Source organism: Eretmochelys imbricata, chromosome 10, assembly GCF_965152235.1.
Source record: "Eretmochelys imbricata isolate rEreImb1 chromosome 10, rEreImb1.hap1, whole genome shotgun sequence".
In the NCBI taxonomy this organism is placed as follows: Eukaryota; Metazoa; Chordata; order Testudines; family Cheloniidae; genus Eretmochelys; species Eretmochelys imbricata.
In genome coordinates, this window is record NC_135581.1 from 58,265,980 (window position 1) to 58,554,337 (window position 288,358).

General features: G+C 41.7%; 3 protein-coding genes and 1 non-coding gene across 4 annotated transcripts; 2 read left to right on the top strand and 2 right to left on the bottom strand.

Annotated features, from left to right (window-relative positions):
* Positions 1 to 532: 532 nt before the first annotated feature.
* On the top strand, positions 533 to 126,651 carry ADAM10 (ADAM metallopeptidase domain 10). The gene is made up of 16 exons (XM_077828107.1): positions 533 to 812; positions 39,064 to 39,214; positions 65,338 to 65,456; positions 68,243 to 68,401; positions 78,998 to 79,101; positions 82,708 to 82,857; positions 85,255 to 85,347; positions 87,579 to 87,762; positions 100,435 to 100,598; positions 103,155 to 103,338; positions 110,335 to 110,485; positions 113,257 to 113,440; positions 115,496 to 115,604; positions 116,110 to 116,330; positions 123,651 to 123,777; positions 124,389 to 126,651. Exons 1-16 carry the CDS (start codon positions 758 to 760, stop codon positions 124,481 to 124,483), a joined length of 2,250 nt encoding a protein of 749 aa, XP_077684233.1. The 5' UTR covers positions 533 to 757; the 3' UTR covers positions 124,484 to 126,651.
* Positions 126,652 to 136,755: 10,104 nt separating this feature from the next.
* Positions 136,756 to 209,421, bottom strand: LIPC (lipase C, hepatic type). Its single transcript, XM_077828437.1, has 9 exons — positions 209,277 to 209,421; positions 159,410 to 159,597; positions 157,171 to 157,350; positions 153,861 to 153,978; positions 150,372 to 150,605; positions 148,604 to 148,846; positions 142,391 to 142,511; positions 140,681 to 140,899; positions 136,756 to 136,879 (listed from the first exon to the last, which is right to left on the bottom strand). Exons 1-9 carry the CDS (start codon positions 209,419 to 209,421, stop codon positions 136,756 to 136,758), a joined length of 1,572 nt encoding a protein of 523 aa, XP_077684563.1.
* A 2,496-nt stretch (positions 209,422 to 211,917) lies between these two features.
* On the bottom strand, positions 211,918 to 212,109 carry LOC144271793 (U2 spliceosomal RNA). The gene has a single exon (XR_013347431.1). It is a non-coding gene; the product is annotated as a U2 spliceosomal RNA (small nuclear RNA).
* A 63,836-nt stretch (positions 212,110 to 275,945) lies between these two features.
* Positions 275,946 to 286,149, top strand: LOC144271751 (uncharacterized). Its single transcript, XM_077829325.1, has 5 exons — positions 275,946 to 276,043; positions 277,695 to 277,785; positions 278,180 to 278,452; positions 284,792 to 284,890; positions 286,120 to 286,149. The coding sequence occupies exons 1-5, from the start codon at positions 275,946 to 275,948 to the stop codon at positions 286,147 to 286,149; spliced, it is 591 nt and encodes a 196-aa protein (XP_077685451.1).
* The last annotated feature ends 2,209 nt before the right edge of the window (positions 286,150 to 288,358 follow it).

The window sequence follows — 288,358 nt, forward strand, 5'->3', positions numbered from 1 at the left end:
TTCATTGTGGGTTGTAGATAGGGCTTAAATTCTTAGAGTATTTCCCGGACCCCCACCCCCGCGCTATAAAACCTGTGGGGGATTTGAAAATATTTACAGGAGCTCTGCTCCGGACAGCTCCTGCTGAACGTAGGGGAAGCGCGTACTGGGAGAGGGAGGCTGTATTGTTGGGCAAGGGGGAGTAGGCGTCTGCTTGCAGTTTGCACCTTGCGCGGCCCCTTTGTCGGTGCAGCGGTGGTCTTCACAGTGTGCTGCTAGTGCATGCTGCTGCGCGTGCACGCCCCACGCCAGCGCCTCTGCCCGAACAATGAAACGTGGGGGACGGGGACGCTGCCCCTTTAAGACAGCAGGCACACTATTTTCCAGCAACGCCCCGACGCTTGGGTCTGGCTCGGGGGCTCCCTGTACCACGTGGGAGGAGGCGGGTCTGAGCGGGGGGGCGGGGTGTGGCGTGGCCGATCGCGCGCTGTGGGCGTGCCCCCGAGCCCCGCCCCTCCCTGGTGCGGGCGTCGCGCGGGGGGCGGGCGGACGGCGGAGGTAGAGTGGCTGTGGCTCCAGGAGAGGGGCGCGCTGCCGGGCGGGCGCTGAGGCGGAACGAGTCGCAGAGTCGAGGGTTGGAGGATCGGGCGGAAGCGTCTGCCTGTGCGGCGGAGAAACGAAGGGAAGCGCCTCGGTGCCCCTCCCGATCCCAGTCCCTGGCCGGAGCGGATGCGCTGCGGTTAGGAGGAAGCGGCGGCGGGGCCTGGGCCAGGCGAAGATGGTGCTGGTGGGGGCGATAATCCTGTTCTGCTCTTGGGCGGCCGGAGCCGGAGGTAGGGACTGGACGGGGCCTGGCACCGGGCGGTGTCTCTGCCACCCCTTGTAGGGGGCGAGTGAGGGGACTGCTCGAGGCCGCGCGGGGGGGGGCGCTCCGCGTCTCCCCCATTTATAGCCTCGAAGGGAGCCCGGGGCCTCTTCCAGTTGCTGGCTCCCGTCTTTAGAGCGGATCTGGGCCCCGCTTCTCGGGGATCTCCCCCTGAGTTACCCGCATGTCAGGCCTGGGTTAGATCCGTGGGCGCTTCTCTTTCCCTCCACCGCCAGATTGCTGGGCCGGATCCAGACCTTCCTGTACGGGCTCATGTCGCCCCCCCCCCCCCACCGTTACTGGGCTGGGTCCAATCCCCGCACCACCCGGTGATTCTTCTCCCCGCAGGTCACTGAGCTGAATTCTTCCTCTTCCTCCCCCGAAAAATCTCTCCGCTGGGATTTGTTTTCTGCCCCATGGTTCCTAGGCTGGGTCTCACTTCCCTTCCCCTTGTCCTCTGGGACTTTCTTTATGGCCTCAGGATCTGTGATTGCCCAAGCTCGTTCCCTGTTGTTCTCTCTAAATCTTCCTCCCCCGCCCGTTGTGTGACGGGAGCGGTAAGATGGTCTGTGTTTGAGAGAGAACAAGGCGAACAAACAGCAGAGCATGGGGGTGGTTGTTGCCTGGTGAATTGTCTTTCGCCCTCAACAAGGCATACAGTAAACCTCACCAAACCACTTTCAGGCACATAAAAGATGTAAACTGGCTGGAACATCCTCCCTCTCCCCAAGGAAGAACATCTTCAAGAGAAAGTAGAGTGGTTGAAAGTTGAAAGCTATTGTGTTTTAAAGGTCTGGGAAGATGATTTAGCCTTTTGTTAACACTTCTTAAAGCTCCAGTTTCTATGTAATAATTTCCCAGTTTTTGAGGTCACTTGAGTTTTTAAAGGCGGAAGTATGGTTAGTGAAAGAAGTTAGAGCTGCCTTATCTGCTGTGGAAATAGAATATAAAAGCTGGGATTTCCTGAAATGGAACTGTAGTTACAGCTAGGGGCTTAACTCTGTCCCAGGCCAGGGAACCATAACCTTGGAAGAAGCGCTGTTGCTTTTGACACTATTTTTATAGTGGCTTCCTAACCGTGAAATGCACTTTGGGATTAGGAAGCTATTAGGGGAGGTGTTTTGGGGGGAGGGGGGATGACTCTGGAAATGGAAGGGTTAATGGCAGCATAGGTGGAGCAGTTGATAGAGGGATGTATAGTCGTTGATAAGGGACTTTTACTTGTCACTTATTCTGTTTGTCTGAGCTCTGTTTCTGTACATTTCAGTATTAATGGGATTGTGCAAAAGATGTCATTTTGGATGAATTGTAATAAAACAATTTTGAAGTAGCTACATGAAGATTTCAGAACACAGTTTTTAGGCAAAGCCAACAGAAAAATACTTCTAAGATAGAGCAGAGAAAGCAATCCAGTTTATGTTGTCAAAACACACACTAATCCTGCAGTATCTAGTATTTATATAGGTCAGAATATGGACCAAGTTTTGGTACTGATGTTCTTGTAATTATGCAAATATTAGGACATAACGTTCTTGTTTTAAAATATATTGGAGTACTATTCAAGGGTTTTTCCTCAACACTTTATATAAATTGATTAAATTGCTCTGACAATGGGAGCATTTGAGTTAGTTCATCCTCTGTTCTTAAAATCACCACATTCTTGTGGTGGTCTGCTTATTTTAAGCAATAAAATAATGCTTTAAGTACACTGAGAGTAAACTTAGAATGTACAAAAGCAAATTCACAGGATGCCAGTTTTAGGTCCAGATCTGTCAGTTTTACTTTGGAAATTCATATTCGGATTAGCCAATGAAAGAGGAATGGGGTTCTATTTTTATTTATTTATTTATATATATATAGATTTGGGAAATGTATCAAACCTGTGACCTATGTTTTTGTGTGTAAACATAATCCTCAGCAGAGATAGTAACATATTGGGATTGCTGTTGGTATCCATTTCCGCCCCCCCACCCCCAAATGATGCATGCGACATGGATCAGGTATCATTCTCAGTTTCGCATTATATGTTGGAGGCATAGAAGTCTGTCTTTAATTGGAATCTAAATGTGTTTTACAGCGATGTAGACAAATATTTTTAAAGAATCAAATTATTTTTATTTAATTTTTTATTTACATGTTTTATTTACTTTTCATTTTGCAGTGGATGTGCTGTAGTTATTTTTGCAGTTTATAGCCCCAGATTTTACAGATTTTTTTTTTAACTAAAACTTCACATTTAAAATGTTAACGTATAGAGGGAAAAGACACATCTCTAATCTTATAAACATAACTGTAGAAGCAGCACAAACTCATACAAAATTGAGAAACAAATTGCCAGCACTCTATTTCCAACCAATACTACCTTCCAATATAATGAACTTACACAAGTCAAGAAAGCTGAAATAACTTCAACCAGGCAGTGGTCCTCCATCAGTGTTTACAGTTCGGTCATTAAGATTTATGCTCTTCAGTCACATAGGTGCTTTTGAAAATACCAGCCTCAGAGTGCTTAAATGGTTCTTAAAATGTTGACGTGCACATTAACAGTTCATAGTTTTGTTAATATGTTCAATGTCTAAATAACTTATGCGATTTTGTTTTGAAGTGACAATGGTTTTATGTCACTAAAAGAAGCTTTCAGTAAAATACATTCACCTTGATGCATTGAAATGAATGTACCTGTTTAAGTGTTAGCAAGATTAGGTCCTTAATTCTGAATGTAATATGTTTTTTTGCTCATAACAGTTCTGTAAAATTCAAATACATCTATCAGTACTGGCATCAAAAGGAGCAACATTTATAGTTTAATTATAAATTGTAATCTAAAACTGTCATAGTAACACAAATTTTCAAATCAGTTTTTACAAAGCCTTAACTTGATTTGAATGAATCTTTTTTTTTTTTTTTTTTGAAGTCATCTGACAAATCACCTTGAGTTGAATGGCTCCAGCTTGCTTGATACAAAGTTTGTTTAGAAAACCACTTAAACTCTATACATGCTCAGGTTCCAGTGACAACCGGTTTTCATTGGGTTCCACTTCTAAAAAGTACTGTCACTTAATAAATTGTTCTAGGGCAAAATGATTATTGAAATGTCCTTATTGTGATCTTTTGTAATCATTAATACATTTATTAATAACATTCAGAACCAATTCCTACAAACATATATACATAAATGTTTAAGGATCAGGGCCTATACAAACTTATGTCAATATAACGTCGCTTAGGGGTGTGGAAAATCCACACTCCTGAGCAGTGCAGTTATACCAACCTAACTCCTCGTGTAGATAGCACTATGTTAATGGGAGGCTTCTCCTGTCAACATAGGTACCACCTCTTAAGGAAGCGGAATACTTACCTATATAGGAGAAACTCTACTGTCATATAAGTGGCATTGTCGATGATTAAAGAGTTTAGGGAAAAGCCTGTCTTGAAGTTAGACCACTTTCTGTTAGCAAATTATGTTGAAGCTAAGTAAATGTAGCATTCAGAAAAAAGTGATCCAGCTCTACAGTTACAGGGTTACAGTAATTAGCATATAACATCCATTTTTCACAATTGGAAGAAGTGGAATCATTTGGAGATCTGTTTTAGAGAGATGCAAACTTGCTAGCTTCATGCATCTAAAGCTGTTAAGAATTTTTAAAAGATAAGTCTTAACTTAGAAGTTAGAAACTAGAATCCTGAAATTAGTTATTGTCTATAAGAAATACAATAAAAGATATTACATCACACACCTTGTAACAACTTATGTTGGTGAGAGAAAAACTTTTGAGCCACACAGAGCTCTTCTGGTCTGTTACCTCACCCACCTTGTCTCTTTAATACCCTGAGACTGACACAGCTACAACTACTCTTATTGCTTATAAGAATTTTTAATGTACAGTTCGAAAAGTTAAATTGAGCACTGTGGAGGCATTTGGTTTAGGGGCTATTCAGTGACTTACACTACTATTGCATCCACAAGCAAGGCAGTGATGCGTGTGTGTGTGTGGGGGAGGTGTTCTTGACAACATTTAGTGCACACTACACATACCAGTTTTCTATGAGGAAGCAGGATGCAACTATTAAATGATGTTAATGAGTTCCAAACAGGGTGGATTTGATTTAAATCACGAGTCAGGAAGGTTCGATTTAATCATAGATTTCTACATAAAAGTACATTCTTGTTGGTTGTTATAACATTAATACATATTCTTCACAACTCACAGATAGAAGTAGGATTCATTTTTAGGAGGTACACACTATATATATTTTTAAGTGATTTATTTTGAAAACTTTTCAGATTAGTTTTACAGCTATATCAGAAAATGAATGATGGTTTGGTTATTTCATTTACCAAAGGTAATTGAAGCAGCTATCTATGAAGTCATTGGGAGGTGAACTATCTCCAATTCGACAGGTTAATCATTAATTTTGGAGGATTGTCTTGCCATGCAGTATTAGGAGGAGAATATCGCCAGACAGACATTTAAATTGTTTTATTTAACTAAAACAACGTTATATATTCTGGATTTTTTTTTCTTCAACAGCAAACATATAATATTTTAACAAAACAAGCATATGAATTTTTGAATTTAAACATTCACATTTTTTAAAATCAGGTTTGTTTTTGTTAAAATTGTTTTTAACTAAAATAGTTATATGCAATTAAAAAAAAACCCCAAATATTAAATCAATTGTGTAAGCTGGGTCAACATGAGAAACTTAAAACATTGGCTTCTGCAGCTAACTCAGTCGTCTTCACCTTCATTTTCCTGTTCGTTCATAATCTGGAAAAGAAAAACAAGCTTTCCTGCTTTTTCAGGTCCCAAACGATTTCTCGATTTGTCATGAATTAGTACAAAGGAAGAAAATATTCTTTCTAAACCAGCAGAAGAAGTGAATGCTGTTAAGTGAGATTATTGCTTCAACAGTCTCTGAATCCAAGTGCTGAAGTGACTTCTACCAGTTCACTGGTGTGACTTTCTTTAAAACATCATCAGCAAACATATATTTCTTGAATGGTTCTTATTCCCAAACTGGGTCTCTCCCAAACTGGGCCTGCTGCTATTATAGGTTTTCCCTTCTAGTGAGAGAATGGTATGGTAGATCTCAAATCAATGAAGGCTACGCTTAGAAAGACCTAAAGACTTCTGGAATATGCTGCTCAGAACAGTTTCACTTTTGTTTCTACTGCCTGTCCCTCCCTTCTCACATTTATCTCCAGACTACTTCTTGTCCAGATCTGTTCCACACCCAGCAATCTTCTATTCATTGAACTCCTTGAAACTTTGCACTTTTAGAGAGAGGTAAGGGATTGACTCTGTGTACACAAATTTGCAGAGGGACAATAGGGTTGAGGTCTGTTATTTCTCAACTCTATATTTTATTTATTTAAAAACATTTTTGCTGTTAACAAGCATGTTATCTCTGGAGACACAAATCCACAGTTTGAGAACTGCAAAACTAAGCCTCTCTGATGGTATCTTCTAGACTGAGCACTGAATCCCATTGGGTAGATGGAAAGATTAACCTAAATCTATACAGAAGCCCCTGGAACCCGATGAGATTGGGTCCCTAATCCATGAACTATTGGAACTCATTTACAAAACTTTTCTTAAACATTACATGAATGTATTGTCTCATAGAATTATAATTTATAATCCCTATTCCATGATGAGATAGCTTTGAGCTATAATATATCCTTATCTTTAGATTGATTTTTTTTCATAAAATGCTTTTTTAAAATTTTTTTTAATTAAATCATTGGTTTTTATCCACCCTGGTTCCAAAATGAGTTGCTTCCAGTCTTCAAAGAAGGTGAATATAGTCCATGGCCTACTAGTTGAGGGATAGAAAAGTGTGGGATAGGAAATGGGCCTGGGAGAACTTTTGGCCTCAAAAGTTAACCTGTGTGATTGGCACGTGGGTTTGAGGATCTGGGTTGGCCGTGTCCAATTGTGAGCCATACTGCAAAGCTATACCTGAGTTGCTATATCCTTACAAGTGCTGTGTTCACTCATGTCACTAGGACTTCTGGGGGTATATTCTGTGGTTCTTTGTGCTCTGGTAAGCTGAGCTGCTCTGATTCTTCTCCAGTGAATTGTGAGAGAACTTGTCTGTCCTTGTGGGCACATGGAGGGAATTGTGGCAATACCTTGGAGGATTATTAGCGTTTTAAGAGATTTAATCTGCATCCTCACCACAGAGCGGGTGTGTTACCAGCCCGAACAGAAGTGGCACTTGAGCTTTAATCTATACCCCAAGCCTCACAGCTAGGATTTAAAGCACCACCAACCTCATGTGAGAGGGTTTTGTGTGTGATGGGGAGAGGGGATTTAGGAGCAACACCTGAGTGAGCACCTGAGTTAACTCAGCAGTGAGGTGCATGATGGAATTCAAGCAGTTTCTAAATCTAGCTAAGCTAAAAAATTTGATGTAGGTTCATGTGTGACCTTCTTCATCTGTAGTACTACCAAATTTGGATCGTCTTTAAATTTCAGTGATAAAAGAACACTGCCATTTTGAAATTCTTTTTTCAGTTTTCTTTTTAAAAGTCTTAGTAACTTGAGATACCCTTGCTTTTTATTGCCATTTTTTGTTTAAAACACATTCTTTTGTTTTTCTTTCCTGTTGTGTAAAAAAAAAACCCCACAAATAAGGGAAATTAGCTCTGAGGAAACTTACTAAGCACCAAACTCAGAGGAAGAAAATTGTACTTTTTTTAAACTATTACCTAAAATAATTTAAATAGATATGATTTTTTTTGGTTGGTGTCCCTTTAAAATTAAAGTTCTAGTATTTATGGTGTATCTTACATTTGTTAATTTATTTCCTAATGTCCGTTTTAATTTTACTGCATGACTTCCAGTGCATATAACTGAGTGGGGGTCTTTGCAAATATTTATGCGCTGTATTTTTTCGGAATACTTGTTAACAGTAAGTTGGGTGCAGGAGCTGCAGAGTGTCTTAAAATGCATTCAGAATCCTAGTATGATGCAAACTTATATCGGTATATAATATATGAAATCGTTTTTCACAAAGGTTTATCTAAAAGTTTGTTGTTGTGAGGGAACGCTATCAACTTGAAATCTCTAATCTGTTTCAAATAGTTAAAGGTAGTTTCAGGTACTATATCTGTCAGTGTCCCTCTGCCAATTCTTGTGAACTTAAAATCACACTTTCCTTTTGTTTTTTTTCCCTGTGTCTATATGAAGGGCGCGCACACACACACATACACAGAGCGAAACAATGAAACTACATTTGATAGCACATTAAGTATAAAGTAAACACACTGAAAGTATACTTTTTCTCTTTCAAAAAAAGAAAAGGAGGACTTGTGGCACCTTAGAGACTAACAAATTTATTTGAGCATAAGTTTTCATGAGCCACAGCTCACTGCATCGGATGAATGGCTCACAAAAGCTTATGCTGAAATAAATTGGTTAGTCTCTAAGGTGCCACAAGTACTCCTTTTCTTTTTGCGGATACAGATTAACACAGCTGCTACTCTCTCAGTAATCCGAGGTGCGATGTGGTGTAAATCTACAGTGCTCCTGGAAAATGTATATGGAACTTTAAGTGAACGGGGTCCACATGGCCAGTTAGACCATGGCATGTTAGAGCACTGTAGATTTATATCAAAGCCCTGGTCTACACTAGGACTTTAGGTCAAATTTAGCAGCATTAAATCAATGTAAACCTGCACCCGTCCACACGATGAAGCCCTTTATTTCGACTTAAAGGGCTCTTAAAATCGATTTCCTTACTCCACCCCTGACAAGTGGATTAGCGCTTAAATCGGCCTTGCTGGCTCAAATTTGGGGTACTGTGGACACAATTCGACGGTATTGGCCTCCGGGAGCTATCCCAGAGTGCTCCATTGTGACCGCTCTGGACAGCACTCTCAACTCAGATGCACGATTGTTTGCTGTTGCTCTGACGCAGGGAGGGGCGACTGAGGACACGGCTTACAGGGTTGGCTTCAGGGAGCTAAAATCAACAAAGGGGGTGGCTTTACATCAAGGAGTATTTCAGGCAGGACTTCACGGAGGGTTCCAATAAGAAATGGTGCACCTAAGTTATTGTTCTTATTGGAACAAGGAGGTTAGCCTGGCCTCTGATTGATACATGGCTAGATTTACCTCACTGCACCTTCTCTGTGAGTGACTGCAGTGTGACCTAGAGGAATGAGTCCCCTAGACAGGGGAGGGGGGGAAGCAAATGAGTACAAAACAAATTTGGTCTATTTCTTGTTTTGATCCACTCCATCTATCTTTTACATCTTTGGCTGGCAGCAGACGGTGCAGAAGGACTGCATGCCATCCACATCTCATGGCTGCTCGGCAGAAGATGGTACAGTACGACTGCTAGCCATCCGTATCGCCTGCCTGCTCACCATAAGACGGTTCAATAGGACTGACTGCAGGACTAAAGAGAATGACCTGGTCAGGTCACTCCAAATTTAGTCCCTGCGCCCATGTCTGCCCAGGCGCTCCCAGCCGACGTGACCAGGAGCACCTCGGACACGACGACGACGGCTACCAGTCGTATTGCACCGTCTGCTGCCAGAAGGCAATGGGTTGCTGCTACTGTGTAGCAATGCCGTACCGCGTCTGCCAGCACCCAGGAGACATACGGTGACGGTTACCTGAGCAGGCTCCATGCTTGCCGTGGTATGGCCTCTGCACAGGTAATTCAGGAAAAGCGCGAAACGATTGTCTGCCCTTGCTTTCACGGAGGGAGGGAGGGAAGGGGGGCCTGACGATATGTACCCAGAACCACCCGCGACAATGTTTTAGCCCCATCAGGCATTGGTATCTCAACCCAGAATTCCAATGGGCAGCGGAGACTGCGGGAACTGTGGGATAACTATCCACAGTGCAACGCTCCGGAAGTCGACTCTAGCCTCGGTACTGTGGAAGCACTCTGCCAAGTTAATGCACTTAATGCACTTAGAGCATTTTCTGTGGGGACACACGCACTCGAATATATAAAACCGATTTCTAAAAAAACGACTTCTATAAATTCGACCTTATTCCGACATACTCTCAGTTTTCTACATGCCAACTCTGTATAGACATATCCTTAAACTTTAACTGTAACAGTAGAAGCTAAAAAGAAATGTTTGTGTCCCTTTAAGAGATTTCTTATCTTTTCTACTGGAAAAAGCAGCATGACCCTGCTGAATACAGAAGTTCTCTTTTTAGCTTGAAAAAAAGGACCAGCAATGCAAGCTTCCCTCTTAATGCAGCTCTGTAAAATTCTGTTCAATCTTTCACCTTGATGGAAGGTTAAATCTTATCTTCACATGAGCAAATAATTTTTATAACTGGACTGGTAAATGTTCATGAAATGTTTTTTTGCAAGTCTTCTCTAATGTACCTCTGTCTTCAGCTGGTGAGAGTCTCTCTCTCCAGTGATGAGTAGTTCACTCCCTATGCTGACATTTATAAAGCTGCCAATCAATGATGACTCTTGCAATGTGGACAGCTGTCCTGTAGGAACTAGGCTGAGACCATTAACCAGTTTCAAATAGCCTGTCAATCATACATCAGATTTTGTAATGACTTTTGGCTTTTTGGATTGGGTTTGAGCTACTGACTTCAAGGTGAGACTTGTCTTACTATCAAGCAATGTGTAGTCCTTAATATAGTTTTGAGTTCAGTAGATTATAATGAGGATTATTGTGTGCTTTGCACCTGAGAGATTGTATTTTATTCACAACAGTGATTTACAACATCTTCCTTAAAATGGTGAGGAACTTTTCCACTTAGACTTATGAACTATGAAATTGTGTGCTGATGTTATACAAATCTGATCAGACCAGCTATAAATGTTGTTTGTTAGAGTCTGAAATCTATAGTAAACTGTTCAGTGATATTCGTTTAACTTCTTGACTCATGTCTTTAACTCTATATAACATTGAGGTATGAAATAACTTTAGAAATTGCACAGATTTGGGTCATCACTTGGGCTGCAAGTTTATCATGCCGTGAAAAAAGTCATATATAGCGAGATTTTTCCTCTTTGTCTATTGCCTTTTTGTGTCTGTGACTCATCTTGCAGCAACATCTCTTATCAAGTGGGCCTGGGCCTGAGCCTGGGCTTTGCTCTCTGTTCTTTGTGTTGTGACCTGACATACCAGGTCACAGAGCTGCTCAGGTATGGCCAGCCTGCCCCTCTGTTTGGATTGTGCAACACGTGTTTCACAATGCCTAGAGCAGGGCACCAACTCCACATATTGGGCTAGCTCTTCAGCTCCTGCCCCAGGCCTTGCCTCCACACTGGGCAGGGATTAGGGTTATGCCAAGGGTGGAAGATGGTTCGTTCCCCCTCAGGGGGGCGAGGAGGGCATTTTTTAATCAATTCAGGAAGCAGTCACAGTAAATGTAGTATCCTGTGACTTTTACTAAATTTGCTGTGATCAGTTTTTTTTTTTTTTATTAAAAAATACCGTGACAAATCTGCAGTCCTAGTCATCGCTAATTATTGTTGTGGGCACATATGGTGTATCACAGACAAATTACTGATGTGAGTGCCACTGTTTGAAGTAGTAGAGAACAGTGTTATTAGTATAACTGTAATTTTTAGTGGAAGATAGAGGCCAGATTTTTAATCTAAATATGTGGGTGCACAATGCTTCATTTTTTCAGCTGCAGTCACACCTGCATATATGACATTTTGCATTGTTTCAGTGAAATTATTTGGGCTAACAGTTGTAATATCTGAACGTAATCTTATCACATAATTTTCCACATAAAACACTTCACCCAAAAAATCGCAAGGGGGGGTGTTTTCACATTTAATTTCTCCTCAAACATCTGGCGTACTTCCCACTTTATTCACTATGCATTCTTAAAAGGTAAGTTTAGTGTTCTGGAATGGTGGCAGATAATACTGGCGAGAGATGTGGTATAGGTACAAAAAATGTACAGTAGAACCTCAGAGTTATGAACACAAGAGTTATGAAGTGACTGGTCAACCACACACCTCATTTGGAACCAGAAATTCACAATCAGGCAGCAGCAGAAACCAAAAAAAAAAGCAAATACAGTACAGTACTGTGTTAAACATAAACTACTAAAAAAAAATAAAATCAAAGGTTTAAAAAAAAATTTACAAGGTAAGGAAATGGTTTCTGTGCTTGTTTCATTTACATTAAGATGGTTAAAGTAGCATTTTTCTTCTGCATAGTAAAGTTTCAGCGCTGTATTAAGTCAGTGTTCAGTTGTAAACTTTTGAAAGAACCATAACATTTTGTTCAGAGTTACGAATATTACAAACCATCTCCATTCCTGAGGTGTTCATAATTCTGTGGCTCTACTGTACCACAGACAGCTGTGCAAACTTCAGACCACCCTGCCATATCAATCGTGATATGAAAGGACTACTTCTAGGACTACTCTAACCCCTCTGCTGGGATTGATTCCAGAGCGGTCAGTGATGGTAACTGTGTGGTGTGGCAAGGTTATTTATTAGGAACAGACTGAGTAATAACTCGTTTTTCATAGGCCACCAAACAGCCATGATATAGCATAATATATTCTCTGTCAAGAGCTTTACAGATGGATAAACACAATGGATGAGATTTTTCATCCCCCGCAAGCCAGGTAAAAGGGCTAGTGTGACGAAAAGGAGCTCTAAAATCTGGATCTGTCCAGGGAGGAATTCTCCCAGTCTGGGAAGTGAGGAAGACAGCCACAGATGTCCTCTCCTCCCATAAATTCTGGGAGAAAAGAGTGAAGCTGTAGCATATAGTGCTGTACTGATGATGCCCATAGGTAATCAGTGGCTGAGCTACTGTAACTTAGTCCCCAGTTATATCTGTTATGCGTGACTAGCTCAGAATTAGGAGGGTGCAAAGGTGGCTTGAAGCTACCTTGTCACCCCCACCTCTGTGTGAGAGTTGTTTGTTGTCTCTTTGTGCTATACCTCTATCTTAGTCACTTTCTGTAGTCAATTAGATTCTAAATGTAGACCTCTGAAAATTGGTTGAGGTAAAAACATTTTAAGGGAAATAGGGAATGTGGGGATTAAGATTAACAAAAATGTCAGTTACTTGGGTTTATAAACTTAGTGAAAGTTGTTCATATGTATGTACACTGAACATAGTTTAACAATGTGGTGGTAATATTTGTAGTCATTTGTAGTACTTTTCCCTTCCTCTTACCCTCTGTATTCCTGCCCAGTCTTTGTACTTACCCTGCTACTACTTTACCATATTTCACTACCTCTGTAATTAATGCTAGCAAGTTTTCACCTGTCTTGGACCAACATTTGTGACACAGGAGAGCAATGTGTCATATCTTATGTTTAAGGCAGTGTTGTCTGTCATGGAAGTCATGGATTCCATGACTTTCCGTGACCGCCATGACTTTTGCAGCCGCTTGGGCAGCCCCTGAGCCAGCAGAAGCAGTTTGGGTGTGGAGAGGGCTTGGGGTTGGGGGGGGTGCTCCCATCAGCATGTCCCTGCAGCTCCTAGGTGGAGAGGCCAGGGGGGCTCCATGTGCTGTTCACACTTGCAGGCCTTGCCCCCGAAGCTCCCATTGGCTGCGCCTCCCGGACAGTGGGAGCTGCGCCTGCAGAGCCAGCGCTTGTGGCGGGAGCAGCAGTGTGCAGAGCCCCCCTGGCCAGAGCTGCAGGAACATGCGGAACCCCACCAATCCCCGTCCTCCCCCCCCCAGCACCTGGGCACCAGTGCCTGCGAGGGTCCCCCGGCCACCGGCCCAAGTTTTAGTTAAAGTCACGGACAGGTCATGGCTGTGAATTTTTGTTCACTGCCCGTGACCTGTCCATGACTTTTACTAAAAATACCCGTGAGTAAAACATAGCCTTACTTATGTAAAATCCCTTGATCCATCCAATCATCCTCTCTAAAACAGGGTGGATAGAGTAATTTGGCTTTCCTCGGTACTTTGCGTGGATATAAATGGTCCATCCAGTGTTACTAACTTTATTTTCAAGGGATATTCATTTTACACACTGAGTTCTGTGCTTAAGGAATTTTAAATGAAAGTTGTGACCTTGTAGAGGAGGAGACTCCCACATTGAGAACACCTTATCCTCTGGCCCTGATGTAGAGCAATCTGCTGTTATTCTTTTAGTGATTTGTCTGTCTCCACAGATTCCATTCTTGGTGCACATGTGCCCCGTGCATGGAAAATTAGATTATTTTTAGGTGTGTGTCTTTGCCTTTGGAGCGGGCTATACCACTACTCAGTTCCTTCTGCCCAGCTGTGAGAGAGATGGAACCCTTTGCGAAGTCCTCATTCCTTCCACTGTGTGAACTAGATTTTAAGTTTAGTTATAGTCATAATTAGTGTTAGTGTAGTTAGTAGAGTTGATGAGGTTTTTGTTGCCTATGGCTTAGCCACCCAAATAAACTTTGTAGTTTCCTTTTGCCTAAGTTTCCCCTCCTCCCCCCATGCAGGGGTACTTCAAACATGGTAGACACCAAGCAACCAGGGTTAAGAACTGTATCTCATTTGACTTGATTGTAGACCTGTTAATGATAGGCACTCTCTGTACCTCATGTGCTTCCCAGAGGAAAATGTACCAAAGTGTTGCTATATGTATTGTTCCTTTTTGAAGTGTACACAGAAGGAACTTGAGGGAGGCAACACTCAAGCTTCTACTACTTGAGAAGTCTATACAAGTCTCCACGGGCTTGGAGACCTGAGAATCCTCAGCATACAGGTCAGTCTCTTCTAGCTAATGGAGTCTGGAGTGGAGTCGCGGCTCATGAGAGCTACTACTAGTCACCCCTTTTGTTGTCAATGTCCCAGAGAGGCAGGAAAGACCACCACTCCAGGGAAGGGGCTAGGTGTAGGTTGTCCAACACCATGCAGGAGACATGAGCCACAGCTTTCTTCAGACTACTTCTGTCAACAGCCATAATCAGGGGGCTGTGTTAGTAGCTTGGTACCAAAGAGGAAGATAGCACCAACAGTTCCTTATGATTATAAGGACCATGCTGCACTCAGTACTGAGTTCAGTGCCCAGAACCTCGACAACAAATGCTTCCCTTACAGTACCAGTGTTGGTCACCTCTCTATCAGCTGATGCTTCAGCACCAGCTGTCTGTGCTTCAATATCTTGGCATCGAACCAGTATCTTTCAATTGGCTGAAAATGTTTAAGGGAAGTTATTGCTAAACCCCCAGCTTCTTGTTTCCCATGTGTGTCCAGCTGAGTCTCATTGGTACAGGCATCTCCATGCCTTAAACAAGGCGTGTCTGATAGGACTGTCTTTTCCCTAGAAACAGTTTACTTTTTCCTCTTCCTCAGCAGAGCAGAGGACACGAGCAGGGGAAGAGTCTGTTTTCCCTGCGGGTGTTGCAGTGGGAGTCTGGGAGGAAATCCAGAGGGGCCCCACCTCCCCCGAGGTATTAAAAAGAGATCTAGGGAGAACTTTAGTTGGTCTCCCCCATGCCTCCTTCCCCACATTATCCATATCAGCTATGCTCATACTGGTTCCCTTGGGGTATAAAACTCTGCTCCAGAAAGTCAGCATCCTCATTTATATTGAGGGTCAGATCTCATTCACCTGTAGACAGATTCAGACTCCCAATTCAGCTAATTCATCTGCAGCTGTTAGGTCAAGAGAAGGACAGTGGGGATGATCATTACTCGTCTGAGCTGGAGTACCTAGCACCTCTTACTATATCCTTTTCTTCCCCCAGAGAAGCCTTCAGTCGTCCATTGTAGCCTCTGTTTGAGTTCAAGGTCTGTCAAGACCTAATGTAACATCCAGTATTTCTGCCATCCTTTTCCTTAGAGGAAGTAGCATAAATCCGTGTGTATCCTTAATATAGCAGCATCAGGAAGGCTGTGTATTCACATAAATCAGGGATTACACAAACCTGCCAAGGCAATTCCAGCTACCTGCAAGGGCGCTGACTGGAGGTATAAGGTTCCAGCTAAAGGCTCAAGTACTCTTACCAGCCTTCTGCACTTGACTCCCTGACAGTACAAGCGGCCTAAGGGAAGGCAAAGCAGCAAGGTCTCCCAGAGTCCACCCTTGATAAGGATCCTAAAAATCAATACCTTTTTGGCTGGAAGGTCTGTCCACTTGCAAGCTTACAAATGAGGATAGCAAACAGCCAAACAGTACTCTTTAATTACCCCTCATGTCCCTTTTCAGAGACCCCTCTCATGAGACTGTTAAAGCAGGAGTTAGACTCCCTTTTACAACTGAGAGCAGTGCAAAAATTGCCCTTAGAGTTCAAGGACAAAGGTTTTCATTCCCACTACTTAATCCCAAAGAGAGGAGGTTGGAGACCCATCCTCGGTCTTTGACATCTGTTGTTTCAAATTCCACATAGTTGACTTAGCTTCTACCATCCCTTCTTTGGGTCCTAAGCCCATTTTGTTCTGTTATGACCACAGCAACTGTCTCCTTAGTGGTTCTGCCTGATCCTAGTCTCCTAGAATGGAGGCCAGATCCTGCATCCAGACCCAGCACTACACCTGACAGCCTGGATGCTGGCTGGCTGAAGTTTACGGAGAAACTGTTGAACCAGAAGTTCAAAATGTTTTGTTTCAAAGCAGGAAATCTTTGTTCAAACAGATGTACAAGGCCAAATAGAAAGGTTTCCTATCTGGGCAGCTCAACTTTTGCCATTGACCGCTTCATTTGCCGCAATACTGGACTGTTTGCTATCCCTGAAGCAATCTGGACTATCAATGAGCTCGAAGTCTATCGAGCAGTAATAGCTGCAGATCATCATCCTATCCAGAGCACACTCTATTTTGGCACCTTAAGTGATGATAAAATTTCTGAAAGGATTTCTTTGATTTTTTTTACCAGTTAGGGAGCCGCCTCCTTCTTGGTACCTTATTATAGTACTAACTGGATTGATGGTGTTCTCCCGTCTTTGAGCCCATGACAATCTGCTTCCTTTGCCACCTAGCAATGAAAACAGCATTTCTAGTGACCATTACATCAGCTTAGGAGCAGTTAAACCCTCACTTCCAGCCCCTTGTAAATGGTCTTTCTACCAGGACAGTTACCCTTAGACCTCACCTGAAGTTCCTGCACTTGGTGGCTTCAGAATTCCATACAAATCAGTCCATTCACCTCCCAGTTTTCTTTCCCATGCTTCGTTCTAACACAGGGGCATTGAAGCATCACACATTAGACATAATGAGAGCGTTCTCTTTTTTTATTTAGGTAGGCTTGGTCCTAAAAATATGTCCTTGGCATTTGCTTCTATGACTAAAGATTGTCCTGTATCCACTTGGAGGTTATTCAAGTGGGTTTCTATACAAGGATTTTTTTTATTGATTAGTGAAGAAAGTTCATCATATTGGAGCATCCTCTGTTGCTTGTTTGGATAATAATCCTATACATGGGATATATAGAGCAGTTACACAGAGCTCGATCTACAACTCACTATTCCATAGTGCAGGCTTCCAGATCGGATGATGGTGTTAGTAAGGCTGTCCTGCAATAGCTATTCAAATAGAACTCTTTGTACCACTGTCCAAGCAACTAAATAGCTACTTGATAGTCACCACATGTGGAATCTCTGTATGGTCAAAGAATGTTTGTCTTTCAGTAACTGATTCTTCAAGAAAAGGAGGACTTGTAGCACCTTTGAGACTAACAAATCTATTTGAGCATAAGCTTCCATGAACTACAGCTCACTTCATCGGATTCTTCAAGAGGTCTTGTCCACACAGATTCCATGACCCAACTGCCTTCCCTGCTAATTTGGAGCCCTGTGCTGATGGGATTCCATATTGGCGAGGGAACTGAGTGACACTTGAACCTACTCCATTCTTTATGTCCTTGGCTATAAGCACAGGTGGTAAGAGCACCGAGGACGCAGGCAGGGCTCCAGTGGACACTGCTATTCAAAAAGATTCTGATCTTGTGTGCATGGGCCAGAGTGGAATCTGTAGACAGTACAGCTGAAAGAACGACACTTACTGTAAGGAAAGTAACTGTTCTTTGTTTTGTCTTTGAGAAGTTACGGGCTGCCAAGTTATGTCCTACATTTTGGGTTACCTGATACATTTTTTTGAATGGGGAAAATCATTAGACAATTGTGCTGCTTCCACTGTTAGCTTGTGACCATTTGCATTCCTCAGCATAACTCTCAAACATTTCAAAGTCTTTGGGGAAAAAATAAGCAGAAGTACTGATTTTTATTTTTTTTAGGTTCCCAAACAATGCAGAACACCCACACACCAGTGTAACCATGTGTACTTACAATGATTAATCTTCTTGTCTTTCTCCTTCCCTTCTGTGTCTTGTCTTAAATTAGACTGCACACTCTGCAGTGCAGGGACCGCATCTTCCTGTGTTGGTGTAACACCTGTCACAATGGGGGTCCAATCCTGATTGGGCCCTTTGGGCACTATTGTAATATTAATGTTAACTTTGTGTGTTTCTGAAAATGTAAGGTAGCATCATGCAGCGTGAAGCCTTGATGTTTATTTGTAGAGCCCTTAGCAGATACAGATCATTTATCCATGGATAGAAATCGGTATCCGCTGAACTATAGGGCTCTCCTTGGAACCACAGTGGCGAAAGGAGCAGAACGTGGGGCTGCTGCTTTCAGGAGCCAGTGCCCTGTACCCGCAGCTCCTCCCATGCTGGTGTACAGCACCCATCTCTTCCATGCACTGTCTGTGTGGCTGCGTCTCCTGTCTGTGGTCTGTACAGCTGTGCTGGAGGACAGGGCTGGGGGCAGGGCTTGGGGTGGTACACTTGCACTGGAGGAGCCGCCAGCATGGGGCTCTGGCTCCTGGGAGCGCTGGTCCCATGTTCTGGTCCTTGTGGCTCTACGGTTCAGTGGATGCTGATTTCTATCTGCACAGGGCTCTATTTATTTGGTACAGAGTAATCGAAGATTGAAACCCATTCTAGGAAAGCTACATATAAAAAGGCATATGCCACAGATAGTGCTGCTGCATCCTTTCATGGGAATAGGGTAACATGAGCCCCTCTAAAGTGGCAATGGCTGTTTCCTAATACAGCAAGAGAAGATCCTTCCACAACTAACCTATCTAGGAACACACTGCTGAAATGCAAAAAAGGGAATGTGTAACTGCAGTGAAAATACCTAAAACTTTCAGTGTCTACTTTTTGTGGGGAGAAATAACAATATTGGTTCCTGATAGGTCACTATACGGAAGTAACTGATGAGGGTTTAGCAAAGTCTGCGTTGCTGCCTAGCAGAACCAACAGTTATTGCAAGAACTCCTAAGGCTGATTATTCTTGCTATTTTATCACAAAATAGCCACTGTGCCAGAGATGGACTTTAAGCACCGCATGCTGCAGAAAAGGATCTGGGGGTTATGGTGGATCACAAATTAAATGAGTCAATAGTGTAATACTGTCACAAAAAAGCGAACATCATTCTGGATGGCTCTCATTGGAGCTACAGTATTGTAAGCGAGACAAGAAGTAATTCTTCCACTCTATTCAGCACTGATAAGGCTTCTGGAGTACTGTCCAGTTCTGGGGATCGCACTTCAGGAAAGATGTGGAGAAGTTGAATAAAGTCCAGAGGAAAGCAACAAAAATGATTAAAGAACTAGAAAACATGACCAGAGAGGAAAGATTTCAAAAAATTCTTTCAGTCTAAAGAAGCGAAGACTAAGAGGGCACATAAATCTTTCAGTGTGTAAACGTTTGTTTATAACAAGGAGGGTGACCATTTGTTTTCCATATGCACTGAGGACAGCACAAGAAGTTATGGTGACAGAGTATGTGGAAAAAGCTGATGTACTCAATGCTTTTTTTTGCCTCTGTCTTCACAAACAAGGTCAGCTCCCAGACTACCGCACTGGGCAGCGCAGTATGGGGAGGAGGTGACTAGCCCTGTATGGAGAAAGAAGTGTTCAGGACTATTTAGAAAAGCTGGATGAGCACAAGTCCATGGGGCTGGATAAACTGCATCCGAGGGTGCTAAAGGAGTTGGATGATGTGATTGCAGAGTCATTGGCCATTATCTTTGAAAACTCATGGTGATTGGGGGAGGTCCCAGATGATGGGGGGGGAAAAAAGGCTAATGTAGTGCCCATCTTTAAAAAAGGGAAGGAGGAGGATCCAAGGAACTACAGGCCAGTCAGCCTTCCCTTATTCCCTGGAAAAATCATGGAGCAGGTCCTCAAAGAATCAATTCTGAAGCACTTAGAGGAGAGGAAAGTGATCAGGAACAGTCAGCATAGATTCACCAAGGGCAAGTCATGCCTGACTAACCTAATTGCCTTTTGTGATGGGATAACTGGCTCCGTGGATGAGGGGAAAGCAGTGAATGTATTATTCCTTGACTTTAGCAAAGCTTTTGATAACGGTCTCCCACAGTATTCTCGCCAGCAAGTTAAAGCAGTATGGGCTGGATGAATGGACTATAAGGTCGATAGAAATCTGGCTAGATCATCAGGCTCAACGGGTAGTGATCAATGGTTCCATATCTAGTTGGCAGCCGGTATCAAGCAGAGTGCCCCAAGGGTCAGTCCTGGAGCCAGTTTTGTTCAATATTTTCATTAACCATCTGGAGGATGGCATGGATTACACCCTCAGCAAGTTTGCAGGTGACACTAAACTTGGAGGAGTGGTAGGTACGCTGGCAGGTAGGGATAGGTTACAGAGGGACCTAAACAAATTAAAGGATTGGGCCAAAAGAAATCTGATGAGGTTCAACAAGGACAAGTGCAGAGTCCTGCCCTTAGGATGGAAGCATCCTATGCACTGCTACAGACTAGGGACCGAGTGGCTAGGCAGCAGTTCTGCAGAAAAGGACCTAGGGGTTACAGTGGATGGGAAGCTGGATGAGTCAATAGTGTGCCCTTGTTGCCAAGAAGGCTAACAGCATTTTGGGCTGTATAAGTAGGAGCATTGCCAGCAGATCATTCCCCTCTATTTGGCATTGGTGAGGCCTCATCTGGAGTACTGTGTCCAGTTTTGGGCCCCACACTACAAGAAGGTTGTGGAAAAACTGGAAAACATCCAGCGGAGGGCAACAAAAATGATTAGGAGGCTGGAGCACATGATTTATGAGGAGAGGCTGAGGGAGCTGGGATTATTTAGTCTCCAGAAGAGAAGAATGAGGAGGGATTTGATAGCTGCTTTCAACTACCTGAAAGGGGATTCCAAAGAGGATGGATCTAGACTGTTTACAGTGGCACCAGATGACAGAACGAGGAGTATTGGTCTCAAGTTGCAGTGGGGGAGGTTTAGGTTGGAGATTAAGAAAAACTTAATGGTGGTGAAGCACTGCAATGGGTTACCTAGGGAGGTGGTGGAATCTCTTTCCTTAGAGGTTTTTAAGGTCAGGCATGACAAAGCCCTGGCTGGGGTGATTTAGTTGGGGATTGGTCCTGCTTTGAGCAGGGGGTTGGTCTAGATGATCTCCTGAGGTCTCTTCCAACCCTGATATTATGATTCTATGATTGCAGCAACAGAGACTTAGGTTATTAGGAAAAACTTCCCAACTGTAAGGATAGGTAAGCATTGGAAGAAATTACCTACAGAGGTTGTGGAATCTGTTGGAGTTTTTTAAGAACAGGTTAGACAAAGACCTGCCACAGATGGACTAGAATAGGGGCAATATACCAAGAACACACCAATCTTCTTCCCCTCTCCCACCCGCCCCATCTGCTGGAAAAGAGGTGCTGAAAATTTTGACAAGGGGCTGTCCCAGGACCTGACTTCAGGGTTTCAGTTTTCACACTGTCTGAAATCGGATAAATATGAAGCAGTTTCCCCTATCTCTGCTGGAACAGAGAAGAGCATTCTTTGTTGCTCACTCATTCCAGAGCTTCTTGGCTGTTATGAAAGTGGGTGGGAATTCTGCTCCTTTACTTCACCTCAGTTCCTTGGGGGCTGCTCTAGTTAGATCAGTTGTTCTCCCTCTTTTTTTGCTGCTGGGGGTGTGAGAGAGGCTGTTTTCTACTCCCTCCAGCAGCCACCATTAAGTGTGCTCCCCCGTGAATGGCTCAAATGTGTGCCTTTGCTCATAACTTTCCTAATCAGTAACAGAGTGATACTGACCTAATTATTTTCACTGCTCCCCAAATGGTCACAAATAAATAAGGAAAACTAACACTGGTAACTTTTGCTCGCTCACTCTCTGATCAGCAGAGGCACTGAGAGAGTCTTGTTTTAAGACTGAGGAAAACAGTACATTATTTGTTTACTTGCAGTTGATATTTGAAAGGTTTTTGGAACTGTTAAGTTGTAGAAGTTTTGTTTTGTTTTGTCTTTTTTTTTAAGAGAGCCTAGGTTCTGCGGAAGGGAAATCACTTGCCCAGGGGACTCCTTGTTGTCCTCAGGTTTCACTTCTGTTGATCTTGTAGTAACTAGTGAAGGAGACTTCCAGTAAATATTAACATCAGCATAAATTCAGAAGAGAGGTGAACTTTCTTGCCTTTTTGTTCATTACCACTTATTTTAAAAGTGAAGTACCATCATACCACTGTTAACAGCAGTGATAAATGCAAAGTGATAAAAATTTGAAAACATTGATTTACTCAGAAAATCAAATCTGATGTCAGTTGTTGGCTAGTACAAGATGGTTCTTTCAGTTTAGTGGCATCTAAAATTTGATTTCTTTAAATATTTTTCTTTCAGAAGAACCTTAAATAACTCAGTCTTGTTTTTCTTGAAAAAAAGGTGACTCATCTGAAGTGTGCTTGGGGAAACAAGTGCTTAATCTCTGTTTGTAAGCATACCATTGTTACCTGAGGTACAAATGGTTCCTTGTAAATTCATTACATGATGAAAGTCTCAAATTATTGAAGGTTCATGATTTTCTTCACTGATATATTTTTAATCTGTTCAAATTTCACTCTACAATAGAAGACCAGATACAAGCTAGAAATTTTCTAGTCTTGAAGTCCTGTGTGAGCGCACATCATGCTCATGATTGGACTAAATGTTGGGTCAAGGAGAGTTAATATTTGATAGGAACATACTCTAGAGCAGTGGTTCTTAACCAGGGGTATGCGTACCCCTGGGGGTACTCAGAAGTCTTCCAGGGCTACATCAACTCATCTAGATATTTGCCTAGTTTTACAACAGGCTACATAAAAAACACTAATGAAATCAGTACAACTAAAATTTCATAAACAATTATTTATGCTGCTCTGTATACTATAAACTTAAATGTAAGCACAATATTTATATTCCAATTTATTTGATTATTATATGGTAAAATGAGAAAGTAAGCAATTTTTCAGTAATAGTGTGCTGTGACACCTTTTGTATTTTTGTCTGATTTTTGTAAGTTTTTAAGTGAGGTGAAACTTGGAGGTACACAAGACAATTCAGATTCTTGAAAGGGGTTCAGTAGTCTGGAAAGGTTGACAGCCACTGCTCTAGAGACTGGCTGATATGTAGAATGTGGTTCTCTTTCAGTTTTGGGTTTTCTTTCACTACCGTACTAAAGATGTCTGACGGAGTATCTTAGAGAGACTAGATTTGATAGAAACCATCGTCAGGCCTTTACTCAAAGCAAATCTTTGATTTCAATACTGAATATGTTTTCCAAGGGATAGTCTGGTGTGGCAATTTATCTTAAAATAGTATTTTTACTTGAATAATTTGTATTTATTTTGTGATTTATTTACCCAAAAGTTTAATCTGAAGTACAGCTGTCATTCAGTGAATTACTGATTTATTTATTTTTGAGTTCAACTTCACAAATAGGCTGACTGAAGTATAAGTGTGTGTGACTGGGGTCCCTGTGGGGACCAGCTGTGGTCACTCAATTAGGGTGAACTGCAAAGATTGGGGCAGACAGTCCCCATAAAGCTGGTGGATATTCCAATACTTAAATTTACCAAGCCAGTACAAAACAGCTTCTTTATTACATCCAGGTACCCAAGTCAAATATGATGCAGATTCCTGTGAATCTTATTTAATCATATAAAAGAAAAGGTTCTACCAAGCCCAAAGGATCAGATGCATTGCCTCCCAGGTTATTGAATGTTCCAGATCTTACCCAAATACACACTATAGCTAATTATTATTAACTAAACTAAAATTTATTAAAAAGCAAAAGAGAGCATGGTTAAAAGAGCAATATACATACAGACATGAGCTCAATTCTTTGAGGTTCAGATTCGTCGCAGAGATGGTGAGGTTTCTGGTTGCAAAGTGTTCTTTCAGAAATAGCTCATAGGTTATAGTCCAGTGTCCCAATATCATATTCAGGGTGTACCAGCATAACTGGGATCTCAGTCTTATGACTCAAACTTCCCCCATGAAGCTTAAGCAGATCTGAGATGAGCAGGACCCAAGGGTCTTTTTATACAGTGTTCTAGCATCCAGTACTGCTTGGTCAAGTGGTTAAACAATAGGCTTTTGGTGTAACTTTTTGCTTTCTAAGCACCACCATTAATTAGTTACACAAATTAACATAGGGCAATTTGTCCATTAGGCGGTCTAGTACTAACTTCAGAGACATAGACAATGACATTATTTTACCCAAGGTTAATCTAAATTTTAATATTCCCTTTTGATCTCTGAATCAATAGTTATATTGACAGGGACTGTCTGTTTACAGGTAGCATCTAAGATGCACACAATTCTAACAATATAGATTTGCATTTCAACGTTCTAGTCTGTTTAGCACGAATGGCCCTAATTATCATTCGCATACCTTTCTAGCATGACTTTTAAAGGTAGGCTTTGGGTCATTCAGCCTACAAGCTGTTTAAGCATTTCTAACCATGTGTCACAGAGGGTTATACATTGCTTTAGGTCATACTATGAGTCAGTGGCTCTTCCTTGTTTTCAGCCATTATTTGTAACTATTGGACCATACTGAGCTGAACTGGCATAAATTACATGATGCAAATGCTAGTTTTACAATGCAAAACTTTCTTAATGAAACGTAGAACCGGAGTCTTCATGAATTCCTGAAGCTTACTGCTTGTTAAAGAATATTGTATTGTCAGTGTTGTCAAAGACTTCCGGGTGGTGGGACCAAGGCCAGGGCTACACTAAAAAGTTAGGTTGATCAGCTACATCGCTCAGGGGTGTTTAAAAAATCAAAAAACAAACATCTCCCCCTAAACCACACGCTTGAGCAAGGTAGTTAAGCTGATGTAACCACTGATGGTAGACCATGTTACATCAACAGCAGAAGTCTTCTGTTGACCTAACTACTGTCTCTCATGGAGGTAGATTACTTACACTGATGGGTAACTCCTGTCGCTTTAGTAAGCGTCTATGCTGAAGTGCTATAGCAGTGCATTTCTAGTGAAGACGTAACCCAAATTTATTTAGCTCATATACAATAACTAAAGGGGAAATGAGCCACATAATTACAGATTTAAATAGGCAGAGTAATCTTAAAGAGAAGGATACAAAACAAATCAAGAAAATACAGGCAAGTGTTAAAGAACTATGTAAAAAGTGAATTGACAAAGGTAAAAACACAGATACATTTATATGGTGTACCAAAATGCAGCTTCTCTACTACAATCCAGAATAGCAAACTTCTTAAACCACATCTAGATATATCCAAAGGAAGTCTTGCTGCAAAACATCTTCTATAAACTAGTGTTTGTAAGAAGGCATATGATATCTCCAAAGTAGTTCTTTCCCCACTTTTCTTGCTGAAAACTCGGGCTGTCAGTTAATTGCAGTTAACTCACGCGATTAACTAAAAAAAATTTATTATGATTAAAAAAATTAATTTCTATTAAACAATAGAATACCAATTGAAATGTATTAAATATTTTGGATGGTTTTTCTACATGTTCAAATACACTGATTTCTATTTCAACACAGAATACAAAGTGTACAGTGCTAACTTTATATTTTTATTACAAACATTTGCACTGTAAAAATGATAAATGAAATAATATTTTTCAATTCATCTCATACAAGTACTACAGAGCAATCTTTGTCATGAAAGTGCAACTTACAAATGTTGGTTTTTGTTTGTTACATAACTCTTTTGCTTTTGAGAGCAATCTAAAATTTAGAGCCTACAAGTCTAATCAGTCCTACTTCTTATTCTGCCAATCACTAAGACAAACAAGTTTGTTTACATTTACAAGCGATGCTGCTGCCTGCTTCTTATTTACAATGTCACCTGAAAGTGAGAACAGGCCTTTGCGTGGCACTTTTGTAGCCAGGTTGCAAGGTACTTACAACATACTAAAGATAAGATATACTAAACATTTGTATGTCCCTTCACGCTTCAGCCACCATTCCAGGTGATACGCTTCCATGCTGATGATGCTAGTTAAAAAATAATGCACTAATTAAATTTATGACTGAACTCTTTGGGGGAGAACTGTATGTCTTCGCCTCTGTTTTACCCACATTCTGCTATATATTTCATGTTATAGCAGTCTCGGATGATGACCCAGCACATCTTTGTTTTAAGAACACTTTTACAGTAGATTTGACAAAATGCAAAGATGATACCAATGTGAGATTTCTAAAAATAGCTACCGCACTCAACCCAAGGTTTAAGAATCAGAAGTACCTTCCAAAATCTGAGAGGGACGAGGTATGGAACATGCTTTCAGAAGTCTTAAAAGAGCAACACTCTGATGCGGAAACTACAGAACCTGAACCACCAAAAGAGAAAATCAGCCTTCTCCTGGTGGCATCTGATTCAGATGACTAAAATGAACAGGCATCAGGCCACTTTGCTTTGGATTGTTATCAAGCAGAACCCATCATCAGCATGGAAGCATGTCCTCTGGAATGGTGGATGAAGATGAAGGGATTTATGAATCTTTAGCGCATCAGGCACATCAGTATCTTGCAACACCGGCTACAACAGTGCCATGCAAATGCCTATTCTCACTTTCAGGTGACATTGTAAACAAAAAGCGTACAGCATTATCTCCTGCAAATGGTAACCAAGTTTGTTTGTCTGAGCAATTGGCTGAAGTAGGACTGAGTGAACTTTGTTTTATTTTTCAATGCAGTTATTTTTTGTACATAATTCTATATTTGTAAGTTTAACGTTCATGGTGGAGATTGCACCTGTACTTGTATGAGGTGAATTGTAAAAAAACAAAAAAAAAGTATTTCAGTGCAAATATTTGTGTTCAAAAATAAATAAGTGAGCACTGTACACTTTATATTCTGTGTTTGTAATTGAAATCAATATATTTGAAAATGTAGAAAACACCCAAAAATATTTTAAATAAACGGTATTCCATTATTTAACAACGTGATTAATTTTTTAATCGTGCGATTAATCACACTATTTTTTTAATAGCTTGACAGCCCTACTGAAAATATGTTGCTACTCCACTGTTTGAAGTGGGGGGTGATAGATGGTGTGTTCAGGGGTCTAAGTTTCCCTATTCCTTCATTTTGTTTCATTTACCAGACAGCTTCTAGCTAGAGTAACCAGAGCTAGATACAAATACGTTAGTGTAAGGGAACACTAAGCATGAGGAAGTAAGGTCAAGTGAGAAGTCATTCTGCTCAAAAGGAGGAAGAAACTGGGATTCTTCCGGATCCTGTCCTTGGACCCTGGTGGATGGGGCAACAGCTTTTGACTATTAGATGTATGATTAATGTAAAGCTCTCAAATGATCTTCCAGCTGATGCAAGGAGAGCTCTTTTTTTTTTTTTTTTTTGTAATTAAAGAGATCCTCTTTGGGATTCTCACTCCTGGGTGCCTGTTTCCTAGTAGAAACTGGTAGAACTGAAATTCTTAACCTTTTTTGTTCCTTAACCACAGATGTAGCAGGTAGAAGAGAGCTCCCTCCCTCTATTGCTTGTGTGCCATAGGACTCTTATCTGTAGTCAGTTCCTCGAGCATAGCCAACAAGGGGCTCTCTGCAGAAGCACTCTCTCCATTTGGTACTATTGTCTTTTCAGCCTACTTCAGGTAAACTCTGTAGTGTTCCTCTTCCTTTCACTGTGGCCTGTTTCTTTCAAATATTCATTTTACTTTGACTTTGCTCTTTCACTGCTGCTGGTTCTGAAGTACTGATGGAATGTTGACCTCCAGATACATAAGAACTTAATTTCTGTGACTACGCTTTGCCTTTTGAGTTTCAAGCACTTCAGAGATTTCAGGCTTGGTGCTTGGCCTTCATTCCGTTTTGGAGTCACTTTAATGAACATATGGTTTTGGAAACATTTTCGCAGAGTGTACATCTTCTTCACATGTTTGATCAAAGGGAAAAAAATAAGAGTTCTACTTGAAGCAGTCTGACCACCCTTAGAAAATCACCAAATTCATTTAATTTCCTATGAGTTCCCTGGGCAATACTGTTGCTAAGGTGACTGTGTCCAAATGACTATCCTACTGAATTGCGAATGGTAATGACCTGCGTGGCCTAACTGTGTAAGGCTATGTGTCAAGGCTCATTTGATGTGACACTGAACAGCTTCTACTGACTTACTCAGGGCTGTATTCATTGGGCATATGAAAGGCAGATACATATGTTTATAAATCACCATTACTGGGATTGTCTCTAGAAGGAATTCCACTTTGGATTCTCAGGGTTGGAGAACCTCTTTCTAAAGTAAGAATCCAAAAACGTTTCTCTTCCCCAGAGTTTATTTTAGGATGTACTTTTTTGAGTTGGCCACACTTTCCCTTTTCTTGTTCTTTAGATGCTCTCCACAGGCTTTCAAAGTCTTAAGCCTGATGCTTTTGAGAAGTATCTTCCCTTTCTCTTGTTTTTAAAACTTTGTTCATTGCTGGTCTTGCTCTTGATAGTTTTCGTCTTTTCTTTTGAGACATCCTTCAAACTACTTATTCTTCAGCAGTGAGAATTGTGCCCAGTTGGTATTTTGTGTTAGGGATAGTTACTACTTTTCTGAAGATCTCATTTACTAGGATTCTCACTCATCCACTTCCACTGTCTTGGAGGGAACCTTCCTGAAGGTTGTTTTATTTTGTCTTTACACTTCTTTAGTCTTCTCTTAACTTTGCAATCCTTTCACTTTGGCTTATTTTTCTTTAGGCAGTCTCTGCTGACTGCTAAATCATAAACTGAGTGAAATGTTCCAAAAGGTGGTTTAAGCTATGTGGTAACATGCAGTCCCCAAAAGACAAGCAATTCATTCTTTTGCCCACTACTGTGGGTTCTTAGGGTATGTCTACATTGTACATCAATGCACACTATGGGAGTGTGGTTTCTAAAGTGCTTGAGATTGCACCAGCACACTACACAGACCAATTAATGCACAACACATTTGTGTGCTTTAGAAATCACCCTTCCAATAGAGCTCATCACCTCACTGTTTAGACAAAGGTCAGGCCTACACTACAGACTTACACTGGTATAACTAAGTCACTCGGTGTGAAAAACCCACACCCTTGTATGATCCAGTTATACTGACCTTACCCCCATCAGCGGGCTTCTCCCGTCAACATAGCTACCGTCTCTCACAGAGATGGATTATGACAACGAGAGATCTCTCCTGTTGGCATAGTAGCGTCTTCACTGAAGCGCTACAGCGGCACAGCCACTGCAGTGGTTTAAGTATAGACCTGCCGAAACCCTCACAAGATGTAAGGTAAATTAAAGCTCATTAAAACCCCTCCCCCTGCTGTTCACTCCTGAATGTGCAGGGGCTACTTTATGCACATAGATTTCTCACCTCTCGTTGATTTTGTCCCCAAGTAGACATGCCCTTAGAGACCGAAAACCTTTGAGCTTGGACAGTTTTGAGTGTCTTCCCAGGTAAAAATCCAGCAGTGTGAATCATACAAGACGTCTTCAGGAGGCAGAATTATGCAGTTATCTATCTACCTACTTCTCCCCCTCCAGTCCTCTTGGGGAGTTCTCCATTACTTGGGGAGATCTCCATTACTGTACTCTTTTCTCCTGTCCCCACAGTTTTCCAACTGCTGAGAGGAGGGAAAGGAATTAGAGGTGCTTTTCTTCTGCCCTTCTTGTTGCTTTAATTTCACAGAGAAATGGAGATAAACTCTTACCACTGAGCAGGCAGTCTGCAGTTACCTTCTTATTAAATGTGCAACAGTGATAATAGGAAGATATGCTTTGAATTTTCCTGTGTGCATCAAAGCAATTGCTTATGAAGTCTGCTCCCCAAAATTTTGGGGAGATTCAGGCGTTGAGTAATGTGAGCTTCAGAGGAGCTTATGAACCATTTACAAATGACTGCTGTGAGATTTTATTGCTTGTGCACTATTGGAGTTTTGATATGGGTATTTCCTACTTGATTCCCTGGCCGTATGTCCATTTGTATTTTAAACTTTTTTTTTTAAAGGGAAGCTTGTCTAGAGTAGATGCTTGTGCTCTTTAATTCATTTTTTTACCACCACCCCTTTTGGGTCAGATAGTTAACAGTAAATTTTCAGATCTTTGTCAGAAAATGGTATTCTGTAGAACAAACGGTAAGGCAAGGGTAGTATATAGGCAGACTGGGGCCAAATCTGGACTGCCACACACTTTTGAAAGCACCCCAAAATCTTTTTATTTACTTATTATTTATTGTCATTATTGTTTATTTTCTCTGGCGTCTGGACCTTGACTGGACCTTGACAAAAAATAATTGACTTACCACTGTGGTAGGGGAAAGTAAATGGGACATGAGTGCCCAGTTATTCTGTTGGCACTTTTATACTAACAGTGGGGTAACTGGGAGCACTTTTATGTCAGCTTAGCTAAGAACTTGTATGTATTTATTTTGAGAGAAACCAAAATACCGTAGTAACTTCTGAATTAGAGAACATATTTAGCTGAAAACATAAATGGCTTTTAGTATACAATAAGTCAAGATAGTGTTCAATATTTTGAAATCACGCTGATTAGATGTAAGTTTCTGATATCAGTTGGTGTAGTATTTAATTTAAGGGAGAAGTTACAGAATTGTGGTATTTTAGTTGCAAGACCTGTCATGTAGCTTCATATTAGTTGACTGCATATTTTAAAGTGCCTTTAAGCAACTCCTAATGCTGCATTATTTATACTGTTTTATGACATGTACTTTTTTATATAAAGGAAAAATTGCTTGCATTTCTGTTCAATCAGTTTTGTAGTACTTCAGGAAACTGGTATTTTAAAGTATATTTTTGTGAAAAAGGCCCAGAGGCACAATTACCACCTGTCTATATTTTGAACCTACAGACAAAATTAATGGCAATATTTTTTTTCCTCTCACCATAGCAAAACAAAGGGTGAAAACCTGGCCCAGTTGAAATGAAAGGTTAGGATGTTGCTTCAGAGTGTTTGAAATCCATTCATGTTTATTTTTTAATGTCCACTTACTTTTTCTGAGCTCTGGTCATTTTCTAAATGCTTGTTTAGGGATGTCCCATTTATGTACTTTCCACTTCTGGATGTTAGACTGTCAGTTTAAGTGTCCTACTCTAACTGTGTTTTAAATATACTTGACATTGTGTATGAGTATGGCTGCGAGTCTGTCATGGAAGTCACTGATTCTGTGACTTCCCGGGACCTCTGTGACTTCTGCAGCGGCCAGGGCTGGCTCAGGGGCTGCCCGAGTGGGCAGCCCCAGGCCAGCAGCAGCAGTTTTGGTGTGTGGGAGGGGGCTCGGGGCCAGGGGTTGGGAGGTGTGGGGGGGTGCTTACCAGGCTGGGGGCCTCCCTGGCTCCCATTAGCATGGCCCTGCAGTTCTTAGGCTGCAGAGGGGCAGGGGGCTCCCCAACTCCGCAGCTCCTATTGGCTGCAGTTCCTGGCCAATGGGAGTTGCCCAGCCGGTGCTTCTGGCAGGAGCAGCACGTGGAGCCCCCTGGGCTTGGCCCCTCTGCTGCCTTGGCCCCTCTGCTGCCCCCTGCGGAGCCGGGTAGTCTAGTGTAAACTAGCGGGGGTCCCTGGGCACATGCCATTGCTCACCCTGTCCCCCCAGCACCAGCAGGGTCCCAGGCCACACACTGCTGCCCACTCTTCCTCCCCCGAGCACCAGCGGGGTCCTGGGCCACCTCCCTCAGCACCTGCGGGACCACCCCCTCCCCAAAACTTGACCCTCTTTCCAAGTTTTAGGGGTATATAGTAAAAGTCATGGACAGGTCATGAGCCGTGAATTTTTGTTTACTTCCCGTGACCTGTCCATGACTTTTACTAAAAAAAAATACCTGTGACTAAAACGTAGCCTTATGTAGACAGATCCCACTCTTCAGACTTTATAATCTAGATAGACAATATACCAGCATGGAAGCAAACTGTAAAAGCTTACAAAGCCTGGTGGTGGGTTTTTTGTGTTTTGTTTTTGTTTTAGTTTTTGTTGCTGCTTTACTAGCTTCTTCAAATGATTTTCACACCCTTATCTTCTCTACAGTTGTTCCAGCTTAACTGTTCCACTTTTGTTAACTCAGAGTGCTCTCTCTTCTATGCTAGCTCCATAGAAAGAAATAGCTCCCTTTCATAAAGAAAAGTGACTAGGTACCTGCTGACATCAATGCTTTTCTTTCCTAAAAGGTTTTCAAGATGGTTCCCAAATCTCTAGAGGTCTGTACTCACTCTCCTCCTGCCACTACAACTGCTTCAGGGGGGTGCCTCCCGCCCTGAATGGGAATGTCTGCTGGAGATTGAACCCAGCTTGGTGAGGTGTTCCCTACTGCTTCATAGTTCTTACAGTGTAATCAAGTGTTTGTGCTTGGACACAGGGTCTGGACAAAAAAGCATCCAGCACCTACTAACCAGGTGCTAAAGATGTCCTCCTAACTTTTTTACTGGACCAAAAAGATGGGAAATTATTTTTAAACTTGTTTTCCATGTCCTAATGAAATTAGAACTGTAAAGTCAAGGAGTAATTCACAGCTCTAATCTGCTCCTTGAATTAACTCTTTACTATATATGTGCTCCTACCTCTTTTGGCACTCATTTGAAGAGTGGATTCCGCTTGCTCATTCTGATTTGAAAAAATTGGATAAGTTTATGAATTTTCCCATGACCTTGTCTAACTTTCAGTACTCATTGTTATGTAATTTAAAGTAGTTTATGGTCTTCGTGGTCTCACTTTTTAGAAAGGTATCTTGGTGAGCCTCATTTTAATTACTAATTGGCGCAGTGGAGTGGAGATCAGCTGTATGCCTGCCAGTCTACATGTTACTTTACTTGCCATGATTCATTTCCCTAAATTTTTCTAGGTGAGACTTCCTGAAGGAAACTTCTTAAGAGTTGTTAGCTTAAAAAAGATGATTTTCATGAGGCCCTCCTATCCTGATATTTTTAAATGTTACAAATAAACCAGCAAACAAACTTGGGTGTGTGAATTCCTACCCCCCCCGTAGACTAGGGCTCTGATACCTGCTATTGCAGAGGAGGGCAAACTACAGCCTGCGGGCCACATGTGGCCTGCAGGACCCTCCTGCCTAGCCCCTGAGCTCCTGGCCCGGGAGGCTCGCCCCCAACCCCTCCCCTGCTGTGACCCCTTCCCCTGCAGCCTCAGTGCACCGCATTGCCGGCGCAATGCTCTGGGTGGCCGTCCAGCGCAGTTGCAGATCCGCAGCCTGGCCCGGTGCTCTGAGCGGTGCGGCTGTATTGCTGCCAGCCACCGGTGCTCCAGGCAGCACGGTAAGGGGGCAGGGAGGGTTGGATAGAGGGCAGGGGAGTTCGGGGTGGTCGTCAGGGGTCGGGGGGGGGGGTCAGAGGGCAGGGATCCTGGGGGGCAGGGGGACAGTCAGGAAGGAGAGGGGGCGTTGGATGGGGCGGCGGGGGGCAGTCAGGGGCAGGGGTTCTGGAGGCTGTCAGTGGACAGGGAGAAGGGGTGGTTGGATGGGACAGGGGTCCCGGGGGGGCAAGTCAGGAATGAGGGGGGGGGTTGGATGGGGCGGCAGGGGGCAGTTGGGTTGGGAGTCCGGGGGTTGTCAGGGAGCAGGGGGTGGTGGATGGGGTAGGAGTCCCAGGGGGGGCCGTCATGGGATGGGGCGGGGGAGTTGGATGGGGCAGGAGTCCTGGGGGAGCTGTCACGGGGCGAGAAGCAGGGAGGTAAGATAGGAGGCGAGGGCCGGGCCACACACAGCTGGCTGTTTGGGGAGACCTAGCCTCCTCTAAATGGCCCTCCATACAATTTTGGAAACCCAATGTGGCCCTCTGGCCAAAAAATTTGCCCGCCCCTATGCTATTGGAAGGTCCACTTAATCTTTAAGGGAATTTATGGGTACCCTTCTCTCTTTTGTGTGTATATAAAAAATAAAAAGAGAGAGAGGTCTCTCCTATCCCAGCCTGATTAGCTTATTAACCCATTTATTCATCTTCATGCAGAATATGCACATTCCAAAGTAGCTGAACCATTTTCCTGATAGCTGAACAGGTCCTTTGAATATTCTTTAAATTAGAGAATGATGTTTCTCTGTTGCTGGACTTAATGTTTTACCAGGCTGAATGAAATGGGATAGAATGCACTTCTGAGGTTATTTCCACCTCTCTAGTGAATCTATTTAAAAGCAAATTAAGCAAAAACAGAAACTAGCTTTAATACTTTGTTATACTGTCAGGAAGTTAGGTGTTGTTTCTCTACTATAGCATAAATGCTTTGAACTTTTATAAGAGATCTGGGCAGGGTAGGCTGAAAATAGATCGTGTTTATGTTCCTTTGAATGCTTGACTTGGGAGAATAAAAGATGGCCTTTATATAAAGTGACATTAATAAGAGCCAGGTATGAAATGACTGTGAGTTAAAAAATTCTTTGATATTTTAGACTTCATTCCAGTTAAATCCTTTTAAACTTATTATGCTTAGGCAAATGTAATTACTGCTCTGCCAAAGAGCCTGAAGAATCGGCAGTACTTAATTGCAGAGTATTCCTAAAAATTACGTCTGCTTAGTCCTTAGTTTCTCTTTTTAAAATGTAATTGTACATGAAAGCAAATAAATAAGCCAGAATATAATCAACCATTTTTACTTTATAGTATTGGTGGATAGCATGCATAAAGGGCCACGTATCTGACATAGTTTGGAGCAAAGACTGAGTGTTCTTATGATTTAGGAGGCTGTTCTGTTGCTTTGAATAGTATATTGGTTGGCTGAGTTAATTGTTTCTTGTATGTAATTTAATGCTGGGTGGTCATCCTTTGATGGAGCATTTAACTTTTTTTGCATGGGAATTTTTTCTTGTGTAAATCTAAATGAAATACAGCGATTGGCTAGTCATGGAGAACACTTTTGTGTTTAGGGAAGATGAAGTGTGTAGTATTGTTCCCTTGTTGCAGCAGTAGCAGGGCAGAACTTGTATATGGGGGTAAAAACTGTGAGAGTCTTGAAATGAATCTATCATAAAGATGGTGTCCCAACCGAACTTCTGTTATGTACAGCTATGGAGTGATTTCTCTGAAAAGCCATGCCTAACCATGTCTTAGTAGAGTAAACATTGCCTCCTTCCAGTCCAAATGTAAAGCTCACTGCTTCACCCTTGCTCTTCTTCTAAGCTACGCATAGTATACCAGTATTTGCTTCAATAGTTAAAGCATGCATAATTTCCTTTGGGGGCCAGAAATGGAAAAGAAAATTCAAATGCAGTGCTAGTGTATTTGTTTTACAATAGAAAGTGATCCGATCACAGTAATGGCCTGGATTAAAACCATGAATATAAAATCTAAAAAAACTGAAGGTAGCAACTTACAATGAATCTAAATTTGTAACTGTCTCACTCTTGGCACATACACAGAGGCCTCTGCTCTATTGTCCTCATTTTGGGAGGATGAATCCTCACTTGAATTTGGCTACGGAGATAAGGGGAGGTGCAAATCAATGGTAAACCCTCTACTTTGACTACTTAGTTCATTTCTGAATACTTCATCTCCAGAAAAAATATACCAGAAGTATAACAGATTCAGAAATGGGGGACAATTACTGGAGGTATGGAAAATCCAGGATATTTTTAAAGATTGAAATTAGTGTGATGAGGAAATGAATGAGGTGACATAAGAGATAAGAATGCCTTCAGATTGACTTTCTCTAGCACTTATTTATCTTCTCATAGTACAAGGAGGTGAATGAAAATTAAATGAATTAAATTTAAAAATGAAATTTTATTTAAACATAACATGTAGCTATCTAATGGCAGCAAATGCCACAAGTTACAGAGGTAAAGTCTTGGGGGCTGCATTAATTCTTCAGTAGCCTTCTCTGTCGGAAAACTACCTTTAAAGGGGATAGTGGTGTTTGGGGAAATCCCTGTGGAGCTGTGCTGGCCAGGGAGATGGGCTGAGCAACAGAGTCCTGGCATCCAGGGGATTGGCTTGGTTTGGGATTAAACTACTTACTTACTCATTGGGAAAACTACATTTTCTCCTACCCTTAAATTAATTATTTGGAGAAAACTCACGGATCTGATTTTTCCTTGGATATGTTTATTTTTACCATAGTGAAATCCTCCAGATCCCATTTGACAATTTATTTCTAGAGAAAAGGGGATGGTCCAGGCCAAGTTCTGGAAGATCAAGGACAGGAAACAGAAGAATGAGTTTCCGAGGAGGAGAACCTTGAGAATAGAAAAGATGATTCTCAAATAGATGAGCAACCAGTTTTAAGTGTGGTGAGCACATTAAAAAAATCATAAGGGAGAAAAAAGCAGATGGTGAATGTGCCACAGTAACAGAAGTAGAACAAGATAGAAATTTTGTCCTTGGAGTTTTTTTATATGGACACTTTTGCACAAGGAAATGTTCAAATCACCAGTCCATTTCATATAGGTAACTAAATAGTGATCAGATCTGGAGTTGAAAACTGGAAATAAAAGACCGCATATCTTACTTCCAGTACATTAACTTGGATATCAACAACTGTGTGTATTAACTTTAAAAATAAATGATCTGAAATTCCTTTTACTCCCACTTAATCCTGAGTGAAGGTGAAGATGGTGCTTTTGCTCCATTTTTATCTGCTTGTTTGTCATTACTTCCATTTCATACCAAATCACAGTGCCACATTTAGAACCAGAGTATTTCTCCAAACCATCTTTGAAGTCCCTTTGATAGGGTATACCCTATCAAATGATGTGGGGAAGATTTGGCAAGTCACTGAGCAAAGCTTGAGTAATAAATATTGGTACTATTTGAACATTTCTTCTAGAAGTCTGGTTGGCAAAAGTTATACTAAAGACATTTTTTGTTTTAGAACTATTGGCTTATTTAAAAAAACATTTGACTTTCACATAATTAACTGCAAATTAGTGTTTGTACATTGCTGCAGAGTTGGTGTTTACATTTGAACAACATTATTAACTATGTTCAAATGTAAAATGCTGTCTTAATGCACGTGACTGCCTAATTCATTGTGTTCTTCAAATACAGCAGCTTCAGATGAAGCTATTTCTATGAATTTGCAAGAGGAAGGATTATAAATTGGTCATTTTGTTCTTCTGCTTGGGTTTAATGACAATACTGAAGGCCTCCTTGTCTCCAACTATATAAATTTACATACAAAGTACCAATGGCAAACACTCGTGTGTTCTGCATGCAAAATGTGTGTAATGTTTTAAGGCCTATTTTAATTAGGGTAGTTGGTTTTTAATTTTCCTCAACATGCTGTAGTAGTTTAGTGTCCCATTCGAACAAAGAATGCATCAATGACGGGGCATCAAAACTCTCTTGAATTCTGTATAATAACTTTTGGCCTGATCTTCAAAGTTGTTTAACACCTGAAGTTTACATTCATTTGCTGGAATTTGAGGGCACCCACCTTTTTATTGCTTTTCCTCTTATGAGCACCTTGAATTCTTAAGGGTTTAGATTTCTGAACCAAAACCTTCACTTTAGGGAGCAAAATCACCATGCTCAGTCACTTTAAGTGCCTTATATCCAATTAAAAATGCTTTGCAAGATATAAAAATATTATAGCTGATCTTCATCAACTCATCTCTTCCTCTCCTGTTGAGTTTGTTCCTCTTTTCTATTCTTCCTCCACACTACTTTCCACAGTTAAGCTTTTACTTGTCTTTTTGTCCCCAGTCTGAACAATTGAATCACTTCCTCTTTAGTTGTTTACATAAAGCTTTCTTTTAGCTTGCCTTATTAACTCTGAAACAATATTCTTCATGCATAGAATTTACATGCGGATTGTGTTGCTTCAGATACTGAAGGAAACTATACATAGTGAATATACTTATGTGTAGGAAGAATAATTGCTTAGAACACACTTAATGAATGTCAGGACTTATTAGAATATCTTGTCTCAAACGATCACGTGTGAAATTTATTTTGTACTATCACTTTTGCATATTCACTTTCCAAAATAGAAGTAGAAGTCTTACTCACTTTTTATTTAAAAATATGAAACATACGAAATAGAAGGGAAACAAGTAATGGCCTAGAGCATTGAATACATAGAATTCACCATTCGGGGCATGAGTCCCCACCACTCTCCCATTCATAAGGGTTTGTGGGAGGAAGAAATTTTCAAGACAAAGCCAGCCCGTGAGTCACTCATCCATTTTGAGTTAGTAGCAGCAACCCTCAGTCCCCTGTAGATTCACTTTTCTTTCTGAAGTTTTACTTGGGAAATGTCACAGAGATGCTGTTTGCTCCAAGCCCCTCCTGTCTACTCCACAGGTTGCTCACCATCAGCTTTGACATCCGGGTTCCTGTTTTCCTGTTTCTAATGCCCCTCCCATTTAACATCCTCTGTCCCTTCCTTTGGTTTTCGTTGTTTTGTTTCTTCCCATCCTTTTGTCTGTTAGGTTGCTTTAGCAGTCTAATTTAGCACATACCCAGAATTTGTCTTCAGGCAGATGTCTACACAGCGGTAGAGAAGTCAGTTCACTAGCTTATCAATGCCAGTTGACTATTCAGATACCTAGTCTTGCAGTGAGTCTTGTACTAAGGCAGAAGTACTCAATGTCTAGCATAACTTTAAAATCATTGTTTTGGGCCCTGTCTGCACTACATGTAGATCCAGGCAAAGCTCTCAAATACCAGTGCTCCTGGCCAGCTCTCCAGTTCCCTTCCATCCTCAGGTTAGCCAGGTTTCTCTTCCAAATTTCTCATGCACTCAACAGGAGTCAAAAACCTTCTGCAGGGAAATGTATAGGCCAAGAGGCTTGAATTCAAGCTGAATCCTCAGGGATGTTTCTTCAGCCTTTTTTGCTTGCATGGAAAACTGCTTTGGAAGCACAGTTATCACATGAAAGAATATTTGTATCATTGCACGTTTAGACTTGCTTTTAATAGCCATGTTTTGGCTTGCAGAAGTAAGCCTTCAATTTTGAGTAGAAACTGTAATGCTAGCATTGCAGAATGAAAATACAAGTATGTTTTTCTTTTAGGAGTGCAAAAGAAAAACATCAAGTTCTATTCACTGATACTTTCGAAATGCTGAGACTCAGATTACTGTTTTTTTTTTCTTTTCACAGGCCAGTATGGAAATCCTTTAAATAAATACATTAAACATTATGAAGGATTGTCATATGATGTGGATTCATTACACCAAAAACACCAGCGTGCCAAAAGAGCAGTGTTGCATGAAGACCAGTTTCTGCACCTAAATTTTCATGCACATGGAAGGTGAGTAATTTTTATTTAAGGCTGTTCACCTTAAGAATACTTTCCATTTATTTTAACAAAATACAAGTGCATTGGTTGAAGTACTACACCACTGCATATGAATGTTATGTAACTTGAATGTAACTTAAAATATTTTAAAGATACCTTTTATAATGCAAGTGAATTAATTGTAAGTGTTCAGAGTAAATCACACTGAGTTGTAACTACCTCTCATTTTTACTTAGACTTGCTCAAATTTTCTTATTTAACCTCAAACCAAAGATTTAATTTTTGGCTAAGATTAAATCTCTTTTGGTTTTTGAAATATATTAAGAGTGGAGTGGCATAGTTATTCCTGGTTTTGTAATGCATTTTTGGACTTTGTGAATAGCATAAAGCTGTACACTGAACTTTTGCCTATGAGTAGTCTTCATTGAAGAAAATAGTCCAATTTGGGACAAAGTACTGAATTTTGTAAGCCACTAAAAATGCATTTTCTATTCTTGTGCATGAAAACATAACTGAAAACTAAAGTTACCTAATTCCATGTTGCCGGAGAAAATTAGGTAGTTCCATAGTGTCATTGTAGATAAATGGGGGGTGTGGGAGAAAACTAGCACTGTGCTGCAAAGATTTGAAAAACTCTGGTCCTGCCGGTAGCACTTTCTTTTAAAAATAACATGCATTTAACATAACTTTTGCACTTCCTGATTTTTATGGTCAAATTTGCTCTGAGACTGTCTATACTACAAGTGCTACAGCAGCACAGTTCTACAGCTATGCGACGGAAGGGGTTTTTCTCTTGCTGTGTTGCCCAATTCTTTAGTAGTTATCAATTATTATTGATTTCCCATTAATACTAATTTAAAGAGGGTACCGTAGGTTCTAGTCCCAGGATTTTGCATGACAGAATCAAGGTTATTGAGTTCAATATCTGGCTGGGAACCCCAGAGTACATAATGTAGACACTCAGGCTGAGGGCAAAGCAAAGCTTTAACACCTTTTGTGAACACAATTAGTAAAACCACCACCAAGCTCCAAACCGGATAAAAAGATAGCAAAAATACAGATTTATGGTGATATCTTGTGCCGTTCCTCACATATATATACTCATATAGTCATACCCTTGCTTGGGGATCTGATGGTAAGAGACAACCTGCTCTGACCCTGGCATGCCAAACAAGTCCGATGGTCCAGATTGACGGACGACAATGACCCCCTTTATGTGGTGGTTTGGCCTATTGTAGGGCCCAGGGGCTGTCATGAATATTCATTCAAATGCTCAGCATCCCTTGTCCATATCCAACTTTTACCCTATAGATAAGTATATTAATGATTTTAGCTTATTATTATATACATCAATTAATTGCCAGGGCAAATCCATGGCTAAGCATCTGCTGACAATCTATCCGAACATATCCAAGCCTAGTATCAGCTCAGCATTCCCGTGGTAACCTGGTAGCATTTTAGACAGCCCCTTCCCTTAAGCACACTATTCCCAGTTCCCCAAAACTCAGAGTGACTTTGCCATTTATTTATGCCAGAGTTCACAGGCCTCAAAGCCTTATGATAATTTATACCTTATGTTAACTGCTTAAGCTAAATCTTGCAGGATATGGGCCTGTAGGTTCCTTGAATTACTGCAAAGTGAAATAAGATGCTAAAGCTAGCTCTGTCGGCTATAACTATAGTAAATCTATCTCCTTGAGAGATGTAGCTAGGTTGAGGGAAGAATTCTTTTGTCAACCTAATGGCGTCACTACTGGGGCTTAGGTCAGCTTAATTTTATGTCTCTCGGGAGTGTGAATTTTTCACGCCCCCGAGTGATGTATCTAGGTCAATACAGGTTTACAGTACAGGCCCATTTACATGCGAATCCACTTAACGCGCGGTAGCACCATACCTCCCAGCGCTACCTATTTAACACGCGAGACTCGTTAACGCGCGGTACAGGAACTTGCTGTGTAGCACTACAGATTTGTTCACTAACTCACTGACCTAGAAATGGACAGGAAGTGCGGGGCGGAAACACTGCCAACAGGGGGAGAAGGGGCAGCGACGTTAAAGTGCTGCTGTGGATGGTCCTTTGCTGCGGCAGCGCTTTAAGGGCCGCCAACATGGGAGGCAAAAAGGGCAGGGACGTTAAAACGCTGCCGTGGCAGCACTTTAAGGATGGTCCTTTGCTGCGGCAGCACTGGGCCGCCAGCAGGGGGTGGGGGTGGGGTGCACCAACATTAAAGCGCTGCCGCGGCAGAGGACCCTGCAGCGCTTTAAGGTCCCTGCCCCTTTTGCCCCCCTCAGCCGCCGCCGATGGGGGGTGAGGGGGCAAAGGGAGCAGCTGCCCTGGCGCTGGTGATTTAAAAGGGCCCAGGGCTCCAGACACTGCTACTGTAGCAGTGGCATCCAGAGCCCCGGGCCCTTTAAATCGCCACGGGAACCCCAGGCGGCGCAGACCAGGCAGCCTGGAAGGGCTGGCTGGGGGATACTGACCCCTAGCCCTGCCCCTTCTAGGCGCCAGAGCCGCCCCCATACCAGTAAGTGTCCTGAGTTACTTTCACCCCTGTGTAGTAGTAGTAGTAGTGTTTTTATTAGATTACACATTTGAGTTTATATTCTTGCAAAGCACCGTTAACAGCTAGGCCTGCAGTATTTGGGACACTGTGAATATGTATGTAATCCTGGGGGGGGGGGGGTGTGTGTATATATATTTATATAGCTATCTTAAGATATTTCAGCATGGCCCTCTTAACCCGCGGTCCATTAGCGGAGAGGGTGACTGGAAAAGTTTGCTGAACTCTTGCATGTTGCGATGGTCTGGCCTCTTGCTTAGAAGAGTCCCCCTCTTGCCTGTGTGCTTCAGCTCCCCTCCCTGTTTTGTTATGTGTATAGAGACGTTTAAAGTCAAGGGCCTACTGGAAGAAAACACGTTGTTCCAATAGGGCAGAGTCATTCAGCATTGATGTTTTCAGTGTAGCCTATCCCCTGGTTTTTGTGTCCCTTATGGAGAAAAGCCACTGCTCCAAACCCCCACTCTGTGAACAAACTTGGTTGAACAGGTTCCCATAGACTTCAGCATTTCCATTGTCCTAAGGTGCTCCCTCTTGAGTAAGAGCTGTTTTTGATGATGACTATCCATTGCTCCTGGTCTGGGAGAGACACGACACCAGCCCTGAGAGCAGATGACTGACTATACATCCCCTGAGACATTTAGTGATGCAGAAACTTCATCAAATCAACCACAATTCAGAAGTGTTATGTAGATCTCTAAGTAATCACAGCAGGTTAGTACAAAATTGCCCAATTGGGATTTTTGCACCTTCTCCTAAAACATGCGGTACTGCCTGCTGCTGCAGGCTGAATAGTGGACTAGATATGTCTGGTCTGGTAATTCTTACGTTAATTTCTACACTGAGCATTGTGTGTATATTTAATCTTTGCCCTTTAGTTTAAGAATGCATTCAAAACAATTAAGTGTTATAAAATTATGACACTCTTTAAAACTGGTGGTGCTGGAGTTTCAGCCACAAAAACAAGCAATTCAATGTTGTGGGTGACGTTTGCCAACTTAGGTAAACAGATATTGGATCAAGAAATCATTATGTACATAGGTCGGTGGATGGGTTAAGGGCACATATTCAGCCTTGGGATTCCTAACTATGAATATAGATTTTGTTTTATACAAAACTTATTTTTATGGTAATATGGAATAAATCTGTTTACAGTTTTTTACATTTGCTATTGTATGAACTGATTTCTTTGATATTCAGTCATAACTCTGTTCTGAATATACATTAAAAATTACTGCTTGGTGTGTTTCAGAGGTTTAAGCACTGATTGTTGTTAAATCATGCTAGCAAAGATTGTAAATACACTTTGTGCAATATTCTCCCTCTCCACTTAACTACAGTAAACTGGCACTTAAAAAAATACCACCCAGAAAAGATGTCTCTTATGATCTGTTTGCAAAAGTCATCTTGAGTGCAGACCCATTTGAGCTTGTAGGGTTTAGGTGAAATGTCTTGAAACATAGACCCTGAGTCTGCAATGGGCTGCACCAGACAAGTCCTTGGTCTACACCTAAAACTTAGGTCAACCCAGCCACGTTTCTGAGGAGCATGAAAAATCCACACCCTGAGCTCTGTAGGGGTTAGGTGACCTAACCCCAGTTGTAGATGGTGCTAAGTTGATGGAAGAATTCTTCCATCAACCTACTTACTGCTTATTGGGGGAGGAGGATTAACAACAGCAGTGAGAGAACCCCCCTGTCGCTGTAGTGAGTGTCTAAACTGAAGTGCTACAGCGGCATAGCTGCAATTGTGCTGCTGAAGCGGTTTCAATGTAGACATAGCATAAGCCCAAGTACAGACACCATTAGATTGATGGAAGAATTCTTCCACAGACCTAGCTACCACCTTTGAGGGGATAGATTTACTACAGCGATGGAAATCCTTCTGTTGCTGTAGCAAGTGTCTACATTGCAGCACCACAGCCATGCTGCTGAAGTGTTTGTAGTGTAGACCTACTTTAAGGCTCTGCCTGTGTGTAGTGGTCTGCCTGCAAGGAGCCAGTTGTAAGACTGGGGCATTAGCGGGGGAATTTATATATTAAAACCTCATTCCCTGGCTGAATTCTTATCTTAGCTTGGTTTCAGAGTAACAGCTGTGTTAGTCTGTATTCGCAAAAAGAAAAGGAGTACTTGTGGCACCTTAGAGACTAACCAGTTTATTTGAGCATGAGCTTTCGTGAGCTATCATCCGATGAAGTGAGCTGTAGCTCACGAAAGCTTATGCTCAAATAAATTGGTTAGTCTCTAAGGTGCCACAAGTACTCCTTTTCTTTTTGCGGATACAGACTAATATGGCTGCTCCTCTGAAACCTGTAGAAGTGTGGCGCATCTATATGTTTTTATTACAGTGCTTTAATTCTCATTTCAGAAGCTTTACCCTTTTAAATTGACTTTGAAGACCTTGGCTTATTTCTTAGGCATAGTGACTTTTATAACATACCATTAAAATATTGCAGAAGTATGAAAAATTGTAATTCTAAGCAATTATCCAAAGACTTTCTACACGAGATGTTTTTGTAAGGAGAACAAAGCTATTCTTTTTAGATGGGGAGAAGCACTTTTACACTTGTGCTAATGGTAAATGTATCTCAAAATATTTATTGAAAATTAAAGAATATTATTGGAATACTAATTTATGAATATTTCAAAATATTGAAAACTAATTAAATTTCAACTTGCTGTTCAATTTTTGTTTAACATTCCAATTCAGAACAATACCTTGCTGTTTACATTTTCTTGCATTATTTTAAAAAAAAAGTTTCTGCTTTCATGTACATGCACTTATCAAAATAATTCTTTATAAAGGTTTGAACGCTTAGAACAACTTCATGAATTAATTGCTGTAACTTGCTGAAATTTTTCCAGAGCAAAAATCTAACGATACCAGATGGGTGTTTCATAAACTTAATTGAACAGCTCTGATACCACCTACAAAACTTTTGTTTTCTGTGGCTCTGTTTCCTTCTGGGGCTTTTCGAGGATCAGAGGCTACTGCTGAGAAAAGTTCTTGTTTGTGGGTGAAGATGCAGAGGACCTCATATTGTAACTGCTTTCCTGGGCTCGTGGTGCATTTAGAGCTGGTTTTTCTCTACAGAAATATCTGATGTACAGGCTAGGGCTGTAATACTACTTCATTACTTGATTTTTAACTGCTATCAGTTCCCTGCATAGAGAAGAATCAAAATACCCTTCAGCTCAGTGTCCAGAAAACTTGCTGGTGGCATTGGTAGGAAAACAATGTGTGAAGAATCAGAGTATTCAAGTATGGCCGGCTGGCTTCAGTGTGATCTGTCTTTTGATCTGTAGAATTCTGCTTAATAACACTAAGACCAAAGACGTTTACATCTCTTTACATTTGAGTCATTTTAATTGAACTGATATTTAGATAAGTAGTCTCTGCTAGTAGTGTCCAGTATATAACTATTCGCAAAAAGAAATGGAGTACTTGTGGCACCTTAGAGACTAACCAATTTATTTGAGCATGAGCTTTCGTGAGCTACAGCTCACTTCATCAGATGCATACTGTATGCATCTGATGAAGTGAGCTGTAGCTCACGAAAGCTCATGCTCAAATAAATTGGTTAGTCTCTAAGGTGCCACAAGTACTCCATTTCTTTTTGCGAATACAGACTAACACGGCTGTTACTCTGAAACCTATATAACTATTGTTCTTCTTCGAGTGCTTGTTCATGTCCATTTCACGTTTAGGTGTGCGTGCGCTGTCTGCCTGAGCGTCGGAAACTTTTCCCCTTAGCAGCTCCTGGCAGGGCCCCCCGAGTGGCACCACTGCGCTGTGCATATATACCCCTGCTGGCCCGACCCCCTCCAGTTCCTTCTTACCGTCCGTGGCAGCATTGGAACAATCTCTCTCCCTCTCGTAGAAGAGCAGTCCCTTAGCCTTTAGAGTAGCTGTTATCAGTTTGTTAACATACCTATTGTGGACACTTAAGTCATTAGGTGCTTGGAGGCTTCTAGCACCTGCTGCAGGGCATGCCGCAGGCCCACGGCTTCAAGGCTTGCGCCACATGCCGCAAACCTATGCCAGTTAGTGACCCCCATGACTCATGTCTACGTTGCCTGAGGGAAGGACATCAAACTGAAGTGTGTAGGATTCCGAGGCGTTTAAGCCGAGAACAAGGAAAGAAAGAGGCTTTTGTCTAAAGCAGCTGTTGATGGAGGGTGCATTGCAGCCACCAGGCCCAGAGTGCCCAATGCTGGCTCAGGTTTCCTCAGTGCATAGTGCCGCGGAGCCATCGAGAGACCTGGCACCAGCTAAGCACCATAAACTGTTGGCCCCAGAGTGCCAGGCTAGGCCCCGGCACCGCTCGTCCTCCCCGGTGCCGTCCCCTGCGCAGCCAAAATGAAGGCGCGGTCATTCCCCACATAGGAGGCTGGCACCTTCCAAGGCACCGAGCGCCGATAAGAGCAGGAAGGCCGAGGCACCAGCTCTGACACCGGCGATCCCGGCAGCACAAGTCCCACCAAGCCCGGACCTAAGTGAGCTCAGTGCGGACAATGGGCTATAGGGCATAATGGATCAGCCCTGTACGCCTGGCACCTTTGAGGCTGTAAAGGACCTCATCGAGCTGTCGGTGGCGAGCCCCCTCCCATATGGGGAGAACCCTCCGGCACCCATGTCTTGGGTGCTATCGAGGGGTAAGCTGGCAGTGGTGTGCTGCTCAAGGGCACCGTCCCAGCACCGCTCCTGAAGTTGGTCCCGGTCGAGCTCCGACTCCGCAGACTCACAGTTGCCAGCAGCCCAGAAGGAGGTTGCGGCACCAGCAGTGGGTCAGCGCAGGGAGGCATCGGAAGGGGCACGCCACACTCTGGCACTACCCAGAGACCAACTCCTCCTGGTGCTGAGACAGCCCTTGCCAGAGGACTCCCTCAGACAGTCCCGGTCCCGGGGATACCGGTACTGCTCCCACTCAGCCAGGAGCTGCTCGTTCTCCCCCCGGTGCAGATCATTGGCACCGCCATGGCCTTTGTGATCGGCATCGCTGCAGTCTGGCACCGACTCTGGCCACTATAGCTAGCTGCACCAGGCCCCAGGCAGCAGGGACCCTCAGGTGGGCTGGCAACCCCAGTGGGGGCCGCCAGGCCATTGGCCCTTCTGGACCCCCTGGGCCTATCAGGAGCATCAAGGGCAAGTTACTCAGTGCAGCGGTCCTGGTCCGTGCACTGATGCCAGAAGGTGCTGGAGGCTACAGTTTCCAGACCTCCAGCTTCCCCCCAGGATAAATGGGAGAGACTGGCACAGAGTCTGGTGTTATCCCGTAGACTCCTGCCCCGGCCTGAGCCGGAAGCCCTTCCCACGGGAGAAGGGCAGCAGGAAGACCAACTGGAGGGGGTTGAGCAGCAGCTTAACCTCCTCGTCTTCCCCGAATATGGCGGTGGTGGGTTCAGAGGTGTCCGGCCTTCCACCAATAGACCATAGAGCCCACCAGGAATTGCTGCGCAGGGTTGCCCAGAACTTGGGTTTGCAGGCCAAGGAGACAGTTGAGCAGGAGGACCCCATGGTGGACATTTTGAGCCCCAAAGGTCCATCCAGAATAGCACTCCCGCTCATTAAGACCATTCAGTCCATCTACAAGACGACTGTATGGCAGACCCCAGCCTCCAGTACTCCAACAGCCAAGGGAGTGGAGCATAAATATTTTGCCCCTTCTAAAGGCTATGAGTTCCTGTTCTGCCACCCCGAGTCCATGCTCCCTAGTGGTCTCAGCGGTAAATGAAAGGGAGCGCCATGGACAGCAGGCCCTGGCCACTAAGGCCAAGGAGGCGAAATGCCTAGACCTTTTTGGTAGAAAGATGTACTCATCTGCGGGCCTTCAGTTGAGGACTGCGAACCAGCAGACCATCCTCAACAGGCACAATTTCAACTCCTGTGCGGTGGTGGAGAAGTTTAAGGACAACCTCCCGCAAGGTTCCCAACAGGAGTTCACAGCCCTGGTGGACGAGGGCAAGGCAGTAGCCAAGACCTCTCTCCAGGCCTCCCTGGATTCGGCAGACGCAGCGGCTAGAACAGTCGGGTCAGGGGGTGGTCAAGAGGCGCTTGGCGTGGCTCCAGGAGTCAGGTCTGCCGCCCAAGATCCAGAACGCACTCCAGGACCTCCCCTTCAAAGGGTCAGGGCTCTTCTCGGACCAGACAGACATGAGGCTGCACAGCGTCAAGGACTCGCAAGCTACACTTAAGTTGCTGGGTATGCACACCCCAGCGATCCAGAAGAAGCCCTTTAAGCTGCAGCCTCCCCCTCAATGCCAGTACCAGCCTCGCCTTCAGCACGAGCCTTACCGTAGGCGAGGCAAGGATAACAGGCGACAGCGCAACAATGGTAACAATAATGCGCCGGGCCAGAACGAAGGCCAGCACAAACCCCAGCCGGGCACTAAGCCAGGCTTTTGAAGGTGTGCTCAGGGACAGCGTACCAGACCAGTCACCGGATCTGTCCCTTTGTTTTCTGAACCACCTGTCCCATTTCTCCCGTGCATGGTCCACCATTACGTCAGACAGGTTGGGTCTTACTCACGGTGCGGTACGGAACAGGTACTCGCTGCAGTTCGCCTCCCTCCCACCCCCTTTCCCCATCCCTCTTCAGGGACCCCTCTCATGAGCATCTCCTAGAGAAGGAAGTCCTCTCGCTGCTAGAGGCGGTGGCGGTAGAAGCGGTACCGCATGGCCTAAGGGGGAAGGGGCTCTACCTCCGGTACTTCCTCGTCCCCAAGGCCAAAGGGGGCCTTCGCCCCATCCTAGACCTGCGTGGGCTCAACAAGTTCCTGGTCAAGGCCCGGTTCCACATGGTCTCTCTGGGCACCATCATCCCTTCCCTGGATCTGGGGGACTGGTACGCTGCCCTCAACATGAAGGACGCGTACTTTCATATCGCCATCTACCCAGCACATCGACGGTTCCTACACTTCACCGTGGGCCAAGAACATTACCAGTTTGCAGTTCTCCCGTTCGGTCTAGCTGTGGCCCCAAGGGTGTTCACGAAGTGCAATGCGGTGGTGGCAGCCTTCTTACAGAGGCAGAGAATCCGGGTGTATCCGTACCTCGACGACTGGCTTCTAGTGGGCCGATCTGAGGACTTGGTAGTGACAGTGCTAAGGGACGTGCTGGACTCCCTGCTGTGATGGCAGTCCCAGCCTGTGGTTTGTGAAGGTATCCCCTTTGCCGCCCCACAACCAGACCTGACACTGGTGATGGATGTTTCAGACCACAGGTGGGGGGCTTACCTGGGGGACCTCATGACTCAAGGGGTTGCGGTCCAGAGCAGAGCGGTTGTTCCATATCAATGTGAAGGAGCTCAGGGTGGTTTGTCTCACCTGCCAGACCTTTCACACCACTCTGAGTGATCACAGTGTGACAGTTCTGACAGACAACACTACTGCCATGTTTTATATAAACAAGCATGGCTTGGCTCGTTCCTTGCCACTCTGTCGCAAGGCTCTCCTCCTCTGGGACCTTTGCATAGCACATGCAATTCACTTCGAGGTGTCCTATCTCCCAGGGGTACAAAAAGAGCTGGCGGACTCCCAGAGCAGGACGTACCACATGCCCGAGTGAACGCTCAGGGCGGACGTCGTGCTTTCGCTCTTCAGCAGGCGGGGGTTTCCCTGGGTAGACCTGTTTGCCATCAGGGCCAACACCCAGTCCCGCGGTTCTGCTTGTTCCAGGGCTGCAGCCCGGGCTCGCTTGCGGACATGTTTGCGATTCCCGTGGAGAGGGGACTTGATGTATGCCTTCCCCCCGCTCCCCTTGATGCACAACGTCCTGCTCAAGGTGCACAGGGACAGGGCGGTGGTGATCCTCATCGCCCGAGCCTGGGCCAGCCAGCACTGGTACACATAGCTCCTAGAGCTGTCAATGGAGGCCCCAGTAGTCCTGCCCCTACACCAGGACCTCATTACACAGGAGAGCAGACGGCTTCTCCACCCCGACCTACAATCACTGCACCTGATGGCTTGGAGGCTCTGTGGCTAAACGCCCTGGCGAGCCAGTGCTCCCTTCCCGTGCAGCAGATTCTGCTTGGCAGCAGAAAGCCCCCTACCAGGGCTACCTATATGGCCAAGTGGAAAAGGTTCTCATGTTGGTGAGAGTCCCGACAGGTGCAGCCATGCCAGGCCCCGGTGCAAGCCATCCTAGAGTACCTCCTGCACCTCAAGCAACAGGGGCTGGCCCCGTCCTCACTCAGAGTGCACCTGGCGGCCATCTCGGCCTTCCATCCGGGGTTTTCGAGGGGCTTGGTGTTTTTCCACCCAGTGGTGGGACGGTTCCTTAAAGGATTGGAGAGGATGTTTCTGTACTCATGCCCCCAGTCCCTCCATGGAACCTTAACTTGGTCCTCTCTAAGCTCATGGGACCCACTTTCGAGCCCCTCGCTACCTGCTCCCTCCTCCACCTTTCCTGGAAGGTGGCATTTCTGGTGGTCATTACCTCGGCCAGAAGGGTATCTGAGCTGAGGGCTCTCACCTCTGAGCCACCATATACAGTATTTCACAAGGATAAGGTGCAGCTCTGACCGCGCCCCAAGTTCCTCCCTAAGGTGGTCTCACAATTCCATTTGGGCCAGGACATTTGTCTGCCGGTGTTTTTTCCAAAATCGCATACAGATCCGAGTCACCGCAGCCTGGGATGTCCATCGAGCGCTGGCATTCTATTTGGAGTGCACCAACTTGAAAGCCCTTTTGAAAATCCACGCAGCTGTTCGTGGGCATAGCTGACAGGATGAAAGGCCTCCTGGTGTCAGTGCAGCGGATCTCGTCTTGGATTACAAGCTGCATCTGGGCATGCTATGAGCTCGTGGGTGTTCCGGTCCCGGTGATCACTGCTCACTTGACCAGGGTGCAAGCGACTTCCATGGCTTTCCTAGTGTAGGTCTCGATCCAGGAGATCTGCAGAGCAGCCACCTGGTTCTTGGTGCACACCTTCATGACCCACTACACGGTCAACCAGCAGGCCAGAGAGGACATGACAGTAGGCAGAGCAGTCCTCGGATCAGTTACTCCATGACTCCCACCCTCCTCCAGAGGTAAGCTTGTGATTCACCTAATATGGAACGGATGGGAACAAGCACTCGAAGAAAAAACGGTTACTTTCTCATAACTGTTGTTCTTCGAGATGTGTTGTTCACGTGCATGCCACCACCCACCCTCCTACCCCTCGGCAAGAAGGAACTGGAGGGGGTCGGGCCGGCAGGGGTATATGTGCACGGCGCAGTGGCGCCACTCGGGGGGCCCTGCCGGCCCAACGGGAGCCACTAAGGGGAAAAGTTTCCGATGCTTGTGCTTGCAGCGCGCGCGCACACCTAATGTGGAATGGAGGTGAACACACATCTCGAGCAACAGTTACGAGAAAGTAAGTAACCGTTTTTTCACTACTGTGTATAGTTTTTCTGACAACTTACTGCTTCAATATTTGTACTAAAACAAAATGCACAGTGCACCACAACCACACAAAGCACTTAACTTGTAAATATAAATTAAAACAAGCTCTTATACGATAAGTTTACCAAATAAAGAAAACCTTTTCAACTTCAGGAACAGATATTACAATAAGTTTTTATAATTGGATAATCACCTAAGTACCGTTTGTTTGGCAGCTTTAATGCTTGAGATTTAAAATTAACACATAATAAAACACCAGCTCAGTAGGGAAATTAAGACCGTTCAGAGTAACATACGGAAACCTGTTAAATCTTTAGAATCATAAATCTTTTTGTTTAGATCAGTTGACATTGCTGCCTTGCAGACAGTACAAAACTTATTTTATTTTTTCAAGGTCTGAAATAGGAGAAAATGAAAAATTGCATGTGCAAGAAGTACAGGTTAGACTTAAAATTAACCTGCCTACAGTTATTTTTATATGCCCAGGATTTGCAAACCCAGTTGATTCTCATTCAGGTAGGTCCCCTAATGCTCTCGGTATCCTATTGGGAGGGTAGTGAATTCAGAAATAATGAGACACTAGAGGGACTCCAATGTGGTGTAACTCAGTGGTTCTCAACCAGGGATCTGCAGGCTGGTTTCAGGTCGTCTACCAAACCTGGCTAGCATTAGACTCGCTAGGGCCCAGGGCAGAAAGCCAAAGCCCCGCCATGCAGGATTGCAGTCTGGGACCCCAAGCCCCATCACCCGGGGCTGAAGCCAAAGATTGAACAATTTTAGCTTTGCAGTGCCCCCTGTGGCGTGGGGTCCCGGACAGCTGCCCTGCTTGCTACCCCCTAATGTTGGCTCTGGCTTTTATATGCAGAAAAACAGTTGTTGTGGCACAGGTGGGCCGTGGAGTTTCTATAGAATGTTGGGGGGGGCTCAGAAAGAAAGAGTTTGTGAACCCCCAATGTAACTTACACTGATTTGCTGATATGTGAGGGTGAGTATGTGTAAGGGAGTTTGATTGTAAAGGAGTTTAACTTACTCCATTATATGCCTTACCTCTTAATATGGGATATTGGTCTCCATCTCACTGGCAGTATTTTACTTTCTAACAGACTTCTTTTTGATCACAAATATTGCCTTATTGTTATGATCACTTTCCTTTAATAAACCCTCCAGCAGTAGTTTCAAACCCTTTTTTCATAATGACAGGTTTCAGAGTAGAAGCTGTGTTAGTCTGTATTTGCAAAAAGAAAAGGAGTACTTGTAGCACCTTAGAGACTAACCAATTTATTCGAGCATAAGCTTTCGTGAGCTACAGCTCACTTCATCGGATGCATTCAGTGGAAAATACAGTGGGGAGATTTATATACACACAGAACATGAAAAAATGGGTGTTATCATACACACTGTAAGGAGAATGATCACTTAAGATGAGCTATTAATATTACATTTAATTTTAAGGTTGAAAGAAAAGCTAGGCTTCTACAGCAATCTTGTAAATCAGATTTATCCCTTAATCTCAAATGATCATTGTAAGGTAATTCATGATTCTCGAGTGGAAGATTGAATCTTTCATGAAGTCTGCAACTTAAACGTAGGAAGCTGTATTTTGTCATATTAACTCCTGAGGTTGCAACTTCCAAACTGGACTGCATCCAATGAAGTGAGCTGTAGCTCACGAAAGCTTATGCTCAGATAAATTTGTTAGTCTCTAGGGTGCCACAAGTACTCCTTTTCTTTTTGTCAAACTGGACTATAAATCTACTTGAGTTCTTGTGTTGGCTCAACTCCTTGCTCCTGTAGGGTCCCTGACCTTGCGTTGAAAAAGGTAGAAACTTTGATCAAAGGAATGAAACTGTCCCAAAAATTGAAGAGTAATGGTAAATTGCCTTTTAGGGAAAAAGAAAAGGACTCTTCTCAGCGTAGACATTGCCAACATACCAACAGCAGAACAAATATAATCTTAAATAGGTAACTCTGAAGTTCTATTATAGGGTGAGTTTATTGTGCTAGACATTAATTAATAATTGATTATTTTAATTTAGGACAGGATTTGAAAAATTTACTTCACACCTCATAGTCCCAGAATTAAGTCTGCCAGTCAGGGTGAAAAATACAGGTACAACCAAGACCCATGCATATTCAAAGGAATAATAAACTGTCTTCTGTTTAACTGTACTGTCAATTAGCTTTCTACTTAATGAATTTAAAAAAAGGTAATTTACTATCTCTTCCTTATACTTTTTTTTCTAACTTGTTCCATCAGTCTGTCATCCACACCCACTAACCCCCCCTCTGCATAGATTCTGCAAAAATTGATGACACTCCCCTGGGAAAGATTGCTACTCACCATGGGTGAGTGAACAAGTGGATTTTTCAAGTGCTTTTTGAGGACAAATGACTACATCTGCATATTACTAAATCATATTACAGGTACACTCAAAACAGTTTTTCAAAGGCTCCACAGTTTATCACTAATCTAAGATTTTTTCAGATTTTTATTGCAAATCATTTCGTATAATTCCGTTTGAAGTCAAGTGTCTGAATTAGCTTCTGTTGGAATGTGTAGCCTTTTAGAAAAAAGCCGTTTTTAAAACACGTGATATATGACAGTTTTTAATTTTTAACTGTGTGTAAGTCGAAAGGCCTTTCACATGGTTAGACCTGTGGATATTTTTGTGGTCTGTAAGATTAATTTGATTCAAAGATTATTTAAGACCCTATTTCAGTATTTAATATCTATTATAAAAAGGTTTAAACTTCAGTAGCAAAATACCATCTATACGTTTGCTTCAGTCTTTGACTTACAAGTAAGGATGGCTACATCTGATAACTGTCAAAAATGCAAATTTTCAAAAACTAGAATCCTATCTTAAACCAAATGTTTTGAACAATCTTTTAATGTGCTCACCTAATTGAGTATTTCTAATGGTATTTTCATTGGTCAGCACTGACAACAGAGGGCACCTATGGGATGGCTTGCACAGTTGGGCCCTGAGTGACCAGTGGATGCTGTTTGCAGTGGGTGCAGTGCAGTTGCTCCCCAGGAGACTGACAGGAATTGTTGGTGGCAGCAGTTCTCTGCTTTTTGTGCTCATCCTGCATGTTTCTGAATGTAGTGGCTCCAATTGGCCAGTGTAGTCAGCACTGTATGGCTGCCTTTAGCAGTGGAGTCAGAAGAGTGGGCAAGCAGAGTAGGAAGGCAAAATAATCATACTAAGCCAAAAAAGTGGCAGTGTAGTTACCATACAGCCAAATCAATGCTTTTAATTGATAAATCTTAAACAAGTTTGCTAGAACGAGCTGGGTAAGAAAAACGTTCAGCAAATTATCTTGAGTTCAGACTATAGGCCTGTGGCAATGGGGATTAGCCCCTTTAATTATATACTACTGAACAGCCCAACTACATTCAGGCATGGTACCCTGGACTCCAGTTACCACTGGGTTAACATGGAACAAGATTAATTTCTGGATGCCATAACCTTACTGCCGCAAAAGTAGATGCTGTCGCAAAAGGGTGCGCATCCTGACAATACTGACAGTTTAGAGAGCCTCTTCAGTGAAGGGGAGAGGGAAAGGCTGGTCACGATGAGACAATTAGTAAGGACATTTTTAATTCTAAAACATACTGGTCTTATTCCAGTATTCACATTTTCAGTTAAAATGTTCTTAATGTGCTGGTGGTACTGCAGAGTAAGAAGTCTTCATCTCCACTACAGGCATAACTTTGGAACATATAAATTATCTGACAATCACTTAAGCTCAGGATGGTAATGAGCCTTATTTGGCAAGTAGAATTTTGAGGGGTTTTTCCTTACCATTCAGTGGAACTCTTTAGATTCCCTTCAATTTTCACTTGAAATTAGTCCAAACCACTGACTGTTTTGATGGATAAGTTCATTTTTATTAATGTGTTCAAGCTGATGTTACTTCAGCAATGATTGTCATGAGGTTTTTTTTGGGTAGGGAATGGGTATGTTGATTGTGCAGTCATTATGAACTGAGGGTTAGGGGCACCGTGGTCCCAGAGCAGTTTGCTAACATGTTATGCTAGTTTTTTAGTCTTTGATATAGTATAGTTCTTTTTATAGCGCCTTCAATCTTCAAAGCTGTTAAACACCTGGATATGTTAAACCAAGTAATTACTGACTACATTTGAACAGGTCATGAAAATGAAAGGTGCTAGTTTCACTGAAATTATATTGATATATTTGTCATCTTTAAAAGTGATATGCAAAGCATGCAGCCACAAATGAGATGGACTGAGGCGACAATATTTTACCTCAACGAACAGGGGGAGGATTTCTTCTCCACTCTGTCAAGAAGTGACTCTCCTCTGGGAGTTGTGTATTGCCAGCTCAGTAGATATAGAAGCATCATATCTGCCAGGAATATAGAATGACCTAGCAGACCAGCTGAGCAGATCATTTACGAGTCACCATAAGTGGTCTCTTTGCCCTGATCTGGCCAAATACATCTTTCAGCAGACAGATTCCCAAAGTGGACCTATTTGTGACAGTCCAACAGAAAGCATTAGCAGTTCTGTTCCATGTGAGGTCACAGCCCAAGTTCCATAAAACGACTTTTTACTGATATGGTCAGGCAAGACTCCTCTGTGCTTTTCCACCAATCCCATTCATTTGCAGGATGTTGTTAAAGATAAAACTGGACTAGGTTACAGAGTAACAGCCGTGTTACTCTGTATCTGATGAATGTATCTGATGAAGTGAGCTGTAGCTCACGAAAGCTCATGCTCAAATAAATTGGTTAGTCTCTAAGGTGCCACAAGTACTCCTTTTCTTTTTGGACTAGGTTAGTGTCACACTTATAACCCCAGCATGGGCCATCAGCACTGTTCTCCACTTTCCTGGCACTGTCTGTGAAACCTGCAATTTCACTTCCAGTAGACTCAGACCTAATCTCCCAGGATCACTGTTGCCTACTCCACCTGAGCCTACGGTCCCTTCACTTAACTGCGTGGATGCTCCATGGATAGATGCTAAAGATCAGGCTTGCTTGGAAGATGTTCAAGAAGTAAAGCCTTCTGTGAGAGCTACTTGCTAAATGGAAATGTTTCTCCATCTGGTCTTGCCAATATGGGGTATCACTGACCGGTTCATTAGTTCAACAAATTCTGGACTACATATACCTGAAACACCAAGATTTGGCAGTTATAACATCAAAGTACATCTGGCTGTTATTTCAGTGTTCCATCCTAAAGTGGACAATCATTCTGTTTTCTCCAATGACCTGGCCATAAGGTTTTTAAAGGGCTTAGTCAAATTATATCCTCAATTGCAAGAGCCCATTTCCCCAGGGGATCTAAACTTAGTATTGTCAAGACTTATTGGTTCCCCATTTGAACTGCTGGCTACCTGCTCGTTGCTGCATCTGTCAATGAATGTGGCATTTTTTGGTGGCCGTTACCTCGGCCAGAAGAATAGAGAGCTGCAGGCATTAATGTCAGGACATCCTATATGATCTATTTTAAGGACAAAGCTTACCTGCGTCCTCATCCAAAGATCGTCCCAAAGGTGGTTTCCTCTTCTTCCATAATCCAACCAGTTTATTTGCTTGTATTCTACCCAAAGCCACCTACAACCAGAGTGGAAGAGTGTTTGGATACCTTGGACGTCAGAGCCTTGGCTCAAGGCTCCAGTGACAATGGTGGAGTGAGACAAGTTATTCTCTAATCTTTATTGAAATAGATTCTGATTCCACCTCCTGTCTTACAGTTTGAAAGTTGCCAAGAGTGGAATGCATGTGTGCAATCATGGAAAAAATAAAATACAGTTACTAACCTGTTCCATAAGTTATTCTTTGACATGTTTTGTACATGCCCATTCCAGAACCCTCCCTCCTACCTGTCTCATCAGAGGTAGAGCAGAAAAGAATGGGGGAGGAGGGGCAGGAATGGCTTTGCCCTTTAAACCTGCATGCAGTGGCAAATGGCAGTAGGGGAAGCCTGAGCTGCCCAACAGGTTCTGCTGAAGGAAGAAATTTCCAGTGGCTGGGTGCTTGGTGCACCGACATTGCGAGGAATGGACGTGCCGTATATCTCAAACAACAGTTATAGAACAGATTAGTAACAGGGTTTTTTCAGTGTTTAGAAGGTACTCAAAACACAGACTCTAAAAAGAATCTATTGGTTTATAGGGTAAGCCGTTCCATTGCATGCTTAGCTCATTTTTTCCTACAGAAATTTTTAGTGAACTGAAACATATATATGAAAGAGCTCTCTGTTATAAAAATGCCTGCAGTTTGGACTGATCACTTTAAACTCAAGTTTGGATCCAGATGCAGACTTTTTCAGGGCTTCAGAGGCTGTTTTTTATTCCTGTTCATCTGGTCTGTAAAATAATGCTTTTGTCTCAGTATAAATGAAAGTAGTAAGGTTCTTTGTGTAAGAAGTAAACTGGGAATGGAAAAGTGGAAACTATTCAACTATGGGGAGAGAGAAAGTAATTAGAAGCTTGCTTTAAGTTGGAAAGAGTAACTAACAAATTGTGCGAAATTGGAAGGAGGAGATTAGGGACTCTAAAGCTGCATTTACATGCCTGTTAGTCTTTGCTTTGGTTAGAGCTGCATTTCCTAGTTTACAGGAACTTCTCTTGGTGAGATTTCCCAAGTTGTCTTGTGCAAAAGGATAACAGTTGTCTCCTATTTTTGGAACCTGATACAGAATTAAACACTAAATGTTTTGCATACCTTAACTGTTATCATATTCAGTCAAAATAAGCATGTCAGAAGTTTTCAACTGTTTGCTTTTATGCAGTAATACTGTGCATACCTTTTTGGGCTAAAATAAAATGTGTGGTAGATATAATTAAAGCTTATGAGAAACTACCAAGGTTTTGTCTGAGCATAGGTAGCAACTGTTGTTTCACCTACAAATCTTTATGATAAAGGGACAGTCTGACCTCACAGTTGTAAATTTTTTTTAGTAAAATTGTTGAAACTGCTTTAAAATAGTCAAACTATGCAGTAACTTAAACATGGCTCATTACTGTATCTCCATGGTTGTATATAATCAGTTAATCTATCATAGATTATTATTGCTGTTATTTTAATTATTTAGTGAAAAAAACAAAACCTAAAAATCAGCAGTAGTAAGCATGATTAAAACCATAGTTCTTGAACATTTTAGTTCAACTCTGTAGGTAACATCACTGTATGAAATGTACTTTTATGCTAATGTGGCAAACATGAAATATGAGAGAATTTGTACACTATCTGTTTTTTGGCAATGAGTGAAAAAGATTATTTAACCAGTGTTCAAGCAACATATCTTAGCCTATGCTGGCTATTGGTATTGCCTGTGTGGTGTTCTCAGTTTTTTCAGCAATATGTGGCTGTAAGCGAGAAGGTCAAAGCTATATTTCAAATGTATCACAATTCAGTTTATACATTTTAAGAAGTTCTGCTATGTCCGTTTACATAATTGTACTGAGCAAAATGGTTCATTTGCTTTCATTGCTAATGATAGGTAACACATTAATAAAATGAGACTACAATGCAAATCCCCAAGAACAGAAATTCAAAGGTAGGAGCCCTATTGTCGAGGTACTACTTTGATCCCAAACTGTAAATTGACGATGTTGTGTGGGTTTAAACCAATATCTACCTTTTAAAATATGTAGTACAGAATTTCATCATTACCACTGCCTATCTAAAGTTTGGGGCTTAATTTAATTTAAATTGTACTTCATCCTTGAAATAACTTTCATCCCGCTCCCATTTTTTTCCCCTTGGAATTAAAGTCGAAAATTCCCGCAACTCATTAGAAAAAATTAGTGCTAGTGACTCACCAAACTTACTGAGTTATGACTGATTATTCTTTTGCTACCCTGGAGTATGTGCAAATGACCGAGAAGGCCTGTTAGATAATCTGATTAAAAACATTTTTGGAACAAACAGATTTCTTAATTTAGGTAAATTAATTTAGGTGAGTAGGAAGTGATGAGGAAAGAGTGAAGTGAGTCTGTAAAAACATAAAGGGGTGTATTTTTATTTAAAACTCTAGTCTGTTTTTACTTGTGACTGGCTGATCGTTCAAACTGCTCTGTTCATAATAAAAAGTTCAATCACACTACTTTAATTAGCATTTGTGTGTAGTCTGTAGTTTTACCCATATACTAGAACATAGTGGTGCCTTTAGAAATCAGGAATGCTAATTCCAGTGGATACTGGAAGTTTACCTTATACGCCAGTTTGTGTACATCCTGGGAATCCATACTTACCATTCTCAGCTATCAACAGAAAAAGCTTTATCATAAGGTACAGGCCATCTAAGCAAACCTACCTCAACAATTGCCATTGTGGAGTAGAAAGTGCAAGATTGACGAGTGATGTGTAAATACCTCAGAAGAATATTTTAGTGTCAGTTGAGACAGGGAGCCTGCTTATCCTACTCTGTGTAATTTTAGGTTGAATCCAATAATTCTGACTTTGTATATAATTTCCTTTTGTAATAAGGCCAGCTACATTCTCAATTCCACTTACTTTAGCTGAGCAAGTGTGTCCGAGAGGAGAATTTGGCCCTGATTATATAGTATTCCTACACCTGTTTTTCATTCCTCTCTTGAGTAGTTATGTAGTTTTCAATGTTTAGCTATAATAATAATAAGCTTGTCCTTTATTTTCCAATAGCTCATGATTGACTTCAGTTTATATGAATTAGAACTAGAAAAGTTTAGTCTTACAGTACTTTATTTTCAATAATATGCTACTGTATCACATGTAATACAGAGATCAAGGATCATTCCTTGCTCTGAGCATATAGACTAAGTTAAGATTCTGTAGGCAGAATAAAAATATTTGAATTTCCTTTTAGAAAGAATACCATTCACTTGAGTCAGCTGTGACAGAGGTCTTGCTAGGATTTCTAGCAAACACCAATGAAATCAGGGAGACTAGGTCATTCTTTCACACATGGGCCTCCCCAGGAGGAAGATAGCAGTCCATCAGATGTGAGGGTGGAGATCTGTTGTTAGAGTTTCAGCACAGGGATCTAGTCAAAGGCTTGTCTACACACACCAGTTTGACTTAAATCCTTTTAAAAATGTATTTAAATTGGTATAACCTTGTTAACCTTGTGTATGGACACCTATATCTGTTTAAACCTGCCTTATTAGTTTATCTTGATTTACAGGCATAATCTGATAAGAATCTCCACACACAGGTTTTAACAGTCTGTTTAAAACAACACCTTTAAACCAGTGTGTAGACCAGGCCTAAGCAAGAGCATATTGTGAACTTCATTATATTGCGAATCATCAGCTGGATTAACTTTATTGTTTAAAATGGATGAAGTTGGTGACCAGGGCAGTTGTGTAACTTGTCAATGTAATATCAAAACAAAGTAATAGCTAATATTTTAGTTTTATTCTGTGACTGTGAATTCTTCCGTTTTCCATCTGTTTGTCATTCGACCTCTAAATATTTATGGTTTACCAGTACATATAGTATATATGTCTAGAAATGTACTGTTTACATAAGGACAGGTTTCAGAGTAGCAGCCATGTTAGTCTGTATTCGCAAAAAGAAAAGGAGTACTTGTGGCATCTTAGAACTAACCAATTTATATGAGCATAAGCTTTCGTGAGCTACAGCTCACTTCATCGGATGTATAAGGACATCCTGTAGACACAAACTTTCAGTGAGACATTAGTTTTCTTCTTACTACCAAATATAAAGTTCATCTACCTAATCTTATAGGCTGTGTAACAGTGTGCATTTCTCATCCTGTCATAAATTACTAGTTTACTTAAAGCTAATCTACCAGATGTTAATTTTGAGGGTTGAGATTACTTTCTCAAAAGATTAGTACATAAAATAACATGCTGTTTTTTGCTGGAGTGGTGTGCACTATAATGGAGTAGGTTAGAGAACAGGAAACTTAGTGCCTTGTTTCTTATTACTGAAGAAGTAATATGGCCATAGAAATATAAGGATAGTTGTGTTTGGAGGCTTGCTTATTGCATTTCATATTAGTGTTTGTATTGAAAAAAACTTGTCTGGATATAGACTTAACTATCCATTTTTCTGAATTTAGGTGAAATTGAGTCTTAATATCAAGAAAATGTTGAAGATATTTTTAAGAAACTTTAACAGTGAACATATTTATTATATAATTGAGGTGTATATGGAACAAAATTGGATTGAAAGTGACTGACAATGTGACTGACTTCAGACATTAACCCCCATTATTTTTTTTATACTGTGAGCACAAATGGACAGTAGGTTTCACTATATAAACTATGAATCAGAATGTGTTTGTATTGTGTACATCTGAATGTATGGGGGAGAAATTGGTTTTTTTCTTGTATGTTTAAATAATGGATGTAAAAGATGTCAATATTGATCTGATAACTGTTTCCATGCCCGCAGATTAAGGGGAAAGTAAAGATGGAAAGAGTCAACAGTATTTATTATTATCACTACAGAAATGAAAATGACAAGCCAAGTAAAACCCTTTTTGTGTGTGCTTATTTCAGGTTTGTCTCTCTAATTTGATTAGTTATTCTTCAAATACAAAAAAATTCTCTTAACAGTTCTGTGTAATGAAATTTTCCAGTTTGGCATGTACCTGTAACAGCTATTGTAATTATTTTGATATATAAATTACTTGTGTTCAGTTATGGCTGTGGCTTATTTAAAAAGCCGATTACTATATCCATGTATGGAAAACCATTTAAAATAAAAATGCAAATCTGGAATTTAAAAAGGAAATTTCTTTCCAGTAGAGATGTAAAATGTTAACTGGTTAACCAGTAAGCATTAGTCTGAGGCAGGATGTATGCAGAGTTGTAGCCATGTCGGTCCCAGAATATTAGAGTGGATCATGATATGCATCTATGTCACAAAACAAATTAGGAAGGATGGTTTAGTGGTTAAGGCATTGGACTGGGGCTAGGGAGATTGGAGGTAATACCCTGCCACAGGCTTCCTGTGTGAATCTTGGGCAATCTCTTAATCTCTGTTCCTCAGCTTCCTATTTACAAAATGGAGGTAATATTATGTTGTCTTGTATATTTAGATTGTAAGCTCTTGAGAGCAGGGCCATCTCTTGCTATGCTTATATAGTACCTAGAACACTGAGTCCCTGATTTCAGTAAGAGTCTCTACAAGAGGAGAGGAGGATAATATTCTGTAACACAATCTCCATCCAAGATTTCAGTAAGGATAATTGTCTCTGTAGCCTGAGAAGGATGAATGTCCGTCTGTGTTGCACATGTGAATTTACGTTATGTCAAGTCCGCCTGCCAGTGAAGCTCTGATTGGAACCTTTGTGTTATGAGGCACGTATGTTGTGAGGGAAATGTGTTCTTTGACAGCATCTCCAACTTCTGCCACTGTTCCCTTCCTATGTGATTCTAGAGCTGGGTAGGTTCTGCTGCTGATAGGGGAGCATTTGGTTCCTTGCTAGGAGAAAAGGGGAGGGTAGTATTTTAAAAGATGCATTTTAGAGAACAAAGGGGACACACTTTCTCCATGAAACAGGCAATTCATAGTGCAGAGCACATGTTCTTTCTGTACAAGGTTGCATTTTGCCTCTTATACTGAAGTGCCTACCACTTTGGTGTGAGTAAGCCATCACACGCAGCTGGCCAACAGAATTCAGCTTGCAGGCAGCCATGGTAAGCCCTAGGGGCATGCAGGTTCTGCTTCTTTCGCGTTCATTTCAATGCTTTCAAACTGCCAGGCCCCCTTTGCCATAGCAAGCAATGCCTGGTGGGTTTGCCATATAAAAGGAGGGCCTACAGGCTCTCTGGGATAATCTCTTCACACAACATCCCACACACACCCCCAGCACTCACCACGTGGCTCCGATGAGGCTCTGAGCAGGGATGAGCCCTTTAAACTAAACATGAACAGCTCAGTGCGGCTGGGTTTTCCCTCTACCGCGTGGCTCCAATAAGGTTCTCACTCACCAGAAGTGCCTTCTCCAGGGTCACGGTCCGGGAGGCCGCCTTGGGATTGGGGGGAAGCTGTTGGCTCCAGCGTTAAGCATAGTTCCTGGCTAGGGGGGAGAACTGATTCACCACTTGCCGCCTGTGCACTGTCCTCCTCCTCGTCCTCCAATAACTCATCCTCCTCTCTCCGTGCAACTCCCCCCTTGCAGGTGTCCACGGACAGTGGTGGGGTAGTGGTGGCATCACCCCCCCCCCCCCCAAATTGCATGCAGCTCATGGTAGAAGCGGCATGTATGGGGCTGTGACCCAGAGTGCCCATTCGCCTCCCTGGCTTTTTGGTATACTTGCCTGAGCTCTTTGATTTTTGTATGATACTGCTCTGTGTAGCCTTTTTCCGTCATGGCCCTGGAGACTTTTTAGCATATGTATTTGTGTTTCTTTTTTTGGAATGTAGTTCTGCCACAACAGATTCATCTCCCCAACATGTGATGAGATCCAGTACCTCCCGTTCAGACCATGCTGGAGCTCATCTGCAAATCCGGGACTGCATGGTCTCTTGTGATGGCATGGTCGCCTGTGATGATGGTGACCAAACAGGAAATGAAATTCAAAAGTTCCCGGGGCTTTTACTGCCTACCTGGCTCGTGCATCGGAGTTGAGAGTGTTGTCCAGAGCAGTCACAAGGGAGCATTCTGGGATAGCTCCCAGAGGCCAATAACGTTGAATTGCGTCTGCAGTACCTGAAACCCGGAACTGCAATCTGGATTTTAACGCTACTCCACTTGCCAAGGTGGAGTACAGACATCTGATTAAAGAGCCCTTTAAATCGAAAAAACCGGTTTGGTCATGCAGACAGAATCAGTTTTATTTCAAATTAACTCTGCTAATTCCGAAATAACCGCGTACTGTAGACCCGGCCTTAGGTGGCTGGCTTCATGTGCATCCACTCCTTTGGTGTTTAGCAGTGGCAGCAGCACCTATGTCCATCTCATTGTTTGAATGTACAGTAAGGCACTCCTGTAATGAGGAAGAGTCATACAATAGAAATAAGACCTAAATGAAACTGATATTGCAAACTTCATTAAAAACAAAACCCAGGTTGATTTTATTTTATTTTATTTTATTTTATTTTAAGAGCTTTCTAGTATTGGGAGGGTGATTCTACATGCAAAACATAATGTTTAAATGTTGCAGTCCTGATTAATTTAGATGACTAAAATAAGTTTCCAGGTAAAGGGGATTATTATTTTTGTTCAATTGGTCTATGCAGTTGTTGATTTTAAAAAATTCTTCAGTAATGTGGCACTTGTCATACTGTAATACAAATAATAGCATTGGAGTCAAAATGAATTTTGGGCTTAATAGTTGTGGATCACTAGTGGTGTATTAGTTATTGCAGCAATTACGATATTTCAGTTCTTGCATTTTTCAGACAATAACCTTATCTTGGCTTAGTGAAAGGACTGTTTTTATTCATTAATTACAAAGTTAGTTTGTAAAAATTGTCATGTTTATTTTAAAAAAAATTAAAAAATCAACCAAGTTGACGTGTTTTATGTCTTGATAACTTTTTCTTCCACTTAAATTAGAGGTTGAATCATAAACTTGTGCTCCTGATTTCCAAAGAGAGATCATTTATATTTCTATTGGGATTAAATGTAGTCTGAGTGTTAAATATAAGTAAATCTGTTCAATTTAGATAGAATTGAACTGCTATAGTTACATGTAGTAATCCCTACACATTTTTGTGGACTTTTTATTACAAGTGTTGGTGTCCATCTTATTTTTGAATTTCATATCCAATTAAGCCAACAGTATACCTAGACTTTAAGTCTCTATGCTGGAAATTGCAAGCAAAATAAACTGAAAATGAAGAGATTACTAACTTGAATAGTTTTGTAATACTTTATCAAAGAAAAGATGGCTCTTCCTTCAGTTACTCCCGCCTTTTATGGAGGAGTGAGAACAAAATCCATAGTTAAGGCTGAGCAGGTAAGATTAGGTTTGTGAACTTTAAGACTGGCCATGATTTCTTTCTCACATTATTTTGTTAGTACAGTTACATCAGAAACATCTGAATGCCATTATGTACTGAACTGAAATCATTCTTGTAATATGTTTGCCTGTCTCATGCTCTGTGTAAGGAATATTGTTTCCATATTGGTAATATTTTTAAAGGATTTGCAGGGTGTATTTACAACCTACATTTTAACACAGTCTGTATTCAGCAGTGCTTGTGTAATTGAAATTATATTTCAGTTTACTATCTTTTGTTTACTTCATAGACACTTCAACCTTAGAATGAAGAGAGATACATCCCTCTTTAGTAATGACTTCAAAGTAGAAATATCAAATAAAGTAGTTGATTATGATACCTCCCATATTTACACTGGACACATATATGGTAAGTACAACAATTTCACATTGACTAAAAAGTGCAATGATTTTAAGCAAATGCTATTTTATTTTAATGTTGCTTTGACTTATGAAGTGGAGAATATTTGATCAAATTGTTCAAAAATATTAATTTAAAATTTCCTTAATTGAAAAAATACTAAAATGTGATGCATGGACCGTTGATTAATCTTTTCCTAACTTAGTTTTGGTGGACTTACTGCAAAATATTTTCTTAACTTTTTTTTGGAGTCATTCAGAGTCTGAATGGCCTTCATTTTAAGTACCTTTTCAAGAATGTGGGTACTGCACTTCCGAATATAGTCTTTCTTTCTTTCCTTCCTTCCCTCCTTCCTTTCAAACAGATGGTGACTTCAGTCTGTATATTTTCACTTAAAGATGAACTAAACCAGATGGCTGAACACTTGATTTGACCATCCCCTATCCAGTTATACTACTAAGTGGCCCAACTACATTATCAGGCAACATGGTACCTGAGGGATTCTGACAAGCAATGTGGTGAAATTAGACACCCATATACCAAAAGGAGGCCCCTGTAAAAATTGTGTGTAATCTGGTGCTTAGCCCTTGGAACAAGCTGAATGTGGAAGCTAGTCCTGACCTTCCCCATGATGCTTTCTGGAAAAACTTGAAGTTTTCTGCTAAGTTTCTACAAGGATTATGAAATGGCTACAGGTGATAGAGTATGAAAAATTGAATTTGATGCCCATTCAAATTTACTTCCATTCAAGAGTTCACATACCTTGAACTATATAACTTTATGCTCACATGAATGAATGGTGAAGGGAATCCAGAGAGTCTTCACCAGCATAGAATCAATAACTCAGTCATTAACTATAAATGCCTGCATTCCAGAATATATATAACTGGAGATGTAAACTCTGGGGGAGAAGAGTGGTCTCCCCTACTGGTGGTTCATACATTGTTAATGGGAACCAAAATCTTTTGTGTATCTCCATAAGAGAGCACCATCTACAAAGTGATGTACTTATGGTATCTTCCCCATCTTGCACCCCTCCTTGCACCCCATCCCCCCCAAAGTTGGAAGACATGCAGGGATACATAGTTGGTTTCCTTAAGTGTGTTCTGGGCTCAAATTTTGTGTGTGTGTGTGTGTGTAAATTTGCGGTCATTTTTTTTTTTTCATGGTTGTCTTGGGGATACAGCCCCTACAAAATGTTGTGCTTTTACATTTCAAAGTGCTTGAATGCTTGTGTATAGCCAGACTGTCTTCAAGACAGCTATGTCCTGTCGGAGTCTGAGGTAAGCTATGTAGTGGAAATCTGGGGTTATTTGGTTAAAGGGTTCGTGAGAGAGGGTCACACAAATGACCAGCTTTTAATTTGCTAAGTGCTGTAAAATCAGGTACACAGTGAAGCTAGGGTAGGGAGCTGAAAATAAGCAGGCAAAGCTTATACCATGGACTGGTACGTAGTTCTCAGAGTTTGCACGGGTGGGATGTAAGGTCAGGGAAATTGTAGGAGGCTCATCTTAAGACTAAAGATCAGTTTGCGCTCTTCAAGGAAATGCTTAGTGAATGAGAGGCTCTGGCAATTGATCTACTCACCTCAACTCAGCTGGTTGCTTGAGGAGGCTGGTGCTCATCTGCAGTCCCAGTGACCATGAGTTCAGATCCTCTCCTCCATCTGACTCTTGTGATTGAGTTTTAAGCATGTGGAGACTACATACAGATTCATCTGGGTTCATCTTGTCTCTGGAATCAGAGCCATTCTCAAATGCAAATGATCTGCTGGGTCCTAAAGGGGTACCCAGGCTGAAACTCTACTCACCAGTCCTGCTGGTCTTTCCAACTGCTAACTGTAGACATGTGAGAAGTGCTAGCAAAGCCTCTCTACAGCACCCCTTTGGTCCTATAATTGCCCCTTAATCATGCCCTATATAATTTTTTGAAAACTGGAAATTCACATGGAAAAATATATTTGTAGGATATACATGCTCCGCCATTGCCTTGTGCCTCATTCTATTTCAGAACATAAGATTAACTTCCCCAATTTAAACATTGGCAAATAAGCAAATTAAAAGTTGAAATGACTTTCCCATATGAGCTTAATTCTTTTTTAATCCTTGATGCCTGAACAGAGGAGTCTTCATCATCCCTTAGTCTCTTCCAACCAGTAGCAAGTATTCAGATCACTGATGCTTTACAGAATACAGTGAGTGTCCATTTAATAGCCTGAATAGGAGTGCTGATTTGGAGCTGTACAGGGCTTGGTTAGGGAAAGGGCGTTATGATACTGTGGTAATCCCAGTTCCTGTAGCAATCCCTGTGGGGGGAATCACTTGGTTTTGTGGGAAAGTATTGCTTTAACACTTTTCAATGTTTTGCTTTTTAACACTTATTTTGTTCTTGTAACACTAACCTTTTAAGATACATGTAAGAGGACCCTAATTCTGCATTTCTTGGTTTGCCAATGTTGGAATTTTAGGAATTAGGCTCATATTCTGGACGATCATGAGTACAGGACTTTGCTGAGTACCTATTACTTTCTGTATGTTAACTGTTTTGCATGTGAATAAAAATATATCTGAGGTGGTCATGGGAATTTTAGTTTTAGAGCTTTGTTCTTCAGACTTTCCTTTTCAAATTCATATTTCAGGTGTACTCTCGTAAGTAAGGTTAATTCACACACTGTTTCCCTGTATTGATTTCAGAGTGTATTCTTTGGAATTGTTTTTGTATATAAACTGTAAGAATGTTTTGAGATGGGTATAAATGTTGTTTTTTCAAAACACATTTGCTGCTTTCTTTAATAGGTGAGCAGGGAAGCTTTAGCCACGGATCTGTTATTGATGGAAGATTTGAAGGATTCATCCAGACTCACAGTGGCACCTTTTATGTTGAGCCAGCAGAGAGATATATTAAGGACAGAACCCTACCATTTCACTCCGTCATTTATCATGAAGACGATATTAGTAAGTACTCCCACTTTGTGCTGTAGACAAAGCGAAAACGTTTTCATTAAATGTCAAACTGCCTAAGCCGTTGGTAAGTTTCAAACTCAGGGGTTTATGGAGACAAATATTACAAGATGCTCATTATCATACAACAGTACGAGTCATGATGTCCTGAAGTGATCCATGTGCAGTTATGTCTGAAAGGAATCTAGAGCAGGCACAAACCTTACCCCACTTCAAACTTTTGTTGTTGTTTTATTATTCGCTAATTGGGCTAGTCCTCTAGCTGCAAGACTGGTGTACTAGTGGAGATCTTTCCTACAAAGTAAACACGAAGCCTTCCCTTGAGCTTGTTAAAATGTCACATACTGACCATGGTGCTTTCTTGTGAAGTTCTGTGGTATCCAAAAGGAGGGATGAGTAATCTAAATTCACATTAAAGTGCTCCTAGATTAATATAATTAGGTAAGAAAGATACCCAATTTAGCAGTGTAGAAAGCAACAGCTTTCCCTGCACACATGGGTCCCAGACTCCTTCAGACTGGTACTTAAAAGGTGCAGAGTAACAGCCAGCAGCTAGCATTCTGGAACACTGTTCTGATGGGAATTTTCAGTTGATGGGAAAGTGCAGAAAATGCTAGCTACTAAGGTTGTAGATTGTAAGGCTAGAAGGGACCATTGTAATTATCTTGTCAGACTTCCTGTGTAATACAGGCCATAAGACTTCTGTACATTCTGAATTATTTCCTGTTCAAATTAGAGCATATCTTATAGAAAACAATCCAATTTTGATTTAAAAATGGCCTAAGATGGAGAATCCACCTCCACCCTTGGTAAGTTTTCCCAGTGGTTAATTGCCCTGTTAGAAATTTACATCTTATTTCCATTCTGAATTTGTCCAGCTTCAACTTCCAGCCATTGTATCATGCTGTACTCTTGTCTGCTACATTAAAGAGCCCATTATCAAAGTTTCATTTCCCACGTAGGTACTTATAGACTGCTCAAGTCCCCCCTTATCCTTCTCTTGTTAAACTAAATAGATTGAGCTCCTTTAGTCTATTGCTGTAAGGTAAGGCATTATTTTTTAATATTTTAATCATTCTCATGGCTCTTTTCTGAACCCTCTTCAATTTATCAACATCCTTCTTGAATTGTGGACCCCAGAACTGGACAGAGCATTCCAATAGTGGTTACACCAACACAGTAGAGGTAATAAAAGCTCCCCACTCCTACTTGCGATTCCCTGTTTCATATATCCAAAGATCACGTTCGCAGCAGCCTTTTTGGACACAATACTACACTGGGAGCTGGTGTTCAGCTGATTTATCCGCTGCAGAGCACATACCTTTTCTGAGTCACTGCTTTCCAGGATAGTGTCCCCTACTCTGCAAGTAGACTCTATTCTTTGATCTAAATGTATAAGTTTACATTTGGCCATATAAAATATGTTCAGCCTTACCAAGTGATCCATATTGCTTTGTACCAGTGACCTGTCTTCCTTACCACTCCCTGAGCCTTTGCATCTGCTTGTGCACGTTGATGATAATGTTAAGTAGTTATAGGGCCAGGAACTGATCACTGAGACCCAACTAGAAACATCCCCACTTGATGACTGTACCCTATTCACGATTCAATTTTGGGTCTGTCTATACTGCAGCTGGAGCTCAAGCTAACGCATTCTAAAAAAACAGCATGGGCGTTGCAGCATGGGCTCTCAAGCTTAGGGAGTCAGTACATGACATCAAAACTATTTGCTTTATTTACCAGATTTATAATCTTGTCAAAAATATATAAAGTTTTAAAAGATCTATTTTCCATAATCCTGTGTCAGTTGCTTCCTTATTTTGGCAAGGAGCCATGTGCCCCCTGCTCACCCCACTGCAGGGGCAAGCTGGCCCCTTCCGGGAGCAGTGTGGGGCTGGGATAGGCAGGGAGTCTGCCTTAGCCTCACTGCGCCCGCTGCCCAGTGGGAGCCACACTCCTTCCCAGAGCCAGCACCTCAAGCCCCAGCCCTGAGCTCCCTTCTGGAGCCAGCACCCCATACCCCCTTCTGCACCCTGAAACCCCTCCTACACCCCAAGCCCCAGTCCTGACCTCCTCCCAGAGCCAGCACCCCATATTCAGTCCTACATCCAAACTCCCTCCCAGAGCCTGCACCCCTCACACCCTCCTGCACCCCAACCCCCTTCCCCAGGCTTAGCCAAGAGGCCTCTGTCACACTGTGAACCCCAGCCCAGTGAAAGTGAGCAATGGGGGGTGGAGTGGGCGGGGCTTTGGGGAAGGGGTGGGGCCTTGAGGAAGGGGCAGGGTAGATTCTGGGTTACCCTTAGATTCAAAAAACTGATCTTGGGCATAAAAAAGTTGGAGACCACTGCTTTAGAGGCAGCTGTTTTAACGTCCTCCTGAGTTTCTGTTAGAATGGGAAGAGTTTCTTCATCATCATCTCTTTAATTTTGCTTTGATTTTTCGTTGATAGCTTAGGATAACTTCAGGGCTTCCGTACATGGAAATATTTTAAAAATTAATGTATAATGTTTACTAAGACACCTCAAAATGATTCAGTGAGACCCTATACTTTCTTTGCCTTTCAAAGCATACTGTCTTAGATATGTAATCTTGTTTGTAATTGTAGTTTAATGAAACAGGCTCCGTAGAACTTTTTAAAATGAAAACAAGAGCACACAAATCTTAGTTCCTCTTGCTGTATAATCTATAACTACTTCTAACTCTCATGAAATAGATGCAGATTGACATAGATAGCAGCTTGCACTGGAGGGGCAACAAAAAAAAACCAACCACCTCTCAGTGCTAATTCACCAGGTTGTGGGGGAGGGAAAGGAATCTTTTTGCTTTAAGATGGAATATTTTTGGTCAGCCGTGTTTGAGCCTTTTGAAACAATATACTTTTTGAGCCTTTTCAGGCACCATAATGCAACATATGATTAGCATCTCAATGAACTCTTATTCAATAGACAAAAGGGTTTTTTGTAAATGGGGATTATATTGTCATCTTTATAAGAAGGCTTTTGTCTGTTACAGTGGATGTGGTGACCAGTGGAAGGCAGCCTTCTATTCATGACTTTGAACACAAAATGAATGATTTCAGATTCCTGAGCCACTCCCAGTCAAACTGTTTTATAACTCAGTGGCAATATGATGCAAATTAGTTACATTCATTGATGGATTAGTTTTAGAAACCAGTTTCTTCCACACACTAAGGCTTTCAAAGGAATTCTTTATTTAAATATGTGAACTATATAATATGTTCTCGAGTCACATTATTAAATACAAAATAACTTGCATGTTTACTCAGGTTAGTTGTGGAAGGGAAATCCTGCTCACAAATCGTTTACAGTAAGTCATAAAGGAAGTGGAAATTTTGGTGACCTCTTCAAGGCCTTGGAGAAGTTGCGTATTAACTTTTAATTGTTTAAAAAAAAAAAAAATCCTGTACCTGTTTTGATGAGTCCTTATTTTGGTAACGTAGCATTATTCATCATTTACAAACTGTGTTTTTTTAATTACAACTTGCATTTCTGTGCCCCCTACTTTTGGTCACCATCTTGTAGATAAAAATATTTTTGAAGGTGTTATGGGAACCGAGCGTGAGTGGTTGATAGTTCAGAAAAAAACTACTCCTTTAATACAGGTTTAACGTATAAATAGAAGTTTTAAAATTGTTAGTTTTTCTTAAATCACTTCTAGTGAGGAACCGTGTTTTCTAAATCCAGTGTACTTTTAATTATTTAACCATACATTGCTTAGTTGATAGCACTGTTTACTAACAAATAGAAAAAAAGAAAAAAAAATCAAGAGTGACCTGGTTTCTTGCTCTCCAGACTGATATTATACTTGGTATTCTGACAGAGTAAAAAATGATTTTACTTAAAACATCCCTGGTTACTAATGTCATTAACACTTCATAGCTATTCTGCCTCCCAGTTACATGTAAAGTGTTATGGCTGTCACTAAATATTAAGTAAGGAGAGTAGGGATTTTAAAGGGATTATGTGTAAAAAGTTCCCCAATGTGGCCTCTCTTTCAAATATCTAACACTTGTAGGAGAATAGGAAAAATAGTTTTACGGTTGTTCAATGTATTACCTTGCAACTCTTTGGCCAGAAGATCATCCTATTTTACATCCAGTGCAGGCTTAGTAAAGAGGTCCAGATGCCCTTCTTGGGTTTACTGGAAAGTTGTGGTGCGGAAGGGGTGTCCGAACTTGGCCTTTTGAAGACATATACTCCTCTGCTGGTCAGCTCTGCGAAAGCTGGAGCTAGGATCAAGGGCTATTTCAGGACAACTGGAGAACCAGACGGGAGCTGTGCTTCCTACAGGAGTTTAAAAGCATCAGAGAAGCGCTGCCTAATCCATTGTGATTCAAGGAAGCATCATTACTTTAGCACTCACCATCACAGGCTATTCTGGCACCTCCTCCACATCCCCCAAGTTCAGAGTCATGCCCACACTGAAATGAATGGGCAGTCCTTGCTGCCCTGCTGCTCCTTGGACAGCAGAAATGTAGTGCTACTGATATATTATTTTTTTAAGTGGATATGAGTTCTGTTTGGAACTATATTACTCTGAATACTAGCATAGCCACAACTTCTAATAATTTATTGGTTTTGGAATGTACAGCTATCTGTCAAAAGGATAATAATTAATCCAAACTTGTTTGGTGTCAATATTCCAATTGAACAATTAACAGCCAGCAGAAAAAGGTCCTAAAAAAGTTCTAGTCTCATCTCAGTAAATTTTCTCTAAAAAGTTGCCATCATGGGAAGGATCTTCATTTTGAGTAGCATTTGCTATAGTAAAACGGCTTGAAAAATTCCTGACTGCAAATGTGGTATCACTTGTACCAGAATCTCAAGCCAGCTCCCTTGGTAGAGATGGTAGGCACCATCAGCTAGTTAGTGTCTCGATACACTGATAATATGGCTTGGGTGTGTCTGTTGTGTTTTGATATCACTTAAAACCTCTTTAAGGTTGCTACTGCACAAAGGGCCTCTTGTCCCCTAAAACTTTTTGAAAAATGGGACTTCAAAACCCCATATTCAGATATGAGAAACCCTAGAAAAATATTCCTTTAAGGGGTCTCTACATATCTCTGAAAAGAATGCTACAGTTATAAGAAAAAACAAACCACAAACTTATAAGGCCATTTGATATACAAGATGTTGGTATCATTCTTTTGGAAGTGGGAAATATCTGCCTAAACTGCAGGAAACAGACTTTAGGAAATCCCTGAGTGCATTCTTAGCTTCTTAAACTGTGATCTTGTTTCCTGAAAAGGCAGCTCATTGTTGACAGATCCCACCAAACACTATTTTCGTTATCCGTGCTGCTGAACAGGCCATATTGAAGGTCCTGTTGGACTGTAAGAACAAGAGTCCTAATTTAGATTTGTGGTGGCCAGTGAGTGGCTTTTATTTATTTATTTATTTATTTTAAGGAAGGGGTTTCTATTGCCACCCTGAAGATTGTGTGGTGGTTGTGTATGTGAAATCTGCTGGTACACATGTACTGTTGGTCATCACTTTCTATTGGCCGTCACTCTTTAGCTCCCCAGAAATTCAAGTGTGAGGTTTATCTTGGAGCCAGGCAACTTGGTTCAATAAAATCATCCTAAACTGGCATTAATTTTGGAAAAAATCCTGGTTAAGTCAGCAATTTAAAAAAAAATTTGGTTTATTGCATGCCACAGCTTAGGTCGCAGCCATCCTCTCTAAAAATATTAAAAAATACAGAACATAAGAGCACTTATGAGGAAGCTGACATGCCTAATTGGGGTAAAAAGGTCTTGTGATGACATTGTCACTAGTTTAGGGAAAGCTGCCAAAATCCTGTAAAAAAAATAGCTGAAAAGGTCCTGACAACAGCCAGTCACTGAACATTCATTATCAGTAAAATTAAAAAATAAGTTGGAGAATTTATGACTTGTGTTGTCAATCTTCTTGCAAACACGACCATTTACAGTAATCTTTATATTTAGGAACTGGGCCATAAATCAAATAGCTTATTTTTGAAAGTTTTCATTTTGACAGAGAAAAATTGTTTTAAAATCTCTCTATAAAACACATTTAAGAAATAGTTTTTATATAAAGTCTGTGTGCTACTACACTATTTCTCTCAGGTAAGGAAAGCTTGTTAACCATATTCTTTAAAGTCCTAGACAATGGATTAACAGAAAAATCATATGTGTATTGTAGAATCTTCTTAATTGGTTTGGGTCTACAGCAAAAGTAATATTATGTGGCTTTGTAAATTTCAGTGTGTTCTAGTGTTAAACCCTACAAGAAAAGTTAAGTACTCACCTCAAATCCTAAAATAGAAAATGAAATACTAGGGTTTTTCTGTTCAGTCTTTTCTATGACTGCCTACTACCTTTTTCTTCTGTGATTGTGGAAATGTGTGTAACATTGTTTCTGGGGTAGAAAAGGGTATGGGGAGGAATATATGGTGCATTTCAACTTGAATTATTGATCTTCCTTTTTGTTTTTGTTGTTGCTTGAGAATGATCCAGCACCAGGACTGCTTGCTTTGTTCTTATTCTCGCCCCACTCCCCCTACCCATTCCTTCACTATCCCACCACCAGAAAATGAAATCCTCCAAAAGATGATTGATTTGTGTTTAAGGGCCTTTAAAAGAAACATACCTTATGATAACCTTTGCCAATATTAGATTTGCAACAAAAACTAACGTGTGACCTTCATTACATCATGTGACTAAAGCTGATTATGAACATAATTGGATTTAAGACACAGCTTATTTAAAGTTTCCCTGTAAATTCAATTCCCCTCCTTCACAACTGGCAGTATTAAACAGTAAAACATCAGACAGACTATTGCCCACGCTGGGTAGAAGTATAAATATTGTGCACTTGTCTAGTTCAAAGGTTTTCCCATAGAACGAAGTATTGCTGTTCTGAGTTGTGATATTTCATTGAAAAGAAGATATGAGTGTTCCAAACATTTCTTGTAATGCATCCATATTTTCCAAAGACGTGGACAATAGATCCTACAATATTAACAGTGTATTAAACTAATGGACTTTTGTTTATCCATAAACAAGTGCTGTTTCTCAACCTATCTTTGAAAAGCAGTATTTCTTGAAACTTGCAGACTACACAAAGCAAAGCTCACTCAGCCGTTCAATAGTGCAGTAATCTTCCTGCAAATATCTAACTCAGGAACACGTAAGCTATAAGAAGATCTATGCTAATTATTAAATATAATGAAAAGGTTATTTTTACATACATATATCAGTTTGAGATTTAATTTAAAACCACAATTTGTACTGAATACTGTATCTTTAAAACTAGAGTTCACTGTATGATATACTTCCATTTGACTCTAACATTCATCCCGACTTGATCCTTTGACATCAGGAATTGGGATTTGAAAGACAAGGCTCCCATCTTACGTTCATTTCCCTAGATAGGAAATTAAACCATTTCAGGGAAATGTACATTGAATTCATTTGACATTGGAATAGAATTTTAATGTAAGTGGATAGAAATGTATTTTTCTTTGAAAATGCAAATTTCAAAATAGTTTTAAAATGAAGTTGTTTTTGGCAAAAGTGATTGTGTAAACTTCCCCTTACTCAACAGATATGCATGCCCCTTTCTGTTTGAATCACATCTAATTCTTCACTGAAAGTCATACTTTTATTCTGCCTTTCACCTAATCAGCAAAATGGCTAGCAAGCTGATACATTTAGAAATTTAGTGTTGAGTTTGTGAGGGACAAAAAGATCACAACTTTGAATGCAGTTCTCGGGTTCTCTGCATTGTCATTTAGAAAGTCCTTTTTACTTGTAAACTGAGGAAATTTGAATTGGAAGTTGGAGAAAATCAGTATGGAACACCATTATTTCAATTTTAGTAAATTTTTCACTTAAGAAATTAAAGTTAAATATACAATAAATGACAGTGACTTGAATTTCTAAAAGGAAATCTGTAGCGGTAAGCTTAGACACTGCATTCTTGCCTACTGTGGAGTTAGCTGCTATTTAAAGAAAATGTCATTGGTTCATGCTAATTGTCTAGACAATAGCATTCATTGTCCTAGAGGCAAGTCTGTCACTCCTCACTTCCTTTTTGTGCACAGGATATTCCCATTCTTGCATCTCCTTTTCCCATAAGGTTCCCATTTCTCTTCTCTATTCTTCCTATTTTAAAAGCCAACATTTTCCCTAAATAGTAAATAGCACTATTTGTAGCTATGAAGTGGCCACTGCGCATGTAGTGGGTGCCACCTACAGTTATACTGCACCGTGTCCCTATTCTCATCTCAGGAAGCACATTTCTGTTAGAACAAGAGAACCCCACCATCTTGCATTTCAAATTGTTGAAACAAACGACTTTTGTTTAGTCAACATTGTGCAAGGGTAAATGCTTTATTCTTTGCTTTGTAGTATCAGTGATTTATGCTGCAGAAAACTAACTAGTTTTGTGGCATTGGATTCTGTACTCTAGGGGTATGGTGCAGTTAGAAATAGACTTTGAAGTTTATAACGGTTGTAGCTTAGTTTCCGTTAACTATCAGATTATAGTAATTCTAAATCTTGCTCTTCTCTCTGCTTCCCCACAAAGTTATTTTCATTTTTTAAAGCACGGTATGGCCATGTCTACATTAGACTTTCAACAGAGTAGCTCTATTGGTTATGTCCCCCAAGTGTGTGATCTCGCACTGACTTAGTTAGCTCTTTTGGCAAAAGCTCCAGTCTAGATGCAGTTGTAATAGTACAGTTTTGCCAATATCTGTTTTGCTCAGGGTGGGGGTGTAAAATAAGCTGTAACAGTAAAAGCATAGCTTTGCTGGTGTAAACTGCCTCTACACTAGGACCACTTTGCTGGTATAGTATACAGGTCTACTTATACCGACCAGTAAAGCACTCCTACTGTAGACATAACTTATGGTTACGCTCTGCCAAAACACTGACCAATAAGCTGTATTTACTGATACATCCAGTAAAACCAGAATGCCTCTGTAAGGTGGGAAACTGAGGCACAAGTCCACCCAATGTAAACTTAAGTTTTTTCCTTTGTAAATTTCAGACAAAATCATTGTCATTTAAAGTTTTTGATCATATATAACACAGTAAAATGGAGCAGATAGGGATCCAAGTTACCGACTTCTGTTGTACCGGGAAGCTCTCCATTTCATGATGGTCATCTCAGTCTCTGGACTGGTGTTCTCCAATTTGAGCCCTTGTTCACTTGAGTTTTCATACATTCTGTTCTTCATCATAAAAAGCATCCTAAATTATTTGTTAACCTTTATTTTTCTTATTTGAGTTAGAAATTTATAGGGAAGAACATGCCCTAATAGCAGCATATTCTTATATGTTCCAAACATGGGTTTTTGGAGATTTTTTGTTCGGTTTAGTAGCAATGCTCATAAATCATTGAAAATCCTGCTGTTACAATTTGAAGTACTTACTCAGTCTAGGGCCAAGATGTTTAATTGTTCCCCAACAGCTCTGAAAGTCTTTTGAAATATTAAAGTACCATATGACTTGTAAGGTTCTTTTAATTTTGTTTGTAGATGGCAGCAAAGGTTATAAAATACAACCCGTGCAACTTGTAAATATTCTACAGACTATTCAACTTGGGACACTATAGCACAATCTTCAGGCAACTTGGTCCAGTTGCTGGAAAATGGGACAGGGAATTAAGACGTGAATTCTTTTCCCAGTGCTGCCACTGTGCGACTGTGAACAACTCACTAAATTTCTGCGCCGTAGCTTTTCCTTTGTAAAAAGAGAGACCCACCTGTAAAATTCCGATCATTACGTAAGAAAATGGTTCTACGTATGGCCTAGTTTCTATAAAATATACACTTCCCATAAGAGCAAATATATATATTTGAATATGTTTAACTTTAAGCTTACATTGAGTAGTCACTAGTGATTGTTTTGTTGTTGTCATATTCATGTTAGTGAGACTTAAATTTGTGGGTTGATGAGAGAATAAAGTTGCTCCAGTATAGTAAGAAAGTTCACAAGTGAATGAAGGATTTTAAAATCTGGCACTTGTTACTTTACATTAACAGAATGCCTTGGGTAGAATTAAAAATGACCAATATTGTAAAACAAGTAATAAGATAATTTCCTCTTGCCTACCAGGACCTAATTTCAAGGTCTTCCTTTCTTCAGCAAGAATTCATGACATTATTAGGACCAAATTAATGTAAGGAATACTTCTTTAATGGCCAATGATGTCATGAGCTCTTGCAGTAGAATCAAAATCCTAAACAGTCTGGTCAGATAAATGCTTCAGTTCACTTTTTTTTAAAGCTTACTTTTCATTCTAAAACTATCCATGTTTTAGTATTTTTTAGTATTTTAAGTTTCACAATTCATTTTTGTGTGAAAGAAATTAAGAAAAATTAAGTTAAGCTTGAAAAAATTCAGATATTCTGTTGCATACTCAAGTTGCAATCTCTGAAGATTAGAGATTTTTCCTTGAAGTATCAAGTGAGCAATATTGGACACTAACTGAAAATTAATCTGATACTTTCACATTTTATACATAAAAGTAAAATTTTTAAACAAATATTCAGAAGTTGAAAAATCAAAATAACCTAATTTTCCCAACATTTTAGAGTATCCTCATAAATATGGACCACAAGGCGGTTGTGCAGATCATTCCGTGTTTGAAAGAATGCAGAAGTACCAAACGACTGGTGTAGAGGAACCAACACCACAGGTATAGCACATGGTATAATGGATCCTATTGATAAAATGAAAATTAAATATTGGTATTGCTCCTCTGTATGTGCCCATACACTCTTTTCCTAGCCCACCTCACCTGCCCTCCACTCAAAGTTGCCCATACAATTTCAGAGGACTTCTCCAGCTTAACAAAAGTATCTGAAAAATCATTTTCCTGTCTTTAAATTGTTTATATTTTGAAAGCTATTTAAATGTATGTCCAAAAGTCTACATTCCTGAACACAGGTGTAGTATATATGCTGGTTGGTATGTTATGTTCATGTCAGTGAAGGTGCATATGTGCACAGGTACTTGGGTTTCAGTTGAGAATATGTTTTGTATACAGAACGGAGGTCTGGGTAGATGTTAACTCAAAGTTAGTTATTCTTACAGTATTATAGAGTGGCAGTAGCCACTCCATAATTAGGGTTGCAAATGAGTTCCTATTACCAGTCAGACTTTGCTTCTACACTACCTAAAATCTGCAACCAGTCATGTCAGCCGTGGAACTGAAAAGTTAGTCACGCTGAAAAGCCTATTTGTTTGTTTTTGTCTGGCGACTAGCAATTCAGCTTTAACCCACTGAAGACTAACCAGCTTCCTAAGGTTTCTGGGGAGAGGGAAGAGTGGTTGGTTCGTGAAGAGCAATCTATTGGTTACAGGCACAGGGGACCCAAGAGTTTCTTATGTCTGCAAGTAGCTCATTTTGTTACATGTAGATTCTTTGTACTATATCCATCACTATGGAACACCTTCCAGAGGCAAATTAAGGAACATGGGTGGAATGAGCCTCAGAATGACTGCAGCAGGCAATGAAAGTTTGAATGGAAAGGCACTTAAAATTTACCCAATGTGGAGCCCTACTTTTTTGGTTCTCCTCGGATGCACAGGAGTTTAGGTGTTCCTTATGAGAACCTTGGGAGATCCACAGGAAGGAGGGAAGAATTGCCCCTCTGTGCTGTCCTTTGTAATCTTCTTAGTCGCCTAATTTCTCCCCTCACTGCCTCACATATTTTGAAATGTGCACAGAGGAGGGGATCCCCTCCTAGCAACCTTAATATCTTCAGCAAAGGCAAAATACTCTTTAGTGGATATTAGGAGATGCACAGATGAGGACTTCCACTCCTGTAGACCTCAGGAAGAAAATCATTCCGAGTCCTTTGCTCTGCCAAGTTCCATATTAGTTCTGAAAGACTAATGAAATGGTTATGAAACTATTAAGGTTGCAGATACATATCTGAATGTTACTTTTCAAGAACCTGTTAGCTTAAAAAAAGGCTAAAAATTAGATAAGGTTGTACTCCTTAAACACAACATTGCCTTCTTTAAAAGTAACCTTCACTCCACCCTCAGTAAAAACAGCACAGAGCAAACTGATCGCTGAATACCATAATCTCCATAAAACTGCATGTTCATATAATGTTAAAAACCATTATTGTAATCTTTCTTCCTTCCATTGGACTATGCCTTAGTTTAGACAATGATTTGTGTCTCATTGTAATAAGCACTAAAATTTTCCTTTAATATATCCACCCTATATGTTAATATATTTTTGGAACTTTCAGTGAGGAAATCCTGCAAATACAGCTAATTACATGTGAAATATTTTCTTTTCTTCATTCCCTACATATTCTGGAAAGGGGGAGGGCCACAAAGCAAATTGCATCCATTTTCTGACCTTGAAGGGTAAAACCTGGTTCAGATGCTAATGGTTTAAATTAATTTTACTTTCAACAGACCTGCTCAGGTGGGATTTGCAAAGTGCTTTAGTGTTTTAGGAGCCAAAGTCTTACTGAAAATCAGTGAGAATTGTGTTAAGTCACTAAGATGCTGTTGAAAATTGCACCCACAGTCCCTTATGCTACAGTACTTGCAACTTTATTTTAATTATCTTGATTAATAAGTCAACTTGCTAAATTGAGTCTTTCAAAGCTGGCAGTATCCATCTAAGATCCTACCGAATAATCTCTTACATTATGGATTTGCTCCAAGTCCTTGTCTCTAGCTAAAAATGATCTTTCCAGTGTTAGGAATATCCTGATCCCTAGTGTGAATGGTTTCGACTGTCATGACTATTTTCAGAGCTGTCCAATAGATTTACTTTCAGCGGTTAGATGATACTCTGCTGACAAAAGCACTGGTAGCCAAAACCCTATTTACACTGTGGCTCAAGAAATTGCTAACACTGGTGCAATTGAGCCAGTGCAGATGGATCCAGTGTTGGGAGCAACAGGACTTTTCCCCCAAAACTGCCATGTGTAGACGTGACCTACCAGAGGATGATGAGGCATAAATAGGGCCCTACCAAATTCATGGCCCATTTTGGTCAAATTCATGGTGGTAGAATTTTAAAAATCTAACTTTCATGATTTCAGCTATTTTAAATCTGAAATTTCACGGTGTTGTAATTATAGGAGTCCTGACCCAAAAAGGAGTTGTCAGGGGAGGTCGCAATGTTATTGTAGGGGGGATTGCACTACTGCTATCCTTACTACTTTGTTGCTGCTGAAGGCAGCGCTGCCTTTGGAGCTGGAGAGCGGCGACTGCTTGCTGGGAGCCCAGCTCTGAAGGCAGAGCTGCCTTCAGCAGCAATGGAGAAGTAAGGATGGCATGGTATGGGACAGAGCTGGGCACCAGGGTATTGTACGGTATGGTATTGCCCACCCTTACTTCTGAGCTGCTGGCAGGGCACTGCCTTTGGAGCTGGGCCATCGGCCAACAGCTGCCGCTTGCAGGCCACACAGCTCCAAAGGCAGTGCAGAAGTAAGGTGGCAATACCGCAACACCCGTAAAATAACCTTGCAAGCCCACCCCTCACTCCCATTTGGTCAGGACCCCCAATTTGAGAAACACTGGTCACCCCTATGAAATTTGTAAAGTATACGGTAAAAGCACACAAAAGACTAGATTTAACGGCAAGGGAGACCAGATTTCACCGTCCGTGACACATTTTTCACGGCGGTGAATTTGGTAGGGCCCTAGCTATAAAGCAGTGAATGCCGCTAAGGCAAATGTGTTAGCTATCAGTGCTCTGAATGGCAGAAATAGTGGATGCATTATTCTGGCTGTTGTTTGGCAATACTTCATTCCACATTCAAGCATTGGAGTGTTTCAGCTTGTTCAGGTTAATGACTGTTAGAGTAGTAATGATCTGAAGTAACAACCTTTTTGTTGTGGTGAGGAAACATTTCTAGAATTGATTTTTATATCTACAAATTGGATTTGTGTTTGTTTCTTCACCATTGCAAAGAGCTACATAGTTTTCTATTATGGTTTCGTAGGTTTTAGAGGCACAGAATTCCTGTGATATGATGGTACCAAAACTTCTCTGTTCTTGTTGGCTATATTCTAAATTGCAGGGCTAAACTCAGAGGAGTTATGACTAAAGTGTGCTTATGAAGTGGATGACCTACTTGAAGACTAGCCTAGTTCAGGATTTAGGAAACTTTCCTATAATAAATAGGATAATAGAGGTCTTCATGTGTGTTCTTCTCTTAAGAATACTGCACTCATGTAAAAAGCATTAGTGTTTTTAAATATGATTTAATTTAAAAGAATATGTACAAAATTAATGCTTCATTGCTTTCTTACATATGTATAGAAACCCTACAAAGAATATAACATCAATGGTCCAGAGCTTTTAAGAAAAAAACGTGCAGCTCAAGCTGAAAAAAATACTTGTCAGCTCTACATTCAGACTGATCATCTGTTCTATAAGCATTATGGAACAAGGGAAGCTGTGATTGCACAGGTATTTGTAAGCCTTTAGTCACTATTCCAAGAGTCTGTTCTTTTTCTCTTTAAGAGGGAATAGTCTAGACAAATGAATGCATTTTTATCATGGTGCTTTTCATGTTTAGGTCTGTTTAAACTTTTTCGTCTGCTACTGCTATCCTGGCACTATTAAGGCAGCTTTCTCATTGACCCACCACAAGGGTACCACGTGCCCAATGTTCAGAGGTGATAGGCAGTTGGACCTCTCTTTAATGGGAGTTGTGGCTGTTTAGCACCTGTGAAAATCAGGGAAAAGAGTTCCTTTTGGAAATGTCAGACTTGTATGAAAGTCTGAAAAAATGCTATGTTAGCATTTTCAAGTGGAAAGCTACACAATGTAAGCTCTGAGCACTTTCAGTTAATGACAGTGGGTATGTCAGCAATGCAGCTGGGAGCATGCCTTCTAGGCTGGGTAGACCAATCATACTAGCTCTGCTTGAGCTAACATGCTGAAGCACTGTTGCCATAGCGGCACAGGTTGTGGCTTAGGCTAGCCACCCAAGCGCAAACCCAAGGAGTCAGGAGGTCTTGGACTTGGTGACTAGCCTGAGCCCCTCTGCCTGTTCCACAACGTCCACACTGCTATTTTAGTGTCTACCTGTGCTGTGATCCGTGTTCCCAGCTGCGGTATAGACGTTTCCAGTAAGACCAACTCCTATAGAGACAAGTTCAGTAGATGGTCAGTGTAGCAGTAGGAAGAAACTAAAAGTAGACAATCTTCACTTATTTCAATGAATTCCTAGCCAGGAAATTTACTTTCTTGGTTCCTCTTCTGTTTGTAAAAAAAAATCTAGGTAACACGTGTTACTTCTTCTTGAAGTGTTCCGTAGCTTCACAGCCCCTTTTTGCATCTAATTTAATGTAGATTAATAGTTCATTGGACTGTACAGCTACAATTCATAATGGGTAACGTTTTCAGAAGTGCCCTAGTCCCATTTTCAAGAGCGAGTTAGATACTTAGGCACCTAATGGAAAGTCAATGGGACTTAAGAGCCTATATCTCTTCTTTGAAAATGGGGCTTGGGCTCCTGAGGCCTACATCCCCAAAGGGACTTAAGCTTTGCAACACTTTTAAACTTTTAGGTTTACAGCTGTCCAGTGGACAGCCCCAATTTAGGCAATGCATGGTGAGAGTTAAGTGCATAAGAATGGGATTCAGAAAAAGGCAACAAGCTGAACGGGGAGCAGCTTAAGCTAGCCAGTAGGAAATACTGAGGGAAAGGGGTGGGGTTTAGGCCCTGCCACACAAAGGTAGTTAGGTGCTTCCCTCCAACCTGGAGTTAAATGCCTATTTCAGTTCAGCATTCATACCTGTGAATTCTCTTGTGGAGTTGTGTACTGAGCTTTACAGTCAGTCTTTGGTCCAGGGAATATCTATTTATATAAAGTGGAGCAGTTTCAACAGGAGAAATTGAGTTAGGACGCTCACCTGGAATGTGGGTAAGCTGCATTCAAGCCCTTGCTCCAAAGCAGGCACAGTGAAGATTTGAAAATGGGTCTCTCCCATCCTAAGTGAGTGCCCCGACTATTGGACACACATCCACCCTTCCCATTCCCCCAAATTCCTGATCTGGTCATCCCCAGCTGTCTCTTTTTTCACAGATTAGGTGTGCTCTAAGCACACCTAATGGATTGGGCACCCCAGGTGAGATAGGCAGATGAATGCTTAGTTTGAGAATCCCACAGGTGTTTAGGTGCAAGCTAGGGCGGACATCAAGACTGAAGCAGTTTTGTGCAGGCCCACTGGCAGGAACTTGCATGGAAATTTAGGTGACCGCAATGTTAGGCGCCAGCTCAGTGGGGGTTTTGAGGATCTCATTGGTCCCTAAATATTGGACATAAGTCCACTTAAAGTGGCAATTAGGCACCTAAGTCCCTTTGTCATTTTAATCCTTAAGTCACTTAAGTGCTTTTGAAAACTTTATCCCGTATTCTTAAGAAGGCAAATGGTGGTTTTTCATATTTGCTTTCTAGTAAAAAATAGAATAACGTGCAATGACAATTTACAAAATAAAAACTTTTCCAGTGTATTGTTCTTTAAAATAATGTAATCCTTTGAGGATACTTTTCACTGTACTTTGATGTTAGGGTGAATTGAATGGCTGTCACAAACAAATATATCCTAATTCTTTCCAGTTATTTGTATTGGATGAGCAAAGTTAATTTAGCAGTAGGGGATATCGAAGATTTTTATGGTCTGAACTATGTACACTGATTATTCATTAAGGGTACTTTATCACATATTAGTGAAAGTTAATACTGCACATTAATTTTCACGTGAAGATGCTTGCATTGAAGTTTTCTTGTGTAGTATAGTATGTAGAAAACATTTTTTGACTGTAAACACTTCAGTTTTTCTCTTTCTGATTAATAGATATCCAGTCATGTTAAAGCAATTGACACAATTTACCAGTCAACAGATTTCACAGGAATCCGTAACATCAGTTTCATGGTGAAACGAATAAGAGTGAGTAATTCTGTTGCTGCAGTCATATCTGTTGAATGTGAGGAGTGTTTGTTTAAAAGAATTATTGCCATTTAACTATCATTGCTGACTATATGATACTTTCATGTTAAAAACAGTCTGTTATAATTGTTCTCCTACCTAATTTCTTCAAGACTGCAAGAGCACTAATATTCACATTGCCATGGCTTTCATTATGGCTTTGTGATGTTTCAGTTAAGTGTTTGATATAGCGGACTAATTTAAGGGACAGAGCTTCTCACATATTGGTTATCAGCAGTGATGGGACAGGAAATTCAGTAGAAATATAGGAGTTTACTTGGGGGCTGTTAAAATATTAATTTTTTAAAACTTCTTATATTTGATGCTTTAGGCCAATGGTCACTGCAGAAATTTGCTTCCTAATTTTAAAGTTCAGCTTATCCTTAAAATGCTCCTTTCATTGGTGGGGAAAATGTAGTCAATACATTAATATACAGAAACATCAATTAGTTGTTAAAGGTGACATGCAAAGAAGAAAACTGTTGTGCTTGTTCCCTTCTTGTTGCTTTGACATACAAAGAAGGCCTGAAATTCTAAATGTGTGAGATAAGTAGTGGCCTTCAAAAATTAGAAATTTGAGTCTTTTAAACAGGGTTTGTTTATGTACAGGGAGGAGAGGATTAATTCCCTCCAGCTCAGGTGAAACTCTGTGGCTCTTCTTATGCAAGAAGTTAGATTAAGTGATCTTGGTGGTCTCTTTTGGCCTTCAAATGAATTAATCTACCTTGGAAGGATATCTGACATTACAATAGATCAGCTAAAAGGGAGAGCAATTGAGAGGAAAGGATTGTTGTCTAGTGTTAAAGATTTTTTTTAATCTTTGTAACACCTATGTAACAAATATATAAACAGTTTGGGAGAAAGAAGGTCTTTTTTTGGAAGAGTCAGCACTCCAGCCTCTTGGGTTAAGGCAGGGATCGGCAATCAGCATGTGGCCTGTCATGGTAAGTAGGCTAGTAGGCTGGGCCAGTTTGTTTATCTGCAGCGTCTGGAGGTTCAGCCGATCACCGCTCCCACTGGCTGCAGTTCGCTGTTCCAGTCCAATGGGGGCTGAGGAAAGGGCAGCCAGCACATTCCTCGGCCTGTGCCACTTCCTGCAGCCCTCATTGGCCTGGGACGGCGAACTGCTGCCAGTGAGAGCTGCGATCGGCCGTACCTGCGGACGCTACAGGTAAACAAACTGGCGGGCAGCATGCCAAAGGTTGCCGATCGCTGGGTTAAGATGTGAGGTAGCTCACAATACACCAGACCACTGAAAAGTTCCTCTGGGAAAAAATAGGGAAGATCAGACCAGACTGGATCACTTGATATGCCTGACTCTTAAAAATAAAAAGATAAAAGCAGAAAAAAGACTTCTATTAAAAGGCTGCCTTTATACATTATAAAAAAGCAAAAGACCAAAGTGCAATTTTTAAAAAAACTTCCTTTTGCACATTGCTTTTAAGCCTCCAACTTTTAGACTGTTACACGTGAAATTGCTCTGTGCATAATTGCATGTTTTGTTGTGTTCAGTTTAAAAAAAAAAAAATCTCTAATCAGCTTCTGCCTTAGTGCATGTTTGTGCTCAGAAAAAAATATTGGAGAGACTTCCACAGTACAATGAGCTGAATGGAATTTATGTATAGCCCATAAATCTTGCTCTTAGCTTTATGTTGATTTAATCTGAGCATGCAGTTTTACTCTATCGGACACTTTTTTACAAATTTTTCAAGTTCTTAGCTGTATCTAAGCATTCTGACCTTCGTGTGCTATGAGGTAGTAGCATGTGCGATCAGTGTACCTTACAGGATGTAATACAATCTTTTTGTTCCAGGAACTTGCATTTAAAGTAGATACAGCAGTCAACTGGATAACCAGATGAAAGTCTAGTTTCAGTAATGTAGAATTAAGGTTATAAATACACCCTTTTTTTAATTCTTGTGGATGAAGTTTGTCTTAAGGAAGCATTTGAAGGAAGAAGGAGGTTGTAATTTGCCACATAAATGCAGTTACGTTGTTTTATGAAACAAGTTCACTTTAGGGCTCAGGATTTTCCAGATAGTATGAATTGATATGTAGTGTCTATAAATCTTTAGATATTGATGTAATTATTTGACACCTCAGTTGGTAATAGGAAGTTTTTCTTAGCAAGCTTGTATTAGCTAGACAAAAATGCAGTGTCTGATTCAGTATAAACTTGAATTTACTTTTAGATCAACACAACTGTTGATGAGAGAGACCCTTCCAATCCCTTCAGATTTCCCAATATTGGTGTGGAGAAGTTTTTGGAACTGAACTCTGAGCAGAATCATGACGACTATTGCTTGGCCTATGTATTTACTGACCGTGATTTTGATGATGGTGTCCTTGGTCTGGCTTGGGTTGGAGCCCCTTCAGGTAATTAATCCATAACTAGAGTACTCTCCTACAGAAACCAAGTATTTTTAAGTAGGAGCAAGGAAGAAAAATATCAACTGTTGACTTTACTGAAATATTTGTAGGTCTGATTCTTCAGTTTTTGATGATGTATGATTTGAAATTATGTAAACATCAGTACATCATGTGCCACTAACGATTTGAGTCACACAGATTCCCCTATTCATTGCTTTCCTTTATAACAGCACCTTAATTCTCTGGGCGAATAGTTGACGAGGTATGAGTGACCAGTGAAATGAAAGAGGTGTCAGAAGTGCTTCAAATAAATTATAACCAGGGCTCCTTGTATTCTACAACAGTCTACAGCCATAAAATTCACGCCTTGCCATAGATTTGTACTCCAAGATCTCTGGCTTCCAGCTCTTATGGATACAAATAACTTGGAAATCTGAACAGAGTATAAACCAATGTAGTGATGTCTGCAGAGGTACTGAAACAATATCTCTGTACTTGCCCTTCCTAGATGATTTTTCTTTAAATTTCACTGAGACTCTGACCAATTTCATTCCAGCCATGTATCTTAATTTTCTGTTTCTAACCATTTCCTGATAGCATTTTATTATGTCATTTCATGTGGAGAAATTTAACAGAGCCTTTGTGATAACGTGCATTGGAGCTACAAAAATCTGCTATTCCAATAGTGTCTTATACCTACTCCAGTGTGACATAAGAGAAAATCTTTCTAGAGACTGACTTTGACCATTGGAGAAATACCATTTACCACCTCACAAGGAAAATCTTTTCATCCATGTGGATAGACAACTATCTCCCTCTGCAGAAAAGAGCCAGTATTGTTAATGTAAAACAGCAGTTGAATAATATTGGAGCTCAACATATGTCTAATGGATGGAGAAAACTAGTTGCAACATTCTTTCAATCTAAGGGTATGTCTGCACTACAAAATTAGGTTGGTTTTTATAGAAGTCGATATTTAGAAATCAGTTTTATACAGTCGATTGTGTATGTCCCCACTAAGCACATTAAGTTGGCGGAGTGCATCCTAACAACCGTGGCTAGCATCGACTCACGGAGCGGTGCACTGTGGGAAGCTATCCCACGGTTCCCGCAGTCTCCGCTGCCCATTGGAATTCTGGGTTAAGCTCCCAATACCATTGTCGCGGATGGTTTTGAGTACATGTCGTCAGTCTCCCCTCCTTCTCTCCCTCCGTGAAAGCAACTGCAGACAATCATTTCACCCTTCTTTTCCTGGGTTACTTGTGCAGACGCCATAGCATGGAAAGCATGGGGCCCACTCAACTCAACCGCTGCTGTTGCAAGCATTGTAAACACCTCCCGCATTATACTGCAGTATGTGCAGAACCTGGCTAAGAGACAGCAGCACGAGGACAATTGTGAGGAGGACATGGACACAGACATTCCTGAAAGCACAGGATGTGGCAATTGGGACATCATGGTGGCAGTGGGGCTGGTTGATACAGTGGAACGCTGATTCTGGGCCCGGAAAACAAGCACAGACTGGTGGCACTGCATAGTTTTGCAGGTATGGGATGATTCCCAGTGGCTGCGAAACTTTCACATGCATAAGGCCACTTTCCTGGAACTCTGTGAGTTGCTTTCCCCTGCCCTGAAGCACAGGAATACCAAGATGAGAGCTGCTCTGACAGTTGAGAAGCAAGTGGCAATACCCTGTGGAAGCTTGCAACGCCCGACAGCTACTGGTCGGTCAGGAATCAATTTGGAGTGGGTAAATTTACCGTGGGGACTGCTGTGATTCAAGTAGCCAGTGCAATCACTGATGTTCCGCTATCCAGGGTAGCGACTCTGGGAAATGTGTAGGTCGTAGTGGATGGCTTTGCTGCAATGGGTTTCCCTAATTGTGGTGGGGTGATAGACGGAATGCATATCCCTGTCTTGGCACTGGACCATCTTGCCAACCAGTACATAAATCGCAAGAGGTACTTCTCAATGGTGCTGCAAGCACTGGTGGATCACAAGGGACTTTTCACCAACATAAACGTGGGATGGCGAGGAAAAGTGCATGACATTCTCATCTTTAGTAACTCCTGGCTGTTTGAGCAGCTGCAAGAAGGGACTTACTTCCCAGACCAGAAAATTACTGTTGGGGATGTTGAAATGCCAATAGTTTTCCTTGGAGACCCAGTCTACCCCTTGCTCCCATGGCTCATGAAGCCATACACATGCCGCCTGGACAGTAGTAAGGAGTTCAACTATAGGCTGAGCAAGTGCAGAATGCTGGTAGAATGTGCCTTTGGACGTTTAAGAGCTCGCTGGTGCTGTTTGCTGACTGGGTTAGACCTCAGCGCAACCAATATTCCCATTGTTATTGCTGCTTGCTGTATGCTCCATATCTGTGAGAGTTAGGGGGAGACGTTTATAGCGGGGGAGACGTTTATAGCGGGGAGGTTGAGGCAAATCATCTAGCTGCCAGTTTTGAACAGCCAGGGCGATTAGAAGAGTACAAGTAGGCACGCTGCGCATCAGAGGGGCTTTGAAAACCAGTTTCATGACTGGCCAGGCTACAGTGTGACAGTTGTGTGTTTCTCCTTGATGCAGACCCGCCCCCTTTGTTGATTTTAATTTCCTGTAAGCCAACCACCCTCCCCCCTTTGATCATAGCTGGCAAAGGAAATAAAGTCACTATTGTTTTGAAACCATGCATTCTTTCTTTATGAATTAAGAAAAAAAGAAAGAGAGAGAACTGATAAGGTAGCTTGGGTTCGGAGGGGAGGATCAGGGCACACTGCTGATTTGTAGCCACACTACAAATCAACACTGTTTGAATGACAGCCTTCTGTTGCTTGGGCCATCCTCTGGAGTGGAGTGGCTCCCCGTGTTCTTAGGCGTCTGGGTGAGGAGGATATGGAATTTGGAGAGGAGGGCAGGCAGTTGTACAGTGGGTGCAGCAGCGGTCTGTGCTCTTGTTAACTTTCCTGCAACTCCACCAGACACCTGAGCATATCCGTTTGCTTCCCCATTAGCCTCAGCATTGCATCCTGCCTCTTCTCATCATGCTCACTTAATGCTTTCCTGGACTCTGCCACTGAATGCCTCCATGCATTCAGCTGTGCCCTATCAGTGCAGGAGAACTGCATGAGCTCGGAAAACATGTCATCGCGAGTGCGGTTTTTTTTTTTGCCTTCTAATCTGCGATGGAGATGATAGGGGGAGCATAGAAACATTTGCACCTGCAGGGGGATAAAAAGGGAGAGTAAAATATAAGATGATACATTTCTGAGAACAAAAGAGACTCTTTCACAGTGAATCAAGCAATTCACAGCAGATAGCACATGTGCTTTAGGTTCAAGGTCGCATTTTGCCTTTTATATTGAGCGCCTGCCGGTATGGTGACACATCACAAATGGCTGGGCAACAGCATTCAGTTTCCAGGCAGCCATGGTAAGCCAAAGGGTACACAGGTTTGGCTTTTAACGCCTTCATAGCATGTGGGAATGTTTTCAAACTGGAGCACCCTCCTTTCCCATAGCAAGCAATGCTGGCTGGGTTTGCCATTTAAAAGGAAAGACTGCGGTTTTCGGGTGGAGGTGCAACACACACCTCCCCCCACCCCTCCATGTAGCTATTTGGGATGCTCCCTTCGCCCTTCCTGCCGCTGGGTGGCTATGGGATGATCCCTTTCAGCCAAGCGCAAACAGCCCAGCATGAACAGTGTCCTTTTATTGTTCCCTTACAAAAATTCCACTATTTCAACCAGGTGACCATGAATGATATCACTCTCCTGAGGCTAACACAGAAAGATAAAGACCGAATGTTGCTTGAATGCGACCAAAACCCAGGACCATTCGCTGCCATGCTTTTTGCTGTAGTGATTCCAGACTACTTGCTACTGGCTTGGCGTTGTAAAGTGTGCTCCTGTGGATGAAGAAATAAGGCAGCCCTTCCCAGAAACCTTCTGCAAAGGCTTTCAGAGTATCTCCAGGAGAGCTTCATGGAGATGTCTCTGGGGGATTCCCGCTCCATCCCCAGACACGTTAACAGACTTTTCCAGTAGCTGTACTGGCCGCGAATGTATCCCAAGTCTTCAGGGCAAATCAAACATTAAATACTATTGGTTTTCAACCCTGTACTGTAATTACAAATGTGCACTCATCAGAGGTGCCTTCTCTGCCTTCACGGGTGGGGATCCTGCCTTGGGAGGGTATTGGCTCCAAGGTGATGAAAAGGTCCTGGCTGCCGGGGAGAATGGATTCACCACTTGTCTGCTGCACATTCTGCTCCTCTTCCTCATCCACCAAATCCTCCTCCGTGTTGATTGAGACTCTCCTCCCCCCCACCCCCACGCCCCACACCCCTTGCAGGTGTCCACAGGCAGTGGTGGGGTAGTGGTAGGGTCTGTGGGCCCCCCCCTCCCCCCGCCCGCCCAGAATGCCATGCAGCTGATCATAGAAGCAGCATGTATGGGGCTCTGACCCAGAGTGACAGTTTGCCTCCTTTGCCTTTTGGTAGGCTTGCCTGAGCGCCTTGATTTTCGCACGACTCTGCTGTGTGTCCCTGTTGTAGCCTCTGTCCATCATGCCCTGTGCGATTTTGCCATAAATATTAGCATTTCTTCTTTTTGATCGGAGTTCTACCTGCACGGATTCTTCTCCCCATACAGCGATCAGATCCAGTGTCCCCCGGTTGCTCCATGCTGGGGCTCGTTTGCAATTCTGGGAGGACTGCATGGTCACTTGTGCTGCTGAGCTCGCCACGCTGACCAAACAGGAATTGAAATTCAAAAGTTCCCAGGGCTTTTCCTGTGTACCTGGCTAGTGCATCGGAGTTGAAAGTGCTGTCCAGAGCAGTCCCATTGGAGCACTCTGGGATAGCTCCCGGAAGCCAATAACGTCGATTTGCGTCCGCACTACCCCAAATTCAACCCAGCAAGGTTGATTTTAGAACTACTCCCCTCGCCAGGGAGGAATACAGAAGTCTATTTTAAGACTTTAGGTCGACGGAACGGAGTTGCTGGTGTAGTGCATTTATTATAAAATCGACCTAATGCAGCTAAATTCGACCTAATCCTGTCGTGTAGACCAGGGCTAGGTGATAATACCTTACTTAATTCTAGAGTATCTGAATGCTAAATGGATGACCTACCATACTTTCCTGTTCTCATATCCATTTTGTGACCAGAAAGTGTATTCTTGGTCATGCTTGGTTTGTCTTCTAATATACTCAAATGCTTTTTCCTTTGACAAGTCTGACACAAAGACTGACTCTTCATACTTCTGACAATACACTGATGCAGTGCTATCTTTTTAGTGTCTTCTTGGACCCACACCCTTTACTTCCTAGTTCTTACAACTTTTTTGGTCAATCAGTTAATCTCTGAAATATTTACATGAACATGATTTTTTTATATTAGAAACAGATTCTAACTTCAATCTGAATAAACATAGACTACAGTTCAGAGAAGTTATTTAGAACATAGATTTCTTTTCAAGGCTTAGGGTTATTGGGAAACCTATATAGAAGTAGGTAGAAGTTGAGGAAGAGGAATGGGTGAAGTCACTTGTAATTGAGAACAGGGACATGACTAGTGAGTGGAATCAGATTGGAAGTTGAAGCAGAGAAGTGGATGAAATTTAGAATTTGATTTGCTAGAAACTTCTGAATATGAGAAAGGCATGTGAATTAGTTAATCTTGTTCGGTATCCAGCATTGAATTCAATAGGTGGCTGTTCATTGTTCTCACTGTAGGATATGTGAAAGCTTGCTGATCACTAATGAAAGACTTGCAGAGTATTTGGCCATGTTATCTTTCACTGCAGCTTGTGGTATTTGGCAGCAGTGTCCTCTATTTCAAGGGAAATAGTAGATGTTTGTGTTAAATGGTGACCTACATGGCCTGGAGTTAGGATTGTAGGTTCAACTTCATTTTCAGGAACATTAAAAATTGGAAATATTAAGCATATTAGTTTAAAACAATTGTTCTTGAGTTGCCAAAAAAAACCAACAGCTGCTGCTTTGGCTACCGCATATTGCTTATTTGTATAATTGATCCTTTAGGAAATGCGATGTTTGGAACACACTGGATACATTAGTTTTACAAGATGAATAGTTTAGAACTGATCAGTCTATATGGCACCTTTTATTCTTGGATGTCTTATCAGTGTTGTATGATAAGCCCGAGAATGAAGATTTCTAACCTGGCTTTCCCAATATTGTGTCTATGCTTTCAGTAAATGTAAATTTTTATAGACCTATGTCTCATTAAAAATTCCAGCTGTGCAAACCTAGACTTGTTAGTGTCCATGGTTCCACAAGATCTTATTAATTACATCATGTCTAAAATACACAAAATAAAAGTTAACTGTAGTTATGACAGGCATTATGTTTTTTGCATTCCCACAACTAAAAAAGTTCTCATTATTTAAAAATTCATAAGCATCTGACCAAGCTATTATTGTTAAGATTTCCTAAATAGTTTAAAAGTTGACAAGTCCTGGCCATGTAAATATCAAAAACAAAACAATTATTAAAACAGTTAGTTTTTGTTTAATGAGACATACAGGAGTATAGTCATCAGATGTTTCTGTTTAATAGGGTGTTATAATACAGAGTGAGCATCATTAAAACACCTGTAATATGCCATTTCTATTGATTTTTATTAAGTTGAGTGAAATCTCAATATACATGTTTAATAGGTCAGGTGTGTCTATCAAATGTTTAAAAAAAAACAAAAAACTGGATAGCTTTGCTGGGTTCTTGAGTATTGAATAAAAGGTAACCCTTTATCTATGTATCTGTCTTCTGTCTCTTGCTGGGTACGTAGTTTGTATGTTAATTTTTCCATAACCACAACCTCTTCTCTCCCCCCCCCCCTTTTTTTTTTTTAAATAAACCATTCCTTTATGGTTGGACTGTTTCTTTTTCCCAATACTCTCCAAGGAGTGAACGGAACACCATTTATGCATAAAATCTCCTTTTTCACCACAGTTTCTCTAACATGTATCCCCATTCAGTCTATCAATATCTTTTAGCCTGGTTGGTTTGAAGGGCCATTGAAACAGTATCTTCAAGAAATTATTGTGTTTCAGGCTGAGGTTACTGGTCCTCCTTTTTTTTTTTTCTTTTTCCCTCTCCCCCTTCTCCCAGACTAAACCCCCTTTCTCTGGGGTAATTTGTCTATCCACATCCTTTCCCCAGTGAGTCATATATGAATTTTTTTTTGGTTAGGAAAGCTGTCTGCAAAGATTAATACAAATTAGTTATTTTTTTGTTTCCTAATTGACCAGATACCATCGCTTCTATTTGTTAGCTTTCTGTATAAAACAGGTTTTCTAGAAAGTTGAGAAACCTAATGCCTTACTTGAAAGTACTAGTGCCAGTTAAAATTAGTTGTGATCTCTAAACAAGTTAGAAAAGTTTCTTTACTGAGGGCATAGCTACACGGGAAACTTCAAAGTGCTGCCATGGGAGCTCTCCCGCGGCAACGCTTTGAAGTGCGAGTGTGGTCACGTGCGAGGGGATTATCTCAGAACGCTGGGAGCATGGCTCCCAGTACTCAGAGCCTGTCCACACTAGCGCTTTAAAGCGCTCAGACTTGTTGCACTCGGGGGTGATTTTTTCACCCCCCCCTGAGCCAGCAAGTTAGAGCGCTATAAAATGTAAGTGTAGACAAGCCCAAAATAGGCTGGCCAACCACATGTATTCCATGGCTCTCCCAGTCTTTGAAGCTCTCTGGTTTGCAATTTCTTTTAAGATCTAGAATATTTGCAATGGGTGTGATTGGCGAGAGAAAAGAATTTCTCTAATTCTATCCCAAACCCATGGAGTAGCCTTTGCTAAAGGATGTGTGTAAACTTCTGGAGCGACCTAGAGACTTACAGTACCACAATTTTTCTGTTCAATAAAGACCCAGTGTTTGGCTGGGCACCTCCACTCCACTCCTGCTTTGAGCTGGCCGGCATGATACCATAAATCAGCAGTTCTCAAACTTTAGTAACCTGAGGACTCGTATTCTGATTTAAAATTTTTACTGTGGGCCCCCAAGCTGCCCACCTAATCCCAGGCCCTGCCCCCAGTCTACCCCTTCCCCCAAGGCTCCACCCCGCCCCTCCTCTTCCCCGCCTCTTGCTGTCCCTTCCCCCAAGCAGCCCTGTCCCCCTTCCTCCCCCTCCCTCCCAGCACCTCCTGCATGCTGGGGAGCAGGGGGAGGAGTTGGTCTGCAGGTCCCACGGACCCCCTGGAGTACCCTCGTGGACCCACATTTGAGAAACTGCCATTTGGAGCAGCTAGTCTACCCTGTTCAATGGATCTGTACAAAGTATCTGCACTCACTCTTGGCCTTTTCTTATTCCATGTAAATTGTAACAGCATCCTCTGTATTCCTCCTAGGTTTGTATCTGGGCTAATCATAGAAAAATTTTGAAACAAGAAATATATCCTTAGCAGAATATTTATTTTCATGGTGGCTGTTCTTCCCAATCAAGAAATTGTATACTTCCCCCGGAACTCCAAATCTTTTTTCATTTGCTCAAGTTGTGGTTAAAATTTAAATGATAAAGCTTTTCTAGGTTGAGATTTGAATTCCCATGTATCTTACAGAATTTATTGCCCATTCGTACCCAAACATTTTGTGAAGGAGTGACTTTCAGGGTCTGGCAAATTTATAGCTAGTATTTCAGATTTGGCATAATTTATTTTAAATCCAGACTTTCCCAAAATCCAGGATTATTTTAGCAAATAATTTTAGAGAATATTTGATTTAGATAAAAATGTTACATCTATATATGCTATTTTCTGATGTGGGTCCTACAAGTTTCATTCCTGTGATGGATTCATTGTCCTTTGAGCAAAAGGCTCTGTGGCCAGTCCAGAAAGTAGAAGAGACATTAGACATCCTTGCCTACTCTCTGGGTAATTCAAGTAAAGGAGATTTAACTCCATCAATTCACACAGCTGCTTTTGGGCTGATGTCAAGAGCAGTTATTCATTTAAGGAACTGGGGGCCAAAGTCCATATCGGACAGGACTTGAAACAGAAAGTTCTACTCTATTCTTTCAAAGAGTTTCTCTGTGCATAGTGATAACAAAAGAAATGGCTCTGTTTTTGAACTGCAAGCTACTATTTTTCATCATTCAAAAATTTCCTGACCAATTTGAGCCCAGTTTCTCACCACAGGTTTTGATGATATTTTTGTCTGAAAATAAATCTAGTGTAAATTATTTTGTATTCTACATATTTATAAAAACAAATTTCCGACTACACCCTTGAGTTTCGTAAACAATAAAATCACCACTCACCAGCTAAAAACTTAATACAAATGTTTTTAGGGTTGTGATCAAATTGAAGTAAATTCATTTAAAGCTATCCAATACCTAGATAATACTATCAATACCTACTTGTGTAGTAAGTATTGGGCACGTTTTCCCCCAGCCAAATTACTTTTCTGTTCTTTCACTATTGTGTCCCGTCCTGCTGATGACAGTGTTGTGCAGTCATTTTCAGTAATGTCATGGAGACACATAGGCAATGATAGAAATCCATAAAAAAAAAAAAACCAAATGTCACAGAGAAGGTCAGTCGGGAGCATCTGCTCTTTGTGTCTCATAACACAAGAACAAGGAAGGAACATTCAGGGAATTAAAAGGTGATAAATTCAAAAGGAAATACTTTTTCACATAATGAGTAATTAGACTGTAGATCTCATTGCCACAGGAAGTCATTGAGGCAAAGAACAACAAGATTAAAAAAAAATTGGACATTTATGTGGATAACAAGAATGTCCAGTATTATAATCATCCCTTCCAAAATGTGTAAGCTTTATTAAACCCTGTCATGCTTCAGGCCTTCAGATAAAATCTAGCTATTAGATTAGGATGAGATCTAATGTGGGGGACACACTATCCCTTATAGTGGGGTTCTTGTGCCTTCCTCTGAAGCATCTTGTAAGGACCACTGACAGAAACAGGATATTGGACTAGCTGGATCTCTGGTCTGATAGGTATGGCAATTCATGTCTGTTGTTCCTACCATTTAGATCTTCTGACTAGGTTATGCAGATGAATTGGCCTTGCAGGGGGGCTCTCAGCACCCTTGTACAACACAGAGGGATCTGTATAGATGAACATTGATCTCTGCCCAGTCGAGATCATCTCCCCCAATGGAATTGACTGGATGGGCGGCTCTTTAATCTTCGTCTCTGCTTGAAGTCTGAAGTCTAAAGTCTTCAGGGCATCCATTACTGATTTTCAGTATGCGGAGGATTGTGTCATCCTCGCGCACGCTGAGAATGACCTTCAGTCCATACTGGATTTTCTTGCACAAGCTTACTGAAGCCTAGGACTCTCACTCAATATTGAGAAGACTAAAGTGGTCTATCAACCTGCTTCAGGCCTTGAACGTGACCCACAACAAATCACCTTGAGTGTCAGACTCTGGAGACAGTTGAGCACTTTTGCTACCTCGGTAGCCAACTTTCTCAAAATGCAAAACTTGGAAGTGAGATCCAGCACAGAATTCAGTGCACAAGTGCTTCCTTTGGGAAATTGCTTCGATGCGTTTTCACATACCATGACCTATGGCAGGCCACCAAGATCCAGGTCTATAAGATAATTGTTGTTCCAACAGTTCTCTTTGGACACAAAACCTGGGTGACCTGTCAACAGCACCTCAAGAGTTGGGAGAGGTATCACGAGCGATGCCTCCAGAAGATCCTTTGCATCAAATGGTAAGATCACTGCACTAATGCCAGCATCCTCGCTGAAGCCAATGTCATTAGCATTGAAGCAATGATTCTCATGCACCAACTTCACTGGGCTGGACATTGTGTGCGGATGCCAGATTCTCACCTCCCAAAACAAGTCCTCCAGTTTCACTCACCCATGGTCAGAGATCCCATGGTGGTCAGAGGAAACGGTACAAAGACGCACTGAAAGTGTCTCTTAAGAAAATTGATGTGGACATCACAAGCTGGAAAGAGCAAGCAACCAACCGACCCCTATGGCGCCATATCCTCCATCAGGCACTGGCCTGCTTCGCGGAGAAGTGCCTTGTCCTCAAAGTTGAAAAGAGAGAGAGGAGGAAGGAAAAAGAAATAACTTTCTCCCAGCAGGCCATCATCCTGTCACAAAATGTATGTACCTACTCCGGGCAGATTTGCGGTTCCAGGATCCAGAGTCCAGGACCCATATGTAAATCCATGGTAGAGATCATCCTCAAATCAAGGGATCGCCAATCCATCGAGGAATCACCAATCCATCAATTGATCAGACCAGTGTTGGTGATTGTCCTAAGGAAGAGTCTAGGAAATTTAATACATGGATCTAATTGCCCTAATACTACATGAAAGTGGCACAGAGGGTCTGTTTTGGCCCATTGGCTGGGGAAGCATGGCAGCATAGTGGGGTAGGGCTGATGGAATGTAGATTTCACAAGCACCACTCACAAGCACTTTATCTGCATCTATTACGGGGATCAGCAACCTTTGGCATGCAGCCCACCGGGTAAGCCCCTTGGTGAGCCAGGCCGGTTTGTTTACCTTCCATGTCTGCAGGTTCGGCTGACTACCACTCAGGCCAATGGGTGCTACAGGAAGCAGCAGCCAGCACATCCCTCGGCTCGCGCTGCTTCCTTCAGCACACATTGCCATGTGTGCAAATGTGGCAAACCACAGTCAGTGGTAGCCGTGATCCGCCAAACCTGTGGATGTGGCAGGTAAACAAACTGGCCCACCAGGAAGCTTACCCTGGTGGGCCACATGCCAAAGGTTGCCGATCTCTGATCTATTGGATAGCATTCAGGTTTTATCTCGTATCTGTACAGGATTTCTTAATCAATTAAGAATGCATTACATGGAGTCTGGATGACTAACAGGTGTTGGATGTGCAGCTAAGGAATGTTTTGTTAGTCCATTTAAGGAGGATTTTAGGAATCTGATCATTTTGTAGTATGAAAGAAAGATGAGTTATCCTTTAAGACCTGCTACATTGAAATGTATGGGTGAATATAGAGTATATAGTAAGGCTCCACTTTGGACTTTTTACTCACTGACTTATAGGTGCTAAAGTATGAATCTTTATCACCCTTCCCCTGTGAGGCTATTCCTCGAAGTACTTATTTCATGAGACTTACTTTGCTAAACTGCAGTTTGACTTTAGCAAGACAAAACTTGTTTAGAAAGCAAATATTCTAGATTCTGAAAATGTTTTTACAGCAAAATAAGTCTCAGGACTGCGTTTTCAAACACTGGGTGTAACTTCCTTGATCGTTGACCTTTAAACACATATATAATTAACCACCTGTCAAAACCACATTTCAGTTTTAAATTGTACTGTGAAGAAATGAGTCACTCCTTCTCCCTAGGATATGTAGCTAATCTTAGGTCTTTTACAAGTACTTTTTAGGGGAAAATGGAAGATAGTATTTAAAAGCAGGTTTGAAGTATATGCAACTGAACATTGTGAACGTTAGCCTTTTTCCTTGAAACTGGACAGAATTTTATGTATTCAGAAATAGTATATCCTTTACTCGAAAAGGAGTACCAAATGGATTAAAAAACACTGATGTGGCTCTCTACACACTTTCAGTATTGTAATACAGTTAGAGTAAGTTTTCAACTAAGATACAGAGCAAAAAATACAACTCGCCTTTTTTCTTTCAAAATGTTTTAATTTTTGAGCTGTTTAACTCTTGTTCTAAATGCAGGGAGCTCTGGGGGAATATGTGAAAAGAGCAAGCTCTATTCTGATGGTAAAAAGAAGTCCTTAAATACTGGAATCATCACTGTTCAGAACTATGGCTCTCACGTCCCTCCTAAGGTTTCTCACATCACTTTTGCTCATGAGGTTGGACATAACTTTGGTTCTCCTGTAAGTATTAAATGGTTGCTCCATTACAAATTTTCAGTGTTTTGGGGGGGAATAACTTGTTAATGATGAAAACATTTTACTATTATGTGTATACTAATAAAATAAATGAATAGGTGTGCATGCAAAAGAAAAGCAAAGACCGCAAATAAGCAATATGTGTTAAGATCTTTGTGAATGTTCTACAAACGGAAGAACTTGGTGCCACAGGACTTTTGTGAATATTCTTAATTTCTCATTTAGCTGCTTACAGCAACTACTGGCTTAGCCTTTCTTATACTGCACTTATTCATGACTACTCTTCTGAAAAAAGTGTGGGTTATTCTCTCCTAAAGTCTTCAAAGGAAGTAGGAAGGGCAAAGCTTACTCATATCTCTTCAAAAATGTGTATGTGTGCATCTGTGTTATGGTGAGAAGTAAATACTAGTTCCTATTTTATGGAGAGTGAGGGGAAGCTCATGAGGCAAAACTTTGGTTATGTCCTCTCACCCAACAATGGGGATAAAACTGGCTTTCCTTTGTACCCTGTTGCATTTTTTGTTATACCTTAAAGTTTTTTAATTTATTTTGAGAAGCAGGTTATTCTGAGTTACACGTGTAAATAGGATTTTGAAGCAGTTGTCTTCACGTGCTATGTTCAAGGCTTTTGACTGTGACAGTCTGAAAAATTTGAGTTTTTATTTGTTTCTCTGTTGTTTGTGGGTGGTGGTGGTGAAAAATGGAGAATATTTCCTTTTTTACGTGTCACTTTTAAAGTTTTACATTTTAGAAAACTAGAAATTTAACCATTAAGCTAACTTCCACCATATTGGCTGGAACAAGAATCCAGAATGTTAGCAGTGTGCATTGATTGAAGAAGTAGGAAATCTGTCAGAGTGAAAATCTTTTTGGACCAGTTGAAACATCATTTTTGAACTTGCCTGTGAAACTCATGTTTGATCTTGGATAGTCAGCCGATATACTTGTCAGGAAATTTGCTATTCTTTGTGGTAATACCATTTTAAAAGTGCACATTTTATATACTTGGAAGGGTTGGGTCATATTCTGGGAAAATCAGTTGTCAAAAGTGGTAGTACAGTATTGGTATTAAACAGTTTCTTACTCTTGTCAAATATTTTTTCAAAGCTTTTGCCATTTATCATCATCTTTGAAACTTCTATATTATGAAGTATTCCATGTATGTTACCAGGTGGTGGTATAAATGATCAGTTCTCCATAGTGTGGATAGAAATAGACTTCCCCCACAAATCATATCATACTTAAGTCCACATTTTCCCTACAGTGTGAATGTGAACTATCTGAGATGTTTCTGCTGGTCCTCCCATTAATGTCCCACAGACATTTAGCACTTGGTAGTATTCAGAAATCTCAGAATCCTCTGCTTTTGGGAGATACCAGGAACTGTGGACAGGTACCCAGAGGGCAGTGTAACTGAAATAGTCTAAAACAGTGCTAGTGTGTAAAACTGCTGTGATTCTTTATACCAGTCGGTGTGGCTAAGCATGGACTCATCAAACTATTTGAGCTTAAGCCAATTTTATTTAACCATTTCAGTTGGACAGTCAGGTTCTCTAGTGTAAACATGATATGGTTGCTCTCACAGAAGTTAGGTTTTTTAGGAACACTGACAAAAGTTTTCGGATAGAATGTAAAAGCAGTAAAAGAAAGGATCGTGTGTGATGTGTTGCTGTAACCAGCACACACAGAGACTGATAAACCACCATTAACATTTAAGCTGGAGATATTGTCGTGACTTTCCATTTCATCCTGTGCTTCTGATGTTCTTCACTTTTTGAAATAGACAAGTGATAGTCATTTGGGTCAGTGCTTTGGAGATGATTCAGTGTTTAGTAATAACCATGGCATATATCTGGTCAGACAGAACATTGGTTTCTTCTTCTGCATTGCTTCTTTGTCCTTGAACTATCTGAGCCTGTCCAGACTACTATAGGTCTAAAAAGAAAATACCTCCGCTATAGCAGAGGCAGAGTTCACTAGCTTGGGATTTGCTTGTGGATGCGAGAACAGAGCAGCCTCGTTTCAAGAAATTAATTTTTGAGGGGGGTAGTAGGGGTTCATCAGTTATGGAATTTTTGCTGATCTTAATACAGTTAAGTATGTAGCTGCTCTTAGGCTTTTCTAAGATGATAGATGAAACAGAGGATGGGATGGGGAGAAAAAAATAACACTATATTAGCTATTAATGGATAAAACCTTGGGAAGAAGAATGATAATTTTAACGTTCAGAATTTTGAACAATTTTCCTTCATGGAATCATTTTCCACTGATGCACTTTCATTTCTAGGTACCATTAACTTCTGTAATGCTATATTTTTCTATTATGTGTCTATTTGATTCAATTCGAAACCTGTGTAGAATGTCCCTTTTTTTTTTTTTTTTTTGGTACACTTGTTTTTAAAAAGGGAACAGTTTTATATGAGCTTTTGTTTCTCATCCTATTACCCCCCACGGGTCTATTATACACATAGGTTGAAAGATAGCAAATTAACTGACAGAAACTGATCTGCTTGAAATAGTTGACAACTTTCTGCTTTGCAGCATGATTCTGGAACGGAATGCACTCCAGGAGAGTCCAAGAACTTGGGGCAGAAAGAAAATGGCAATTATATCATGTATGCAAGAGCTACATCGGGGGACAAACTTAACAACAACAAGTTTTCCATCTGTAGCGTTCGAAATATCAGCCAAGTTCTTGAGAAAAAAAGAAATAATTGTTTTGTTGGTATGTATTTGTGTCATCCTTATAAAATGCTAAAGAGTTAACTTTATTATGTATCAGTATTATGATACCGCTTGGGAGCCCCAGTCATAGATCAGACCCAGTTGCATTTGGTGCCATGGAACAAAAAGTCTCTGCCCTAAAGAGCTTATAGTTTGAGTATAAAACAAGAGACCGCAGATGAGATATGGACAGACTGACGGAGTACAAGAAACAATGAGAAAATATCAGTTAGCATGATAGGATGTAGACTAATTTCTCATAGTAGAACTTACTCCAGGGGAGGGCAAACTACGGCCAGTGGGAGCTTCGGGGGTGGTACCCACAGGTGAGGGCAGAGCGCAGCAGAGCCGTCTGCTCAACCCCACCCCCAGGAGCCACTCCGAACATGTTGGCCACTTCTGGGAGCGGCACGGGGCCAGAGCAGGCAAGGAGCCTGCCTTAGTCCCACTGCACACTGCTGCCAGGCTGGAGCCTGTACCCCAAACCCCTCCTGCACCCCGCAACCTAATCCTCTGCCCCAAGCCCCCTCCTGCACTCCACACCCCCTCCTGCACTCCAACCCCTTGCCCTGAGCCCATTCCTGCACACCACACCCCTTCCCATGCCTTGCATACAATTTCCCCACTCAGATGTGGCCCTCGGGCCAAAAAATTTGCCTACCCCGACTTACCCTCTCCCCTTTACAGTTTCTGAAAACTTGATAACATTTGCCCGTTCTTCTTCAAGAGATGTCCATGTGGGTACTCCACTTCAGGTCAAGATGCATCTCAGCGCCTTTGATTGGAGATTTCTACAGCAGTACCCTACGGGCTGTGCACACGCTGTGCCTGCCTCTTGAGCTGTCAGTGTTATAATAGCGAATGCACAGCCGGGGCTTCTCAGTTCCTTCTCTACCGTCCCTGGCTAGAGACGGAGTTCAGCAGTGCTCTTTGAGATTAAAATGCTGCTCTTGGAAAACTCCCTTAGACCTGCATCTGACCCTGGTCAGCAAACCTCTGAGACACCCTCCAGAGGCAAAGCGAAAGCAAAAAAACAGCCAGCTTCCTCTCCCCTCAGGAGCCATTCCTCAGGCAAAAAGTTAAAACCAGCTCTCTGGTCTCTGATAACTCCAGTTCCACGGCTCAGCACCTTCAACGCGGCAGGCACCTCAGTCACAGACGGTGAGTTGGCTGCCCCACTACACGGTGCCAAGGCTCAGGGCTTCCAGTTGCCAGCCTCTTTCAGCTCTCCTTCGGCCACCTCTGTTACAACCGTGCTAAGAGCTGCTACAGTGCCGACAGTACAAGTGATGGCTGCGGCACCGTCCTTTGATCTTGCAGCACTGCTTTTCCAGCCACCACTCTCAGCACTGACCCCCCTGAGCTCTCCAGCTTCCCTTGCTGTGCCTACCTCAGGGGCGTCTACTCCGCAGAGCCAGCTTGCTCCCCCAGGACACCCTTTGGTGCCCCAGCAGACTGTGCCTCCACCAGCTATCTCGGCACCAACTCCTGCTCAGTCAGCTCCACCGCAGTTTCTACAGCCAGAGGAGTTAAGGGTGTCCCATGCTCCTGACTCTCCTCTTCTCGGCACCTCACCGAGACCTTTAGCACCCTACCTTCAGTACTCCCCTACTACTTCAAGCCCCTCCAATGAGGTGTGGGAGGATGAGAAAGAGGAATACAATTAACAGATTTCCTCTCAATCCTTTCCCCAGATTCAGTTACCTGCAGCTTGGAGATGCATTACAGATCGCCATATCCTCATGGCTATCCACACTGGTATGTCAATCCCTGAATGGGACCACCTATGCCCTCCCCAGGGCAGTAGCCACACTGGGGTTCATGGACATACACCACACTCAGGTGTTCTGCAGGATCCCCAGAGGAAAGCTGTCAGACGCTCCTCACTGCCGGTTTACACTGAAACCCAGATAAGACCTGATGTGGCCCCCACCCCTGCAAAAGATACTGCACCGCACACCACCTCTACAGCCATTACACCACAAGATGCCACGGTGCCCCCACCACCATCTCCCACTACTGATGAGCTCACTCACTTTCAAGAGTTGTTTAAGAGAGTAGCGGAGGAGCTCAAAATTACCCTGGAGGAGGTACCTGAAACACACCATGAGCTTACGGACATCCTGCAAGCTACGACCTCCTCCAAAATAGCCCTACCAATTAATGGGGCTATTATGGAACCTGATAAAACTATTTGGCAGACCCCAACCACAATAACCCCAACTAACAAGAGACTGGACTGCAAATATTTTGTCCCATCTAAGGATTCTGAGTTTCTATTTACGCACCCCTCACCTAATTCGCGAGTGGTCGACTCGGCCAATCAGACAAACAAATATCAACACTTCCAGTCCACTCCATTGGACAAAGAAAAAAAGAGACTGGACTCCTTTGGCCACAAAGTGTATTCTTCTTCCACTTTGCAATTTAGAGTAGTGAACTATGCTGCGCTCTTAGCAAAATATGACCACAAAAATTATGCTAAGGTAATGCAATTTATTGATCGATGTGTCGAAGAATAAATGACAACAGTTTAAAGCAGTAGTGTCCAAGGACCAGTTGATCTCCCAGACAGCTCTTCAAGCCGCCCTTGATGCTGCAGACGCAGCGGCCGGACCCACAGCCATGGCCATTGTCATGCGGTGGGCCTCATGGTTTACTACTTCTTCCTTTCCGAAGGAGATACAGAATACGGTCAAAGATCTCCCCTTTGATGGAGACAAGCTCCTTGCCTCTACGACCAATGAGGTCCCTCACTCCATGAAGGACTCCAGGGCCACACTCCAATCCTTAGGCATCCAAATGCCTGCATCAAAGAAGAGACAATATAGATATCAGCCATACCAACGACCGCATCACCACACCTTTGCACAACATCCACTTTTAAGACAATATGATACACAACAACAGCAATATAGGCCCAGGAACCAACGACGTCGACCTCCGCAAGCAGTGGTGACCCACCCTCCTAACCCAAATAAACAAATTTGAAGTCTTGGTCGAGGGTATAGAAAACCTCGCACCCTCTCCAGCGCCAGCTCCAACCAACCATTTTTTGGACACCGTTTGTGTCTGTTCCTGGCCAACTGGCAAACCATCACTATGGACAGATGGGTCCTGGAAATTATCAGACTGGGTTATGCCATCCCCTTCCTCTCCTTAGCTCCCCCCCACCCCACCCCGTCCATCTTCAGGGACCCCTCTCATGAACAGTTGCTCTGTCAGGAGGTACAACATCTCATACATCTCAGAGCAATAGAGGAGGTACCCCCTCAACACAGAGGGAAAGGGGTTTACTCCCACTACTTCTTGACGGAAAAGAAAAACGGCGTTGGCGCCCCATCCTCGATCTTAAACTTTTGAACAAGTTTGTCAAGAAACAGAAATTCCGAATATTTACTCTCCCAATGATGATTCTGACGCTGGAGCAAGGAGATTGGTTTTCAACCCTTGACGTCCAAGATGCATATTTCCATGTCTCTATCCACACTGCCCATCAACATTTCCTCAGGTTTGCTGTGGGAGCACATTAGCAGTACAAAGTCCCCCATTTGACCTCTCCACCGCACCACGTGTCTTCTCCAAGGTGCTAGCAGTTGTAATAGCGCACATCAGGAAAAAAAGAATCCTCATATTTTCTTACCTGGACAATTGTCTCCTCAAGTCTCCCACTCAATTAGAATCAAACCATGCAACTCTTGCAATCCTTCACTGCTTCCACACCTTGCAAATAAACAAAAACAAATCTACCTTACAACCTACCCAACAAATCAATTTCATCAGCACCCACTTTGATTCCACCACCGGTCTTGCATCTCTCCCCCAGGACAGATTCCGCACAATGGGCATCCTTATTACCCAGCTACATGCCAGCCCATAAACTACAGTCAGAGACTCCCTACAGCTCTTAGGACATATGGCCGCTTGTACATTTGTGGTCGCAGATGCTCTCCTGTACATGAGATGCCTTCAGGGTTGGCTAGCCATGGTATACAAACCAAACAAGCACAGGATAAACAGGTTACTAACTATGCCCCAGAAAGTCAAGGACTCACTTCTCTTGTGGACCTTTCCAGTCAACCTCTGCACCGGGATTCCCTTCCGACAAGATCCCACTTCAATTACCATCACCACAGATGCATCCCTCACAGGATAGGGATCGCACATTGGCCACCTCACCACTCAGGGTCTCTGGGCCACTCCAGAAACCAAGCTTCACAGAAATTTGCTAGAGCTCCAGGCCGAATGCAATGCCTGCCTCCATTTCCTTCCCATCATCCAAACTGCCGAATTCGAATCATGACCAACAATATCAAGTGCATGTTTTATGTCAACAGACACGGGGGAGCCCGGACACGCTCCCTCTGCACAGAGGCGGTAAAGCTTTTTGGAACAGGTGCCTTCAACACAACATCTACATCTCCACCTCATACATGCCAGGCTCTCAGAATACCCCGCAGACAAGCTCAGCCGATCGTTCCCCATACAGCACGAGTGGGAACTCAGTGACAACATTTTTTCCAACGTTTTCCAGACCTGGGGTTATCCCCAACTGGATCTATTTGCCACAGCTACAAACAAAAAATGCCCAACATTCTGCTCCAGAGCAGGCCTGGGGAAACACGGGGAGACGCCTTTATTCTCCCTTGGACTGAAACTCTCATGTATGTGTTCCCACCAATGCCTCCATTGCACAGAGTAATTCAGAAGATATGAACAGACAGAACCAACATTATTCTCATAGCCCCAGCATGGCCCAGACAACTGTGGTACCCCTTCCTCCTTCGCATGTCAGTCAAGCCACCCATTCCCCTTCCCCCACTCAGAAACCTCCTATCACAACGCAGGGGACAACTCTTTCACCCTGCCTTACAATGTCTCTACCTAAGGGCCTGGCTGATCAATGGTTCTCTAATGTGGAGTTAACATGTTCGGACCAAGTACGCACCGTCTTGCTACATAGCAGAACACAAAACACGTGCACTACCTACCTGCGTAAATGGAAACAGTTCACATCTTGGTGCGCTGGTAAGCAGACCTCTCCAGTTTCTGCTTCACTCCCACTGATACTGGATTACCTGTTACACCTCAAAATATCTGGCCTCTCCACAAGCTCACTCAAGGTCCACCTCGTGGCAATCACCACCTTCCACCATAAGATTGACAACTAACGGTCTTTGCCCATCCAGTCACCAAAAGGTTCCTGAAGGGTATCCAGACATTCTACTCAGATGTGAAACCGCCTGCTACGCCTTGGGATTTACACCTAGTCCTCAAAGCCCTGATGGATACACCCTTTGAACTGATGGCTACCTGCTCCCTTCTCCACCTATCCATGAAGGCTACCTTCCTCATAGCAATAACCTCTGCCAGACAAGTAGGAGAAATGGGGGCGCTTATGGTGGACCCTCCGTATACCACATTTTTCCACAATAAGGTCACACTCCGAACACATCCAAGGTTCTTACCCAAGATACTCTTCCTTTCATCTCAATGAACCTATATACCTTCCAACATTTTTCCCAAAACCTCACGCTAACACGTTTGAAATGACAGTGCACGCTCTTGATGTTCTCAGAGCGTTATCCTTTTACCGGGATAGAACAAAACTGTTTAGAAAAACCCCCAGACTTTTTGTCTTTCCTACTCAGCGCTCACAAGGAAATGCTATCTCTACACAGAGACTTTCCAAATGGATTGCTGGCTGCATATGCCTTTGTTACCAACTCAGGCAAATACAACCTCCTACATCAATCAGAACACACTCTACCAGAGCTGTTTCTTCCTCCACGGCCTTTCTACTTAATGTCCCACTGTCTGACACATGCAAGGCAGCTACCTGGGCATTGAACCTTACCTTCGCTAATCACTACGTTCTCATCCACACTGCAGCGTCTGACAGCAGATTAGGTAGAGCTCTCCTGTCAGCAGCCTTCTTGCCTCATCCGAAGTCCCATCTATCCTAAGGTATACTGCTTTTCAGTACCTGAAGTGGAGCACCCACAGGGACCTCTCAAGAGGAAGAGGAGGAGGATGTTACTCTCCCTGTGCAGTAACTGACAATGTTCGAGATGAGTGTCCCTGTGGGTGCTCCACTACCCGCCCTCCTCCCCTCTACTTCAGAATTTGTAACACACTGCGTTGTAGAGAAGGAACTGAGGAGCCCGGGCTGTGCACGTGCTGTTAGAACACTGACCGCTCGAGAGGCAGGCACAGCACGTGCACAGCCTGGAGGGGTCCTGCTGTAGAAATCTCCGATCAAAAGCGCTGGGACGCACCTTGACCTGAAGTGGAGCACCCGCAGGGACGCTCATCTCGAACGTCAGTTACTGCACAGGGTGAGTAACCTCCTCTTACGTATTCAACTCCTTATCCACACAAACTGTGCGAAAAATAATTTAAAGGGGTACACACATTCTGTTCTAGTGTCTTATCCTCCGTGGCTCTTTGAGAATTGTCACTGCAGAGCCTTGTTTAATGATACTGAGTGTGAACCTTTTGTAAAGTAGTGCGGGGATGCACAAGTCCCTGTGAAACAAAGCTTTGGAGCTGCTGGTACGAAGGACCTCAGCTCTAGACATTATCAGTTCTGAACACCAAAACAGCTATTATGGTCAGAGAGAATTTTTTAGAAAGAGGGGGAGCAGTGCAGGAAAACTGAATGCTAATTTAGAGAATTTTTCCATAAATCTCCATCCTGAGCTCTGATCTCACTTTTCTTTTGCACAAGGAGTTCCCATGGTTATTAGTAGAAGTTCTGAATACAAAATGAGAACAAAATATGTAGTAGAAATCAACCAGCTGGATGCTGAAGAGTACTGTTCAAATTTCCCAACAAAATCCTAATCTGTAACATACCTGCACTTCCAATACTAATCCCATCTTCAGTAGACATTGCCAATCATGCTTAACTATGTCCTATGACAATTTAACTTCAAGTTACCATGCATGTCTTTTATATTCTGTAGTGTTACAAAAATATACTGACATTTTTCAGAGTCTGGCCAGCCCATCTGTGGTAATGGAATGGTAGAAGAAGGAGAGCAGTGTGATTGTGGATACAGTGACCAGTGTAAAGATGAATGCTGTTACGATGCAAATCAACCAGAAGATAAGAAGTGCAAGTTAAAACCAGGCAAACTTTGCAGGTATTATATATTTCAGTTATATTATGCTTATTGAATTGTTCAGACTTATGGATAGGCTAGCAAGCTTTATTTTAGGAATATCTTCTATGAGGTATACTGTTTGGCACTTTTGAAGTCTAATCTCATTTATATTGTTAGAATGTCCTTAATTTTTTGTAGTAGTAACAGTTAATGGGAATTTCACTAACTATATTATGTTATTTTTTTAACTCAGCACTAATTGTAACTTTTTCTTAGTCGGCAACTATGAGAGTACTTTATTCTTAGTCTTTTGGAAAAATGCATAATTTAAAATGCTTTCTAACTAACTACATTAAGTACACCTTAGGACCCAGTATAAGTAGGGACAAGTTGTGTTTAAAAATGTTGGTTGGTTGTAGTTATCCCTTGAGCTAAATTCAACAAGCTAACACACTTAAACATTACTGTCCTTGTCCCTACTGAGGACAAAATCATATTTATCACATTAGTGATGTCCTGCAAGGTAATGCGTTCATTTGTAGACAAGGTCTTAAAAGAAATCCAAATTTGTAAGTCCCTTTTCTTGCTTATCTGATCTATCTTGGATGTTTTGCAGAAAAATTGAGCAGGGACACTCAGTATATCTTGTGCTTGTGAAAAGGATCAGGTTGACAGCTCTTAAAACTGAAGGTCTCTCTTTAGCTAGAGGAAGGTGCAAATGTGCAGTGTCAGGACATACTTTTCCATGCAGCTTTGTTAACGTGGATTAAATCAGGTATAGTTAGGACAAATTCTGCTGATAAATTTAGTCTTCCTGTTAATTCAATTGGCTCCTTTACTAAAGCTGCCATGGAATGTTTAGTTTTTGTCAAACGTTAAGAATGTTATGATATGAACATCTGCCCACTAGTACCTGGACTAAGGTCATACTTTAGGTGACTGTACTGTCATTAGATGATTTCAGTACGTATATGTACCCTGGTCAAAATTCTCTGGTTATCTTGAGCTAAGAAAGGCTGTATAAACTGTAATTAATCCCTTGTCATTCCCTTGGTCTGTTGTTCTTAATGTTAAGTAGTATCAGAGATTTGTGGGGGAGGGCGGGAGAATCAATTGGATCCCTCCCCTTTTTCTCTTTCTGACTATTACTGTTTGGGGAGAGAATACAGAATGCAAGGAGATCAGAATCTTGACAAATCTAACAGTTGTAGAAGGCTGTCTCAGGGCTAATCTACTTAGTGTCTGGCAAGCTGGGGTGTAAATCTATCCTACACTAGCTTGCTGCACACTAACTCTCCGTGTGGACTCTGCTGCTAGACACTTCTATCTTCCCAGTTTCAAAACGGGGTAGACTGAAGTGCATTGCAGAATTTTTAGCATGAGGGACTAGGGTCCACACTGCAAGGTAGATTTATACCCCTGTTTGCAATGCAATAAGTGTTCCTGTAGACAAGACCTAATTTAAGAGCAGCATGAGCTTTTCTTGGCTCACAGCTATACAAGGCTGCTTTGTTCTCTAACTTCATTGCATGTGATATCTTTTTTCATCCTCCCTGCTGCCAGAGTGTCTATGAATACATTAAACATTAATGGTTTGCCAGACACCAGTGTTGAACTTGGCATTGATCAAAAAATCAAGAATTGGCACTAGAAGACAATTCCACTCATCAAGCCTACATGATAGCAAAAATGGCTATAGTATTGTGTTCATCAATACAACTTACTGTCACATTGCTATCTTAGGCATGCAATGAGCCGAAGCAAACCCTGTTTACAACAGTAGACTTCCTTGGACCACTTGGTGCAAGTAATTACAAATGGCAAGAGATATTGAAAAGTCCGCATTTATAAGAGAACTTTCAGGTAGAGGCTGGTATTTCCAAGAAGACATTTTTGCTTTGTTAAAATGCGTTATAAGACATCTGCCTGTCTGTTGTGGATGACTAAATATTCTACCACATTTATTCAGAATTTGGTCATTTTCATAGTGTCATATGTGATACATTTCATCGAAGGAAGGTGACCCAAGTATACAATTTGATATCAAATAGATTTTTCTGGCACTTGGATTTTACATATCAAACTTCATCTGTGTTACCTTGCTTCTAGGCAATGCAACACATATGGCACGATATGAAAGTGACCCAAAAATATTGAAAAGGGTGTAGATACTTCTAGTAAATATTTAAACTTTGCTTTAAAAAATATATATATATATATAATATATATTAGGCCTAAGATACTTGACAGTACACATATTAAAACCCAATACAAATAAAAATGTATAACTTTTATCCATTTAAAATCTCAAAGAATATTTTACTTCATCTTTAATTTTAAACTTCCTCCAGGTAGTGAGTTTAACTTGGGCAATGTTAGCTGAACCTAAAATTTCACTTTTATGAAGGTGTTCAGATGTAAACATGCATGCAAAAGTAATTTTTCTAATGTAAGTAACGTAAATGTGGTGTATTTCATAATTTAATCATTAAAGTTGAGACCAAGATGACTGCTGGATACAGAATACCAAACATTTGTTACCCCCAAAAAAACATTTTTCAGTTTACATTTTGTTGACACAAATTGGAAATAACAAAACTGACGCTATTTTTGTATGCAGTTGTAGTTTTAAGTGGTATTCCAATTAAACGTGCATATTTCTTAGCAAGTTCTGCTTTATTCTACCTCCATTAATCAGTAAATGTTAAACTTAGAAGTCTTGAACAATATTGCTATTCAGGGTACATTAGAAACATCAGAAAAAATCTGCATTTTTCTTAATATATATTTTTTGTTTTTTTTCTTTGTAGCCCCAGTCAAGGCCCCTGCTGTACTGCACAATGTAGCTTCAAACTCAAGACTGATAAGTGTCGGAATGATTCTGACTGTGCAAGAGAAGGAATGTGTAATGGTTTCACTGCTCTTTGTCCAGCATCTGATCCCAAGCCAAACTTCACAGATTGCAACAGACATACACAAGTTTGCATTAAAGGGGTGAGCTTAATGTTCAGAACTATTGTACTAACAATATATTGCAAAGCACAATTTTTGAAGCAATATGGCTTCCGCATGGTCTTCAGTTTACACGTTCACCTCACATTATGCGATTGTCTCCCAGACCAGGGAAGACGCTGGGTTTGGCAGGGCTGTGCTCGGTCCCGGGAATTTGTGAACTCCTACCCACCTCCAAGGGATATAGCTTGGAATCACCTCTTACGGAATACACATGAGCAATCACTTGAAGAAAAGACAGTTACCTTTTCTGTAACTGGTGTTCTTCGAGATGTGTTGCTCGTGTCTATTCCATATCCTGCCCTCTTTCCCCTCTGTTGGAGTTGTCTGGCAAGAAGGAACTGAGGGTGGGGGGAGCGCGCAGCACCCCTTATACTGCGCCATGGAGGGCACCACTTGGGGTGCTCCCCTGTGGGTACTGCTAGGGGAAAAACTTCTGGCACGGGTGCACGTGGCGAGCACACACACCTATTGTGGAATAGATATGAGTAACACATCTCAAACACCAGTTACGGAAAAGGTAACTGTCTTTTCTCTTGCCCACTTAAAGTAACTGTTAACAATCATATAATAACAGTTGTTATAACGACACTGTCCATGGTTTTGGGACATAAACACATTGCATACATTTTAAACCACAGCCATTATCCACATTCTGCAATAACAAAATATCCAAGAGACAGGAGGAGCACTGAGGAATCACATAACTGTGAACAGACACTGGTCTGGAACTATTTTTGGCTCTGCCACTATCCTGCCAGGCAAGCCAATTCACCCCTGTGCCTCAGTTTCCCATCTGTAACATGGGGATAATGATGTAAAGTTATTGGAGATCTGCTGATAAAAAGCACTATATAAATACTAGGTCAATCTGCTGATTATTATGTAGCCACACTAGCATTTCAGCTGCAAACGTAGGTAAGAACAACTGACCACTAACTCCTACCAACCAACATTTCTTTCTGTTTAAAAAACAACGCTGGACAATTAAATGGCAATCTGGTATACATTTAGGTGGTATTCTATGTGCAAGTGCAAAGGTGTTGTAAGAGTGTATGAAGTGGTTAAATTTTACAGTTGTGGTATTCTGTCATAGGAGTAGGCTCAGCGTTGGGGCATAGGGCAAATGGAGGTAGTGTCTACCCATTAGAGCAAAAAGACAGAATGCAAGTAATGTGTTATGGGCATTGTGGGGCATCACTCAGAGGGCAGAGTTAAGATTGCTTGGGCGTTTACCGTAACTATTTCCTGGTTTTCAGAAGTTTCAGTTTTGCTGAACTTGGCATTCTGGAAGGGCACATGCTACCAATGGGCAACCTTAACTCTGTATTAATGAAATTTTTTTAGCATTTTATTTCCAATATGGTCAGAGACTACTTTAAAACGGCTAATACTGTAGGGGACCATGCAGAGCAATCTAGCCCAAGAAGGGAACATCTGCAAAGTACTAGAGCCTCCCTTCTTTTTTCCCATAATTTGATCACTGCTCATTTGCTTGCTTCTGAATTTGATTTTGAGATCATCCAAACATTGAATTACTTACAGTATTATAGACTCTTTCCTGCTACTGATTTTTTCCCCTAAAGGAAAGAAGACATTGAAATGCCATATCTTTCACACTTTTGAGCTATTTTTATTTTCATGAATAGGTATTCCAGTTCTGTGGTCTTGATTTAGAATTTTTTTTGTGCATATTGCTGTGCTATATATTTGTTGCAACTCCCGTTTTCATGCCTCCCCCATTTATGGGAATAAGGCATATCAAAGAACCTAAGATTCTGTACCTCAACCATCCAATTTTAAATTCTTGTCCAAATTAATCCAAACCAATTAAATATTTACTTTTTTCTGTGAGAGAAAGTATTACTATTTATAAACTTTAAAAATAGCTTAAATTTGCTTTTGAAGTGTTAAGGTTTCTTTTTTAGTGAGCTGCTCTTTATGCTTTTTGTCTATTAAAATTGATATTTGTTTTATCTGCTACAAATGGATGTGAAGATGGTTTTGAATTATTCTTCCTCCTTTTGTCTCTAACAGCAATGTGCTGGTTCTATCTGTGAGAAATATGGCTTGGATGAATGTACATGTGCTAGTTCAGATGGCAAGGATGATAAAGAGTTGTGCCATGTCTGCTGCATGAAAAAAAGTAAGATTTGCACACTTCTAAACACTAATATAATAGTAAATCTCTCAAGGTTTTTACTAGACTTAATTTTATTTAAAGTCACCTTTGTGATTTTAAAATATTTACCAAGTTTTGAGTAAGAATTACAGCATGTGGAAAAAGTCTTTGGTCTTGCTGTTCCAAAACACTTTTTTTGGAAATATACAATGTATAATTCAGTGTTTATTACTTATGTACTATTATGAACAATGTGCTTCTCCCATAAAGATACTCAGTGGACCTTAATAGTAAAATGCCCATTTGATAGGTCATTGATAAGTCATAAATATTTTTGTTTTTCAAGTTAATAGTACCTTCATGAAAAACAATTACATTACCACTTCCTGATAAGTTTTTAAATAGGGTAAGAGTACATTTTTAGTAGTGGGTTGGATATCCTTTTACGCATTCATGCATATGCAAGGTATTTTGTTTTAAACTTGTCTTGAAATAAAATCCAGTCTTCAATTATATTCACTTTTTTCAGTGGATCCAATGACTTGTGCAAGTACGGGATCTAGTCAGTGGGAGCAGTATTTCAGTCTCAAAACCATTACGCTTCAACCTGGATCCCCCTGCAATGATTTTAAAGGCTATTGTGATGTATTCATGAGATGTCGGTTAGTAGATGCTGATGGTCCTCTAGCCAGACTAAAGAAAGCAATTTTTAATCCAGAGCTGTATGAAAATATTGCAGAATGGATTGTGGTAAGTATCTTAATGGTTTGAAAACATAAGCATGAAAGATTCCTGTAAAATGGATTGAATATATTCAATGTTTGTGACTAATGATAAACATGACTGTATATGCAGTATTTCAGTGTTCTCTTAAGGTATGTCTGCACTGCTCTAAAACTCCCACAGCTGACCTATGACACTGTGCTCGGGGTGCTGGGATATAAAATTGCAGTGTAGACACTTGGGCACAGGCTGGGTTGCCTAGGGTCCCAGAGCCTGATTGTCTACACTGCAATTTTATTGTCCCACAGCACTAGCCCCATGAGCCCAAGTCAGCTGACACAGGCCAGCCGCAGGTGTTGTACTGCAGTGTAGACATACCCTTAAAGTACATTCTCAATCCTTACTCTTTGGTTGGCTTCTTCACGCTTATAATCCAACTAGCAAGTTTAGCAGGTAAAGTTCAATATCCTTTGGAGACAATTGAAGAAAGTGGCTTATGGTACATGTAGTACGCTATTCCTTCTAACCATACTAATATCTCTTCATTTTACTGAGTGGTCACCTTAATTTTTTAAAAATCTGACATTTTTTTCCAGCTCTTAAATCTTTTGTCCTCCTATGTAGGTGCTCAGTTCCTCAGAACATCAGGGCATAGTAGCTATTTGCATATCTTTTTATCCCTTATCCTAAAGGGACTATACTCTTCCAATAAAGTATCCAGCAGATAGAGCTGCAAGGAAACATTGGTGACTTTCCATGTTGGACTCGTGTGTTCACCTTTGTATTAGGTACCTCTATAGTTTGTCTGTACAGTTCATTCATTACATGTCTATGGTACCAGATTTTTCACTGTACATCTTAACCAACATATCTGTCATTACCATCCATTTATTTCAAAAATATCTGTGAGAACTTCATAAATGAACTATACATAATCATAACTCTGTACCGTCAACATAGTTTTAAAATGTCTGTTCAACAGTATATTTTGTCCAGACATTTATTAGATGCATATGGTGCTAAGTGGATTCATCTCCACTCTGAGGCCAAATATTAGCTGTTTATTTTCACTATACCAGCATTGTCCTTTGTTTGGCATGTTTAAATAGGTGTCTGAATGTGAGCCTATACACTTCCACGGTGTTCTTATAGTGTATATTTAAGAATCAAAGTCGATTCTGTTTTTAGGGTTTTATACTGCTACCCATCACTGAGGAATCTGAATGCCTTCTTCATAAAACTGATAGCAATATCAAAATCTTTGGTAGACTTTGAGTCTCTGGCACTACTCTCTCTTCAGAGTAAAACCTCTGTTTATTTTTTATATTTTATTAATTTTAGATTTGTTTGGGGGTAACTTCTGATTTTGATTGGGTTTTTATGAGTAGAAGGGGGTATTAATGTTAGTGTTGTTCTTGTAAAGGAAAGTCTTCTCTGAAGGGGAAGGACTTGCAGTGTTTCCTAAAGACACAGTCAGGATGTGCTCAGTTTGCTCTGGAAGCTTGTTCTGTAGCCATACGCCTTTAGATTGAAAATCTAAATCTTTGTTACTAGCAATCCTGCTTTTCATCCTGGACTTCATGATCTGCATTGTCCCAGAAGAGCACCACTACTTCTGTGGTTCAGAGGTTAAAATTCAGTCTCTGTTGTAGCTAGGACTTAATTAAATGTTTTGAAGATCAGGACCAAAGATTTAAACTGGCTCTGGGTCAGCTTCTCATGACAATGGAGGGACTTGAGCACAGGCTCATTATGCTCCTGGTGGCCTTACCTATGGGGAAGGTGGGCAAGTCTTCTGTACCAGCTGAAGCTTGTACCTAGATTACCTTTGTAATATTATTGATCTGTTTCTGTTTCCATAGTATTTTTGTGTACATTTACTAGTCAATTTTGGTTTTAGTCCTCTTGAAACTTATTTTTTTACGTAAGGTTTCCTTTATAGACCTAATTGTGTATGATCACAATAATGCTGAATACAAAGAGCAACTGAAGAAAAATATGATATGTAAAGAAAAAATTGAGGCTCATACATAGCTTAAAGAAATTAAGTGGGGGTTGATACCATAAGACCATAACAGGGTTCAAAAAAGAACTAGATAAATTCATAGAGGATAGGTCCATCGGTGGCTATTAGCCAGGATGCGCAGGAATGATGTCCCTAGCCTCTGTTTGCCAGAAGCTGGGAATGGGCGACAGGGGATGGATCACTTGATGATTACTTGTTCTGTTCATTTCCTCTGAGGCACCTGGCACTGGCCACTGTCGGAAGACAGGATACTGGGCTAGATGGACCCTTGGTCTGACCCAGTAGGGCCGTTCTTATGATAGTTATACTCAAAAACAAACAGGAAGAGTTATACCTGCAAGGCTGGCCAGAAACACTGTAAAAGTTAAGTTTAGAAGGGAAGTTTTTCCTCAACAGTAAGAGCAATTTGACAATAGAACATCCTGGCAAGATAGGTCATTATGGAAATATTTAAAAATAAAAAAAAAATGAAAATGTCTAGGTACAGCATAGCTTGCGTTAAGTGTAGGAAATCAGATGTGCTGTCCTGTGTCCCTTGTAATCCTAAGGTCTAGGTATTTATAATATAAATACCTCCACTGAGCAGACCTCCGTGTTTTTTTGTCAGCTCTTTCAGACCAACAATTGATACTTTAAAAATTAAAGCTGATTTTCCAAAGCACCCTAAAAGAATTGAGTATGCAAATCTTACTGAAATTCACTCTGATTTACTCACTTGACCATAATTTAGTGGTTACTGAAGCACTAATAAATAAATACACTGTCATTTATTAATGCAATTTTCATTGCTTGATGAATACCTAATACAGTATTGGTATATAACGCTTCCCTTTTGCTTTAAGAAACTATCATCATAAATTTGTTCTAGTATTTGCACACAGTCAGTTCTCTGTAAACTCTAAATATCCTTTTTTGAGAGGAAAAGGAATTTTCTAATGTCACTCTACTTTAGGGGCACAGCCAGAATTTTTCTAAGGAGGGAGTCCATGGGGAAGATCCTTCTCCAGTAGGATGCCTGTCCTGGGGCAAAGAAAATGGTGGGACACAATCCACAGTGTGCTCCGCAGGCATACCTCAGCTTCACATACAGCTGACAGGGCAGACACAGCTGCAGGCAGTTTTGTGGGGCTGCAGCCAGGGAAGAAAGTGCTGAGATGTCCAGGGACCCCAGTGCCAGGGTAGGGCACAGCCCAGAGAGCGTAGGGGGATTTATTGTGCAGTCTGCGGGTCCCCAGCTCCCTGCGGAAAGCCCTGGTATCAGGGCTGCAATCCCCACTACTGCCCCACCAAGGGAAAGGACATTGGGGAAGTACTGGGGCCTTCCCTGCCAGCCCACAGCACCAGGATTCTGGCAGGAGCTTCCTCGTTGGGCACGGATGTGGTTCCCCAGCCCGTTACTCCTGTATGGTCAGTGGGTCCCAGGCTGCACGGTTGCCCCATACTTAGGGCCCTACCAAATTCATGGTCCATTTTGGTCAATTTTGCGGTCATAGGGTTTTAAAAATAATAAATTTCGCTATTCCAGATATTTAAATCTGAAATTTCATGGTGTTGTAATTGTAGGGGTCCTGACCCAAAAAGAAGTGGCGGGGGGGGGGGCGCATGATAAGGTTATCGTAAGGGGGGTTGCGGTACTGCTACCTTTATTTCTGTGCTGTTGCTAGTGGCGGCACTGCCTTCAGAGCTGGGTGGCCGGAAAACAGCGGCTGGTGCCCAGGAGCCCAGCTCTGAAGGCAGAGCTGCCAGCAGCAGCAGCGCAGAAGTAAGGATGGCCTGGTATGCTGCCTTCAGAGCTGGGCACCTGGCCAGCAGCCACTGTTCCCTAGCCACCCAGCTCTGAAGGCAGCGCAGAAGTAAGGGTGGCAATATTGCTGTCTTGGGCATGGCCAGGAGGTGAGACAGCAGCTACTGGAGTCTTTGCTCGGAGCCAGCCAAGTAGGGGGCAGGCCTGGGCCCCCTATTTGTTGTGCCCCTGCTTTTCACATAGATATCTCTGTAGTGTAGGTTTATAGCAGTGTTTTGGCGGGGGTGAAGGTAGCCTTATCTTGTCTTTAAAACAGTCTAGTACACAATACATAACTATTTCCTAACTGCATTAGTGGTTAACTTTAACTGCCTCGTAAGGGTTTCTGAACTTTATATACGAAGCTTGCTAGTGTGCATCAAGGATCTGACCAAAGAGTTGACTTTTTACAGGAAACTACCTTCAGGAGAACTCCAGTCACAGGTAAATAGTTTGCATTAACCAGCCATGTAATATGTTAAGCTTTGTATAGATGATGAAATATGAAACACGCCCCACTTCAAAGGAATTAGATGCTTAAAAAATGAATTTAAGTGTATTTGCTATGGCTTAACTTTCATTTGAACCAAAAATGTTCCATTTACACCAAATCAAAAGCATGAGTCAAAATATATAACACTGAGAAATGTTTGATAAAATATTACATTTACTATTAGCATATACAAATTAGGTAAGTAATCTCATGAATTTCTATAGAAATAGGCATGCAGATTTTAAATGTATGCAGCAAATGGAGACGTAATATGTATAGCTATGGAATGTAATAAATCTGTCAGCTTCATTCATATGCCATACAAAAACTACTAAATGAAAATTATTATAGATTGCAAACTAAAGCATTCAGAAAGTTAACAGCTGCCTGTGCAACCTTAATTTTGCCCCTTTGTGCCTATGCATTATTATACAATTTTTAATTACATCATTGCATGCTGTCTCTTTTCCACATTTCAAGTCTCACTGCTTACAAAACCTTGTCCCATTCACCTCCCAATATGTTAGAGGCCTATGAGAAAATAGCGTGTGATTATGTAATTAGACTGTCATAAAGCAAAAATGGAAGGGGGCAGAATAAAAGTTGTACAATAAATCTGGCATTTCTTAATTTTGGAATGCTTATCTTTTCAACTGTAGCAAGGTTTTTAATGTAGTTTTTATAGAATTTTCTTAAAAAGAAAAGTTCATGTGCAACTGTAGCACACAATTTTGAGTGGTTTTTGCTCTGCCACTCTGAAATGCTGGGAATTGGGATTCCTGTGTTCTATTCCTTGATCTGGGAGTGGAGAATTGCCTTTGATTTGATCAGAGGACTGAAAGAGAACTTATAGGTGGTGGTGGTTTGTCAGTTATGCTTTTTGCTTGCACGGTGCTCACTGTTGCCTGTCTCTTGTATAAGACGGCATAACCAAGCACGTAGATTTGGCACATTCTTTGAGAGGCAGTGTGATTAACTAGATAAGATTTTGGTTTGCTATATTAGAGACCTAGATTCTATTTTGTCAGAAGCGAACCTGTGCAGTGTCTCAGATCCTCAGTTGCCTTTGATGGACAGAAAACTTACTTCCCTCCAAATTTAAGGATACGAAAGCTTGCTTAATAGAGGTTGTGAAGTACACAGAATTAATATTATTCAAGGAAAGATAAGACTAGAACTCAGTCTTCCATGTCCAGTGCACCTTCCTTTAGTCTGAAAAGTATTTTAAGAAGAATAGGGAGGTGGCAGGAAGCAGCCTGTGTTTCAGCTGGAAGGCTTGCTCTGTTCTTATCATAGGCACGTAACGCAGGAGATTCGCTTGGGGCCTGGGAGCACATGCAGTGCAGTTGGACTGTAGAGAAAATTAAGGGACAAGTAGGGATCAAACTGTAGTGCCCATATGCAAATTCTCTATATATTGTAACTTGGCTAAATGTCTGCTTTCATGGGGGACAGTGAATGACATGTTTCCAACCTCAGACATCCTCCCTGCCGAATAACAAATTCCTAATTTGAATCCTTGAGGTGTGACAGCTGTTTTTAAAACGTCAGAATTTAACATAGGCAAAAGTACCTGTTTCACTAACTGATTTCTTGAAAGTGGCAGACATACAAAAGCTTCCATTGTGTGGCAGAGAGAAAGTATGGAAAATTCCAATCTGAACAACCAGTTTGTCTAAATTAAGTAACTGTAAACAAGGTTATAATAGGTGTTAGACAACTTTAGCAGTAGCAAAGACTATAGTTATCCACCAGTTGGGAACCCCCTGGGTATTAATAGCAGTGTAGGCAGTGAGGCACTGCCTGTGGGCATCTACCCAGTTTTAATACCATACACAGCTCTCTACAGCCCAAGCAGTGCCTTCCCAGTCTACACTGCTATTTTTAGCAGGGTGATGTCCCACCACTGAAGCCTTCCCCTGTCAGAGGAAGAGTGTCCTACAGCGGGGAGCTGTGCAGAAAGGCTCTATCAGCTCACCGCTGCTGGAGCTTTCTCCCCGTTGTGGGGGAAGGCTTTGATAGTGAGATTCATGGGGAAAGGTTCCAGCTCGCTGCTGCTTCCCCTCTCCAGAGCCTTTCACTGACATGTAGCTACATAGCAGTGTGGATACCACTTGCTTTTCATTATGGTTTGTAATGAAAACTGGTACGCAGTGTAGACATAGCCGAAGAATTATTAATACACTTAATGAACTCAACAGATCAAAGGTACCATAAAAAGATCATCTCCATTTTCACTTTTTTCTCCTTCAGCCTCTAATAAACTGAAATGTTTACAGTATGTCCTGAAAGTAATAAATCCTCGCCAGTGTTGGAGGAATGAATTCCAGAGTCAGGGACTTCTCCCTGAAAGCCCTTTCCTTCCATGGATTATATTTTTGTGTATTCTCCCTAGAATATATTTACTTCCATTGCAACAGCATTTAAGAATCAATTTCTGCAGTCTTCTGTTATGTTTTGTCATTTTTTCATTAGTAGTACCTGAATTTTACTTTATGGCTAGATTTCATTGCTTTCTGCGTGCAAAGCAAAGGCCAGCTAAGAGCTCTGAAAAATATGCAGATTCTTACCTAGTTGCTGAATTGCCCCAAGCTGCAGTACAGCAACTTATTACTTTGTCCTTTTTCTTTTGGCTTTTTCTTCCGGACTGCGAATTGATTTACTCACTGCCTTGTAATATGTTTGCCAAATCCATGGGAGGTGCTGGCTTTTATAGATAGCTGGCACCGGAAGATTTGTGACTTCTATAATTTTTACTATAATAAAATAGCAATAGAATTAATCATTAAGTGAAACAACAATGCTAGAGCTCAGAAAAGCTATTTTCAAGTTGGGGAAGTTTAGTGTCTATGTTCACCCAGATTAGAGGCAATAAATGCCTAACAGTGATTAAATGGATTATTAGATAAATTCATTAATGCCACTAATTTATTTTATGTAACTTGTTAGTATATTTCATTGTATGAGAAACCTTACAGAATTCCGCCAAATAAATTTAACAATGTACTGTCTTTTTTTTAAATCTTGTTTTGTAATGTGTTTTAGGCTCACTGGTGGGCAGTATTGCTTATGGGAATTGCTCTGATCATGTTAATGGCTGGATTCATTAAAATATGCAGTGTTCATACTCCGAGCAGTAATCCAAAGTTGCCTCCTCCTAAACCACTCCCAGGTAAGTACATCCAAGTTGATTAAGACTACAGAGAGGTAAGAAGGTAGAGCCTTTATTCTCAACTATATGCCTTGCCTTTTTAAACGGTTGAGAAACCATAGTGCTAGTTCTATAGCTCGTAGTCTGGCACTGCGAAACTAAAAGGTTACGCATGTTGCTTTTTTCATGCCATAATAACCCCATAGAACTATTTCTCAAATCTGGTCTACTGTGTAGACAGAGAGAAAATTACATCTCTCATCCTCCTAGTCAAAATATGGACTACAAACATATGGAATATGTGGAAAGTATAGTGGTGGTAGTTGCAATTACTAACATAGACTTCCTTTTACTCCCTCTCCCTACACCACCGTTCTGTCAGAAAATCATTGTATGTATCAGTTTATTTACAATATATTACATGTTCATACCACATAGCTAGTTGTCTGTTAAAACTTTTCTTATTGCAATTTTAAATATTGTGCTTTTTACAAAGCATGAAAATATCCTTTCATATTTAATTTGTCTAATCAGAATTGTACTTCACTTTATTGGCAGTCATTCTTTTAAAAATGCATTCTTTGATTTATTTTTTTCCCTAAAAACTCACGTTTTTTCTCTGTTTACAACAGGCACTTTAAAGAGGAGGAGACCACCACAAACCACTCAACCACCACCACGTCAGAGGCCCCGGGAGAGTTATCAGATGGGACACATGAGACGTTAACTACAGATTTTGCCTTGGTTCTTCCTAGTGCCTACAATGGGAAAACTTCACTCCAAAGAAAACCTATTAAGTCACTGTCCCCAGTCTTACTCTCAAACAAAAAATAGAAGGAAAAAAGGCAAGATGTTATGTCCTCAAACAAGTGGAGGAGTTTAATTTTTAATTATTGGACCTTCCAGAGAGAGAAGTGATTTTTCTTACAGAAATTTTTAACCTAATGGCACAAACGTCTTAGATTATCATGGTTTTTTTTCCCCTTTTCTGCTCTTCATTGCTGCATTTTCTTCACTTGCAGGCAAACATGGTTCTTGTAAGACTTTTATTCACAAATTGAAAATATATATGTATATATTTTTCAACTGCCAATTAAGGGTAGGAAGCTAGGCCACCTCAACATTGGAGACATAACCTGCCAGTGTATATAAATTGTTATATGCAGACATGTATTTCTAATGTACACCCGTACTTCTGTGTGCAATTGTAAACAAAAGAATTGCAATATGGATGTTTCTTTGTATTATAAAACTTTTCCGCTATTAATGAAGAAATTATTGTTTAATTGACTTACTCAGGATAACAGAGGATGGAGGTGTATAATGGTCAAGGATTCTGTAATGCTTTACACAGCAGTTTTGAATCAATTCAAACTTTTTTTATTTGGATCAGAGTTGGTTCAAGTACTCATTTCATCTTTTATCAAACAGCTGCTAAAACATAGCACACAAGTTTGAATGCTCTTTTGGGAGTACATGCAACAGGTGTTGTGCAAACTTCGCATATGCCAGAATGTTTCAAAATTACATTTTATATAAATGTCCGATTTCTTGTAGTTCAGCATAAGTATTTTTAATTTTCGTCTGATTATTCTGTTAAATAATGAAGATTTGGATGAAATATTTCCATGCTTTAGTAGAGAAATATGCCTGTTATACAACTTCTTTTAAGGACTGCAACCGGTTTATTTGGGTTCAGATATTCGTAGTGTGGTAATTACGTTCATGATTCTGAAGAAATGGGAAGGATGAAAAGCTGTAGTTTCTATTTTTTAATTTATCAAATATTTAGATAACTTTCCAGCATGATACTGTTAATGAATAACCACTAAAATACAGTAATATTCCAGCTACTGTAGCTGACTTAAAATTATAGTTAGGCCAACTGATTTTCCCTTAAATATTTTATAACAGTAGTGAAGTTCAAACAGCACAATGTCCCATTCCAAAGTTTTTAGTACGAATGTAAATAATTGGCATTTTTTTAAAAAAGAAAACAAAAGCATCTAATGTCTTAACATGCTTACTGCTATGCAGAAATGAAAGGGGCATTACAAAAGTTTACGCTTGTGACATATTTATTGCTTGTTTTCCAAAAGCTGCAAGCTAATTAGAGGCAAATGGCTATAATTTTCCTGGCTTTGCTTAGGAGAAAATTTATTAAGGGTTGGACAGGCTTTCTTTTTTGGTTTTGTTTTTTTTAAGAGTATAAAGTTTACACAATCATTCTCATAATGTGACGCAAGCCAGCAAGGCCAAAAATATTACAGAATATAATGGGATCTCTTCCTTGTAAACTTGTACAGTATGTGGTGACTTTTTTCAAAATACAGCTTTTTGTACATGGTTTAGAGACAAATTTTGTACATGAAACCCCATAGACTATAAATAATTCCAAACAGTCTTAATAAGTTAGAAATGTATGTAGTTGCTTTTAAATCATTTTAAATACATTTGTTTTCAGACTGTGCAAAGACTGGAAGTGGGTTTGCATTTCTAAAATGGTGACTTTTTTTCAGCAAGAGTTCTTAGTAACTTCTTGAGTGTGATAACCTTTGGGACATGTAAATTTTTTGCTCGTAGTGTTATCCTGTGGTGGGGTTTCAGCAGATACATGCTGCCCTATTTTATTTTGAGTCTAAGTTAAATGTTTTCTGAAAAGAGATGTGCACTGAACTCTCCACTGCAAGTCAAAATGTGGTAAAACAGAAGACCAAGACAGACGAGATCTAATACTACTGTCAATTTAATGTCCACTGTGTTTTATACAGTATCTTTTTTTTTTGTTCACTTTGGAAATTTTTACTAAAATTGCAAAAAATAAAGTATTGTGCAAAGATATGTATGGTTTTTTTGAAACTTGAAATGCATTAATAAATAGACTTGATGAAATTATCTTGAAGGTTTGCTTGCTTTTTAAACTCAAAGCAAAAGGAGTATACAAATGCTGCTTCCTCCTACTTTTTCTGTCTTTCACCACAGATATAATTAGAACAAGAATAACTGCATTATGAATACACCAGAAAGTGTTATCCACATCTCCCAATTTGAGCTTCACGCAGTAAATAAAGTAAAATTTGTCCGTGGAAACACTCTTTTTAAGATAAAGCTCTAAAATTATCTTTCTTTTGTTTCTTCTGATCAAAGTATTTTAAACTCCTTCTCTGCTGTTATGTTTAAAAATTAAGCGAATAACTCTGAAGATGTATAAGGTAGATCTTTAGTTGGCTTGATCTTGTGAAATAAATTCACTTTCTGACATTTTATCTATGACAATTAATATAAAATTCACTGAAGATAGCTAATGAATAAGTTTTCAAAACATGCTATGCAAATCTGATTGTTGTCTGTATTAAAACTATCAACATAGGTAGCTTTTAATTTTTAGTGGACAGATCTTTGAAAATTGGTTGATTTTTTTTAACTGGTTGGGCTAAGATTTATATTAAAAGGCCTGCTAGCCGTATCTTTCGTTCAAAGGTTGTACAGTCTAAGGAATACATGCTTGAAGCTTTTTTTTCCGTAACTGAGAAATTGATCTAAGGAATTCCTGGGCATGCTTTGATGTACTGTTTTCATGATTTTGACATCAATGCTTGCTCTTAGAATTAAATTGTATAGTTGGGTGCAAAGAGAATTATTAGATTATCAGTGGGAGCTCTGCACCTCTGGAAGCCAGATAACCTTTTCAGGTACCTAAATAGGGATAAAGATGCCTGTGAACTGAAATTAGGAAAAGTGACTTATAAGCACTTGAAAACATGGTTCCTGTTTTCTTTTAAATTAGTCCTTGTAGTAAGTGTGTGTAAATTGCTTTATTTTTGGTAACTAATCTGATTTCCCCAGGATATAGCTGCTAATTGAATTCAGTTGTCTTTATACTTCTAAAACATTTTTATTCATTAAACAGCTTTTTTCCTTTAGGGAGAATGTGCAGCCAGAATGGTGTGAATGTCCGAAAGAAGGTCTTCATGTGATTCCCTTTAACATGACATTTTATCTAGTTAATCAAAGCAGCAAAGACTCTATAAATCAGTGGCTCTATCACTTTTTCATTACTGTTCCCACCTCACATAAAGAAAGCAGAGGGGAGAGTTACTAATTTTGAAGAAAGGTGAATAGAACTAGGAAACATTAGTTCATGTAAGGTGATTAAAAGCACTTAGCCTTTGTATATCTAAGGTATAATGACTTTGATATGGTTTGGTTTCAAGCTCTGTTTGTGTTTGAAGAGAGAAAGAGAGCAGTAATCTCAGTGAACAAAAAGTGCGGCACCACTAACAAGTATTCAGGAATGACCATTGCAACTTTAAATGGAATTTAGAGAGTCAAGTTATAAATATATCTGAACTCTCTGTAACTGGTTTACAAACACTAGGCACCTTTTATGTTAGAACTTCTCGGATTTTATTAGAATTGATAACACTTGTAGTGCAAGCAGTGTTGGTTGTACGAGATTAGCTTGTCTTTCAAACCTTTTGGGACAAGGTATTTAGAGACTTGGATTTGTAAGAAATGAGAATCTGGATGAAAGGAGAGTAACTGCTGCTGCGTATTTGCGGATAACATGCTTTGTTAAAACTCCTATATATATTCAGTTGATTTTGCTTTTAATTTTCTTAGCTGACAATTTTAGAAAATCTTCAAAGATGCATTATCTGCTGGTATCCAGTTTTGCGATAATGGTTTCTTTACAGGAGGATTTCTTTCAAATCAAGCAGTCATAAGGAGGTTTCCTTGATGCTGAGGCTTCAGCAGCCTCCATACAGATCTTGATATTATCCAAATGTTTCGTACTTGGTTTTCCTAAAGTTAGGCCCTAAATTTACATTTAGGCATTCAAAGAAGTGGCCTGATTTTTAAAGGTATTTTGCACCCACAGGTCTCTGAAAATAGGCCACTTATTTAGGTGTCTAAATGAGGATTTAGGCTGTCTAAATTTACAAAAACAAGTTTGAAAATGTTGGCCCACGTACATAGATATCTTGGACACTAAACCTAAAATCAGCTGTTCTCTGTTATGGTGGCTTTTGTGGCAGATTTGTTAAGTTTTCATATGGATGCCTTTCATCATATGAAGTAGCAAAAGGGTGCCTGTGACTTCAGCCTTATAGCGGAATTGTATTTGGGTTCTAGCCTTGGGCCCTTGCTATAAAAGCAAGATCAGTTGTTCAGTATCCTCTGAACACAAACATTCTTCCAGCCTTCAAGGAAGCTAGAAGGAATACTGGATGTCTTTAATTATCATAACTTTCTAGTTTGATAGAACTGTTATGAATTTTGAAGAGAATCTAGTGAGATTTACAGTTGGAATTGATCAAAAAAGCCATTCTTTATCCTGTCCTGGACTTGAAAAAAATCCAGTCAAGGTGAGCTTAATGAACTTGGCGATACAATATGATGGCCACCGACCACTTGCTTCTTCAACTCTTCTTTAGAATATATTCAGTTTTACTCTTTTTTTTTTTTTTTTTTTTTTTTTTTTTTTTTTTTAAAGAAAAGGGGGATTGACAGTTGTGGGCCCTTTAGCACCTCAGAGAAATGTAGTTTTGTAAAGATGTACGCTTCTAGATGGAGACACTAGCATCTGGTGTCTGCTAAGTGAATGCAAGACCTCTCTACATCTGCATAAGGCGTACACATCCAAATTTGTCCTTCATTGTAAATTCCTGGGATTTTTCTATTGAAACAGCTCTATGGACTATTTGCGTTGTCTACACACCACAGACTGTTCACAAGTTAGTATAGTGGTTTATGATACTGGAAGGAAGGGAATTAACGTTTTCCTGTCAATGGTCATGTCATAGTCAAAGCAGAGCAAGAGGTGGATTTAACTTACATAGATGTCAGAAGTTGAGGTACACAGTTTTCTTAATTTTATTTAAAGCCACACTGTTTCCACCAGAGAGCTAATTCACCTAGGAAACCAGATAGCCACAAGTATCAGAAGAACCTTTTTATTCTAAGATGGAATACACAATTGTCTGTCTGGAGATTCAGCTGCTCTTAAGCCTGTTTGGATGATGTATAGTATGTGCAACAAGCCAAATTTCATGTGTAAACTCTCCCCTGGTTTTCCCTTGGTTACATGGGACCACATTTGAAAGGTCCAGAGAGTCATGCTTCCTAGAGGTATGAAGGCCTCTCAGAGGTGGTGAATAACCACATATCATCTCACTTTTTGAAGGAGAGCATGCTGGAGGGAGAAGTCTCAATACAAGGTACTTGAGGTAAAATTTTCAAAAGTGCTTAAATCCCATTTTCAAAAGTGACTGAGGGCTTGTGTACCCCATGGGATTATGTGCACTACAGGGGTGTGAATTCTAAAGCGCACTTCCATGCACTGGCTGGTCTGTGTAAACCCTGCTGGTTCTCACTCAAAGTTCCATAGCACTATGAGAACCAGCAGGGTCTACATGGACCAGTTAGTGCACGACCTGTTAGCATGCTTTAGAAATCACACCCCATGCTGTGCATTGTAGACGAGCCTTTAGGCACTTAGAAGCCTAAATATCATGGAAAGTCAGTGATTCAGTTCCTGACTTAGAAACATTCAACCAAAAAGTGGGTGTCTGCTGTTCAAGAGTGATGGACATTCAGGCCTTATTAGTTGACTCAATCTCCCAAGACTCACCCACATGGATCTTTCATACACTTTCCCACCAGCTTTTTTCTCATACAGGATGTTTCAAAAGATCCAATAAGTACTGCCCTACCAAATTCAAGGGCTATTTTGGTCAATTTCACAGTCAGAGCCAAATTTTAAAAATTGTAAATTTCATTATTTCAGATATTTAAATCTGAAATGTCATGGTATTTTAACTGTAGGGGTCCTGACCAAAAAGGGGTTGTGGGGTGATTGCAAGGTTTATAGGGGGGTTCATGGTATCGCCACCCTTACTTCTGCGCTGCTGCTGGCAATGGCGCTGCCTTTAGAGCTGGGCGGCTGGAGAGTGGCGGCTGCTGGCCGGGAGCCCAGCTCTGAAGGCAGAGCCGCCATCAGCTGCAGCGCAGAAGTCAGGATGGCCTGGTATGGCATTGCCCCCCTTAGTTCTGCGCTGTTGCTGGCAGGACACTGCTTTTGGGGCTGGGCGTCTGGTCAGCAGCTGCCACTCTCTGGGCACCCAGCTCTGAAGGGTGGCAATACCGCAATCCCATTACAATAACCTTGCAAACCCTGCACCCCACTTTTGGGACAGGACCCCCAATTTGAGAAATGCTGGTCTTCCCTATGGTATCTGTATAGTATAGGGTGAAAGTACACAAAAGACCAGATTTCACGGGGGAGACCAGATTTTACAGCTGTGAATTTGGTAGGGTCCTACCAATAAAAGTGAAAGCTTGAGTTAATATCTGAGTAGTACCCAGTTGGCCCTGGTGGCTTTGGTGCTTGACAACAGAATTGGCAATTGATCCTTCATTACACCTATGTCTGGGCAGACCCCCTTGCCTTAAGATTCTTTTTATCATGCCATACCAAGCATGATTTATTTAATATGGCTTTTGAGTGTAGTCTTCAGAGATTTTGACTGAACATAGCCTGCCAGGGCCTGGAGGAAATTCAGGCACAGCCATAAGAATAATGAACAAGTATCAAGCATAGGCTGAATTTTGGACTGTCAGATCTCTGCAGCAACCAGATACTAGCACTGAGAAACAACTTAGTGCCAGGAGCTGAACAAAATCTAACCTTTCCTCTTTTAGTGAGACCTATTAAAGCACAAAACTTACTGTGTCCATTGAAGATCCAAAGATTTTCTTCCTGGGGTTAGAATCTGTCCCTGTCAGCATAGACCACAAAGCCCTTTTAGCCAGTTTGGGCAGACTTTTTCCTTCTCATCAGGGTCTTATTCCCAGTAGTTGTTGCTTTTGCCACATCAGCTTCTGAACTGGGTGTATTTTCAAGGAAGAAAACTGGTGTATTGTTCACCAGTTAAGTGTGCTTCAACTTATATCCCAGCTACTGATCACCCTTTTGGTTTCTGAATTTAAGATCATGGCTTATTTTAAATGAATGGTAGCTATTTAAAAAAGCCTGTGAGTGCTAATAAGATAGAATCATAGAAATGTAGGGCTGGAAGGGACCTCGAAGTCATCTAGTCTAGTCCCCTGCTAATGAATTGTCAGCAAATGTTTCCACCTCAACATTTAGTCCTGGCCTACATGACAGAGCTAAGTTCCCACAAGGCCGCTTATGTTGACCTAACTCTGTTAGCATCTATACCGGTGGTTCTCAAACTTTTGTATTGGTGACCCCTTTCACACAGCAAGCCTCTGAATGCGACTCCCCCCTCCCTTTTAAATTTAAAACACTTTTTTTTATATTTAATACTATTATAAATGGTGGAGGTGAAGTGGGGTGTGAGGGTGGAGGCTGACAGCTCATGACCCCCAGTTTGAGAACCCCTGATCTACACTAATATGTCACTCCCCCCGATGTAACTCACCCACTTTGCTAACTTAATAATTCCACCTCCTCAAGAGGCGTAGTTCTTAGGTTGACACAATGTCAGTGTAGATGCTGTGTTACTTATGTTGACTTTAGTGGTCTCCCGGAGATGTCCCACAATACCCCACCATGACCGCTCTGGTCACTGCTTTGAACTCCGCTGCCCGGCAGCCAGGTACACAGATACAAGCCCCTCCCCTTTTAAAGCCCTGCAAATTGTTGAATTTCCATTTCCTGCTTGGTCGGCATGGAGAGTTCACCTAGCAGCTGACCGGGCTGGCTCCCTGCTGCAGACGTGTGGAGTACACAGGAGGTGGTGGATCTCCTGGGTGTGTGGGGAGAAGAAGCTGTGCGGGCACAGCTCCAATTCAGACGTAGAAACATCGATATCTCTGAGCAGATTGCTCGGGGCATGGGGAGAGGAGGGCTACAAGAGGGATCTGCAGCAGTGCGGTGCGGGAGCCAAGGACCCGTGGCAGGTGTACCAGAAGGCAAAGGAGGCTGACAATTGCAGACATGCCGCTTTTACAAACTGCTGCCTGCCATTGTCAGCACAGACCCTACCACTAGCACCACGAGCCACGTGGATACTTTAGGGGAGTGGGAGTCACAGGCTCCTGAAGTAAACAGAGAGGATGAGAAAGAGGAGGACTATGGGGGACAGTGATGGGGGGAGGGGCAGATCCAGTGGTGCGGTGAGCCAGGACTTGTTTTGATGCCAGAGCAGTCTAGTCTGTCCCTACAGTCCAGCATAGGTGAGCCTGATGCAGGGGAAGGAATCTCTGGTAAGTATGCAGTTTGCTTTGATATGGCAGGGGCACATCTGGTCACTTACTCTTTTTCAATTGTGCTAGAAGAGGTAGTGAAATAACCAATGGAGGTAAAGTCGCTATTTGCGTCTCAATCCCCTGTACGGTTAGGCAGAGGGGAGCCTCGCAGAAGAGTTGGTTTACGTGCACTGGTCTGTTCCTTGAGTCCTCCATAGAGATCTCAAGGAAACTTTCCTGGGTGTAGCCTGCAATCCTCAGCTGAAGATTTCTGGGGAGGGCTGACTTATTTCTTCTGCCAAGGTAGGACATTTTCCCATGTCACTCAGCAATTCTTAAGCAGGCACCATTGCAGCACACTAGCGAGCAGCATATAGACCTGGTCTGCCTCTGGACATGTGCAGGAGCGGTTCCCGTTCAGCCTCCATTCAGGAGTGAGATGTCAGCTACAATCACCACCACTTGTGGAAAACAGTGCCAGTATTCAGTTCAATTACCCTATCCGCGTATACTCATGCCCATGAGCTACCCTGCTTTACTGTCCCAACTCACCCCCCTTCTCCCCCACACCCCGCGACTGCTGCCATGCTGCATGAATCCCAAGGAGAAGTGAGAATGTAGTGTTTGTAACTTGTGTGGCTCAAGGGAGCAAGTTCAGTGTAGACCAAGTTTCCACTGATCTTGTGAAAACTCTCAATAGTACCACTGTGCACGGTATCTTTTGCAAGTGGAAATGTGGCCTTGAGAGGGTGTCTCCATCCGCACTAGCAGAGCAGCTCAGCCAGATGAGGAGGAGAAGGAAGAGGACACAATGACATGTTGCAAGAGATCTTGCAGGCCTCTGGTGCTTCGGATACCAAGCACAGGGCTTGGAGGATCACCCTCATGGACAGGGGTGGAGAGGATAGGAGAAGAGCACAGAGGAAAGAGAGAGATGTGCAGCAGGAGATGCTAGCACTTCTCAAGCAGCAAGCAGACATGCTGGAGACTCTTGTTGGCCTTCAGGTTCAACAGCCCCATGCACCTCCCTCTGCAGCTTATAGAGAACTGCATTCTGGGACCTCCCTAAATCCTCCCCCCCCCCCACATTCCATATGGTGGCTGGGGCCGCTGCACTACCCTACCATTCCATATGGGGGAGAGGACAGATATTCACAGGTGACATACATTCCCCTGTGAGAGAGACTGTTGGTGTATGTGTTTGTGAAATGAAAATGATTGCTCTTTCCCTTTCAGAGGTTCTTTCCCCTGTATTTATAAGGCATTTCAACATCCCCAATGGTAATTCTCTGGTCTGGAAAAAAAAATCCCTGCTTACAGCTTTCTGAATAGTCCTGTGTTCTTAAAGAAGCGTGAGTCATGCACCTTCCCTGACCATCCTGCATTGATGGTGGTAAAGCATCCCCAGTAATCCACCAGCGCTTGCAATGCCATAGAAGAGTAGCCCTTTCTGTTGATGTACTCTGTGGCAAGGTGGTCTGGTGCCAAAATAGGGATATGCATAGCATTTAGCGCCCCGCTGCAGTTCGGGAACCCCATTGCTGCAAAACCATCCAGAGTCTCAGTCCTTCGTAGCAGGATGCAGTTGATGGCCCTGCACACTTGCATCACAGTGGATTTCCCAATTCCAAATTGCTACCCATCTGTGGGGAATCAATGTGATGTTGCAAGCTTCCACACAGCGATTGCCACTCACTTCTCCACGGTCAGAGCAGGTCTCAGTTTGGTGTTGCTGCACCATCTGCAGCCTCTCCATGAATGCCAACAACAACCTTGAATTGTTTCTATGTCCTACAGCACACTAGCCTCCAAGGAATCATCATGTTCCTCTATGGCTCCTCTGGCAGCTCTTCAAATACTGCATGATCAGGTGCATTGTGCTCGCAACACTCATCACAATAGTGGAGAGCTGGGCGGGCTCCATGCTTCACACAGTGATGGCAGAAGCGCATGTTTGTGGGGCTTTTGAAAAGAGGTGCGAAACATCATGGGATGCAGTTTTCTCTATTCCAAAATTTTATTGCATCATGAGACATTGAAAGCATGGTCCCCGTCACCCATGCACAACTCCTTTGCCCCCATGAAGCATTGCAATCCCTTCCCAAAATACCCTGCACTAGGTGGTGGCAAGTTGCACAGGGGGATAGCTACCCATGGTGCACTGCTCTCTGCCTTGATGCAAGCACTGGTAGTGAGGTCATACACTGCTGACCCAAAGAGTATAGTGTGGACATGCAAAAGTGATTTAATTACTGAGGCAGCTGAATATCAAAGTAATTTAGGTAGTCTTAATTTTGTAGTGTAGACCTGCCCTTAGTAATTGCTCACTAATTTAAAGATTGATAGATCTGCCTAAATTGTTGATTTCCCACATCTTTCAATATCCTGACTTGTAATTTCTGTACATATTTTATTAACATTTATCTGTTTTTGGTGTGACGATATGGCTTGTTTCAGGCCTCATGACCACCAGCAACCATAAACATTTTTCACTATTTGAGAAAAACATTTCAGATTCCTTAAAGACTTTAATAAAATTAAACATCACAGTAGTAAAAACAAACTTGTAATGATAAATTTTGATTTCTGGCATAACAAAATGACCAATGTAGTGTCAAAACACTATTTTTCTGATTACCACATGCAATCATAAACTGAAAATAAAAATTTTCTAAGGAAACTTAGGGCTATTTCTTTTTTCCATATTTTCTATTGATACACGAAATAATGGAAATACATAATCTTGAAGTTTCATAATTCTCTGAATGTAATGAAAATGGCTGAAGTTTTACAATTTTTCATTTGTAAATCATGTTAGTCTACTGTGAAAATTTTACATAACTTTAGAGTTTACACTAGCATGATGAAAAGGATTTACGTGCAGAAGTTCACTGAACATGACTGCAAATAGGGACTATCAGCTGGAATGTACACTAAGCATTTCTTCAAAGCAAATTAGTTTAAAATATTTCTGTCACTACATTGAACAGCAAAGCATTTTCCAATAGAATAAACTTAAATGAAACATGTTCTTAAAGGTACAATTATTTGGCTCATAACGCTGTAAGTTTTATTGGGTATCAGACAAGGATGAGCCTGTCACCTTCATAACTCCTTAGCTCATGAATGTTAGCAAGCTATTCAGTTAAAAGCTCATAAAAGTTTTCTATAGGTGTGAGAATTTTCTCTCTTCAGTAAGAATATTTTTGTAGTAAGTGATTTACACACCAAGTTCATTAGTAAGTAATTCAACTATGCTTTAGCTGATAATATTCAGGTTTGCCCCATGGAGCCTATGAATTATTTCACCCCAGTGAACTACTTGTTTTGTGGCTAATAAAATTGTTTTCTACCTTGGAGTACGCAAATTGTTGTTATTCCAAGTTGTCTAGTTGGAAAGCAAATTGCTTTTTAAAGAATCACCAACATGAAATCTGCCTTGTGTTCAACGGCAGTTTTTAGCAAGAGTCTTTTGAAGTAACCATGTTTGCATTTCCCCAGAACAGGTTTTATCTTTCCGCATTTCAAAACAATTTAGATATAAACTCATGATATTGACTAAGAAATTGCAAGCTGATCTGTTTGGGAATAGCTTTAAGGACAAACAAAATGCATATTTCAGTATATTGTTGTATCCCAAAAATAAAATTAATTTTTTATTTTTGTCTTGTTCCCTCTGCAACTGTTGGTGTACATTGTTTTTTGTTAAACTTGGTATATTTAAAATGTTTGAACTATTGTTGTAGGTGTGGGATTTTACTAATGCTTGACAGGCAGCTCTGTTCATGTTCTTGCTAATCTGAATTTTCTCTTTAGTCTCCGAGAGCTGTTTGCACATCTCACAAAAGTTTTCTCTTGGGCTGGATGCAGGTGCACGTTGTCAACACTTTGAGAACAAAATGTCATTCTAAATAGAAAACACAAAGTATAAGTTACCTTTTTTGGACATTTCTTTGTGTAAATGTTCTGTTCCCCATAGTATTCTTGACTTTAACTTCTTTTTCTGCCTTTTTGATAAGATACCTAATTGTTTTCATTTGCTTTTAATTATGAATGTACATCTGGCAGCAAAGTATTTAGAACAGGGTAGGGGGGAGTAGGTGAGGCATAGGTGATTCCTGTGTATTTAGTTTACTGCTTCTGTATGTTTTCTGTTTGTCCATACTTTATGCTAGTTCTCGTGAGTCTTGTCTTCATGAAGAAATTTTTGCTGATGGCCACTAGGGGCATAAATCAGGTTATGTAGATCTGTTCTGATAGATAATATGGTGCTTAAAACAGCAGCAGCTGCCTGGACCCTACACTAGTGTTCTCCCACTCTTGCTACCATGTGTGATGCTGAAACATTAATAGCAATAGATGGACATTTTAGTGAAAATATCTTTGTATAAATGCAGCCATAATAACATTTTGAGGCTATGAGGATGAGGTCTCAAAGGAAGCTGAAAGCTTAGCCCATCCTTGAACTGCCCTCCTCTGCTCTTTAAGAAGCATTATTGAAAAAGCATTCATTGACACGTGGCCCACTCTTTACACAAAGGGAAAATCTAGCACATGAAACCATTACAAACAAATGTTTCAAATGATTAAAATGGGTAAAATGTGGATATGAAAATATAGTTAACTGTTTGTTCAAGTGCCTGGGAAAGTGGAAGACTAATCAAAACATATGGTTTGTTTCTTCTAGTATTTTATAATCTAAAATTCCCAATATGCTAATGATTAAATTCATGCAGTTTGGTCTCTCCAAGGGCGTTTTGGTAAATGATTTAAATACACCTCTACATTTCTTTCAAAGAGAGATTTGCCCTTGAGTATTCCTTGTGCTTCCTTTTAGAAATACCTAGTAAGCTTTCACTCACCCCAAAGCACAATTTCAGCAACGGTGTTATTTAAGTTCCCATGAAGTTCTAGATTGCATAGAAAGAGAATAGCACCTCGTCAGCCCCTATTACAACTTCCTCAGCACCAAAATCCAGTTCCACTTACAGAAAACAATGCTAAAGGTTGTTGGGTATCTAAAACACCTACAAAGTTTTGTGGTGCCAACCCCCACAACCACCAGCCTTTTCTACTCCGGTGGGAATCCCTAAGCAGCACACAAGTATTGTAATTCTTTTGAACTATTTTGAGAGTCCTCTTGCAGCACATTATTGGCACACACAACAGTGTCAGGGAAGAACCTTCCTCTTTAGGAAAGAATTTCAAACAGAGCAGCCACATATTCCTTTCACATTTTGTATACACTTTCTTAAACTATCAAAACTCCGGTTGGACCATGTCTCTCTGTCATGCCCAATGCGTCTTACTCTCCAATTTGATCCTGCAGCAAACTTAGCTAAGTTAATACGGGTCCATTATCATTTTCATACCAACATGAGATGTTAAAAACTCAGGATTAATACTCTATGCAGGATCAAGTCGGAGATGCTGTTCTGTGAGGAGGAAAATATTTATAAAACAAATGTTTTGAGTAAGAGCAAAAGGAGCACAAAGATAGTGGTCAAGTAAATGTATAATTTTTTTCTTCAGGTTTGAAGCACTATGTAAATTTCTGTAAGTCACTCTTTCAAATCAGCACCAGGGAACTATGGCTCTGCAGATGGTAGGGGTACCCTCAATGATCTGCAATAGATATTATTGGTGGCTGTGAGGTCTTTCCTGAGCTCTTTGGAGCAAGACCAATATAATTGTCCCTTCAGGGTTGAAGCCTTCTGCAAAGTAGGACAATTTGTTCTCATTTAACCTTAATTAAAATGGCTAGTTCTCAGGAGGTTAAAGCAGTGGCAGTCATTACAAACATTTCTGGCTAAAATTTTCCTTTTTTTTTTTTTTTTTAATAGACAAACCATTTCACAAATATAAGCACTGATGTTACTGGTACTGTAATGGTTTGTCTATGGGGGATGATGTAATAGCTCTTGAAAACCATGAAACCTCACCTTGCATTTAGAAGTTTTTACTCAAGAAAATCTAAGTCCTAGCAAGCAGAATGCAATGATTTTACAGTTCGTCTGACAAAATTCATCACTTCATCTACAGCACCAGAAAAATGGCAGCATAGAGTGCAGGAGTGACTGCCAAACACTGGCAGTGATCAATGTTATGTATGGTGCTTTTCCTCTCCAGTATCTCTGTCTGTGGATACTTAACCCACCATGGAAATTCCACTATCTCTGTAGTGGAAGGAATTCACTAACACACAAGCCAACCATGCAGGGGCCTCCACATAAGTTTTAATACTGCACACATAGCTCATCTGTCAGAGACTGGACCAGGACAAAAGAAACTAATGTGAGAAAATCTACCAAGTTTATCAGAAAACAGACTTCTTGTGTTAAATTAATGTAATCAATAATCAGCCAGGAGACTGCGTAGTTCTGAAATCTGCTTCCTCCTCTGTTGCCCTTCTGAGCATGATGTAAGGCACCCTGCCTTTTCCCTGGGGGGAGTTATTGTTGGGGCACGTGATGGGGGGAAAGGGGAGGAGTTGTCTTTATAAAGCTCCCATTTGTTAACAATGTGTGCCTTTTCAAAGATATTGTGTGGTCCCTAGGGACTCTGACAGGTACATTCTATGTAAAAAAAGAAAAAGAAAAGCAAGCTGCCTTTGGTCATCAATTGTATTAGGGAAAATCTTCACTGCAGAGTTAACTTAGGCTCTTACTTTCATGTTGTCTCTAATCCTCTCTCACATAAAACCCTCTCACCAGAGTTTGTGGTGCTTAAAACCAGGGCTAGTTGTCCAAGCTGGGGGCATATGCTAGGACTCAAGCACCATTTTCACTTGAGCTAGTGGCCCCCCTACTTTGTAATGAGCCTGCAGATGAAACCACTCAGGTGCTGATAGGTCTCAAAGGCCTTTCCACAATTCCTCCATGTGCCTGGAAGGCCAGACAAGTTCTCCCAATTTCCCCAGTTCTTTGGGAAACAATCAGAGAGCAGCTCAGATTCCTGCTGCATAAAGCACCAAGGGCCATGCCCCCAGAAATCCTGCTGACTCCCACGGGTGCGTGCTGCATCAGGGAGGACTGAATCACTTTGCAGAGTGGCTGCTCATGCCTTGGCTAGGCTAACACAGGTGACTGCCCCAGTTAACTCTGCAGTGAAGATACCCAAAGTGCTCAAAGCTTGTTGCTAGGTGGGTTGTGACTTCCAAAGAGGTCAGCTGGTAAAGAGGCTGCTGTCAGAGAACAGGAGTCCACATGTAGCAATCAATTATCTAAAAAGTTCAGTTTTAGGCCTACAAATATCCTGTGATTTTTTTTCAGGCCTGGGCATATCTAAAGGTGCATGTTAATCCTTGAATTCAGCTCTATTTTGAATCACAACTGGATTTATGATGCAGCCGTGTCACCCTCCTCATACTCGACATACACAAAATATGAGCAGACCAAAGCCTGCTTCTTCTATACGTAGCCAGTGAAAACCAAGCCCACTCCCCGCACCTTCCATTGCTACAAAGCAGTTTGTAAGTTCTTTTATGTCTCCCTATCCCACCCACTGATGTATTTAAACTCATCTGGGAGACAGACAAGTGTGATGGACAGGTACAGTGGGTGGTGTTTAGTGAATTGGAGTAAAGTGAGGTTTATTTTCTTTGCATATCTCAAAAGTTGTAGTATTAGTTATTCTACATCTGATAATTCAAGATCTGTGCCCACACTGCTCCTTAATTATTCCAAAAAGTGATTTCTATAACACCTACTTTTGCTGTGTTTCTCCTGCTTTGACTCTTATTGTCTTTACAATAAGTCCTGGTCGACGGTTGCCCTTTGTCCAAGGGATGATAGTTTGGACTGTGTCCCAGATATTTTCCCAAACTGCAGTTCCTTCCCATTTGAATTTGATCATCATTAGCTCACCAATATCGATGTCCAGAGTGATGAGAAAGGAATAGGTTTTATTTCCTGTAATGCCTTCAACGCTGTAAAAGCAAAACCACCAAAAGTGATCTGGACACTGAAATGTGCTTTGTGTGAATGATAGTTTCTGGATTATAGGTCTATCTATGGTTTCCATCTGAAGAGGTAGAGCAGATGACACTAATATCTAAACAACACTTGAAGAAAATGTGTTTTTCTTTCTGCATGTTTTAACCGTAAACAATCTTGCAAGATTCTACAGCAGTGCTGCATTTACTATTAAAATAAAGTTGTACTCTTCCCACTTACAAACTGGTCAGTACGTTAGCCACTAAGCTACTGATGACATTATTTGTTCTTTATATTGCGGTAGTTCCTAGGAGTCCCAATCACGGACCAGGACCCCAGTGTGCTAGGCACTGTACAAACAGAACAAAAAGAGAGTCCCTTCCTCAAAGACCTTACTTGAGGGACTTAATTCTTGTTATTATTGTCCATATATATAGGGATCAAAGTGGGTGGGGGCAGTTCCCCTCCATTGCTAAAATCAGAAGGTGTTTCCCTTCTCCTTGGTCTGGGGGAATCACAGCTCCTCCAGGGCTTCTGCTCCTCCAGGGACGGTGAAGTGTGAGAATTTGACAAACCGGGGAGATTGAAATGGGAGGAGCCTGGCCTATTTGTGGAGCAGCAGCAACTCCTGACAGGAGAAGAAAATATTTCCCAAAAAGGAGTCCCTCTGTGCCTCTTCTTCACTACACGAAGGTCTTTCCCACCAGCAGCCTCCAACTCCCTCTCACTCTAGGTGGAAAAACAGTAAATACAGAACACCCAGATTTTGCAGAAAATCCCTCATTAGAAATGTCCCTAAACTTGTCTAAACTGTGGGGAATTACACCAGATGTTTCAGTGTTTCTCCAGGAAGGACCTCCCAAGTTCCCGTTTGCTTTTACATCAATCCAGATTCTCTGTAATGGTCAAGTCTAAAAGACATATAGCAATGGAAGTGGGGTGTGTCCTTCACTTCACAAACGCTCTATCAGCTGTGGGTAGCTGGCTATGGGCCTGGTTGGAGAGGAATCTTTTGGGATATATTCTTCTCTTCTCCTTCCTGCATGCTGTCACCATAAGAAGATACTACACAATATCTCTGTATGTTGCCTAGGCTCATGACAACAGCCACCATTACCGGTGAACCTCCCATTCTAGTTAAATTGCCTTTTAACTGCACAAAATAGACCCAGCATTCTACAACTGCTCATCCTGGGATGGACTGAACTTGACTGGATAGGATGCCGTACTCAATGTTCAAGAAAACTTCTAAGATTGACTAGTTCATTTTATAGTGACTTTTCATACCAAGACTTGCATGAACATTGTAAAAGGTTGTTGGTTCTTTTTGTTTTGCATGATTTCCAGTTTGTCTCTATTGAAGACTACTAAACCAGGCAATTCAGAACAAATGATGCATATTTATTATATAAGTGAGCCTGTATTAGAAAATGTGGCCTCATTTTTCACCACTATAAAATAGGGACTTTGTGTCTAATACTCACAGCGTGATGGGGAGATTTTCAGCATCTTCTTTAGTGCCTGTCAGAGAGACGGTAAAAGTTGGTTCTACCTGCTTCTCTTGAATTTCATTGATGAAGTGTATCTTGAATTGATAATGGTAAACTGCACAGGAAAAGAAATTGCAAGGTGAGTCATGGTCATGCAGGCAGCATACTCATGTGATAGCAGAAGTTTGCAGTTCAGAGCAGACACCTGAAAATCGTTTCCCTTTTATTTATTTTATCAAATGCATTGGTCACCATTAAAAAGTCAGCAGTTGTCAATCATTGCCAAACAGCGTTAGCCGACACGTTTTTGGGTCCCCACTGCTCTCTTTAGTGGTGTGATATAGGGGAAATGGGTGGGGGGAGTTTTCTGTGGGAAATCTTTCAGATTTCATAAGATTTAATTCTGAGAATTTCTGATGTGTGTCACAGAGAGTAAGCAGGCAGTTCCTGGTCTGACTTCCCTGGATTCTGTACAGCTGTATAGATAGAAATCCTTCTGTGGACTGGAAAGGGCAGTGGAGTAGTCACGTGGATTGAGAACTCTCTTCTGGATGTCAGCCTTGCTCACTGTGATCTGCTGGAACATCTCCCAGCAAAACACATGACTGTTCTTGATGGCATAATGATACATTGTGCTTAACACATATCTGTTCACAATATGACTTTGTTCAACACATTGAAAGAAGAAATATGTCATTACTGCTTTGAGGTTTGATGGGTTCTAGAAGAAGAGGGTTTGGGAAAGTCTTTGAACTGAAAAAGTGATGCAGTTGTGGAGAAGAGTGGCTGAGATATCATCAGTGTAAATGCCATATGTCGTTTTCACATGTAGCAAATTGCAGAAAATCATTGGCTGACTGTGTGTGCAAATTGTGCCATACAGCTTTGAATGCCCAACTTTGTCTACCCTCTGCCCGGTCAGCCTGTCAGAAGTAATGGTAACGGAAGTAGTTTCATTTGGAAAAGCCATTATCCACTGATGAAAGCATTCATATAGCATCTGATGAAGTGAGCTGTAGCTCACGAAAGCTCATGCTCAAATAAATTGGTTAGTCTCTAAGGTGCCACAAGTCCTCCTTTTCTTTTTGCGAATACAGACTAACACGGCTGTTACTCTGAAACCATTCATATAGTACTGTCTATCAGAGGATTTCTGAGCAAGATGACTCTCCATCTGCCCCCAGTACATCAACGGGCTTTAAATTAAGAAACATAACAGTGATGAGTTGTTGATATGCCCTATAACACTGAGCCCTATGGGCAAACACACCTTCCTTCAGCAGGCCCACCCCTCCAGGCTGGGGCTTGGAAGGGGATAGTATAGGTCTGCTTATGCCAGTCTTACTGATCTTGTGTGCTTTGGGAGAATTTTCCTTGGCACTTTGCCCTTTCTATGTGGCCCCTATATGCTGCTTGGAGCAGCACCTAGAGCAGGGGTGGACAAACTTTTTGGCCCGAGGGCCACATCTGGGTATGGAAATTTTATGGCGGGCCATAAATGCTCACTAAATTGGGGGTTGGGGTGCAGGAGGGAGTGAGGGTTTTGGCTGGGGGTGTGGATTCTGGCGTGGGGCTGGGGATGAGAGGTTGGGGGTGCAGAAGGTTGCTCTGGGCTGGGACCAAGGGGTTTGGAGGGTGGGAGGGGGGATCAGGGCTGGGGCAGGGGTGTAGGCTCTAGGTGTCACTTACCTCAAGCAGCTCCGGAAGCAGTGGCATGTCCTATCTCCGGATCCTACACAGAGGTGTGGCCAGGTGGCTCTCCGCGCTGTCTCGTCTGCAGGTGCTGCCCCTGCAACTCTCATTGGCCACAATTGCTGGCCCATGGGAGCTGCGGGGGCAGTATGCGGAGCCCCCTGGCTGCCTCTATGCATAGCGTGGAGCGGGGAGCCCTGGCATGCACAGAGCGGGGCAAGCCCCTGACTCCACTCCCTGGCTGGAGCTCGAGTGCCAAATTAAAATGTCTGAAGGGCTGGATGCAGCCCCCAAGCCATAGTTTGCCCTCCCCTGACCTAGAGGTTGGAGAGGTGGATAGAATGGGTCCCTTGGTTGGTTTGGCTAAGTATCTAAACCCATCCATCCACTAAACACCAAATCTATCATTTAAAAATAGATTTTAACCTACTGTGGTACTTGAGACCACACTGATCAGACTGCACCTCTTACAAATGCTGTGCTCATAACCATGTAAAATTAAAGCTGGGCCTGCACTGATCTTGGAGACTTGGGAAGGAGATTCATGTTATGAATATATATTTCTAATATATTTCTGCAAAAGCTAAAGGCAAAAACCCTTTCACTGTCCTCACAGGATGAAGGTTGTTTTTTTCTAGCCATCTGCTGGATAAGACCTGTAACAGATGTCCTGACTAATTTGGGGCATTCACGCCTCCAGGGCACATTTAGCAAGAGTTAGATGTTTATCCTGCTCTCCTGGTCAAATTACAGATCAGGTAATTCCATGCTATTATCCAATCCTGCCTGGTAGTTATTATGGAAAGGTAGGTTTCAGAGTAGCAGCCGTGTTAGTCTGTATTCGCAAAAAGAAAAGGAGTACTTGTGGCACCTTAGAGACTAACCAATTTATTTGAGCATGAGCTTTTGTGAGACACAAGCACTCCTTTTCTTTTTATGGAAAAGTATTCACTCCCCCTCCTTAAAACTGATGTGTAGCGTCACTTGCACAGAATGGCTGCAGTTCAGTGGCAAGTGAGTGACCCCGCTACGTACATACATGCGGTCTGTACAACACACTGACCTTTCAGGATGAAAGGCGCTATTATAAACGTGTTATCTTCTTACAACTGCTATCTTTTTAATGAAATCAGGTCAGCTTTCAGGCCTGGATACACTGTCATTAACTTGAAGAATAGAATGTCCAGTTTCATAAAGAAACTAAGATTATGAGGAAGTATAACCCTGAGCTTCTTAATTATTTGCTGTCTGAGTTTTTCACATGATCTTTAGAGCATTCTTGGGAAAGTGTTTCAGGATCACTTGATACAGATTCTTACACAATTGTTGGACTGTTTTGCAGCTACTATGAAAGAAAGCTCTTGTTAAGGCATTGACCTTTTGGTATCCCAAAAGTCTGTGAGAATGGCTTTTTCTTTTTTTTCACATCAGGAATAGTTCCAGGAATTGAACTGCAGTATGTCTTTAAAAGTGAAATTAAAGTCATTGGGAACAACAGAGTTAAGGCTTATGGTAAGAAAAGAGTTCCAGATGCCAGTAAGAAAGCAATACCAATGATCTTTTCTTTTGCCAAGATACATTTGTCAGTAGATTCCTTACCATAAAAGCAGTGTTTAATCATGGATCCTGAAGGTGATCTTACTATGCTGACCCAAAATAAATTTTTGCTTTGAAGAACTAATGAAGATTGACTGCTTAGGGGCTCCTAAAATGTCAAAATATATTTTGAGCAGTGTGATAGGGCATCCGCCCCACACTGGCCTGTAAGAGGTTAATAGAGCCCTAGAGTGGCTGTGGCAAAAAGCAGCCAATAGGAGAAGGGCTGTGAGGAGCGGCCAATCAAGGCCCAGCAGGCCCGTATAAAAAGAGCCTCAGTGAAGAGCAGGGCTATAGCTGCCTGGAACTTGAGGAGGGAGCACTGTGTCTGGAGTAGGCTGCAATCCTGTAGCATCTCGGACAAAGCAATGCAGGCAGGAACCTGGGGAGAAGAGAGAGAGCTCCGGATGGGCTGCTGAGACTGAGGAAGTGGCCTAGGGAAATGTAGTAGCGATAGTAGAGGCAAAGGACTGCAGTAAGTGACTGCAATTCAGAGGGTCCCTGGGCTGGGACCCAGAGTAGAGAGCAGGCCTGGGTCCCTCCCACTTGCCACTGGGGATGTAGCAGGACAATTGACTGCAGTCACCACTGGGGAAGTGGTTGGACTAGGAACTAAACTCCCCCAGAAGAGGGGAACATGGATAGTCACGTGGCTAGGGGACTGAACCATGAATAGGATGCAGTGGCTCCTGATGCTGTGAGAGGGTTGCAGGTGGACTGCGGAGAAGGAGTGATGGGGTGCAGACCACAGATGGGGTGTTGGCCTCGAGCTAATCTCCAGAACAACCAGGAGGAGGCACCTGTCCGGTGGTGAGTGATGTGTTCCATGACAGTTAGCTTACCACATAATTAAAAATAAAATAAAATAGGAAATTCAGAAAATGTCAACTTTTTTCTGTTTTCATATGGATTAAATCCAGTCCAGTCTGAGTAGCTGAGACAGAGCTGTGCTTGTAGCCTCCCCATTTGGAGTAAATGCCATGCATTTTAAACTAGGATTAGAGGAAGGGTTCCCAAAAATCTTTCAAAAGAAGCCAAATGTGTGTGAAAGCATTACATTGAATTATACATTGAGCACTGGGGACATCATACTGCAAAGTATAAGCAGCAAAACTCAGTAGTTCTGTACATAAGCAGAGCTTGTTCTAGGGATGTGCCAACTATGTGGGCATCCCCTTTCCCTCTGGCAACCTCTCAGCATCCAAAGTGGTGACAATAAATAGCTTATTTCTGAAAAGAGGGAGAAGGACTGAACACAGTGTCTCCCTCAGACAATTCTCATACTCTCTTTAACATCATGTGAGACCGTGTGGGCCAGACTGCCCATGGCACACATTGCATCTGTGGAGTCCCAGCAGAATCTCCTGTAGCACAGGCTTTCCCCTGCAATTCCCACGCTGCTGGATGCTCTGTGATGCAGGCAACAGCCCTGAGGACAGAGAGACGTTCTCTCCTCTGACCTCAGTGCTCTCCTGCCTCTTTCTTTTTAGTTCCTGTGAGCTTGGAGCCAGCAGGTGGCAGCAGCAGCAGGAGAAAGGGGAGGAGCTGTCGAGTGGGGGGAAGGGGAGGAGCCTGTTCCTGGCTCCTCCTCCTACATCCTCCCCAAGCTGCCAGCCTTTGCCTTTCCTTCCCCTACCTTACTCTGGCTGCCCCTGACTATCCAATGCCCTGTCACCCCCACACAGCTGTGGGGGTCAGGAATGGGATGGTGTGTGTCTGCCACCTGCAGTTAAGTCATCTTAACTACTGTAAGAACTATTTGTAGGAAATGACCTGGGCTGGAGGACTCAGTCCTGATTTTGAGAGGTAATTGGATGCCACCAAAGACCTTGGGGGTGATGAAAAGAGGTGTGTTCTTTACTTTACTATTTCAAACTCTCACCCAATGCCCGTCTACACTACAAAAGCAATTGTGTCAGTGGACATGGTTACAGCACAATAGCCCTGGGACATGGTTAAACCTGATTCTGTCTTGCAGTGTAGATGGGCTCTTACTGTGTTTCCAAGTCATTAGCATGGACCCAGCTACACTACAAGTTGGGACTGTGTGTTCACTGTGTTGTAACTCAGTGGTTCTTAACCCCTTCCATTCTAAGACCTCCCTTACTGATAGCAATATGGAAAGGATATGGTGGCTTTGAACCCCTGATACCAGTTCCCATCCTCCCATCCCTCAGTCCCAAAGCTGAGAACTCATGTTGTAGTTAGTATGTAACCAGGTCCCTTGACAATTTTTATAGTGCAGATAGGCCTCTATTCCGTAATTCTCTATCAGACCTATTTCCACCCCCCCCAATAGTAATTGGTGTAATTATGTATGTGTTTTCTCTCCAAATTCAAATAGTGAGCTGTTATTGTGCTCCTGACAAAGTGATTTAATGAAGATAACTCTAGAATTCCAGTAGCTTCATTTTAGTTCTACAATTCCACCCTATAAAAACCAACACTATTCTGTTCTGTCTTCTGTTTGAAAAGTAATCATTTGTATGTCTGCTATAGACTAATTACAGATAAAATTTGTACCACAGTCAGAATGGGAGGTCTTACAGGTCTCCCTGAGCAATTATGGGTTTGTTTTTTTTTTGGCTTGGCTGGCAGCCTGCATATGCTATACCAATTGTTCGGTTTGAGTTAGCTATAAGAAAATTCTGCAGATCAGGACCTGAGCAGCTTAGAAACCACGAATCCACAGTTACTGTGTGATAAGCATGCAACTTGCTTCTCCCATTAAAATATTAAGAGAGCTCTTGAGGGAATGGCTGGGGGGAAAAGCCCACTAGGATTCACAACTATCTGGACAAACTGATTTTGACCTAGTGATTTTATCACTTAGGCAAATGACTTAACAAGATCCAAAAACCTAGTTAATTTTCTCACTTCATTTTCTAGTTGGGCTCCTGAGCAAGTGTACCTACTAACCTTTGAAAGGCGCATGTGCTCGTGTTTTCAAAAAGAGCCGTCTGTTTCTCTGGAGCCTCTCCTTTCTGATGTTGTAGCCCAGGGTGTTGCAACGGTTCTTCCTACAACTGAGGCACATTCCTTTGTCAAAGGTTTGGATATCGTTGCACCAGTAGGCCATGCTTTGCTTATCATCATGCAGTAGAGAGTCAATGAACAGATGAACTGACCTCTCGTGTGCACATTTCACTGTCTGAGTGATCCCTGGAAAATATAATAGCAAAACCCTTGACATTCCCGTGACCCCACTTCCCATGCCAGTTACAAAGCAGTGTAGTAAGCTGCCATGTAAATCTTATTGATCCTTCTCAACACATCATATTTACTACTAAATCCTATCAGTTAGACAATCCCCGCAGAGACACATGTAGAATTCTTAATTCTATCAAGGAGCATCCAAACACTATCTGACTGAGCTGGCAAACGTAGCAGGAACTAATGTGTACAAAATGGAACGGATTGTACACATCCTCTTCTTTAATAAAATTGTTCAGACTACAGATACCAGAATGCAATGCCCCATCTTGGCTGTTCCATATGGAACATAGCATGCTGGTATCTGTAGTCTTTTCAGACTTCACTTCATATTAAAGAGGACAGCCACTGTGGGCTGCACTGCATAACGCTGTGCTGCACTTTGGCTGTTCCTGTAATACCTGGCATATCGTACACCTATTTAAGTGACTAACCTCCCTGATGAATCACATTTGCAGCTGTTGTTGTTCAACAGGAACAACATGAATGCATTATTCCCACAGTAAATTGTTGAGAAACAAGCCTGACACTAGAGTACTTATTCTTCATGCTGCTATCAACAGCCTTCAATTTAAAAGTAATTTTTAACAGTCTTTTCCTTTAGTATTACAGTTTTATATCTTATTTTCCTCTCTGTGTGGTTATATACCATGGTAGACTATGAAAACACATCCTCACTCATGAGCTTCCTAATTCATAGCTGCTGAAGCCAGATATGGGCTATCTAATAGCTTTATTTCTTGGTATTGTGAGAACAGCTGAAAATGTTTTGGAATGCAGTATGCTGGGCAAATTCTGCCCTGTTCTGGAGTTTGAGGAAATCATTCTAATTGTCACTCTGCATGAGTGCCTTATCTTCTGGCAGTATATTGCAGCAGTTACAACCTCCTTCAGGGGTGTCTCTGTACATTTACATTGCGCTACACTGGGACAGAGCTTCTATATATAAAACTTAGATTGTTACTTGTCTAATTGGCAATAAGGTCCTAGAGAGAGAGAGAGCGAGTTTGTCCACTTTGCAGGGTAGTACCTGAGGGTTGTGAGGGTAGCAAGGGGGGAGATAATTCGGGGAGGTAAGTAGTACAGTACTGAATTTTATTTTATTTTAAATAACTAATTGCATTGTAAATGTATCTGTCTTAATTAGGGTAAACTCTCCTCTTGCCTCAGTACCCAAAATAAGTATCCTTGGACTCATTCCAAATTGGTTGATAGTAGGATGCTTTTGTCCTAATTTTCAGAGGTGCTAAGTGCCCAGAGCTCTCACTCAAGTCAATGTGAACTGTGGGTGCTTAGAGCATCTTAAAAATCAGGTAATCAGTTTCTAGCTAAGAAAAGCTCCCTTTTACAGTATGTTGTTTATATTGGGTGATACTTTAGGCTATTTAATTGCATATGGACATTTAGAAGTTTCTCAGAGCTGTTGTCAGTCAGACTGCAATGCTTCCTTGACATGACAAAAAGCACTTCTTACCAGTGATTCCATACTGTGCAATGTGATTATACACATGCATGATGTGGCAGCCAGGTTGAAAGGTGCCTCCATTGGGATAAAAGTCAAAATGCGCCACTGGCTGCTTGATCCCTACGCTGAGACCCATGTGCTGTTGAGTAAATGTATGAATTGCATCTACAAAGTTTGCATCATCTGGAGATAAACGGTCTGTTGGTGACATTCCTTCAAACAAAGGACCAGCGGGGTCAAGGCCTACAATAAATGCAAATAATCTGTTTGAGAGTTACAGTAGATTTGATTTACCAGAAGAAGTTATGAAATTAATACCATAAAACTGAGAAAAACACACTCTATGACTGCCCGGACATTTAGTGACGGCTTGCCTTCTTTATGCTAAGAAACAAGACTAGGGACAAAAAGGCCACGAGTAGGGGGAACACAACTACACCCAAAGAGTTAAAAGCAAATATAGACACTAACAAACAGTAATTGCTATATATACAAGGACACTAGCCTGAAGAGATAGATGTGTTTGTTGTAGACAAGCCGTGTTCACTGCCACTACGTCTGCTTGGGTGGGTGTTTACTTAATTTTGGTTTTTAAATCCTGCAGAGGTCACACATGGCAGAGGCCCTATTGCAGACAGGTGTTCCACATTAAGCTTGACTTTTACCTTACATTTGAGACCTGAGACTTCATAATGTTTGGTTTGTTTATAGAAAGGCTTCTGGTGTCTGGTTAGCTATTTTTATTCAGAATGATTCTCCACCATCAAATGACTGTACTTCAAGGCTAATAATTATCCCTCTTTAGAAAAAATATTCCAGACTTGGAGTGTTAGATTTAGTTTATTAAATATTTTTCCAAGGTGCCTATCACCTTACTTTCTGAGGGCTATTGAAGAACTAATTTTTTTTAATGTCCCATGTACATTTTTAGCTGCTTTTCTGTGTCTAGAAGACTACTCTGGGCCAGACGCTGCTTGAATAGTCCTGCTAATCCCCTTGTCTAATGGGAGCAGAATTGGCACATGTGTATTAAAAGTAAAGTTGGCCATAACGAATGTGTGGCCAATTTTTGTAGATATTTTCCATTCAGTGTTCAGTTAATGGAGATTATTGTTGCAAGCTTATTTCAGTGCTACTGAAGAATATACCTAATTATATTTAGAAATAATGTATTTTAATTATTTTAAGCATTTTCTCACTTGCTCACCCTTAAAGGGTAAAGGGTATATTGAGGGTTCCTGCTAGGGATGGCCAAACTACTTAGGATAAAATAAGAAGCACTCTGAACCTTTGCCCAGAACTTGAACCATACTTGAGTGGAATCCTTAGGTTGATGCTTTTGGACCTCTGCACTTCCCTGGTTTGGACTCAGGCTGGAAGATGGTGTACAGAAATATTAGAAGAAAGATCCTTGCTGTAATTCTTCCAATTCAGAACACGTAAGTACTGGATATCCTAAGATTCTGTGCTTAGAAGAATTTCAGCCCAGTTTCTACACCAGTGGGAGAAGCTTCAAAACTGAATCTAGTTCCCATTAGAGCATAAACTTTTTGCAATGAGAAATTTGCTTCTTTTTCCAACCAAAGCCTAAATAAAAGCTTAAGTGCTAAATTCTGCTTCTTTGTTGCAAGTGGAGTTCGTATGGCTTTTCTGATGAGGCCTGCTTTTGCACCACTAAAGTCAATGGGAATTTTGTCAGAGACTTTAGCGGAAGCAGGATCAAGGCTCTAATTACCATTCCACTGCAGAAAATGAGTAACTTCAAGAAAATGTACATTAGAAGGAGAACGAACCGGCAGTCAATGCACAGCTAGTCCAAAATGGACTATTTCACAGCTCTAAAAATACAACAATTGCATTTTTTTATTGTCAGAGCCCTTGCACAGGCGTTGGCCAGCCAAGAAAAAAGTACAGTGGTTACAGCTAAGAGAAATATTTTCAGAAGGGTGCACTTTGCCTTTAAATATCAAGCATTTGGCAGACTCTAAATGTGCTTCTCTTCCATTTATTTCACCACTTATTACAGCTTCTGTCAAAGAAAAAGAATCATGTGGTGAACTGAGAAAATACATTTGGACGCTGTGGTATTCTTCCTACAGATCTGTAGAAGGCTGGCAGTGCCTGAGACATCCCGCCCTGTGAGCAGGTGTTAACCCTTTCCCAGCAATATCCAGTGAGTTCTGCTGGCTCACTGAAAGCAGTGGTTTATTTTGACACCTGGTATAAGGGAGGTAGGAGCAGTTCTTCAGGATTAGAGAATATAGGGTGTAGAATGAGCAGGCCTGAGGTAGGAATCCTGAGAGCTGTCACGCCTGGGGCAAAGGCATGAGTTGAACTTTATCTTATCTCCTATTCCTTTGTTAAACAGGCAAACCCCAGGAAGGGTTTATATTCGGACTCTAGATATTGTGTGGACTTTGGTTTTGATCAGGTTGGAGAAGGCAAATAAGTAAGAAGGTTCATAAGTAGGACCCTGCGTAAATCTTTTTTTTTTTTTTTTTTTAAAGAAAATTCACCATAGCAGACATGGCAAAGTATTGAATTTCACAGAGTTTGCAGGGAATAAATTTTACAACTGAAATTAATCAATTTTGAGGATGGAATGAATTGTACAACAAATGTTAGTCAATTTCAAGGACTGAATGAATTTCACATGTAAATATAATCAGTTTCAAGGACAAATACTTAAGAGATCACAGTTTGGAGGCATTTTCATGATTTCCATGCCCTCCATGAAATCTTTATTTACACAGGGCCTTACTCATAAGACCTAATAATCAGAAGAGTTTTGCCCTAGAATTCACCTTAGGACCTGTAGTGGATGTCCTGCAAACTGTAACATATATGGAGCTTGAGGCTATAGACTTTACTTTTTGCTCCCTCATAGTGGTGGGCCTGAACAAAACACTGGATTTAAACATATTTGTTTTGGGGATCCAGTTCCAAATGATGGGTGTCTGGCTTACCTCTGTTCAGCACTACATTATACAAAACAATGGGCCTTCCTTTAAAGACATGAATATCTGCAATAATTATATAACTACTAAAATACGCCCACAGAGAACAATATCTGCAGATCTTTCAGTTTTTGATCCCACATACGAGTAAATTTTCACACTTGCATAGTTCCATTGAGTTCGTTGGGACTATTCAAGCATACAAAGTTGCTTACGTGTCTAAGTATTTTCAGAATCAGGACCTCAGTGTGTGTGTAAAAATTTGGAATAATTATATTAGAAAAGAAGACCAGTACAAACGTAAATTTATTTAGCACACTGCATCATAGGACTCCTGAAATAAATTAATTACAAGAAAACCTTTGAAAATCCAGTGTAAATATCACTGTTATATACTCACACAATCAGTGAAGATAAGATTGCTCATTTTTAAAAAATTATAGTTCTAATGTAAGCTGTAACATAAGGCTGTTAAGTATCAGTACACTTAAGCAATGAAGCCAGCTGGCTGTTCTATTAAAGTTATAAATATTTTTTTTACCTGTAATTCTTCCAATCTTGTTTGTGCCACTAATATAACTGCCAGCAAACCCTGAAACATGAGCTCCTAGGCTGTACCCAATCAGATGAACATTGCTTCTGGAAAATTGAACAGATTCCTGGAAGACATCAGCAGTTTGATTTAGGTGCATAAAAAATGAAAAATAAACTGGTAATTGCTGTCTAAGAATTCCCATTGGTTACAACACAAGCCAGTTTGTATTTTGATACCAATGATCGAATGAGGTGCTTAGGTCACAAAAGGCATTTGCTGGTTTTAACTTCATTTAACTTCTACTGGACATGTGCATACTTCAGGAAACTGCCACACAATTAGACACTGTTGTTCACATACTCTGCTCAGGTAGGCCCTGGGTAGAAATAGCAGGGGTTTGCTGATCTTCATTAGAAATGTTGCAGGTGTTGTATTATCTGTGTCTGCAGTATTCTGCTTTTCAGTTGCTGGATGTGTGTTAAATACAGGGTAAAACAATCCTTTACATATAGTGTCCTGTCACCTCATACTGAGACACTGATGCATATTGCAAGCAAAGTATCACAGGCCTTCTCATCAGAAATGTAAAGTGATACATCAGTGTCATTTCTTGGACTAATTTGTACAACTGGGTATCTGATCTGAAACAAGCCCACTGAAGTAGAATGGCCTTGGGCTCATCACTCTTCCTACTCAATACGGCATATATCTTAGCTCTTTCACTTACACTCTGAGGCACAAGAATTTTCTGAGTTGGAAAGAAAAATGTGGTATTTGTGTCTCTTACAGAAATATCCAAATCTTTCAGGGTGGACTTTACCGGAAGCCATGTTATTCTGCTACATTTCTCAATCTCCACTAGAGAGAAGTATTTAGAGGGAAAACAGTAAATTCTTGTGAAAGGTGATTCTCAGAAATTACACCTGGGAAATCTGAAATTAATAGTTTTCTTAACAGACGTTGCTAAACTAGAAATGATGCCTCCTAAACGCCTGGACTAAGAACTCTAAGATTGGCTTTCTTTGTATTTTCAATTAAAACACATACACCTCTGAAATATTTGATACCTCCACTGTGGCCATTTCAGGTGTTCACATCTGGCTCTAAGCAGTTGGACACACATCAGAAATACACTTCTGGAGGGTGGAAAGGAAAATTCTCATTGCTAAGTGGACTGGGGGTAGTTTTTGTTGTTGTTTCATTAGTTTCAACACAACTGTGTTTTGTTAGCACTGTTTACTTTATGAACTTTCTCTCCAGTGAATTTAATCTCCCTCTCAATGGAATGTAAAGCTGTGAAAGGTGACAGCCAGTGTAAATCTTGGGGGGACACAGCATAAAGGAATCCACCCATGCTGCCACAGCAATGTGCTCAGAATCACTTCTTCAGCCCCATGCTGTAGTCAGTCCTTGGTTTGTCGGCTGAGACAGCTAGCAAGTATGATCGTCAGTGATGTCTCTGATGTGCTACCTCTCCTCTGGGAATTGCACTAAGTCCACCCGCTTGTCTCACATAGATCAGCTATCAAAATATCACTTCAGGTCACTGCCACCATGACCCAGTTTGAACAAGAGCAAAGGTTACTTTTAATCTCACAAAGTAGAAGGGTGACACCAGTTATCTTCGTGCTCTCTGTGGTATAGTGTCCACTCTCCATAAGTATCAGGGGGTAGCTGTGTTAGTCTGTATCCACAAAAACAACAAGGAATCCGGTGGCACCTTAAAGACTAACAGATTTATTTGAGCATAAGCTTTCATGGGTAAAAAACCCACTTCAGATGCATGGAGTCATACAACTGAAGAAGTGGGTTTTTTACCCAAAAAAGCTTATGCCCAAATAAATCTTTTAGTCTTTAAGGTGCCACCGGACTCATAATCCTGCCATCACCGATGGTAGATGCTTTGCTCTTCATTACCGTTTGTTACAAATTTCTCAGTCAACTTTACAGACTTCTTTTTCCCCCCAAAAGAAAGTTCAGTGTAGACATAGCCATGACTAAAAGGAAGTGGGCTGGTCTACACTACACAGGCTTTGCTGATACGGCTATACCAGCACAGTTATACTGGCAGAGACCCTGAGTGTAGATGCAGTGTATGCTGACAGAAGGTTTTCTGGTGGCATAGCTACACCACCTCTCCAGATGACATGAGCTCTGCCAATAGAAGCACTCTTCTGTCAGCACAGTTGCATCTACACTGGGGTTTTTGCCAGGACAGCTGTGTTGGCTAGGCTTGTGGGTGTGTGTGTTTTCACACCTCAACCAACATAGCTATGCCAACAAATCTCTCTCGTGTAGATGTGGCCTGTGACTTCATATTTTCCCTGTGAGGTAGGGAAGCATTATCCCATTTTACGTATGGGGAATCCTGGACCAGCTCTCTGTGTGTGTGTGTGTGCACGCTAAATAGGGGGCTGCCTAAAGCACCTGATTTATAGGGATAGCTCTTGTTCTGTCAGTCTTCACTCCCCCATCCGCTGAAATATCATCATCGCGCTCCTCCATCACCATCATGGCAAAAGCAGTAGCTGGTAGCCATCAGACCAGTGCAGCTCTGGCATGGCTGCCTGCCACAGCTAGGACAGCTTTGAAGCACATGTGTCTGTCTCTGTGAGGGTGCTCCCTCTTTAACTGAAACCAGGCGCAGTGGCCAATGCTGGGAGTCATCACATTAGCACAGCTCAGGCCTTGCTGCTGCTTCCACAGCAGCTGAGTCCACTTTGGGGAGGGCCTGAGGGGACCAAAGTGCTTAGTACCAGCTGTGGAGAACTGAAGCAAAGACTTGTCCAAGATCACCCTTAAAGTCTGTGGCAGAGATGGGAACTGAAGCCAAAACACCTCCGCCCCTGTCCAGCGAAGCCCATTCTTCTTGCCAGTGATGCTCACGCAAAACCAGGCTCTGAAAATATGTTGCTCTTTCATCCCTCCCCTGTTTCCACCGACCACTGTCAGTTTAAGTGTTTTGAACTTGAGCTTTATTATCCAGTACAGGTCTATAACTCAGACAAACAGCTGCCTGCAGAAGTGCTAACAGAACAAAGAAAATTACAGTAGCATGAAACGATCACATCTCTAAAGTAATATCAAATGTTTTAATAAACAGAAGGCCACTTGCTGTTTCTCTCTTGCACAATAAAATTTTTATGAAGTCATCTTAAAGTTTATGGAAGAAATTTGTTTGTGCATTGCAATGAAAGAACGTAAGTGAGTGAAGCAGAACACATTAACAACATAACTTCAAACTAAGGTGAAAGCATAAACAAAAGGAGAAAATAGCTCTTGCTCAAAGAAACACATTTTGATTCGGGGCGCTTACCTCCAGCCATTCCAGGAAACCTGCTATCTCTTGTCCTATATTGCGTGTATTCTGTGCTGCTATAGGGTAATGCTGGTGAGCAAGTGTAAGCCAGTCTGCAATAATCACATTTGTTTGTTTATGCTGAGATTTCAGGGCTGCTACCATCTTCCAGATCCACCCTTCTAACATTCCATCTACCTGTAAAAAAGGGTTTGGGTGGGAGGGGGGGAAGAACCTCTTTACCAAGTACATTCCTATGCAATTCCTGACAACTAATTGCATGAAAACGAGAATATGTGAGCAAGGAGGATTATTTAGTAGTCATCAGGTTTTGTATATCACTTCTGAGGATGACGATAAAATGATTGCATATAGCAGTAAGATCAGAAGGATAAAACAAACTCAAGAGCCAATATCAAAAGCATTCAACTTTTGGGCCTTTTGACATGGGCCCTTGACAATGAACAGGTGCCACTGTATTTACTCTCTCTTCTAGAGATAACTGAGTAATTTCTCATATTTCATTTTACAGCAGCTACCCTCCAAAAATCCTAGGTACAGGGAAAGGGGTAGGTGTGGTGGTGAAAGATTGCTGGGCATCTAGAGTTCCAGACTTCTGATTTTCTAGACGATTCCATCAATCATTTTGAAATCTGTCCTGCCCTGTTTTTGTTCTTGTTGTGAGCATGCGTGCGCTCTCTCTCTCTCTCTCTCTCTCTTTTTTTTTTTTAAAGGTTTGATCATGAAGCCTGTATTTGCCTGAGGAGTCCCATTCAATTCAATGGGTCATAAATTCCTAATGCTTTTTTGATTGTAAGAATCCTTAGTTTCTATCAAATCTAATACAGCCAAATTTTCTAATTGCTAAAGCTGTCAGAATTAAGTTAAACTAATTGAATACATTCCCTTCACTGGGGCACTTACAGGCTTCTAAATCTCTTCTCCACTGACCCTCTAACAGAGTTTGAGAATCCATGTTTAAATTTGGCTTAAGCACGGCGTTCCAACTCAGGCCCTGATCCCTCTCATGCTGAAGTTAAGAAGTTTTGTCACTGACTTCAGTGGGAATAGGCTCAGGCCCATTGTTTGCTCAATGAGGACAGTGTTTGAATAAGGTCCCCCAGTTTGGTTAAAGACCCAGAGTAAAATGTTGGCTCCACTGAAGTTGATGGGAGTTTTGCCATTGACCTCCATGAGGCCAAGATTTCAACCTCATTGTAGACAGGGTCCAAATAAAATCTCTTGAATTTACATGTCTGTACCTGATATGGGGAACTTCACTTGAGTTTTACAAAACTGGAACTGTTAACCAGGTTGCAGAACAAGTTGAAACCCTGGTTCACTGTGTCCAAACTTCTGATATGGTATTCCTCTTCCAATTTCAAATTGCATCGTCATTTTCCATTTTGTTACAAAAAGCTCAATGGGAATTCGGAAGAGAGTTGTTTATCTTTTTTTCCCTTACATATTTGTTTGGGGTCCTTTACTGAAATAATTTTAGTGGTGCATTCTCCATCCCTATTCATCTGTAGCTCCTACTAATGCCAAAAGGTATTACATCCATGTGCTTGGGGGCAATGCCCTATAAAGTTTTCTGTGATAAAAGATTTGCTCAGACAGTTTTGTCCACCTTTGCTAGTAAGTGTGGCTTCTATAAGATTCTGCTTTGAATGTCTGTTAAATGAACATTTTTTTAAACTGAAGAGCTGATCAAAATTCACTGCAGACTAGAACGGCTTTTTGAACTGGCTTTTTAATTTTTTTTTTAACTTGGAACCAGTTCAGTGGTTATTTATTGCTGTTCAAGGCTCCATTTTCAGCTGAAAGTGTTTTATAGAGAATTTCTCTTCAAGGTGTGTGTGAAAGAGATGTGGGGAGATTTTGAGCACTTCTTTTCAATAACAATCTGGAAGTATCTGTTAGCAAATAGAACAGAAATGAAATCAGTACTTGAGCCTTTAGAGACATAGCACATTAATTCAGCTACTTGTTCAGACTCTACAGGCTTTAAACCAGGGAATATGAAAATAATCTCTAACACAGGTCTCCTCTATGAGAGGTTGATATTCGGTCTCCGAATTCAATGGGAGTAACAGACTCTGGACTATTTCAAGATATGTTTCCTAGTAAGGAAATATGCAGTCATTCTTTTCCTAACCTTTCCTTGGAAGATACTTTGGTAGTAACATAATAAGAAGGGAAGTAGATCAGATCAGATGCATCTTGAATTAAAAAGAAAATAATGTGAAGTTCATACCGACCATCCATGGACTATCATCACCAGAGGAAGAGAGGCATTGAAACTGCATTTGTCAAGAGTTTCCAACTGATCAAACAAAATCAGACAGCCTTCTTCAGTTGTGTCTGTATAGAGTCGAAATTTGGTTGCTGAGCTGTGTTGATTTTTCTTTATTCTAATGTGCTGATGCTGTGACCCCAGTGCCTCTGAAATGAAATTTATATAACATACCTAGTAACAAGGAATACAAAACCTGCAAAGACTATTTATGCAGTACAGCTTAAAATACATGGAGGAATAAAGTTATTTTAAAAAAAAATACACTTCTATTGAGTGAAATGCTGCGAAATACAATCCGTTAATAACTAGGCATAAGCTGCAAAGCTTGGTCAAAAGCTGACCTTTTTCAAAGTTTGATGCTGTTGGAATCTGAGGTTTGCTTTGAGCCTGTCTCTCACAATAACTGAAATTACACAGGAAATATGGGCCTTATAATTATGGTGCATGATACAATATCTACCATAAGGATAAGGTACAGTTGTTGTGACTCTACAACATTATTACATGCATAGCCAATAACATAGTAACTCTGCAGGGGACATATAACTAATGTATATATGCTAGTAGATGCAAAGCAAGTAGCAGTATGCTAAAGCAACCATTTAATACAAGCATATAATTCTGTTTAGGGTTTTGGGTGACCTCTGAAGCCATTAGAGCGGATCTCAAGTGATTTGTCTCTAGAAAGTCAAGATAAAAATTCCTTGTATGGGTTGTGGTACATGTATTTTCTGATAACATACCCTTGTAGGAGATATAGGAGAATATTCTTAAAGCACCTAGGTGACTTAGGCTCCTCCATACCAGTTTCAAAAGAGACTTAGGAGCCTAACTGCCTGAGTCTCTCTTGAAAATGGGACTTTGGGTAAAATTTTCAAAAGCCCCTTTCACATTCTGTGTCACTTTACAATAGGATATTTCCATTACATGATCATTGCATATGTGGCAAGAAGTTCAGGTCCTTATGGGACCTCGAAGGAGTGACCCTCCTGGTTGTGATGTTTCCTAATAAGGGGAAGAAGCATCCTTCTTCACTAGGCATTAGTACCAGGACGGTTCCAGGGGATGCTTAGATCCAGGCAAACTCCTCTCCCAGCTGCAGGAAGAGCAGAGGACAGCTGGATCCTACTGACTCACTTCAGGCAGGTGCAAATTTTTTTTCATTAAAAGAACTTGCAAAGAATGTCATTCTCCCCTGCTCCCCATCCCAGTGGTGGGAGGAGAGATGTTAGTTGGATCAGCAGGTATGATAACCAGCTCCCATAAGGGAAAGGTAGGGGATGAATCATAAAATTGTAGGACTGGAAGGGACCTCAAGAGGTCATCTAGTCCAGTCCCCTGCACTCAAGGATGCACTCCTGCACCACTAAGCATTATCTAGACCATCCCTGACAGGTGTTTGTCTAACCTGCTCTTAAAAAATCTCCAATGACAGAAATTCTACAACCTCCCTAGGCAATTTATTCCAGTGCTTAACCACCTTGACAGTTCGGAAGTTTTTCCGAATGTCCAGCCTAAACTGCCCTTGCTGCAATTTAAGCCCATTGCTTCTTGTCCTATCCTAAGAGGTTAAGGAGAACAATTTTTCTCCCTCCTCCTCGTAACAACCTTTTATGTCCTTGGAAACTATTATCATGTCCCCTCTCAGTCTTTTCTTTTCCAGACTAAACCAATTTTTTTTCAGTCCTCCCTCATAGGTCATGTTTTCTTGACCTTTAATTATTTTTGTTACTCTTCTCTGGACTTTCTCCAATTTGTCCACGTCTTTCCTGAAATGTGGCGCCTAGAACTGGACACAATACTCTAGTTGGCCGAATCATGAGCAAATACCTGGAAATATCATAGCTGGGCCCCTCCTACCTTGGGTTCTCTGTCTCCTATTGGCCAACCAGGGTGGAGCTGAGAAGCTATTTGGCCCTGATGCATCTCCCTTCCATCAATTTAAACCCTTCTTGTGCATTTGGGGGCCCCTTGCATCTTTAGCTGCCCGGTACTTCCTCCTTGTTGTTGTAGTATAGTGAGCTATCAGGATGCCGTGGGTCTTACCAATCTAATGTTTTTGGTGTCAGGAAGGAATTTTACACTATTTATTTATTTTCTGCCTTCTTGATCTCATCCTTGAGGTCCAGTTAGGTTAAAAAGGGTACAAATTGGAAGTTTAATATTAGGAGATTTCTAGGAAGTAAACATTCATTAGAGCTTATGTCCACTGTCCAGCATGGGATAAAGGTTAAGAGAAGTAAATTAGACTTGGCATTTTGCTGATGGACCTTGTGCTTGTAGGAAGAAAGGGGAGCCCTTCACAGACTGAGGTTCCATTGGTATGCTCTATCCCTGCTCCCTTCTGGGTGGGTGGTTTCAAAGAGAAGCTGAGTCCTGGGATAGGCTGAAGAGGGGGTGGCTCCTCTGGATAAGAATCTGGGTTGGTTTGTAGGGGAATGGGATTCACAGTGAGTAAAGTACTTTTAGGTTCTTGGATGAAAGCTGCTTAATACATGCAAAATATACCACTGTATTAGAAATGTTTCTGTGTGTAGTTCATCTCCCAAAAGTGAGCATTATTAAAGTGATGTTTGAGAATATCAATGCTCATGACTTTTATGCCTACGGACATTTTTCAGAAACCATGTTTCTTGACATACTGTCCTATCTCTAGAATACATCCATCTCTGATGTTCCAGTTATAAATGTAACCACAGGTTCTGATGACATTAACTGAGTCAATTCAATACATTGCAAGAGGCTTTTGATAAATGTACAGAGTTGGCTCTTATTCTGGAAGCATGCATAGCAATGGGACTACTCACATGCAATATTGGGGTTTTCTATTACACAATACATAGCACATCATTCACATCTGATTTCTCTGTCTTTAGATCAGACTGTAACATTGTTAATCTTGTTATAAGCATCCCATTCGACATTACATTTATTTGATACAAATAATATATTTTAATTGGCTGTCAAGCTAATGATGTCTTTGGCATGGCAGTAAAGCTCCCAAAACTGCATTACTGTAGTGAGAAGCTGCTTTCTGTTTCTGTCATTAATTACCATATATTCCCTTTTGTAACAGCAAGTCACTCCAGACAGTGTAGTATGTTTCACAGGTAGGAAAATCCAATTCAGCCATTTAAAGGGGGATAAAGTTAATAAAGCTGAAATGTTAACCCTTTGCTAACTGTTGTAACACTCAGCTTCAGTAATGCAGTATGCCATATTTTTCTTTAAAAATCAATTTGACCATTATAGCTATTTAGAACTTAGCTTGATCATTTCTCTTTCACAGCATACAGTCATGAGTTGCTGAATTTGTATGCGAGGCCTTTGGTTTCAGAGAAGAGCAATATTAGGAATAGATAAAGCCACAGCAAACCAGGGGGGCAGTTTAAAGAAGCAGATATGCTTAACCATGGACTCACTTTAAGGAGCTGTGAATATTACCTACACCAAGGTATAAAATGTATTGTATTCTTAGTAAATGAGAAGAACACTTAAAAATATAGTGAAGAAAATAAAATGGACACCTTACTTTGTTTTTTTTCCTCTTACATTTTCTTTCAACACTTTTGCTCTCTGAATTCCTGCTAGTTACTATACAGAGGGACTTTACCTTTCTGCATTTTATACATTGACATATATATTTTTGATGTTGCTCAGTAATAAATTACTATATTGGGATTTTTGTATGAATGTGGTGGTTGTGATGTGAGCTTTTGGCTAGGTGGTAGGTCTGGGAGGAAAAACTTAAAAATCCAGTTTGGAACTTATTCATGACGCTCAAAGGTGAAAAGTTCCAACAGAGTCTGCTGTGTTATGAGACAAAGGAGTCCCTCAATCGTGGGTAGTGGGTATAATAGGCCAGGGGAGGCTAAGCCTCCCCAAACAGGATACCGCACAGCTCCCTTTAGAGGCACGCTGCCAGCCTGCCACCTTTGGAGTGCCACCACCGCTCTGCCCTGAGGTCCCACTCCCATGTCCCGCTCTTCCCCTGTGGCCCCATCCACATGGCTCCTCTTTCTGCTTCCAGTCCACCACTTCCCCCTGCGTTCCCCCCTGCCTGCCTCTCTGCTGCTTCCCTGTGGACCCTTGAAAGGTAGAGAAGCGAGGGGAACCACTCCAGGGAAGGGACAGAGAGGTACAAGCGGTGGGTGAAGGGCAGAAAGGTGTAGGCAGGGGACAGGACTGAACAGGGCCTGGGGTGGAGTGGGGGTGGAGCATGGGTAGGGCCTTGGGGAGAGGAGGCTGATTGGGGGCGGGCCTCAGGGGGAGGGGCCATGCTCCAGGCACTGGTGGCCTCCACACTTCCAGGGAGCTTCCAACATTCAGGTCCAGGCTCCCCAAATGCGGGAGTCACATACCACCCACGGCCTCAATCTGTTAATGCACATAATGTTTTCAAGAGGAAAAGAGTGTATGAAATTTTGAGCTTCCAGAGTGGACTCTGTCGCTGTAGTTTTTCTAGAAGCTAGTCAATTACATAGTAAAATATAATTGCAAAGTTCCATAGTGCATTTATATTTTCAAAATAAAAAGGCTCAAAAATCCAGTGCTAATCAGGACTAAGAATTTTAAGACATACTTGGAAGGTCTGTTACAGAGAATTGAGCGCAAGATTAGCTCAAAATGTGTTACACTGTACATGAAAAGAAATATATACATAAAACAAAGGCCGCTTCCCTGGGAGCTGACAAATTCAATTTCAGGGTTTTCCTCCATAGGAAATATTATCTCTTACTCAAGTAAGTGAGATCCAGAGCTATAATTGTGATTCTATAAGTGCAAACCTAATATGAGACTAACTCCTTCCAGAAAAGGCTATGCAAGATGGCCACATCCATCTCCCTTGACACGAATAGTCTAGGTTCCTGCAAAGCAGCATGGTGACCATTTGCAGGAAATGCCATTATGGCTTCCTTATGTGCTGCAGAATTACAGGATGTTTTTTCCTTGCTTCCTATTAATGTTGATTTTGTGACACCTACAAGAGAGCTGTAGCATGGTGTTGGACTGTAAGAACAGGGAAGGCCAGCACATCTGTTATCAGGATTTGCTGGGAGTTGGGGTACATGATTAAGTGTTGTGTGACTGCTATAAAGGAATGATCCTGCTCAGTCTTTGTAAGTTTAGAGTTAAGGTGCAGCTCTGATGGAAAGTCCTCCCCTGGGGACCTAGCAGGAGGCCTAAGAGATACCTTTCCCCTTACGCAGCCTTTTCCTGAATACTTCCTGTTCCTCCTCACTTGCTGAAAGCCAGAAAAATCTGGCCTCTGTTGGCTGCTGCAGTAGTCAGTTGTGGTGTTTTGATTCTGTCATAGAAATATGCAAGTTAATAAAGCCATAGACCCAAGTTTCAAATTCTGAGTACTTCCATGCTTGGATGGCTAGTTGAGAATCACTGACCTTCTGCACCTCTGAAAATCAGCCACCCATATACTGAGGCCCCCAGAATTAGTAGATACTTAAAATTTGGCACAAGCCACTGAGGAGTAGCAGCTAGTGACCTAGGTCATGGGGAGGCATAGCATAGACTAGTGGACTGGAGCGCACCATGGAACTCTTCACAGTCAACCTGTGGAACTCATTGCATCTGTTGTGAAGGCCAAAACTATAACTGGGTTAAAAAAACAATTAGCTGAGTTAATGGAGGATAGGTCCACCAATGGTTATTAGCCAGGATGGTCATGGAGGCAACCCCAATCCCAGATACAATATATATATTTGTCCATTAATAAACAAGGGTTAATGAGATGGATGCTTTCTGAGTGCTTTAGTTTCACCAATTGATCTTTCAGAGCTTTTCTTGCTGGAAGTGTTGTCAGTGTTCCTGCTGTTTATCTAAAACCCTATTCACGAGCCTCTTTTCACTTTGAAGTGCCTGTCAAAAACCCCCAAACTGTACACTTTCAAAGCATAATCTGCTGAAGCTCACACAAAATGGCAGGATGTAATGTAGAAAATTAGAGTTAACGTTGTGTGGAACTCTTAAATCGGAGTTTAAGTAATAATGAGTTTAAAGAAGTGTTGATGAGAGAGAGAAGCTTTTGAGTTTACAGAGTGCTCTACAGGTGTATATAAGCGCAAAAGCTTGTCTCTCTCACCAACAGATGTTGGTTCAATAAAAGATATTACGTCACTCACCTATATCCTGGGATCAACACGGCTAAAACAAGACTGCATGCAATAATGAAGTCTGAAAACTATTCACAGAGCCGTGAACTGGACCCTCAGTGAGTAAGACACCACACACAGAGACCTGGTTAAAGCCATGGCCACAACTTGTATTAGCTATGACTAAGCCTATGATTTAGTCACGGAGGTCGTGGAATTAACGGAATCCGTGACTTCCAGAGACCTCTGTGACTTCAGCCTGAAGCTGTGGGGAACTGTAGGGTCCCCTGCCACCCACAGGGGCAGGGAGCTGCGGGTAGCCCCGCCTCCGGAACTCCAAGTCGACACGGGCAGCAGGGGCACCCCGCAGCTCCGAGCCATGGTGGAGCTCCAACACCCAACCCGCAATGTGGGCCCCCAGAGCTCCCAGCTGCCCTGCCACTGGTGGTGTGAAGGACCCACAGATCCCGATTTTGTCACATTATTTTTAGTAAAAATAAGGGACAGGTCATGGCTTCCGTGATTTTTTTTTTATTGCCCATGACCTGTCCATGACTTTTACTAAAAATATCCGAGATAAAATCTTAGCCTTAGCTATGACATAATGTGACTTGCGAGGAACAGCCAGGTGGCTCCTCCCACAAACTACCTGGCAGAATAAGTGCATTGCAGTTTGCAAACAAATCACTATAAATGCAGAGCAGTCATCAAAAAATTGGTGCCGCTAGCCCCCTCCTGTAAATCCACCCAAGGAGCAGAACCAGAAAGACTTCAAATCCCCCTTTTCTATTTCCTCATGCATTCCTTTCTGCGCCAGACACTGAAGCCCTCCTGGTGCCATGCAATGCAGAATAAGGGTCCAGCCAGTTGCCACATGATCAGTGCTTGGTGCCCTAGTAATAACTCAGGCCCGTTGATACCTCAGTTAACTCGCTCTGGACACACCATACAGGTGGCGCAAATAATTTGATAGCTCAGTGCCCCTCCCCAGAGGAGAGCCTGTTGAAGGTGAAAAGCCCCCACCGCTAACTGCCAGTGTGAGGTGGTAAAGAGCCTTCTTTTCCCCTCAGAAAGGAGCTGGCCGAAGCCCCGAGCAAAGTAGGGAAATCTAGTAGTAAAGTCAGGAAAAAACCAAAACACCACCCCTGGAAAGGGTGTGTGGGGAAAGAAAACAGTGGTAAGTGGCAGCCCATGCCCAGGAGGAGCAATATGAACTGCCTCCCTTCCTTATGGGAGAGTAATTCGGCCAATATGACCAGGACTGGCCCAATCAGGCTGGGAGGGTGGAAAGCAAAGGTGGCCTCCTGCTGTACCCAAGCACAAGATTACCAAACAGGGTAGAAGGGCACCATTGCTTTGCTCCACTCAAGCAGGGCACTTAGGGCCATGTCTTTCCTTTTCCAGTTCAGCCAAAGCTCTCCTGGCAAACAGTAGAAGTGTGTGGGGGTGGAGGGTAGGGGGGAGAGGAAGAGGGAGATGAGGCCCGCAGCTCTGAAAGTAGGCAATCACTGCAGTCTGGAGACGTTCCTAGACACTAGTAAGCTGGCACTCCTACAACCAAATTAGTTAGGGAATAAAAATGCTCTGGAGTTTCTTTGGCTGGGAAAATTATTGGAAAAAAGGTTAAGCTGGTTTTGGAAATGTGGAGCCACAGCACAGTTATTCCTTGCATGTCATTTACTTTCCAGATTATTATGGTTTATACGGCATTAGACATATATGTAAGATAGGCCAGCCAAAGTGCACTCAAATTACTGTGTGCAGTCAACATCAGGGCTCCAGATCGTGCAACATTTTCTTGTCATTCCAACATTCTAACTTTCAACACTCCCCAGGTTTGGTCAACAGGTTCTATCTACTCCTTGTCCTTTGGGGGGAAAACACAACAGGAAGGATTGTGACATTGTCTTGGGAACTGGAAGGAGTCAAACCAATGCAATCCTCTCTGCTTGGTTCTCAGGGACAAACAGCAGCTGGTGTTTGCTATGCAGTTAGAATACTGTACGTGTGCACTGACGTTCATTTGAAAGATGATTGGTGAAAGTAAAGGGGCCTGGGCAGTTAGCATGAACAAGTAGAATTCTATGCATGGAGATAACAGGACTGAGAGATACAAGTCACAGACAAGCAGGGTCTTGGAAAGAAGATCATGGCACAAAGCAAAAATTGAAATTGGTGATGTATGGATTTCATGGGCTGGGATACAGGCAAGGCTGTATTGGTGGCCTTAGTGGTCCATGGTGCCTGAAGAGTGATTAAATTTAGGCTGATATAGCAGATTTTTGAGCCAATTCCTATGCTTCCCCTGAACAGTCAATGAAACTGTTAATACAAAAGAGTGTGTGTGTGTTACTTTGTACAAAAATTGCATACTAATGCATAGTCTGGGTGACAAGGGGTGTGGCTGTCTCTTGTGTTTCCCTTTGTGAATTCTTTACCTTTGAAGCATGAGGGATATTTTTTCTCTGAAAGTTAGAATCCTCCCCACGTCTACCTGGAGGTGAACACCTACTCCATTCCAGAGAAATGATTTTTGTATTGGCTAATAAAAAACAGCCTGTCCTCCCCAAACTTTTCCCTGTGCAGGAGTTCAGCTGCACCACTGTGGGAGGGCACGTTCTGAGACCTACAACAAAAACCCCCCCCTTCACACTGTAGGGAAACACAGGAAATAAGTCTGTGAGATATATATGACAATCTGCTCTATGTTATATATAATCTGTACTGGACCTAGCAGGTCTGTGGTCTGTATCTAATGAACTTTTTTCAACATTAAAAAGGACCAAAGATTTTGGCTGTAGATACAATTAGTAGCCACTAAGCAAAGATCCTTATCCTTATCCTACCCTACTGTGTTCTAGACAAAATCCATTATATTTTGTGCCATATTAAAAAAAATGGATAACTGGAATGTGCGTACATGTGTTAGCAAGAACTTTAGACCTATTCACTAGGTTTCCAAATTTGATTAGAATAGAAACTATTTAACTACTTTCCACAGAAAGAACAATCGGAAGAAATACCCAACACTGATATCACTGAAGATGCAAGTCAGTAGAACAAACAGCTGTAAATAATATTCAGGTTAAGCACAACTGTTCTTTTCTTTATTAAGTACAATTTGTTTGATCTGTGGTTCAGACAGGGACAGATTAACTCCTGTGGGCCTGGGGCTATTAGATTTTGTGGGGCCTCTGGGAGTTGGGGTGCAGGAAGGGGCTCAGGGCTGGGGCAGGGGATTGGGATGCAGGAGGGGATGAGGGGTGCAGGCTCCAGCTGGGAGGCACTTCCCCGGGTGGCTCCTGGGCAGTGGCACAGCAGGGCTAAGGCAGGATCCCTGCCTGCCCTGGCTCCGCACTGCTCTGCTACCCGAGGTGGCCGGCATGTCTGGCCCCTAGACAGAGGGGCCAGGCCACTCTGTACAGCGCATGCTGTCTGTGCCCGCAGGCGCCCACCCCCGCAGCTCCCAGTGGCTTTGGGACCTGCAGAACTGGCTCTGGGGGCGGGGGCAGCATGCAGAGATTCCCTGAAGGCTCCTCGCCTAGGGGCTGCTGGGACACATCGGCAAGCTGGCGCTTGCAGCTCCATGCCCATGGGGGAAAGGCGGGGTGCCGAGGCTCGGGGACCAATATCTGGCCTGCAGTGCAGAGACTTGCCGTGGGCTGGATAGAAAGAAGCAGTGGGCTGCATCCGGGCCGCAGGCCTTAGCCCGAGGCCCTGGGCTGCAGCCCCTAAAGCCACAGCATTAATCCAGACCTGGGTTTAAAACATCAATGAGTGCACGCTACTTGCAAAGGTTTCTTATATCAAGAATAATTGATCAGAGATCTTCATCACCTGTTTATTATGATACCCTAGTCACACTCCTGTTGATGCTGTTTATTCAGAACTCTCTTCTCTTGTAAGTATTCAGGCTGGTGACCAAGAGAGATGCAAACTGCCAATGCCTAAGTATGTCTCAGATGACAGCATTTCATGATTCTGAGAATATAAAAAGACCAGCAAAAGCCTTTCTAGCAGATCTTTAAAGAGATGACGGTGAACATAGGCTCAGTGCTGTGATAGTTTAGCTCCCATGTGCTGTTGTCTATTCTGAACAGCTCCCTTACATCTTCACATATGAGTCAAATAATACTGTGTTTGTTTCAAGGTTTTCAAAGAGGAAGCAGCACAAGCAGCATAACCTGTATGTCAAGAAACAGAAATGAACAGATTCGCCTTCTGCTTTACTCTACATGCTCTGTTAATTGTCTCTCCTCTTGCCAAATCCACATTGCTTCCCTCATTAGTTGTAAATACTGTGTTGGCTCAAAAACCATCCAAACAGACATTTATTTTCTGGTGCTTGTGCTTTGTTCTTCTTAATCTTTCTCTTCCCCTATTAAACTGCCTTTTGTTGTGTAAAACTTGGATGTAATCTTTTTTTCCAAGTATGTTTACTTTCTGTGGAGCCAAGTGTAGCAGCAGTAATGGTTAGTCTAAAAGATGGGCAAAGACTGAAACACAAAAGCCAATGAAGTTGTTGGTCAACCCTTTTTCACATTCATTAAAAATCAAAACCTTATGGAAAGAACCTGAGTCTCAACAGCTTGAGGCCCTTTTTCCTTTTCTGGTTAATATAAATACCAACTTTGCACCACTTTAACATCTTTCATCTTGAAGCAATTTAAAAACATCAGTTAGTCCTCTCAGTACCACAGTCAAGTGGTGATTATCCTCAGCAGATGGGGAAACTGAGGCAGAGAGTCCTCAGACAGAGTCTGGATTAGAACCTATGTCTCCTGACTTCCACTTTATACTCTCTGAAAGGGAGACAGTGTAGATTATTCTTATATAAAGAAATTTAGGAGGATGTGCCACCCCTGAAAGGGCTAAGCATCTTTCATTAGTTACTGGCTAACATGGTTTTCCTCATGGTATGTTCATCTAGGGTGCATGGACCCTTAAATTGAGCTTAAATGGGATTTATATGGTGCATGGGCTTTGTGCAGGCCCACTGCATAAGGGTGAGCTTGCCTTGTCAGAGTGTTCTGATGATTTTAATGCTTCTGCCTTGTAGAGTGTGCTGTCAGTCACAGTAATATAGCCAATGTAGGTTTAGTTACTGGTTTAGAGGAGACCCCATCTTCATAAAATAGGGTGAATTAATCCCCCTAAATACACACACTTGTTCTATTTAACCTTCTGAACTCTTAAATAGTGTTTGTCAAGCACAAGAGGGATTGTCCAGTATTCTACTGTATGAAAGCAATTGTTAAATTGAAAGCAATACCCTATGAATTTCACCTGACCTATCCTTAATTCTACTTGAAGCAATACTGGGAAACAAAAAGAAGTCTTGCCAGAAATTCTTAGGACTAGTATGTTCCACAAATGTTAAACTCAACACACATTCATTTAAAGATGTAAGTAAAAGGGAAGTAATTATCCTTTCCCTCCCTTCCTTATTTCAACAAAATTCCCACAGGAAATAAATTCTTATTGAAGTTGATCAGATTTAGAACTGGGCAAATACTGCAAAAAGTATTCATGGACACTTGTTCAAATACAGACTGTGAATATACTCTCATTGTATGTGCCCCTTTTTATTTATTTTCTGCAAACATTCATCCCAATGATTTTCCCCTTTTACAGAGATATTTACTGAAAATATTTGTATGAAAATGTGTGACTAAATTTTTTAGCCAAGATACATGCCAAAAGTGTGCAGATGCCCATCTTGAGCTCTCATTTCCCTCCTGCTTTTAAGAATATGTATAAGGCTGAAATATGCTTTTCATAGTTTCTATTGCTGTTACCATAGCTTCTATGAGCCCTAGTCCTAGACCAGGACCCCGTAGTGATAGGTGCCGTACAGACAGAACAAAAAGACATTCCCTGCACCAATCTAAATATAAGACAAGAGACAACGGATGAATATAAATGGACAGGTGAGTAGAAATGAACAATGAGACAATATATTGGTCACTGTGATCTACAGTGGTCTCTGCACAGCAGCTGAGTCAAACAATTTTGAATAAGGAACAAATTAGTAAAATCAAAGTTTGTTCATGGATAATTTGTGAAAAAAGATGGCTAAGTTTGTTGAATTATTTGTTATGAATAGACAACCCATCTCTAAAGAAGAAATGTGGGAGGTAGGATGTTTGATCCGAGGATTCAAACTGTGTGTATATCTTGTATAACCAACTAAGTCAGAACATTATGATTTCTTTCTCTTTTCTTTTCCTCCTCTTCTCCTTATATATTGCAAAAGATAGGGAGAAAATTGCATAGCTGTATGGTTGCCATACCCGTTTCACTTTACAGCAGGGCTATACTGACAGGGCGAAATTTGAAAAAAGAGGACAGTTTTGCAAAGGATGTGACTGTTTTTTTTTTTGGACTTCTGTTTAAAGATATCTGTGCTAGAAATAGAAGTGTTCTTCCTCCTCACATCCCCGCTTTTTCTTTCTGCGTGATCTTGCAGTGAAGTGACAATCTAGCCTGATGACAACTTGCCATGGAAATGGCTGAGATGTCACAATTTCATTGTAACTTCTGCACCGCAGTATTAGGCAGAAGGAGAAGAGTGATCATAAAGTATGTGAAATATGACCCTGTATTTGAAATTTAGCTAAAATAGTGAAAATGTTTATGAGAAAGACAAGGTAGAAATATGCCTGGATTGTTCTACAGAAGTTCTCCAGTGTGTGAAATTTTCTCTTTAAGGGAGGTGAAATTCACCCATCAGAGTAACAACCATGGAAGGTCTTCCAAACCACTGGCACTATAATAGCTCTGTTGCATGACACTGAAGATGGGTGGCTCTGGAGCGGAGCTATGCCTGTGATAAAGCTACAGGGAATTAAGCTGATGTCTTTGCAAGTTCCCAGAAAGCCAGATGTCTCAGTCTAAGATAAATAACTTAGTGACTGAGTATATTAAATTGTTGCAGTTCCAAGAGAATTGGATTTTAGTAGAAATGGTGCTAAAAATATTGAAATACATATTTCCCATGGAACCTTCATTTGCTAGTACTTTCCCCTTGCCTTTCTGGTTTTGCCTTCTCTTCTTTCTAGTGTTCCTGTTTTGTTTTTGTTTTTTCCTTACCTTTCATCTAACCCTTTGAATTTTTAAAACTTTATTTTGTTTTTACTGTTTTAATCTGGAAGAATTAGTAAAGCAAAAATAGCTGCCCGGGAAGTCCTGGTTTTGAAGCACATAGTGGCTGTTTGCTTTGAAAGTCACTAGGGATGTTCATCTAAATAACAGTTTAATGTGTTCACTGATTTCAGATCAAAGGGCCCAGAAGATTTTGGGCATGTCCTAAATTTTCTCCATCATCTCTTACAGTGGGTGTCTGATAAACAAGAGATGATCCAAAGCAGTTATTTCTGCAACAAATTCTTGTAAATGGTATGCATTGCAGGTTATGTCTGTTCATGCATTGTATTCAGAAAGAAAGCTTCTTAGCAAAAAAGACTTGGAATTAAAGAACATTTAGTTCTTTAGTTCTTGGCCCCATTAAGACCAAGTTAAATACATCTCCTGCTTATTTACCTTAGACTGAATTCATGTAGATTCTCTATACTATACACTGATTAGGTGTTTTCTTTTTCATTAATCTCCTGTCATAATATTTTTATTCTGAATTTATAGATATCAAGCACTCCAGCTCTAATCCGTAAAGTTCTTTCACATAATATATTACAGGAAGAGATTTATGGTGGTGTGATATAAAGGGTTTTTTAGCTTAAGTTGGGGATGATGAATTATTTAAAATTGGCAAAGCTGTTAGTGAGTTATGCAGGCTGTCCAAAATGAGTGCTGAAAAAACCTTTGTACCACACCTTTGTCCTGTATTTTCTATACTGTATACCACTTGCATTACAGAAAAATTATTTTAGGGAGTTTAAAAACGTTTTTATTAGGATTTTTCTATCACTTTCCCTGTAAAGCCAGATCACCTTAGTTACCATGACCCCAGCTGTAGAAGAGGATGTAGCAAATTATATTTTAAAAGTCATGATAAGGTGCATTAACTTGGGCAGCTAGTAGTAAATGATGTGTGTCCCACTGGAAGCTGTAAATCTCCATTTTCAAAGGTATAAAGCTGCCTTTTTATAGCACTACAGGCTCATAGAATATTCGACTTTTAACCCGTTGTTGCTCTAGCACTGTGTTTTCCTTGCTCTGGCAGGGTTAATAGTTTGGGGAGAATTCCACATTTGGGGAGATCCTACACCTACATCCATGAAAACAACATAGGCAAGATCCTCCAGTCCAGCCAAGCTACGTTCAGCATGGAAGACCATGAAGTGGAGGGTGAAGAAAGAGGAAAAGGTGCCTTTGGATGCTGTGGTTGTTTGAGCCCCCAATGCAAGTTACAGCAGCCTGACCTACGCTCTAATCTACACTAGAGGCTCACACTCCAAAGCATTCCAGCAGCCATGGATCTCTGAGTCAAAGGGATGTGTCAGCTGCACCCCTTGTTCGATAATCTGGGAAGGTGGAGGACATAGCAGGTGCTGCTAGGCTGGGAGAATCCTCAGTGGGTTGGTCAGGATCTAAGGATTTAGCCCAATGAATCTAATGATGTATAAGATCTGAAGACACTGTAGAAACAGAGCCATAACATATTGATGTGGCATTTGTTTTTCTTCTTGATTAAGAGTTTTAACGGAAAAGGAAACTCAAGGCACAAAAATCTGTATTCTAATACCATTAAAGCAATGATACTCTCAAAAAGTGAGAAACAAAACTCAGCTATTGCAGATACCTACAGGCTGTGTGTGAACCAGACACTAAGATGACATTCATAGAACCATAGAATATCAGGATTGGAAGGGACCTCAGGCGGTCATCTAGTCTAACCCCCTGCTCAAAGCAGGACCACTCCCCAATTTTTGCCCCACATCCCTAAATGGCCCACTTCAAGGATTGAACTCACAACCCTGGGTTTAGCAGGCCAATGCTCAAACCACTGAGTTATCCCTCCCCACCTTCTCTGGACTTGGAACCTACAAGATGCTTTACACTATTGTGTCCCTTTAATTTCAATGGGAGATTCAGGTGCTCAGCACCTCACATCATCGGGTCATTTGTTTGCAGTGGCTACTCATTTGCATTCTCCCTCACCCTTTTGTCAAGTTATTCCCCCCCCCCCCCCAACAAACAACCTCCCTTTAACCAGAATGTCTTAGCAGGAGTCTGTTGAGATAAAACCTTGCCTAAGATAAAGGAGCAGTGAGTGACTGGTTTAGTCTGAAAATTATGCAGGCACACTTTATTCTGCATGTATTTCCTGCCCTGCTTTGCAGGTCATCTTAAAAAGATATTCACTGATAGAAGCTGGGGGAAACCAGAAAATCCAGAGTTATATTAGAGGTTAAAAATGTCTGAGGGATATACACCCTCATGCGTCAGGGCATAAGCCAGCCACTAATTTCCTAGGTATATGAATTATTCCCTTATATGCAAGTTATTACGTGTATAATTCTCTGATATGGCGTTTCCTCCACCTTCTTCTGAAATGTGTGTTATTGGCTACTCTGAGACAGGATGCTACATGGTCTGCTCCGTTATGTCAATTTCTAAAGCCCACATGTTTGGGCTTTGATACTAAGACATCAGACTGAAGAAAATTGTAAAGGTCACTGTTTAGACAGAACACTTCTATTTCAGTGTTCTTGACAAATGTTAATGTTACATGGGCCAAACTGGAAAAGAGACTGTACTCCATTTTTTGAGGGTATGGAAACTGGAGAGTATAACCATCAATGAGCTGGGTAGATTGCACTAATTTCCAACAGTGTAATGCAGTATAGTTGTTATTTTACTATTTGCATTGCTGTGGTACCTAGTGGCAACCACAAACATGGGAAAATTCTGCTCCTGTTACTCATCTACCCCTACAAATACAACAATTGGAAAAATGAACAATGGAACTTCAAGTCTTATTTAAAAATTCACAGTAGGCCAGTGTACACAACCTAAAAACATCCTGAATATTTGCACTAACCAGAAATTTTGTTGTGAACCTCAATAGAGGAACTGACTATATTAGGCCATGAAGACTGAACTATCCATTCACCCCTTTATTTGTGGAGCAGTACAAGGAAGCTTCCACTGCTCATGCTGTTCTTGGTCTTTGGCTAGAGAACTGCAGTCTCCAGGGCTGTCAATTTTCCTGAGCACCAAATTTCCCAAAATAAAGGAAACGTTTTGGGTTAAAACCTTGACTTTTTTTTCATGGACACAATTTTCCTAGTCAGGCTGAGGTTTCATTGTGATTGATTTCCATGTTGGGAGTACAGGCTGTGCTTGGATTCACCAGGTGCCATTAGTCATTCTTTGTAGGCACCTTACCAGTTCACAGATGTAGGAATGGTGAAAAAGAAATGAATTTCTTGAAATTCTTTGATCTTTGCTTATGATATTTTGTTGGGGAGAAGAGATTTATCATAAATTAACTGAACAATCAATTGAAATTCTATGCATAGTATTAGAATTATTGTTAGAACTGGAATGGTTGTTGTTGTTGTTGGATGGTTTGTGGAAACCGAGCTGGGTCTGTTGTCACTAAGTCTTTAGCTCTACATAATCCATCAAATGTGGTACAGTAAAAGTAAGCAGCTTGAAGCTGTATTCAGTTTTGAAAGGAAGTTTGTTTGATTTCAATGAAGAAAATCTATGACAAACTCACACAATGTTGATTTTTACTGGGTATTTTACATGTGTATTCCTGGTATGTGGAAAAACCAAAACTGGAATGATTTTATCAAATTTCCTGAAAAAGTGTGTTCTTAGCTTTCCGGAGAGTGTGTGAGGTTTTTCCTTGTGATACCTGCTGGGATCCAATTGGAGAGTCTAATGTTGAATCAGAAACAACAGGAAAATCCCCCTAATCTTAAAGGTGAGTGTGACAGAGTGCTGCGAGATGGAGCATGAGTCAGCACTCTGGTCAGTATTAGCACTAATTAGATTCCCCCAGCAAAGACCTAATTGATCAGGGCTATGCCTGATTACCAGGTCAGACTGGGATTAGGAAATTAATGAGCTAATCAGCCCATTAACAGCAAAATGGTTTAAAAGGCGCACAGGAAGGAAGTGCTTGAGGAGGGCATGGTGTGGCAGCAGCTAGGAGAGCCTGTCAAGGGGAGTTTTCAGAGTAGGGACACTTCAACCTTTCCTTCCTTGAAAGAAAGGGACAGAAAGTGGGAACACAGTGCAAGGGCATGGAAGCACTGATATGTATTGATGGAGACAGTCTAACACTGTAAATAAAGTACATGCTGGTGCTGCCAAGCAAGGAAGTCTCCGAGTGGTCTGGGATGGAGCAAGAGGTGAGGGTATAGGCGGCGGGCCCAGTCACAGTTAGGATGAGATCACCAAACAGGATCAGATCTGACAGCTTGGAAAGAGCAAACACTGAATTAAGAGGGCAGCTGCCAAGCAACAAGAAAGAAGCTGTTCAGATTTGAAGTAGGCTAGCAAAGGGCTTACAAGTTGCTGAATGTCTTTGGAAATTAGTGGAAGTTGGGGGCACTCAGACCCCTTAGTGTGTGCTCAGGACCATGCATGCTCAGGTCTCAAGTGTTTACTCTGATCTTAGAAGGCAAGTTAGCTCCACGTAGTTTCTCTTGGCATGCAATATCACAGATCCCTACTTTTCTTCTGAAGGTATCTTGAAAATTGCTCTAGTGCCTTTCATCCTCAAGAGGATGGTGTGCTCCCCAAATGACGTATATAAAATATCACTGAAATTTACCCACTTCAGAAGTGGACTGGTGACAGCGGGATAATTAGTGCACACCTGTGAAGGAGTGAAAACTTTGGTCAAGGGGCATGTCTTAGGGACAAGCCCCCTACTCACAATTTTTGGATGTTCAAAATTAGCCACCCTAATTAGCGGACTGACTATCATAGTTGCTGAGTCCCCTATGGTGTTGTGCTGAAAGCTGGAGCAAGGAGCACAGAGTGGTAAATGTGGTTATAATGGAGGAAAATAAATTAATTAGCAATGACCAGGATGTCCAGGATAGTCAGCTTCAACATATAGTGAGACCTCGCATAGTAGCTGCTCAGGTGCCTTCCACCAGGCACCCACAACTTCCACCACAGTTGCAGGGTGCTGAACACCTCTGAAATTCGGGCCAATTTCATCTACGTGACTCAGTGGCACTCGCAAACATGGAAGGATGAACTTGTGGGCAAGGCACAGGACAGGGAGTCAGGATACCTGGCTCTCCCAGCTGTGCCCCAGACTTGCATTATGACTTTGGGCAAGTCAGTTAACCTCTCTGTAACCTCTAGTTTGGCCTCTGCCTCATATTAGTGTTGCAAACTCATTAAAGTTTATGGAAAGCTGAGATGCTGTGGAGATAAGTACCATAAAAATGCCTATAAATTAAAAAATATTAATAGTACTAGTAGCTAGTTATTACGTGGACACAGTGGCAATGGATATAATCTGACAGGGAATGTCTTCAAGGTTATAATATATTTCTGGTTTTAAAACCTACCACATTGTCACCATGGAAGCTTATTATAAAAACAAACAAACAAACAACCCTCCTTCTAATGCTCCCGCCCCACATGCTTTGGTGCTTATGAATGATTCAACCAGAGCATGTTTGCTCTTTGGCTACAGAAACAGTCATCAGCCCAAAAAAAAGAGGAGTACAGGTTAGCAGCATGCCAAGAGCTTTATTGACGTCACTAATAACCTCATTGATTTTGGCTGCTAATAAACAGGGCAGTTTCCCATTGGTTATACGAAAAGGGCACGATGTGGAAGGGAAATACACATTTTAAGAAGGAGATATTGCAACCAGTGAAAAACAAAACTTAAATGCACTTGATACTGGTTATATTTAATGTCCACGTCATATGTATATAATTGAACTGTAAGCCGATTTAAATTCTACTTAATATTAACTACTCATTTTACAAATTCTCTTGGATTTCCTTATGTACAGGGCCAGATTCTGATCCTAGTTACTCCAGTATTAGAGCGGAATAACTCCACTAAATATACTAAAGAGGACGATAGTATTACTTATTTGTATTGCAGTGGTGCCCAGAGGCCACCATCAGCCTCCAGGTCATGTGGTGCTAGTTGCTGTACAACCACACAGGAACAGACCTCCCCTGTTCTGAAGAGCTTACAGTATAAGAGCCTGATTTTGCAGTTACTTCTGTGTGGGTGTATCTTTGCACCCATTGAGAGCCACACTGAGATCACTAGGATTCTGTGTGCGCACAAGCGGCATGTTCCTGTTTATCCAGTTGCAGGAACAGGGAGTAACTTAAGAGGAGATGCAACGAAGGGCTGTAACAAACAGAGGGAGCAGTGAATAAAAGAAATGCATTGCATAGACTGGTTATATGAACAATTAGCACCTAGGAGTATTAGAAGTAATGCAGGTTAATAGTCAAGGAAGTAAAATTAGATTATATGGGCCAAATCCTTGGCCCTGCTCAGGTCTCCTTGTACTGCTAGTGCCGTGCGAAGGGACCTTAATCCCGTCCTAAATGGGCAGCTGAGGATTTGCCCAGCTCGATGGCATAAAGCCAGCCCCTCTGTTCCTCCTCCAGTTCTGGTGGTGGGAGCGGCATTCTTGGGGCATAGCCAGGGTGCACTGTTATCTGTGCTGGTCCCACGGGGAAGTCATTACAAGCCAGTGCAGATTAGAACATCCCTTAGAAACTGACCCCAGGATTGGCTTACAGCTGGTTCAGCTTCTCCCCACCACAGCTGGCCATCAGTTCAGCATAGTTGATGAATGATCCCTAAAACTCCAAACTTGAAAAACAAAACATTGTTTGGTGAAGCTGCTAAGCATGGGGGGTGGGGGGGGAAGGGTATATGCTTATGCAGAGCCTGCACCCTAAACTCCTCCCAGAGCTGCACCCCCTCCTACACCCCAATCCCCTGCCCCAGTCTGGTAAAAGTGAGTGAGGGTGGGGGAGAGTGAGAGATGGAGGGAGGGGGAATGGAGTGAGCAGGGGACAGGAAGAGGGGGGTGGGGTGGGGCCTTGGGGGAAGGGATGGAATGGGGGTGGGGTCTGGGACTGAGCAGGAGGCTTGGGGTCCCCAAAAATTTGTAAATCAAAATGGGTGTCCTTGGGTTGCTAAAGTTTGAGAACCACTGCTATAAACCATACTGGGTAGAAGCATAGGGTTAGGAGGGGCAGCCAGGGTAACCAAGTCTAACACCCTGCCAAAATGTAGGATTTGTTGTATTTAAACCATCCAAGACAGATGGCTATCCAGCGTCCTTTAGAAAATGTCCAGTGAAGAAGCTTCTTCAACCTCCCTAGGCACTCTGTTCCATTGTCCTATTGTTCTTACCATTAGGAAGTTTTTCCTGAGATTTAGTATGGGTGGCAATGTGAAACTGCATACCAGTGTCTAGGAAAACCTTCAAAGAATCTGAGTTATGCAGTCATGAGAATCCTCCTCCTTAATGTTCCTATAGCAAATGTGGGGATGCAGCAAAGCTTACCACAGTATCTCTAATATGAAGGAATGAAAACTGGAGAAAATGAACAATTTACTTTTTATCCAGGAGGTCAAACTCTTACATACTCAAAGTCCAAAGCGAAAGCAATGTCTTGGTAGAAAAGCAAAGGAGCTGTTATGTCACTTGGTGAACATCTGCTATTGCTTAGATCTGTAAGTGTACAAATGCTACCAAAATCACGCAAGAGTGACATCCTTGCAGCCCTTCTGTTTAAGGCACAGACGCGACAACTGAAAGAGTCAGAAGGAGAAAGATGGTCTTATGCATCAGAACAGCTATGTAAATATAATCCTGACAGTCAGGTGCCCTAGAAGAGGTTAATTTTGTGTTGTCGTCTTAACATTTTTTTGTCACCAAAAAGTCACCTTCCCCTACTGTGCATATTCTATGTAGCACATGGTGTATGTAACAAATCTACCCATGCTCCCAGTTTTTGGCTGGTATATTGAATCCAGCATCTGTTACATTCTGTAGGGCAAAGAAGGTGAGAAGGCAGTTCATGCATGTGAGAGAGTAGTGATTCAGAATGGGAAAGGATATGCTGCATAAATCATACTTCTTCAGCCTCTGCCAAGAACAACCATGTCTTTCCACTGTACTGAAATTCATTGTGTAGTCAAACATGCAATGTCTTTTGTCAACGTGATGATAAAACTGCTTTATGTGTATAGTGCCTGTCATCTGAGGAGCTGAAAGCATTTTACAGTTATTTTAACCTTTGCGTTCTGAGATGGGTATGTAGTACACCACACACAACACAAATGGGGAAACTTGAGACACACACAGGTTAAGTGTCTTGCTGAAGGCCACAAGATCATTGGCTGATCAGGAATCCTGACCTCCAGTCCTGTGTGCTCTGGCCACTTGGTCACACTGTAAGTGATAGGGTATTTTCACCAAGGATGTATAAATCTATGGCAATTAGGTGTGTGGATATAGAGAATTCACAGTACACATTGCTCTTACTGTCAGTGACCAATCAAAAATAATAAAAAATTGTTCCGTTCTGTTATGCTTAACAGATCTTTGTGGAAATACAGTAGTGCTTCTGTGACATCCATCAGCTTGGTCATCTCCAGTGACTGAACCTAAGATCTGCAGAGCTAAAGCATGAGCCTCCATGTGGACCAGGCCCATGTGGTGACATGTAACACACTGACTAGTGGGTTACAGTTCCATTTTGTTTCTGATGAATACTCTTCCCCACTGCAGTAGGTAGTTCCTTTCAATCCCGCACGCCTGCCCCTTTGGAACTCCGGTTGTGTCCAACAAATGTTCATTGTACCCGTTTCCTTTGTTACTGATGAAAAGCACATCAAAAGTAATGTTTTGATGAATTTTTTGTAAGCCTCCACTGTAACTGTCTTGTTTAGTTTATGGTTTTTATATGCCCAATGCTGCGGCATCTCGGATCATGATGACTTACTGTAAATAAAGGCTCAACAAATTAATCTGTCTCACATATGCAGTGCAGAGAGACCCCACTCTGTTTGGCACCCCAACCAAACATACTATATTATCCAGTGTTTGACCAAAACGATGTGTTTGGTACCATGCTCCAATTAATAAATTTGGTTTATCACAGACACTGAATTCCTGGGGACCCTCCATTCTCCAAGAGTGTGCAGGCAGTGACTGTCAGGAAAAATACCTCTGCCATCATAATAAAGCATAGTGTGAGAGTTGGCCCCTAAGAGAGCCATTCCTAGAGTATATAGAATTTACTAGACTAGGATCAACACTGTCAGTTGCCCCTGAAAGCAAGTGGGAAGCAAATGCAATTTAAAGATGGACATAGCACAGATGAAATGCGCAGATGTCAGACCCCCTAGGCTAAGCAGGCAGACTACACTGCCAGCATCACCTCTGCCCACCCCAGACTGAGCTGCAGCTGAGTTAGTTAATGTCTGTGTCTTGGACAAACAAGGACAATTCTGATCAAAGTGCAGCCTGATGAAAAAGAAACTTAGAATTGAGTGCTACCAGCAACCCACAGTGCCTCACAGTCTCCCCGGCAGCCTTGTATACATGCCACAGTGACCATGGCTGATTGGAACCCTTTGTCACCACCACAAGTGAGCAGCTACTTGGTGCTATCCACTGTCTGCTACTTCCCAGGTTCTTCTCTGAAATCTGCGAGAGAAGAAGAGAACAGAGACTCTAAAGAACAATCCTATTGGCCAATTTGATCCTGCTGGCATATCAGCAATACTTTGTGCTCAGCCATATCAAAGGCGAATAAATGTAATAATATCATCATGGACACTTGGCCTCTGTCCACTGTCACTAGATCATCAGCTAAAGAAACCAGTGGAGTCTCTGTATCATGGCCAGGCATGACAGAGAACAATGATAGCAAAAATATTTGCAAAACTTATCCACTCTTCTGATATCACTGAGAGAAGAGGAATAGGTATCAAATAAATTCCTTCTGAGCTCCCAGTCAGCTTGAGAATGAATAGCTTATAGTGGAGAAGTGATGGTCTAGGCCTGAACATTCCTTAGTTCAACCTGGACAGTTCTCCATACTGTGGTCCCTATTCCTCCAAAGCACACATTATACACACCTGCTGGAGTGGTCCCCATAGTGTGGGAAGAAAGGAGTTGAACAGTGGATGGTATTTAAACGGTAATAAAGCGTTGTAGTGGGTTGCTTTGTGTTCTTAAGAGCTAACCTAGTGTCTGAAGCTTCATTTAAGAAATGCAGCATTAGCAGAGTCTCTAGTTCAAGAACTGGTTAATAGGTAGTTTATATATAAATACAGCAAGGAAGTTCAAGAGGCAGTAGACTTTGAAAGTTATTGTATGGTGAGCTCTATTCCTTCTTTTTTTAGAGCCAGCACGAATTTTGCAGGAAATATACAAATACTTCACAGCAACCTTTGAAGGTATCTTTTGTTTTTCTATGCATTCAGGTGCATGGCTGCTTTTATTATCTCTCAAAGTTAGGAAGGTGCCATAATGGCTGCTTCCACCATTGTTTATTCTATTAATATAGATATTTAGTAATTAGAATAGCTTTTATAGTGCCTTGCAATTTTCTTTTTAAAAGGTATATTAGATGAACAGGCACTCCAGGTCCAAGAGTGTTGGGTGCCAATAGTTCCCTGAAATTCTCTTGCGTCTAAGGCTCCTGAGTATAACCTGTAAATAACACCTGAAGATAGATTCACTTTCATTTCCAAGAACTGACCCAACCCCCATGGAGACTATGTGATGTATGTGTCCTCTTTCTCTTTCATTTTCTTTTGTAGCAACGTCATGGATTTTGTTCAGATTTATGGAGGCTGCCTAGACTAAACAACTCACACTGCAAGCAAAAAAATCTACCCAGTTCCATCTATTACACTTCTACCAGGGAGTTTAATAACTTCCATAATTTTCTCTATGGATTCACATAAAAGAGCATGCTGTTTTTAAATAAAGAGAAATACATTCTCCTCCATCTAGGACTGACAAATCTAATAGCAAAACCTTCAATTAAATGGAGAGAGATTCCTTTATTTTGCACAAGTTCGTTTTTAACCTTTCTGGTAACTATTAACTATAATTACAGAACTATATAATTACAGTATTTGTATTCTAAGCATTCTAACTTCAAAGGTATGTAGCAGTTATTCTAATCCGTCAACTGATATGCTTTTTCTGAAGCACTCTGTAGTCCTGAGTTAATACTTTGTGTGGTAACCACTCTAAAGGACACATTTTGCTGAAATGTAGTGAGAATTATTCCTTTAAAAAAAAAGTGTTCATTTCATCCTAAACATAATTTTCCCTCCAATCCTTCAGTTTTATTACCTCTTTTCTTAGAGGGTTTGCAGTAAAAACACAATTACTTAGTGCATGACAATTTTTCTCATGAACAAAACAAACACTTGTGCAGAATAAGTGCTCTGGCAGAGTATATCAAGGGCTTCTGCATGGAGGCAAGGGGAGCAGGATGTACTTTTTTTTAAACTGCGTCCTTCATTAGAAATGTTTTTGCATGAAAATTAAAAGACAGTTTTGTAGAAATGAAAATTTTGCAACTGGTACAATTTCTGTCAGAATGATCTAGTGTTAATATTAGTGTGGGGCAAAGCTCACAAAATTGGTCCAATAAAAGATATTACCTCACCCGCCTTGTGTCTAGCCTGGGACTGACCTGGCTACAAAAGCACTCCAACCAAAGTTGGAATAAACATACAAAAATTTAGCTGCTTAGCTGTTTAGCTGACTGAACTTCTGAGGTCTGAAAAACTGAACTGGCAATTTCAGAAGAGTATGCTTTTGTGTGCAACTTCCAGTTTTTCTTGCTTTCAGCCAGGCCAGCGATGCCATGAGGACTGCCTTTCTCATGGTATTTTGGCAGGTTTGTGGTCTCTGCCTGAATGAAGTGAAAAAGAAAAATTGACAACAAAATTTAACAACACTTCTCAAGCTTGGGATAAGGTTTGATTTCATTTTTGGGCAAAGGTTTTGATTGCTGATTTAGCCAAACCGCTTTACCCACTCCTAATTAGTATCTGATATTATCTCCATGCAAAGAATCCTGTAACCTTAATCGAGTGTCACAAAGGCCACGTGTGCACCTGGATGCTTGTTATCTACCCATCTATCTATGGAAGGTTCACCTGCCACTTAAAATAACATTTTCCAGTTAGGCTTCAACCCTTTATGGAAGGAATCGCACCATTCTCTTCATCTTCATCGCACCATTCTCTTCTCTTCATTCTCACTCACATGGAGATAGGAGGTAGAAAATAACCCAGAGAGGTGCTCCGTGGAACTGTTGAATCCTTTTGGTGCATCTGTTGTATATTTCTAGTGTCACAATATAGTTGGGTAACTCAAACACTTCCTGATTCTTGGGGATGGGATGGAGGGAAATGCAGGTAACCTAAGTGAATTATCTGAAATATGTCCCTGTAAATGTTTGTGGATGGACCAAAAATTATTCATAGTATTTATCACAGAATAGGTGGTCCCTGTGAGTTGACCAAGTGGAGCACCCCTGTGTCAGAGCAGGTGGGCCCAGTTGAGACAATTAAAAGGGGCAGGGCCTGGGGAGTGGAACTAACTCCTGTGGTGGGGCCTTGGAACAGGGAGCCAGCTACCCAGGAAGGTTACCCTGGACCTGTTGTTCCAGAAGAGTAGCAGAGCAGGTGGAGAGCTGCACTGGCTATATAAAGACTGGCTGAGAAGTGAACTGAAGAACCAATTGTGGTTTTGCTCATGTGTGGATAGTAAAGCTATTCAAAGGATGGGGCAGTGTATGCTTAGAAGCTGGGGAGAAGCCCTGCCATTGTGAAAGTGTTCTGTTCCAGAGCTAATCTAGGGACAGAGCTGATGCTTGAGGAAAAATGGGAGTAAATGAGAATGAACAAATAAAATTCTGGTCCAGCTTCATTTACCTGACATGCTTAAGGCATGCTCCCTGAGCATCATCCACTTGAGCAAATATTGCAGTGATTAGGCACACGGCATTGGATGTGGATACTTAAAGAAGGTATTGCTGACTGCCCACACCTATCCCATACCACTGTGTTGATAAGACACAATGTCTCACATCTGTCTGCTTGTATATAGGGTGGGCTTTTGGTAGAAGGAAATGTTCTTCCTTTTAAGGAACAGAAGTGTTTTCTTGAGGCATATGATGCATAGAGCAGTGCAAGTGATGGAGCAAAGCTGTGGGTTACATACAGTATGTATGAGAAATGAATTTCTCTATAATTTAAAAATAGCCTTCTCAGCAGAGCCCTCTACAGTGGTTGACTAAAGAAAGGGTATTTTGCACCTGCTTGATTTCCTACCCCCCTTCTTATGTCCTGCAATTCATTATTTTAACATTCATTAGTTTAAAAACTACTTGGAAGTAAGACAATTTGTCCTGGATTATGGATATGGCTAGGTGAGGGCAAGCACCATTTGTAAGCCTCAGCAAGAAAATGAAGTCTGACCATGACAAAGGCAGAATGGGAAGCTAACCTGATGGTGTGGCAGTAACTAAACAATATATGGCCCTTTAGTCACCACTGCCTGTGAAGGATGCTTGAAATTTGCTTAGGTATTTGGACTGGTTTCTAATAATCGTCTTGCAGCAGATCAATGCAGACAGTTTTACAGGTATATTTCCTCTTATTGCTATGGAGACAAATCAGTTTCTCCATCCCAGCCTCTCCTCATGCTCCAGACAGCCAAATATTTGACAGGATGAAATATTTCTCTGTTTAATTATCGTGTTTTTTTAAATTTGTATTCATTAGGAGAATGGTAGACTAGAGGCTGTGAAATTATCAGGCAAAGAAGGCTTCTAAAAATATTGCTGGTATAAGCAGGGGTCTGAATGAGTTCTCCCCTGGCAGCTAGCGATAAGCCAGGGGAAAACACTTCAGGAGCTGATCATGTTTGCATAGATGTGCCTATTCTGCCTAGGGGAACAGTAGATGGAGTTGCTTTGCCAAATTGATCAATTTGGCTGGTTTTGAGTTACAAGCACTCTAGTATTTGAATGCAGGGCTAATGAAACATTCCCCTTATTGTACAAGTAACGGGCAGCAGAACTGTGCTTTGCATGCCCTGACTGAGGGAGTCATTCTCAACTCACCCTCACTTGCTAAGCAGGGGGTATGGATGCCAAGTAGATAGGCGCCTAGGTGCGGACAGGTGTTCTTACTGAGGATGTGGATGCTGCCCAAAGAGTCCTAGACACTGTTTGAGGGCCCCTCTCCAGTGTGTAATGATGGAGCTGATTAGACTCACTTAAGAGCTTTTGTTACTGGTTGGTGATTCCTAGAGCTGACATCACTGCTGAGCTAGCCTAGGAGTGAAGACTTAGGCCTTGTGTGGGGACAGTGAACATGGAGACTGCACTGGCTCTGAGGTGCCCTGCTACCTGCTGAAATCATCAAGAGCTGGGTTAAGTGGTGGAACCTCAGAACATGATGTTGTGGAAGCAGTGGCGGCTGAGGACAGTGGGCCCATGGCCAGGAGACAGTAGCCAGGGGCAGCAGAGGTATTGTTCAAGCCTCGTGCCTGCTTCCCCACACGAATGCACCTCTGAACTCTGAGTCTTCACTAACCAAGGGCAGCCAACTGTGAGTGGGGTGCAGCGGAGGGAGAGGGGAATGATATTTTAAAGGGACATTGATTTGTTGGACTTTCCCACCACAAGATGGGAAATGGGGCAAAGGACACGGCTCAGCACACAGTGAGGTTGGGTTTGCTTGTGGTCGTATGCTCTTGAATGTGGTTGTGGTGTTTCCCAGCTTGGTTCCCTTTCCCTTTTATTAAAAGCTCTTTTGTTATACATTGACTCAGTGCTTGGGAGATATTCTCTTAGAGGGGCCCTGGTGTAGTGGTAAATTTCTGAGTTGGGATAGGGGCTCAAGCCAGTTCTGTTTTGTATTGTTAAAAGGAACCCCTAGATCAGGGGTCTCAAATTCAATTTACCTTCAGGCCAGTGCCAGTCCTCAAATCCAGCAGGCCAATAATGTCACTCATGCTGCCCAGAACTCTGCCCCCGCCCCCCAAACTCTGCCCCCCACCTGCCTAAGGCTCTGGGAGGGAGTTTGGGTGGGGGAGGAGGTCTGGGGTTGGGGTGCAGGCTCTGGGAGGGAGCTTGGGTGCAGAAGGAGTGAGAGAATGGGCTCTGGAAGGGGGTCTGGGGTGAAGGCTCTGGGATGGAGTTTGGGTACTGGGTGCAGGCTCTGGGCAGAGGGGGTCTGGGGGTGCAGAAGGAGGGGGTGGGGTTGCAGGCTCTGGGAAGGAGTTTGGGGGTAGGAGGGGGTGTGTGGGAAGGGGGAGGGGCAGGGCCGACTCTAGGTTTTTGCCGCCCCAAGCTCTGAGAGCACAACTGCCCAATCAATCAATCAATCAATAAATAAAAGGATGGCTGGAATGCCGTCTCTGGAATTGCTGGTGCCTAGAGCCAGCCCTGGGGAGGGGGTGCAGGCTCTGGGAGGGAGTTTGGGGGCTGGAGGGACATGGGGAGGGAGAGCAGGCTCTGGGAGGGAGTTTGGGGCCGGGAAGGGGTGGGGGTGCAGGCTCTGGGAGGGGGTCAGGCAGTGCAGTGCTTACTAAGGCGGGGCGGGCCAGGGGGCCTCAGTGTGCTGCTTCCCATCGGCCACAGGGGCACTCGGGGCAGTGCGCGGAGGCACAGCCCCGCCCCGTGGCTGCAGGGAGGGGCTGGCAGCCATGTGGAGTGAGCGCGCAGGAAGCTGCTCAGCTCCACTGCGCTGCTGGGGGTGGGTGGGGCCCCAGGCCATTTTAAATCACCCGGTGGACGCGCAGGGGGAGGGAGCGCCTGGGGGCAGCAGGCAGGGCCAAGGGTGAGACCGGGCCCCAAAATTGCTGGAGCCCCGCAGGCCGCATTGGGGAGGTTCTCGGGCTGCAGATGGCCCGTGGGCCAGGACTTTGAGACCCCTGCCCTAGATATTGAAATTGGCCCTAGTTGCTGCCAGCTCCACCTGGCAGAAGGGTTACATTTATGATGCTTGGCATAGCCAAGTGTGTGGGAGTTCCAATTGCTAAGGAGGTTTATACAGCGATGTCATCATTGTAAATGAACTGAGGATGGATTTTTAGAGATGTAGCCATTCAAAATTGGCATGGTTTTAAAACTACCTCAACAATGAATATTTAGAGTTATTTGAGGCTGCATATGATCTCATTCTTCCTACAGCACCACATGGACTCTTTTGTATTACAATAAAAAGGATAGGTGTTAAAAAAAAATGTAGGAAGTTGAAAGCAGTTGCCTCTGCCTTTTCTGCCAGCTGAACTCAAATGGTTTGACACACTTGTGAGGGAAGATATATACTGCATACAAGTCTACCTTAGCAGGAATGCCAAAGACAGCACCTTTTGAAAGAAAAAGTACTGGAGTATAGGGTGACTGGGGTTCACATGGCCTGTCCCCTCCTCCCACCAGCTCCCCCCGCCCCCAGTGGCATACTGTCAAATCCTAATGCATCTGATGAAGTGAGCTGTAGCTCACGAAAGCTTATGCTCAAATAAATTGGTTAGTCTCTAAGGTGCCACAAGTACTCCTTTTCTTTTTGCGAATACAGACTAACACGGCTGCTACTCTGAAACCTGTCAAATCCTACTGGCTGTATTCCTGTGAGTATTCCAATTGTCCTCAGAGTGGACAACATGCAGAACAAAGACAAGCAGTCTTTAACTCATACAGTATTTATTCCCATCTGAATGCTCTGAGATTTTCTCTTCTAACTCCCTGCAAATTGAGATGGAAATAAGTGTTGTGCTAAATTCATAAAGCTGAAGGCTTCAGGTAAAATAGGATTGTTGTGGGTGGTGGTGGTGGTGAGAGGGTTTGCCTTGATTATTTCCTTTTATTATTAAGTAGTTTAACATTAAGAATGGCTTATTTAGAAGAAAATCGCCACATGACAATAACAGGGAATTCTAGAGTTTTTTACCTAACCACTTGTGAAACAATACTTTTTTCACAGTGAATGTCACCTCAGAACCAGCTGGGCTGTTCCTGACTTCTCAGATCATTGTTTGCAAATCAGAACACACATTGCTTTAGAGCCTTTTTTGGTGTTATTTCCAAGGCTTGCTGTTAGGCAGCTATTTAAAGAGCTAACTAGTAATGCAGCTGTGGCTAATTGGGGGGGGGGGGGGGGGAAGAAAAGTGAGGAGTTGTAGAATCCAGCCTCCAAGGAATTGATCTTTGCAAAGTTAGGACCCATGCTCCAAGCAAATATGTTATCATAAAATGTCCTTTAATTAATTTTTTTCCCTTCAGATTAGGGTAAAATGAGGAAAATACCTGGGCCCTAGGCTGAGCGGCACAATCTGGCTCTGCATCATGAAAGGAGAACTTGGAAACCTTTGTCCATTGCTAAGCTCAAGTAACTGTGAGCACTCATCACAGTGATGAATGGGGGTGAATTGTCCCCTTAAGAATATTTTCATACTCTGGAGCCAATGTTCCCAAGTTTCAAAAATGAAAACTTATTCCCCTTATTCCACTTTTGTTAACCTACAACAACACTGGCTGCACTGGAGTTTTTGTATCCAAAACTCAAAGTAAAGCAGCAAGAAAAGACCTACCTTTTTTTTGTTGATTGAATGTTGGCTGCCTTCTTGCACATAGTTGATTTCCAGTATCAAATTAGAAGCTTAACTGAAATTATTTTTAAAAGCCCTGCAAAACGCAACCAACCTACATACAGAAAACAAAGAAGGAATGCTGCTTTTATTGCCTAGAAAAGGAATTTTAATTTTATTTTAATTTCATTGTATTGCAAGTGACGCTGACAGCCAGCCTTTCATGTAATAAAGGAGAAGTATTTTATTAAAAATTCTATTTAAGCACGTTGTATACGTATTTCACTTGGCTACACTGCAATACAACAGCCTATTCGTACAAGCTTATCACTTCTGTTCTTTAGGTATTTCTTTTGGAGTGTTTATAGAGCTCATCACCACAGCTATGAGCTTTTTGTCTGCATAATAACATATTACTCAAATATCCTGTCCCTTTTCTGAGACCTACAGGTCAGATGTGGAGATTGTAGGAAATTACAGTATTTTTATGAAAATTGTGACTCAGTTTACCCATTTGCTTTTGTATGGCTACCTACTTGGTTGCAAGAAGCTAGCTTCTTTCCAAAGACACACGTGCTGGGAGCATGAGAACAAACATTGAATGGACTGGGTGGGAGTCATATAGACATGTCTGTGTTGGCATGATTCAAGTACCAAGAGTCACCATGGCTTGGATAGAGCTACCTTGGAGATGCTCAGGTCCTTGGTCTCCACTATTAACTTCTAATGACTGATGCCCAAGGGAACTTTTTGTAATACGGATGGGTGATTACCTGTCTGACCATAACCCCTCCCCTACCTTGTAGTGCTGCTTGTTGGAATGTAGGTGGAACAGAGTACACACTGGTTAGCAGGCATGATAGTTGAAATGTTTAGTTGTTACCTGATCCAAAACAACTTCACACGTTAAATGAACCGTAAAATAAGCCACCACAGGTCAGAGAGCTGTAGCAGAGCTGTACTGCAGTATATGCCAATACTGGTGAACTAATCATGGATCTTCTTGCTTCAACCCAAAACCTCTGTGTAACAAGGAGATCCCATGGGGTGTAACTCTGCAGTTCTCAGGAGGTGAACTTATGTTTGCAACTTATGTTATATTCTTATAACTTATGTTATATTCTTATGTTTAATAACTTTTTTTAACAAGTGCAAACAAGAATTTTCATACTTTAGCTACATATTCCTCCATAAACAGGGAACCTATTTGTGTTTTCTGTATATGATATAATAGTGGTTAGGTTTGCATAAAATAAATACATGGCTTAACTTAGTGCTGGCAGAACAAGATCCTAAATTCCCCCATCAAGTTTGAACTGTAATGATGATAACCATAGCATTCCCCCCCCCTTTTTTTTTAAAACAACTTGACTCAAGGAATTTGTGTGGCTGCCATCTTGGGATAGTTTATTCACTTCCATGTTTGGAATATCTGAAGTGTCACAGGACTGTCCTATAAATCACTGGCTGTTGCAGATCAAGTATATTGAATGCATGAGTTGTATTTTTTTGGATTCATGTGCTTTAGGTCCATTACATGAAAGGAAAATGTCACAGGCATAGAATCAATATACACGTTGATTTAATGAGAGATTTGTGGGTGACTGTCATGTTAAATAATATCAGACATGAGTCTTGGTTTTGGGAATGAGTTGAAATGTGCTTATCAAAGCATGTCATGTTGTTTCAAATTAGCTTGCTCATATATATATTTATATAATATTTTAGGTTACTTTCAACTGAAAGCTTTTATCAGCAGACTGAGCATCAGAATAAAGCACCATGAAGTAACCTTCTATGTAAATTTGTATGTCCAACCATACCAATACTGAAGCCTTGTCATGCAAATAGAGAGAATCTTACTATGGAATGCTGAAATTAATAAAACCCAATTAAAGAAAATATATATTAGCCATTGATCTTCTATGAATCCTCTGACTGCATGAATTTGGAGGCTGCACATGGTTTAAAAAAAAAATTCATCCCTAGCTTAAAAGCAAAATGGAAAATTCCAAAATAAGTGCCTTATTCTTTCTGATCTGTTAGAGCCTCCAGCAACTGAAAAATGGAAGATTAATTGCACATCTGAACCCAGAATATGGACCTATTATAATATCAGTACTTGACAACCTTTAGGTAGCTTTAAGAAAAGGGAGTACTTGTGGCACCTTAGTCTCTAAGGTGCCACAAGTACTCCTTTTTCTTTTTGAGGATACAGATTAACATGGCTGCTACTCTGAAACCTTTACGTAGCTTTGTAACCTTATGAATTAGTCGGTGACCAAACTGTTCATTATCATAATCAGTTTGAATATTTAGTTCTCTTCCTTTCTGAAAGCTGATTGTGAGGGGTGAGCTGCAGAGTTATACTTTAGTAATGCTGTTAGCTAGGCCTGTTTCTGGGGGGAGTTTTTTTTGCTTAATGTTTGCACGAAGAGAGAGGTCCATGACAGATTTGACATTCATTCAACTGTTTTTAGTTTGATATGTGGGGAATCAGGTACACAACTCCCATTATATTAATTAATTTTAGCAAAAAGACACGACACAATATATGTTCAAGCAATTACTGTGACCGGTGGTGTGTGACTACCCCAGCAATGCACAATTTTCTGATGTTCAGAATGCTCTTTGGTGTCAGGAAATGGTACATCTAAAGAAGGAAAACTCAGATATGTGCATTTTCTGCATGTTACTGACAAAGATAATGACATTACTGGCAGTCAATCAGAATGATAGCTTGCTTTGTGGCACTCAACAGGCCTTCTGAAAAAATTGATATGATAGCTTCAGTCCCCATGTCTGACATTCTTCTTGGCCAGTGGGACCCTGCTACCAGTGCCCCCAGTTGCTTAAACACATTCCCCCAAAATCCACCTAGCTGGAGGAGCTCTGCTTTCTAGTTATACTGTCAGGAAAGCAGAGAGTACAGTCTTAGCAAAGGAATTTCTTAACCATAGACACTTGAAAGTACTAGTGAGTTACAGATCTTTGGAAAATAAACAGTCCTTGAATCCAGTCTGCCTTGTCTGAGTCCTGGGTTTGGTCACTGTCCTCAGGCTAAGCAGCGCTTCCTCTTCTTAACCTGATCTATTTGCCAGCCACCATAACATGCAATTTGGCCCCCACCTCAGAGAAGTAGCCATTTTTTAAAAAGTCTCCCTCTCCCCTTCTGGCCCATGTGGCTCAGGCTGAGAAACAGAAAACCTGGATTTGTGCTGGAAATGGCCTAACCTGATGATTACTTTAGATAAGCTATTACCAGCAGGACAGTGGGGTGGGAGGAGGTATTGTTTCATATTCTCTGTGTATATATAAAGTCTGCTGCAATTGTTTCATATTCTCTGTGTATATATAAAGTCTGCTGCAGTTTCCACGGTATGCATCTGATGAAGTGAGCTGTAGCTCACGAAAGCTCATGCTCAAATAAATTGGTTAGTCTCTAAGGTGCCACAAGTACTCCTTTTCCTTTTGCGAATACAGACTAACACGGCTGTTACTCTGAAACAGTTCCTTCCTTGTTAATTGTTCTTGTAGATAGTCTCAACTACTAGCTCATCAGATTTGATGGCTCTCTTTGTTTAGCCCTGTGGTGGGTATCCTACCTATAACATGAGCACAAAGAAGCTTTAAACTAGGAATTTGGGGGAGATGGTTGGGAGATGTCCAGGTAATCTCCACGCTGGATTTTAGCATTGAGAGGGAAGAAAACGAAGTAAGAGAGGATACAGCCCTAGGTAGGAGAATGTATATAAGGAGGAAGGGCAGTGTAGATACCAGTCTAATAGGTTATACTGGCTGTAGAATGACCGTGCCTAATAGGGTACAGAATGTGAGTGAGGCCAAACAGCAAAAATTAAGATGTTTGTACACCAATGCGAGGAGCCTAGGTAATAAAATGCAGGAACTAGAGCTACTGGTGCAGGAAGTGAAACCAGATATTATAGGGATAACAAAAACATGGTGGAATAGTAGTCATGACTGGACTACAGGTATTGAAGGGTATGTGCTGTTTAGGAAAGACTGAAATAAAGGTAAAGGTGGTGGAGTAGCATTGTATATCAATGATGAGGTAGAATGTAAAGAAATAAGAAGCGATGGAATGGATAAGACTGAGTCCGTCTGGGCAAAAATTAAATTGGGGAAGAAAACTATTAGAGCCTCCCCTGGGATAGTGCTTGGGGTGTGCTATAGACCGCCGGGATCTAATTTGGATATGGATAGAGCCCTTTTCAATGTTTTTAATAAAGTAAATACTAATGGAAACTGTGTGATCATGGGAGACTTTAACTTCCCAGATGTAGACCGGAGGACGAGTCCTAGTAATAATAATAGGGCTCAGATTTTCCTAGATGTGATAGCTGATGGATTCCTTCATCAAGTAGTTGCTGAACCGACTAGAGGGAATGCCATTTTAGATTTGGTTTTGGTGAGTAGCGAGGACCTCATAGAAGAAATGGTTGTAGGGGATAATCTTGGCTCAAGTGATCATGAGCTAATTCAGTTCAAACTGAACGGAAGGATTAACAAAAATAAATCTGCAACTAGGGTTTTTGATTTCAAAAGGGCTGACTTTCAAAAATTAAGAAAATTAGTTAGGGAAGTGGATTGGACTGAAAAATTTATGGATCTAAAGGTAGAGGAGGCCTGGGATTATTTTAAATCGAAGCTGCAGAAGTTATCGGAAGCCTGTATCCCAAGAAAGGGGGAAAAAATTCATAGGCAGGAGTTGTAGACCAAGCTGAATGAGCAAGCATCTCAGAGAGGTGATTAAGAAAAAGCAGAAAGCATACAGGGAGTGGAAGAAGGGAGGGATCAGCAAGGAAAGCTACCTTATTGAGGTCAGAACATGTAGGGATAAAGTGAGACAGGCTAAAAGTCAAGTAGAGTTGGACCTTGCAAAGGGAATTAAAACCAATAGTAAAAGGTCCTATAGTCATATAAATAAGAAGAAAACAAAGAAAGAAGAAGTAGGACCGCTAAACACTGAGGATGGAGTGGAGGTCAAGGATAATCTAGGCATGGCCCAATATCTAAACAAATACTTTGCCTCAGTCTTTAATAAGACTAAAAAGGATCTTGGGGATAATGGTAGCATGACAAATGGGAATGAGGACACGGAGGAAGATATTACCATATCTGAGGTAGAAGCGAAACTCAAACAGCTTAATGGGACTAAATCGGGGGACCAGATAATCTTCATCCAAGAATATTAAAGGAATTGGCACATGAAATTGCAAGCCCACTAGCAAGAATTTTTAATGAATCTGTAAACTCAGGGGTTGTACCATGTGATTGGAGAATTGCTAACATGGTTCCTATTTTTAAGAAAGGGAAAAAAGTGATCTGGGTAACTATAGGCCTGTTAGTTTGATATCTGTAGTATGCAAGGTCTTGGAAAAAATTTTGAAGGAGAAGGTAGTTAAGGACATTTAAGTCTATGGTAAATGGGACAAAATACAACATGGTTTTACAAAAGGTAGATAGTGCCAAACCAACCTGATCTTCTTCTTTGAGAAAGTAACAGATTTTTTTAGACAAAGGAAATGCAGTGGATCTAATTTACCTAGATTTCAGTAAGGCATTTGATACCGTGCCACATGGGGAATTATTAGTTAAATTGGATAAGATGGGGATCAATATGAAAATTGAAAGGTGGATAAGGAATTGGTTAAAGGGGAGATTACAACGGGTCCTACTGAAAGGTGAACTGTCAGGCTGGAGAGAGGTTACCAGTGGAGTTCCTCAAGGATCGGTTTTGGGACCAGTCTTATTTAATCTTTTTATTACTGACCTCGGCACAAAAAGTGGGAGTGTGCTAATAAAGTTTGTGGATGATACAAAGCTGGGAGGTATTGCCAATTTAGAGAAGGACAGGGATATCCTACAGGCGGATCTGGATGACCTTGTAAACTGGAGTAATAGTAATAGGATGAAATTTAATAGTGAGAAGTGTAAAGTCATGCATTTAGGGATTAATAACAAGAATTTTAGTTATAAGCTGGGGATGCATCAATTAGAAGTAACGGAGGAGGAGAAGGACCTTGGAGTATTGGTTGATCATTGGCGGCTCATAGTCATCCTATGTGATATGGCTGTGAAAAAAGCTAATGCAGTCTTGGGATGCATCAGGAGAGGTATTTCCAGTAGGGATAAGGAGGTTTTAGTACCGTTATACAAGGCACTGGTGAGACCTCACCTGGAATACTGTGTGCAGTTCTGGTCTCCCATGTTTAAGAAGGATGAATTCAAACTGGACCTGGTACAGAGAAGGGCTACTAGAATGATCCGAGGAATGGAAAACTTGTCTTATGAAAGGAGACTCAAGGAGGTTGGCTTGTTTAGCTTAACTAAAAGAAGGTTGAGGGGAGATATGATTGCTCTCTATAAATATATCAGAGGGATAAATACCGGAGAGGGAGAGGAATTATTTAAGCTCAGTACCAATGTGAACAGAAGAACAAATGGATATAAACTGGCCACCAGGAAATTTAGACTTGAAATTAGATGACGGTTTCTAACCATCAGAGGAGTGAAGATTTGGAATAGCCTTCCAAGGGAAGCAGTGGGGGCAAAAGATCTATCTGGCTTTAAGATTAAACTCGATAAGTTTATGGAGGAGATGGTATGATGGGATAACATGGTTTTGGTAATTAAATATTCATGGTAAATAGGCCCAATGACCTGTGATGGGATATTAGATGGGGTGGGATCTGAGTTACCCAGGAAAGAATTTTCTGTAGTATCTGGCTGGTGAATCTTGCCCATATGCTCAGGGTTTAGCTGATCACCATATTTGGGGTCGGGAAGGAATTTTCCTCCAGGGCAGATTGGAAGAGGCCCTGGAGCTTTTTCTCCTTCCTCTGTAGCATGGGGCATGGGTCACTTGCTGGAGGATTCTCTGCTCCTTGAAGTCTTTGGACCACGATTTGAGGACTTCAAGAGCTCAGACTTAGGTGAGAGGTTTTTCACAGGAGTGGTGGGTGGAATTCTGTGGCCTGCGTTGTGCAGGAGGTCAGACTAGATGATCATAATGGTCCCTTCTGACCTAAATATCTATGAATCTATAAGAACAGACTGACCTTGTCAGGATTAGACTAGCTTTCAACACTACCTGGGTGCCATAATCCAACATGGAGATCACAATGAAGGTTATAATCACAAAATGGCATTCACACACCAAAATGGAGTTCACAATTCGACAGACATGCTCCCAGCCTGTCACAGAAAGCATCTGTGTTCAGATGACTAATTAGTTTTGGTTAATGGAGGGCTAAACTTAATTTGCCTGTCTACATCTGATGACCTCCTGTTTACCCTTGCTGTACCTAGATTACCTCACCAAGACATGCAGTGCTTATTTGTTGTTTTCTTGGCCGCCTCCTGCTTCTTCACTGTGCTTACCAGTTTCACTGTGAAAGCTGAGTAACATGGCATAGCCAAAGGATTTTGGGGCCTTTGCATGGACATTGGGGAACCCTAGACCAGAGTGGCACTGTGACCCTATGTGCCAGGTCACAAATGTCGCTCACTCAACATTGGCCCGTCTGCACCCTGCCCCCATCATGATGGGGAGGCAGTGGGCTAAACTTGAGTGAGTGTTGCTGTGCTATGACCATTTTTTCCCGACATTCAGCTTCCCCCTCCCCCAAGATATATGCGGGGGAGGGGGGAGGGGTGTATGTGTAAGTTCACCAAGCACATATGAGCGAATCCAGGCCTGCTGACTGAAGAGTTGTTGTATTGTCCGCATGTTTTCAGTCTTTCCACTTTCTTTCTAATCCTGTGGGATTTATATGAGGGGTAAGGTGGAGGATATAAGAATAACCATACTGGGTAAGACCAATGGTCCACCTAGCCCAGTAGCCGATGCCAAGTGCTTCAGAGGGAATGAACAGAACAGGCAATCATAAAGTGATCTCTTTCCTGTCATCCACTCCCAGCTTCTGGCAGTCAGAGGCTAGGGACACCCAGAGCATGGGTTGCATCCGTGACCATCTTGGCTAATACCCATTGATGCATTTCTCTCTTGGGGGCTAGTACTTTGTGTCATGTTTTACACAATATCTTGTTTCTTAATTCCTGTAATAGCTGTACTTTATTTTTCATAGTATTTGTATCTCTGGATTTAACATTTCCCTGTGGATTGTCTCTTAATCCCAATAAAATCACTGATTTTACATATTATATTTTCTCCCAAATAAATCCTCCGGCAGCTCCCTCAATGAAGTGGCAGTGTCTTTTAATAATGAGAGCTGCTGTCAGGCTTCTGGTCTCATGGCACTTTGTTAGAATATGCATATAGTGCATGAGAATGATGTGCTGGTGGACTTCATCAATTCTTAGACCACTTCATAACTGATATCAGTTTGTTTTTGGACCTCTGAGTCTGCCCTGATATTTGTAGTTCAGATTTTTGGAGGAGGAGTCAATTTTCATGTATATTCAGACTCATAAAGCACAGACCTAAAAGTACTGTACATTGTCATGATTGAGCTGAGTGTGTGAATTATCTGTTTGTGACCTGTTATACCACATATAACACATGGTCTGTCTGTAATTAGTAGGACCAAATGAATTTTCTTTACAAATTCTTAGACCCTCTGTGGAGAGTTTCTTTCCTCTAAAGTTTTGTTTTTATCTGATCTTTGCTTGTATAGCCATTTTGGGTACATGGGTCAAATCTTACTTTACCAAAAGTCAGTTTGCATTGGTGATATTTGTATCTTGCTTGTAATAATGAGAATGGGATTTAGATCTTAGAAGTAAGAGAATTCTGCACTGACCTGCATGCCTCTTGGCTGCAGGTAAAGAATTCAATACCTTGAAGGAGTGCTAATTAAAGCTAATAATAACTTCACTGACCTGCCTTGGCACTGAAATGTCTAACAGAAATTGCTCTGGTCCTTGGAGGACTGAGATTTTGTTTCTGTGAATGTGTTTGGGAAAGCTCATGGTTCTGTATTTAGTATAAATTCAGAGTAATGATCTAAGGAGTGGGGGGGGAGAGAGACAGAGAGATATGGGGAAGAGAAGGGCAAACAGATCTGTCAAATCTATTCTACAGTAGGGTATTACGTACAGAGGTTGATAGTCTGAGTTAAATCACCTTGTTAAAACTGGAAATATTGAAAAGAAAACTGGAACAGGAGTTGGATCATTCATTCATAGTTAAACATTCTCTCCAATACTTAGAATTAATTTGCGTAAGTATGCACAAAGGGGTCTGAGGGAAATTTAGGCTTTAATTTGGGCAAGTGTCCAGAGAGCTCAGAAGTATTTTAACTGGCAGACTAGATTGCTGACTATGGAGAAAATAATTATATTAGCTCTAGTTTTTCAAGGGGAAGTGTGCCCTAGACCACCTTAATGTAAATATTATTAGCACCAGACAGAAATGTCCCCACCGTCCTTAAACCTTTCACAAGCCATCAGCTGGGTAACAGAACTGTCTCCTTCTGCTTTTTTTTCTTGCTGATGAAATTATTAGAAATCAGTCCATGAAATTAGAGGAGAAAGATGCCCTTTAAATTCTAATGGAGCCAGTAGTACTAGTAGTACTTTATTAAACAAGTAGTCCAACTGAAACTCATAGGACTACTTGTGCAGAAAGGTCCTACTCAAAGGCAGAATTTAAGCCCTGGATTTTAGGGTTATCTTTACAAAAATTGTGTTCCAAACAGTCTACAGTTGACCAGTACGTGATGTTCACTTCGGCAAGCCAAGGTCAACAAGAAAGAAATGAAACACCATGTGCGCTGAACAATGCTCACAAATAAGGACATTTCAAATTCTGTATACTGAGCATACAGAGTTTACTAAATGAAAGAAGTTTTGCTCTCTGTGAGTTAAATTCTGGCACTTAGCCACAGCTCTGCACTGGTGAATATGTAGAGCTACCTTAGGGTGACTGGACAGCAAGTATGAAAAAAAAATCAGGATGGGGGGGGAGGGTGGTAATGGGCGCTATATAAGAAAAAGCCTTGAATATCAGGACTGTCCCTACAAAATTGGGACATCTGGTCACCCTAAACTAAGTTCACCCTGGGGAGTACAGGGAGGCTTTCAGAATACCTCCTAGTGCACAGAAGTGTGTAGTCTGACCAGGTCGGGCCAGATGGCTACAGGAGAGTGATAGAAGACAGATATATTAGCCCCAGTTTAAGCAGGTCCCTTTTCCCTGGGTAAGGTAACAGGGACAGTTCCAGAACAATTAGGAACTTGCTGGAACCAATTGAGGCAGGCAGGCTAATTAGGACACCTGGAGCCAATTAAGAAACTGCTAGAATCAATTAAGACAGGCAGGCTAATCAGGGCACCTGGTTTATAAAGGACCTCACTTCAGTCAGTGGGGGGTGTGCTGCTGGAGGACTGAGGAGTACAAATGCTATCTGGCATCAGGAAGAAGGTCCTGTGGTCAGGATAAAGAATGTGTGGGGAGGAGGCCATGGGAAAGTAGCTGTCACACAGCTGCTACTAGAAACACTGTAGACAGCTGTGATCCACAGGGCTCTGGGCTGGAATCCGGAGTAGAGGGAGGGCCTGGGTTCACCCCATCCCCCCAACTCCCTATTGGTTAGGGAAGGAGTTGTCCTGAACTGTAGGTCCCACTGGAGGGGAAGGACCCTGGCCTGTCCCCCGACCCACTAGGTGGATCAGCAGAGACTGCGGGGATCGTTCCCCTCCCGTTTTCCCCATGCTGGCCAGTGATGAGGTTAGCTGAGTGAACAGCAGGTTTGAGCCACTAGCAAAAGTGGCCAAACTGAAGGCTGTTGTGAATCTCTGAGGCAAGCAAATCTGCCAATAAGTGCAGGACCCACCAAGGCAGAGGAGGAACTTTGTCACAGTAGGTATGATATCCCCCTTCAAGAAGGGTGATATAATCCTCTCCTTAAATTTATTGCAGCAAGACCATTTCTAAAAAGAAACATGACCCCCAACACTATGGAGTCACTGTTGTGAGGAACTGAGTACCTCAACACCCATAGATATGGTAGTATCCTTCGCAGAAGGGGGAAAAAAAAAAGGCAGGACTTGGTGGTAACTAATATAAAGGAGATTCTTAAGCGAAGCCTCTGGGCACAGATGCACTGTGGTTTTCTATCTTCAAAGCTAAGTAGAGCCTGTGCTGCTTATTGTCACCATTTCCCCAAATCCCAGCCTGGACTAAGTAGAAATGGAAGGGGCTGATTACTACACTTCATACTTCAGTGGCTATGGAGAGCACTCGAATTTGTAGGATTGAGTTCTTGACATCTAACATTTAAAAATAGCAGAAAGTTAACTAGTTTCTCCACAGGAAATCACCCCCTCCCTTGCACTCCTTTATGCATGGGATGGAGGGAACTAAATACAAGTATGGCAGAGAAGACAGAAGAAAGGGAAAGGAGGTTTTGTGACATGCTTCTCCCTCCCTATGAAACAGCTAGCAGGAATTCCCTGTACCCTGTCTCTGCAGTTTCAGGACTCCACGTGACTTGCTCTTGAATCTTTTTTTGCTTGTCATTTTTATGATTCTATATTATATTGCATATTTCTAGCTCAATTTATATATCCAGCAGTCTCCCGTCAGCGTCGCATAGTGTGGACCCCATGGTAAGTAGATCTAAGCTACGTTGATTTGAGTTACGCTATTCACATAACTCAAATTGCGTAGCTTAGATAGACTTTTCCCTTTAGTGTAGGCAAGGCCTGAGTTACTCAATTCAGTCCCTTACTACCTAAATTTGTACTCTGAAACTTTCCAGAAAGAAAGTCTGGAATATCTTCTTTTATGTTGGTGTGAGATTTCTGCAACAAACTCCCTTAATAAGGATCTGTGCCAGCTTCCATTGAAGTCAGTGGCAGATTATCCATTGAATTAACAGGAGCTGGCTCTAGCCCAATAGGAGATTCCAATATCCACAGTAGTTTGTGTGCTGTAGTAGAACATCTAATGGTTAATACTTAGTCCTGCCATGACTGCAGGGGACTAGACTAGATGACCTCTCAAAGTCCCTTCCAGTCTGATGATTCTATGAAGTGTGCATGTAAACCAAAATTTTCAAGCTTGCGTGCCTATAGTCTGGCACCTCAATCCATAAGTAGGTCCCTAAAAACCCTTCAGTTAAAGCACTTAACTGCGAGCAGTCAAGTGTAAACATTTTTGCCCTGCTGCTCACAACCCCACCCCACTAATACAGCTCAAGGGCAAGTGGAGAGATGCTTTCTGCCAGATTTAGAACCCAATAGAAAAGTCACAGGTTCTGTATTTAGAACGGAAGAGTTGACATTCTAGATCTGTTTAGCTCTGGAGAAATACGAGGTCTAGTCTGCTTGATTTGTTTTATTTTTTCTAGCCACATTCCAGTGGGGGCAGGTGGGTGCTCAGCACTGTTAAGTCCATAGTTAAGCATGACTTTCAAGTAGGTTCCTGTTTTAGCACTTAGCACTTCTCTAATCACATTTGTATATAAGATTCCATTCTGTAGATATCCTCAATTCTGACAGAAGTAGAAATCAGCCCCAAGTTTCAGCCCCAGTAAATTCTGCTATTACTACTTATTCTCTATTAGATAAAAACCTAAAGACTGCAGTGGCCAGATTCTGATCTTAGCTACCCAATAAAAAAAAATTGGGAGCATCTCCATCAACTTCTGTGACTACTTTTTGACCAACTCCTGCACAAGAGCAGAATTTGGCCTTTGTTTTCTTAGTAGTGATTGTAGTGATTTTATTTGCAAAACTGGCAAAACTGTACTGTTAGTAACTAAAGGAAGCACAGAAGTTCCATACCACACACACATACACATCTTACATTACATACTTTTTAAAAACCTCATCAAAGCAAGCTGTCACCTAGGATTTCCCATGCAGCACCTCTTGTTAATTCCTCAGCTGTCATGACTTTGATCTCATTTGCTAAGAAAATTCCAAACTATTATTTTCCTTACCAAAAAAACTGTTCTCTGTTAAAAGAACAAGCTTGCATAATGATGTAGATTTCAATTTCTATTCCCCGGTAAGCAGAAGGTAAGCATGATGGAGATGGAGCACAATAAATTACTGGGTGATGAGCCAGCTGGCTCTCAATGCAGTATTCCACTACAGTTGCTCCCCAGTTGCTGGTATGTATATTGGCACTTAAGACTTGCGAGACTGATAATCTAAGTTCCCTTCTCTACTTTAAGTCTAGATGGCCATTTTACAACCTTCCTACAACCTCATAGCTGCACCATCCCAGGAGCAGACCAGAGAATGAATTGGTTGGGTTACCTTCCACCCAAGCACAAGGGAGGAATTGTACTTTATCCTTTTCACAGAACAGTTTACTGCTCCCACTGCACCTGTTCATCTACTTTGGGGGTTGAGGTGGGTTGAGCCAAAGTCAGTGAAGCAGCACCATCTTCCCCTCTGTAGCTGGTGTTACAATCTGAGCAGGCTAAACAGAGGTGACCTTACTCCCCTGCATGGCTGAGTAAAGGCTGTGACAATTTAGCTCTCAATGGTGAGCCTCTGTTCTGGGTCCAGGTAAGCTACTGCTAGCCAGCTCTCTTAATTATATGCACTTGTGAAACTGGGATTAATAGCTATGGAACTCTGTTGTAGGTTAGACATACACATCTGAATAGGAACTGGCTGATTTAGCCAAGATCAGTCTTTGTTATAATTCAGTTGCCTGAAAAAGGTTTGGTAACCACTTTCCCTAGTGAGCTTCCAAGGGATAGCACTTGGGTTGGAGTCTAGGACTTGTCCTTTTAAAATGGGGTTTAAATAGCTCATAAGTTCAATAAATATGGAAAGCCCGTTAGATTCTTCATAATACAATTTAACAGAGATACATAGTTTACAAATCAAGTATCTGAGATAAGCTGTAGGTTAAGCTTCCCTCAAGATGTCTTACAAACATCAGTTAGTTCATATTTGTATATATTTCCCCATATCTGTAATAAACAATATATCACTACAGAGGCTGTAATCAGTGGTGAGAAATGCAGTACTTCTCAAGCATTCCCCTGGATAACAGTAACGGTCCTAGACATAGTCCATTCTCAAATGGTTTAAAAATATTTCATCAGTACAATGTAAGCTCTGGAGTGGAAATATTGCTAGTATAACAAAATATATACATATCAAATACATAAAATATTTGATATACATATCAAATACATAAAATATTTTATGTATTTGATATGTATATATTCTGTATTTGAATACAGAAACTCCCTGGGGGGGGTCTCAAGCTATTGCCCTAGGTTAAAATTTAGTTACATAAAAATTAAAACTACTAGCTTCTTCTCATCCCCAAATCAGAAAATAGCCAACTAGAGATGAGATCAAACCAAAACAATACCCACTTGACCCTCTAATACCACACCTTACCAAGCCTTTCCCTCTGAGAGTCCTGTAAAATATAAACATTAGTGTGTCTATAAAAAAACATTTTTAAGTTTCCAGGCAAATAGGATTTGTTCCTGAACAGTGTCTGAAGTTTAAGTAATTGCTAACATTTATTAACATGGACATCCTGGTAAATCAAAATTCATCTGGACTGTTTTTTTATAGCCAGCATGTATTGTAAGTGATTGAGGAGGACAAATTTACATTTGACTGGACTCCTAATTGAGTGGCCTTTGTAAATGGGGAGTTATGAACACAGAGTTAAACATTAATTGATGTCCTCCAACATGCCTCATGACCCATCATTACCCAATGGTGGAGCAGTGGCACTTGAAATATGGAATTAAAATCACTCAGTGGCATGCTACAGAACGTTTGACCTGAAATAAGAGAACTATGGGTAAATGACTTAATATACAGAAGTATGAAAATGACCAATCTAATCTCAGCTCTGTTTTTATATATTTGCTTAGCATAAAATGTGTGGAATAACATGCCACGGAAGCAGAGCCTTGTGGGAGTCTGTCTACTCCAAAGCTATAATGACTGGAAATAGGAGCCTGTTTGCTGCCTTGGGGCCTTATTCTGACACCATTAGCCCTATTGTATAATACCTTACCCTGTGAGTGGTCCCAGTAATTTAGCTGCAGAGTAAGGTAGTATGCCATGGGAATTTGAGTGGGAGAATCAAATTCTTGAACAGTAGTAAGTCATAGGACTTATGTGGTGCAAGGTGGCTTAATTTGTTAGAGAGAGTTGCATGTATGAATAGATTCTCCACTCATAATCCATTTCAACTGGGTTCCTCTTGGTCACGTCCTTTTTTGGTATTGACCGTTTGTTGCACTTGGTGTAGTTGTATCCGAATCTGGAGGCCAATTAGAAAAGTGAAGTCCATTTTGTGTCACTGGTAAAAGACGAATTCAACTGAACTTAACTGAAACTGCACAAGCAACTTGAACCGTGTGTGTGCGTGTGCAGGTGCTGTCAGGTTGCCATAGATCCAACTGCCGAGACCGTGGAGCGTGTCATGCCACATGCATTGCTTTCCCAGAATAAACTTTCATTGGCTGATCATCATGTGAGGTCATGAGGCTGTTGCTAGCTGCTTATGAAGGAAATTAGCCTTCTACAAGTTAACACTTTCAGGGAAGTTACAGCACACTAACGGGTAAGAACTGGAGCCACTTTTATGAAATCAGAGTACTTAACAAGAGTTCATAACTGTGTAAACTGCCTTTGTTTTTCACAAATTCATTGTTGCGTAAACCATTTTAGAGGGAAATTCTTCAGTAAATTTTTTTTAAAAGGGGAATAGTATAAAGAGGATCATAATTCATTTTGGCCCGGTGCCAAAGTAATGAATCTTATCACCCAGACTTGGCATGTGCAGATAGATGGCCTCTTTTGTGTCTCTTGCTGGTTATTGCTTATTCTGCTAGGAAATCTTATACATGCTGCTTGGAAGTGGCTGCTGGCCCATCCAAATACTGCCACACTCTCTGACTACATATGAAGCCTTACTTAGCTTCAGCAAACCATTCTCAGCTGTAGCTGATACATAGGAAAAGAAGTCACTACACTAAGGCTACTCTGCTGAGCAATATAAAGTTGAAAACTGCATTATTAATATAGTTAATGAAACTCCACTATTAACCCTGAAACTTCAAGTAGATTCAGCATAGCTCTCATATGACAAAATATGCCACATAAGCCAGTGGTAAACAACAACAAGCATTGGCGAAAATAATTAATAATGAATGTATCTATAGACTGATATTTCCCATTAAAACAATATCACCTGTTCTACTTTGAAAGGAATGAAGAAAACCACAAACAATTAACATTTCTGCAGTGCTGCATAGATGCACTACTGTATTATCAAGAAAATGTACTTTGTTCCAGTTTTTCTAGTGTGCTGTATAAGTGATCGCTACTGTGTGAATAGTAGCAGGAAAAGGAAAGCAATGCACACATCAAGTGAATACCTATTATGTTTTCTTCTTCTGGTGAATGTAAGCCCCTCATTAAGATGTTCAGTCATTTGTATTAGAAGAAAACATTGAAGCTTGTTTGATGCATGGCTAGTTCTTTGTTCTAGACCCTAGGATTGGGTATTTCCATGAACAAAAGAAAAGGATCTTTAATTAAATTGGACTGAAGTTATATTTTGGATTTCAATGGGAAAGATTCATTTCTGGAGTTTCACTTTTGCAGTTGCCAGATCTTGAAAATCTTCAGCGAAGCCCTCAAAGACGCAGTAACCTTTTTAGGTGATAGAACTCTTAATTCCAAAGGACTTCGCTGCTGTACGTCTACACAGTATCTCTAATGAAATGCATCCACTGATGGTGTAGAGGGCAGCAGCCAGCAAATCTATAGCACGTTGTCCAACAACGGGGAATTTTGGCAAAGGATGCAAGGAATGTAATGGGATCTGGGTCTTCAACATCCAAGCAGAGACCAGTCAGACCAAGCCTTGGACCAAAATTTTCAAATGTGGGTACTTAAAGCTTAACTCCTAAATCCATATTTAGATGTCCTAACCTAAAGAGCCTGACTTTTCTGAGGCAACAATGACCCACCAAATCCCACTGAAGTAAATGACATCTGTTAGTGTCTTTCCATTCTAAATACCCTCACACAATAAACTACTCGGTGCTTAATTTCCTTGCTTTGAAAGGGTGAGGGGCCAAGTCTAACCTAACCACAAATTCAAATCCAGTTGAAAGGAGTGTCATTCTATGTATTTCAAACCTGAAATTTAGACTGCTGTTCACACTTTGATTATTCTTTTTTTAATCCTTAAAAAGAATAATGGTTATTACTTGAATAATTGAGAATAACTCCACTGAGGTCAAGAGGTATAGTGGTATAAAACTGATGTGAGATAAGAATCTGATTCTGGAATGCAAGGCTGCTGCAACCAGACTTTAACCTTTGTAACTAAGCTCTGCAGACCATTCTAGCCATGTTCTGGGCAGATGAGAACAGAGCAGACTTTTTTTTTTTTAAATAATTCTTAGCTTTACCTATTCTTGTTTCTTTAATCAACCGTATCTCATTTAAAAAAGACTAACGTTGATGTGCTTGCTAACTCTAATGGGACACATGCTTAATGTGCTTCTTAGAAGACTAGGTAGATTCTAAGTTAGGGAAACAAAGAGCAAACAAGTGGAGTCCATTGACATAATTGTGCCTAGATTACAAAAAGGAATGGTAGCCTTGTTATAAAAGGTGCCAGAGGTGGTAAGGGAGTGGGAGTGGGCACTGGCATCAAGTGAGCCTTCTGACCTTAGAGGACCTGGGGTACAGTGACCTGCTGTCATGTTTTTGATGAATGACCTGAACTTTTAACACACAAGGTTTTGTATGGAGATAATCAAACCCCAAACTACAAACAAATCTCCATCTGAGTTGTATTAAAAATTTGAAACTCAGTGTAGGCCTGTCAATGTTTTGCTAAGAGTTGTCAGCCTTTTAAGTACCTGTGGCCCAGCTGTGTGGGAACCTGGAACAGATTATAGTTTTGAGTGAAACTGGTTTTGGCTGAGGTTTTTCTTAAAGTTTTTGTTATGTCAGAAAGTGGAAACACAAAGTGAGGCTTGGGGTGCAGAACCCCCTCCCCCCTCCCGAATTGAAATCACTGTGCAAGTGATGTGTATAGTATTCTCTGATGGGAAATAGTTAATAGAATTGTTATCATAAAACCTTACACAGCTACCAACAAAGGACATACTTCTACTGCCGGTGTACAACTCTACATCTCACCCAGGGGCGGCTCTACCAATTTTGCTGCCCCAAGCAGTTGCTGCTGAATTGCCGCTGCCACCCAAAAGGCACCACCCCATTCTAAATGCTGCCCCATGCACCTGCTTGCAAAGCTGGTGCCTGGAGCCAGCCCTGATCTCACCTCAGTCTAGGGATGAAACTATATTATTCCCTCCAGATTTAAAATATTGGAAATAACCTTAGATAAGAAGGAAAACTGCTACTTAGTATTTATGGTTTACAAGGTTGAATATGAAATTAACTTTGGCAAAGTAGCAGGGCCGGTTCTAGGTTTTTTGCCGCTCCAAGCAAAAAATTTTCAGCCCCAAGCTCCGAGAGCGCAACTGCCCAACCCCCCCCCCCCCCAAAAAAAGGGGGTGGCCGGAATGTTGTCCCTGGAATTGTGCCACCCCAAGCACGTGCTTGCTTTGCTGGTGCCTAGAGCTGGACCTGCAAAGTAGAGAGGTTTAGTACTATTTTGTGGTTGTCATATTCCAATAATCAAAGGGACACTCCAACATAAAATGGCACACTCCCATAGAAAATGGGGGTGCAACAACTTAGATGATTCTACACACAAGATTTCAAAGATATACCCCTTTCACTCCAACAGCACTCCACCAATAAATAAATTAATGAAGCAATTTGTAAAATTTCTGGAGACCTTTTTCCCTGTTTTAGAAAATATTCTTTCACAGAACAGATTGCACGATTGGTTCAAGAGAGTTTTCAAACAAATACATTTTTTAACTTAACTGTCGTCAAACATGTTAGAGGTCAGATTACCTTACAGCTACATTCTTTGAGAATGGTTTCCTCTCATTTAAAAACAGCTACATTTTCTTATAAATGTCATTTTAATGGCCATGCATTTGATTAAGAGAACATAATGTTCAAAAAAGCATGTTGAGTCCCAAAGAGTCAGTTTCTCAATCTTTATAGCACAAACTTTGAAACAGAAATCATGATTGGTAGTTACATTAGCCAGTATATTACCTTTTTTCTTCCCTCCATGTGTATTTGCTTGAGTAAAGATGAAGAAAAGCAACAAAAGTGAGAGAAATCGGAAACTTCTCATTTCTTCTCTTTCCACACGAACACTGAGGCTTTCACTACTAATTTTCTGCTGCCAAAGAGACATGGAAGATTATCAATACTTTGGAAGGAATGGTTACCCATTAATTGTTAACCTTTAACCTTTAAGTGTTCTGTTCACTGTTCCAATATTTTCCTTCTGTGCCTCACTCTAATGTGAACTGAATTTGCTTTCATCCACATACATTTTCATTTTATGTTGCTTTTGGCAGAAATTAAATTTAGAGCTGGATCCCTACCTTATTCAGCAATGCTCAGTTTTGAACAGATCACGAGGGTGAATATTCTGTTCTGAAATCCAGCTGAAGGTGGCGGGTAGTTAGCTCAGAGTTGGTTGGCTCAGTCTGAACATATTGCAAAATGACTAAAGGGGGAAAAAAAAAGACTAATCTAAATAGTTCACAAACCTAGAGACATCCAAGTTGGGGTCTGTGTGTGTAGAAAGGAGCCAGTGGGGCGTGGGGGGAATCAAATGTGATACGCTGAAATGCCTCACTTAATAAATAGTTTTGCTAACTTCAGTGCTATAATAGATAACTGCTCTTGTACAAGAAGAAAATGTTTTTAGTTTAAAGTAAGTAGGCAGATTTTTATCTTGTGTGAGAAATTCATTAACAAAGCACAATTAACTGACATTTCCCTCCATTAATAAGTGTAGGGGTGACTACAAAGAAAAGTCATTGTTTGTATGAAGAAAAGGAGTACTTGTGGCACCTTAGAGACTAACCAATTTATTTGAGCATAAGCTTTCGTGAGCTACAGCTCACTTCATGCATCCGATGAAGTGAGCTGTAGCTCACGAAAGCTTATGCTCAAATAAATTGGTTAGTCTCTAAGGTGCCACAAGTCCTCCTTTTCTTTTTGTGAATACAGACTAACACGGCTGTTACTCTGAAACCTGTCATTGTTTGTATGGTACATTGTCTACTGGAAATCAGAGCAGGCAGTTAATAATTGTGATGTGTATGAATGTCACTACAAAGGTGTGTACTGTAGTGTCAAGTAGGCAGGGAGCATTGCTTGTTTCTGCCCTGGTCATGTGTGAGGTGTAGTGCTGAGGGAACTACAGGCATTTAGAGGGAACATAGTAAACTTTTTTTTTTTTTTAAAAGGCTTCTTTAAGGTGACAGAGTTCCTCCTAGGGATGGATTTTGACACCCTTTCTCCAGTGGAGTAATTCCTTATATTAAATGCAGTTCCACAAAGTTCTCTGGAACTACTTTTGGGATAAGGCGTTACTTTGTTGTAACAAACTCACTCCCGAATGCAAAGACTACTACCACAGGAGCATTGTAACCTGCTGATGAAGTGAGCTGTAGCTCACGAAAAGCTCATGCTCAAATAAATTGGTTAGTCTCTAAGGTGCCACAAGTACTCCATTTCTTTTTGCGAATACAGACTAACACGGCTGTTACTGTGAAACCTGAAGTTTATCTATTGCTATTCTTAATGAATGACCAGCAATCAGTGTAACTAGATTACCTGTGGATGCATAGGAAATGGAATGTTAACTTCCATGAATGGGTCAGTATGTGCTCAACAAAGAAGGAGCCGCAGTCACATGGGGTGCTCAAAACACTTGACAGCCTGTTCCAGCTATAAAAGAGAAACCTCGGGCCTGATTCTGCATCTCTAGTCTGCTGAACTTTGAACAGGGAAAGTTTAAGCCATGGGACTGAGATCTTCCAAGTAGTTACTTGAAATACCCTGGAAAATGAGTGGAAAGACTTGAACTGAGTCTACATCTAATCTGCCTTTGGATTCTGACCTGTTGGAATGATTCCAGAGAGACTTTTGTGCAAACTAGCAAATTTAACATCAATGCTACAATTCTGATCTGAGGATTTTCCAATCACTTGTATATGATTCTTTAACCATTTAACTCTTCTTTTTCTTTTATTATTAATAAAATCTTTAATTTACTAAGAATTGGCTGACAGCATCATATTTGGGTAAGATCCTAAATATATATTGACCCGGGGATAAGTGTCTCATCCTTTGGGATTGGTAGAAGAACCTCATGTACAGTGAATTGGGTTTTCAGTAACCTCTCACTATATTAAACTAATTTGTCTGGATGGGAACCAGGGTCTGGAATGCCTAAAGCGGTCTGCGATTTTGGCTTCTTGTTAACTAGTGTGACTACAGAAGCTCATTTTGTTACTGGTTTGGTGACTCTCATGATAGAATAAAGTACTAGTTCTTGGGGTGTCTCAGCCCTGAGTGTGGCATTCTCAGTGATGATCCATTCTAGGCAATGGTCACAGTTTATTTCATTGTTCAATTGGTCTTACAATTAAAAGCTATTTTCTAATGTCACCTCTGAACCCTTCCTCCTGTAGCATGCTGTAACTTGTTACAGGACATTCTTTCATTTGGCAGCTCAGAAGCCCAGATGGATCTGAATCCCATATTAGTACTATAAATTGATTTGTTAGGCTTTATAAACAAAAACCTGAAGCAAATTCCACTATCTTATTTATTTGTATTACCTTAGTGCCTAGGAGCCCTGGTCATGGACCCCCACCCACCCAATTGTTTTTTCTTTTTTTTTATTCCCGGAGGCACTGCAATACCAGGTCAATGCATGGGGTGGACAGAGTAAGCTCCTCTTCCAGCCCCCTGTTTCAAAAATCAATTTAATATACAGTCCTCAAATTAAGGACATATCAGATATTAAACTGATAAGAACAGAGACTACACCTTGATTTTAGCTGCTAGGCACTGTAAAAATACTGACCAAAAAGACAGACCCTGCCTCAGAGGGCTTGTGGCTGTTTATGGGGAGCTCCTCAGAAACCTGAGGGGAGCTTGAGAGAAAGTATGAAGGTGTTTTCAGCTCTCTGTCGCACCCAAAAACGCATGTAAAGTCAGTGGCTGCATGCATCCATGATACTGCAGATATGTCACAGTTAAAAGGATCAAGAGAAAACAATGGGTAGAGAGGGAATGAACCCAAGTAAGAAGTTTACACCAGTGTGACATTACTCAGTGTACGGTCTGGACTGTTGAATAACTGTCTCTTCAGTCCTCCAATGGTAAACATAATAGTATAGACTGTCACAACAAGCTGACAGGAAAAAATACTATTAGAACATTAGAAAACAAGCACACTAAAACATGCCATAGACAAAAACAAGCACAGACATATTGTTAGAGATCTGGAAAGACATCTGCTTTGTGTGGAAGTGGCTCTGGTTCCTCAGTATGAGGAAACTAATCATTACTCATCTCCTATGTAAGGGAGATCTGAGTTCTCTTCTGGTGTTTTGTCACACTTTTTGTGACCTTTTTCAAGTAACTTAAATTCTCTGGGCTGCTGTTCCTCCTCTGAAAAATTAGGATGATGACGCAATTGACCTCACAGGCCTAAATTCAGGTGAGGTTTAAAAATGGTTTGGAAATTTAGATGGAAGGTGCTGTGAAATTAAAACAATTTAATATCTTTAACAAATTGTGCTTATGTGTGTTCCTTCATGACAATATCTGTCTTGGTCTAAAGGTTTTAACTGGGGCATAATTTCCAACTAGTATGCACAATTAACACTTTCTTGTGGGTGTTGTTGTGTGTGTCCCTCCAACCCCCCACTCTGAAGTCAATGGTCATGTTATTGCAACACTCCTATTTCCAGGTAATACTTCTGCTATATAAAGCAAATTCATATTTTGCTAGCAGCATTAGTAATTTGCTTTCAGCGTTGACAGTAATACGAGCAATAATGGCTAGAAAACCGGGCATTGCTCTGGGAATACTTGTACAGTACTAGAATGAGAAATTCCACAGCATGCATTTAAGATAAATTGATGTAGCATAAAATTGCATGCTATGGCACATTAGCCAACAGAAAACAGATGCCATTGTTTTCTAAGGGAAGTCACTGCTCACAATGGCCCCTTGCAAGGCTATCCCATTCACATTACATGTGATCAGGGTCTTTTTCTTTTTCCTAGGTCTAATCGCCATTTGATGTACATGAGTAATTCCAATTAACTTTAATACACACTCATCAAGAGAAGACGGGATCTCCTACAATAGAATATGCTTTAGAGGTAGAGGTTTCCTGATTAAATACAGAGAAAAAGTGCTTCATATCTAAATTGTAACTTAGCCAATCCTACCACATGTTTGACAGGTCACCCAATAAATGAGTTGCCAACTTTGTTTGATTTCAGAATAACAGCCGTGTTAGTCTGTATTCGCAAAAAGAAAAGGAGTACTTGTGGCACCTTAGAGACTAACCAATTTATTTGAGCATGAGCTTTCGTGAGCTAGAGCTCACTAACCTGGATTTGTGCGGGAAATGGCCTAACTTGATTATCATGCACATTGTGTAAAGAGTTGTCACTTTGGGTGGGCTATCACCAGCAGGAGAGTGAATTTGTGTGGGGGGGTGGAGGGTGAGAAAACCTGGATTTGTGCTGGAAATGGCCTAACCTGATGATCACTTTAGATAAGCTATTACCAGCAGGACAGTGGGGTGGGAAGAGGTATTGTTTCATATTCTCTGTGTATATATAAAGTCTGCTGCAGTTTCCACGGTATGCATCCGATGAAGTGAGCTGTAGCTCACGAAAGCTCATGCTCAAATAAATTGGTTAGTCTCTAAGGTGCCACAAGTACTCCTTTTCTTTTTGCAACTTTGTTTGAGCTGCTCTGTCTCAATTGGGTTGCAGACTGGCTCTCATTACTAAATTCAGGTTTCAGAATAACAGCCGTGTTAGTCTGTATTTGCAAAATTGTAGTCAGTAACACACAGAGATCACACAAAAGCTTTCAGCATATAGGAAAGGCATAGAAAGATCTTTAAAAGCGGCAAAGAATCCTGTGGCACCTTATAGACTAACAGACGTATTAGAGCATAAGCTTTCGTGGGTGAATACCCACTTTGTTAGATGATCTTTTTCTTAAATGGTATTCCTTTGTTTCAATTCACAGGCTATATCCCTTGGTTGAAGGAAGGATCGTATTATCATAGGAATTTAGCTTCCAATAGGTTTGTTAGTAGATAGTGACTGCAGCAGACCTAAGGCATACCATAGATGTCTGTTTCCATATAGACAATTATTGAAGCTGGAGTCTCCAAGTTTAGGATTCCTGCTGGATCTTTGCGTAAAACCTGTGACCATTCTGATTTGGCTGTTTGGTGACATTAAAAGGCATGTTGGAAGCATGCTTTTCACACACAACTCAACTATATGTATATGTGAGGTTATGTCAAAATTTACATCTTGGTAATGTGCATCTCTCATAAGGTGACTGAGAAGTTTCTATTTGGTTTAGACAAAATAAACTTTGTAATGTTTTAATGGTTATATTTATGGTAACTGTTTTATGGAACCCCTATTAGGGTATGTGTGGAGTACAACGTGTATCCCACTGCTTAGAGGGGGCTGCTATGCTAGGAAGAGGGCAGCTGGTATTGGTGGGGCTGCCAAAAGAAGATGGCTTTAAAATCTGACTGGAACTCCATAGTAGTCCCATGGGTGGAGACTGCTGGGGGATGTGTCTCTTGGGCAAGCTGGCTGCTCTTGGGGCTCCACGCATTGACTGCAGACCCTCAAGTGAAACAGGAATTGAAGCAGCAGCAGTGCCTCTGGGTAGGATTTCCACAGTAGAGGGCCCTGCACCATTGACTGAATAAAGTTGGAGGCTACAAAGGTAAGGAAACACAGGACTCGGGAACTGGAGGATTATAAACGCAACTAGATACTGGAAAGGCAACCTGGGAAAGCATTTGAGAAGCCGGCACCTGGGACACATGGACTTTGCTGTGTCCTGATTTGGCTTCAGGGAATTAATCACTACAGTATACTCCTGATTATCTGAATAGCAGAGGAGAGGGCCATGGATTTTATTCAGGTTATTGGGAGTTTGGATAGCTGAGAGGGCAGGAGTCATTCTGCAATGGGGGCTCGAGGCTGCTCCTCTTCACAGTCCTGGCTGGGGAGTGGTCTTAGCTCTGCCCCACTCACTCATTCACTCCCATGACAGTGGGGCTGCAGAGGGTTCTGGGGGGCCAGTGACACCCAATCACTGCAAGTGCAAGGTGCAGGACAGAACAGAGCCACCACCCCCCGGCTGGAACTCTGCTCTGCGCTGCCAGGACTGCAGCCTTCCCTGCATCTTGTACCTGCAGGGATCACTGGCTCTGCAGCTCCCCTGTCCTTCCCCATTCACTCACTCCCATGACAGTGGGGCCGAAAAAGGCTCCCTGAAGTACCGGGTTTACAATGGCACCGTCAGGCTGGGCCCACTTAGTAATAACTGAGTAAAATAACTTAGTAGTGCTGGAAGGCCCTGGGAAGTGGGGGAGCCACTGCACCTGGACTGTAACCTCCCTTGCTCTGGTCCTCCCCGCAAGGCCTCACCTGCACTCCTCTCCCCCTGTGGCTCTGCCTGTCCTCCACCCGGAGGCCCTGCCCACACTTGGCCTCTTGCCCCAAGGTCCTGACCTCAGTCTGTCTCTTCCCATCCCTGATCCCTCTTTCCTTGAGGCCTCACCCATGGCTCGCTCCTCTCTGCTCCTTCCCTACCCCGCTCCCCACCCCCAGACAGGAAAAAAGTGGGAGGGCATAGCCTTCCCACTTCTAAAAGTGATGGGGCCATGGCCCCCCGGTTCCCCCGTTCCGGTGCCCCTGTTGCCAGGTGGCTGGTTTTTGACCAGAAAGTCTAGTTGAAAAGTGGACCTGCCAGTGTCTGGTCAGCAGTGTTGACCAGACACTAAAAGTCTAGTTACAGGAGTAACTGCAGTCAGACTCCCCACCAGCTGCAGCTCAGAGAGAGAGAAACTGGCTCAGAAAGACCTGGCTCTGGCAGAGGTAGGTAGGTACCAGTTCCGTGCCACCCCAGGGGGATCCTGTCTGCTCGCCCTGCTGTGCGTGCCCCCAGCCCCTCCCTTACCCCATGGGGGCCCACAAATATGTTTGGTACCAGGCCCACAAAAAGGTTAATTTGGCTCTGGCTTCTTGCACTGCCCCAGGAGCCATTCAGCAGTAGGGAAGCCACCCCTGTAGCCAGGGGCTCATGCTCCTCACAGTTCTGGGGGTGGGGTGGGGGAGTGGGAGCTCTGCTCTGTTATCTGAAATTGAACCTCTGCATTATCCCAATCCCTTCCTTGCCCTGCATGTATCTCATGCTGGGGGACAAGGAAGGGATTTGGATAATGGGGAGGTTCAGATAATAGGGTTTTGGCTAAATGGGAGTACACCGTAGTCCTTTCTTGAGGTACAGGGTTGAGGTTGCTGATACTAGGTGTCTGTCAGCCAGGGAAGTTTGGTATTTGCAGAAGCTTTGGTGCATCCCAAGGAAAAATATTGGAATTTGGAGCTCTGTAACTTAGTAGCTTTACTTCCATTTTTTTTTAAAGCTCAAATAATGATGTGCAGCATTCCTTATGTTCTTCAAGGCGGGTTTCAACCACCTACAGACAAAGAGCAGCATACTACAAAGTTGTCTTTCAGCTTGAGAAGAAACATTATGGGCCACATCATCAGCTGGCATAGCTCCATTGAGCTACCCAAGGCTTGAGGTGAAAAGCAATAGGGCCAATGAGCTTTGTAACAATGTTTTCCAATGTCTTAAGGGGCCAGTGAGTTTCATCTTCTGAGTAAAATAACTTAGTGTGCATGGACCTGATCCTGTGAAATGAGTGTCTTCTGCAAGATGCAGTCTGTTTTATTGCTTATGATGCATGTGACATCTCTTCTGGACTGGTCACTCAGAATCAAGCTGTTGTCACCTATACTTGCCCTGAATCTGTACCTTGGGCTCAGAATTGCATTCTTGTAGCTAAAAAAAAGGCAGTTTACCACATCCTGTGTAGCTGTGTTCATTGATAACTATAAAAACCCTTAACCAGCACCACTGAGAAACTTGTATTTTAAATGTTTTTTTAAAAGAGAATTGAAAATCAAACAATAGCCAGACATAAATAAAACTGAATAGTAATAGTGGGTTCTTCTGTGTAATTTCAGTAAATAAAATATTTACATTTTCAGTCTATTTCCTTCAGTGCCCTTTATTTAGAGATAATGTGTAATGTGTTTAGTTGCCTTGAAAGAATGGGGGTCTGAACTCTAAGTGACTTGGCCTGAGGGCTGAGCCACAGAAGACCCTGGGCCAGAGGCAGGTAGCTGACAGGAGATGCTGAGGTCAAAGATCACGACAACACCCCACACCAATGCAAAGGGGATCTGCGAGGGTGAGTGAGCTCCACCACAACTATCTTCTTATAGATTCTAGGTTTTGATTTTTATGAACAGTTTGTGTATTTAAGAAGCCCTGTTTTTACGTCAGTGCCTGGTCAGTGGTGATATAAGAAAAGGAGTACTTGTGGCACCTTAGAGACTAACCAATTTATTTGAAAGCTCATGCTCAAATAAATTGGTTAGTCTCTAAGGTGCCACAAGTACTCCTTTTCTTTTTGCGAATACAGACTAACACGGCTGTTACTCTGAAAAGTGGTGATATAGGAGGTCAAGATTGGGGGAGAGGGGGAAGCCTTCCATAACTCTACATGGCAAAGCTTACATGTAAAGGAACTTATTGCCCCCACAAGCATGATAGATATTTCATGGAACCCGTGGTAAGAATCAGGCATACTTGCCACGTGCACGGCCTTCTGTTGTGTGTGACGAAGTGCATTAAGTCTGTGCTTACTCATGTGCTTGTGTTTGTTCAGGTAAAAGGTCTTTTCCCTTCATTGTACTGCATGTAAAATAAACTACTCAAACATACATAAAGAATTTCATTGAAAGACTGCAACCCAACCCAGCCTCATGCATGGCATTTTTATGTTTTTGTTGTGTTCTTCTCCTTTTGGGAACAGAGCTTCAAGGTTTTAAGCAAAAACAGCAAAGACAAGTGCAATTTCTGTTTTAAAGCAGCCTTGCTTGTTCACCTCCCTCACTTCAAATAAAAGTACATCACAAAGAGATGACTGCATGGTAAAAACAACAATGCTTACTCACCTCCCTTTCCTTGGCTGCACTTGGGAGGAGGCAAATGTTTCTGATACTAGATAGAGAGCAGGCTTGTTTCAGAAATTGATTGATCGTTCCTATGAATAAAGAAGACAGCAGAACAAGACAACCAGGGATCATTGTAGGCAAATATTTGAAGAGGGATACACTTGAAAGCACTTAAAATAAAAGCCCGAGAACTGTGGCAAAACAAAGGATATTGAAAGACATTAAACATTCAAGTGCTGATTGATGGTGACTCTTAGGAGTTAACACGCTTATGAGAGCAAAACCTGAATCCCTCTGGAGAGGCAATGTATCTGAAACCGTTTTAAATAAAATAACGAGAAGACCAAGCAGACAACAAAAATCAAAGAAGAAATGGGTAAAATACACATCAAATCTGAAAATATTTCTGAACAATGAAAATGGGAATCTATGAAAGAGTAAGGAATAGCCATGATAAACAAACCCCAAAGTGCAGAATAATATATTTTGAAGCATGAGGGTTTATAAGATGAACTCGAACTCAAACTCTAACTAATGGGGATCAGGAAGAAACTTTCCCTATGGCAGGTTGTCCTATAATTATCTATTTCAGAGCTGCTTGTCTGAAGCAACTGATACTGCTGAATTGGAATTAATTTGCAAACTGGACACCATTACATTAGGCTTGAATAAAGAGTGGGATTGGATGTGTCATTACACAAAGTTAAAACTATTTCCCCATGTTTATCCCCCCCCCATACATACATACATACATACACACACACACACTGTTCCTCACACATTCTTGTCAATGTCTAGAAATGGCCCACCTTGATTATCACTACGAAAAGGTTGGTTTTTTTTTTTCTCTCTTTCCTGCTGATAATAGCTCACCTTAACTGATCACTCTCATTATAGTTTTCAGAGTAGCAGCTGTGTTAGTCTGTATCCGCAAAAAGAACAGGAGTACTTGGGGCACCTTGGAGACTAACAAATTTATTTGAGCATAAGCTTTCGTTCGTGACAGCTCACTTCATCGGGTGCATGCAGTGGAAAATACAGTGGGGAGATTTATATACACAGAGAACATGAAACAATGGGTTTTACCATACACACCGTAATGAGAGTGATCAGGTAAGGTGAGCTATTACCAGCAGGAGAGGAAAAAAACAAACCTTTTGTAGTGATAATCAAGGTGGACCATTTCCAGCAGTTGACAAGAACATCTGAGGAACAGTGGGGGGGTAGGGGGAGGGAATAACCATGGGGAAATAGTTTTACTTTGTGTAATGACGCATCCACTCCCAGTCTCTATTCAAGCCTAAGTTAATTGTATCCAGTTTGCAAATTAATTCCAATTCAGCAGTCTCTCATTGGAGTCTGTTTTTGAAGTTTTTTTGGTTGAAGAATTGCAACTTTTAGGTCTGTAATCGAGTGACCAGAGAGATTGAAGTGTTCTCTGACTGACTGGTTTTTGAATGTTGTAATTCTTGATGTCTGATTTGTATCCATTTATTCTTTTACGTAGAGACTGTCCGTTTTGGCCAATGTACATGGCAGAGGGGCATTGCTGGCATATGATGGGATATATCACATTGGTAGATGTGCAGGTGAACGAGCCTCTGATAGTGTGGCTGATGTGATTAGGCCCTATGATGGTGTCCCCTGAATAGATATGTGGACACAGTTGGCAACGGGCTTTGTTGCAAGGATAGGTTCCTGGGTTAGTGTTTTTGTTGTGTGGTGTGTGGTTGCTGGTGAGTATTTGCTTCAGGTTGCGGGGGGCTGTCTGTAAGCAAGGACTGGCCTGTCTCCCAAGATTTGTGAGAGTGATGGGTCATCCTTCAGGATAGGTTGTAGATCCTTGATGATGCGCTGGAGAGGTTTTAGTTGGGGGCTGAAGGTGATGGCTAGTGGCGTTCTGTTATTTTCTTTGTTGGGCCTGTCCTGTAGTAGGTAACTTCTGGGTACTCTTCTGGCTCTGTCAATCTGTTTCTTCACTTCTTCAGCAGGTGGGTATTGTAAGAGCGCTTGATAGAGATCTTGTAGGTGTTTGTCTCTGTCTGAGGGGTTGGAGCAAATGCGGTTGTATCGTAGAGCTTGGCTGTAGACAATGGATCGTGTGGTGAGGTCTGGATGAAAGCTGGGGGCAAGTAGGTAAGTATAGCGGTCAGTAGGTTTCCGGAATAGGGTAGTGGTTATGTGACCATCGCTTATTAGCACCGTAGTGTCCAGGAAGTGGATCTCTTGTGTGGACTGGTCCAGGCTGAGGTTGATGGTGGGATGGAAATTGTTGAAATCATGGTAGAATTCCTCAAGGGCTTCTTTTCCATGGGTCCAGATGATGAAGATGTCATCAATGTAGCGCAAGTAGAGTAGGGGCATTAGGGGATGAGAGCTGAGGAAGCGTTGTTCTAAGTCAGCCATAAACATGTTGGCATACTGTGGGGCCATGCGGGTACCCATAGCAGCGCTGCTGATTTAAAGGTATACTTTGTCCCCAAATGTGAAATAGTTATGGGCGAGGACAAAGTCACAAAGTTCAGTCACCAGGTTTGCTGTGACATTATCGGGGATATTGTTCCTAATGGCTTGTAGTCCATCTTTGTGTGGAATGTTGGTGTAGAGGGCTTCTACATCCATAATTGCTAGGATGGTGTTTTCAGGAAGATCACCGATGGATTGTCGTTTCCTCAGGAAGTCAGTGGTGTCTCGAAGGTAGCTGGGAGTGCTGGTAGCGTAGGGCTTGAGGGGGGAGTCTTCATAGCCAGACAATCCTGCTGTCAGGGTGCCAGTGCCTGAGATGATGGGGCGTCCAGGATTCCCAGGTTTATGGATCTTGGGTAGCAGATAGAATACCCCTGGTCGGGATTCTAGGGGTGTGTCTGTGCGGATTTCTTCTTGTGCTTTTTCAGGGATTTTTTTGAGCAGATGGTGTAGTTTCTTTTGGTAACCCTCAGTGGGATCAGAGGGTAATGACTTATAGAAAGTGGTGTTGGAGAGCTGCCTAGCAGCCTCTTGTTCATATTCCGACCTATTCATGATGACGACAGCACCTCCTTTGTCAGCCTTTTTGATTATGATGTCAGAGTTGTTTCTGAGGCTGTGGATGGCATTGTGTTCTGCACAGCTGAGGTTATGGGGCAAGTGATGCTGCTTTTCCACAATTTCAGCCCATGCACGTCGGCGGAAGCACTCTATATAGAAGTCCAGTCTGTTGTTTTGACCTTCAGGAGGAGTCCACCCAGAATCCTTCTTTTTGTAGTGTTGGTAGGAAGGTCTCTGTGGGTTAGTATGCTGTTCAGAGGTGTGTTGGAAATATTCCTTGAGATGTCGAAAATAGGATTCCAGGTCACCACAGAACTGTATCATGTTCGTGGGGGTGGAGGGGCAGAAGGAGAGGCCCCGAGATAGGACAGATTCTTCTGCTGGGCTAAGAGTGTAGCTGGATAGATTAACAATATTTCTGGGTGGGTTAAGGGAACTACTGTTGTGGTCCCTTCTGGCATGTAGTAGTTTAGATAGTTTAGCATCCTTTTTCTTTTGTAGAGAAGCAAAGTGTGTGTTGTAAATGGCTTGTCTAGTTTTTGTAAAGTCCAGCCGCGAGGAAGTTTGTGTGGACGGTTGGTTTTTTATGAGAGTATCCAGTTTTGAGAGCTTATTCTTAATCTTTACCTGTTTGCTGTAGAGGATGTTGATCAGGTGGTTCCACAGTTTCTTTGAGAGCGTGTGGCACAATCTGTCAGCATAGCCTGTGTAGTATGTAGATTGTAATGGATTTTTTACCTTCAGTCCTTTTGGTATGATGTCCATCTGTTTGCATTTGGAAAGGAAGATGATGTCTGTCTGTATCTGTACAAGTTTTTTCATGAACAGATTTCCACTCCATACGGCTAAATTCAGTGCCTTGCATAATGACAGGTTTCAGAGTACCCATTGTTTCATGTTCTCTGTGTGTGTGTGTGTGTGAGATATATAATATAATCTTCCTACTGTATTTTCCACTGTGTGCATCCGATGAAGTGGGTTTTAGCCCACGAAAGCTTATGCTCAAATAAATTTTAGTCTCTAAGGTGCCACAAGTACTCCTGTTCTTTTTGCGGATACAGACTAACATGGCTGCTACTCTGAAACTTGTTGGAGGTAGGATACTGGACTAGATACTCCACCAGTCTGATGGAGTATGGCATTTCCTGTGTTCATAGAAGATTATATGATAGGAAGTGAATTTATTTTAGAGATGGAAGATCCTTGAAAGTTCAGAGGTTCAACTGGATTAAGCTCAAAGTTTGTTTAGAAAGTTTAGAGAAGCACTATCTGAATCTGCAATATTAGATAAAAATATTTTCAGCAGTTTCTGTTGGAGCTAGGCAGAGGCATGCAACAAAGATATTTTTTAAAGAATTTTTTTCAAACGTTTCATCCTTTTGAACCTTGATTTCAGTTTGCGTTCAGGTCATGTTTTTCTTAAGGGTTCTGGTCAGTTCACCCAATCTTGATTTATGAAGAACAATGTGACGGCTTTTAATGGGATTTGTACCAGCAGATATTGCAGTAATCTGTCTGCATTTTTCTCCCTTAATATTTTTGGAGAAGTAACAAGAGTGTTTCAAAGTTCAGTGAGACTTGTCAATCTGTTTACTGCAGATGTTATTCTGGATGATGTGGTCTTTAAGGGATGTATTTCATAAGGATTGTTGCTAGTTGTCTGGGTTTTTCAATGTTGCTTTATTTGCAAATACTACAGATTAAGGATTCAAAATGTGTTGTAACTTGAATTGAAGAGCTGTGTAAAGTTTGCTTTGCCTGTACAAAGGGAGCAGGATTGGTTCTTATAAAGGCAGGCAATAAGAATTTCCATTTCTTATACTAAGATACCCGGCTCTGCAAATTCCTATGATGGACGGACAAAGCTATAAGAATTGCAAACTTTTTAATAAGGCTTTCAGCCATTTACACAGAAGTTATCTACACTACACTACACTTCAGTCACTAGTGCTGAGTCAAATCCTAGCTGAGCGTGTGTTGTAGTTATTTTCAGGGCAGTGTTTAGGCATGTCGATTGTGGGTCGGGAGGGAATCTGCGCCCCATACATTCTGCGGATCTCATTCTCTGAAGTTTAACTTTTGCATCTTTTTTTTTGTGAGCACCAAATTAATTTTAAATGGGGGAGTAGAAGGTAGATGCTGTTATGTTCTGTGGGGCAATCCAAACTGGTGAAGAGCTGTCACCTCTTACTCTATAACTCTTAAGTGCCCAAAAGCTTTGCTACTGTAGTGCTCTGCCTGGGATGCCCACAGTCAGCAACCAGCATGCCCTCTGTCTACACATTGGGCAGCCCTGGTCCTTTGATCCATGAGCCTGTCTGCAGATCCCAGACTTCCACCAGCTTTGGTTAACATCTGATAATGACTCTACACTTCCTTAGCCCTGAATTTTCCCCCCAAAAACATGTGCTTTGGAACAATCAGAGGAAAGTTAGTTTGCTGCTCCTTTAGGGTCAATATCCAACAGTTTGTTACTTCAGCTGGAGTTACCCCGACATAAAGTTCACTCAAACTGTGAGGAAGGAGACATGGAGTCTCCCGGTGAAGGAAGTTTCCTGCTGAGTGTGATGCTGCCTAGCAGGCTGCAAGCTAAAACCTAGGCAGCAGGCTAATTCACTCGCATGCTAATAGAAACCAAAGAAACGGTAAAAGATCATAATGTGTTCAAACCAATTCACTTGTTAGAATAGAAAAAAAGGGGCTGTTCATATACATGGCATATGCCCGATAATTACGTTTGCTCAACACTAATAGTGTTCTTTTCGCTCATCTAAAACCTGTTGATTTATATTGATCTAAGGCTAACCAAGTCCAAATGGATATTAGTGTTTAGATGTGAGTTCACTTAATATGTAAAACTTCATGAAAACTAATGAAAGATTGTTTGTTTGTTTGTTTCTGGCTATCACATTGTTTTTACATTATGTTTGCCCATTGGAAATTGGAGCCTTGGAAATGTAAATGAAAAGATCACTTCAAAGCAAGGACCATTAAACAGCAAAGGATTCACAGTCCCAGTCTGCATTGCCTAATCTTCGTCATCAAAGGAAGCACCTACATGGGTCAAGACGCTTGTCAGCATGCCTTCTGTGAGTGGGGCCTATAAATACTGATTCAGGGGAATGATCCTGTATCTCTGATCTATTTGGATGCTGTCAGGGGGTGTTCTAGATGCAAGACCGAGGTCCCTAAAGCCATTTTGGGCAACCTGGAGAGACTTATGGAGAACTAGCAGATTAGACTACAATCTTAGACTCACCTGTAATGTATTTTAACTGGTTTAACCCCTCAATAACTTTCATTTCTTAGCTAACAATTTTTTAGTTCGTTTACTAGAGAAATTGGCTACAGTGTTGTCTTTGGTGAGATCAAGAGTATCCATTGACCTGGGGTAAGTGATTGGCCTGTTGGGAGTGGGAGTAACCTAATGTGTGGTGAATTTTGATTTTAATAACCTTTTATCATAAACTCCAGTTTGTCTGAGGGGCTGGAGAGCTTACGAGGACTGTCCATGGCTCCATGGCAAGTCTAACATAGTAGTCCAGGAGTGCACATTTGTTACTGCTTTAATGAAATCTAATTATAGGATGTACCACCAGTTTGGGGTGTCTGCCTTGTTTTCTGACAGTCTGCCCTGAGATTGGCACTCTAAGCTATAAACGATACCAGACTCAGTGACGCTTGCATTATCTGCTAAAATGCAAATTATATAAGTCCTGCCCCCACCACTGTATTTACATGAACGTTAAATCTGTGAGTGTCAATCTCTCCCCACCCCCACCCCCTTGTGAGAGTGTGAGGTTTGCCTCCACCCCTTGTTAGCTTGATGAGTCTGTTTAGGCAATATGTAAATACATTCTCATTGTTTTTTTTAATGTACTTTGGCAGTAATGTCCAGGTGGAAAAACCACATTCCTTTGTTTAGGGTGGGGTAACGCCTGCTCAGCTGATGAACACATTTTAAAAAATATAATTTCAGTTTCTCCATAACTCTGCATCAGTTGTTTGCACCTACATTGTATAACCAGTGAGTCATGAGCTTTTCATTGGTACCTTGCATGACACTTATCAGATACATTCCATGACATTAAAGAATTGGGGTACACTGAACTGGTTAAGCAAGCTGCAATTAATTGCCAGGTATCTGGGAGCCCTTTGTCCTTGGGCTGTTCTTAAAGCCACAGATATCTTCCAGTTGAAGTACAAGTAGGAAAGTTAGAGTGAAAAGAAATGGCCACATTGACCACCTACGTGAATACTGCGTTTACATTTCAACTGCGGTGGGTGTAATAGCACGCTTGGTCTGGACACTGCATTGAATAACTCATAAAGAGATCTAGTTAAAGCCAAGTCAGCAAGTGCTATTAGCTGCGACATAACAGACCCAGGGGAGAAACTGCCAGGTGGCATCATCCCACACAAACTACCCGCTGGGATAACTCCAAAGAAGTTTGCAAACCAACAGCTGTGAAGACAGAGCAGCCCTTAAGAGGGGAGTACTGCTAGCCCCCTCCTGTGAATCCTACCCAAGGATCAGGACCAGGAAGACCAGAGATATTCTTTTCCACCACTCCCGTGCTTTCCTCATGCGAGGGATGAGGTGAAAAGTGTCTTTCTGCACCAGACATTGAAGCCCTCCCATTGCCATGTAACAGAGAGTAAGGATCCAGCCAGATTGCACCTGCCAGTGCCCAGGGCTTCAGCAATAACTCAGGATCCTAGTATCTCAGTTAACCTATACCAGACATGTGATACACAGTTGGTGCAAATAACTCAATAGTTCATGTGACGCTGGCAGACCAGGTGTCAGTTCATACCAAGGTCCCTAGACCTCACTGAGCATTGACAAATGCATAGGTGGAAACTAGTCTGGCTCACCTGTAATAGTTTTGTTAAACTAGGTATTAGATCTATAGAGATGTTTGGACTTCATGAAATGCTTGAGAGTTGCTTCATGCATTCATCTCTCTTATAATATCTGTATCCTATGTTTTATAAAGTAATATTTAAGTATTTGCTTTGAAACTATAAAAGTGTTTGCTATGTAACTGGAAACCCCCACAGTTAGGAGAGAAACATTACCAGGTGTGAGATATTAGTTTTCCACAGGAAGTGTTATCTCCTGCCCAACAAAAGAGAGCCAATAGATACCAGAGGAACTATTGCAGAACATCAGTGGACAAAAGATTTTGTTGTTTGTTCCCTGTACCCCATGGAGAGGGGATGTGCACGAATCCTCCTCTCATCTGGGAGAAGGGAATAAAAATTCCTGACCAGAAAGATCTCTATCATTATGCTGCTTGGAATCTGGAGAGGACAATATTTCTAAGCATAAACAAGGATCCCCAAGCTGCTTAGTTTGGGTTAGTGCTAAAGGAAGTATAGAAGCTGCTTTAATGTGCAAGATCTGTTACTTTTTGAAACCTAAGACTGTAACTCATGTGTATTTACCAGCTTAAACCTTGTAAATAACTTATTACTTTTTTGTAGTTATTAAACTAAATGTTTATTATAGCACTGGCTACCAGCGCTGTCTTTGAGAGATCTAAGGTACAATTGGCATGGGGTAAGTGATTGGGAGTAACCTGAATATTGTGATTTTTGATGTGAGGGGCCATTTATCACAAAGACAGGCTTGCCTGGGTGGCAAGATAGACCGGAGAGCTCAAGGGGGCTGTCGGTGACTCCATGTTAAGGCTGATGTAGTGCCTGAGCAGTTAACACTTGATACTTGGTTGGTGAAATCTAATTTCACAACACAACCATTTTGGGGTTTGTGTGCTGGTTTGTAACCGCTTGCCCTGAGGTTGGCACCCACGTTCATGAACCACTCCAGACAGCTTGACAGTCCAATACCCCTCCCCAGAAACACCTCCGGTGCAGTCTGTTGAAGGCGAAAAACGTACACCGATAACAGGCAGCCTGTGATGTGGGAAAGATCCTTCTTATCTCCTCAAAAGGGGGCTCACCAAAAACCAGGGCAAACTGGGAAATTGAGCAGTAGACACAATAAAACAAGTACCCATGGGAAGGGCAAGTGGGGAAAGAAAACAGCTGTGAATGGCAGCCTGTGTCCAGGAGAAGCAATATAAGCTGCTCCCTGCCTTGTGAGGGGAGCCATCAGTGCCCTCTGGGACTGTGCAGTCAGGCTGCGAGGGTAGGAGCCAAGGGTGATTTCCCAAACCATACCCTGCTCAAGCCCTGTCCATGCATGAGGCTGTTAAGGAGATGGCACCACCCCTCCTTTCCATCCCAGCCAGGACCCCAGCAGTCTGTTTTCCTTTGTCATTCCAGCTAGATCTCACCCATGGCAAATGAGAAGGCCTCATGCATGGAACATGTGCATCATTCTTTCCTTTTTGCTTGGGCTGGAAGTGGTAGGAATGACTATTTGGAGACACGTGGAAGGTATTTTAGTGTGTGCAAACTGGAAGCGTGGCTTCTTTAGGGTATGTGAACATTTGTAATATTCAGCGTTCAATGACCCATTGTTTTTTTTTCACCTTGACAATCGTATCTAGGAAATTGATTTGTTCTGGAAAGTAATAGCAATGGTTGGGAGGAATTTAGTGACGGCATTGCAGAATGCTTTAAAAATTGTCAACTTCTGTTGGCATAAATAAAAATACCAGTAGTCCACTGGCAATAGGTGAAACACTTATGTGTTACTTGTAGTCTTAGATTAACCGTAAGAAAATTGATGAACTATGGTGCCATCCGGGTGTCCATAGCTATTGCAGTGACTTGCAGGAACATGTCATTGTTAAAATTAAGTGACTATGAGCATGAATTCGATCTGTTTTGTGCTAGTGTCCTATGGATATTGATGTTCTACGGTTGAAATGAGGAATTAGGAAAACTATTAAACACTGAATTTAGCACAGTTGTTTCTGTTGTAACAGATTAGTAAAATTTCAGTATTCATGGCCCTGAAACACCCACTTCTATCTGTGGACCCCAATGTTAGCATTCTGGAGTCCGCTAGGAGAGAGGGAATTTTTTATAGAAAACATTGGAATCTTCTTTTACTTTCTGCATTGCTTCATTCTGGGTGTATTTAATTTATATGTGGAAATATTTTACCGGGGGCAAAATAGATAGCACAAAGCTTTTATGCTCCATCGGTGAGTAGCAACTATTTGAAGCCAAATGCACTGCAAACAAGTCACAGGGCATATGCTATATGCACAAGCGAAAATGTGGTAACTGAGAGAGCATGATGGTGATGGTTGTGTAGCCATGATATACCCAGCCAAAGGACCAGTTTGTGCTTGTTGCTTTTTAAAGTAGATTTCGTTCAGCCAGTAGCTTTAAGCAAATGAACATACCTGCCTAAAAGACAAAAGGTAGCGAAGGGCTAATCAGATGACAAGACTGATCAGGTGTGTTCTGTGGGAGGGGAAATAGGTGAGCGTTACATGAATGGGGTCATATACATAATAAAGCAGCTTAACAACTCTTCTCTTTAGGCAGGTTTTTCTGTATGTTCCCCATCCCCTTCTGCTCGATGTATGGCATCAAAAATTTAGGGATTTCAAGATTACTTTTACTCTTTGTCCTACCCTCTCTTATTCTCAGCATGAACTGACATCAGAAAAACATGTCGGATTTACAAAAGTCAGTAAGAAACCTTGCTAACAACATCCAGTGTCCCATATAACAACTGGGGACTGTTGAGAAAAAGAGCTATAAGAATATTTGAGATCTAGGAAATGTGCCTTGGAATGAAAGAGTTTGGTCTATGTTTATTGAAGAGAATCTCAACAGGTGACTTGATCAGTCTATAGGTACCTATGCAGGAAGAATATTTCTAATATTAGAGGTTTCTTTTGTCTCAATCAAGCAGTGTTACAAGATCCGATGGCTGGAAGATTGTTAGAAAACTTCAAAACGGAAATAAGATGACCATTTCTACAGTGAGGGCAATTAACCATTGGAACAGTTTACCAAGAGAGATTGGAAATTCTCCATCACTTGAAGTCTTTAAAGTCTCTCTAAATGATATATTCTAATTCAATCACAAGTTATTGGGCTTGATGCAAGCATTATTGGTGAAATACTATGATTCTCATGATGTAGGAGGTCCAGAGTAGCTGACCAGAATGATCCCTTTTCGCTTTAAAAATCTATAAATCCACAACACGCATCACAGATAAAACAGGGTTATTATCCACAAAATACCATGAAAGCTCGAGTTCATTGATCCATCCCACTCTTTCATATGCTACACATGGCATAAATGCAAACTATTTTTTACTCTTGGAAACTGAGTTACTTTAAAGTACTGGGACATTATTTAGTGTGTCACTTATATATGACCTGGCAGGAAAAGACCCTTCTGTTTGTTAAAACACGTGGTGGTGGCAATGGTGCTTTTATTATTAATAGAAAAAATATTATTAATCATCTATATTGCTGCTAACATTACTAATGTGTTCTCTTTCTGTTTTCTCTTTAGCTTCCCCTTACTCCTATATTCTGCTAGTGTGAGATCTGTCTCTCCCTCACCCCATCTTGATCCATTATCAATTGTTTCTCCTTTCCTATACTTTCTCCAAGATACTGGTGTTCCATGGAGCCAGTGAGTTCTCCTGAGAAAAGTTCTCCACAGAAAGCTGTGATAAAAGGCACACAGTGTAGGTCTGCTTAGAATCACTGCCAATTTAGTTTGGAAATTGAAGGGGAAAAACCCCACACAACAGGAAAAGTAGCCTTTTGGTTTCTGAAACTTGTTGAACTGAACATTTTCTCCCCCCCCCCCCCCAGCCATTTTTAAAAGCTTATTAAAGGCAGATGTGGGAGCATGGTCTAGTTGTTAAAGCACAGAATTGGAAATTAGGTGACTTGTGTTCTGTTTCTGCTCTGTCACTGACTTCCTGTGTGACCTTGGGCAAGTCACTTGACCTCCCTGTGGCACTGATGTCCCATCTGTACACAGGGTTTAATAAAACCTACCTCTTGGGAGTGTCATGAGGCTGAGTGAATTGTCCATAAAGCGTTTTATATAGCACCTTTCCTCCAAATACCACAAGTCCAAAAGATAGCTCTGGCCCAGACTGGGTGCTTGAAGATGTACTCAGGCTAGCTGTTGGTAGCAGAGCTTAAGGAAAATGTTGTCTGTTTTTTCCTTTACATATTTCTGCTATTTTTATACAATAGAACTCATTTAAAGGAATGCCTGGTAAAGGAATAGGAGATAAGGTGGATGAGTTCTTTTATTTCGGCCAACTTCTGTTGGTGAGAGAGACACAAACTCTTGAATGCCTCTCTTTCACCAGCAGAAGCTAGTCCAATAAAAGAGATCACCTCACCCACCTCGTCTCTCTAATACCCTGGGACCCAACACAGATACAACAACAATGTTAAAGGAACAGACAATGCATACAACAATGTTAAAGGAATAGACATTTTAAAGGAATACATTTCTTTCCACACATAACTGTACATTCCCATACCAAAAACTTTTGAGTTAATGTTTTAGACTACAGATCACGGTTATGAAAAACATAAAAACAAAGAATTACAACCATTCTGCAGTTCCCTCTCCCTGCCTGTGGTGGTGGGAGGGAACCAATGTTGTCTGCCACTTCCTGGGTAGAATTTTGTTACCTTAGCTCAGTCAGGATTCAATTCCTCACTCTTCCCCCCCCCCCCCGTCTTTTTTGTTTTGTTCTAAAAACAAGCCTTTCTTTATGAATTTTGTTTGGCACCTCACATCTCTGCTGCCTGAAATGGTGGATCCAAAACCATAAGCCCAGCCTCTCTTGTAATGGATTAATTCCGTTCAAAGATGGACACAGCTGCTGACTGTTTTGCCTTGTGAGAGCCATGTGCTTAATCACAGCTTGGTCTGCCCCTATCTGTGGACACCTGTCTAAACTGTATCATCTTGAGAAATCCATGAAGTGCACCTCCATTCCTTCAGATTGGACACTGAGCTCCAGAATGGATTGTCCATGAAGACCCAGTTTCAGTATCCCTGGTACCCACGATCAGTAATGGAAAGAGACCGGCCCAGCATTAGCAGGGTAAGAGTCCTGTCTGCCAAAACCCAGGTCTGCTCCCATGGCACCTGTGGCACTATTATGAAATTAGCTATAAAATTAAACTTTGTTAATTTACTGATTGCATAAGACAACATTTGGGTAGATCTTTGGGTAACATCAGTTTCAAATAATACCAGGTTCACAGGTATTTGATAATTCAGTGTGCAAAGGCATTTACCCTTCCCATCTGCTGCTTTTTTTAAATGCTCTTTGCAAGGTCTATGGAGGTTTTAAGCTTTAATCTTAGTTACAAGCTTTTTCAAGCTGTTATTCACCTTTTTGATGAAAAGCACTACAGGCTTATAGTTGGAAATATGAGATTCTTTGCTACACATTGAATTCAGATTCAGTTTAAGCCATGTCTGCTGTAAGCTGCCTTGTTATATTGAAGGAGAAACTACAGATCAGACAAAAATTTTCAGAACACATTAAAACATCTTACAATTATTTTTTTGTGGTGGTGTAGCCACGTTGGTCTCTCTAATCAGTTTTTTGACAGTTAATGGAGCTATTCTTAGTCCTGGTTTCAGAACAATTGTAAAATAATGGAGCAGTGATGCATTGGCAGAATGATTTGTGTTAAATCACTCATTCTGTATTCCGTTAGAAATCTTAGGTAAATTTGGATAGATACATTTTATGCATTTTATATAAAGTATAGTGCAGTGTGTTAGCCTATAGGTGGAGTGATGGCAGCTTATTAAACAGCTGAATTTAAGCAATCCCTACTACTGGATAGGAAGCGCATGTTAAAATAGATATTTTTCCTAGAGACAAATATACTAGCAACGAAGCAGCTAATGTGTTCATATACCACTGCCCTCCATTAGATGCAATCAAAACTACTCAACTGTGTGTCAGTCTACTCATTTCCATAATTAATGGGAATTCTCCTCCAATGTAATTGGTAAAAGTCTATACTTTTGGAGCAGGGGGACCGGAGTTCTACTCCTGCTGTTGCTGTGAAGTTCTATTTGGCTATTGTGTTGAAGACGACCATGAAATCTTACGTAGCTAGAGATTTGTTACAATATGCATTCTATACGGCTTCATTTTGAAGTAAATAATAATGCAATGTATTGCTTTATTATACTATTCTGTACTTTTGGATAGATTAAAGCAAATGTGCTGTTAATAAATTTTGCTCGCATCGTGTCAACCAAATTTTTTTGAAACATTATGCATGTGAGCATGGGCTGTGATCTATTGCTGGATGGTGCAAAATTATTTTGAGTGATTTATTTTAGACAATAGGGTTTGATAAAATAGAAGAGGTCAGTACGTATCTACATCTTCAGGTTAGAAAATGGGGTTGGGTTATTATAAATCAAACACTGAACATGTTACCGTAGAATTGCACTTTATTGAAATGCGAAAGCAATGCAAGAATTGCACATTCACTCCAAAGGCCTTCACAAATTATGCCGAACTTCATCAGAGCTGTGTCAGTATCTGAAAGGCCCTCCTACAATGAACTGACGGTTCCTCTAGATACATAACTGAAGAATGAGGCACTAAGTCATGCTGGCTATGATTTGGACATGTCACTCCTGAGTTGTTTTACCTCTTTCTGAGACCACTAATCTAATCTTTACAAAGCAATCTTATTCTGTAATGAGCCTGCTACATCTTGGGGTGTTCATCTCTTCCTGTGGCAATACTAATCTACTTCCTCCTGGTATCGTCTGAGGAAAGTAATCAGCTCCCTTGTCTCTGAAGACTTGCTTCCCCCTCTTTTAAGGGCTGAAGTTAGCATCCTTGCTTCTGGAGTATCCAACAGTGCTTGTCCCTAGTGTAACAGTCTGTACATCCAACTCCAGTTATGTTGAATAAAATCAACCTTTATTTGTGATCTCTTTATTTTGATAGAAAATAAAGAGATTGTACAAATGAATGTTTGTAAATAAACACATCTATTCTGAGAAAAATACTGCTGGAGGTGTAACAAGCATATGTTAAAGTATGGATACATTACCTACAACATAAATTATGTAAATTATTCTCTCCCTGTTTACAGTTTGTTGGGACTTATCCTAACTTCTAGGAAACTGACAAAACTCTGTGTTCACTGTCTAGTAGGAAAGAAGTGTGTGCTTTGTGCAAATGTTTGCAAGAATATTGACTCCGTTTATTAAAAAGTTTCTTGCTCAATCCAATTGACTAAATGTGACCCTCAGAGGAATAGGAGGCATCTCATTAAAACTTATTAGTATCTTGTTTTTCCTTCACAATATGTGGGAAGATAAGGAATTTGTTTTAACTCTTCATACATACAATTCAAACTTTGTTAATCTGCAATATTGCACATGACAATGCTGCTTACTGTACTCCATAGATCAACAAATGTTTTGCAAAACAATCCAGCTGCTTCTCTGACATTTCTGCTGTATTGTGTGCAGTTAGAACAGTATCCTTCTTTATGCTTTTAGTACTACAGCATCTGGTGGTGCCAGGAATCTTTCTGTTTCCCTCAAAAAGAAAAACAAAGATGCAGGAAAGACACCGCCTTAGCTGTGCACAATTATTCAGCTCCAGTTCTGTGATCAGTAAAACAATTCCTTTCTATTTCTACATAAACACACTTTTTTTCTGGAGGGAGCTTGCCTAGCTTTGAGAGTTGGAAGTAAATATACTTTGAAATTAAACATTTGCTTTATCCCATGCTCTGTCTCAATGGCCTGAAATAATTAATTACCCATTGATCATTTTTTGAAACTACTAAATAATTCAAATGCATTTAAACACATAAAATGGAAGCAGTAAGACCAGAAACATAAAAACATCCTGAAACCAGACACTGAGTGCTGTTTTAAAACATTTACTGAGAGAAAAAGAGATGCACTTAAACTGTATTGGATTTCTTAGATTTCACTTTAAAAAATGCTTTGCTCAGTAGCTCCTGCCCCACCTGTTTTCCCATTTGGACGAACTTTATGGTTACCTTGGCCTTTCCAGACTATCAATGCTTTTGCCTGGAGCTCTCTAAAGTGACTTTGGAACTGAAGTAAAGATTGGCGTGACTTGAACACTGAGCTGTTTTCAGACCCTTTATATGTTTAACTGTTATGGGACAGCTCTTTATATGGAGAAAATGCATAATGGTTGGGTGTTGTATAAATGTTTCATTGGTATAAGTTTGGTGTATCAGCCCCAACTGTTTATACAGAGAGAATGCATAATAACTATTCATGATTAAAGCTGATCAGATGTGTTTAAACAGACAGCCTAGCTAACTCTGTTGAGGGTTCAAGTTACAATTCAAGGTGAAGTTTTGAGGCTCAGAACCTCACCCCTGCTCTTTTAGCGTTAGCTGAGTAAAAGGGCTGGAGCAGCATACAGGGGCTCACAGGATATTTTAACATTGCAATTAAAAAACCCACAGCACCAAGTCTGAGCCTGGGTCAGCTGACTCGGATTCTCAGGGCTCAGGTTGTGGGACTATGAAATAGTAGTATAAATGTTCAGGCTCAGACTGGAGTCAGGGCTCTGAGACCCTCAAGTCAGCTGCCCTTTTCTGGCAGCGCAGACGTACCCTAAATGTCCTGGTTGCATCCTTGGGAGGATTCCCTTGATGCAGATAGTATGGAAGACTGCTGTAAGGCTGACCTTTGAGGACCCCATCTCAAGCCCTGGTTTAGGAGATGTGCTGGGGTTTGCACTGGTAGAAGAAGGTCTGGGGCTGGGCCACATTGTTGAGCACTATGATATTCTGGGCAGCTCTGAGGTGCATAGGACAACCCAGGGACCCTTCTATGACTTAGGCTGCAAGCCTTAAAGGCACCTTAGCCTGTCTCCCTTTGAGCTGTGAGTTAGATGCAGCATGGAATTTCAACCTGTATGTTTAGTTACACTGTAAGCTCTTTGGGGCAGGAGTTGTCTTTTGTAATGTGCTTAGTGTGGTGGAGCCAGGATTTCTGGTCACCACCACAACACAAATTATTAGTAATAATACAAATTTAGCCTTTTGACTTGCAGGGAACTGGCTTGATAAACTGGTAGGAATTCACTTTTTTTCCCTCCAGCATATTCACCCACTGTTTACAGTTGGAATCCTTTTTCTATCCCACTCAAAAGGATCCAGTGCTATCATCTTTAGAAATATGAACAGGAATAACTTGCAAACAGACTCTTTGAGAAGAGCTATAAAAAAGTCCAGTTGCAATGAATACTATAAATTAAAGAGGTAAGTCAGAAATCTTTGGTTTGCTGCAATATCCTAACCAAAGCACTTTAAAAATCTTCTTAATACTTTGTACATTCTAGCTAGCAATCACAAGTTCCATGGGCTGGATTCTGCACTCCGTTCATTTAAACCTCCCACTGACTTCACTGGAAGTTTTCCCCAAATCAGAAGGTATTGTATGTTTCAGTGGTGTTTAGCCTGTGACAAGCTTTGGAAGATCCCTTGGGATAAAAGGTGCTATATAAATGCCAGGACCGGCTCTAGGCACCAGCAAAGCAAGCACGTCCTTGGGCGGCACATTTCCAGGGGCGGCATTCCAGCCATCCTTCCCCCCCCGCCCTGGCCCCACTCAGTCAACCAATGAACCCCTGTGAGGGGTGGGGTGGCAGGCTCAGCGTGGGGGTCCTGGCCCCGCACCACCAGGGGAGCGGGGCGATGTGGCTCCTCCCCCTCACCTGCCCCTGCCGCATGTGTCACAAGCAGCGGAGGAGCCCGAGTGGAGCAGAGCCCGGGATCGGGGCAGGACTTGCAGCCAGTAAGGGACCAGCTTCCCCGGGCAGCTCGGCGCTGGGTGGGCGCCTCTGGTCCACCCCTCTCCCCGCGGCTGACCTGCCCCCCAGCCGCTCTGTTGGTTACTGTCCCCTCTGCGGGGGTGGGGCTGGGTCTGAGATCGGGCTGGGCGCCCACGGGCGGGATGTACAGCCCCGAGTACCTCACTCCAAACACTGCTATAGCATTACGCATTTTTTTAACGTTACCGGGATCAGTGGCTTTTGGTGAGCGCAGTTTCTCAAAACTGAAATTACTAAAAAAAAATTATTTGAGGTCCACCATGTCTCAAAATCGTTTGTCAGGACTTGCATTAATTTCAATTAAAGGACCATTGCAAAAAAATTAGATTTCACTGAATTATTAAGACTACACAAGTATAAAAACCCGCCAAATTCAGTTCATATAAATTCTTTTAATTTATGAGAAACTGGGTGCACCGGGAGACACTAACGTTTTTCATTACAGTGTATAGTTGAACCCAAATTGTTTGTAATTGTGATTTTTGTTAAAATTAAATGAATACACTAGTAGGAAATTGTTTTATTTCACTAACTACAAATTCTCTGTTTTCATTTTTTTATTTTAAACAGTCAAAACAAAACAAAACAACATTGCAAAGTGCAAGCATGTGTAAAAGCCAAAAAAAGGGGGGGGCAGCCAAAAATTTTTTTGTTTGGGGTGGCAAAAAACCTAGAGCTGGCCCTGATAAATGTAAACTATTCTGCTTTTGAGTTGAGTGTGCTATACAAATGAATGTTCTGTTAATAATTCCAGTCATTTTGTTGTTACAGAGAGAGCCTGTGAAATATACAGCATAATTTGGCAGTAGAAATCTTCTCTCAAAAACAAGTTTAAAACTCTGTTCTTAACTAAAGTCTTGGGATTTTAATTTTTATGGGGCCTGGAAGGCTACTTTGATCCTCTTATTTTCAGTAGTAAAACAGAATGTTGTGTTTCTGACAGGCACATGGACTACTGATTTTTAGAAAAAATATGTCTTCCAGACTGTTCCAAATCAGTGAAATAACTTTTGAAGAATTACACATGGTAATCAGTATTTGTTAATGGGAGAATTTATAAACTGCATACCCTTAGCTCTGAAATGACAGACTCTAAATAATGACTAATAAATCCTGAAACACATCTCTATTTTAATCTATCCACTATATAATATTTCTGAAGAGCTAAGAATACAATCAAGTGTCATTTTCTGTAATTATTAAAACCCTGACTTTAAGATTGCACATAGTTCAGGACCTCTGTCAAAATCGATATAGCACTAAGAAATGGAGCAGATTACAGGTTGTATTTGTCTTTGATCTAACCATATTTTTTTTTGATATCTCTATCCTTCATTTCATTTTTTTGTTTGTTTTTTCTTCCCTCCCCTGCATAGGAAGCCCTTACTTGGGATTACAGGATTGGGCATTTATGTGACATTTTGGATTCAGTAACAAAAGATATTAAGTCTTTAGCAGATCACTGCAATTGTAGAGTATTCAGCAAAACCATCAATACTGAATGGAGCATATCACTTACAGTCAGGCATGGCTTCACTGGGAGTTTTGGCTATATCAAGATTGCAAGCTTGGACATTTCATCTCTTCCTTCCATTTGTATTCTTTGTGGTGCACTCCACCCCGCTTTTTGCTGACGCTATTCATTTTGATTTTTGTAGTTGGAGCCATTATTATTTAGTTTCAAGGGAAGTAATTTAATTTTAAAAAACAAACAAACATAAATAGGAAAGCAGCAGTGCTAGCTTTATTTATCTTTAAATGGATGAGCCAATTACAGGAAGAAAAACTACCTCATATGTTAAATTACTCACTCTTCAAAATGAATACAGAAGAAACCAAAAGGCAAAGGATTTTAAGGATTCAAAATAAGAGTTTAGAAAACATACTCCGATTCCTTCAGTGTAATGAATCACATTAGCTTTGCTAACTGAAGGTCACACGCAACCATAAATCCATAGTAAAAGGGCTAGGTCATAAACTATTTCTTTTACACTTGGCTTCCTACTAACAGCTACTAGAAATGAATTATGTGGCCCAATTATTATGTACATGGTAATAGCTGACATTGTATAACGTCTGCAATTTTCCATTATACCAAATAAACAAAAATTCAAATGTAAAATGCCAATACATACAGCCATTTTCCAATACAAAGTGCTTCCTTTTCAAGGCTCTTTAGTTTTTTCTGATGCTTATGAGTGCGAGTCTCCTTTTCTGTTCAGTCTAAGCACTCATAATTCAGTTGTTGGTTTTTCAGTATGCAAAATGGATGCACTCGATCTGTCTGCAGGTACACTCAAGGAGGCCCACTGAAAATCTGACCCATCTGAGCAGACTTTGTGAATGGCCCTCGTGGCCTTGTTGCATTTTGCACTATAGTGTGCAGCAACTCCAGGTTTAGGAATGACTGTAGCTTGCTCCTCCTGAGCAGGTGGATCTTTGAAGCTTCTCAGAAGGGAGACTGTTGGGTTCATGGCAGGATGGCCACAGCTCCATGACTGAACAGCAACGTTATAGGAAGCGCTAGTCAGCTACTTTCCTCGCAAAAGGAATATGCTGTGAGTATCCCTGTCGAAGTGAGAAGGTTCATGAGGAGAATAGTTCTCAACCTTAGAAGAAAATGGACAGAGATCCTTAAAAGCTTCAGTTGCAGGGAGAGGGAAATCAGTGTAAAATGTTTAAATTGTAAATATGTTACACATGTACTAACTAAAGCACGTGAGTACCTTCTGGGACATAGGCTTCATTTTTATATTTCTCTAAACTTAGGTTCATTGTACTGGTTTGAGTGGCAGAATCTCAGATATATAGAAAATGGAAAAACTTCAAAAGTGATTGTTACAGTCTCTGTCTGGGTATGCTAGTCGCCCAAGGGAATAAAAATCACCTTCGTTTGTGCATTTTGTGATGGCAAATTTGACAGTCTTTTGAGTATTAGGGTGGGGTTTTTGGCTTGTTATCTGATTTATTAAAATATAACATTGTTAAACACATTCGGCATGAACTTCAAACTTTCGACTTCAGCTGCTAACATTAAACCAAAAATAAAATGCATCCTTTGACAATAGTTGTTGGACTTGGATCAGTCACCCTTTGAAGAAGGAGGATGTGTGTTCTGCATAAATCTGGGCTAGACTTAAACACACGGGGTCACTTGCATGTTGAATTTGAAGTTAAGATTAGGCACACACACAACAACAGAAGAAACTACAGTGAGGTTTAAAAATAATTCAGTACAAAGTTAAATTTTATTGCCAGTACTGTTCTTGCAGATCAAAGCTATGCTAATCTAGTCTAGAGTTAATTTAATATTTTGCAGCCTCCTGTTCCCATGATGCATGTTTTAGGCATTAATATTACTCATTCATTTTTATAGTAAAATACTTTTGGAAAAAAGTCCTTTGCTTTGTTGTGGCCTCCTGAGGTGGAAAGTCACAGAGATGTTAAGTCTCACACTGCTTGCTCCATCTTCATTATATTGGATGGAAGAACTGTCCTAGTCCTATCTCATAACATGCAGTGCTCCCTCAATAAACTTCCTGCTCTGAGGAAGGCTATTTTACCTAGAGGTTGAAACTGTCCCAGATGTTCTCCTGGCCTTCTCTATATGGTACATATTAATATATGTGTACGCAGTATGGTGGGGAGCCTTGAAGAGGGATTTTCACTTGAGGGATGCATCTGTAGAATCGGAAGGTCTTTCTGGAAAATGTGCTATACAGCCTTGTTTTGATGCAGGGGACTCAAACTTGTTCTGTGAGGTGGGCTGAATTCTATATTTAAGAGTGTATTCCTCTCAACCCACAACAGAATTACCTGTGGGAGTTTGATACAAGGGTAGGTTGTAGCCTTTGGCCAGATCTATACTGGGATCCAGGGCCAGATTAACCTTCTGTGAGCCCCGGTGTCACACATATTTGTGAGCCCACATGTCATCATTGTGGACCTGGTGCGGCAGTGCCATAGTATACCCGGTGCTGAATCTCAGGGGCATTTTGATCACACACCTCTGCGTGACTATCTGCATTGCCGATAGTCACGCAGCCCCCAGGTTTTCTCATTCAGCCCCCAGGTTTTCTCATTCAGCTGTACACTCACGTGGGTTTACCAGTGTCCAGTGAGCAGAACTTCTGTCGTGATCAGGGGAAACTCCCCACAGATCTATCTCCTTCCTCATTCAGACCTTCTATAGCCTTGTCTCCAGAACCACCCTATTTCACCAGTCACAGTATTCGGTCCTAGTCTCCGCTCAGAGTCCCAAAGCCAGCAGCTACCTGATCAATTCTGACAAATCCCTCCCTCAGCATCCATCCTGCCATTTGAGCAAGCCACTTGCAAACACCATTTCCCCGAAGTGAGGACTTAACCCCTGGAAACCTGAAGTCATCAGCCTTTCTCCCTCTGCTCCCATCTACATGCTAGTCTACTACCTGGTCACCATCACCTCTCCCCAGGCCTGTTTCCCTTCTACCTTGGACGCTATTCTCCCCTGCAAGCCTGACCTGCTTCCTCTTTCCCTGCTTCCCTTGACATTCCTTTCTTATGGGTGACCTCTGTTCCTTGAGGTTAACTCCAGTTTCTTTATCTGCTCCTAGCTTAATGGCCCCCAGAAGTCACAGAGCCACCTGCAGCTTCTCTGGCTAAAGCCATGGGGCCAATCGCCAGAGGCGAGCCTTAGATAGCTGTAGCTACTAGTCTAAGGAGGGGTGGCGATTCCAAGGCTGAGCATGTTTGAACCTTGCAACGGCGGCACTATAGACTCTAAATCCTCAGTGCTGGCCCTAGGCAGCCGCATACTCTGAAGTTAGGCACTTCCCTCCTCTAGGCCATGGCTTTAAGTACCTGAGATGCCCATCACCTCCAGCAGAGGCGACCAATTCCCATGCATCCCTCAGCTAGCACATAGTCGAGCAGAAAGTGCAGCCTGAATGATTTTGGAGGCTGTCGTGCCAGGAGGTTCCCATCCCTGAGCAGCAGCTCTGCCACAAGCTCACATGGTCCCGCTCCACTGTGGTACCAGGACCCTATGAAGACAGTGGAGTTACCCCATGTATAACCAGTTCTGTCCAAAGCCTGTTGAAGTGAGTGGGAGTTTTTTCATTGTCTTTAATGGGCTGTGTATAGAAGCAAAGGACCCCATTCTAGACTCTAGGAGCAAAGTGCATTCTATGCTGCACTGGTTTACTGTTATAACAGGAAGGTCTCACATTACCTAGTGAATAAGCAACACCTCCTACATCACCTAACTTTTTCTGAGAGTCTTCCCACCCAATTACTAAGTGTAAACCTGCTTCGCTTACAAAGGGTGAAAATATCAGGTAGTATGGTTACCAAAGCAAGGCACTTCTGAATTCAGTAGGAATTTTGGTTGTGCCCAGCGCACAGACAGGACTGGTTCCCACCCGGTTACAAAACGTCAGCAAAGTGGAACAATTTTGAGCTTGTGTGATTGGAGGCTATCTGGATCCATATTATAAGACTGTCCTACATAAAAGTTGAGGTGTCTTTTTGTTATTCTTTTGTTCCACTCTTTGTTTCTGTGGGGAATTTGCCAATGCAATATTAGTCTTCTTTTTAAACAAACAAAACTAAAAAAAATGATAATGGCTGTTGAAAATAGCAATTCTAGCCCTAGTTAGCACTGGGAAGATGCCAGCATTTGTTGCTCAATTTTATCCTACTTTTTTTACAGCAAATTACAGTCGATCAGTATATTTCATTTGGGAGAAATAAAGTAACAGCAGCCTAAATTGAGCTTGAGCACTCCTGAATTTTGAGGGTGTTCAAATCTGGTACGCAGGTGCTAGATTCCCTTTCTGAATATTAGTTAAATCTGGAAAGGAAAAGCCAATTTCTGCTTCCATGGCTCAGAACTGGAAATCCTCCTGTACTGTATCTAAAGCTGCCCAGGTCCTCTAGTAGAGCCTTCCCTCCTTACTTTTCATTTTAACTTCTGGTGGGATCCACATACCTCCCTTCAGAAAGAGAGGTGCACAGTCCATTTAGTCCACCCAATTCCTTTTTTGTGGGCTGCCAGGCAAGGTCACACCAGCATCCCTAATGCAGTCTGGGGAAGTCTTCTGAGGGTGATATCTGGGCCAAAACCTTCTACTCCTTGGGCATACTTGTTCCCCATTCACAGTGCCACACCCTTCCAGAGCCGCCTGGGATGGGGGGTCTGCAAGTGGGGCAATTTGCCCCAGGCCCCCGGAGAATATTATAGTATTGCAACTTTCTTTTATGAAAGGGGCCCCCGAAATTGCTTTGCCCCAGGCCCCCTGAATCCTCTGGGCGGCTCTGCCCCCTTCTAGCAGCCAGCTCTCCATTCACAGCAAGCTGCGGTGCATGGGGTCTCACAGCTTCCCCACTCCCTCCCCCTCCCTTTCTTCTTGATAGCTGCCAAGGGAATGCTGGGAAATGTAGTTCATTCCCTGCTCCAGGGCTGGATCTATAGGCAGGGAGCTGGCCAAAGAACTACAGTTCCCAGGGCCCCATGGGTTCTCAGATCCCATGCTGGATCCCTGCTGCTCCAAGGCTCGCTCTCAGAGCCTTGGCTTCTGCAGCGCTGTGAGAGGGGAGGAAATGAGTATTGAGTGTTCTGAGCTTGGGCCCGGCACTCTGGAGCCATTGGCACCATGATAAATCCGGTACTGCTGGGATCGCTTTGCCAGTATAGCTACACCAGTATGCTATGGCCGCATCCACACTTGGAAAGCTTTGCTGGTATAACAGCAAAACTGTGTTTTTGCCAGTATAGCTTAGTCCAGGTAATATTTCCAACTGCCCCAGCAAAATAAAAATGAAAGTGCTATATTGGTAGAAGAGAAGCTATACAAGGAGCTTTTTCTGGCACAGCTATCAGTCACAAATCACACGTCCTCACATTCTTGACCGACAAAGCTAGGTCAGCAAAAGTTTGTAGGGTAGCCTGGGCTTTTATGCAGTAACTGAACTACTGGTGCTTTGCCTGATGCTCTGAGTACAGGGTTGTGTGTATATGTGCCATCTGGGAAGAGCCCCTGTCTCCTCTTGCTCCTGTAGATGGGAAGTGGGGAAGGGAGGAGTGCCTTGCTACCAACTACTTCCAGGTGTGGCTTGCTCCCCTCCCCTAGTATTGACTAAGGCTATGTTTACACTTAAAATGCTATAGCAACACAGCTTCTGCTTCCCTAGACACTCGCTACAGTAACTACATTGCTGCAGTTAATCTACTTCCCTAACAGGCAGTAGCTAGGTTGATGGAAGAGTTCTTCTGTCTACTCCGGCTTTGCTACATCTCTTGCAGTGTGGATTTTTCACAGCCCCTGGAAGAGGTAGTTATGCTAATGCAAGTTTTCAGTGTAGGCCAGCCCTTAGCTCTGCTGGCCAGCCAGTTGCAGGCTCTATACCTTTCTACCGCCTTTTGTTATCCCAGGGCTTTGGGTAGGGAATGCAGCATGCTGCCCCCGTTCTCTTGCCTACCTCTGGATCCAAGGTGCAGGGAGCTGCACAGGGCCATCGTGGGTGGTCTTACTCTCCTGGGCAGCTGCAACCAGGCCCTGACAGTGTCTGCTCTAAAAAGCTTACAGGCTAAAAGATTCAGCCTCCCGCTTCCCTCTCTCCCACCCCTTCTCCCATTCCATCTGCTAAAATGATCAACTACAAAATAGTTGGTTAAATAGCTCACATTTGAAGTGTCACCATTAGGCTTAGAGTTCACATCTTGATGAGATGAATTTGAGGCAGAAAATTTCACACCTTTGAGCTGTTGCTTATGGCTGTCTGCAGAATCAAGACAACACAGTTTCGTATTTTGAAAGCTTTCTTTGCAGTCACGAGGCTAGAAACTTTTTTTTAAATGAAAAATCAAATTCTGAAAAATTGAAATGTATTTATGTGGTTCCACACAAAACACTAGGTGGGCCAGCTCTGGTCCAAGAGCTCTGGTTGCACCACACCTGACATAAAAGGAATCTTAGAACTTGGTGAATCTGAGTGAAATTGTGGACCTGTGTCAGTGTCGTCATATTGTATTTGCTCTCTTTTCTGGCCTCGTTGGGTATGTCTATGCTGTAATTAGACACCCGCAGCTGGCTCATGCCACCTGACTCAGGCTCGCTGGATTCGGGCTAAGGAGCTGTCTGATTGCAGCGTAGACATTTGGACTCGGGCTGGACCCAAGCTCTGGGACCCTCCCACCTCACAGGGTCCTGGAGTCTAGACTCCAGACTGTGCCCCAACATCTACACTGCAATTAAACAGCCCCTTAGCCCAAACCCCAGGAGCCCCAGGGCCAGCCGCGGATGTCTAATTGCAGTGTGCACATACCTTTCCAGTCATTCACAGCTCTCTAAATTCAGGGTGTCGTTTATTTTGTATTGAACTAATGCAAATCAAGTCATAGAACTACTGTAGAGTAGAAATAATTAAATTGCTATTTCCAACATTTCAAGGTATTTTCACTGGTAAGTGAAGCTGTTTAGTTTTTTTCAGAAGGGAGAACAGAAAAGGACACTAGCCTTTTTTGAGACCTTTGCTCAAGGGAGCTGGCAGAGCTCAGAGATCCTTTTTTTTTTTTTTTAAAGTTGCTAATAGAAGCCTAGTTTGTTCCCAAACCATTATTTAGAAGCTTTTGTTTTTTTTCTGCCTGCTGCAGACCAAAACAAATGAAGTTCAATTAGAACTTGAAATTAGTTCAAAACAAATGAAGGTTTTTCAACACACATGGTAAATTATAAGCATTCCCAGTCCTCTCTTTAAAACCAGGCTGTCGTGTTGAAACAGGGGGACTGCATTGTACTGAGTGTAAAATCTTTGTCTGATAGAGAGTAGGAGGTATAAGATATTGATTTAAAAGGTTCTGAGGCAAACCAGTTAGAGGTTCATTGACAATACAGTGACCATTCATCTTCCAGATTAAATGTAAAATTAAGATCCTGACCACTCATGGTCATTTAAAACTCCCAAAGAATCTTTCGAGACTGTTGTCCTGGTCAAATTCCAACTTGCCGTAATTACGTTCTTCCTACCCCTACCCTAAAACCCAACAGCAAGTTCAGATGGAACAAATTTATTCACCATTTGCTGACCTAACTACTGTGGTCATGTTGCAATGCACTATTAAGCAGTTGCTGCCTTTCAGTTTATGAGTTGCTTCATTTCAGTGGTGTGTGAAGTGATTTGTGGGCATAGTTTGTACTGTGCTTTGAGACCAAAGGTACTGTAGGAGTGTTGTCATTTTAGCCCCAGAATATCTGAGAACTGTGTGGAGGGTGTTTTAGAGGCGCAGTATAGATAAAACTAGTGGCTTTCAAATGGTGAATAGGTAAAAGGCAGGAGATGCTGTTGGACACATAAAAGGAATAGTATATAGGGAAATGAAGTGCTTATGGTTTCAGGTACTGGTTGGCACTGAATATGATTCAAAGGATTGTTTCACTGTGCAGCAAAGCATAATGAGAGAACGCTGGGAAGCAAAAGAAGGATATAGATTTATTGTAATAGGAGACTCAATCATATGCTTTGTGTGTAAAAAGGGGTTAGCTACAGGATTGTTGTTAATCTTCCAGAAGCAAAGATGAAGGAGGTTGCAGAGAGACCTAATACACAATTCAAGAGATTTGATGTTCAGCCTCTTGTAGCGCTATGTGTTGGACTAAATGATGTCAGAGATACTTAAAAGGAAATTCAGACTCTGCCTGGAAACTGAGAGCAAGGAAGCATGAGACAGCATAAGATATGAGAGCCTTTTAAAGGTTTTATCTACCTCCTAAACTGCTCAATCACAGCAGCATGCTCAGTTTCCTGTCCCTCTGTCCAGACACCTCATAGCACCTGAACTTTTCACCTTTCATGTTTTTAGGTGTAGATGTTCAGTTGCTAGACTATTTCTAAAACAAACAGCTTAAAAAAGAAAGCAGCTAAATAAATAACTGATCTGTGCAAACCTGTTTGTTCAGGGAATAGCCACATGCCAAAATAACACTTTGTTCAAACTGCAAATGGATACAATGGATGTAGAGAACAAATTTTCTAGGAGAGGCTGCCAGTTCCATTAACCTTTGCCCCTATGCTGTGAATGGAAGCACAACTGTGCCTGCCTGATTTATCCAGCAGCCTGAAAGCAGAGATTACATCCCAGAACTTGAAGGTTTTCTCGCCATAGATAACTTGAGTTTAGTAGGTACAGCACAGCTACCCTTGCATACTCACGTTCTGCTACAGCGCCTTTCTCCTTCACTAGTGAGCAAAGAAAGTCAGGAAAAATCAGCAATTTATTCCCATCATTTAAAAAAAAATTGTGTGCCCAAAAGAGGACTTGGTGCTTAACAGAAACAGACATGGTCCCTCCCTGAGGAGCTTCCAGTCCAAGGCCCTAGCCCTGTAATTAATCCACTAGTGCAGAATTGGTGTCCATATAGCATCCTACAGACTTTGGTGTGGGGCACTGTACAGTGTAGGGGTCTGTGCTCGGAGTCCCATTGACTTGATTGGGACACTAGGAACACTGTATGGGCATGGAGGTCTGTGCGAGAGGTCCAACTGATTTCAGTAGGATTCTGTATGGGTGCAAGTGTTTGGTTTAGGAGGAGGGAAGTAGTGTTAAAGTGGCTTGGATTGCTGGGCTTCCTTATGATTCTGGTGATGGACCTGCGGCCCAAAAACACAGGGCTGGGTGAGAACCAGGAGTTCTAAGGTGCAGGAGACACATACAATGAGTAAAGCACCCTGTGAACCTTCTGAGGAGTTGAATAATTAGTTAGTGTAGAACTGTGTAAATATTTTAAAAACCCAAACACTTCATTTATGAATGGCTGTGAATAAAATACCTAAGTGCAATTTGCTGTAAAATGTCCCAGAAGTTTGTTTCATGTTATTGAAACGTTCATCTCAGAAGTGGGCTATTCATTATTTAGCACTTATAATCATCATTGTGCTGTATGTAGCTTGTATCTGTATTACTTTTGTGCTCGCTTGTTCTTTTTAATGTAAAATAAAGGGAATTGTGTTTGAAAGTATAGGGTTCTCCTTGTATATGGGAAAACAGAAGTTATTCTCTAGACTGAAAAATCTGTCATCCAGTCAGGGAACAGAAAATCTATACCAGGCGACTATAATACAAATGGTGATTAATCAAAGTGAACAGTTTATGAACAACCCCCATAGACTGAATACTAATGAATAATGCATGCATTTGAGGAAACTATGATCAGCTCCTGAACAACCCACTGAAAAATAACCCTTTTTTTTTGTTAAAAGATATTGTTTTAAATAAATAATGTAACTAGCTCTCTTTAATTGGCAGACACAACATTAGCCAATCATAGCATGTTTTCAGCAAGTCCTGAATCACGATAGAACCCTTTAGCACTGTTGAGTGTTTACCAGTTTTCTTGCCTTAACATCTGCTTGAGCCTGTGATGCCAAATACACATCTATTGGTGTCAGAACACAATGTTAAATATTGAAATTACAAAATCTTAGCGCAGTATTTTAGTAGCATTTAATCCTGTTTCTTTTGGGCTTTGTATTTCTTCAGTTATAGCCTCAGTGGTAGGAACTATACAAGAAAATATGAAGATGTACTGATATAAAGGAAAATATAACTTAGAATGGTAAAATTTTCAGATGTGCCTAAGTGACCTATGCATCTACATCCATATAATTGTTTATTTAATTGAGGGTAAATAGTGGAATTGTATTGAAATAACTATGAAATCTACATGAATGTCAGAATCTCAATGTGGTACTCAGTGGGGATAAAACCCTGCCGCTGCTTGCTTTGAAATCAAGGAGTCTCTGCTGTTTAAGCTAAAGAACTAGGCCTGTTATCTGGAAAAGTAACAGAATCCTAAACATCTTAGGTGAACCAGCTAGCAGTAGGACATCCACATAATTGTCACTCCAAAGTAGCATGGAAGTTTCTGATTCCAGCTTTTTGCATCTGATCTCTCTTAAGTTTTGTATCTGTGCAGATCCACGGACTTGAGTGACGTTACTCCAGAGGTACCTATGTTATACCAGAATCTGGCCCTCTGTGTCTCATAGTATGTAACAAAATCAGAACACTCCCTTTCACCTGACTTTGAAACAGATTACAGTTTGGTGCAACAATTTTCACTGTAAAGTGAAGCTTTCAAACAAACATTGATGAACATTCACTCCTTAGACACAGTGAATAGTGGTCACCAGCTAGTGTCACTATTTTGCGGGTTCTACAATAGAAGCCACAATGCTGCCACACTTTTAAAAAGACTGCAGAATTCACATGTTCTTCAAATATATTCTCAAACAAGGTTACTTGTATAATAATCCATATGACCAGAGATACAATTACCGTGTAAATCTCACACACAAACAGGGATCCAGGAAAGTAACTTGGATTTTTTTTTTTTAACAGCAAGGCCTCTCCCACATGAACTAAAGGTTATTCTCTCTGTGAGACAGCCACATCACTCATCTACATGTATTTGGTCCACTCATTATAGTGGGCAAACAGAGATCAAAGATAAGCAGTGTTTTCCCCAAGAATTGAGATTAGGGGAGGTGTTGGAATATTTAGGGCGGGTGAGGCCAACAAGGGTTGAGACTGTGAGGGCAAAGGTGGGCTGTATGGCGCCATAGTAAAAACTGAAACATGTTTCACAACCATTTTATTAGATTTAACTAATGTTTTAAAATCATCACAAAAATTAAAGTTGGCCACTCAAGCCTCCTACGAAGAGCTACATCTACATCTATCTTGGTTTCTTGTAATTTTTCACTTTTTGGTGTCTTCTTGTATGTCCATTACTTCAGGTCCTTTATGATATGCTCATGATCAGGCAAAAGGCGACTTCTTTCAGAACACAAAATTCTATTCAATGAGGAAAAAGTATGCTCAACTGTAGCGGTTGTGACTGTGAGTAGCAAGTGATAAATTCCTACTTTTTTCATCCCAGGAAACATAGCTCAAAGATTGGGTCGAACAACTAGTGAGGAGAAAGAAGTTGAAGTTAAATCTTCATTCATCGTATAATATTCCACTCTGTGTTCAAAATTCTCTATTTTGTCCTGATCACATAGCAGCTCTATTGCTGGTAGTGCCTCACTCCACTCAACTGTAGGTGTTTTATAAGACAGGCATCTGTAAAAGCTACATGGAGATTGAGTAGAATCCAGAAATTGCTATTGTAGATTTGTAAGAATCGAGTCTGTGTACTTTTTCAGTTGGCTTAACAAACACTTCTTGTCCTCTTCACTTAAAGAGTCAATATAAGTACCTTCATTAATCAGCTTCTGGACTGAAGTCTTTGCTTCTTCCAGTACATTTTCAATGGATATCTCTGATTGATCCAAGGGTAGCTTCTATTGCTGGACAAAGATCTACCACTGTTGTAGCAGGTGCCTGGTTGACATTGTTTAATGACCCAAGTGGTTTCAACAGTAGACATACAAGAGAGAGAATGACAATAGTCTTCTCTGAATTTAGTAACAGATGTAGTCCACCAGCCTCACTACTTAAATCTGTCCTATTTTGGTGGATGCTTTCCAAAGCCAGTAATAACGGTTGCAGTAACTTTAAGACAACAGCCAAGCATCGCTCATGAGAAAGCCAGCAGGTTTTCCCAGGTTGGACTAATTTGAACTTCAATCCCAGTGTATCTTCTATTTGTTTCCAAGATGTTCAGTCCTTTTGGACTCATACTCTTTTTTTCAGCAAAAAACAGCCATTAAGTTTGTGGCTTTTTAATGTCTTTTTAAGATTCTGCGGCTTGTACTAGCACTAGCTGGAGTAGATGGTCTCTGCAGTGTGTATAGGAGAGATTAGGGTTACCCTTTTCTCTGAGCAAAGCTTGTACTTTACTATGTCTTCCAGAGAAGTTTGCACAAGCAGCCATCTGTTTGGGGTTCAATTTACAAGCATTTAACTCTTCTAAGATGTCACAGATGCAGCTGATATGTCTTCTATAACCTGAACATCTAGAATGCATCTACTGGCCTACCACAGACATCAAGATAACATACGCAATGACTTAATACTTGATGCCTATTTGTATTGGTGCTTCATCAACCATGAATGCACATATTTTGAATATGGTGAGAAAGTTCTTCACTTTTTCAACTGCTGTGTCTTTCACTGTTGCACTGCATGCTTCTAGAGAGTCAGCTGAGTTTTTTCAGAAAGATAGCAAGCATTTGCCAGTCTTGTTTGAAACCAGTGTCCAACTTCAGGATTAACAAGTGGCAATGCACTTAACATTGGCCTCCAGTTTGTTGTGTGTGGTATCTCTTGCTTAAATAAAAAGTATGATGCAACAGCCATGTTGGTTCACAGACATTCTTAACAGCCTCATTAAGTTCTTCTAAAACTGGCTTTGACAGTGACTGGCTTATAAGGCTTTCTGCATGTTGATGCATGCCAGAGGCATGGTGTTTTGCAGGCTTTTCATATAGGTTTTCAGTATTGGCTTAACTGATCAGTCGGGCAAACCAAGCTCCTCCACTTTTACTAGATAAATCCATGATATGTCCACATCTTGAATACTGCATGCAGTTCTGGTCACCCCATCTCAAAAAAGATATACTGGAATTGGAAAAGGTTCAGAGAAGGGCAGAGAATGATTAGGGGTATGTAACCGATTCCATATGAGGAGAGATTAAAAAGACTGGGACTTTTCAGCTTGGAAAAGAGATGACTAACAGGGGATATGATAGAGGCTTATAAAATCTTGACTGATGTGGAGAAAATGAATAAGGAAGTGTTATTTACGTCTTCACTTAACACAAGAACCAGGTGTCACCCAAAGAAATTAATAGGCAGTAAGTTTTAAAACAAACAAAAGAAAGTATTTCTTCACACAACGCACGGTCACCTGTGAAACTCTTTGCCAGGGATGTTGTGAAGGCCAAAATGATAACCGGGTTCAAAAAAGAACTAGATAAGTTCATGGAGGTTAGATCTATTAATGGCTATTAGCCAGGATGGGGAGGGATGCAACACCATGCTCTGAGCGTGCCTAGCCTCTGTTCACCAGAAGCTGGGAGTGGATGACAGGGGATGGATCATTCAATGATTCCCTGTTCTGTTCATTCCCTCTGAAGCACCTGGAATAGTCACTGTTGGAAGACAGGATACTGGGATAGATGGACCATTGGACCAATTACATAAAAATAATTATAATAAAGTTTTTAGTACAGAAACTCCCCAGGATAATGACCTCTTGAGATAGCGATGATGTGAGATAATGACCTTGGCAAATAATGCATTTTAAAAATCTTGGCCTACTAGGAAATGTATTTATATAAGTTTCCCAGTCACAAATCTAACATTCTGTAGTGAAGTCACTAAAACATAGTTCAGTGCTCTGGCTGCTTCTGTTTGTCGTGCCACCGTTCACTCTACCGCTCCGTCCCCAATGGCCCTGTACTGTCACCTTCTGCTGCCACCTGCCACTGTGACCTCTGCGAGTTGGTCTCTCGTGGTTCCACCCTGCTCTCAGTGGGCGAACCTCGCTGCTAGTGCTGGCTGGTTTGTCTCTTCCACAGAAACACTGTCCCACAGCAGGTCTAAACTCTTAAACCTGATTATTAGTGATTTCAGCTCTAGTGGTCACTTATGAAGCCTAATCATCTCTCTCTCTCTAAACAGGAGAGGGGACAGGTCAAATAGGCAGAGCCCACACAGTTAATCAAGCAAAACACCTCTCCCCACCCTCACTCTCTCTCTTCACTAGGATCTGGCATCCAAACCTTCCGCTTAGGGAGTGCAGTTCAGTTGAGGGTGACCGGTGCTTAATTTGTAACGAAAGAGGTGCTGGAGCTCAAGCTAGTTTGTTACTTTCAGAACTGATGTGAGAAGCCCAGAGGTCCCAGGGCTATGAACTGCTGAGCCTAGAGGTGCCTGGGCTCAGCCCTGGCAAGCCCTAGTGCAAATTAAGCCCTGAGGGAGACCCCCTCATTCAGTCAGACTAAGCACAGTTCTGCTGCCCTTTACTCCTACAGTAAGGATAGCAACATTTCATAATCCCCACATTTAATACTTAAGTGATTTGTAACCCAATACCAGCCAAAACTGATCACTTGGGCAGCACAGCTGTCCACTGGATACCTAGGCAGAGTAGGTGTGTTCATGTAAATACAGTCTGGTCCTGAAGCCTTTACATCTACCCCTGGCTCATCACTAGCTGTCAGGGGAGAGCTCATTCAGACCTTGCTTATAAATAATAATTTGAAATTATTAGGTAGGCCAATATAGCCGAAACAAATGTGCCAACATTGTCATAAATAACAGCTGTGTGAGGAAGCCAGTCTTTGTTCATACTTTTCAAACCCATTATGCTTTCTCAGGTACAAGTATTTTCTCATATACTGTATATGCTTTTAAAGTGTGTATTAATGTTTCAATTTCAATTCAAATTTCCAACCAACGACTAAATTGGCACCACTGCATGTAACTGGGAAGGGTGTTGGGGAAATTCAGGGGGAGTCTAGGGAAATCCTGTAAGGACATAGAAGACTTAAGGCCAAATTCTGCTCTTACTGAAGCTAATGGATGTCCTGTCACTTCATTGCCCTTAAAGAACAATTAGTTTCCAGCTGGCTTTAAAATGGAATGAAAGGATAAAGAACTGTGTATGGCAGAGATCAGATTTCCTGTTAGGACACAGGAAGTGTTAGCTAGTGTATAGATAAGAATGGAAACAGTTGTTTAAACACTGCAATCTCTTAGAGTGAACGCAGGTCCAAATAATACATACCCATGAATTTTAAGGGAAATGGGAGTAGAAATTAAATCCCAATGTGTTGTTGAAAAGAGCAGATTCTGGGGTAAACATAATTCAAGATAAAGGTTAGGAAAGATTGGCAAGCAGTTAGAGTTGCCTAGGTACCTTAACAACAGTTGTGACTGAGAATATTAGCAGTCTGTTTTGCAGAATTTCGTGAAGGAACACTGTGAAAAACTTAATTTTATAAGAGCCAATCAAGCTGGATTTAGGAGAGGAAGGTTTTGGTTCATTATCTTCTTGCATTTCTTCAAGGATACAGTATCACTGCCATGATTGGCACAGCTAATACAGGCGATATAATGCAGAATAAATTTACATTAAAAAAAAATTTAAGGTCCCATGGTGATGTTATAGTGAAGACTCTCTGTGTGAGAGGGAAAAATAGCTTAATGGATAGAGATCAATCTCAGAAACAAGTAACTGAGTGACTATTAGAAAATGGTGCATTTCCTTTGGGGTCAGTTATGAGACATCTTTTTGTTGATTGCTGTATCTAATTATGATGGATAGCAATATCAATTGTAAGATAACTATTTGCTGAGGATACTGAAATTGAAGATAAATAAATTGAAGAATATTCAGGGAGATTTATCTTTAAGGTGATAGTGTAGGTAGACTGAAAATAAAGTGAATGCAGACAAACTTAAATTAATACTGTGGAATATACATATGAAATGGAACAGTGATCTAGCATACCAAGCAGCCCTGGGATTTAGGAGTCAGTGTGTGAAATCCTTGTACTTATCAGCTCAGGGTATGACTCCAGTAAAAATGAGCAAATGGATTGTAAGATCTTTGCTACCTCCTCCAAATATCTCCTCAAGATCCACTGCTGGCTTGCTGTATATATGAAATGAGTTGATTGAGGGTAAGATAAGGATAGCTGGACTTACTGTTTATAATTATGAGAAAAATAATGACCATACAGTCAAATAGACAAATTTTACATATTCCTTTCCCCTTCCTTTTGTATGTCAAATGTCATCTTAGATTGTAAGTGCTTCAGGGCCCGGGCACATGTCCTTAGGTAGTTTTCAGTGTAAAGGAGCCCCCGTTCTGACTGAGGGATTTAGGTGTGCCCATAATACAAATAATTTCACCAAAGCCAGTGCAGCATGTTTGTTTAGCTGAGGCAAGCTTATCACTACTCTCACTTGTGCAGTGGGGGTTTTCTCTTGCTTTATTTGAGGGAGCTGTGGCCTTTTGGCAACAAGATTCAAATCTCAGTTCTAGGATACACAGCAGCTGAAACACAAGTCCAGCCACGAAGATTGCATTCAACCACACCGCAGGCCCAGCTGCTGGCATCTCCAGTTCCTGTATCATTTCCTTCCCCAGTCAGGGAGCATTGCTGGAAGCGCTTCGGAGATCAGGATTTTAGTCATTTTCATTCTGCTGTTGTTCACATATGCAGGGTACAGCAGAGAGAGAGAGAGCAGAGTAGAAGGAAAAATAAAAAGGAGGAGTGAGAACAGAGACAACACAGAGGAAAAGAGAGGCTCTCATTTTTGCCCAGCTCTTTCACCTTTAGGTCAATGGATGAATGCAGCCCAAGTTAATGGTAGGAGATAGATCAAGAACAAAACATCAGATTTCATGAGGTGTATGGGGATTAAGTTCACATTTGAATTCATGTTGCTGGATCTCTCTCACCCCCACCCTGCAGTTCTGGTTCCAGGTGATAACTAGAACAGTAGAAGAACCTATGTTCAGGTTTGGATTTTGGATGAGGCTAAAATCTTATGTTTGGCCCAAAATGGTGACAGTCTCACAAACTAATGATTTCATGAGATTTTTGCACTGCAACTATTATTTTGTGCTGAACTGTCACCAGAATGTGCTACTAACTAATGACAACATTTACCCTGGCCTTGGTCTTGAGCCCCAAATGTTCTCCTAAATGAGATTCAGACACCATCTCCTTGGTTTTCTGTAGGTGATGGTGACCAAAAGTTGTTGACATCTAATGATTGTAGGATGGTTTGTGTGAAATGAGTTGGTGGTTCCAGTCCAGCTTATAGTGGGCAGGTGTTCACAGCACCAGAAACCCCATCGCAGTGTAACTGGCATTAATTAACAAGATCACACTTTTTAGTGCAGTGTAGAGAGCTAAAAGCCTCTGTGGGCATGAACACTGTGCACTTCTCTCCCCCAGACCTTTGTCTGAGGCACAAAGGTCAAGTTAGAAACCCAACGGCCACTGCCAGTGCTGTACCTGTTGTTTTGGTACACAGAGGAACTTCAGCCTCTGTGCTTCAAGTGAATGTAAGGCTGTGAAAGGAGCTGAAACACTCAAGGAAGAAGAAAAGGAGTACTTGTGGCACCTTAGAGACTAACCAATTTATTTGAGCATGAGCTTTCGTGAGCTACAGCTCACTTCATCAGATGCATACCGTGGAAACTGCAGCAGACTTTATATATACACAGAGAATATGAAACAATACCTCCTCCCACCCCACTGTCCTGCTGGTAATAGCTTATCTAAAGTAATCATCAGGTTAGGCCATTTCCAGCACAAATCCAGGTTTTCTCACCCTCCACCCCCCCACACAAATTCACTCTCCTGCTGGTGATAGCCCATCCAAAGTGACAACTCTTTACACAATGTGCATGATAATCAAGTTAGGCCATTTCCTGCACAAATCCAGGTTCTCTCACTCCCTCACCCCCCTCCAAAAACCCACCCCCATACACACACAAACTCACTCTCCTGCTGGTAATAGCTCATCCAAACTGACCACTCTCCAAGTTTAAATCCAAGTTAAACCAGAACATCTGGTGGGGGGGTAGGAAAAAACAAGAGGAATGGGTAGCCTATTTCCTCTTGTTTTTTCCTACCCCCCCCCCCAGATGTTCTGGTTTAACTTGGATTTAAACTTGGAGAGTGGTCAGTTTGGATGAGCTATTACCAGCAGGAGAGTGAGTTTGTGTGTGTATGGGGGTGGGGTTTTGGAGGGGGGTGAGGGAGTGAGAGAACCTGGATTTGTGCAGGAAATGGCCTAACTTGATTATCATGCACATTGTGTAAAGAGTTGTCACTTTGGATGGGCTATCACCAGCAGGAGAGTGAATTTGTGTGGGGGGGTGGAGGGTGAGAAAACCTGGATTTGTGCTGGAAATGGCCTAACCTGATGATTACTTTAGATAAGCTATTACCAGCAGGACAGTGGGGTGGGAGGAGGTATTGTTTCATATTCTCTGTGTATATATAAAGTCTGCTGCAGTTTCCACAGTATGCATCTGATGAAGTGAGCTGTAGCTCACGAAAGCTCATGCTCAAATAAATTGGTTAGTCTCTAAGGTGCCACAAGTACTCCTTTTCTTTTTGCGAATACAGACTAACACGGCTGTTACTCTGAAACCTGTCATTACTCAAGGAAGAGTTAGTCTGGCTGCATTCAAGGGCCAACCATTTATGTTAGCATTTCTTGCCACTCACCGCAGAGTGGGTTGTCTTTCCCTGGCAACACCGCTGAACAAGATCTGATAAGAGCTAATTGTGGCTGGCTGGAGCTGTGTGTGGTGGTGATAGACTGTTTTCTTTCCTTAAAAAAAGATAAGAATATCTGAATCACCACTTTCCTGTTGCCTCAGGCTTTTTACTGAGTTCCACCATGTCTTGAAGTGATAGTACTTGCCCAGAATCATGGGCTAAAGTCAGCTGTGGTATAAGCAGCCCTACTGAAGCCAATAGTATTTCCTCTGCTTACACCACTCTGAATTTGGCCCTGTCTCTTAGTAAGGAGTTCTGCATTGTCGGTCTTAATGCGCAGTGCTATATTCTAATTGCCCTTTAAACTGATGATTAAAATACAGCATCATCAGATAACATCCCCATTTCATGGCATCAGAATCCTTACTGGATAAGCAGTCCCCCAAGAAGTACTGTTTGTCTCCATACAGTCAGTGCAACAGCAAAAAGCCAGAGAGCACAGGAGAAGGAAACTTATGCTCTTGCATTGTTGCTCTTGCATTTTTGTAAAGGAAAATAAATGGCCACTGATTGTGACCAGGAAATTTGGTGCCCCAAATTTCCTGGTGCCCTACCGCAGCTCTGTACTTTTCGTATGGGTAGGGACGGCCCTGGGTGTATGCCCCATTCCAGTGTTGAGATGCTATTTTTTTTTCCAAACACAAAGAGTAACCATATACTTTTAGTCTGAAGACTTTTATTTTAGATAAAGGAAAACAATAAAGAAACCTGAAAGAGCAAATGTAACATCTCCATGGAAGAGCAGTGTGTATGTGTGTCATCTGTAGCAACTCTAAGATCAAAATGGCTACTGGCTCTGTGTTAACTTTTTTTTTTAAAAGTTGTTCTTACAACTTTACATAGGAAACCGAGGCATTATGATTTTGTGGCTACACACACCAGATATTAGTTCCTGACTATATATTTTAAAAAAGACTGAAAGGTCTTTTTTTGGTAGAAATATTTCAAAGCAATATATATCATCAGAAATGACTAACCAAATGTGAAAAAGAATTAATTCCTTTAAGCTGTGAGTCATGATTTCTCACTGTGCATGCATTCCTATTACTGGCATGGAATAAAACACATCCCAGCCTACCAAGGCTACCAGCACTGAGTCTAATTAATCATTGAAGAAACTGTGATAAGGAATGGTTTGTGGAAGAAATGTTGAATTTCAGCAGCTCTACTGAGGAAGAATTCCAACCCGGAAAGAACATTGGGATTTGCAAATAGCACTGAGTTATACTTTCCAAGTCCATCAGAAATGACTGCATCCTGGCAATGTGAGGATGTAAATCCAGAGATTTTCTAGCTCTTCTGCTATTCAAAGCAGTGCTCTCTAATATGAAAGCTCCGGTTCCTACTCACCGTAGAAAGTGCTCTCTCAAATCCCTTATTGTCTGCTCCTTATATTCAGATTGCTGTAGAGTGGTTGTGAGATACCAGACCCCAGCTGTTCTCAAGCACATACAGAGGACACTAGAAGAAGACTAAGAATTAATAGAGATTTGGAGAGAGATGGTAAAAGAATACCTACCTTATGCCAGGCAAAGAAGACTGTTCTCTGGCAGACAAAGGAAGCCCTGCAGGGCTAAGCTGACCAATAAATAAAAAACTGTTATTCCAGAACAGTGCAGCTCACTTGTAGGCAATAATCTACTGACCAGGAGGATGAAGCTGCTGCTGGTGGTTTTGGCATTACCTAGGATTGTACATGTCTGTGGACATGCTTTTTGTTTTGTATTGCAGCTCCTTAGCTGTTTCAATTTGTGTGATATTTGTTCTTTATGGATTTATTCCCCTCTCTCTCCCCAGCCCACCTTTCCCCCCCTTATGCATGAAACTGATTGGGTTCAAATGAAGCAATGGTCAAGTTACCCAGTCTAAATTTTAGACACTTTTTTTTCAGATTTAGATTAGATTCCAATGGAACTTCTCTGCTTAATTGTACTGATGAAGAGACTGTTGCAATAGCTCCTAAATGCCCTGGTTTGTGCAATAACAGTTATAAGACTTTTGTTTAAAACAAAACTCTGTTCAGTAAGGGCAGCATTCTCCATTATCCATAGTGCCAATCTCCATTGGACTGTATTTGTGCTTTGTTCATGGAACTTCTATTGGCATTCTCTGGAGCTGATACAGAATGGAAGAGGGGAAGAGCAAAGAAATTCTTTGTATTTTTAAGAACAGTCAGTTAAATGTGTATTGGGAGGGCAAAGGGAAAAGAGTATGGTCTAAACCTATCACTTCAAGCTATGCCTTCCATGATGCCTTGAATTTGGATCATGCCTTACTTTAAAGTAATTGTAAGGGAATCTCTCCTCCAGTTCTAAACTAATGGCTGCGTGGTTCTGGTTACACAAGCAGGAAGCTTTCCTGATTTTCTGTACCAGTCCCAGAGCAGATTAGAGCAGCCTAGGGGCTGACCTAGCTTTCACCAGCTGATTGGCTATGGTCCCTTTTCCGTCCCCAAAACATCCTGTATCTCAGTGGATGCCTGGTGAGAGGTGTAAGAGCTGGCTATGTATACTGGGAATTTGCCGGTAAGTTCTGTTCCCCCTTGCCTGTTCACAGGACAGAAAATCTGTTGCAAAATTGTCTTACACCATGAAACATGGGACCAAATTCTGCCTTGTTACACTGGTGTAGATCTGGAGTAACTCAGTTTCAGAGTAAATTGGAGTAACCCCCTTGGATTCAATTGGATTAATCAGAATTCTGATCAGGATGACAGAAGAATTGGGCCCATTGCTCCTAGAACTGCAATACTAAAATAGTCTCTTTGGCTGCAAACAGCAATATGAAACATCTACAATTCAAATATGTTGGGAGCTGCTATGACTACTGTTAGTATTTCATCCTTTTAAAACTAGACTTGATCTCCTCTTGTACTGAATTGCTGACAGCATATGTGTTGCTATATAAAATAGTGGAGACAGTCGTCATTGCTCTTTAATATTCTCTGTGTGTTTTGCGACACAGCAGGCAATTTGGAAAATCAGTGAGCTTCTGAAAACCATGTCAGGACTGGAAGAATATCCCCAGAAATAAGGGTCCACGTCCAGGGAGGGAGGGAGGGCAAATAATACTTCTGAGTACGGTCCTGTAGAAGGAAATAGATTAAGAAAGGAGGAGGATAGAGAAATTGGAAAGATTTGCATTTAATTTGAACAGTTACGTGTATCTCCAATTAGCAGACAAAAATACATGAAAATGAATGATGAGTCTACTTGGCCCTGTTCTCATTATACATACATCTGAGGTAGAACGAATGCCATTTATGAATAATTTAATTAAAATAACCATGTTTTATTTTTGTAGCATACAGAACTGTAAACACTAATTTAATAAGGCTGAGGATCATGGAATGCAATCTTAATTACTAGAAACTAGAATAATCAGCTGAACTGAGGCATTTCCAAAGAGTTAATTGTCTTGCTTGCATTTACAGCTCCTGGGGTGGAACGAACATACTGAGAAAGTTAGCATAGTTATTACAGTGTATACCTCAATGTTTTGGAAGAGACCTTAAAAAGTCAAAGAAGACCTGGCTGTTTTGTGTGACTATCAAATATTCTGACACACCTTCCATGATAGCAGAGGTTAGCCTGTGTTCTTGGCTAAAATATCCTCTAATCCCAGTGCAGAGCAGTTATCTGCCAATCTCCTTCCCAGAGATGGCTGCATTCTCAGTAGTTGAAGCTCTACATACAGTTTTATCCAGTAGTTTTGTAAAGTGCTTTGGGATCCTTTGGGATGGAAGAAGGTATAAAAATGTTAAATGACGCCATCATTGTTGCTATTATTTCAAATAAGACTTTTTAAAGTTCTATTTTGTTGTACAAATTATTATTCTTCCCTTCTTTTTAAATGCACTTTGCTTGGGCCTGATTGGGCTGCCATTGAAGTCAATGGCAAAACCCTATTGTCCTCAGTGAGTTCAGGGTAAATGTCTTTGATATTAAACCAATCTAATATCATGTTCCTAAAGATAAACATTGGATCCTACCTATATGTTAATCTCATGTTCAGTGTTGACTTAGATTCACAATGTTTTGCCATTTCTTGGCTGTTACAACCTTTGTTCTACCACGGGATTTAAACAAAAGTCTGTGTATGTGTAATGGCCTGTGCTGCCTCCGTGTTGCCATAGTCTGCTCTTACACCATTGTGAGAGCAGGATATGTATCTCCACTGACTTCAGTGGTGGTCCTCCCGATGCACATACACGTAAGGAAATGAAGAATCTGGCCCACATCTGTGATTCTATATTCATGTGCCCAGAAATGCAGTCATCCTCCTGTTCTGTTTCCCTCTCTTCGCCAGGGTCAGCTTTTTCTATAAAGGAGAATTGCATGAATGCAAGGTCTGGATATTTCAAACCGTGTCCTACTCAGTAAAACTGACCTGTCAGAGACTGAGACTTGAGGCATCAGAAAGCAGAGGGTTTGTACCCTAAATATAAAATAAATGGAACATCTTTAAACCATATCTACAGTACCTGTTAGCACTTTTGTTACAGTGGAATAAGGTGAGATGACATTGAATTTGCTCTGGAAGTGACACTCCTTTCACCTTCAGTATATCCATCTCTCTGTTTCTTTTTATTACCCAAATACTCGTTCCGTGGCTCCTCATACAGACTGAAAAAAATTGAATAGAAATTGGTGCTTGAGTCCTCTCTTTATCCTTTCATCGTGATCACATTCATAATGCACGTTTCTAATGCACACCCAGGGCCAAATTCATCCCTGTTTTGTAATTCCATTGTCTGTATGTTCTGAGATTTCAGTCTTTGAAATATGGGAAATTCTGTAGTTTTCAAATTAGACAAGTGATTCATCAACTCCTAGCTGGTCTTAAAATGTTCATGTTTTAAAATCAAAATGAAACTGCGCACTACCTCTGAAGGGCTAATGCCAATAAAACAGCACAGGATTACTAAAATAACCTTAATAAAGTGACATCTAGTGGCTATGCAGAGACTTACTGAAAGTAGAAGATGAAGTTGTCTGGGAAGAGGAGAATCCATACAACTGATGTGTATGCAGTTTGTGATGTGAACCTAGACATTCAGAGGAATAACCATGACAGGACATAACAAGGGAATTGCTCTTCCTCACAGTCTGACTGTTTCTGACTCAGGTTTTCAATACATGACTGGATAAATCTTCCACAACAAACTCTCCTCTAAAATATCTAACAGCATGGAATCATTGCTGCAACAAAACTACTGCGTCTTCAGTTGTTTCTATTTGATTTTCAAAAGTTACATAAACTATGATATCAACAGCTGCTCTCCCAGGTTTGGTATTTGAGCATGCAGGTAGCCATTTGTAACTTTTAAATGTCTAGTAGTTGTGCATGCAATTACTGGAAACAAGCTTCTGGCAATAAAACTTACTACGTAAATTTTTTAAAATCTGATTCAGGTTTGGACACAGTGGAATGATCAGATACTTTGACTCCTAATTGCTGGTACTAAAATATACTAATGTTTTGTAGAAAGGACTCTGGCTGCCTATTGCAAAGTTTGATGTAAAAGTTCTTAGTTTGGGTCAGTACAGGTGCAGCAATGAAATCAGCCCCCCCCCCCTTTTTTTTTAAAGAAAAAAAAAATCTCGAACTTTTTCACCACCACCTGTTACCTGGTGATTCTGAGCCTATCTCATGGGAAGCAGCGTATCCTTGAGGTTAGAACTCAGGACTGGGAGTCCAGATCTGGCGTGAAATCCTAGCCCCGTCAAAGTCAACTGAATCAGGATTTCACCGCTAGATTTTAATTCCAGCTTCGACACTGAGTAACTCTGTGGTTTTATATAAATCAACTAACCTCCGTTTCTGCATCTGTAAAATAGGAATAATATGCTAATACTTTTAATTCTCAATATAACTTTCCAGGAGTGCGGCAAGGTTTTATTTAATTAGTGTTTACAAAATGCTTTGCCGTTCTCGGATGTAAGGTGCTAGAGAAGGGCTAAAGTAGTAGGGTCATTCAGTGACTGATGCATGACCCACCCACTCCTTGAATTTTTAGAAAGAAACTTGTGTGCTGCTGAAACTGTAATTTTGTTTTTGTTTTTAAAGGGTGTGTGTGTGTGTGTGTGTGTGTGATAAAAACAGAGTTTAATGTCATCTTTCTCTCAGAAGTGGAGCATTTGACAGGGAATTGGAGAGCAGCATAATAGTCTCACCATTGTCCTTTTTACACAACAATACTAACATACATATTTTACTGCTTAAAAGCTGAGTGACTGCCTCATACTTGTGTCTAAAACAACAAACCAAAGAGACATCTCTCCTCCTTATGCATCTTGAGTCCTAGCATTCTTTCATTAAATACACGTGCCACTGATGTTGTCAATGACCTATTCCTCTTGTGCCAAATTTTGCTCTCATGGGCAGCCCTTAAACCACATTGACTGCCAGGAATAGAAGTGAGGGCAGAGTCTGGTTGCTCAGAAATACTGGGAATGGCCCAGGTTTCAACAATATTTGTAATGCTTACGCTGAGTTTATAGCATCTTTGCTGTATTTTATTTCATCTCATGCATATCCATTTGCCTTGAGTCTCTTAAATAACGGTTGCTTAATATTAACAAGGCCAAATTTGCCAAGTGTACTGGAGTTTTGTGTGTTTAAAACAGAACATGGACTATAGAAAGAAGTTTGGTGTTTTAGGTCTCTGAAATCTGACCAACTAAAGCACTGCTGTAACTTACTATGTTTCTTGTTCAGATTCCACAGAATCATGGTCATTTCTGGCAACTTTGGGAGAAGATTGCTATGAAAGAGCAAAGGATTTTTTTATTATTATTCTAATAAGCACAGTATTTCTAGTAAAACTGACATGATACAGAACAGATTCTAAATTTGTTTGGCTTCTCTATTGGGACTCTAGATTTACACCATTTGTAAGTGAGGGGAGAATCCATTCCCAAGCTCCTGGATTCATTAGTAGGTTTTTTATTCTAATTATATAAAATAGAATTAGGTTGTGGAAGTGAAATGGAATAGAGCTGCCGGTTTCCATCCCTAAAAGGTGAAAGCATATTACGAGGATTGCAGAACTGAATAAAGAAGTTCTGATTATGCAGAATACATTAGTGCGTAAAAAAAAAATCAATCTGTTCTGAATTGAATAGTTAGATTCAAACTTTAATCCGAAGATGAAGTTGTTTGTGTTTAAATCTGAAGTGGCCTGTGCAACTATGAATCAATAGGGTTTTAGAGAGACAACCCTGGGAGTCAGGAAACTTAGAAAAATAACAGGAAGCCCACACTTCACAGAACGTGGGGCGGGTGAGTGCCGGAAGGGCAGGATAGCGGCCAACTTTCTAGTTGCAAAAATCCGAACACCCTTGCCCTGCCCCTTCTCTGAGGCCCCGCTCCACTACCTCCATCTCCGCTCCCTCTGTTGCTTGCTGTCCCCACCCTCACTCACTCACTCATTTTCACTGGGCTGGGGAGGGTCCCTTTTTGACCACATGTTCTGGTTGAAAACCAGACACCTGGCAACCCTAGGCAGCGCACTGGACGGGCCAGCGTTGAAGCGCAGGCCGGACCCCATTAGCCCCTCATTGCCAGCCTGGGGTCCCGGCTATGGGAGGGGAAGAGCCCCCTGCAGCACAGCCCAGGAAGCAGGAAGGGGGCTGGGGACAGAGCGTGGGAGGGACCACGCAAGGCTGTTTGGGGAGACACAACCCCTGCTGCCTTTGAGACCCACCGCCCATGATTCCAAGCCTTACTTTCCAGCCAGAAATTTGCCTAAAAAATTTCTTGGCTTCCTCTCAAGGCCATTATACAAAAGCTTAACTGGCTGTCTTATCATTTTTCTGGTCCCTTCTGCCTACTTTCTGCCTGCTTCTGATGTGCACACAGTTCCACCTAATTAATCCTCAGCCCTTGTGTTTGCATTCAGTGTAGTCTAGTCTTTGGATAGTCAGTCCCCAGCTGAATGTTTCCTATTGCTCTGGTTATCACTAAACAAAGGAGAAGGTAGGTGAGATAATATCTCTGATTGGACCAACTTTTGACTAGACTAGAGCTGTTGAGGGGATCCTCTGGCACATGGATGTGAGATCAGAAGGGGATAAGTTTAGGAGATCCCCAGGGATCTTTTCCCCTCTGACTCAAGGCTCTGGACAATGCTGCAGACTGCATGTGTTCCAGAGAGCTCATTCTGTCATCCACCAGTGCTACCTCCTCTCGCAACACAGATGGGACAGCTGCTCTCACCTTCCCTTTCTAGGTGAATGCCAAGTGCTACAGCACACACTGTGTTTGTTAGCAACTAGCAGGAGGGAGAAAGGGAGTCCAGCAAATGAGCAATGATTTTTAAAGTTAGCTTTTGTTTTCATGTTTTGTAATGATTCTCCCTGCCCTAAACTTACAGCTGCTGTTGTGTTTGAAAAGCCATCTCTGCATGAAACAGGACACTGATGACTGGTTTGATATTTAGTAACATCCCTCAGTTTCCCTAAAACCCTTTCTCTGAAGAGATCAGATGTTTCCTGTTTCAGGAAAAAAAAGAAAGGGAAAAGTCAAAACAGTTAGATATTTCACTGTGAGGAAAATCCAAACATGAGCTGTAATCTTCCTTGATAAATACCCCATATTTATACTATCCTTTGTCTTGCCATTACACTATATTTTCTTTGTTCATTTTAATGTTTCCTACATAACTGCAATGTATGTTCTCTGGGGTATTTAAAGCAGCATATCTACTTGTGTATAACTCAGCCCTTCTCTCTCCTGTCAGTTGTCATTTTTTTTTGTCTCGTTAAATTTTTCAACAAAAATTTTTCACCTAAAACAACTTTTCATTGTTGGTTTTTTTTGTGTGTAATTTACCAGAGCTAATATTTCCCTTAAAAATAACTTGCAAATGCTTCACTCCAGTGTCAGAATGTCAGCTAAACAGTGACATGCCTCTTGTTTGTGCAGAGAGCTTGAAAATAATTTGCTCTCATTATACTGGGTTCCATCATATAGTGGGAAAAGAGAAAAATCTAAACAATTTAAGTTTAATTGTGAGACAAATCCAAACATGAACCGTAATCTTTGATAAATGCCATAGTGGCAATAACTAGATATTAATATTGAAAATCTTTCTTTTTTTTAAATGAGGCTGGGTTGCTTGAGGTTGCAGGACACTATAGCCAGTGGTGGCTCTGATGTATATTTGCAAACATGCTTTCATCCAAGGTCCTTTTTCGCCTGTTCCTTTACGCTCTAAAACACAGATCAGACCCTGTGCTGTAGAATGGGATGTTCCAAACAAAAACATACCCACCATGAGTTACTCCCCCCCCCTTCTTAACTGCTCTTTGAACTCTTTATCTCATCTTTGCAGCAAGCACAGTTAGGCACTTTCCCTGAAATATAGGGCATGCACTGGGCCACTCAAATCAACAGCAGTGCCTCTCTCAGGAGGGGCTCTGTGATCTTTGCAGCTATTACTCTGACCTACAGAATTTGAGAAAATCATTGCCAGTTTAATAAAAAAAAAAAAAGAGAGGCCAACCTGCTGGTTGAGATGATCAATGTTCTATATCAGAAACTCCCTTTGCTAATTAATTCACAGTCTGTGAGATTCCCTAGTTAGCTGTTATGAAATGCATTTGTTACATAATATATTACATTTTAGGCATAGCAGAATGCACTTCAGTGAGCAGAATTTTAAATAGTTGATTGAAACCTTCTGCCTCTTTTTTTTTTTTTTTAAATAATGCCTCTAAGCCCACCACTCCTGTAAAGCTCCTTTTCATCACCCACTCAGCTGACAAATACTGTGTGGGAGGAAAGGTTGCATTTAGGAAGGTGCAGCTAAAGACTCAATTCTCTAGCTGCTATGTGTGTGGAACTCCCACTGGAGTGAATGGGAATTCTTCATAAGGTGCAGGCTCTGAGAAAACAGCTTACATTATTTCCTAATGCTGACAAAAAAAAGTCTTTATCTTCTGTGTGCATTACACATTGTGTGCAAACAGTGCAAACAAAAAGTACCTTTGACTTTCCAAACAGAGTCAGAGCTTGTTTGTAATAAGAGATGGCCTGATCTAAGTCACCTAGGCAGAAACTAGTAGCACCCAATCCTTCGCAGACTTGTTGCTGGCCGTACACATCACCTGTAAGAGATCATATCATTGCTATTCAAAGTTTGTTATTCTGTCTATATAAATTCAACTTTAAAACACAGAATGGACAAGTCAGTGTGTACAGGGTTGAAATGTGTTGGATGCAGGGTATTCCTGAGCTAAATGGATGATGGTTTGATCCTATTCCAGTAAATAGTGTGGAGGTGGGGGAGGGTTATTGTTTGGTTGCTTTATTTTGCTTTGACAGGACATTGGAGCTTCTATTCCAGGAAAGATAAGATGTTTCATTTCAGGAACAATTGCTATCGATTTGAAGCAACATGGAATGCAATGATTTCAGGCTCACCTATGTTAACTAAAATATTTTTTCTCCCTGTAATAATTTTAGCAGTAGCTAAACTACTGCTAATTTGGGGCCTAATCCAATGCACATTACCAGACACGATGGTGCCAGACATTAAATGAATAACCGCACACATGTTAAATTCTGTGTATTCAGATATAATGAGTTTAATGAAGAAATTAAAGTTTAGATGGCAATTCCAATATACAATTGCATTCTGTGTTTCTAACTTGAGGGAAAACATTCCTTGCTGAAACATGGCAGGCTTGTTCACATTAAAATATAGTTTGCTGATTTTAAATATTTTTTGTTTTTACATTCAGAACTCAAATGCTTAGTTGATCTCAGCTACAAAATAACTATTAATGAATTCAGCAAGAAATTGTGCCTCCATGTAGGCAAAACAATGAAGACACATACTTAAATCCATCCTTGTTCAACAAAGCACTTAAGCACATTATATTTAAACTCATGCTTAACTATTTTGCCTAGAACAGTCTTCAATGAAGACAAGAGGAAAGACTCATTGGCTTCAATGAGCTTCAGATCAGTCCCTATTAGGTTTATACTCCACCATTTGGATATTTAGTATAGTAGGTAGGTGTGCAAATGACCAGACAACTCCACAATGACTACATAGCACTGAATGTTAGAGAACAGGTTATTCCAGAGGAGATGGGCACTAGCTTTTCCCTTTTCAGGACTTCTGATTTCTGATGATGCAGTATGGCTGTGTGGTGGTTTGTATTGAATTACACCCACTAGTCACACCATATTCCCTTTGGGTGTTCATTTTACCAAAATGTGAAAGACTTGAGGAGGGGAGGGTCCCAGCAGCAGGTGCTAAATTAAGTGGAAGATGCTGGTGACCACTTAAATTCTGAAAGCCACATGTTGGAAGTCAACACTACAGACCTGATAGTATTACACTGCCCCCAAAGTTTGTGTTAACTGATAAACCTGTATCTGAAATTTCCTTCTTTTATCTACTCATCATTAAATTAAATCTACTCATCATTAAATTAGGTGCCAAGGTAACGCAGGGGTCTCAGATTGGTCTCAGTACAATGGGAGATATTATTTACTATCCCACAGCTAGTTTAAATACCTACACATGTCACGGTGATTGGGACAGAATGACAGACTTAATGTTAAATTATTTTGCCTTTAGTGACTTCATGTAGATATTAATTGTAATTTAACACAAATTATTTTAATTCAAGTGTATTGATGTTGGAAGAGATTATTTCTCTCTGGTGCTCATTTAATACCAAAGAGAAGAACATTCTTTTCCCATTGTAATGGCTCCCTTGGGGGGGTGGGGAAAGAACAAATTAAAAAAATCTTCTGTTGACATTGTAAACAATTGTGCTGATCTTGATGAGCAAGAAACTCATGAGGCACTTCCATGAAAAATCTTCCATTGATATTGGTAACTGTAGAAACTCTGTTCCAGACCTGATCTTATGCTAGTGAAACAATTATTGGTTCTTTTCAATGAAGTCCAATGTCAATGGACTTCTAGTTTAGACATTTTTAAGTGTCAGGCACTTTGATGTTGTATAGACTTTTTGGACACTAAACAATATCAATACAAAGGTATGGGACACTTCCTCTGTAGTGGGAGCCAGTTAATTATGGGTTCTCCAAGCATGATGTGAAATTAGTGGATTCAGCCTGCTGCAGACTGATACTACTGATTTATTAAGAGCAGAAAATGCGGGTTTATTACAAATCTGAAATTATAGTGGCTGGAGGCAGCTCTCTTACCCACATCCAAAAATGCATTAAGTGCTTCTTGATAGTAATACTCTGCCATGCTATAGTTTTTCAGCTGGCTGTAAGCATATGCTAAATTGCAGAGACTTTGTCCTTGGGCGTTTCTCTCTCTCAGTGCACCTAAAGCAAAGATTAATGTAAGTAATTCATGAGTTATAGTTACATAAACGGATTTATACATTCTCCCATATTCTGCATGAACAATTGGGTCCATGAATGTACTGTTTAAAATTATCTATGCTATTAATTATCACTATTTTACTTGTATTACATTTTAACTTACAGACATGATGTACCCTGAAGCAAAGCAATAAATCTATATTATTATGGTGGAGATTGAAAGAAATACTTTGTTTGCAGTTACTATAGAATCAGTACAGGTATCTGGGGAAAATTCCTTTATAACTTGTCTTGGTGTATATTTTTATACTGATTTGTTCAGGGGTGGCTCTAGACATAGGCTAAGTAGTTAGTTTGAATTCTAGGCCTAAACATGTTGACATGTAACCCTTTAAACCAAGTTTGGTATAAGCAATATCTTTCAGCCAGCTAGCTGAGAGGGACAAGACTTTGAAGACACTGATTAGCCAAACATCTTTAATTAGCAAGGGAATGAAACAGTGCATCAATGGTGGGGAAAAGCTTACCAAAGCCTGGTGCAAACCACCTTTAAAACTGAACAAGTCAAGCACAGAAGTTGAGAGAGACAAGGTAGATGAGATAATATCTTTCATTGCACCAGCTTCTGTTTGGTGTGGAAGATACAATCTTTCAGACCTCCTCTTTGCATATTACCTCACCTACCTTGTGTTTCTCATATCCTTGACCAACACTGCTGCAACAGGACAGAAATTGTAAGGATCACATAGAAGGATTTCTGAGCAATTATTATTTTTACTGTATAAACTGGAACAATGAAAATAATTGTAGTGTGTGGCTTATGTCTCCACAGCCTGAAAGAGGAGCAGAGAAAATATCAAAGTGGAAAAAAGTACAATGAGAGCAAACAGTACCAAAAATGTGTTTGAACTGGGTGCACAGGATATGTGCTACCCACACCTCCTCCTCCCCCACCCCCACTTCTTCAGATGGTACTGGTGAGAGAGGTTTTGCTCATTTCCATCCCTGCCTAGAAATGTCATTTACCTCGGTGCGTGGGTTCTGAAAACTTCAGTATCTGTTTGCAGTGTTAGCTGTAGCAATGTTGGTCCCAGGGTATTAGAGACAAAAGGTGGGTGAGGTAACATCTTTTATTGGACCAACTTCTGTTGGCGAAAGAGACAATCTTTTGAGCTACACGGAGCTCTTCTTAAAGAAGAGAGCTTGTTTCTTTTGCCAACAGAAGTTGGTCCAATAAAAGATATTAACTCCCCCACATTGTAAGAGTTAGGTAATGCAGTCGGACAGAGACAGCCTTGTGTGTTTTGTGGCAAAATATGTGAGCTGGATGCATAGAAAATGTGACAAAAGACCAGTGTGTTGTGTTGTGTTGGTGCAGGGGAGATCAAGAGGATTTTATTAATTTTTAAATGTTAGTATCTCTCGTGTTAAGAATCACTGGTGTAAGGCTGCAGTTACCTTAGTTACTGATACTTTAATAAACAATGTGTCTCGAAACAAGTCTTGCCTAGTACTATGTAATGTATTTGTTTACCCTGTAAGGTTTTTTTAATTATTCCTGGGCTATTTGCAGAACACATGATCTTTGTTCCTTTGGAAACTTGCTGAGTTTTCCTCACCTAAGGTCATTGTTCTTTGCTTCGTTTTACAATAAATGTTGTTTGTTAAACAGGGAGGAACTGTGATGTCATAGTCAGAGGTTTGTGATTTCAGGTGAGGGAAAGCCAGCAGGTTCAGATGACCTTCTAAAGAACAAAAGCCTGCTGTCGTACAAATATCCAACTAATGAAAAGCAGGGGAAGGAAAAGCATAAAATTAGATGCTTTGGAGGCAGAATTGTTCCAATAGAGATCTTTTTCATGAGGCATCAGTGGTTCTTTATAGCTGCTTTATGACTAACCTAAATCCATTATAACCATGCTGTACCTTTTTGAATGTACAGCATGCTGATATCCCATGCAAAATGCATGGCTAGCCCGACTAGAAATACAAGCATTCAAAAGGATGCCAGAAAAATATCAAAAAGACAGCAAAGAAGGAAAAAAGATAATGTCTGGTCCAAACCTTACTATCCTTACCTATGACAAAATCCTACAATCTTTGAGTATCCAAAGCTCACTGACTGAAATATACATATTTCTTCATAGTGATAGTATAGTCCAGTGGATAGGGCACCTGGCTAGGTATCAAGATGCCTGGATTCTATTCTGGCTCTTGATGCTTAGTATGCAAACTTTAGCAACTCACTGTACTTCTCTGTGCCTCAGTTTCCCCCATCTACAGATGCTTAGTCACTATTGTGGAGCATTTTGAAGTCTATAGATAAACATCTATAGGTATGCTGATTAAATAGAAGGATAGGGCCTTCAATCTGTAGTCAGGCAGCATTTCTATTCACTTTGATAGGACTTTTGCCTAAGCAAGGACTGCAGGATTTGGATCTGCGAACTTTTATTAGGTTCACCCAAGGAAAATAGAGTTAACAACCAGATTTCCTTAACAATTAATGAGTACTTTATAGGACTTAATCTGATTTAGGACAACTGAAATACTGGTCATGTTGAGTGGTTAACAGCCTCTGCACCAAAGGGGCATTTTCCTTCTAGACATTGTTTGCCATAATCTTGCTGCATTCAGGCACCACACTTGAATTCAATCCTTTTTTAAAAAGTCTGTGTAATGTTTAATGAAAACACTATGGAAGATCTGTAATTTTTCACTGTTAGTTATTTATGTAAGTGCTTGTGCATCGTTCACTTCCTCTCAATCAAGTTAATTAAAAACACAAGTCCATATTCACTCTTCTGGGATTGTGCTCAAAGTCCTGGCAGCTGTGGGTCTAGGCATGGGATCCAAGTATTTCAAGCGTGAGGCTTAACCATAAATCTTTATTAGCATATTCACCTATTCCCCAAATTTTCTTCCTTAGAACATTTCATAGGCTAGAAGATGGCACAAAATAGTTTTGCTGAATCTGTCCCAAATTCTGTAGTCAGTTCCTGTTCAGCAAAATACTTAAGCATGTGTTTAAGTCCCATTGACATAAAGTTAAGTGTGTGCTTGAATGGTTTGCTGAAATGGGGCCTGCAATGGGGTCTACAAACCCCGTACTGCTCAGAGACAGAAGCGGGAGGAGAACCTCTCTTGTCTACAAGCAAGCAGTTTGACCACACCCCTTGCAGCTGTCACAGCTGCCAGTCATGGAGACAGGCACCCACAGCTGCAGCCAATAGAGGCAACAAGGCTTGCTATAAAAGAGAGAATACAGAGAAGGAAGGGGAGGTAGAAAGGTCTGAAACAGAAAGGGGCAACACTCCTGTACTAGGCTGCCTCCACAAACACAGCCAAGAGACTGAAACAGACTGCTAGACTCAGTTAGAGGGGAGCGTCAGTGGTGAAAGTGAGCCAGTATGGTGTACTGGTAAGAAGCTGGTACCATCCCATATGCAGCCCACGTTAGGGTCCGTACTGGCAGCAGGAAGGGGCAACAGTGTTAAAGTGCTGCCACAGTGCTGCAGGGGCCACCGACGGGGGTCAAAAAAGGGCAGCTGCCCCAGGCTGGCGATTCCTGTCTGATCAGGGCTGGCCTTACCATGAGCCGAACTGAGGTGGCTGCCTCAGGTCCCAGACTGTAGGGGTGAGGGGGCACCACTGGGACCCAGAGTGTAGACAATTGTGTGTGCTGCTGGTGCAGATTTTCCAAAGGACTGGAAAATCTGGCTAGAAATCTGACATGCCACGAGAAGGCAGCAAATCACCAGAGAGCATTCCATAGGTGGAAAGAGCTTGAGATGAGACTAAGGCTAAAGGCCACCATAGATGATCAGCATAGAAGATTGCATCAGAGTCTCTTTACTGGCAAAATGTTCTGGAAAGGCTCATTGCTGTTGTGAGGAATGCTTGCTACCCAAAACCTAGCACTGCGTGGCACTTCAGATCAGCTGTATGTGCCAAATGATGGAAACTTCCTTACAACTGTGGAGCTGATGGCTGAGTTTGACGCTGTACTCCAGGAGCATCTAAGAAGAGTTGCCACCCAAGAAATGTACACGCACCACTACCTTGGAAAAACAATTCAAAATGAGATCATACAGTTACTGGCAACAAAAGTCAAACAGAAGATTGTGGCAGATCTGAAGTCAGCAAGATATTACTCTGTTATTCTGGACTGCACACCTGACATCAGCCATACGGAACAAATGACTTTAATGGTGCGTTTTGTAACAACAACAGAACCCAGTGAAAATGTCCCTGCAATGGTGACTGTCAGAGAGCATTTTCTAGAATTTATTGACAGTGATGATACTACAGGAGCTGGTATGACAAATGTGCTTCTTAAAAAGCTGGAAGATACAGGAATTGCGATAGCTGACGTGAGAGGTCAGGGCTACGATAATGGTGCCAACATGAGAGGAAAGAACAGAGGAGTGCAGACACGGATCTGAGAGTTAAACCCTCGAGCTTTTTTTGTCCCATGCAGTTCTCATTCATTGAACTTGGTGGTCAGTGATGCAGCATCAGCTTCTAGTGAGGCTGCTGAATTTTTTAATGTAATTCAAAGCATCAATGTATTTTTCTGTGCATCAGCTCATCGATGACAAATTTTGAAGCAACATCTGGGAACATCCTCTCTGACACTGAAACCACTGAATGCCACATGATGGGAAAGTCGAGTGGAGGTAATAAAGCCTATCAAACACCAAATTGGGAAGATAGATGATGCCATAGTTGCCATTATGGAGGATAATGCTATGACAGGAACTGTTCATGGGAGAACAGTGGCAGAGGGAAATGGAATCACCAGAAACATATATAACTTCAAATTTCTGTGTGGCTTAGTGTCGTGGCATGACATACTGTTTGAAATAAATGTTGTAAGCAAGAGACTCCAAGGTGTTGACCTTGATATATCTGGAGCAATGGAGCAACTGGACAAAGCAAAGTCATACCTACAGTCTTACCGGTCAGATGAGGGATTTCAAAACGTTCTGAAGAGGGCACAGAAGTTGGCAGAGGAACTTCACATTGAAGCTGTTTTCCCACCCATTCAAGAATACAAGAGTCACCGAAGAAGAAGACATTTTGATTACAAAGCACGGGATAATCCCATGAGAGACCCCAAACAACAATTCAAAGTTGAATTCTTTAACCAGGTGCTAGATTGTGCAATACAGGCAGTTGAAGAATGTTTCATGCAGCTCAAGGAAAACAGCTGTATATTTGGGATGTTGTATGATATTCCAAAACTCCTCACTATACCTGAAGAAGACCTACACCAGCAATGCAGGGCACAAGAGACAGTGTTGACACATGATGACATACACATATACGATATTGATGCAAGTGATTTAGGTGATGAACTGAAAGCTGTTTCAAGATACATTTTCAGCAGGATCAACTCCAAAGGCTGTTCTGGAATATATGTGCACAAATAAGATGACCACCTTCTTTCCAAATGCTTTTGTTGCTCTGTGCATACTTCTAACACTTCCTGTAACAGTTGCCAGTGGAGAACGCAGCTTCTCCAAGCTGAAGTTAATAAAAATACATCTACACTCCACAATGACACAGGAGAGGCTGGTCAGCCTTGCAACCATCTCAATAGAGCATAAGCTGGTCCAAACTGTGGACCTTCAGCAGGAAGTTCAAATCTTTGCAACCAAGAAGGCATGGAAAGCACCACTTTGATTTTTCCAACAGATAAAAATGCCAGTGTTTACTATGCAGACAAGAAAAGTAACATTTGCTGTTCAGATGTTTGAAAGTTAAGTGTTACTTAAAACGCCTTGTTCAAAAAAGTTTAAGTTGTTAGTTCTCTTTTATTGGAGTAGGTAGCAGAGCAGTACCATGAGAGGAGTATAACAGGAAGAAGGCAGAATTGAGACCTTTCAAAGTTTTTTGGTCCAAGCGAGAGGGCATGGGGGCATCATTTGAGCTCCCCGCCTCAGGTGCCAAAATGTTGTAGGCCGGCCCTGAGAGGTGAACCTCTCCACCCTGCTGAATGAATCACATGTTCAACACCTCACCGTACAGATGTGCTGCCTCGCCGTGATATCTCAATGAATTTTCATACTGGCATAAAGCATTGTAGATTGCTCCCAGGTTTTGTAGCAATAGAGCTCTCTTCTGTATAGAAAAGTTTGCCCCACTGCAGATTTGCATGGCTTTGATAAAGTATTTCCCAGCTTGGTGGAAGCACATCATTTCAGCATGGTGCAATCCAATGTGGTTGTAGAGTTTGCCTGAAAGGTAGCACAGCAACATTAACATTAGATAGCTGGGGTTGGGCAAAGAGAGAGGGGTTGGTACATTTTAGGACTAATAACTTGGCTATATTTTTCCATCCATAATGTTTCTAATTGGCTGAATGTATGATTAACTGCTTTTAGATGGTGATGTTTGCAAGGCTATTTGAGGTAAATGAACTCCAGATCAATGTACAGTAGAAGACACCATGAGCAGACTGAGCCTGTGCGACATAATGTGTAATATGTTGTACAATTGGCTGAACCCTTCCTGTTGCATCTGGAAGCGCAAATGTGAAACTATTGCAACTGTGACCCAAAGCCAATGCTTATGTGCACGGGGCTCCTTTTAAATAATTGTGGCAAGTAAAAAAAGTAAGTAATAAATTAGCCATTTGTAGGAATTACAGTGATACTTTGCTGTTGTCAGTCTTCATCAGGGCTGGCTCTAGGTTTTGCTGTCCCAAGCAAAAAAAATTTTGGCAGCCTCCCCCCCCCGCCCCTTTTTTTGGCTTTTACACGTTTGCACTTTGCTATGTGTTTTTTGTTTGTTTGTTTTTTGACTGTTAAAAATTTTTTAAAAATTAAAACAGAATTTGTAGTTAGTGAAATACAACCATTTCCTACTAGTGTATTCATTTAATTTTAACAAAATCACAATTAATAACAATTTGGGTTCAACTATACACTGTGATGAAAAACATTAGTGTCTTCCGGTGTGCCCGGTGTCTCATAAATTAAAAGAATTTTATATGAACTGAATTTGTCTGGTTTTTATACTTGCGTAGTCTTTAATAATTAAGTGAAATCTAAATTTTTTTGCAATGGTACTTTCAATTGAAATTAATGCAAGTCCTGACAAATGATTTTGAGACATGGTGGACCTCAAATAATTTTTTAGTAATTTCAGTTTTGAGAAACTGCGCTCACCAGAAGCCACTGATACTGGAATTGTTAAAAGAATGCGTAATGCTATAGCAGTGTTTGGAGTGAGGTGTACATTCCGCCTGCGGGCCCCCAGCCTGATCTCAGACCTAGCCCCACCCCCGCACAGGGGACAGTAACTGACAGAGTGGCTGGGGGGTAGGTCAGCCATGGGGATGGGGGCGGACCAGGGGCGCCCACCCAGCGCTGAGCCGCCCGGGGCAGCAGGTCCCTTACTGGCTGCAGGTCCTGCCCCGATCTCAGGCTCCGGCTCGCCTCCGGCTCCTCTGCCGATTGTGACACGTGCGGCCGGGGCGGGAAGGGGGGGACCCTGGGCCAGGACGTGTTGGTTGAGTTGGTTGACTGAGCAGAGTCAGTGGTTGACTGAGCAGAGCCGGGGGAAAGAAACGCCGCCTCTGGAAATGTGCCTCTCCAAGCACGTGCTTGCTTTGCTGGTGCCTAGAGCTGGTCCTGGTTTTCACAGATGGAAAAACCTGAACCACCCTTGGAGAGCGGGATTGGGTTTTGAAATAGATGTACAACTGAAATTCTCTCATTTTCTATGGATCATGATACTTACTCTCTATTAGCTAAGGCACAAGACTGTAAATAAAGTTATTAAAATTTGGTCCTCAGTTTGGCTGCACAAATCAGGAATTAAAAGCAGCAGCAACAGGCTAAAGCTTGCTTGCATGCCAGGCAAAGGCTTTGTGACACTGTTCACTACATGAAATCGCCCTTGAGAAAAGAAAGCAGAGAGATTTCTGTCTGGTGTTTAGACACCTCTGAAGGTTCTGTACTTTACATAGATTCATAGATACTAAGGTCAGAAGGGACCATTATGATCATCTAGTCCGACCTCCTGCACAATGCAGGCCACAGAATCTCACCCACCCACTCCTGCAAAAAGCTCTTACCTATGTCTGAGCTATTGAAGTCCTCAAATCGTGGTTTAAAGACTTCAGAGAGCAGACAATCCTCCAGCAAGTGACCCGTGCCCCATGGTACAGAGGAAGGCGAAAAACCTCCAGGGCCTCTTCCAATCTGCTCTGGAGGAAAATTCCTTCCAGACCCCAAATATGGCGATCAGCTAAACCCTGAGCATATGGGCAAGATTCACCAGCCAGATACCCAGGAAAGAATTTTCTGTAGTAACTCATATCCCACCCCATCTAACATCCCATCACAGGCCATTGGGCCTATTTACCATGAATATTTAAAGATCAGTTAATTGCCAAAATCATGTTATCCCATCATACCATCTCCTCCATAAACTTATCGAGTTTAATCTTGAAGCCAGATAGATCTTTTGCCCCACTGCTTCCCCTGGAAGGCTATTCCAAAACTTTACTCCTCTGATGGTTAGAAACCTTCGTCTAATTTCAAGTCTAAACTTCCCAATGACCAGTTTATATCCATTTGTTCTTGTGTCCACATTGGTACTGAGCTTAAATAATTCCTCTCCCTCTCTGGTATTTACCCCTCTGATATATTTATAGAGAGCAATCATATCTAAATCATATCAAATAGCCAGAGCTTCGCGAACCAGCTGAGCGGCGACGAACCAGCTGAGCAGCGGGGGACAGCAGAGCAGCACACAGCAGGAGTTTGCCTGGGATTGGTGAGTATCCGAGTGCGTGTTTGCTGAGTAAGTATCCGAGCGTGTGTTTGCTGGGAGGGCAGTGTGAGAGCCTGAGCGAGTGTCTGATTGGCTGGTAGTCTGCAGGGGGCGGGCAGTGGGGCGGTCTGTTTGTTTGTTTCAGGGGAGCTTGGCTGTTTAAAAATAGCCAGAGCTTCCTGAACCAGCTGAGCGGCGGCGAACCAGCTGAGCAGCGGGGGACAGCAGAGCAGCACACAGCAGGAGTTTGCCTGGGATTGGTGAGTATCCGAGTGCGTGTTTGCTGAGTAAGTATCCGAGCGTGTGTCTGCTGGGAGGGCAGTGTGAGAGCCTGAGCGAGTGTCTGATTGGCTGGTAGCCTGCAGGGGGCGGGCAGTGGGGCTGTCTGTTTGTTTGTTTCAGGGGAGCCTGGCTGTTTAAAAATAGCCAGAGCTTCGGGAACCAGCTGAGCGGCGGTGAACCAGCTGAGCAGTGGGGGACAGCAGAGCAGCACACAGCAGGAGTTTGCCTGGGAGTTCACCTGGAGTGAGCCCAGTGAGGCTTACATCTTGCCAACTTCTCTGAGGAAGCTCATAGTAAGAAGGTGGTATGGAAGGGAGGGGTTCAGCTATTGTGACCTGCACTGGATGTGCCATGTTTGTCTTTCTTCCACAGGACAGAAGCGACTTTGTGTGTACAAAGTGCAAGCTGGTCTCCATACTGGAAGAGAAGATTGAAGGTCTGGAGCAACAGATAACGACCCTGCGTTGCATACGAGAAACGGAGGATTTTCTGGACAAAAGTCAGGATATGCTTCTACGGGCACAAAGCTCTAAAGATTTAGAGCAGGTTGCACAGCGGAGCCAAGAGGCCAGTGAAGAAGCTTGGCAACATGTGACCTCCAGAAGAAGAAGGGGGAATGTCTGGGTTCCAGCAACGTGGACACAGGTAACTAACCACTTTCATGTTCTCTCCACAGGTACCGTTGCGGAGAGTGGACCAGATGATATGTCTGGGGGGAGAAAGCAGAAGGAGACTCCGCTGGTTGGAAGGCATGAGATGCGCTGTCCTGAGATGGGGGGTTCCACGACCACCACTCCCAAGAGAAGGAGGCGGGTGGTGGTGGTCGGGGACTCTCTACTCCGGGGGACTGAGTCATCTATCTGCCGCCCTGACTGGGAAAACCGAGAAGTCTGCTGCTTGCCGGGGGCTAAGATTCGCGATGTGACGGAGAGACTGCCGAGACTCATCAAGCCCTTGGATCGCTACCCCTTCCTGCTTCTTCACGTGGGCACCAATGATACTGCCAAGAATGACCTTGAGCGGATCACTGCGGACTACGTGGCTCTGGGAAGAAGGATAAAGGAGTTTGAGGCGCAGGTGGTGTTCTCATCCATCCTCCCCATGGAAGGAAAAGGCCTGGGTAGGGACCGTCGAATAGTGGAAGTCAACGAATGGCTACGCAGGTGGTGTCGGAGAGAAGGCTTTGGATTCTTTGACCATTGGATGGTGTTCCATGAAGGAGGAGTGCTGGGCAGAGATGGGCTCCACCTTACGAAGAGAGGGAAGAGCATCTTTGCGAGCAGGCTGGCTAACCTAGTGAGGAGGGCTTTAAACTAGGTTCACCGGGGGAAGGAGACCAAAGCCCTGAGGTAAGTGGGAAAGCGGGATACCGGGAGGAAGCACAGGCAGGAATGTCTGTGAGGGGAGGGCTCCTGCCTCATACTGAGAATGAGGGACGATCAGCAGGTTATCTCAAGTGCTTATATACAAATGCACAAAGCCTTGGAAACAAGCAGGGAGAACTGGAGGTCCTGGTGATGTCAAGGAATTATGACATGATTGGAATAACAGAGACTTGGTGGGATAACTCACATGACTGGAGTACTGTCATGGATGGTTATAAACTGTTCAGGAAGGACAGGCAGGGCAGAAAAGGTGCGGGAGTAGCACTGTATGTAAGGGAGCAGTATGACTGCTCAGAGCTCCGGTACGAAACTGCAGAAAAACCTGAGTGTCTCTGGATTAAGTTTAGAAGTTTGAGCAACAGGAGTGATGTAGTGGTCCGAGTCTGCTATAGACCACCGGACCAGGGGGATGAGGTGGATGAGGCTTTCTTCCGGCAGCTCGTGGAAGCTACTAGATCGCATGCCCTGGTTCTCATGGGTGACTTTAATTTTCCTGATATCTGCTGGGAGAGCAGTACAGCGGTGCATAGACAATCCAGGAAGTTTTTGGAAAGCGTAGGGGACAATTTCCTGGTGCAAGTGCTAGAGGAGCCAACTAGGGGGGGAGCTTTTCTTGACCTGCTGCTCACAAACCGGGAAGAATTAGTAGGGGAAGCAAAAGTGGATGGGAATCTGGGAGGCAGTGACCATGAGTTGGTTGAGTTCAGGATCCTGACACAGGGAAGAAAGGTAAGCAGCAGAATACGGACCCTGGATTTCAGGAAAGCAGACTTCGACTCCCTCAGGGAACAGATGGGTAGGATCCCCTGGGGGACTAACATGAAGGGGAAAGGAGTCCAGGAGAGCTGGCTGTATTTCAAGGAATCCCTGTTGAGGTTACAGGGACAAACCATCCCGATGTGTCGAAAGAATAGTAAGTATGGCAGGCGACCAGCTTGGCTTAACGGTGAAATCCTAGCAGATCTTAAGCATAAAAAAGAAGCTTACAAGAAGTGGAAGGTTGGACATATGACCAGGGAAGAGTATAAAAATATTGCTCGGGCATGTAGGAATTAAATTAGGAGGGCCAAATCGCACCTGGAACTGCAGCTAGCGAGAGATGTTAAGAGAAACAAGAAGGGGTTTCTTCAGGTATGTTGGCAACAAGAAGAAAGCCAAGGAAAGTGTGGGCCCCTTAATGAATGAGGGAGGCAACCTAGTGACGGAGGATGTGGAAAAAGCTAATGTACTCAATGCTTTTTTTGCCTCTGTCTTCACGAACAAGGTCAGCTCCCAGACTGCTGTGCTGGGCATCACAACATGGGGAATAGATGGCCAGCCCTCTGTGGAGAAAGAGGTGGTTAGGGACTATTTAGAAAAACTGGACGTGCACAAGTCCATGGGGCCGGATGAGTTGCATCCGAGAGTGCTAAAGGAACTGGTGGCTGTGATTGCAGAGCCATTGGCCATTATCTTTGAAAACTCGTGGCGAACGGGGGAAGTCCCGGATGACTGGAAAAAAGCTAATGTAGTGCCAATCTTTAAAAAAGGGAAGAAGGAGGATCCTGGGAACTACAGGCCAGTAAGCCTCACTTCAGTCCCCAGAAAAATCATGGAGCAGGTCCTCAAAGAATCAATCCTGAAGCACTTACATGAGAGGAAAGTGATCAGGAACAGTCAGCATGGATTCACCAAGGGAAGGTCATGCCTGACTAATCTAATCGCCTTCTATGATGAGATTACTGGTTCTGTGGATGAAGGGAAAGCAGTGGATGTATTGTATCTTGACTTTAGCAAAGCTTTTGACATGGTCTCCCACAGTATTCTTGTCAGCAAGTTAAGGAAGTATGGGCTGGATGAATGCACTATAAGGTGGGTAGAAAGTTGGCTAGATTGTCGAGCTCAACGGGTAGTGATCAATGGCTCCATGTCTAGTTGGAAGCCGGTGTCAAGTGGAGTGCCCCAGGGGTTGGTCCTGGGGCCGGTTTTGTTCAATATCTTCATAAATGATCTGGAGGATGGTGTGGATTGCACTCTCAGCAAATTTGCGGATGATACTAAACTGGGAGGAGTGGTAGATACGCTGGAGGGCAGGGATAGGATACAGAGGGACCTAGACAAATTGGAGGATTGGGCCAAAAGAAATCTGATGAGGTTCAATAAGGATAAGTGCAGGGTCCTGCACTTAGGACGGAAGAACCCAATGCACAGCTACAGACTAGGGACCGAATGGCTAGGCAGCAGTTCTGTGGAAAAGGACCTCGGGGTGACAGTGGACGAGAAGCTGGATATGAGCCAGCAGTGTGCCCTTGTTGCCAAGAAGGCCAATGGCATTTTGGGATGTATAAGTAGGGGCATAGCGAGCAGATCGAGGGACGTGATCGTCCCCCTCTGTTCGACATTGGTGAGGCCTCATCTGGAGTACTGTGTCCAGTTTTGGACCCCACACTACAAGAAGGATGTGGATAAATTGGAGAGAGTCCAGCGAAGGGCAACGAAAATGATTAGGGGTCTGGAACACATGAGTTATGAGGAGAGGCTGAGGGAACTGGGATTGTTTAGTCTGCAGAAGAGAAGAATGAGGGGGGATTTGATAGCTGCTTTCAACTACCTGAGAGGTAGTTCCAGAGAGGATGGTTCTAGACTATTCTCAGTGGTGGAAGAGGACAGGACAAGGAGTAATGGTCTCAAGTTGCAGTGGGGGAGGTTCAGGTTGGATATTAGGAAAAACTTTTTCACTAGGAGGGTGGTGAAACACTGGAATGCGTTGCCTAGGGAGGTGGTGGAATCTCCTTCCTTAGACGTTTTTAAGGTCAGGCTTGACAAAGCCCTGGCTGGGATGATTTAATTGGGTATGGGTCCTGCTTTTGAGCAGGGGGTTGGACTAGATGACCTCCTGAGGTCCCTTCCAACCCTGATATTCTATGATTCTGTGATTCTATATCTCCCCTCAACCTTCTTTTAGTTTGGCTAAACAAGCCAAGCTCCTTGAGTCTTGTACTTGGCTGGATGCACATTTTTGTCTATTTAAATTCTGTAAGAAAATAACTTACACAGTTCTCTTTATCTTTATTGAAACAAAATTGGTAACTAAAGTTACTGACTTACCTAACAAATCCTGGTTAGTGATTCCAGAACACAGCTGTGCACATTCAGCTAAAGTCTCAAGCACTTCTGCCTTTGAGAACTTTTGACTCCGTATCATGTAGCTAGCTGCCTCCCTCATGGCCATGGCAGCATCTTCAGTTTTCTTTGCCTTTTGATAGGAGTGGCTGGCTAGCCTAAAGGAACATGCAGCTGAGGGTAGGTCTCCTACATTCACTGAACAATAGCCAAGTTTGATCAGAGCATCTGAGATGCTTTGTGTTTCACGAGGTATGTATTCACTAATAGCTCTCTGATAAAACTTCACCGCTTTAGAGTACTCCTTCATTTCATTGTAAGCAGCTACAATGTTAAAGTAGAAATCACCATCTTTCTCCACAGATCCCTTTGATTTACACTTCAGCATTCACTTCAGTCCTTTCTTTGGTTTGCCCATGGCAATGTAGGCAGCCCCTAGACTGAAGAGACACCTCGTCTGACTTTTCATCTCAGGAACCCCATCAGCCAGAATGTACGCTTTCTTGAACATGCTCAGAGCCTGGGCTGCTTCATTGTTTTTTAAAGACGTAGTCCCAGCTTTAGACAGCTTTTGTATTTCATCCTGGATGGATGCATGGTGGCTAATGGTCTGCACTTCAGAGGAGCTGGAGACCAGAGTATTGGCCATTTCTTTGTATTGAATACAAACTGTGAAAGGAAGTAAATATTTATACTACTTGTATTTCAAAACTGAATTGAAATTGATGTGTGTGATTGTTTTGCATTCATTAAGAACTGAAAAATATGTTCTTTATGATCTTTAGAAAACTGATTCCCATATTGGCATGCTGGGTATTTCTAAGGGAGTTTGTGGGAGGTCAGCCAGGGTTTACAGCAGGGGAAACTGAATTGGGACTCTCTCCAGCATAATTCACTGAGGACAAATATATTCCATCTTCGGCTCTGTGAGGGTTAACCTTTTGTAAAGAAAACATAAATCGCTCTCAAAATAAGTGCTATATGCCAAGTTTTTTAGCTGCACAGAATCTTCCCCCCTGAATTTATAAACACCTGAAAATAGGGGATTGTAATGGAAATGCAGCCAAGCCCTTAAAATAGTATTCAAATTCAAACACTACTACCAGAATACTCTTTGCTAACAGGCAAAGCTGTATGTGCTATTCACAGTATGGAATCTAGCATTGGCTACAGTCCTACAATATTATCTGGCTCATCCTGCCTACAAAACAGGGAGCAAATGTAATTCTAATTCAAGAAATAACTGAAACACTTTAGATTGCTCTTACAAATGTACATTGAACCAGCCACTTAATGTGTCATTTTAGGTATTTCATATGAATTAGTTTAACTCAAGTCAAATATTTAAAATGGCATAGTGTGATTTTAAACTTTTTGGTAATGGAACTCTGTGGTTTGCAACTTCACCTATGTATAGACTGCTGTAGAATCCAGAGGCCAAATTGACCATTGTAAGTGGGCAAATGTTTTCTACAGTACATAAGTATACTTCATATTCACTATTTATTAGATCAGAAGCAATTCACTGTGAGATGAATAATAGAAAATGAATTAAGTGTCTGGATAGCACTGGAAATAGCCACATTTGTAGTAATTGAGTAATCTAGAAAGCTTGTCTGGCCTGCTCAGTAAGAGCCTAATTCCAAACCCATTGAACTCAATGGGCGCCTTCATATTGACTTCAGTGGGCTTTGCCTCAGGCCTTGAGTTACTCTACTGTAATATATGGTGATACCACAGAAAAAAATTCAAGGGGCATCAGTGAATTGTGAAGGCCGGTCAACCCACAACTGTCTAATGTGCATAAATGTTTTCAAAGCCCTGTCACAGGATGGCTGGCCCCTTAAGGGTTATTAGCTCAGCCACTATGTCAGATTAGCTACCTTCTCCCCCATACCTCCCTGCCCCTTGCAAGCTGGTCCTGATCAGCTAGGTGATCAGGGCTGAGAACTCAGTTTGAAGGGAAAAAAACACAGAGCAAAATGGGCAGACTTCTATGGAAGGCCTTGAATGAGGGTCTACAGATGACTTTAAGGGGACTCCAAGGAAACAGCCCTGACTCCCAGGCTCTATCCCAGAGCCACAGAGAGTATGTCTTCACAGCAATTAGACACCGGCAGCTAGCTGCTGCCAGCTGGCTTGGGCTAATGGGCTGTTTAATTGTGATGTAAACATTCAGGCTTTGGCTGGCAGCTGGAGCCCGAGTCAACTGGCAGGGGCCAGCTGCTTGTGTCTATTGCAGTGTAGACATACCCAGAGAAATGAAACAATAGCCCAGAGGGGCTGAGTATGTGAAGCAGCCTGGAATTCATCGCTCCATCTTAGAATGGAGAGACTTAGAGCCGAGAAGGAGGGGAGCCCAAGCAGGCAAAAAAGAACCTTTTCTGTTTTTGAAACTTTTTGTTTGAACACTTGTTTCCCCAGAAGGGGATTGAATGCAGTGACCCAGCAGAAGGCTCAATCACATGTGTGCTTCTCTCCCCTCTCTCACCCGCAGAGACTGGAAACTGGAGCAGCAATACCTGCAGTGCACACTCGGCCACCAGGGGGCGCGGCAGGGCAGGCAAGCTGCATGCTGAACCCAACAAATTATAACGTAATGTGTAGGCTTTGGCATATACTCAGCATACTCTGGTGTGATTCAAATTGTAGAGGATTTTGGAGTATATTTTTAGACTTGTGTGTGTCCTTCAGACCACAGAATAGTTCTTTTAAAATGACCTTTATTAAAAGTGAGAAGTAAAGTGCTTATGATCTGATTCTGAGTTTCAAAGAAATTCTGCAACAAGAATATGTAGATTACATTGTAATATTAGTTTCAGCTATCCTGGGAGCGCATTAGTTTCTCATATGTTTGGCTTAAACATACATTTTATTTCAAGTAATTTTGTAATGAACTTGATAATCTAGTTTCCTTATCAAGTGTGTAATATTTACATAGGTAAGAACCACTTTGCAAACAGGACTCTGATTAAAAATCATTATTAAAAATAATAAAAGCGACCACCAATCTTTGGTCCCATATGACCAGAGGTAATCTTGTAGCAGCATAAGATGATATACTAAGACAATACATTTTATGTAGCGTAGTGTTACTCCATCCCTTCTTTCCTATCCCTTCCAATATCATAACTTATTCTCTAGTCTAGGTAATACTTTGTCCTTGGTAGTGTCTGTGCTGCAGTTTAACCCAGGGCTCTCTACTAGGGCTTGATTTTTTTCAGCCCTTGACCTCCACTTGTGTGCATGCGAACCTGCACGCCAATATTGCAGATACAAACACCTGCAAGCACAGCTGGTTGAAAAACGGAAAAACAATTTCACAAAAATAAATCATAGGCTTTGGAATGGGATAATTTCTTTTAAAAAATTTTGTGTTTATTTTTAACTCTGATTTTCAAAATTTGTTGTCCCTTTTCTCCTCCTTGCCTGTCTTTCAGTGATTCCAGTAAACTGAATAGTGTCAGGGTTCCCCCCCCCCCCGATTTTTTTTCTACTCTAAATTTTCAAAACTACTTCAGCTTTAGAAACGATAGAGGTGGCAGACTTACAGCATTTCATTTTTCCTTTTGCCACTTCTTAATGTTTGGAAAGTTGGGGAGACTTTGAAAAAAATTAGAGTGGAAAGAGGAAACATTTTCAAAACTCCCCGTCCCCCCAACCAGTAATTCTGAGATTTCAGAAAACAAATACAAATGGCCTTTTTACGAGCTGAATGAAAATAACAATTTTGGCTTGTTCTCAAGTTTCCTGTTGAAAATCCAAAGTCACTGAAATACTTTTCCCCTCAATTTTATTTTTATGCAAACCCATTTATGTTTTTAGCTGAAAAACTTCAACCAGCGTGCTCTTTAAACAGACTTACAGATGGACGCAAATTTTGGAATTTTTAGTAGATGTTTGCACCTGCAAATGTTAACAAGTTTATATGTGCACTGTTTTAAAGGTGGGCGCATGCATGCGAATATTGGCTAGAGGCCCAGATATAAATCTACCCCTCAAAGAGAGAAATGCTAGTCACCAGAACAAATCTTAAGTAAAAGAGCTTCGTGTTTAGGTACTACATGGTTGCTGAGTTGATGGAACTCTCTCCTAACCTGGAGGAAGGGTACAGAGAACCTTGGCAATTTGGCCATTGCCACAACCACACCCCACTGGACCCTAGTTTTCCCCTGTATCCCTAGGTGAAGTTACAGACTAGGTTGAAAGACCCAGAAGCCATACTCCTGCCACTTAGCTGCCTCACAACTCACTCTCTCCATCCCTCTGTAGAGTGCTTGCCATTGCAGTACTTAGAAGTCATTTTGTAGGACCTCTCTGCTTTAGGTCCTGGTGGGCAGGGGCAACACAGCAGTTCTGCTGAATTTTTGGCCTTCTACTACCATGCTGTAGGCACAGGACTTAACCCTTAGAGAAATTTGAGGTGTTGATAAATGAGTAAATTGTTATGGCCAAGTCCCTCTTGACATGAGACACTCCAATAATCTATTTCATAACAAGCACTTCCTTTCCCTTAAAGATTTTATTAAGGTTCCCAATAGGACAATAAGGGCCAGTCAGCCTAACTACAAGCTCTCTGGAATGGCTCAAGAGTATTCCACTTGAGAGTATTACCATTTAAGTTCATTTTATTGAAATTTGGCTCCTCCCCCACCAATTCCATTATCTGACAGCCAACATGGTAATGGAAGATCCCTATTTTCCCCAGCATATTAAGATGACTCATTTTGGGTTAGTCAAAAATCCTTCAAAAACGGTGATGCTTTTCCATTAGGCAACTTTTTTGCTGGAGCTTTTAAATGATAATGAACATAACCAATAGTACAGCACAGGATGTGAGGTGGTTAAAATGAATTAGTATTAAAAATCTAGCTTGCTTGGGATAGTCATATGAGATACACAATCCTTGTCATGCTACTCCCTGGAGGCAGTATTCATACAGGATTGCAGCAGCAGAAAGTAAAAGTCTCCTACAAACAATATAATTAAGAATGCTAGAGACCTGATAAATAGATATATACATAGTTCTCCTGCTCAGGTCCCCTTATCACTACAGTTGAGTTAACCACAATCTTTTGATAGTGCGGTATGCAGGAACTTTTTCCCAAATACAAATAACTTTTACTTTTTTACTTCTTAAAGTTAAAGGACCTGATTCTGATTTGATTCACAAGATTATAAATGTGGAGTAACTCAATGAATCCTTTGGTATAAACAAGAATCTGAATCTGTCCCCAAAACTTTGTACAATGAGTTTGCTGGTCTCTGTTTAGTAGGCATACATTCAAACCACAAAAACCTACCACCACTGTCCGCACTCATTGGCAGCCTGATTAGCAGTCTAAGCAGAGAGGTCAAGGATTGAATGAATTGTGTGGACCATCTTCTTTGTCCCAGCCCTTTTGGTCAGAGTTGTGGCACATTGGGACACTGAGGAGAAGCTCATTATTTATTTGTATCACAGAAGTGCCTTGGGGCCTTGATAGGGTCCAGAGAGCTGTTGTGCTAGGCACTGTACAATCGTAGAACAAAAAAATGGTCCTTATCTCTCAGAGTTTACAATCTAATTTCATCCTCCTGCTCTGTGGAGATAGGACTTTACTGTCCAGAACTAAGCCCTGGCACCTTTTACATGTATTAAATTCATAACATTTAGAAAGGACAATGTTAGCCTTTATACCTAAATTGCTGCTGCCTACTTGAGCTGCCCTCTGTTGGAGAATGAACAAGCAGCAGGGATCAATAAATAATTTGCTTGTAAATTAAAATGTTAACAAACAGTTGCCACTTGAAAATGTACAAATTAAGATGTCAAAATAGGCAAAAAGTTTAGTAAAAAAAAATATGGACATGGCCTTTGTATTTCAAGGTGAAGAATTGTGCTGAATAGTTTGAAAAATAAATCTGACCTTGCCACATTCTGCACATTTACAAAGCACATTTCCCACTCAGAATTAAAATATTGTATTTCTGTAGCATTTAGTCACCTATTTCTGACTGCAAGAAATAATATAACAAGTAATGGTGAGGAACAGCAACATGCCTTACAAGTTAAATTTAAAAA

Excerpts from the sequence above, each read along its gene's own strand:
- ADAM10 (XM_077828107.1), top strand. The coding sequence starts at position 758 with ATGGTGCTGGTGGGGGCGATAATCCTGTTCTGCTCTTGGGCGGCCGGA. Across the intron at positions 82,858-85,254 it reads GGGAAGCTGTGATTGCACAG|ATATCCAGTCATGTTAAAGC; the intron begins GTATTTGTAAGC and ends TCTGATTAATAG. Across the intron at positions 115,605-116,109 it reads TGTCTGCTGCATGAAAAAAA|TGGATCCAATGACTTGTGCA; the intron begins GTAAGATTTGCA and ends CACTTTTTTCAG.
- LIPC (XM_077828437.1), bottom strand. The coding sequence starts at position 209,421 with ATGTCTCTTTGGCAGCAGAAAATTAGTAGTGAAAGCCTCAGTGTTCGT. Across the intron at positions 153,979-157,170 it reads GTTTCCTGGAATGGCTGGAG|GAATCTGTTCAATTTTCCAG; the intron begins GTAAGCGCCCCG and ends GATGTCTTCCAG. Across the intron at positions 148,847-150,371 it reads TGCACAGTATGGAATCACTG|GGATCACTCAGACAGTGAAA; the intron begins GTAAGAAGTGCT and ends TATATTTTCCAG.
- LOC144271751 (XM_077829325.1), top strand. The coding sequence starts at position 275,946 with ATGCGTAATGCTATAGCAGTGTTTGGAGTGAGGTGTACATTCCGCCTG. Across the intron at positions 278,453-284,791 it reads TTCCAGCAACGTGGACACAG|AGACTGGAAACTGGAGCAGC; the intron begins GTAACTAACCAC and ends TCTCACCCGCAG. Across the intron at positions 284,891-286,119 it reads TGAACCCAACAAATTATAAC|CTGAAAAACTTCAACCAGCG; the intron begins GTAATGTGTAGG and ends TTATGTTTTTAG.